At 42.2% G+C, this 247,459-nt stretch overlaps 14 protein-coding genes, 3 long non-coding RNA genes and 1 pseudogene across 45 annotated transcripts; 7 read left to right on the top strand and 11 right to left on the bottom strand.

Moving 5' to 3' along the window:
• Window positions 1-39,172: 39,172 nt before the first annotated feature.
• Window positions 39,173-40,536, bottom strand: LOC147797728 (uncharacterized). Of its 2 annotated transcripts, none has more exons than XR_015426821.1 (2): window positions 40,025-40,536; window positions 39,173-39,896 (listed from the first exon to the last, which is right to left on the bottom strand). It is a non-coding gene; the product is annotated as an uncharacterized LOC147797728 (long non-coding RNA). The 2 variants fall into 2 exon arrangements; XR_015426822.1 differs by having other exon boundaries at window positions 40,053-40,536.
• Window positions 39,313-47,505, top strand: LOC110976794 (TLC domain-containing protein 5-like). 7 transcript variants are annotated; one of them, XM_022230376.2, is made up of 3 exons: window positions 39,313-39,399; window positions 42,779-43,034; window positions 44,099-47,505. In XM_022230376.2, the coding sequence occupies exons 2-3, from the start codon at window positions 42,827-42,829 to the stop codon at window positions 44,698-44,700; spliced, it is 810 nt and encodes a 269-aa protein (XP_022086068.2). In that variant the 5' UTR covers window positions 39,313-39,399; window positions 42,779-42,826; the 3' UTR covers window positions 44,701-47,505. The 7 variants fall into 7 exon arrangements, with proteins under 7 accessions (XP_022086068.2, XP_022086067.2, XP_022086066.2 ...); XM_022230375.2 differs by lacking the exon at window positions 39,313-39,399 and adding an exon at window positions 40,613-40,702; XM_022230374.2 differs by lacking the exon at window positions 39,313-39,399 and adding an exon at window positions 40,689-40,820.
• Window positions 47,506-49,556: 2,051 nt separating this feature from the next.
• On the top strand, window positions 49,557-57,169 carry LOC110976798 (TLC domain-containing protein 5-like). Of its 4 annotated transcripts, XM_087142759.1 has the most exons (4): window positions 50,023-50,408; window positions 51,477-51,631; window positions 54,114-54,329; window positions 55,109-57,169. In XM_087142759.1, the coding sequence occupies exons 3-4, from the start codon at window positions 54,122-54,124 to the stop codon at window positions 55,633-55,635; spliced, it is 735 nt and encodes a 244-aa protein (XP_086998885.1). In that variant the 5' UTR covers window positions 50,023-50,408; window positions 51,477-51,631; window positions 54,114-54,121; the 3' UTR covers window positions 55,636-57,169. The 4 variants fall into 4 exon arrangements, with proteins under 4 accessions (XP_022086082.1, XP_086998885.1, XP_022086084.1 ...); XM_022230390.2 differs by lacking the exons at window positions 50,023-50,408; window positions 51,477-51,631 and adding an exon at window positions 49,557-49,712; XM_022230392.2 differs by lacking the exon at window positions 51,477-51,631 and having other exon boundaries at window positions 50,023-50,205.
• Window positions 57,170-61,689: 4,520 nt separating this feature from the next.
• Window positions 61,690-67,038, top strand: LOC110976712 (TLC domain-containing protein 5-like). Its single transcript, XM_087142468.1, has 3 exons — window positions 61,690-62,007; window positions 65,069-65,322; window positions 66,497-67,038. The coding sequence occupies exons 2-3, from the start codon at window positions 65,115-65,117 to the stop codon at window positions 66,970-66,972; spliced, it is 684 nt and encodes a 227-aa protein (XP_086998594.1). The 5' UTR covers window positions 61,690-62,007; window positions 65,069-65,114; the 3' UTR covers window positions 66,973-67,038.
• A 902-nt stretch (window positions 67,039-67,940) lies between these two features.
• Window positions 67,941-88,423, bottom strand: LOC110976774 (uncharacterized). Of its 2 annotated transcripts, none has more exons than XM_022230340.2 (15): window positions 88,176-88,423; window positions 86,968-87,077; window positions 85,931-85,968; window positions 84,528-85,629; window positions 83,955-84,091; window positions 81,976-82,117; window positions 79,386-80,029; window positions 78,956-79,105; window positions 78,265-78,453; window positions 77,375-77,440; window positions 75,877-75,909; window positions 74,783-75,101; window positions 73,403-73,455; window positions 71,801-72,056; window positions 67,941-71,634 (listed from the first exon to the last, which is right to left on the bottom strand). In XM_022230340.2, coding segments are annotated over exons 2-15 (3,189 nt in total). In that variant the 5' UTR covers window positions 87,026-87,077; window positions 88,176-88,423; the 3' UTR covers window positions 67,941-71,632. The 2 variants fall into 2 exon arrangements, with proteins under 2 accessions (XP_022086032.2, XP_022086031.2); XM_022230339.2 differs by having other exon boundaries at window positions 71,807-72,056; window positions 88,176-88,422.
• A 579-nt stretch (window positions 88,424-89,002) lies between these two features.
• On the top strand, window positions 89,003-100,739 carry LOC110976793 (TLC domain-containing protein 5-like). Of its 11 annotated transcripts, none has more exons than XM_087142640.1 (6): window positions 89,402-89,535; window positions 90,732-90,787; window positions 90,926-90,962; window positions 91,243-93,965; window positions 96,757-96,988; window positions 97,768-100,739. In XM_087142640.1, exons 5-6 carry the CDS (start codon window positions 96,787-96,789, stop codon window positions 98,289-98,291), a joined length of 726 nt encoding a protein of 241 aa, XP_086998766.1. In that variant the 5' UTR covers window positions 89,402-89,535; window positions 90,732-90,787; window positions 90,926-90,962; window positions 91,243-93,965; window positions 96,757-96,786; the 3' UTR covers window positions 98,292-100,739. The 11 variants fall into 11 exon arrangements, with proteins under 11 accessions (XP_086998758.1, XP_086998766.1, XP_086998764.1 ...); XM_087142638.1 differs by having other exon boundaries at window positions 90,923-90,962; XM_087142637.1 differs by having other exon boundaries at window positions 90,926-93,965.
• A 2,043-nt stretch (window positions 100,740-102,782) lies between these two features.
• On the top strand, window positions 102,783-108,776 carry LOC110976713 (TLC domain-containing protein 5-like). The gene is made up of 3 exons (XM_087142754.1): window positions 102,783-103,168; window positions 104,361-104,592; window positions 108,058-108,776. Exons 1-3 carry the CDS (start codon window positions 103,061-103,063, stop codon window positions 108,693-108,695), a joined length of 978 nt encoding a protein of 325 aa, XP_086998880.1. The 5' UTR covers window positions 102,783-103,060; the 3' UTR covers window positions 108,696-108,776.
• Window positions 108,777-110,310: 1,534 nt separating this feature from the next.
• Window positions 110,311-115,630, bottom strand: LOC110976816 (uncharacterized). The gene is made up of 2 exons (XM_022230425.2): window positions 115,179-115,630; window positions 110,311-113,756 (listed from the first exon to the last, which is right to left on the bottom strand). Exons 1-2 carry the CDS (start codon window positions 115,297-115,299, stop codon window positions 111,481-111,483), a joined length of 2,397 nt encoding a protein of 798 aa, XP_022086117.2. The 5' UTR covers window positions 115,300-115,630; the 3' UTR covers window positions 110,311-111,480.
• Window positions 115,631-117,344: 1,714 nt separating this feature from the next.
• LOC110976754 (uncharacterized) lies at window positions 117,345-124,282 on the bottom strand. The gene is made up of 2 exons (XM_022230316.2): window positions 123,643-124,282; window positions 117,345-121,175 (listed from the first exon to the last, which is right to left on the bottom strand). The coding sequence occupies exons 1-2, from the start codon at window positions 123,821-123,823 to the stop codon at window positions 118,939-118,941; spliced, it is 2,418 nt and encodes an 805-aa protein (XP_022086008.2). The 5' UTR covers window positions 123,824-124,282; the 3' UTR covers window positions 117,345-118,938.
• Window positions 124,283-125,997: 1,715 nt separating this feature from the next.
• Window positions 125,998-135,792, bottom strand: LOC110976755 (uncharacterized). Its single transcript, XM_022230319.2, has 2 exons — window positions 135,593-135,792; window positions 125,998-128,965 (listed from the first exon to the last, which is right to left on the bottom strand). The coding sequence occupies exons 1-2, from the start codon at window positions 135,702-135,704 to the stop codon at window positions 126,759-126,761; spliced, it is 2,319 nt and encodes a 772-aa protein (XP_022086011.2). The 5' UTR covers window positions 135,705-135,792; the 3' UTR covers window positions 125,998-126,758.
• Window positions 130,996-133,967, bottom strand: LOC110976757 (uncharacterized). The gene is made up of 3 exons (XR_015426823.1): window positions 132,425-133,967; window positions 131,619-131,770; window positions 130,996-131,019 (listed from the first exon to the last, which is right to left on the bottom strand). It is a non-coding gene; the product is annotated as an uncharacterized LOC110976757 (long non-coding RNA).
• Window positions 135,793-136,042: 250 nt separating the features above from the next.
• On the bottom strand, window positions 136,043-143,902 carry LOC110976756 (uncharacterized). Its single transcript, XM_022230320.2, has 2 exons — window positions 143,471-143,902; window positions 136,043-140,413 (listed from the first exon to the last, which is right to left on the bottom strand). Exons 1-2 carry the CDS (start codon window positions 143,580-143,582, stop codon window positions 138,258-138,260), a joined length of 2,268 nt encoding a protein of 755 aa, XP_022086012.2. The 5' UTR covers window positions 143,583-143,902; the 3' UTR covers window positions 136,043-138,257.
• Window positions 143,903-145,843: 1,941 nt separating this feature from the next.
• LOC110976768 (prenylated Rab acceptor protein 1-like) lies at window positions 145,844-153,834 on the bottom strand. The gene is made up of 6 exons (XM_022230333.2): window positions 153,690-153,834; window positions 151,579-151,785; window positions 150,372-150,469; window positions 149,681-149,782; window positions 149,336-149,423; window positions 145,844-147,809 (listed from the first exon to the last, which is right to left on the bottom strand). Exons 1-6 carry the CDS (start codon window positions 153,752-153,754, stop codon window positions 147,794-147,796), a joined length of 576 nt encoding a protein of 191 aa, XP_022086025.1. The 5' UTR covers window positions 153,755-153,834; the 3' UTR covers window positions 145,844-147,793.
• A 2,244-nt stretch (window positions 153,835-156,078) lies between these two features.
• LOC110976797 (uncharacterized) lies at window positions 156,079-172,579 on the bottom strand. 5 transcript variants are annotated; one of them, XR_015426612.1, is made up of 5 exons: window positions 164,306-167,672; window positions 162,977-163,126; window positions 162,584-162,774; window positions 162,062-162,163; window positions 156,079-161,745 (listed from the first exon to the last, which is right to left on the bottom strand). It is a non-coding gene; the product is annotated as an uncharacterized LOC110976797 (long non-coding RNA). The 5 variants fall into 5 exon arrangements; XR_015426611.1 differs by having other exon boundaries at window positions 162,062-162,774; window positions 164,306-167,699; XR_015426610.1 differs by lacking the exon at window positions 164,306-167,672 and adding an exon at window positions 171,345-172,579 and having other exon boundaries at window positions 156,079-162,774.
• Window positions 172,580-173,900: 1,321 nt separating this feature from the next.
• LOC147797727 (uncharacterized) lies at window positions 173,901-174,915 on the top strand (annotated as a pseudogene).
• A 141-nt stretch (window positions 174,916-175,056) lies between these two features.
• LOC110976821 (techylectin-5B-like) lies at window positions 175,057-179,945 on the top strand. Its single transcript, XM_022230431.2, has 4 exons — window positions 175,057-176,425; window positions 176,699-176,829; window positions 177,176-177,437; window positions 178,272-179,945. The coding sequence occupies exons 1-4, from the start codon at window positions 176,239-176,241 to the stop codon at window positions 178,550-178,552; spliced, it is 861 nt and encodes a 286-aa protein (XP_022086123.2). The 5' UTR covers window positions 175,057-176,238; the 3' UTR covers window positions 178,553-179,945.
• Window positions 179,946-182,138: 2,193 nt separating this feature from the next.
• On the bottom strand, window positions 182,139-190,719 carry LOC110976790 (tubulin-specific chaperone cofactor E-like protein). Of its 2 annotated transcripts, none has more exons than XM_022230366.2 (6): window positions 190,531-190,719; window positions 188,463-188,629; window positions 187,633-187,784; window positions 186,692-186,876; window positions 185,634-186,122; window positions 182,139-184,249 (listed from the first exon to the last, which is right to left on the bottom strand). In XM_022230366.2, exons 2-6 carry the CDS (start codon window positions 188,623-188,625, stop codon window positions 183,931-183,933), a joined length of 1,308 nt encoding a protein of 435 aa, XP_022086058.1. In that variant the 5' UTR covers window positions 188,626-188,629; window positions 190,531-190,719; the 3' UTR covers window positions 182,139-183,930. The 2 variants fall into 2 exon arrangements, with proteins under 2 accessions (XP_022086058.1, XP_022086057.1); XM_022230365.2 differs by lacking the exon at window positions 190,531-190,719 and adding an exon at window positions 190,242-190,517.
• A 1,227-nt stretch (window positions 190,720-191,946) lies between these two features.
• On the bottom strand, window positions 191,947-244,959 carry LOC110976714 (sodium/potassium-transporting ATPase subunit alpha-like). Of its 3 annotated transcripts, none has more exons than XM_087141895.1 (22): window positions 244,803-244,959; window positions 216,865-217,017; window positions 215,942-216,001; window positions 215,185-215,388; window positions 213,512-213,625; window positions 212,204-212,338; window positions 211,907-212,024; window positions 210,417-210,685; window positions 208,903-209,101; window positions 207,661-207,772; window positions 206,797-206,929; window positions 206,142-206,328; window positions 205,267-205,442; window positions 204,652-204,788; window positions 203,555-203,772; window positions 202,065-202,166; window positions 201,245-201,399; window positions 200,482-200,576; window positions 199,580-199,754; window positions 198,831-198,961; window positions 197,858-197,959; window positions 191,947-196,826 (listed from the first exon to the last, which is right to left on the bottom strand). In XM_087141895.1, exons 1-22 carry the CDS (start codon window positions 244,830-244,832, stop codon window positions 196,706-196,708), a joined length of 3,126 nt encoding a protein of 1,041 aa, XP_086998021.1. In that variant the 5' UTR covers window positions 244,833-244,959; the 3' UTR covers window positions 191,947-196,705. The 3 variants fall into 3 exon arrangements, with proteins under 3 accessions (XP_086998021.1, XP_086998022.1, XP_086998023.1); XM_087141896.1 differs by lacking the exon at window positions 244,803-244,959 and adding an exon at window positions 222,244-222,264; XM_087141897.1 differs by lacking the exons at window positions 216,865-217,017; window positions 244,803-244,959 and adding an exon at window positions 216,205-216,256 and having other exon boundaries at window positions 215,942-216,002.
• Window positions 244,960-247,459: the final 2,500 nt, after the last annotated feature.

The following is a 247,459-nucleotide window of genomic DNA, read 5'->3' as shown; positions in this document are numbered from 1 at the left end:
TGAGTATAAAGCAAACCGTTTCAAATTACCAATGTTAATGTACGTTGATAAGTAATATTGCTTATTGAGGAATGTCGTTACCAGGTTTCATTGCACTGACGCTCAACACTTTCGGTAGACCTCTTTGATCCATTATGTTTGGTGTCAGGCCATGTAGCAAGTGGCCATTTTGGAATGAGAACTGGAAAAACAGAAAGACGTCTGAGCCATCCGATTCATGATTAGCCCTGTTCTTGTGAAAAGCAAACAGTGTGCCGTAGTGTACATTTATTTGGCGGTTTCATTGTGTGCTCTGTCGCTAAGGCCAAAATTTAAAAAAAGATCTTGCAGATATTGACCGGATAGGCCCCAGAAAAGATAGTGGACATCAAGTTTGGACATCGAAAGTCTGTGGACATCAAAAGTCTGTTTTAGCGGTCAGAGGATCAATTGGACGTTACAAAATAAAGTCAGAATAACAAAGATCCACTGAAATGTGCATCTATATTTTCAACTAGTAAAATGGAATATTGGCAACAGTGACGTTTGCGAAAGCCCAAAAAGTGGAATAATAATTACATATCCGTATATATTTTGTTTCCACTCTACATACACAGAAATACCCTCAAAATCAGTGCGGGAAATTAGGTGGATGGGTAATGAGGAAAGGTGGGGGGTGACTTGCCCAGGTATGAACATTCGAATAGAGGTGGGGGTTGACACCACAACACACTATATGGTCGATGTTCATGATATTGATATACGTCTGTATTAGACATTTAACGTATATTAAAAGGCAAATGTATGCCTTTTAACACAATGCTTTCCCTTTTTGAGTAATATTAAATGCATTTTAGTCGTCAAAAGTCTAAACATGCTTTATAATCGACTTCAGCTTTTTGCTCACCACAATAAATTGCGGAAGATGAGCCAATAGCACATCCCCACCTAAAAAGTGGGTGTATGTACCACACCCCCGAGATTTATGCCAATGCTCAAAATGGGTTGGATCTCTTCCAAATTCTGAAATTGAACGATACACACATTTAGAATTACGTAAGTTAAATGTTTAACATTAAACTGTAATGCTGTGTAGTTACAATTATTCATGCTAATATAAACATTAAAATTACATGCCACTCAGAGTGGCCCCAATGTTCTAATGACACCAAGGTTTGTGTACATAGACAATATTTCCTGTAGAGGTTGAAAGCCGTCGTCTCCTCCTCCCGCAAGAAAGCCTACAAGGATTGGTGTCCTAACAGAGGGCTTATTGACCCAATCAAACCAATGACGTCTTCAAGAGCTACACTCATACATCGTCTCTATATTCAGTGTATTTTCGTTTGTAGTCTTGAGCTAGCAAATTTTCAGATCATGGAAAGTGGTCCGTAGTACATGCAGCTTTATGCCCAAAATTGTTCACAACCTTGGAAAATGTGGCAGGTTGCTGTTTTATTAGTTAAATTATTTGTACCGGACTGATGGTCAACCCAGGCGCACAAAAAAACTAGGCCGACGTGTATTTCCCTTGCCAAGGCTTATCTGGGCAATGATCGAAGCTTTTGGCTGTAAATTATCCAAATTTTGAACGGGTATGAGTAATGAACGGGGCTGAACTGTACAGGGTGCTCGTTTAACTCATGGCTCCAATTTCTGGGCGAACGCAATTTTGGCAGACGACCTGCGTCTGCGAGATAACCAAGAAAAATAGGACTTTTTCCGATTTTGTGGAATAAAGTCTTTAATGAGAATAACAATGCTAATGTCTATAATGATATACTATTTGGCCATTCGAATTTTGTCGCTAAGCGCGTTTGTAGCTGATCAGCCAGTAAAGCCTGAGTAAATGTACTGATTTATCACTGATTAGGAGAGAGTTAAATCAAAATTGGCTCAGAACGTGTGCGTCGAGCACACCGATGAGAAAAGTATTGACTTTGGGGCTGTCCTTTTTTTTTTTAAATGGGACAAAAATACTTTTTTGCAATTTCAATAATCTCAGCCTGAGCTTCACCTCTGTTATCTAAGCACTAACCCACTGTGTTTGCAACTACAACTGTGAAAATGGCGTACAGCCCTGCTGAATGGATTTATAATTAGAATCTTGCAATATGCTTCGCAAAAATATTCTTAATTCGCGTATGTATTAACAAAAAATGAGTACGCATGCAATTCTGTGGTTCGTAGCGTAGTCTTCACTTGAAGAAACAGTAAATTAGCGCTCTGCGCCTAGCTGCTCGACAAAAGTGCTTAATTGTTGAAAGTGTTTAAAATGACACCTACTTTGTTATTTCATATCGATAGCATTTGACACCTTTAATGCAGTATACTTCTGCAGCAGCTATACAAACTAAAGCCCATCAATAAATCTGTATTTGTGAGGAAATAAAGAGAGTGTATATGCACTTCGAGCGACTCATGGTACCTCCATGCCTTCATGTGAGTTGGTGTGCATGAACACTAGCTATGCATAGTGTAAAGGTTGACCATCCATCCAAAGTGATTAATAATTATAATGCAACGGAGCTTGTCAATATACTGAACAACTTGAATGCAGCTTACACCTCAAATTTAGTATCAGCTAAAGGTATTAGTTCAGTTCCGCTGTACCTTTGATACTAGTGCTATGATGGATGGAGTTTAAATATTGGCCGTTAAGTCTCCATAGGGGCCAGCAGGTGTTCTACAAGTTTACATTCATGTCTCTTGTTTTCTTACCGTGACGTTCCCCTTATTTAGTGAATGGGAAATCATCGGTTTTGAAGAGCGCAACCTATTGTTCCAGCTGTAACGACATATCCAGTTCGCCGCCACTTTCCGCCACAGAAGGGCAATGTGACCTCTTATCCACATGAATTCCAAGTTTGTTTGGCCAGTAACCTGGTAACCAGCAATCACTACTTCCTTAAGCGTGCATTACACGATGCCTAATGAAACATTCCGAATGAATCTGTGGTGTTCCGGGCAGTACCTCACTGGCAATGATGGTAAGAAGTCTGTTTCCAAATTCGCAACCGACATTTGGTGAAAGAGATGATAACAGCAATATGGTAAATGGCATCGTAAACAGCATAGATTTCAGTGTTTTAGTGGCCCCTCCTTTACACATCACACGCCATCTCAGATGTATCACAGTCTACAGTACGTTCGAATCATAATGAAGTAGCAGTGATCCTTATCCAGTTTGACCAAAACTTGTTTGCTGCCCAAACCTGCTTTGCTTATACGTCTGATTTGCACTGCTTATTAAAGGAAGCAGGCTTTTGAATCCCGACTTATGTCTGAAGATTAGTCGGGTTACTGCCAAGAAGGGACTATTAGCCCCTTTCCTCCGCTGTGTGCGTAGTTTATCGAACCCGGTTTAGAGGTGACTAAACGATATGTTGCTCATACAGTTATACACTCACATTTGTCCTGATACTCGATAACCTTTGCTCTGATTACACTCCCTAGACTTTGCAAACAAAGTACCAGCCCCCGCTGCAGTGGCCGCTGAACCAATGCCAAGCGTTGGCTCTGGAACCGTAAACACAATTGTAGCTGCTGCTGCTGTATGAATAGGGATAACCAGAATGCCACCAGGTAAATACCGGGCTTCCTGATACCCCTGTCCAGACAAAGACACCCTCCTGTTTGATATCATTCAGTCCAAGCCAGATACCATGAACATACACTTGCTGAGAGCTCTCCGCATATTCAGTGACGAACGTGTACTCCTCTTGACTGTTGATCCAAACAAGATGGGCCGCACCGTATCGATGGGTCGACAGCTGCTGGCAGTAGGTCTCAGCTTCGGCCCAAGTAAGACTTTGGAGTACCAACAGGTAGCAATGGTCGCCGAATGAGACCCACTGAAACGGGCAGGGATGACCGCACGAGGCACATGTATCATTGATTGAAAGAAAGGTAAGCAATGCCACAAACGACGGGAAACGCAGGGATGGGGCCATCATGGTAAACTGTACGTCAGTTCTTTAAACCACAAAGAACAGAGCAGAGGACCCATATCAGGGTCAGAGCCCAAAATCCACAAATGTATGCAACAGAGGAGGTCGGTATCCAAAATAAATGTTTCTCAGCACGTGGTCCAGAGCACTACAGTCGTCCAGGTGTGGTATACGTAATAATGGTGTCATTAGAATGTGTCACGGATTTTACTCCAAATCCCCACTATTCGTCGACAAACAAAATAATCATGACTTCTCACTGAATGGTGTTGTCACGTGCAGAGAAAGATCCAATGAAAACACAGGAGCAAAATGCACTCGTGATAGGGACAAAGGGTCGTCCATGTAATTAGGGCCAAGTGGCTGTGACATTGCCTACACCTGGCTCACTGCGCAGGGATTCAAGGAGCAATTTATAATTCTACAACACAAATCTTTACGAAGTGATCATCTCATGAATTAAGAGTTTTTTGTAAAAAGAAGCCATTTTCTTTCGTCAAGGGCACACTACGTTGTAGGGTTTAAACGGTTGATAAGAAAGTTGCACCAGCAGTTGCACACGCCTGTTAATAAAACAATTTACTGGTGTAACATGAATTATAGAATCCCATGAAATCTTGTACCTTTTCCCTTGTTGAAGGCTAAAAATCGTCCCTTGTGTATGCGCAATACTGCCGATGAATCCGCGTTTTGAGTGTCCCAAGTTAGCTATCTGGCAAAGAACACGCCACGCCCTTGCGTTAATCCCTGTAAGAAATTGTTATGACTGATCACTAGAGGCCATAACGTGTGTGGCTTGCGGGATATGAAAAAAATGGAAATAAAATATTGCAGAAAAAAATCGTTATAAATCAATTACTGTTCCGATTTCCGAATTTCTCTTTGGAGTACCTCGCCTGCCTCTCAGGATACCATCGGCGTTCATTCTCCTTATTCTCTAAATCATGATATAGGCCTAAGGAGATGTTTTCCTTGTTAAACTTTATTGTTGCAGATGTACTGCTTCCGTTTTTCAACCTACTCAAATAGTGTCGTTGGTATCGTGAAGGCTACGTTCCTTTTAAGCATGCATTCAAAGAGTTTCACTAGTTTGTGGAAAAAGCAATGTAAAGTTTGAATTTGTTTTAAAACTGGATGATTTTGCCAGACAGATCCTCAAATGTAAATGTATCATGTACATACATGCATATATTTCAATGCACGTAGCAATAGTGCATTGTGCAAAGACGAAATCGCGTAACCTACGTTCAAGTACCTTTTTATAAAAGTCCTCCACCCCAAGACTGAAAGAAGGACAACTTTGTTTAAACGTCTGTGTTTTGTGTTCAGTTCCAAATTCATGTTTTTCAAGGACAGGAAAAACCTGAAAATAATGACCCTCGAGATTCTCAAGGTTTACGATCAGAGAAGGAAGTTTTTTCGAAGTTTATTCTCTTTTCTCCTTCCGTCCAGTCTACAAGAGGTAGGCATACAGCTATAATTCTCTGATAATTCTCTGTCCAATTACGTGTTGTCGCTTTCAGTGTCATAGAAAATAAATATCTCTCTTAGTCAAGTACGCTGCCCTTTTGTCAAATGGATGCCCCCTTTACAAAAAACCACATCCATCTTTTTATTCACACCTAGTAATAAATTGCAACAAAAGGTCTTACATTGTTCACGCGAGCCATTGTCTGAACCTGCTATGAATCCTGTCAAATACAAGACGCCTTTTTGGTCAAATACACGCATAAAGCGCTCAATAAATAATGCAGTGCATGACTACGGAATCTACACAGAGAATGTAGACAATCAACGTTTAACTCGGTGCTTATTCTTTTGCTCCCAGTCCAAGGACAAACAGGAAAACTCACAAGGTTCATTCATTATGCAATACCGGTAGAATCTGCATAATGGAGGGAAAAACCGATAAATTTGCATTGGTAATTAGTCTCAGCCATACAATGCACTCTTTTCAATTTTTATTAGACGCAATAATTGTTTAAAAGTCTAGGCGGCGTCTGAAGCCAGATCACCAATAATTTAGTGGTTTCGATGGAAACGTACGTGACAGGAAACCCAATTAAGAGAAAAATACCAAACAAAAGCCTTCAAGTACAATTGGTCATTCCAGTGCAGTGTACTGGTACACGCTGTCACTGCGTGGCTTCTGCGTGAAACTTAGACACAAAAAAGAGCCTCAATGACGAACTTTAGGAACCCATTGGAAGGCCTGGAGATGTGAATTTTGGTCGCTCTGTAACTTCTGTCATTTAGGGGCCAATGGAAACCGTCCAAAGAAACGAATTTCATCTTTGTTTTCTTCACATTCGACATTGCGTGTTCAAGGCATTCGTCAAAAAGTATATGCATAAACTTTCTTAAAGTCACCAAACTCGGGTGTAGGTTGGTAAGAGTGACCAGTTATCCCTGTTCATCTTAATCCTTGGAGATGTATATCACACACACTTTTGAGGAATTTGTCCGATTTCCCAAAGACTGAAATGCTTTCAATGCTAACCCCCCCCCGCGTTTCAAATTTACATGACCAGGCAAGTCATCCCCCACTTCCCCCCACTCCCAGCACCAAGTTACGCCCCTTTGTACAGCTAATGACGAATGTCATGACCAAGGCTAGATTCATTGAAGAGAGGTTACCGGTATCGTGCGGTTTGCTTTCACAACATGTACCTTAAATACTACGAAAGCCCTATAGTGCCATCAAGCATTTTATTTTGAACAGTGAAGTATAATTTAGAAGTCCGTTTTTAGGGGATAAATTTTTCCGACTTCGTTTGTAGCAGATGTATTTTTTCCAAAGTCTTTCAAGAGCTTAAGTTTCAGTGTTTTTCAAGTCGATTTCCCCAGTATGTCATAAATAAAAAAAAACTCATTTCGCGCCCTGTTTGGCCTCTGGTGGTAATATTTGTTGTTATTACAAAGCAGTCCTTTAATAAATGGTGTATTTTTCTATGGGAAATTATTTTATCGCCAATCTCGACAGACCAGTCTTCAAGCCTCCAGAAAGCCTCCCTGGTTGAAGTGTCAACTTTTACTATAAAACTATGTTGAGGACGGAATTTACGTTTCCTTTAAATTAAGTCGGGAAAGACTGAACCCTCTGAAATAGACTCACCCAACCCAGCAGTATATACATTCAATCTAGAACTTTATGCTCCAAATTTTGATCTCAATCACGGCTTATGACAGTGTTGACCACAAACCCCCAAAAATAACCATATATCGACGTGACAGTCGTCTCCACAATATTCATCATACCCTCTGACACAGCCTGTAAATAACCTTCAACGACAGAGAGTCAACCATTTTTGAGTTCTTTTGTGAAAGGGAGTACAGTGTACACTAAAAAAACAATGTAAAGCAGGTTAATAGTGCTGGGCGTCACCAGAATTTGCAGTGTGACACTTTGAGGCCATTTTAGTGCTGGGGGAACAAAACAAGCATCCGTTAAAAATAACAGAGACTAGAAGAGTTAAAATATACAGGTTCCTTCAAGCAATGAAAACATTGTCATTTTTATGGCTTGGTGCAAGCAAGGAGTGTGCAAATATGTGTCTGGTTCAAAACAATGCTCAAGAGAATGCACTCAAAGGACAAGGGAAGATCACATAGGTCGAATGGTTTTTCTGATTTCATCAAATGAACAAAGTAATTACAGATAGAAGAAAAACGAAAACAGCCAAGCTATTTCCTAATACCCTTATATAAACAAAATGTGACCGGCTTAAAAAAAAATGGTTGTTATAGAAATGTTTGTTTTGGGTGCAGGCTTGAACCCTGTGGCATATTCTTGCACAACCATATCATACACATTAACATATTTACATTCAGAGATAAAACCCTTTAAAAACAGGATGTGGAAAAGAAATCAACCAAGGAGAAGGTCTCTTGATACCCATAGCAACAGTTACAGTGGGTTTCTTGTATGAAATTATGAACGTATTGATATAATAGAAGCCAATAACCAAGACGTAAAACAAACACCCTCTCCACACAGAAAAGCCCTTCCCTTGAAACACACAGCACAGTGTCCCTTAATTTAACCTTGTTCGCAGAGCGAGTCACTGTTATTATCAAGCTACAGAGGGCTCTAGGTTTACTAGGGTCCTTTTCTAAGTCTTCCTGTGTTAGCAGTTTGTCTGGAGCGAGCACCCTGTACCCTTGCAATGGTTAGTAATTGTGGAACACACTGCATGAAGGTTTTTGAGGCAAGACTACCTTTCCCTGTGCGCGCGACGATGTGCGCATTGTAAATTCGTGTTGCTTACGACAAGTAATCAGGCTGATAGCGCGTCCATTGCCGTGAAGTATTTCCTTCATTTGAAGTACATTCAACTGCGCTGGGTGACGAGCAAACTGGTACAACAAAAATTAGGAGATGATCGTTTGGCTGGCCCCACTATCGTAAAAAAAAACTACGTGCGGTAGGATATACCCCAACCCCACAGGAGTTTACGCCCATGACTGATATTATGCACTCGGTTATGTGGTAATCCACAGGAAGTTCCTCCCCTACTCACACTCATGGTTGAAGAAAGGCAAGTAGGGATGAAATGGCTCGTCCATACATGTCCAGAGGTTGGATTCGAACCCCAGACCCTCTTGTCATGAGCCAGGAACTCTTACAGCTGCGGAACAGTTTCCCGATTGCTAAACACCAATTGAAGCCAAATGTTCCGTGATAAAAAAACTCTCAGATATAAGTGTCCATATTTCATATTTTAGTGTCCTCAAATATTACTGCTGACTGATGGAGCTGCAAGTAACTTCTTTGGTAAAGAGCTTCATTTTGACGACACCTGAAGCAGCAATTGCTGGTTAAACAGAAAATGACATTCCACTATGGCACTCGGGAAATTCCATAATACTATTGTCATTTATAATAGCCCGATTCAATGTATGAATTTCTAATGCATTTTGTCTGTACAAATCTGTAACCAAACAAAATACAAAACCTTAAAAACATTTCAGCCTCTGTTACCAGCTTTCTATCTGCTTTTTGTACATTTTTTTTTTTTTGTTTGGTCTTCGCCTTTGTGGGTTGTTCTGTTTTATTCTGGTCTTTTTACTCTTTACCGCATTACAAACCCAACTGAAATCCTATAATAATGATTATGTCGTCACCGACAATGGTCACCATGGATACGGGTCTGTTGTCCTTTGTGCACGGGTAAGTATATCATGACAAATGAGAATATTGTATGACCATTGAAGGTATGTAGTTCAGGCTTCAACATACTGAGCTACAAGCGGTGATATGTTATCGTCTTGCAATGAAAACTCTCACCGATGAGATTTGGCCAGCATTTTAATATGTTTGACAGAAACGTGCCGGCTCTAAATTAAGTAGTTTTTAAAGCACGTGTTAAGGTTATTCTATTTTTTGCCAACGTGGCGTTTCAGAAGTTCTTGTTAAAACTAGACTCTTTCTTGAAGCCGTATTCTTTGTAAACATCAAATTACGAAAAAAAGCAATGCAGCGAACGCCACAAAATGAGCATGGATATTACTGACATGGCTGGCTTTGTACGCTCAGTAGCGTCAGACTGGATATTTTGATGGATGGATTTTTGTTTTGTTCTTGCGCACTCAGGTACTGCCCAGATCATGCTTTGTTAATAATCTGACAATTGAAATAATGCTGACTCCATTTACATCTCACTCAGCATCGAACATTATGACATTATGAACGGTGTAAGTCTTAAGGTTAAAGTTTCCATTAAAGTAATTTTTAAGCTCATTCCACCGCGTTACCAACGATGACTGCCGCAGTTATGGAGACCTCTTTATTAAAAACAAGTTGTGTTTTGAGAAAAAAATCATTCCGTTACATGGGGACTGTTGTTTGGAAAACAACAGAACATTCCTTTTTCCTGATTTATTTTACTAAATAGACATAGCTTCTCCAAACAACGAGATCTCCGTCGCCTTTCGGACTAAACTAGATTGACGTTTTTTATTTTTTTATTCTTTTTTTTTAGGATTTGAGTTTGCTGTAGGAAACATTTCCTTTAGTATAGCATCCAGACTTTGTACACGCCGTTTTATATTTGCAGCCAACATTGGCATCTTTAGTAACTAGTAGGCGCCCGGATTTTTTTTTTATAAACGATTAAAGATAAGAACAGTTGTTACCTTTGTGTGCTTTGTTTTTTTCTGTGTGTCTCAGCCAATTTTCAAACCTCAGTATCAATTATAGTCACAAAGGCAGCTAAAACACAACAAAACTTTATATTGTTTTACTTCGTCAACACTTAAAAATCTGCCTTGAGCAGAAGCACCCCTCATCAGTTGAAAAGCACCATGTTGGTAAGGAGTGTTCAGTTTGTTGGTATATCGACGCGACCACAGTGGATGCATTTCAGAGTTGTTAGTGAAGCGGCTACGTGCAGTTGCTACGAAAGGAGCCTCCGTTGCTTGAAAATTGCCCCCTCTTTTGTCACGCTATGCAGAAATACTGATGAAGGATGTTCAGACCTAAATGAGCAAAATCAGCATTTCAAAAAGGTAAGGTTATTCGAAAAAAAACATGCAAATCGGCGTCGCTGACAGGGCCACGGAGTAGCCCCCCCCCCCCCCGAAAGAAAAAAAGTAGCCAATTTTATTTTTTTAAGGAAAGAAACTGAGATGAAGAAATTTGGGACATTTTATCTCTCTTTCTTCCAAAAAGGTTTAAATGACCTTGCACGTCTGTACTGCCGTTGCCGATAATGACCACAGGTGCGCTTTATTCGGGCTTTGGCCCATTGGAATACCAAACTATCTTACTGAGACGTGCCCCTTTCCAGTGGTGAGAGTGTTCCATCAGCTTCCACCAGGATGACGTTGGTTTAACCTCGATCAGACCATCTCATTTTGTTTGACACAGCACATGTGATCTGACCAGCCTTAGGTCAGAGTCGCCCCGTCTAAGCTACTCCAACTCAACCAATTCCACGTGTCAAGTCATTGCATGTCATAAATGCGTGCCGTTCTCGTGCATGTGGTTTGTCAGAGCACTCCCGGTGAGCTTAGTAGACGACGGATTTACGTTAACTGAGATAACAGTTTCTCTTTAATAATAATTGATTTTAATAATAATAAGCAAATCGTATAGGCTACGTGAACTGAAACATTTTCAAGTTTCAATCTATAATCGGTATTTCTATTAATAGTGTAAACACGGCACTTTAATTAAGTTAAGTTGAATTAACCTCGTCGTGTACACTAGGCCAATTTGAAGGGTCCATGCATTTTTCTCTTGGACGGGCGCTTTGTTCAACTTTATGCTCTTCTTCACGGTGTAAAAACCACCGGTAATTCTTTTGATTGAGTGAACAAAAATGTGTTCTTTTTTGCAACAATTGAAACAGTAGCTACATTTGTGAGACAAAAAGAGGGCACTACTGATGCTGTGATGTCATCCACGTAATACCCTTTTAGTGTAAAGGTTTCTCTTCCAATTGTGAACCTATACGTTTCTTACTGCAAATATTTCTGGCAAAGGGTGGCTATACAGTTGTATTAATTGCAATATGTTACGCATCAATGAATTGTAAACGATTTTATTACAGCAGACTATCCGAAATTCCAGCAGATTTTTTTTTTGTAAATCTATGCAACATTTGAGTTCTTCGTGGAATATCACAATTTGGTGATAATTATTGAAGGTTAACTGAGTCTGAAAGGTGCATTTTCAAGGGTTTAGTAACATATTACATTACAAAACCCTTGAATTGTCTTTCCTTCCGCTGTTTCTTATCTTTTGACTGAATTAAAGAGCGACGAGATCTTAATACAAAACAAAATGTGCATTTCTAACGGTTGTAGTAACACATTACATTACAAAGACCCTTGAATTATATTTACTTTTACTGTTACATTTGTTTCTTGTATTTAGCCAAGATAACTGAGATCCCCTGAAGTTTACTTCTATCGTTTCAACTAGTAAAATATTGGAACATTGGCAGTAGTAACGTATATGTAATCCCAACAAATGGGACAGTTGTTACACACCAATAATATGTCGCTTATATTTTATTTGTCTTTTTAAAAGCTGGTAACAAAGAAATACTTTTTAAATTGGTAAGATCTTTTCGTAAATTTGAAACTGAACGATAAATCAAAATTACGTGAATGAGTTAAAGTTTTCACATTGAATTGCCTTGTTATGCAATTGAGATAATTTTTGCTTTATTACATTCAGTGCTTGTAAAAGAAACCTACAAAACTGAGTTAAAATGTTTCACATTCAGATGTTATACCGTGCAATTAAAATTATTCTTGCTATGTTACACTCAGTGCTACTAAAAGGCATCTACAAAACTGGGCTAATATGTTTCACATTCAGTTAATATACCGTACAATTGAAATTATTCTTGCTATGTTACACTCGGTGTTACTGAAAGGCATCTACAAAACTGGGCTAAAATATTTCACATTCAGTTAATATACCGTGCAATTAAAATTATTCTTGCTATGTTACACTCGGTGCTACTAAAAGGCATCTACAAAACTGGGCTAAAATGTTTCACATTCAGTTAATATACCGTGCTATTGAAATTATTCTTGCTATGTTACACTCGGTGCTACTAAAAGGCATCTACAAAGCTGGGCTAAAATGTTTCACATTCAGTTAATATACCGTGCAATTAAAATTATTCTTGCTATGTTACACTCGGTGCTACTAAAAGGCATCTACAAAACTGGGCTAAAATGTTTCACATTCAGTTAATATACCGTGCAATTAAAATTATTCTTGCTATGTTACACTCGGTGCTACTAAAAGGCATCTACAAAACTGGGCTAAAATGTTTCACATTCAGTTAATATACCGTGCAATTAAAATTATTCTTGCTATGTTACACTCGGTGCTACTAAAAGGCATCTACAAAACTGAGTTAAAATGTTTCACATTCAGATGTTATACCGTGCAATTAAAATTATTCTTGCTATGTTACACTCGGTGCTACTAAAAGGCATCTACAAAACTGAGTTAAAATGTTTCACGTTCAGATGTTATACCGTGCTATTGAAATTATTCTTGCTATGTTACACTCGGTGCTACTAAAAGGCATCTACAAAACTGGGCTAAAATGTTTCACGTTCAGATGTTATACCGTGCAATTAAAATTATTCTTGCTATGTTACACTCGGTGCTACTAAAAGGCATCTACAAAACTGAGTTAAAATGTTTCACGTTCAGATGTTATACCGTGCTATTGAAATTATTCTTGCTATGTTACACTCGGTGCTACTAAAAGGCATCTACAAAACTGAGTTAAAATGTTTCACGTTCAGATGTTATACCGTGCTATTGAAATTATTCTTGCTTTGTTACACTCAGTGCTACTAAAAGGCATCTACAAAACTGGGCTAAAATGTTTCACATTCAGTTAATATACCGTGCAATTAAAATTATTCTTGCTATGTTACACTCGGTGCTACTAAAAGGCATCTACAAAACTGAGTTAAAATGTTTCACGTTCAGATGTTATACCGTGCTATTGAAATTATTCTTGCTATGTTACACTCGGTGCTATTAAATGGCATCTACAAAACTGAGCTAAAATGTTTCACATTCAGTTGTTATACCGTACAATTGATTTTAATTATGCTTAACCGCACTCGGTGCTGATAAACATTACAAACTTAAACTAAAATACTTTACATTAAGCTGTATTGCCGTGCAGTTACATTTATAGTCATGCTACAATAAACATGAAAATTGCATGTCACTTAGAGTGTCCCCGATGTTCTGATGGCATCAAGCTTTGTATACGTCTCACAGACAACATTTACTGTGGAAGTTCAAAATTGTTGTCTCCTCCTGGCTTCCACAAGAAAGTGAAAGTGACAACAAGGCATGGTGTCCTCATAACATAGGGCCTATTGGCAAAATCAAACCAACGACACCTTCAGGAACAACACGTTTACATTGTCTCTGTTTTAAATCAATTTCCGTTTGTGATCTTGCGCCAACGAATTTTGAGATCACGGTAAGCAGCCCCTATGTACAGTTTAGACCAAACTTTTTCATACCCTTCAAAAATGTGGCAGTTTGCTATTTTATTAAAACATTTTAACTGGACAAATGTTCAGCCCAGGCACAAAAAACTAGTATTTCCTTTGCAGAAGCTCATTTTAGCAAAAGATCTAAGCCTTAAGTTGTCAATTCTATGGTTTTGTATTTATAAACTCTAAGCTACCCAAATTCGGAAATGGTGTGAATAATAATTGGCTTTATTGTACATAGTGTCCGTTTCAATTCCATCGCTCCCATATCTTAGCGAACGCAATTTTGGCAGACGACCCAAGAAAAACCAAAGGACGCTTTTTCTGATTTTGTGAAAGAATGTCTTATATGAAAATAACAGTGTTGGTGTCCATAGAGGTACTATTGGGCCATTCAGATTTTTTTCGATAAGCGTTTATTTTTAAGCTGATCCCTAAGTATAACCTGCAGTATTCTGCTTCATCAGCAATGGGTGAGAGTTGAAAGGAACAAGGAAAGTCTTGAAACATTGTGATTGACCCGAAATCGACGGAACTTGGAATGCATGTCGAGACTATATCATGTGAGGCTTCAATTCAACCTGACACGTTAATGTTTTGTTGATACAGTTACTGTGATGAATGGTCTCACAGGTGTGCATCGAGCACGCCAATGAGAAAAGTAATGACTTTTGCGCTACCCTGTTTCTCAAAATTTAGCTAATTAATTTTAGGTCCTTAATAATCTGAGTTTGGACTCCATATTTGTTATTTTAAGCACTTGCCTGTAAACAATTGTATTTGCAACTACAACTGTGAAAATAGTGTGGACGTTAGCTGAATGGATCGATCATTAGAAACTTGCAATATACTTTGCACAGATAATGCTAATTCATTCATGTTTGCTTTAAAAATAAAGTAATTTCTTATGGTGGCTGAGCTGATTTGACATGTACGCATGTAATTCCAAGGTTTGTAGCGTGGCCTACCTTTGGAGAAACAGTACATCAGCCTTCTGCAAACCGGCTGTTCGACAAACGTGCTTAACTATTGGTAGCGTTTAAACTAACACATATTCCTATTCAAATCATTAGCACTTAATAGCTAAAATGCAGGACACTAACTTCTGCAGCTTTAATACATACTTAAGTCCTCACATGAAATAGGATTTGTTTGTTAGTGAAGAAATTGCGTGCGAAGTTCGATCGATTAAATGTACTTGTGTAGTATGACATGAGTTGCGCTGCTGGTTGCTTGGAAACAGGGTCTTGCTCGCTACGAATGAAACATCATCACACACATGAGATGTATTATTTTGACAACGGTGCTAGGATGGACGCAGTTTAAATGTTGGCCTGCAAGTCTCTGTTGATGCCAGCTGCTGTTTCTCTCTAATGTACGAATCCAAGCCTTTCGTTTCCTTACAGTAATGTTCCTGTCATCTCGTGAAAGGGATTTCATCTACTGCTCCCGGCTGTAACAACATATCCAGTTCGCACCCCCCCCCGCCGAAGGGCAAAGTAACCTCTGTCTACACGAACTCCCATTTGATGAAGCTTATTGTCTGACCACTAACCAGATGGCATCCCTTCCTGTGGTGTTCCTGGCAATAACTCACTTATAAAGATGGCAGGGAGGTCTGTGCTCCCCACACCGACTTTGGGTGAGAGAGATTAGTTGTCACAATGACATTGTCACAATGACATGGTAGATGGTATTGTAAAGGCAAGGATACGAGTGCTATGCATGGTAGCGGCCTCTCCATTTTACACTGCATATTGTATCCGATACATTACGGACCACAGTACGTTCCGTTCGTATAGAAGTGACACTGATTCTTACCCAATTTGATCGAAACTTCTTCGCTTCCAAAACCGGGGAGTTTTTGCTGCAAACTGAGTTTGCGTTTGGCTTATTCGTCCGCATTTGTACAACTTAAGAAAAAGGTCTTCTACGACCAGGTCGAATAGCCCTAACGAGCTGTTTGGTTACGGCCAAGGACGAAATACTAGCTGCTGGCCTAGGTATTTTTTTTCGCTGTAGACGTAGTTTGCCAAGAAAGCATCAGAGTTGAGTGATATGTTGCTTAAGCAATGGCCTGCATGCAGCAAAATGGGACGACACTGGAAAGTCTTTGCTCTCATTACACTTGCTTGACTTTGCACATAGAGTAACGGATATTAGTGCAAGGGATCTTAAACCAACGCCATTTGCCGGATCGCTGACTTTCAACACAATACGTGTATATAGCATAGTCGTTGGTGTAACGCCACCAAGTAGGCCTAAACACTGGGCTTCCTGGCGCCCCAGTCCAGACGAAATCACCCAAGTGTTCGGTATCACTCAATCCGAGCCAGATTTCTGAAATATATACATGCAGAGAGCTCTCCGCGTATTCAATGATGAACTGCTGCTCCTCTTCGCTGTTGATCCAAACAAGATGGGCCGTACCGTATCGATGGGTCGGCAGCTGCTGGCAGTACGTCTCAGCATCAGCCCAATTACGACGTTGGAATACCAACAGGTAGCAATGGTCGCCGAATGAGACCCACTGAAACGGGCAGGGATGACCGCACAAGGCGCATGTACCATTGATTGAAATGAGAGTAATCAATGCAACGAACGACAGGTAACGTAGGGAGAAAGCCATCGTTGTTAACTGTACGTCAGTCTTTGAGTCGCAAAGACCAGAGCAGAGAACCCATATCAAGGTCAGAGCCCGAAATCAACAATGGTATGCAACGGGGAAAGTCGGTATCCAAAAAAGAATGTTTCTAAGCTAGTGGCCAAGAGCACTACAGCTGAGAAGTCGCCACTTTAAGCACAGGTATGATACAGGTGTTAATTGATGTCATGAGAATGCGTCACGGTCTGTACTCGACACCTTCTATCATTGGTCGACAAATAGAATGATCATGACTTCTCGCAAAATGGTGTTGTCACGTGCGCAGAAAGATCCAATGGAAATACATCAGCAAAATGCACGTAGATGGGACAGTGGTTGTTATATTGCCTACACCTTGCTCGCATGGAAGGGAGCCGGAGAAATACATACAAATATACGCAAAGCATTTTAAAATTCTAAATTACTGCAGGCTTGATAAACATCTTGCTAGCCAGTTTCATCTATATAACGGAAGTTCCACATACTGTACTGTGACTTCTTTCTCTATGAGATGCTTTGGAATAACAGCTGTTTCGTGAAAAAGTTTAATATTTATGAAAACCTTAACCAGTTCAGCCAGGATTGGTCAAGGGCGGGCCACATGGCGGTCTTATGCTTGATAATGCACTGGCTTGCTAATAAAAACACGTTACTGATGTAATAAGGGTGTCCACATGAAAAAGTAGCTCGATACAAAGAAAAAGATTTATCACCTCTAGACAGGACAGAATGCCCTCTTTGCAATGGTATAGAGTTTGTGATGTTATTGACACAGATGAGTGAACAAACGAGACCGCTGTTACCTGTAGTGAAATCGGCACCATGACAAGTACAGAATAACATTATGGCGTCACCAGCAGAAACAAATTTTCACTTCACCCTCAGCTAATGTTCAGGAGTTAACGTGCAAGAATAGTAGAAGAAGTCAATAATCTCTGTCAAGACCTTGAAATGATCAGACGAGCAGTAAGGGACATGTTTCGAAGATGTCAGATGTGCATTGACAGGTATGGTGGCCATGTGGGGGACTTAGCACATTATACTGATGAGGTAAGTATCAAAAACAAAGCAGATAAGATTGATTTAGGTACATTCCTTGTTTTCAAGAATGCGTTCTTAAAGCAAAGGCATGGGGTATTCTGCACATTTGCATGGTCTAGCCTTGTTAATCACATATGCAAACTTGTCACAGTGCCGATTTCAGTACCCTTAACACCAGTTTGGTTTGTTCACTCATCTGTGTCAATAACTCCACAAGCTGTATACTATTGCAAAGAGGACATTCTGCCTTTTCTAGAAATATATTTCTCTTTCCCATATATAAAGTAGTTTGCTCTTACGGTAATTTTTATCTCGGTATAATTTTTATGTGGACACCCTGTACGTAATGTAGACTCCCATGAAATCTCGCGCTTTTATTGGTTCATCATTGGAAATCCTCACTTGTGTTTGTGCAATACGTAATCCCATGAGTGAGCATTTTGGGGTCCAAATTTAACTCTAGTTGTACTGGCTCATATTGTGTTTTTTATGACTTGTTCTGACTTTCATACCCAAAAGGTCTTCATGAATGGGAGTTCCTCATCTGCGGCTCGGACCATTATCATCAGCGTTCATTTGTTCGATTCCAAGATACAAACACATGTTTCCAATTAATGCTCTACTGCCTTTTCCTTTTCATACTGTTTAGGCTTATCAACTTATTTGAAATGGTAACGTGGTCCATTCTCGACTAGTCGCTAATATTTTCACGACTAGTCGCTAGTGTTTTTCCATGAGCGTGGAGGGTAAGTGGTCCAGTAACAAACGGAAATACACAATGATAAACGCGTGGCCAGCCTGGCTTGTAAGCATTCTGCATATTTAGCGGTGCAGTGACCATGCGCGCTATTTCATGGTTGCCCACGTACGATGCCAAGTCAAAAGAAAGGCTGTGCATTGAGAAAAACAAGGGCACTGGGAACGACATGACTCAGGAAAACAAAGGTTTGCTTTCCATATTGCTTGTTCCTGGTAAGGACATACATTTATCTCGAATTTAGCCTTGGTGTCCCGGTCGGGCAAATATCGAACCCTCCCAGTTTCAGGGAAAATATTCGCAACAAAGTTTGAGACTAGTATATTTATTCATGACATGTGAAAAAATACCCATGACGTCGCAAAAATATTTCCGGCTAGTCGTAAATAAATTAGCTACGTTGCGAAAACAGCTGTGAGAGTCGTAAATACATTTGCAACGTCGCGAAAATATTCTCAACTAGTCGTGAATTGTGTGCCCCTTCAGGGTCACCATAGGAACGGCACAGCCGAAACTTCTAGCGAAAGTAGGTGCCAAAACGTACAAAACATAAAGTTGTCGCCAGTCACCAGAGGACCCAGCTCCCAACATGTATACAAGAGAGACAACCGATTACTTCTTTGGGTGATTAGTCTCGCCATAAATTGCACAATTTTCAATGTTTACTACTTGCAATAATTGCGGTTTAACCATTCTAGGCAACTGCTGAAACCAAGTCACAAATAATTTAGTAGTTTGTGATACCAAATGAGGCCTACAGCCATGATTGGTAATTCGTATCGTGCAGTGAGGTATGTTGGTGTACGCAGTAAATCCACTGCTAAACATAGACCCAAAAGATTCCGCGAGTAGACGGTCACACGTTGACCTTCTAGAACCTTCGTGCCGTACGTCGACGGGAATTTTGGTCGCTCTATCTAAATTTAGGGATATTATTGAAACAATTCCAGGAAAGACTTAGGCCTATGTCAGGAAATTGTATATTTAATTCAAAGTATATAAAAACAAATTCATGGAAAGGGGACACGCATGACCACGTCTGTGGCCACAGATCTACGGTCAACACCAAACGATTAGATATCCCTCTGACCCACCACTCCAACCTTCTTAACCATTCTATGTCTGATATGATCTCACAGGGCAACGAATCACTTGAGCACAGTTAAGATGCTGTTCGCCTCAACAGGGAGAAGCTCCGGATCAAACGCCTCCGCACCAAACAACCCCACGGCCTGAACATCCAAGAGGGAACCTACAAATTATTGTCTGCAGATTATAACACCCACCCCAGGGTCTAGTACCTTCCACTGTATTTTTTGGTTATATCTTCCCACCTCATACCCTTTGTTGTTCAACCATGCCTTTCACGCAGTCCCCTTCACCCCTTGCCCCTTTATCCAGCCTGCAGCTTTCTTGACCTTTCATTTTGTGCTCTTGCATTCATCCATGCTTGGTTGATTCCCTGTTTGCTTGTTTGTCCGTCTACTTGTCATTTTACCTTTGAGAAGGACTCTGCTGGGATCGAAACGTAAGGCCCGGCCTTATCTGTGATTAGAAAAAAGTTTCAGGAAGAGTTACATTTTGCCTTTTCCGGGCGCACGTGATAGGGATCGCACTCTGTCCTGCAAGAGCCTTGGGCAGACTGGTTACCTTGCACTGCAAACAAATTAATTATTTATTAGGGCAGTTTGGACGAGGACCACGCATTTGTTTTGGTTGATAACCTCTCAATGACATACACAAAAGCAAGGAGGAAGTAGGTAATTTGTAATAGCCATGTGCTTTTGAGTCTGCTCCCCAGTTTAAACATTAGGAAAGCAGTGTATATGGTATGTGCAACAGACAAAATAGATAAAAGCATCATTAGTTGCACGCTTCACCAATGAAGCGTTTCGGAGATAGTGGTGGACTTCAAGAACACGGCGTGCTCTTCCAAAACAACGCCTAATTATAGCGTAATTCCGCTCAAACTGAGTACACAGGGTATACTGTAGCGTGTCCCGCCGCACAGGGTTCGACGCTGTGAAGAACGACACTCAGGTGCAACTCACTGTTCTGGTCACAAAAATCTCTGCTTTATTCTGTCGCGTACACTACAATGTGCTCTTCCGACAAGCTCTTAACATGGCGCCCGAAGGCAGGGACTGCGCAGGCGCGAGGCGGGAAAACCGCGGGCCGTTCGCAACCAGCGCGGGCAGCCAGCCAACTCCATGCGGGTCCGAGCTGGCGCCCCCACCGGCCGGACCCGCCGGCGCTACAATACTTTAGTTATGGAATTACCCACGCAAAAACCTCTAACGCAGAATTTTCTGCTGTATTTCGTGGCCATTTTTCTCGCGGATATTAATTAAGCAGGGCTATGAAATTCTCGATGTCACTACCGTTGGGTGTTCGGTTTATTTATTTCATTTTGGTACACCTTCCATCCAAACATCCCTCTTCAGCATACACATCACACGACGACAAGGACCAACACATGAGTATTCTCACACTCCAAAACAAGACCGTCTATCCAAAACACCCACGGGCATGGACATCACCAACACTTTCCCCCAACCATCACCAATACTTATGTGAATCTATTTAATAGTGGAATCAGAATTGTAAACGTATTTTTTCCTGCCCCACCTGAAATATTAAGTTGTATGTTATGTTTTGACCAATATCATCAGCAGTTCGTGCAGGTATGATCACGTGGGAACGACATGCGTACTGGACGAAAGAGAACCCTTGCTAAACGTGACGAACACAAGATGCAACCGAGAAAAGGAAGCAGCATTACACTTCACTGTGCATGTATTCGCTGCATATTGTAGATGCTTCCTTCAATAGACCGATTGCTCCCACTAAGTTACTTGACTGATAGTGGATATCAAACATCAACAAACATGGCGCCCCACGGTAACAAAGTGTGTCATAAAATAATGTCACCCCCCCAAAAAAAGCAGACGGTCGATAAAGTATTTAGATAACTGGTGTCCTGGGTACTACTGTATGTAGGAAATCAGCTTTTAGTTTCGTAAACAGCCCTTGAAACGCACTTTGCGACGGAGGAACGTTTCGATACCCACAATAAGTCACGTGACCCAGCGAATGCAATCATTTTATGTATATAGCTTTGCGCACGTTGAGCTAAGTCACGTGATGCATGAGCAAATATACATTTGGCTCTAGAAAAGATGATTTTAGTCACGTGATTTTTGACAGCAAGAGTTCAATTTACACATATATGCGCAGAACGCTTGGACCGTCGAAGTCTCTCAATATTCTGGCGTATGATGAAACTGCAAATAGAGATACACATATTCAAAAATGCATATGCCCTTATGGACATGGTGTACTTTTTTAAATGCCTCTTACTGTCATTTTACGTCACGTGAAGTACCTCTGTAGAGTACCGAAGTGTGACGTCATTTGAACCAAACGTGCAGTGCAAACGAATGGAGTACGCGCGCGTGCTGGTTCTCGCGCTAATGCCTTTTACAGACGTAATATTACGCGTGACGTACTCACTTCACTGCTCTATGGGTGCGTGCGATTAGCTTACACGTGTATTTTAAACTTATACGAGAGCGTTCGTTTAGCCATCACGTGATCCTCGTGCCGGCCCTGGTGTCAGCCACTACTACCCTGGCTAGCGAGCGGGTCTCTGGAGGCTGCCCAAGTGTAATGATGTCACGGATGGATGGATGATGTCACGGTTCGTGCATGGTCATGATGGAACTTGGCGGGGACTTGACCTTTTCCCAGAATGCCTTAGCGAATACACTGCAGCGATCGATTAGCCTCATTTCGAGGCTTCCTTTGCGTGTAACACTGGTGTATTCCGTGAAGCCTATCGAACGCACCCTATATTTTACGGTTATTTTGAGCGCCCATCAGAGACTACCCCGTTAGTGAGTGACTTTGTCATGTACACGGACGGCCTATTGTAAGCTACCATATAAGGATTTCACATTAGCGCCGTCTGCGCATATCTGCATCGAAACCGAGGATATGGTGCACTATTTACGACAACATTTCTCGCTCTCTCCAGCCTCTCTACAGGCGACACAACTACACGACGTGACGCACGATGGTACGACGCGACGGGCGACCGAAGGGGCGACGTTTAGGCACAATAAATACAACAAGAAAAGGACAGCACGACAAGACGCGTCGTGTGTGTAAAATCGTAATGGCAAGAAGACAACGGTGCAACCGACGGCACGACAGAAGGGAGCCGTCGTGCCGCTGCGCCGTGTTGTTGCGTCGCCTGGAGAGAGACAAGAGAGAGAGAGAGAGAGAGAGAGGTTTGTCGTAAATAGTGCACCATTAGAGGCTCTCTGTGTTGAACTTAGTCGCGCGCGCCCGCAGCGTCGACACAGTACATACAACATCCGGTTCGTAAATGTGACGCCACTTCAGTTTAAACCACGCCCACTGCACGTACAGATACATGACCATCGCAGATGCGTTAGTTCGCGTTAAACTGCTGTTGTTTTTTTCTTTTGATTTTACGTGTCGAGTCATCCTGAAAGACTCATTCCACAGAAATCTGTAGCCTGAAATTCGGAATTTAAATACTTTGTTGTATTTTGTGTCTTGACTCCTTACTTTCAATCGTCTAATTGAGAATTAAGAATTGAAGCTGACACATACAGCCTCGTTTTCAAACGCGGAAGTTTGCAAATCGACGCTAGACGTGTGGTATTGGGATCCCTCTATTAGATGAACACCCAAGTTGCATGTTTACTCCCGGTTCCATGTGACTCCATGTACATAGGGCTTGGTTTAAACTGAAGTGGCATTACTATTGAAAACAAGATAAAATGACACACGGACGTTAGACAGCGATTCACACACGCGGACCTTCCTCTCGAATGCCCAAAAATGAAGCGCGTCTGAGGTCATTTGGAAGGGCGTGCGAGATCTATCCTATTACGACGGCCCTCGCCACTGCCCTATGTGTGCTTTGTTCTCGAATGACCTTGCTTTTTTGAAATACCGCACTGGCTCATTACATTGTCCTTTTCAACTAAATTGGCTTTTTCATCTCCAGAACAAGCAATGTATGTTTAGATGCTCAGCTGCCTTGTTCGTGTAAGTGTTCAAATAACGCAGAGACAAAGAGGTTGATCTCCAAGTTAAGATAGCGGACAGCGAGTTGTTGTTGTCTTATAAAGTGCGTAGGTTTGGTGAATGAACAGACTTGGGATGTCAAGACACCCTGTCACGAACACAAAAAGGCCATTCTCAAAGATGCCCACTTTTTCATTTTGATAACAAGTGGCAGTAGTCATGAAAATTTAACGGCAATAATCATAACAAGAAGAGCTATTTGTAATAGTAATAATGCACGCAACAGGTGTAATGATAATTACTTACCAATAGCACATGTGCATTAGAGTTGACTATTAGAACTTCAGGAAAAAAAACATAATGTCGATAAAAATGGGAAAGATCTCTTTTAAATTTTGTAAGTAAGCGATACAAGCTTTTAGACTCTACGCAAATGAGCCATTAAGTTGAAATGACGAGCAGTTAAAAACATTTTGTATCGCACAGTTAAATGACAATGATCCAAAGCCTCCTTGTCCTAATGGTTTCATTTTGTTTACAAGGACACTTTCCTGCAGGGGGGATGTTCAGCCGTGCTGTGTTTACTGCTTTTAAAACTGAAGACTGTACACAAAACAGGGGCAGTTTTGAGTGTGCCAATAAATTGCGAAGGGGTACCCATCTGGGAGCATTATGTTGGTATTGTGTCAGGTTGTGAAGAAGCAAAAATGGGTTCTTAATGCCCCCAATGAATTGGCGTTTAAGTTGACTTTAATTTTGACATCTATTGAGAATTTTGTAATTAAGCATTGTAGCTGGAATGCTTCACAACAAGCAGTTTCACTGCCATGTATAGGCGACAATTTATAATATTACACTATTTAAAACAAGTCCAATCCCTGAAAATACTTCCTTCTGAAGTAATTAGAGGCAGTTACAACATTCCTTAATACACAAACGCTTTCTAAGATTGAATGTTTTGAAAACAGGTACAATACTCTAACTCCCGGTTCCTGTGGACAGAACAGTTTTTTAACACTTTCTAATTAAAAAACTGAACATTTACTCTTTTCATCATGTGCTACATCTATAGCATGGTACGTCGGACAAGAGTTTTTCTTTAATAACTATACGCTTATTAACTTCACTTTTATCCTTGAAATGTAAAAATTACACCATCTAGCCTACTTTGCATTTTTGATGAAAGCGAAAAACACCCAAACTTAAAAAATCATTGATATTCTTGGTTTATTGACATTATAGTGCTCCACAAAAATGGTAAACTGTAACTTTGTATCACACCTGGTACAAATTTCAAGATTAAGCTCTTCTGTGAAAGTGTAATGGAAAAAAACCCTCAATACAAAGGATATGTTATGGGCCAAATCGCATTAACCGGGACATTAGACGGACGTCTTAGCATTTACCCGGCGTACCTGTTTTCATCGTTTACTATTTATTTTTCAAGTTGGGGGAAACAAAAAAAAGCAGGTTAATCCTATATTTCCATCCGCATAGGTTTGTCTTCGAACATCACAATCTGGGTCGCCGTCCGGTCGTGAGTACAAACAAACAATGATTTTCTGCATGATTAATACCGATCTGAGCCACTACTGACGGCCAGGTTGGGTTGTAATAAGAGGCTGGGGGGGGGGGGACTCACGACAAACTCTGGCTCAAATAGAGTGTTACTGGTCGCAGCGTGCACCGGCAACATTTTTGGAATGCACCATGCCTATTTTTTGGTTTTGGTTGAAGGCTAGCTCAGCTTCTCTTCAATAAGTCAGTAGTATGGCCACCGAATGCTACCCACAAACTAAGACACTAAATATTTTTTTGGCGTAGCGAGGATCTAGTGTAGGAAAAGGAAAGCTGATAAGAAAAAAAAATCATAAATACTGAGCTCATTCCAAGCGAAGGGCCTCTGATTTCTGTGACTTAAACCATTGTCACGTCACTATATATTCGGGAGAAGTGTCGGTAATTTTTACGAGAATTATTTTATGATAATTTATTTGACCTGGACAAAACTATGAGCGGCGACAAAAGCAAAAGTAATTACACGTAAACAAATGATAATTGTTCAGTAACGACAGCGGCGTCAGATAGTACAATATCGCCCTCATGCAGTTGTACACAAGGCGGCTTTTTTTAAGCGCGTTATTTGTAGTAGCATAAAGCATTGCGTGGAGGAAAAGTAACAAACCATGAATGCAGGGGCTTGTAATAGAACCAAGATTTCAAACATTTATCAGTGATGGCAATGATCTTGCACAACTGCGAATACTAAGAAATCTTAAAAGATTACTTCCAAAAAAGTAGGGCGAATGGTCTTCACGATGTAAGAATATCTAAGAATCAACCGGCTGCTGTTCTTTCGTGCGTCGCTTAGTCGTTTGGTCAGTCTGTTCGTCGTCGAGTAGTGGAGTGGAGTAATACGCACGATTTTAAGAGAACTGACTGTAGCTAGAGTCAATGCTGTCCATGAGCGTGCGTTTTACTACTTTCAGACTCCTAGAGTTTGATATAACATCGTGTGTTCTTTCTGACTAATTTTCAGAATGAGCACAGACTTGCACCTGATTTCCCAGTGTGTGGGCGAACGGCATCAGTGTGGTGTGCAAGCGCATTTTTACCGTTGAAAGAGTGCTGTATCATGGAGTCCATATCGAGTGAGCATGCTCAGTTTGTCACAACTAGGCCTGTGTATTCGTCGGTGTCACCCGATCCGACTACCCACCGCTATTTACAAGTGAGGCCTGTGAAGCAAAATAGCCATGCTCTAACTGTGATGCTAATATATTATCGTATGATACAATACAGTGGCACACTTATAAGTGAGGCTGATCAGCGTCAAGGAAATCTGCAAGCAGAAGGCTCGAACAAGCCTCAAGAGCATCAAGTGTTTCTCCTTGAACGAATCCGAAACGGGGTACAGTGCATCATTGCTGATAAATGATACACCAATCCCTTCTCTTGTCCATAGGTTAACCCAGGTAGGATCAGGCTTTTGTGGAACTTTGTGATACGAGACTCAAGGAATTCCACATTTTGCAACCCCAAAAGTGACACTTTTGACAAACTGTGGTAACTGTAGTGTAACTAATAAGCAGATTCGGTGTAAAAACTCTCCTACAGATTATCATGACCTCAACAAACCACATACTGTCATTGAGTACAACAAGCACATGGGAGGAACAGATCTCGCATCGCAACAGTGTGTGTACTAGGCCTATGCACTTGCTCACAGATCGGTGAAGTGGTGGAGACGAGTATTTTTTGCTATTCTAGAAATGTGTGTTCTAAATGCAAGAATAGTCTATAATAGTCTTAACACCACTCATGGACTGTCAAATCTTGACTGTCGATTCTATCTGATTCAAGGCCTGCTGTCAATAGTAAAGACTAGAGACTCCGGATCTGCATACAAGAGCATCCCTTGCATGTCAGAAGATGTACAGCATTATCCAGGCAAAACTAGCAAAATCGCAACTGATGTTTGCAGTACAAAATCTCGAAGAAGGAACACACATATGATTTGTATAAGACGTTTGATAAGCCAATGTGTGTTACTTTGAAACTTTGCTTTGAAACATTTTACTCCCCATATTCTTTAAATCTGTCAACTGTTTGTCATTTACTTCCTGTTACTTTTTTCCAGTTGGCTAGAAATCCTGCTTTGCCCCCTTTCAATGTTGTGGCAGTAAAAAGCCAGCTTGGTGCAGAAAATAGAGTCTAATTGACAAGTTTTCATAGAGTGTGTCAAATTTTCTTGTTTTTTATTCCAGTTGACTAGAAATCTCAACCCCCCTTCAATGTACTGGTATTAACGAGACAGCATGGTGCAGTTTGCCCAAACATTGAAAGTGAGGGGGTTGGTATTCCGTCCAATTGTAGTAATTTTTGCTTTTGTTTTCAATGTGGACCTCGTATATCATTCTATACTTGAACACTTAATTTCAGATTTTTTCGAGTAGTACTAACAAATAAGAATATTCGTTTGGTGAAATTCAGTTGTGAAAACATTCAAGGCAGGCTAAGTGATTAGGTTGGTCGCAAGAAGTTTGTTGTACTGAACTACTTCGCTATGTTAATATTGGTTTATTACTCACTACATAGTAAAGTCGGATTATGCCCATACAATCTGTAGAGGGCAGTATGCAAGCATGGACCATATCACGTCCTGGTATTGAGCTGACAGTGTATCTATGTAGTTGGTATTCAAGGGGGGATAGCACAGGGAGGGGCTGGCGCTGGAAAGGTTAGCTCAGTCTGGCATAGCTTTACGAAACAACGAGATCTGAGTATCTTTCCGACCAAACCAGTTACATATCTTTATTTAAGGATTTGAGCTCACCGGCTGAAACATTTCGCTTGGTATAGCCTCTAAACTTCTTTCACACTGTTTTTGGCAGCCCACAGCAGCATCTTCAGTAACCAGTTGGCGCCCAGCCTCTTTTGTGTTTATGGATGAGAATAGCTCTTAACTTTGTAGGTTTTGTTTTCTCTGTGCATCTCAACGAATTTCTACACCTCGGTATGTTGTCAGAATGGCGGCCAGAACATCTACAAGTACAAGACTTCAAATTGCTTTACTTTGTCAACACTTATTGAAAATCCGCCTTGAGAGGAGGAACCCCCTCACCGGTTGAATAAACCTTTGCTGGTAGGGAGTGTTCAGTTTGTTGGTTTATCAACGCAACTAGAGTGAATGCATTTCATAGTCGTTCGTGAACTAGAGAAGTGCAGTTCCGATCAAAGGAACCTCCGTCGCTAGGAAAATTCCGCCCTCTCTTGTTTACACTTTGGCAGAAAGACCGATCAAGGATGTTCTGATCTTGAGAAGCAAATTTGCCTTTTCAAAAGGGCACGGTTATTCGCAAACAAAGCACAAGTGCAAGGCGTTGTATGGTCACGCTGATAGGGCGAAGGGGCCAATACTCTGCCAAGTCAAAAAGAAATCACATTTTTTTTTCAACACAAAGGGAAATTATATGAAGACTTCTTGAATATTATGCTCTTCCCATAAAAAGGCTGAAACTTTGCATGTGTGCGCTGCTGTTCCAAAATGACCTTGGTTGCGCCATTTTGGCGGTTGTGGACCTTTGCACCAAACTGTCTCAATGAAATATGCCCCTCTCCAATAGTCAGGGTGTTCCATTAGCTTGCGGGGGGGGCGTTGGTTTAACCTTGACCCGACCATCTCGTTTGTTTGGCACAGCACACGTGATCTGACCATCCCCAGGTCAGGGTCGCTCCGTGTGTGGGAATCTAACGCACCTAATGGTATTTTTAAGTTTGTGCTTGTCATAAACGCATGCTTTGCATCACGGAATTATGTTATTGTTCAGAACACACACGGTTGGGCTTAGTATATGGATTACTTTGACTGAAAAATCAGAAAAGATTCTACTGTGACTTCACAAGCAGAGTGATCGACTTGGTAAATTAATTTTATTAATAAGAAATTAGTGCAGGCTACATCAATTAAAGAGCAACTCGAACGAAAACACGTTATCTCTGATTTTATCTGTTCATCCCATCCACATCAAACGCAATGTCATTTGTCTTCAGAGCTCAACTATAACAAGCTAAAGAGAGCTTTCTTTCTGTTTATGCTTAGATGCAAATTCTGAATATAGATTGCGTCATTCTGAGAAAACAGAAAAAAACGAGGGGAACCCTCGCCGTGTGTTCGAGTTCTTATGGTGGCTTATCTGTTTTGACGTACACGCATGTAATTCCAAGGTTTGTAACGTGGTCTACATTTGAAGAAACAGTACAGCAGTGTTCTACAAACTAGCCGCTCGACAAACGTGCTTAAACGCTACCAATAGTTAGGACGATTTAGATTCGTGCGCATACACAGCTAGGTTAACTCTTAGCAACTCTAGCGATAAGTAGACGAGCGCCGTCTATTGACCCTCCAAATGAACAATAAAGCTAAAACCATGATACATAATTAGAAGGCATTGAAGCAAGAGGTACTAGCAAACGTGCAGGCTTGTCACTGAACAAGTTGAACTTGGCTTGCACCTCTAAGTGTTAATGAAAAGTATTAGTTTGACAATGGTGCAAGGATGGACGCAGCTTAAATGTTGGCCTGCAAGTCTCTATTGGTGCCAGCTGCTGTTTCTCTCTAATGTACGAATCCACGCCTTTCGTTTCCTTACAGTAATGTTCCTGTCATCTCGTAACAGGGATTTCATCTACTGCTCCCGGCTGTAACAACATATCCAGTTCGCATCCCCCTGCCGCTGCCGAAGAGCAAAGTGACCTCTGTCAACTTGAACTCCCATTCGATGAAGCTTATTGTCTGACCACTAACCAGATGTCATCCCTTCCTGTGGTGTTCCAGGCAATAACTCACTGTCAATTATGGCATAGAGGTCTGTGCTCCCCACACCGACTTTTGGTGAGAGAGATTAGTTGTCACAATGACATGGTGAGTGACATTGTAAAAGCCAAGGATACAAGTGCTGTGCAAGATAGCGGACTCTCCATTTTACACTGCATATTGTATCCGATTCATTACAGACCACAGTACGTTCCGTTCATATAGAAGTGAATGTGATCTTTACCCAATTTGATCGAAACGTCTTTGATTCCAAAACCTTGTACAACCGAGACTGATCAACTCTAACAAGCTGCCTAGTTACGACCATACTAGCTCGTGTGTACTTCTTTGCCGTAGACGTAGTTTGCCAAGAATGCATCAGAGTTGAGTGATGTGTTGCTAATGCAATGGTATATGCATCCAGCAAAATGGGACGAAACTCGAGAGCCTTTGCTCTGATTACACTTTCTTGACTTTGCAAATAAAGTAAAGTGTATTTCTGCAAACGTTGTTTAACCAACGCCATCCTTGGTTTCGGCGACTGCGAACACAATCGTCCCCGTTGGAGGGACCGTTGTAATACCACCAAGTAAATACCGGGCTTCCTGGCGCCCCTGTCCAGACGAATACACCCTCCTGTTTGATATCATTCAGTCCCAGCCAGATCCCCTGGACATTTACATGCAGAGAGCTCTCCACGTATTCAATGACGAATTGCTGCTCCTCTTGGCTGTTGATCCAAACAAGATGGGCCGTACCGTATCGATGGGTCGGCAGCTGCTGGCAGTAGGTCTCGGCATCGGCCCAAGTAAGACTTTGGAGTACCAACAGGTAGCAATGCTCGCCGAATGAGACCCACTGAAACGGGCAGGGATGACTGCACAAGGTGCATGTACCATTGATTGAAATGAGAGTAATCAATGCAACGAACGTCAGGTAACGTAGGGAGAGAGCCATCGTTGTTAACTGTACGTCAGTCTTTGAGTCACAAAGAACAGAGCAGCTAGAGAACCCATATCAAGGTCAGAGCCCGAAATATCCAATAGTAGCCACCAGCACTAGAACTGAGGATTCACCACTTATCGCACAGGTCTGGAACAGGTATTAATTGGTGTAGTGAGAATGTGTCACAGACTGTACTCTAGAACCCCCATCATTGGTCAACAAACAGAATGGTCATGACATCTCACGGAATATTGTCGTCACGTGCGCAGAAAGATCCAACGGAAATACATCAGCGAAAGGCTCGTAAATTGGGCAAGTGGTTGTTATATCGCCTACACCTTGCTCGCACGGAAGGGAGCCGGAGAAATACAAACAGATACACAAAGCAGTTTAAAATCTAAATTACTACGGGCGTAGACCATGGGCAAGAAATCGAAGCGTCAATTGAATTGAAGATCCGTTCTCACTCTCGAGTGGCAACATGTGTTCTAGGTCAACGTGAGGGTGCTTATTTCAAATCTGCCTGTTACTACCTCGTCAGACTGCTCCCAAGGTCTCAATAAGAGGCCGCTAATCTTATTTTAGCTACTTTTTTGTCAAAAACAGTATTTTGGGCATAGTTTTCTAATTTGTTCATTTGTTCACCATTCCTCACAACTGCTGAAACCAATTCATGAATCATTTAGTAGTTTATGATACCAAATGAAGCCTACAGCCGCAATTGGTAATTCGTTTTGTGCAGTGAGGTTTATTGGTGTACGCAGTCGATACACTACTAAATATTGACCCAGAAGATTCTGCGAGTATACAGTCACACGACGACCTTTTAGAACCTTGGTGCAGCCTATGGTGGTGTTTTTGGTCGCTCTATCACGTTTTGTAAAATTAGGGAAAAGGAAAGATTTAAACCTATGTCGGGGAATTTTATCTTTTAATTTAAATTACGTAAAAACAAGTACATGGAAAGTTATCCACCTCATATTCCCTTGTTCAACCACGTCTTTTATACATGCCATTTACTTGTACTTTACCCTAGTCCCTTATCCCGCCTGTAGCTTTCTTGACCTTTCCTTTTGTCCTCCTGCAGTTGTCCGTGATTGGTTGATTCCCCGTTTGCTTTTTTGTCCAGTCCACTTGTCATTTTGCTTTTGAGAAAGATTCTGCTGGGATCGAAACGTCAGGCCCTCCTTATTTGTGGTTAGAAAAATAAGAATAAACGACTTTCGGACATTTTTGTTATTCTATCCCTAACAGTTTCAAGAACAGTTACGTTTTGCCTGTTCCGGGATGAGGTTCATCGCACTCTGCGGTGCAAGAGCCGCTGGCAGACAGGTTACCTTGCACTTCAAAGAGATAAATGATTCATTAGGCCAGTTTTGACGAGGATCACGCATTTGTTTTAGTTGATAACCCATCAGTAACATACACAAAAGCAAGGAGGAAGTAGGTAATTTGTGATAGCCCTGTGCTATTGCTTATTTTTATTGTTCAAATTGCTCTTTTTATTGTATAAATTGCTCCTTTTATTGTATAAATTGTTCATTTTATTGTTCAAATTGTTCTTTTATTGCCGGGGGAAGTTACGTTGGGTTGTGTGCGGAACGACACCATCAAGATAAACACCCAATCTACATAGTCCAGTGAGATTTTGAAATTCATGGGGCTTTTTGACAAATCTCACTAAAGTTTTGAACCTTGATTAAGTTTCAAAAAATTCGCTGGACTGTGTAGAATTGGTGTTTATCTTGATGGTGTTGTTCCGTTCAATATTCCAACAGTACAGTGCATGCCCCAAAATGGAGGTCATTTGGAAGGGCGTGCGGGATCTATGCCCTCAAGGCTGCCGTACGATCGAATGACCTGGCTTTTTTTAAATACCGAACTGGCTCATTACATTGCCTTTTTTGAACTAAACTGGCTCTTTCATCTCCAGAACCAAAAAATGTATGTTTAGGTGCTCAGCCATCGTCTTCATGTAAGTGTTCAATTAATTATGCAGAGATAAAAGGAGTTAATCTCCATATTAAGATGGCGTACAGCGAGTGGTTGTTGTGTAGAATGCGTAGGGTTGGTGAAGGAACAGACATAAAAAGTCAAGACAAGCTGTCATGGACACATAAAGGTCATCCTCAAAGATGCCCGCATTTATATTTTGATAAAAAGTGGCAGTAGTCATGAACATTTAAGGCAATGGGTTTAATGATAACGACAAGCGCTATTCGTAAAAGTAATAATGCACGCAACAAGTGTAATTATACCTGCCGATAGATTGCACATGCATTAGAGCTGACTATCTTAACTTCAGAAAACACCCACTATATCGGTAAAAATGGGCAATAACTCTTTCAAATTTGGTAAGGGAGCGATACAAGCTTTCAGAATCTACACAAATGAGCTACTTAGTTGAAATGCCATGCACTTAAAAACATTTTGTGCCGCACAGTAAAATGTTAATGGGCCAAGGCCTCTTCGTCCTAATCGTTACGTTTTGTTTACAAGGACACTTTCCTAAGGCAGATTCAGCCTTGCTGTAATTACTGCTTTTAAAACTCAAGACTGCACACAAAAAGAGGAGCAGCTCCGTGTGTACCAATAAATTGTGAAGGGATACCAATCTGGGAAAATTATGTTGGTATTGTATATGAAACAAAAATGGGTTCTTGCCCCCAACAAATTCGCATTTAAGTTTACTTTAATTTTGACATCTATCAAGAATGTTTTAATTTAAAAAATTACGCAGTATAGCTGGGATGCTTCACAACAAGCAATTTCACTACCATGTATAGGCGACAATTTATAATGTTACACTATAAAAAAACAACAGAAGGTCCAGTCCCTAAAAATGCTTCCTTCTGAAGTAATTAGGGGCACTTACAACATTCTTTAATACACAGAAGCTTTCTAAGATTGAATGTTTTGCAAACAGGTATAATATTCCGACTTCCGGTTCCTGTGTATAGAACAGTTTTTTAACACTTAGCTAATTCACAAACGGAACATTTGTTCACTATACGATGTCCTACATATTATACAAGTTATTATCTTTATTCTCATCTTTGACATAAAGATTACAGCATCTACTTTGCGTTTCTTGGTGGAAGCAAGAAACACTCAAAGCTCAAAATCACTAAAAATCTCGGTTTAATGATTATAGTGCTCCAAAGAGTAAACTGTAACTTTGTATCACACCTGGTGTGACTCGTGTTAACCAGGGTTTGAGACAGACCCTTAGCATTTGCCCGGCGTAAATGTTTTCACCGTTATGTATGAAATTGAGGGAAAGTTGAGGGAAAAATTGCGTTTATGCTGTTTTCATCCATATGAGGCTTGTCTTCGAACACCACAACCTTGGTCACGGTCCGGCGGTCACGATTACAAGCAAACAGTGATTTTTTGCGTCATTAACACCGATCTGAGCCTCTACTGACGGCCAGGTCGGGGTGTAATAAGAGGCTCTCGGCTGGACTCACGATAAACTCAAATGGAGTGCTGCTGGACACAGCGTGAACCGGCGACAAATTTGGGATGCACCATAGTCCATCGTTGTCAGGAGTATGACCATCGTAATACTATGTTAACCGCAGCTTATTTTCCCTAGCACGGATCTAGCGTAGGAAAAAGAAAACAGACAAAAGAACAATATAGGCCTATTGAGCTTATTCCAACCAAAATACCACCACTAAGTGACTAGTTTCTGTGACTTAAACCAACCTTGTCATGGGAAAAGTGTCCATATTTTTTATGAGAAAAATTATTATTTCATCATAATCATAATTATCATGACGTCGACAATAATATCAACAGCGACAAAAGCACAACTGATTACATGTAAATAAATGTCCATACACATAGCGATTGATCAGGAGGTTTGGGCAACAGGGAGGTTGCCGCCAAGGGAAATTCCTGCGTAGAAAAAAAGGACTTTGCCCCCCCCAGCAAAAATGTTACCACACTCATGCGTTTGTGTGACTTTATTTATATGTCTTCAGTGCATCGTGATGAGTTTGCAATAGTTGTTGAGTTTTGCTGTTCGTTGTTCCCTAATCCTTTCTTGGCCTGTCTATTTCACTGCTGCCATTAGTCGATGAGATTTGAGTGGAGACTAAACGTTTGTGAGACTTAAAACGAAACTACATTGACCTTAAGGCGGCAAAGTATTGTTGGTTTTGTTCTTGCAGTTCAGTTACTTTTCTTAGTTAGGGGAAGGGAACAGTAGGAAAATAAGGAAAGGCAAAGAAAACTGTAAAGAAATTTCAGAAAATCTCAGGAAAAATCCGATCAGAGATATTTAACTTTGAGGAGTGGAAACACTGGTTGCTTGACATGCAAGGCAGTGCCTGTCATATCTTTACATATATAAACATCTAATGTTTTTCTTAGACCACTTTTCAAGGCAAAAATTTTACTGAATACTCAGGTGATTATCTCTTATGTGCCCTTTATTGTGTCATTGGTAACCGGGATACTTTTGGAAAGTTATTCAAAGTACTAGGGATTTGTGGAGGAGATTTTTGGTGTGAAATTTAGGGATCACTGCAACTATATGCACAAGGGTATGCACCCTATGTTTACAATGGAGGCACACATAGTTTGGTCATGTGCAGTGTGTGTGCATGATGAGCAGTGCATGTTCTTTGGTATATTGTTTGTGTTTGTAGCACTAGTGATCTGTGAAGGGCATTGATTAGTGAATGCGTTTTATATATTAATGCATACTGGGTTATTCGGGCAATTTATTTTCTGCAAGTTAAATTACACAAATTCATACCCTGTCATCACTGTCATAACTTTGAGAGGATCGTGTGAATTGGTGGCTTTATTGCATTGCGCGTGTTTGTAGCGTTTGAAAGTGTAAGTGTTGGTCAGTCAGTGCGCAGGCCTGGCCTGTGTGGTCGCGTTTCCACCTTTGGGTCTCGATACAGTCATCCCTACACTTTTTTTCCTTAGGGTTCTCATCACTTGTTATGTGGACATCTACCTTGAATGCGTACTTGTGCGTATAATTTGTGTAGATCACATGTGTCCTAATTCAAAAGGTAAAAACAGTAAGAGTGCCTGCCATATCTTTACAGGTGCCCCGGGTCCAGACTAGAGTACTAAATAGCCAGAGAGAGGATATCCGACTTCCCCTGACCCTTTTCAGGACTTGTAGTACAACTTGGACCTGCGTGCCATCATTCGCACTCACCAACGCCAATAGTCCCCTGGCAACGCCCCCCTGGAGAGAGTCTCAAGGCAACCCCCTTGGACCTGCATCCACCTACCCAGCCACTCAATTCTCACAAATTGATATCCATCAGAATTGAGGCCTGGGCTACACCCCAAGAACTGTGGGGTACGTCGTCCGCCGCGCTCCTACGAGCGCAGCGAATCCAAACGACGGGGGTCGGGGAGGCCTAGGCCAGGAGCTGTGTTGTTGGCTAGCATGTTTTTGGTGGGTACAGCAGATTAGTATTAGAGTCTATAATTACCTTAAACGAGATGTCCCCATCATCTAACGAGAGAGGTGTCGTCATTTTTCGGCTGATCATCAGCACCGCCAACTGCTCCGGCGTGCCTAGCTCCCTGACCTCCTCCCCCGCCTTCGAAGGACACGATTAAGTGACCTCCGACCTACGTGAGATCTGATTTGATGGAGTTTGCTTAAGTCTTGGTTTCCTTTAGTGCACTCTACATATCGCTTGCAGAATGAATTGTATATATTGGAGCAATACGTTTATTCACTGTCACTAGAGAAGTCCTACTCTGATTATTCGTGCCAGAGATTGGCAGTCACAGATACACATAACAATGCCAGGGCAAAAAGTCTTACGCGAAGCAGTGCCCTCTCTCCTTTGTTTTTACACTGCAGATCGTCTCGTATGCAATCCACGATCTGTTCCGTTCACATTCAGGTGACTGTGATCCCTGTCAGCAGAGATTTCTTTAGGGTGTCAAAAACCGATCCTCCGTGGAAAACCTTACACACCTTGCTGAAAAGTGGTGTTTCAACTACGTGCTTGGTTTAGCCCCCCCCCCGGAAAAACACTCTACACCATCAAATCTTAATTATATGTACACGTATTTAAGTGTTTACATATTACTCAGTCACATGTGCTCACGACCGAAACGTCATAGTCTACGATCGTATGTTATCGACCTTGCAAACAAAGTGATTGTAAAGACGGCAATTGGTTGCATACCATCTGGCACGGTAGCTCACAGCACAGACGGTGTAATTGTTGTGTGAACTGGAATAGCCAGGACGCCACTGGGTAAACCCAGGGCTTCCCGATGTCCCCGTCCAGACGAAGGCACCCTTTTCTTCAATGTCGTTCAGTCCAAGCCAGAATGAACTAACTGCCTCATGCAGAGTGGCCTCGACGAACTGCTGCTCCTCTAGGCTGTTGATCCAAACAAGATGGGCCGTACCGTATCGCTGGGTCGGCAGCTGCTTGCAGTAGGTCTCGGCATCGGCCCAAGTAAGACGTTGGAGTACCAACAGGTAGCAATGGTCGCCGAATGAGATCCACTGAAACGGGCAGGGGTGGCTGCAAAAGGTACGGGTACCGTTGATTGAAAGAAGGATAGGCAATGCTACCAACAAGAGGTACCGTAGGGAGGATGACATCGTTCCAGAGGACACGCTAGTCTAAGAACCCATTCTGGCAGTCCCAGCTCGAGCTCACAAATCCACCTGTGTACACACAGGGACACTGTGGTATATTTTGCTTCGTTGGTATATGAAATGAGGAGGCTGGTTGATCAGTCGTCCTCAGTGTATCGGAGAAGTTGTTCCTATTTGCACTGTTTCGATACTGATGGTGGCGTGTGTCATACTCTCAATGACTGAAAATCATCCCAGGTCGGTCGGCATACAGAATGTAACTATATAACAGAACAATGTCACGTGGCACGTTCGCAAAAAGATCCAGTGAGAATGCGATGGGAAAATACAGTGCGTAGTATCCCATTTGCGTTTTCCGCGACGGCCAATTTGCTTTGTGTATCATCATATCGTGGGCTTATTTCATTTTTGAGTTCACTGCTTAGAGGAACATCAAGACAAGCTCATCGTTTTTAGAACTCAAGGCGGAGCTCGTGTCTTGCAAAACTCCTTCAGTCACAGGACGTTCCCGGATGCCTAGGATATGTTTTAAACTTGTAGGTACAGGCGAAGTCGATCTCCAAGATCAAAGATGGCCTTTCAAAGGTGATCTTATAATCCACGGGGCTGAGGGGAGGCGGGTGTTTCAAATGTGGGGTCAAGTGTTAAGAAAACTTTCTATTCAATTCTGGAACGAATCAAAAAATGGAAAAGACATTAAGTCGACATCCGATAACTCGTTCAATGCAGGCCTAACATAAACATAGAACTGAAATATTTGAAAATGTCTAATTCATGCTCTGTATCTCTGCCAAGTTTTCTCGAAGTAAAGAAGTTTTCTTAAATCAAGAAACCATTCCAAATAGAGAGGGGAATACCAGCAAAGTGTGGATATCCATAATGACTCCGTGTGTTTGGCAGTTTTGTCAGAAGATAAATAGACCTCTTCACTGATAAATAATGCACGCATGCACACAAATGGCCTTGGCGGCAAGAAGTGTGAGCGGGCCATTGAAACGATTCAGGAGTGCTACTTTGATGGTCATATTCTTTCGATGCACTGGTTGGTTCCAAGAACACTAACGATGTTATTTATACTACTTATGATAGAAGGGGGCCTGCATATAGGAAACGTCGATCTCGTGCACACAGGAAAAATCACGTAGGCCCTAAAGTCTTTAACAGAGCACTAAAATTACAGCCTGGATAAGAAACTAATAGCAAAAACGATTTAATTGGACTTTCTGAAAAAAAAATGAACAAAGCCATAAAACCCGTGACAGAAACTTATAATCAAAGTCGCTTCTCTTTTATGCGCATGCGTGCATAATTATGTAATAATGGAAAAGGTCTATGACTTCGACGGACAGATACGACGTGTGATACAATATCGATTCTCCCTCTTTGAAGAAACCCCTGTCCTGAAAAAAATCAATAGGCCTACTGCCTCAGTCTGTGGAAATCAAAATTTGAAAAAAACGAGACTCGAACATAAACAAATTCTCAGTTAGGTGTAAATAATTTACCAAAACTTGATGTGCTTACAGACAGTATTGTAGATCTGGTCTCGGTCTCCAGACCGTCTCAAGACCTTTTATGCGATCTCGGTCTCGCCCTGTCAAAGCCTCGGTCTTGGAAGGGCCAGTCTCGTTCTCGAAAGCGCCAGTCTCGGTCTTGGTCTCGGATGCCATAGTCTTGGGTCTCCCATCGAGACCAGTCGAGACCATAACAAAATGAGCATCTAGCTACCACACATGCACGCGGTTGCAAAAGGCAAAATTACCTCCGCTCGAGTCAAATCCTCAACCACTGATATAAATAAAACACAGTAATGTTCAGATTGTTTGCAATAAACAATGACATCGATGCTGGAATGAAGACTAGTCAATGCAGCATGATGCAACCTTTTCTCAATTTGTTACTTTATTGACACCATGGAGATGCGGTTGTGTGTAGCGGAATTCGCAGAGTACTAGACTGGTTCCCGTTCCCTACATAATCTCCTGCTAAACGTACGGCCGGGACGGGAACCAGTCTGGGTGTGTGCGCACGATATTTTGTGCACGTGTAAAAGAGCTTTCATTCCATCGTGTATGTGGTACGTGTTGTTTTAGCAGTTTCGTTACGGTAGGCTTACATCTTTTTTGGATTTTTGTTTTCAGTATTTTGCTTACAAAAACAGTCTAAGGATATTTGTTTTAATGTTCACATCATATCATTTGGGACACTCTGGTTGAAAATGACCAGACTAGGGTAAAAGTAGAGCCGTATACTAGTATCACTGATAAAAGAACGGAGAAATTCATTAATTAACAAATATTTGACCTACTTTTGTGTGTGAGGTTATGCTAATGTTTTCATTTTATTTCTGTTGTACTTAATTGAACTGCCATATGTTTGTCCCTATTGACCTTTTGGTAAAAACTAAACATTGGTGTATGGTTGGTCTCGGTCTTGGCGGATGTCGGGGGTCCCAGTTTCGACCTGCAAAAGTCTTGGTCTCGAAGTCCTGATCTTGAAGGAGTAGCTAGGTCTCGGTCTTGGTCTCGTATACCTTGGTCCCGGTCTCCGGTCTTGGTCTCGGATACAACACTGCTTGCAGGCAGTCCCCATGTTCAGCATTTCTGCACGGTAGGGAAAAAAAGGAAAGTGTTTTTCGTTGCCCCACAACTTTTCAGCTTGATTTTCATACAGCTGCATACCACAAGGCACAACTTTTCATTGAGCAAGGATAGGCCTCCATCGCACGTACTGCACGACGTGCGATTCGGTTACCGTACCAGCAAGGCATCGATAATGCCGCGCCCTGAACATTGTACATGTAGGCTGAGTTTGGGCGGCTTGTTCTCGTATGTTCAGGAACAGGTCGAATTGTTGTTTCACGGTGGGTCGGCCGCTCGAACGCTGGGAACGTACAACTAGTTACTTGTAGCAAGCAACATGCAACATGGCGGCGTCCTTGTGCATTCTTCGAAAGTTAATGTTTGAGCTAACTTCTTTTCCATATCTGTCATGGAAATTATTGATAATTGTGCAAAACTTTCCATTGTCTCTAGTTTTGTAAGCCATCTCCATAGTTTTTGCAGCTTTCCAAAAATCGAGTTTTCCCGCGTGTTTGTGTAAAACCCTGACGAGGAGGTGGTGTGTGAACCTGTTCCGCGGCGAGAACAGTGTTCTGGTTATGTTCCCGCCGTTCGAGAACGCGAAACCCGTCTCAAGAACAGGCCGCCCAAACTCGACCGTACAGTACATCTACGTACAGCACTTGGCCAACGATTATGTACGTACTTTCACCATGGAAACTTTTGTAAGGCGCCCTCCAGCGATTCCATACGTTATTTAGACGGGTCCTTCGATTCTGTCATCAATTCTGCTAAAGATTTCGGTCCCTCTTCTGGGTACCTGCCAGCAAGGCGGTTCCGTAAATCGGGTGAGTTCGCGTACGCATGCATGCGATTAATGATTAATGGTGCTGTTCAGGAGCAGATTTGGAACTTGGGTCACACATGTATCACAGTGTTTTGACTGAGTCTGTGAAATTCTCGCAGGTAGGCCCTAGGCCCAAACAGTACAAGGCCTAGTAACTTTAGTGGTAGCTCAGGAATTCGTTGCTACTTGGAAGGCATCTACCCAGCTCGAGTGGATAGAACAGACATATGGCCTGAAAGTACTTCATGACAGAGAGGTTTTTTTTTACCGCGTATCCGGTATCACCCTTCAGTTGTGTCAGTCTTGTCAGTTGTCAGTCATATGTCAGCCATTAGGCCTATCACTAAGCGTTTTCCCCACTCAGGACGAATTTGGCCCAACTTGTACATGTACATCACACAGACATGACAGAGTCCATTTTATAGTTTATCATGTTTATAATTATAGTTAACTATTAAAATTAAAAAATACTCGGTCTCTGTACAGACCAAAGTTCCAAAATTGATGCGGCGATGGGTTGTTTTATTTGTTTTTTAGGGGGGATAGGGTTGGCTTTGTAAGACTGGCAACGGACGTGGAAATGAGTGGCATATTATTATTAAATTAAAGAGCAAGGGCTAGTAGCACATTGCACTTCATGCAGCCATTGCTATATCTATTGTTGAACAACTGGCTGCAACTTTGTAACATTTGGGTACCCATGGTCTGACTGTTTTGTGTTCGACATCAACATTAAGCAGTTGTAACAGATCTATCACCGGATACAAGGTACCCACGAATTAGTCTGTTTTCATGAACAAATTGCCCTTCCGACTTATGGATTTCTGGCCGGGAATCAGTCTCCTCGTGAACATTCAGGCGGTGTGGAAATACACATGTAGCTGTTTTGAAAATTTTGAGGGAAAAAAAAACGGAAAAAAATACATTGACGCCCATGTTCAAAATCGACACATGCACTGACTAGAGACAGACCATTATTTGGTTTGGCCTCATTGATAGAAGCCTGTACAGAGAGCCTGTTTAGTTTGCACCTAGCCCAGTTTGGATGACATTTTCATCACATTACAACTAACATCCAGCATGTCCATGATATGGGGCAGCGCGGACATCCAGGAGTTTCACAGAATTGTGGGTAGCAAACACACCGCCACCGATGAAAACAACTGCAATGAGCGTATGTGTACGTACTGATCAAAGAAAAAGTGTTCTAACCCAATCCTTGGACTGGCTGGTGTGTGCGTACGCCACCATAGCCCCTTAAGTAGTGAACATTCCAGTGCAATTTTAGCTCACAAAATCCATTGGATGTTTGATAATGTCCCTGGACATGCTGGATAAACTTGATTGAAAGAATCAAAAATAGTTCAGCGCCCAGTATATCAACAAAAGGAGTTTGTTGGGCCCTGTTTACTGGTCTAGGTGTGACCCAACTAAGAGCTTGTCATTTACCCAATGCGGGTAAGAAATTCTTGAGGTTTTTTAACTGAAATTTTGTCGAAATTTACTGAAACTAGAGCTATGAGGATTAAGTAACAGATGCTCCAGGTCAAAATGTCAACTGGTTATTTTGTAAAAGAAACAGGATACCAAAAATAAGGAACACCGTTTTTAGACCACCAGACTGACCAATTACTTGAAACATCAGAGGTTTCACTCACTAATCTCTAAGTCCACCATACTTTGCACTTCATGTGCATCACGTGAGGGCACATGTCGCAGGCCAGTGGCACATCTATCTCCTGCTTTTTGGTTCAACCATTTTCGAAGGGGGGGTTGAAATCTTGCTTTACATGACAAAGCTACGCAGCTAGTCACTCAGCCAGGATGGTCGAGCACACTTGTGCTATAAAAACAAGATTCCACTCATTATGTGCAAGGTGACATGGAATTTTATAAACTTTTGAAGGGGCAAACATGTACATGTTCATGGTGGTCCCATATTGAACTCTTAACCTACTGTTCAAGCTGATACCTTTAGGGATTTCCAATTAACAGACTCCTAACTGCACATCGTTGGAAAAGTCTGCGGCCCTACCTTTCCTAAGTGACTTGTTTGCTGTTTGCTTGAATCTTTCAGTTAGTGCTGCTACTCTAGGCTCTCCGCCTGTGGGAGAGAGCTGCGGCCATGGAACTCAGCCCCGCCACAATCGCTTTCCTGGTTGCATCGTCCTGCATCTTCTGGTCCTCCCTGTATGGCCTTTTCTGCTACCTCTGCCCGCGGCGGTCTTATGAGTGGAACTGCCGAGCCGTGACCTTCATACACGCGGTCACCATTGTGGTCATGTCCTACGTCTTTGGGATCTACTACAACCCGTGGCCCTTCTCACATCCAGGTAATGAAGCATTGAGCAGAATTCAAATAATGACCAATCTCGTTAAGAGCACAAGGGAAAGTGACATACATGTACAGTGCATCATGCACAGAAGTTGTGCACGTGATGTAAATGTACAGTTGAACCATATTAGTAAGAGGTCCTTCGGACTCTGCTGGTGATCTTGTTATATAAACAGAAACTTTGCATTATCTGGAATAAAAACAGTCCAGAATGCGGGATTTGGGGCCTGAAACCTTCCTTGTAATGAGCAGCATTTTGTATGAACAGTGCTCTTATTAACGAGGTTCGACGGTTCATGTACGTGTAGGTCAGTTCATCGTGCAAGCGGCAACCACATCCCGTATATGGCACCAGGTCTGTAGTGGAGAACATCATGTGTCCTGTCACAACTTCTTTGACCATTCCAGCCACATGGCCTTTCACAAGTTCATTCAGAAGTCCAGAAGTCCAGTCACATAACTTGTGACTTGGATTAAATGGTCTAGGCAAATGAATTTTTCCTGTAAAATTCCTTCTGTGCAACATAATAGTTTTCTTCAGTGCATGGAAACCATTTAACATCCTGTTTGCTTTGAGTGTATTGGGAAATACACTTTTTTGAGGATTTTAAAATTGTCGATGTTCAGAATTTCAAGGGTGAGGCGTGGCTCATTTTTCACCCCTACATCAGCCCGGAACCAACTCTGAGATTTGTTGTGGTGGGAATAGGCCTTGTGTTACGTACACAACAGTGGATCACCAAAGATAAAGAAAACGGATTAGGATAAATGTGTCACTCTTTAATAGCAGAAGTATTTTGTTCACAAAGTAATTGAAGATTGTGTGACGTCACAGATTTCAGCAAAATTGTAGAAAATCACAGTCACAGTCACCGACAATGAAACACAGAGGTGTAGTTTGTGTGATTTTAGTGAAAACATTTGCTACACAGACCCTTGACTGAATGACTTGTGATGGTCATGTGAAAGGCCTGACTTCAGCTTTAGATAGCACGTAGACAAAATCCAACGGAAAGAGGTGGAGGTTACATGAACTGTCCCTTTTATGTCTTGACTGAACAGGTGGCAAGTCCAGCATACATGAGATATGCACCATGGTGGTCTGCGTGGGCTACTTTGTCTTTGACTTCGCCTGGTGCCTGTGGTTCCGTGACCAGGAGTCGGGCGTCATGCTGCTGCACCACCTGATCACAATCGTGGGCATCGTGGCAGCGCTTGCCTGGGAGCACTCGGGCACCGAGGTGGGTGCCACCATCTTTGGGGCGGAGCTCAGCAACCCCCTCCTCCAGCTCCGCTGGTTCATGCGGCAGACCGGCTGGAAGGGCTCCCTCCTGTACGAGGTCAATGACCTCCTGTTCCTGCTGACCTTCACCATCTGCCGCATCGGCATCGGCTCTTACTTCCTCTACTGTGAGCTCCTGCACCCCTTGCCGCGCATGTTCTTCAAGGTCGGCGCGGTGGCGCTCTACCTTGTCAGCTGGATCCTCATGATCAACATACTCTTGTTCACCTACCGTAAATATGGGAAAATGTACTACAGGTGGACTTCGAAGACTGCCGAGGTGTCACACGACCGCCCAGCCGTTGACGCAAATAGCACCACTCATGGACACGAGGATGGAGATGTGAGAATGCGAAATGGCTATGCAGCAGTAGATGGCTAGCCTAAGGCAGGAAAAGGCAGAAATCAGTGAAGCTTTGAACCACTATGCACCAGTCGTGGTAGCTCACGTTGTGAGGAGAGGAGATTGTAAAAAAAGCTGTCACTGTATACAAGTCATGGATAGTCATGAGTGCAGTGACAAGGATAGTTTCATTCGGTGACTTTGATTGCCATCACCTCATGAAATTATTCTGACCATTGCACAAATTTGAAACCTGCTTAAATCTTCATCATCTGATGAGTAAACTTCCGATCTGTTTCGTCTTCAGTTTGGAGATCAGGCGAACCTCGTGTGTTAATATCTGCCATTTTACAAAATGGGGTCCGAAGCTTCACCCACTGGTGGTACCGTACTGTTGTGAGACTGGTTCCCTCCCTGCATTATTTTCCTTCTTAGTAGGAAGGTAATGTATGAAATGGGGCTGGGAACCAGTCAAGCGAAATGACGTTCTAATCAACCGGTACCATGAAATAGAATGAATAATCCAGTGTCATGTGATCGTAATCTACCAATCAGATGATGGGGATTCATGCATTTATTATGTTAAGAGTATTTGCATTTGATGCTCATCAAATTATTTGAAATGGAATTCATGTAGACTATTAAGTACTGAATGACTGCCAAGTTGAAGGCACGATAGTCTTACAAGTTTTACATTTTTTGTTACGTACTTGGATCTTATATTTAGTCAGGTGCCTGTTCCAGTAAATTTTGTGCTACAAGAACATGTGTGCCTACCTGACCAGACAGTACTGTCCTGTGGTACTATACTGTGAAGTCCTTGATTGTATATAATTAAGAATGAAAACAGGTGAAATTTTCTTCAAACAGTTCTGGAGCTACATGTACATGTATGTGGACCCCACAGACATGTAAACATTGACCCAGTGTGCATTTGGAAAGGGTGGACAGATTTCACGCTTTGTGATTGGCCAGTACATTGCAAACTCTTGGAGGTGCACTACTGTGAATCGCCTTTATAAATAAAGGAATAAATATGTGCTTGGCGGGTGTTCAACGTTTCAGATCGGTTTAGGAGAATGGATGCAACTACAGTGTAATACCAAAGCCGCAGGCGAGCCACAACTAAGCACAAATTTATTCCCAATCATATTTGAGTCAAAAGAAGTCAACATGTGATGGAGTTCCAATGATTTTGTTCTAAACGTTTACTTTCATTACATACATGTAGGTATATTCATTTTGAGAGTTTAATCCAACATACATGTAATGTCCTTCAATGAACTTGGTGCGGGGGTGGCGCAACGTGTCGCATACACAGAGAGTCCTGACCGATCGGACCCGATTAAACTGCCTCGTATCCATGAGCCAGCGTGTGATTCACGCAGCGGGCATTATCACTTTTCAGGGGGCATTATCAGATGTTAATGCACGGTCACGTGTCGCGTTTGGACCAATAAGAATAGCAAAACTGTTCCAGGTATTTATGAATCAAGAATACTAGCGGCCCTGTGCTTCCTCAACAATCCATGCACATGTTTTCTTGATTCATGGGAAGCTTCAGACTTATCAGATTCTAACACGACAGTGCCATTTTGCATGGGGAGTAACTGAAATGATTCATGCTTGAAAGAGTAAGCATGACGTGTAAAGCTTGAATATGCAGTACTGTTATCTATGAACATGTAAGTATTGTGTGTGTGTATGTGATGTATGTTGTGTGACTGTGCTTTTATCCGATTAGGCGCCATAACTGCGGTGGCGCTGCACTCGAGCTCACACGCACATTCTTCAGCTTGACGCGCGCGTGCATTTGGCAAATCACGACGCCCTGTTGGTCAAAGAGGCATGTAACGCGCATGTACCACCTGTCCACGAGCGTTGTGCCACCGCAGTAATGGCTTCTAATTCTGGTTGTCCAATTATGCAAGTATTTTTGTTCGGGGTTGCAGTAACTACGGAGTTGTAGCATTCCCATTTACTTGTAGACACTTTTAAAAAACCGATATCAAGAATTGATCAGAAGTTTTTGAAGAATTTTGTTTTACAAGGGAGAGATATTTGTAATTTTCCAAGTTCTGTGTCGAGCACTCTAAGCCCCGCCCACTGCTCCTCTCCAGTGCCACACTAAGTCCCAGTTTCAATTTGTTATGGCAATGAAGCCATTTTTACACCTGAAAAAAATTAATGAAGTGTATGAGCCTCAGGGTCACACAAAATAAATTCATGAGAGCACCATAAGAAAATTGGTTGAATTTAGTGACGCTAAATCAGTATTTTCACTGTATCTCTGTGTCTAAAGTTGCTTGTGAAGGCATCTACAGCGGGAGGAATGTTATCAACCATGACAGCATAATTGCAGGACTGGAAACTGACATTTCCCCTCTAAAATTGTCTTGGCAATCAAGACAAGTCAGTATCGTAATTGACACGTTGGAATTGGAGTGTGAAGTCTGGAATAAAGTTTAATGAAAAGTTTCCTCCGGAAATCAATGAAAATCTCGGTACATTGGTGTATAATGCAAGCCCACAGCAAATTGGCCTATCCCGACACGCACATTAGGCCTATATGTACATGTACATGCCTACATGTATATACTTGTATATATTTCTTTTTTATCTTAGATTAAACAGAGTTTAAGCCTATCAAGTAAACTTGTGAATTGTTGACTTTTTATCTCAGTATTGATGGATCATGGAAATGTATTTCCATTTGCCCTCTTTTGACAAAGTCATTTTCCCCATGAGCTCACTATTTTATTATATCCAAAGTTTGATTGGTTTTGACATTTAACGATTCTGTAATGAAACGATTCTGTATACCATTTGACACGAGGTACTTTATTTTATGAAGTCTGTCCCCTGATAGTAATTCTTACACACGTAAGGGGCTGGTAGACAAGCATACTTAACCGTGGTTCGTTTCAAATACATGTACCTTGTACCTGTCGTCGGGGAGCTGGTCTATTATACACGCTACACCATCAGATTACACGATGAAGACCATACCAGTTGGACATGAAGCCCAGAGATAATATAATTGTGGCTTACATTCAAGCGATTACAACTTTTCCAAACAACTTTTTTATGCCAAACAATAAGTTCCGCGTGATTTCGAACATGGAATGAGCCCTTTGTTGCTGCCTTAAAAGGTGTTTCACGTGATTGGTTTGGACTTAAATTTGTAATTTCACTCATTGATAAATCAAGATTTGCCTCGGTACTTTCCTCCCTAAGAGTCACCTTTAATAATCAAAGAACCACGATGACGACACTGATGAAATATGCGTTTATCATCTTTCTTTGGTCTACACGAATTATTTTTGTCGCAGCCTTATGACCGTACGCCGGTGACGTGTAAACTATGGTGAGCAAAACGACACACGTGGTGACTTGCATAATGACTGTATGATATCCACTTATGTCTGCAATTAATGAAGTTTCTTTCCAAAGTGTGATGAGTGCCCTTGATTCCTTTTAGAATCCCGCCCTCTATCAGTTACCTGCCGTCAGTTTCTACTGCTTCAAGACAGCTTAACACAAATTTAAAGGGTCAACATAACGAAAAGGAAGTTTGGGGAGGCACACAATAGACTGCTGAAGCTCTTCGTATTGTGGGGAAAAAATGCAAGTAAACACATACACATGTACAAGAGTACATAACTGAAATGACCTTTTGCCTGGGTGATTATATCCAGGTGGCAAGAATCGGAGACAGGTTCAGGATTTTATCGAGAGGGTGATGGTCAGGCACGTAATTTATTTTCTTTTTTCACGGCCAATTGTTTCGGACTATAGAGGGCACAGTCGACGCATTGCGTTTTCAATGATGCACTAATTACCTCGTAGTAAGATGTCTTCCTTTTTTGTTATTAGCATACGTTCTTTGGGGTGTCTGCAGGGGGGAGGGATGGCACGTTTATTACACAACTGTCTGGGATACACGGTGTACATTCCTTTGGGAAAATGGTTCTTGAGAGGAGAGTGTCTTGATATCTAGTGGAAACTTCCAATATTGAAATGTTGGGCTTAACTTTCTTTTGGGAAAAGAAGAAGAAGAAAAAAAAAAGCCCTCCAGAGTCACGATTGTAGTCTTTATTCAAGTTGGCTTTTCTCAGCGTGTTGTGTAACCACATTTCGCAGAGGGTGACCCCCCACCCCGAGACGCGCTGCAATTTGGAAAAGTCTTAATGCAGGTTTAACTTAATGCATTTTATAAGCACATAACGGCATGACTGATGAACAGAAAATAACGTGGGCGAAATCCATAGTTAAACATTAGCCACGTCCATCCCAAAAAAAAAATTGCGCTGCTTGTACTTTGACCGTGGTTCAACGCTTAAGAAAATCCCTTTCAGTATTTTAAACATTGCATCACAAAATGTTTGCAGTACAATCGACCGTAGGGGTCCAGACCAGTAAATAAGCTGCCGTAGACAACTGTGATAAATATCCCCACTTCAAAAAATCTGGGAAAATACAAGTTTCTCAGGTGTACAAGACACTATCAAAATAAAGCTAATTTCCTCATCTTTCATTTTCATTCAAATTTTCAGTGGCTTAACTGATGATTTTTGAAGATATTTCTCTCTAGAGAAAATTACCCCTCAAAACAGTCATGAAGCCCATCGCTATTTTGAAAATCGATGTCTACAGGGCAATTTGGACGGCCCCGTTTGGTCCGATACCTTCAGAAATACAAACTGACAGTCCTGTTCCTGGATTCCATCCACCTTTTTAACAAACCACCCAGTCCACGTGCCACGAAACCCTCTAATGGCGGAGAGTTTAACAGCTACAATCGTAATTCGGTCTACGGTGCAGGCAAAAATGGACCTATATACTGGCCTGCAACCCTGATATTCAGACCAGCGCCCCCATTCGTCACGAGAGCTGTCTCCCACGGGGCGGATCATCCCTGGGTCATCAATTATCCCAACCAGCATCCACGAGGGGTCTGAAGTGGGTTGTTTAATTATTAATCCTTGCGAGATCAGATCAATATGTATACCGAGCATGACGAACCATGATGAGCCTCATTAAGTATATAGGTTTGTATTAGAATAGCTCCATGATATAATTGTATGTGCGATTAAAATGCAAGACTGTTCACGCGACATACATTATGAACCGAAAGCATTATCGAAGCAGGTTGTAATCCTGAGGTCTGTATATCTCGTTAAACAAATCCATCCCTGTTGCTTTACCCATTTTTATTCCCAACTACTACCATGGAGATGATAAAGCGTGGCTTCTGGGAATAAATGCCGACTGAGCTACCCCCTTCCGTCACACAATGCAATATATTCAGTGAGATCAATGAAAGACCTATGACCCGTATTGTTCCGTCGACCAAGACCAACTGGGAGGCGAACAGACGGGTGGGCTGCGCTTTGCATGCGTGCTTGTACAGTGTACATGTACAGTACATGTACAGTACATGTACATACATGTACAATGTGCACCAGTCTACCCTGACATTTGCACTTGCCGTTGCATCTCCGAGTCGCAGCTGACCACATTTCAACGTCACGGCTGCATGCGGTGGGTGTGTTTTGAGTTCCGCTCAGATTTTCAACCAACAGGTGCAGAGATAAATCCATGTCCCTTTCGCCGGTCATGTCGTCGTCGCACCCGATAATAATCGTTAGCTCAATCTCGTCGTCCGTATGCATACGATCCCACTGCACAGTCGCTTCATGCTAATTCAACTTGAAGTCGAGTGCGAGGACTGTCACAACCGTCAGGCAAGTAATTGCATGCGGATGCATCCGTAGGCCTGCAATATTCAAGTGCTGCCTAAATTTCGCAATCCCGATCAGTTGAAAGCGAAACCTTGGCCTCAAATTTAGTTCACAGTGATCCATTATGCTGTTGGGTGTATTTTTTGACTGAGTCTTGTTTTTACTTGTGATGGGTGTCATGTCACGGAGGAACTGAAGATTCGAACAGCGAATGCATGTACTGTACGTATGCATTGTACGTACGTGTGTAGATTTATTGCTGCTGCACTGAAAAATTGCTTGGGTTAAATTGTAACCCACGTGAGGGTGAAAACTGCAACTACTCAATAATTTCAGGGAAAGAATTCCATATACGAAGTTCACTTTTTAGGAGAAATTTTTGCTCCAGGACAGATTTAAAAAGGGGCGACATTTATTTTTGGGGGATAGAGATGTGAAAGGGGGTTCAGTAACTTAGGGGGACAGGTTTAAAAAGAAGGGGCCCCACGCAATAAAACGGCAAAAAAGTAAGTCCTTTTGCCGTTCTTTTTTCCCCTACTATATCCGCTCCCGTTTCCTTTTTCCTTCACTATCCCGTCCTTTTATTTCTCCACAGTTTTCCTGTCATTAGTTTAAGGATTATTACAGTTAGTATACACATTTAATACATTTAATCCAAATTGTGTCGTAAAGGGGAATCGAACCTGCAATGAAGAGAACTGTTAGGTTAAGAAATACAGCATTTGGGTGATTAAAAGTAACTTCTGGTTTGTTAATTTTAACCAAACAATGGTTAATATCCACTCATTTTGTGGGTAAAAATGAAACAGAAAGTAATTCTGATCCCAAAATTGGCTTAACAGAGCCCATTTTTGGTAGTTGCTTGGGTTAAAAGTTAACCCAGGCAATTTTTTAGTATGGCAAGTTAATCCTTCCAATATCTGCTTAGGTGATAACATTAATGTATAATTAAAGGCAAACACAATGTTGCCATTATGTCGTATTATAGTTTGTCAACGTTTCCAGTAGTGAATCGCTTATCGGCACATGCATGATAATTTACATGGCTTGCCCCATATTTTTCATTCATAGAGAAACACCTACACAAAACAATGTAGACCCTCGTACACTGTACGCCATGTACCCGCTGCGTAAAGCTTGAGACTGAAGTTTGACTATCACGGTCCGGGTAGAGTTGATCAAATAAAACGAGGCTACGTGTCGAACTTCGCCCCATTTTTGACGAGGTAAATACTGTAATTGCAGACGTACGTACGGTGGTGTTCACAAGCAGAGCGCTTGCCTACACTGTGGATAATGCAATCGCTGGATTGAGCTCAAACTAGCACCGAACCAAATCGCCCCGTGTTGTTGGCGCGGATCCAGGAATTTTTCCGGGGGGAGGGTCAGGCCGAAGATGTTTTTAATGTCTCATTTTTACGGCCAGGCGGACGATGATGAAACATTATACATGACATGCATTAATTTCCCCCCCCCCATTTTTTCTTTGCCATTTTGGTCTCAGAGCAGCCCCCGGATCTGCGCCTGGTTCTATGGGTTCGTGTACACTAATGGAAATAAAGGAGAGTTCCACGCATTGTCACCGAAACAAAATTCATCATAAAATAATTATTGAAGTGTGGTAATTAAGCACGCGGCTTTGGGCACTCTGGTTATATAAGCACAACAACAGTGCTGTGTAGTATTAGGACACAGCCTATTATTAATGGCCGCGGCTTTGTGCAACAAGCCGACTGTCCTCGAAATAACTACTTCATTAGACGCAGTGATGAGAGACGTACGCCGTGGTACAGTGTTAATATTTAGTCTATAATATGTAATGTCGTCTGTGCAGTTAGGAAAAATTCATCATGGGATTGGTTTAGGCACTACTATGGCTCAAGCTAACATGATGTTTGCCATTAACGAGAATACAGTTTGTGGAGTATCGTATACAGTGTGCGTACATAATTTAAAACCAGAATCTGTAAGTCCCTACACTTAATTGGTAGGACACCATGGCTAGCAATGATGGCGTTGGTTTGACCATAGAGCTCTATGGTTTGGCTCTATGGCTTGACGTCGGCTATCGTCAGAACCGCGGTCCCCCGTAGTTGTGTATCTGACAATGTACTGACGTTGGCAGAATTGGACAGCATTTTTACGTCGGCTCGCCGCTGCTAGTAAAATGCTGATGCTTGTCATTGCCATCATTTGGAAGTCATGTTACTGGGTTTAGTCCCTCTAAAGGGTCTGCACAATGGGCTTTGAAATGCTCACACACACCTGTTTTACGTACGAAGTGTGGACATTTCTTTGTTCTGGTGTGGTTAAGGAAACTTGAGGAAAATGCTCTTTTCTCTCAAACTAAGATAACTCCTTCGAACTGGATTTTTTTTATAATGATTTCCTGGATTGTTCCTCTTCATTTTTCCACAGATAACCTTGACCCTTAAAATGCCTCTGAAACTTTTTTTCAGAGAGGGGAAAGCATTGTGTGGACGTGTGCGAGTCCACACAACGCCATTATACCCTACATTATGTGGACTTCTTTTGAGCAGAGGGGACCTCCAAATAACGCGTTGGGCTTTCAGTGGTCCGATGGAGGAAAACTCTTACATCGAGCCAATTTCGCCGAACAATGTTGCACCAATGGTTCGACGAGAGCGAAACCGGATGTACCTTTCGAGGGGATAAAATAAAGGAACAACCCTTTCAATTTATATCTTGCTTACATCATGCGTCTTGCTGGTTACATCTTGCATCAAACGACGGAATGTTTTTTAAAATGCTGCAAGAAGGACACTTTCACATTTAATTTGTGTATATAGGTGTCGATTTTCAGAAGTGTATGTGAAAGTAACGGACTTTAATTTGTGGGTTTAAATGTTGTGATGTGTAGCTCAAATTTACAGTCCACATTTCAAAGGGGGGTACATGTACTGTTTGCGGGATCTCATCTTGAGAATCTCCAGTCAAAATGAATCCAAAATACACCTCAGTGGAATCAAGATTCAGTTGCATCTCTTTTACTGGATGCAGTGTAGGGCCAACACTGTAAAAACTCAGGTGTTAAAATCAACACTTGTTGGTGTTATCAGATGACCACACCAGAGGGTGTTACTTTAACACTGATGATGTTACTTTGCACACCTATAAGTGCAGTTTTAGCAATGCTGGCTTCGAGAATTGTCCTGTATTATGGGATTCCATATGTTGCTGAGCAATAATGATATACTCTTTGTAAGGGTTGGAAGATTAATGACTATAGTCGAGGACACAAAAAGCAGAACAAAAACAGAACTGAGCAAAAACACCTACCAGCAAAATGAAAATAGACGTGTCGTTGCTGGTCTTGTCACGTGACCCGTTGTCATGAAAAATATGATTAGAATTTCATGCAAACATCGACGAATCTTTTTTGCTGTTTGCTTTGCCGTGATCACTGTCTCGCTGCATCGTTGTTGAATAGCTCGCTGATGAGTGTGAAGCGAAACACATCGTAGAAAAATAACTACAGAATTTGGCGGTATATTTCGATGGAAGCATGATTTTGCTCGCCACGTTATAGCTAAATTTGTAAAAAAAAATATGCTACATGATGTATATCTCGTTTTTGTTGAAATTGTAAGATAGTCGGGCGAGAAGAGATTTTCTCCTGCTGAGCTTGTGCTGCATGACAAGAGACAGTCTGATCACATCTACTCGAGTTATTGGTTTACTCGGCAGGTATCACCATGGAGTTAACTGCGGGACTCATCCTGCTTCTGACCCTCACCGCGTTTGTGCTGTGGTCCGCCCTGTACGGCTTGTTCTGCTGGCTTCAGCCCCACCGATCCTACGAATGGAATTGTCGGGTTGTGGTCTCCATCCACGCAGTGACGGTGCTGTCTTTGTCGTCCACGTTTGGGGCTCTCTACAACCCTTGGCCGTTTACGCATCCAGGTTGGTGGAGCTAAGATAAAGAGTGTCTTTGTTACAGCTTTTAGTGGGCATGACGGTCTTGTATAGTGCTCACCGTAGTGCATGTCCATCAAAACCATATGTTATAAGCCCTTCCAGAGACCCCCTGAACAATTTTACTGCCCTAGAGTAATATCAGTGTGCCGAACACGCCTCCTCTAAATCGGTAGATATCCGTGTCCTCATAGGCCTCAGAACACAGGCTCGTGTATACCACTGACCCTGTTTTCCATTTGCAGGAAGTAATTGAATTCTGTCTCAGTGAGCTTGAATACGGGCGCTTCACAATAGTGCGCCTCAGCTCCACAAGTTTGCAACGCGTTGGCCAATCACAATGCGCGAAATTTGTCCACCCAGTGCGCGTTTGGAAAGGGTTGACAAATTTCGCGCGTTGTGATGGGCCAGCGCGTTGCAAACTCTTGGAGGCGCATTTTTGTGAATCGCCCGTATTAATAAAATCAGGCCATGAAGTTTGTGACTGTATAGAATAAAAAATTAATCCGGGCAGATCTATGTAACGCGGTGTTCGATGTTACTATGTTATTCTTGACCGTCTTAGTTTTATCTTCCTGATGCATTTTCATCGTCCCCATGATGCTTTTTCAACCCAATGGCTGCAGCGCTGTTGCTTCGATCAACCGCTCCCGATTCTGTTCCAATATCTCCCGCCCATCTCATTCTGCCTTCCGCACCCCGTGGCCACACTACTGAAAGGAGAAACTCAGTTTTGTAGGCTTTTTTTCTGAATCTTTTCCGTCCAGGTGGTAAATCCAACATTTATGAGATCGTCACCATGATCGTGTGCCTGGGCTTCTTCCTCTTCGACGTCTGTTGGTGCGTCTGGTTCTTCGACGAGGAGACCAAGATCATGATCGTCCACCATCTTGTCTCCATCATCGGGATTTTCGCTTCGCTGATCACGGGCCTCTCCGGAACGGAGGTCGGCACCTGCATCTTTCTTGCGGAGCTGACGAACCCCATGCTCCAGTTCCGCTGGTTCATGCGAAGTTCCGGCGTTAAGGATGGTTGGCTGTACGAACTGAACGACTTCCTGTTCATGATGATGTTCGCCGTCTGTCGATGTGGGATCGGTACCTTTTTCCTCTACCGCTACACCACACATCCTCGCCCAAAACTCTTCTTCAAAGTCGGCGGGTTGGCTCTCTATCTGGTCAGCATGGTCTTTTTTGGGCAGATACTAGTATTTGCCTATCACAAATACAGGAAAATGTATCAAAGATGGAGATATGGGGACAAGACAAAAATAGATGGTGACAAAGCGAGATGATAAAAATCATCAGAACAGAACGACGAAACATAAAGCCAGTAGAGATGAGAGTTTAATAATTATTTGAAAAATGTCACTGTGTGTGGTCTTGGGTCTTCCATGAAGACTGCTATGGGCGAATCCGATGAGACGCCATTCCGAAGGGGCCATTTACACTCACGCAGATGTCTCAACCTGAGCGCGTGCGCCCTCTTCGGCAATTGACTACTGCCTATTGGTCGGTCAAGGAGGAATTTCACGCGCGCGCACCGCGTAGTAATGGCCCTGTAGTAATGATTTCTAATCTTGGTCGTCGGATTTGTCTATACGAATGAGTCTTATCTGTTAGTGGTATCCACAACAGAAACGTTTGATTGACTAGCTCACGCAGCACGTGTCCTGATGATAAAACTAGCCAGGGCCTATTAATGTATTCCCCAAAAGTATGTCGTTCGCGTTCAGTGGCACAATGCTATGCATACATATACGAACATGTACTCTCAGCGATGAAGAATACCGCAATACGCATTACATTATTGAATGTACCCTCCGTGTTGTGTGGAGTTACGACAACAGCAGGTTAGAATCCATTTTGGTTCCGAAATCTACCACGCGAGGGTAGAGCGTCCCTGTTGGCATAATTGGATGCTTTATTTGCGTACAGATCAACCACTTGTCCTATTTTGATCTCTCGTTTGTCATTGATTGGCCGTGGGAGATCAATATTTATTGCAAACCAATGTGCAATTAAGCCGCTATATTTGAAACAAAAATGAGTCATGTAGTTTACATGAAGTGCTAACTGTTGCTTGTTCCTTGCTTGTTTCACACGGATCTGGATCGCGATCACTGATCCGTATTATGGTTCACTGAGACCAAAAACTCCCTCGTGCATGGAGTGGAACAGCGTCGGGATCACTGATCAAGAGATACAGATCCGTGTGAAACAAACACGCTGACAGTTGCACCCATTAATAGACCACGACAGGAGACTCAACGCCAGGACTGGTCTGTGCGCCTGTGGCTCTGAAAATACACGTGCTACTTTTTAAAAGTTTTTGTTTGAATGAACACAAAATTGCGACGTCGTTGCACAAGTGGTGGGTGCTTGGCAGCAGTGGCGTTCAGGGCTTAATGCCCGTTATTTCTCTCTCTTTCTCTTGTGCTCTCAATTTGTCACAGTTCTAGGTGTAAGCGGAGTCTTCATTCTGGTATCTCTTGTGTGTGGTTTCAAACCTCTTTTTTGACTTAATGATGTACGAAACGGCGTTGGTTATGTCAGTCGTGCTTGTTTCAGTTGCTTTTACCACGGGACTACATATCAGCGACAAGGGACTACTCATAACATTAGGTCACGTGTCTCCGGGCAAGACACACATTTGAAAATGAGCCGAGAGTTTGCTTGGGAAGTTAAAAGAAATACTTCACGTGTGGTTTGAATACTGTGCAAGCATCAAATTATTTATTGAATATTGTGTCTGATCTCGGGTGTTTAAAAGGAACATTAAGTTTTGATCAGGATCACGTTGGTATGAAATACAAAGCAGAATTCGAAGCCTGCCTTGAGTCCCGTTGTCAAGTGTATTTTCCGTTGTCATGTTTTACGAAGAATGTATTGGGTATCGGGAAGAATTGGCGATTCCACGGTAACATCGTGATATTTCAACACGTTTTGGCGATACAATCTGATAAACAGTGGTGACATACCATGAATAAGGTATGTGATTCCATGGGATACCTTTGAGTGAAAAAAATATTGTTTGGTAATTAAAATGAAACCTTTTTCAGGGATTAAGTTTCGGCGATGAATTTACAAGGTCACAACGTATAGGTGCTGGATGTGAACCTCTGACCCTATACTCGTAAGTTATGTGCAAATTCTAACCACTAGGCTACACGTCCCCAAAAGACTGTGTCTGAAAGTTGTGGCCGTATAGAAAAAAATATAACGTGTTCCTATATGGAACCTGTCGGCAAACGGCTGCACCCCCCACTCGCTGAGGTTCACATTGAACACCGGCCACTATTACAATACAGGTACATTAGCCAATTTGATGTACGGCGGACAAAATAATGGAAGGGCGCTATTTGGTTTGAGTAAACTCTGTTGGGTTTATCACAAACCTGTGGTGTTTACTCATTAACCCACTTCTAATAGCGCCCTCCTATGGGCCTTGAGCTAGACCGAGAGAGGACGCTATTTTCTCAGTAACGGAGGCTCCCTTGGAACTAACTTCGCTAATTCACAAACGACTATAGGAAATTCACGCGTCACGGTCGCATCCCTACCAACAAAATGAATAATCCCAGCCATGCAGCTCTTTTTTCAATTAACCGACGGCGGGGTGCTTCTGCTCGAGGCGGATTGTGTTCTTCTGTTATGGGCCAATTTGGTTAGGTCCACTAGTGTCGGGCTGCCCCTCGATTACTTGGCTATACGGCCGCGACGAGACCAGGTAATTGTATGGAAAATCAGTAGGGTAAAATTGTGCTATGGACTGGGGAATGAGGGTGATGTAATCCCCCCCAAAAAAAAAATTTAAAAAGCGCAGCCATGGGATTTTGAAACAGGGGGACGCTTACATCATAACTATGACACCAGGGCCATTGTTCTTGCTACAGATTTTTATTAGACACTTAAACCCTTGAATTTTACATCGAAGCAGGGCATTTATAGCTTAACCTATTCTTCTCTTTTTTTCAATAATTATAGATAATTTGGTTGCTGAGAAGTTCGAAACTTTCCTCAAAATCTGCCTTAATTCTTTTCTCACCACAAAAAGTGCGTGGATGATTCAATAGCCCACCCCCAGTCAAAACGTTGTTGACATCATGCCGCAAAAAAACTCCCATCAGATTTATGCCTCTGCAGAAAATGGACGGCTCTCCTAGGCTACGATTATTTCCAGCTGCAGCTAGGTAATCTGGAATCGAATTTGTTCAGTACTAAACTGGAAACTTGCACAAGTCCGTTGTACTCTATCATGAGTTGATTTGCGTTGGACTGAAATCCACTCAAAGGTTAATCAACTCAGGAGGGGCGTACAGTAATCTGGTTAAGAGTCAAGATTGCACTCAAACGGATTCAGGTAACAACGACAGGTCCACTAGTTATTGCTTGAGTCCTTTCGGACATGCACACATTAGCTCAACAAATTAATGTGACGCAAGCATTGATATCCATTATAATGGGTGATATGGACCCAAGCAAGGGGTAGGTTTGATCAAGGACCATATAGTTATCCATAGCTCGACTAACTCTGACCGAACGCAGATTAGTCGACAGTGGTTGGACCAGTCTAATCAACTATTCACGACCAGCCTATCAAGGCAGGTGGCAACGTTGGTCACCCTAAACAGCTTTTAATAGCACAGGGCAGAAAGGGCCAGGCTTAATGAATAAAAATGCCGGAAAAAACAGTATGTCACTAGTGAACGACCATTTTCACTATAGTTTTTGCTATTTTGCCCTTCCTGCAGCCACTTTTTCTCCCCTTCGGCCTAATGACCTGACTACGGTTGACTAGGGTCTTTCGCACTTGACTTCACTACACACGCGCTAGGTACGAAGTCACAAATCAACCGATAGTTAACTATGGCCGTGTATGTTTGCACCGGGACCCAGATCCCGATCAATGATCCGGCGCTGGTTCACTGACACCAGAATCCGCATAATGGATAGGCCGAACCAGCGCTGAGATCACTGATAGCGATCACGATCCTTGTGAAACAAACAGGCCCTAGTGGTCCTTGATGGAACTTGCCCAAAATTGGACCAGCCAAGTGGTACCCTGCGCACCAAAGATCTGTTACAAGTAAAAGTGAAACCCAGTGCTGCAAAACTAAGGTAATGGCGCCCTTTAACGGCAACAGCAATAAACGTTTCCACGGATACTGCCATCTTAAGTCAACTTCTCTAAAGCCTGGAGAAGGAACGCAAGTCGTGCAGACACAGACACAAATGGAAGACACGTTGCATGATGTCATTCCACCAAAACCATTGAAACAAAATGGCGTCAGAACCTCAGTGATGTTTTACGGAAAATGTGCTTTTAGACTGACTGTACCGCCTCGTGATGCAAAACCTGTACTCCAGTTTAATGCATTTCATTGATGGTCAGCAATTAGTTGATCATAAGGGTGTGGTGTGCACTGAGGAGAAAACGGGCAAAAATAGTGGAACTAGGAGAGAGGGACATCGTTGCACGCCGGTCAAGTCAGCATGCGTGTTTGTATGGCTACTTGATGCAGACAGTTAGCAAAGTGTATCTGACCTGCGTTTGCCTGCGTTGTTGGCGACACCTCCAATTGGCGTGTTTCCGTGTATCGGCGTTGCAGTTTGTGTCTTGATTGCTTTGGTCTCTGCGTTTTTACGTCGATATTGAAACCAGGCTTTAGTTGTGGTCGCCTGATATCGGAAAGCAAACATCGTCGCGGCATCGTGTTCTTACGTGTCTCTGTATAAAGAACGCATTTCGCCAATTTCTGCCCCACTGCCCATCTAACTACCAGCAATATGTGTCCTTTTGCCCCAGAAATTTTGGCTTCACTCAAACTCAACAGTCAGTCTCGAACTTTTACCTTCAGGAAAAAATACACAGGAACTATCCCTCTCGTGCTGAGATTTTCGATTTTATTTCTGGTGGCAGAAATGGATCTGCAGTTGTATGGAGTCGAGGAGTTTATGTTCAGAAAACTATGCTTACCAAACTGCAGCTTAAATCCAAACTGGGAACGAGGCCAAAGTTGGACGAATACAAAATGATAACAGTATTGCGGCTGAAGCCGTCGCTCTGGGTATGTGTGAGTATTACAGTAATACTGCTGTAAAATAATAACAGCAACAGATTTATTTTCGGATGGGAGCCATGTCATCTAAATAACAAGATTATTTTTAATGGGCCGTCTATCTATATTAAGCTTACATTATAAAATATACAACAATTAACATGACACACAAGGACTAGGAATAACAATTAGAAAAAGACGAGCAGACGAGGTGATGTGCGAAGTTGACTTTCGTTACGTGTTCTGCAATGGAAAGATTGCACCAGAGACGGTGCGATATCCTAGCAAAGACTTAGATCAAGGTGATTATCCCCTTGCAACTACATACACCTCCTGATTGAAAACCAGGAAGGATTTTTATCTAGCAAGAGAGGCAGGATAACATCCTATACAAATCCCGAAATTATATGTGACCGGTTCAGTTCTTTGGAATTTCCAATGACAGTATGATCACTCACTAAAAACAACGAAAGCCCAGTCGTGCCACGGACAAAAAAATCTTTAGTCAACTAAGTTGTTATTACAAATTATAGTAATACGTAATATCGAATCAGTTGACAGATTTTGGGGGTTTTCGTAAAACAAAACAACTTGAAATAGACAAGAACAATTGTTCATCAGCCACCTTTTGGCCACCGAGCATCAAATGTAAGTTAAGTCTCCAAGCTACGGTGATTTTATCGCAAACTCAAATACTGTAAGAGAATACAGAAGGTGTACATCTGTAACATGAAAAAGCTCCTTTAAGGCTATGGTCTCTATCTGCCCTCCCCTTAGAGTTTCATAATTGCAACCAAAATCCTTCATATACACTTCCTCCCCGTGCATAGACGCGTTTCCAGGATAGTTTATAAGAAGGGGCCCCTCTCCTGCCAGCAGCAAGCTAACAAGCAACTGACGATGAAATGGGTCACTTCTCAGATATTTTCCATCAAATTGGTGATTTCATCCACTGTCATTTCTTTGTCTTTTAGTTCCCCCCCCCATTGTTTTTACTAGGGGAGCAAGCGCCCCCTGTCGTGACACCCGGCTCTGGGGCACGTGTTTGTATTACGCAACTTTCTGGGGATACACCATGCACTTTCCTATGAAAAAACTGTTTATTACCAGTCTTGTGAGAAAACTAGTCTTTACCCGGTGGAAGTTTTCTTTTTGTAATGTCGCACTTCCCTTGGCAAAAGAAGACATCACGCAGGGCCACGATCATTGTCTTTATTCAAGTCGGGTTTCCACACACACACAAAAATCGCTCCCCTGCACTCGTTGGTGCAGACTACCATTCCGTGTCAGTGGAACAGCAGACACAGGATAAAGCCGATAAGACACGGGTTTTTAGTTAGATATGTTGATCCATTAAGTACTCTGGCTAGATATTTTGACGACAAGTGGATTACTATACGTCGAGGCAGACTTTAGACTTCAGAAGGGACCGTTTAAACTGAAGATAAAAACCGTCGGGCACCCACGGGTAGGTAACCTAGATGGGGCAACCTTTTACAAAGCAGGAAAGTTTTGTTGAGTATCCAGTCAGTGTATTTTACTTTGATTAATTAATCTACCACCGACGCGTTCAGACCGGATAGCAAGCGACATGACATCCAAACGGTGAGCACGTAATTAACAGCCTTCCAGCTCTAAGTTCTCTCATTCAGCGCTTGCACAGGCAATGCGCTGGTCAGATATGACACGGTGTTCACGTACCCGAAGCTGTGCATGTTTATAGGCGTTGATAATGCAATACAAATCCAAATGATTGGGTAACCGACCGATAATGTTAGGACACCAGGCAGAACCCAGTGACTGGTTACGGTTTTAAGTCTATTGTGTTCAAACAATGGTGACCCACAAATGTTTTTCAAAGGAAATCAAGAAATACATTTCAAACCTTAACATCAGTCTTGATTTGATACATACGAGCCTATATTGATCTTATGTCTACGTGGCACAATAAACGTAAACAGAAGGAATGTTTCTAAACAGAATTTATGTAGTGTGAGTTTCATTCATTATTATAACTCATGAATCAAACCAACAATCACAATCATGATATGTAATGCATTTGTATAAATAAGTGCATTTCTGAAGTCAAAGCATTCAATTTAACTTTTCCTTGTGGGTTCGCTAGAAGATATGGTAAAATTTAAGTGACTACGAAAGAGGCAAAGTCCTCAAAATTAAAAGAGAGACGTTCTCGAACTCTTCCATAAGCACTCGTCCAATCCGAATAAGATCAGCTATCAAACCTTGACATACAGAAACTTTTGAAAAAATGTCTCCCAAAGTGTTCCAGAATGCTGTAAGGATCCTACGACTGTCACATTATCAGCCTGTTTTTGTTTTTTGTTTTTGTTTTTACATTATCGGCGTCAGGCTTATTTGGTTAGTACATAATCAATTGCTTCGGTAATCGTTATCGGTACGTTATCATTTGAAAATTGTCACATGTTTTGGCATTTTTCAAGAAATGTTTTGCAACACAATCTTTGATTTAATAAGGGGTGCTTGACCGGTCTTCAAACGCTAGTTTATCGCGTATTATCAGCGTTTATTCTCCTGAGCCGGTGTTTAACGTTGTAGTTTTGGGATCTCTGATCGAGATCCAGATCAGTGTGAAACAAGCAGGTCTTGTGTACCCATTCAACAACGCGCAAAGTGACCGTGTACCTGAATTAACATGATGCCCGCTGCTGACGCCAATGTACCAAGGTAGGCGTAGTGGGAACCAATGAGTCTGTCTCTCTGCAGTCAAAACTTGACACAAGTTCCTACTTTGTGTTGCATCGCACACTAGGCATCTTTCAACATTTCTAAATGTACTTTTTAGGTGCGTTGCGTACACGATGCATTCATGCGTTTCACTTTCACGGACATAAAATCTTCCCCTTAACATAACACACGTGTGCGATACGCATCGCTTGGCGCAAGTATTAACGCGCATTATGGAAAGGCGCCTTACCGCTGCGCGCTTCAGTCTCTATCAAAGCCGGTTGCTTAGCCATGCTCGAAATGAGCTTCCAGAGCTACGGCTCCACGTCTATTGTCAGCGAAATCCTAGGCGTATGATACGGCTCTAGACACCATAATGAATGCAGCCAGGAGAATGTAAAACCAATAGCAATTTTGACTTTCACAAAACATTTACTTGAAATTGGTCTAGTGTCCAGCATTCGCGAAGAGGACGACGGGGTAAAAATGTAGCTGTTCCAGAGTCATTGACGAGGGCGACCATACTCAAGGTTTTGCGGCTTGTATTAAATTCACTGCCGAACAGATCAATGCTCAACGTGGCTACAGAGTTAGATGAAAACAAACTCGTTTTTATTCCTTTTCCGTAAAACGCCTTCTTTTTCACGAAGACCCAAATTTCTCACCAGAGACTAAAACCTAGGTTTTCCATAAAATTGCAGGAAAGACGGGATCTTAATTGACAAAAAATACAAAACGATGTTAGAAGTTAATTAAAAGTGATTTTGTAGACAAAATAAACTCGCCTCTTTGTGAAAACGCTAAAATTTATGTGACTTTGGTCTATTCGTGAAAAGCGTGTGCTATTTTACCAGGTACAAAATTGTTGTATTTGTATGTACATTTCCAGCGTCAAATTTGTCTCTTCATGAAAACAGTACAGCCAGTTTGACCGTGAATTTGCCCTTTATTGCTAACGCTATACCTATGGAAGATACCTTCGCCACTTTGTGCACAAGCAAAATGCGGAATAGTTGAAATTTTGCCCAAGGCAAATCATCGTGATCTTGCTAGTTTCAGTAGAATTGGTAATAATGATTTCACAAAGTTGTAGGCATCGCCTAACCTCATTGATTTTGCCCCCGAATAAAATTTGTAAAAAAAATCATGATTTTGTTCCAAAGTGTATCTTTGTAAAAACAGTGACGAAATGTAAGACGTTATGTCTGTCGTTTTAAAGCAAGACCCAGTGAAATATGGAAAGTCCAGAACATTGAAGTTTGGGGCGATCTCAGCGTGGTGCACCTTTAATTAAAATAGCAATGGAAATCACTCTTCTGCCCAAACATTATAAATTCTGTAGCCATAAAAAGAGAAACGTTTATTATGTCCTTGTAAAGCCAATTTGATTTTGGAATAGCTGTGAAATGTCCTTTTCTATGCGAATTCAACAAACACTCTGTTTTCATTTTAGGAAAGTATTGTACGTTGAACAAATTATTTTTCCCAGAAAAATTCAGGCCACGAAGTTTTCTGATGGTATTGACCTATTGAAGGACAAACGACTGCACTGGTTTAGCTTTAAAGGGAAAAAGGTGCATCTTGAGACCTAGATGAAATCGCTTACATTTCCTGCGCAATTTCAATTCGCTTCACCGTTTTCTTGGAGATTTCTCTCGCTGTTCTCTGCCATTCAATTATCTCAACTGCAGGCAGTGTTCACAATATTCCTCATTGGGCAAGAAAAACATAAAGATGTTTCCCAAGACAAAAACGACTTGAAACAATTTCCACGTAAGATAAAAACAGTGTGGTAAGAGGATGCCAACAAGTGATGTGTGGCTGTGGAAATGCATGATCAGCCGACACGTGGACTTGTTTTTACCCAAACCGAAGCCTCAGTGACCCGTGTAACCTGTTAGCAGCTAAGCCAAAAATCTCCTTCATTTTCAGAATATTTGTTTCACTTATACATATTCAGATATCTTGGTAACCGGCTCTAGTTTCTTCAAGGCAGCCAATGCACCATGGAGCTCAGCCCAGCCGCCATCTTGTTCATCGTGGTGACGTCATTTACATTATGGAGCGCCCTCTATGGCCTTCTATGCCTCCTTCTCCCTCATCAGACAAACGAGTGGAACTACCGGGTGGTGGTAACCGTCCATTCGCTGACCATGCTTGTTTTGGGGGCAGCATTTGAATTGTTCATCGACCCATGGCGTTTCCCCCATCTAGGTAGTTTGGTTTTGTGTATTGATAAGAGTAATAGCTATGCGGTGTTGTGGTGTTTGTGAGGTATAATGAAACAGTAGGCTACGGGTGTTGGATGTGGTATGACGTCAATTAAACACACTTGATTATTAAATAAGTACTTGGTCTTCCAGCAAGCAAAGGACAGAGAGTTCACCGTCTCAAAATTGTTGGACTGTCCTCTGAATACGTTTGTATGGATTTCTGGGAATTAAAAGTAGTCCAACTTGGGGCATACGGCTCAAATTCACTACTAAATTTCGCTTTTCTCTCTCGCGTTATCCGGACATTTAGTGAAACCAAAGAACCAAAATACACTCTATAAACGTCCGGGTCAGATTGACCCAGAATTGGGTCCCATTCGGTAAAACCTTTTTCCGGGTCAAATTATGACCCAGAAAAGGGTCATACCGAGTGGGACCTAATTCTGGGTCAATCTGACCCGGAAGTTTTTAGAGTGTACTCATCACTATTTTGATATTTTCTCAAGATGTCACTTATATGATGCATTAATCTCAGGACGTCGTCATCTTGCCTCCAAATTACGTCATCGTGAGTTTGATGGCATTTCCAGGGCTTCGTAACTGTAAAATCACAGAAGTTTTTCAGTTTTCGTCATTCGCTATTTCAACTCAGAAAAGAGCCAGGCGTTTACGAGCCACCTACAGTAGCCCCATCTCACACCTTTTACAGAGGGATACATGGGCTCTCATTTTCTGCAGAGTGAACTCAGTGGGCTGAAATGCAAACCAAGGCGGACTACTACCAGATGTTACGTTCCGAGAGGGGAGGGGGACACACGCCTATAAGCCGGAGGTGCCCCCCCCCACAGCTCCCCCATCATGAGGGATAGGGTCTGGGAAATAATAATTGATGGGTGCATTACACTGATGATCATTTTATGTCTTATTTCTCAAGGAATACAGACACAGGATGCAAAGCCAAATGAAACTCCAGACTTGCGTAACATTTTCTAATACTACCGAAGGATAACCTAAAGGCGAACTCAATTACTGTCGAGAGGGTCTCCTAAAATGTCAACAAATACAAAAACACGCTAAAATCACACATAGAGATTTATAAAGACAAAACTCAGAATTAATTAATCATCATAGTGTGTGATCGTGGGCTGTCGTTTTTGTTACTTTTTCCCCGCCAGGCCAACCGTCCAACAGCAAGGAGTTGGCAACTCTAGCAGTGTGTCTTGGCTACTTTATCTACGACTCAATTTACACCTTGTACAGTGGCAAAACTGTGTCAATGAATGTCCACCATGCGGTGTGCGTTGCAGGTCTCTGCGTAGCCTTGACATCAGCCGTCAGCGGTGCCGAAATCCTCTTCTGCCTCTTCCTGGGAGAACTGACCAACCCACTGTTGCAGGTGCGCTTTTTCCTGCGTGCCGCAGGCATGACAAAACACATCCTGTACGAGGTGAACGACGTCTTGTTTTTGGTGACGTTTATTGTTATACGTATCGGCCTCGGCTCGTACCTGCTCTACTGTGTCCTCATGGATCCGGTGCTTCATTTGTTTTACAAGACGGGTGGGATTGCACTGCATCTCATTTCGGTAGTTTTCATGGGAGAAATGCTGACGGTTAGTTATAAGAAGTACATACAGAAAAAGAATGTGTGATGAGATTTCACTGGATTAAAGAAAAACGTGCACACTTGTGGTAACAGAACTGCCATTGCCGGAAAACAGTGCGTATAGGTTGTATTGGATTTTATGGGTTCTGTTGGAATTATGTAGCGAAACCAAAAGAAAGTAACTGCAATCATGCTCTAAGAACAACCGCCCCCATGTGCCTAACTCAATCAAAACCAACAAACACAGAATCAAACGTAAGGAAACCGAACGAAAAACATTAAATAAACGACCAGGACAAACGTACAGTGTGATCGAGACCACGACCAAGCTCAAATTTAGAAAAACAAACAAAGCAAAAACAAACACTACGGTACCAAACCAAAAAGGGTCGGTGACAGTTTGATAGTTGAAAATTACCAGCAAATTGAGTCCAAGCCTTATTGCAGCATCATTTTCATGCACGGATATTTTTAGGGGGGGGGGCAATCGCTCAGGAACAAGTTGGGTATATAGTTGGATATGTACAACCGTTTCAGAACGGTTGCGTGTTAATCCACAAAGATAATGGTGAAGGCAGACATTGAAATAAGGAGATTCACGCGTGCCCATTGCGTGTCTACGCATCCGTCGCAGCTGCTGCACTATAACGTAGTGACGTAGCTAGGATTTTGCTAGTGGGAGGGGGGCGCACCAGCATCTTATGGGGGGCACCAGCTTTCAGTGATGTAACTGACAACTGTCAATCTAGTCTGATGGACTTGGGAGGGAATGGATGACCCGCAATTCCATTCAGGGGCTCCACTGGCTCTCTACATGGAACCGTAATTTCATATGCAACGGCTTTCAGTGACGCACAGGGTATATGCAAAGTCACGCGGGTTATGTGCCCGTCTACCCACTACGATCAGTCTGAAAAGTCACAAACATTGTGCAGAAAAATACAAAGTAAAAGACAGCAAGACGGCAAAAACCACTGACACGTGACATATAAAAGCAACACAAAAGTCAGTAGCTCACTCAATCAATTTCGTCACGGTTGCTTTACTTGCATTGAAACAGGAATAGGCGTTGCAATGATTGATTCAGTCACCTAAAGGCCTAGAGGCCCTAATAAGAGAGATCTCAGGAATAATTCATGTAGTGGAAAGAGCAATCCCATTCAGTGATTATTTGATGAAATATTCCATTCCACTCTGGTTAACTTTGTGCAGAAAATTTTATACAATACCTACAATAATTTGTGTTATCTGATTGATGGTGTATCGTAGATCATGTCACTGAATTCGTTCTATTCAATGGTACCACCATTCTTTATGATATCTCATTCACAGTGAGAATGAGGAAATTAACGTAGGGACATAAATCAGTCTAACGTTGCACGGTACAAAGTAGCGTTTCAGACATGAATCTGGCAAAATGACAGACGTTAATACACACTAGCGGGACCTATTTGCTCAAACAGAGCAGACTTATGCATGCATAAAATCGGTATAAAATAAACACTGAATGTTTGAAATGAATATTGAATTGTTCACATTCTTGCAGTGGTAAGAATAATTTCATTCAGTAACGGATAAAATGTTCGATTCACTCGGCTTCGCCCAAAGAATCAAGTATTTCATCTGTCACCCCACGATGGCATTTTTCTTATACCATTACACTCATGACCATCATTCGTTAAACCATCTGTAGCTTCATTACATTATTCTTCATACCAAGCTCAAATCAACAGCAATAGACGTGTAAATTAATTAAGGCAGTGGGTTGGTGGGTGGGTGGTATACACGTCCTTTCACCCCCCACTTCGCTTCAGACTCAATAGCACCACACTTTTGCAGCGTATTCTCCGCAGAAGTCCACTAGTTCCAAAAAAGTATACATTTTCAAAATGTTGAGTAGGTTACATGTTTCAAGTAGCCTATGTTTTCATAAGAAACAATCTAAATTCTAAAGTTCGTCTCTACAAAATACATTTTTCAAGTGATTGCTTCTACGAGATCTATTTTTCAGAAACATTGGGATTTTTTTCTCAGATCGCTCTGTATGTGTTGTCGGAACGACTTGCCCCGCCAACTCTCCCACTCACACTCAACACTCTCAATTTCTCTAACTCATCTCATCATCTTCAACATTTCATAGTAATTTGGAAATATGTTTTTTTTTTTCCTTTTTTTCATAAACATCTCGTAGAATTTTCAATTTCGGAAAATATATAGTGGCATTTTTTATATCGCAAACTTAATTGAAAATTTTAAAAAGTCCATGCACAGTGCAAAGACCTACAGAATAGTTACAATACCCAAAGGCATACAGTTGTGTCCAAGCTGGGGAGATACAATGAAATTGGCAAGGTTTTTGATTGTCGAAATAAAACATGCACAAACACACACACATGCCGCTAGCCGAGTTGGTTGTACGTTTGGCTCTTTCTGCTTATCATAAATATCGCCGGCACACCTTCCAATTTTTGCCAAAGGGAACGTGGTCCAACAATCGGCAAGAGGGGGACGGTTTGCATCAAATATAAAGCAAAACAACCCCCCCCATGAAAAACCTAAAAACGAAAAATCTCCACACTTCACAACATCTATGACTAAGACGGAAGAGCAACAATATTTAAGATATTGACATAAAAATCATTTCAGCTGCACTCTATTGCTAAGGTATAAATAAAACTACACGTAAAAGTATAATTTCGCCTTTAATAGAAGGAGCACACACAACGCATAAAAATAACAAGCAATCACTAGACCCTTGTAAGCATTAACCACTTTTCAAACGGAAGACAGAGGCAAACAGTAGTTGCATTTATATGGCGAATGGCAAGGCTTAATAAACGTGTTTCAGTGAGCAAGGTGATATTTTACAGCAGCATGAAACTTTGTTGTTGTTGTTTTTTTGTTGTTTTTGTTTTTTTTTTGTTTTTTGGGCAACAGAGAACCAACATTGAGCGCCTAACGTTCCCCGTTTACTGGAAACACCCTGACGAGTTTTGACAGTGCGTGCAACATTAAATTCTGGTCACCACAACATTGCACATAGAAAATAAACAGCACAAAAGGAAGGCAAGCCGCATTACGTTTAGTTTAAAAAATAAAAAAAAGGCTGTCAGAAACAGACAGGAAAGCTACTGAAGTAAGGTTTTGTGCTGAACTTTCAAAGTTCTCCAACTACCTCATATCCTCCCAAAGTGTTACACTCCCATGCAAAACATTATAATGATGGGGTCTGGCATGGATGATGTGCTCAATCAAGGATATGGAAATGTTGGCTCAGCCCATTTCGAACTAAATACATCTTTCTGACAAGACTGAATAAATAAAAATAAAAGTGTAGGGAAATTTTGTTTTTCACTGTGGCAGAGTTCGTGTTGGTCATTTTTGACAAAAGCACGGTACTGTTAAAGAAAATAGTCCAGTTGTATGAATACCATCGTAGTGGTGTGTCAATAATTGCATGTTAAAGGTGGGTTGGAAAATAACACACTTTTCTTTGGCATAAATGATATCCAATGCAGTGACTCGGAACGATTACGAGCAAAAATACTGAATACACGCATTTGGTTTTTGCTGGGTACGGCAGTCAATAGACAAATCGAGGAGACGCCGTTCCTGCAGGGTCATCACTCTTGCGCAGGTTTTTTTGTGCGCATTTTTGCAAGTCATCACAACACCCTATCGGTCCGACAGAAATTGAACGCGCGCGTACCGGCCACCTGTATGCGATCAAGAGGGCCCCGCAGTATTGGCTTACAATTCAGGTAGCTGGACTAGCCTGTAACCACCGATAGAAATACTGCCTGGGGAGATGCAAATTTAAACAGAAATATATTGGGTTTGGTTTTGGCTCGTTTGCCAACCAGAGCCATTCACAATACGATGTGCCTCTAAGATTTATCCCCCCAAAAGGGGGCTTTCTTTCCTAGCTTACAGGTTGTCGTCAGTATTCTGACGTCATCAGTAACTCTGAGACACCAGCTACCACCTTAGAAGTTGGTGACGATCTAGCGAAGGAAACCGATGTCAGGTAATCAACTGAAAGAATGTTGGACTGATCACGGAATTATTAGAAATGGTGGCAAAATAGGATGGGGTTGGGGGTTCGATTGTGAACCGGGAGACAACGTAGAGAGATCCACATCAACGGCTGATCACCATTAATGGTGTTATGTGATGGAGACCTTTTCCCCACAATTCTTCCGATTCTTCAGCCCCATATGAGGGTGCAGCTGTATTGTAAATGGCTCTGATAAACCATGGAGGTCTTTTCCTACCTCCATGGATAAACCCAATACAGTCAACTCGCTTCATGACAAAGTCACAGGGTCCAGACAAATTACTTTGTCATATAACCTGGAGTTTCTTACGAAAGGAGCGGAAAATAAAGACGACCATAAAAATGCAAGAAATTGGAGTTCTCAAATTGGCTCATTCATAACAGTATTTTGTTATGGCAATGTTCTTTACACCGAGAGTCAACTGTATTCAAATCTGAAACTCCAGACAAAGGAATTCATCAGTTAATCTGTTCAAATTAGAACTTAGAATCTAGAACTTCGACAGTTACAATCTGTCAAATAGAGTGTCTGCAACTCATGTGCTCTTCATTAGCCCCTGTTGCCTTCTACCTTCCCTCCTTCAATGTCCACACAGGGTGAAGCTTGCCTTGTGCCATACGATTCGTTGGCCAAACAAAATTTCTTCCTTCCTGCCACAGTAAATGAAAATAAAAACTCTGTAAACGGGTTTTCCAAGTCCATAAGTGTTACTTGTGTTGTGAAGTGGAAAAAAATACCCGAGGTTTGCTTTTTTCTTTTGCAGAGCCAGACAACTGAACGAAATTTTAAGTATCATGCAAGTGATAAATGTTTTACATGTACTATTCAACTGCTGCTCTAGCTGCTTGGCCAGATCGCGCCGTTCGACCTCACGAAGGGCTTTGATGAGATCGCTTGTGGGCTTGGTCCGGCTTTGACACAGCATCTCAAAGATCTGGTTGTTTACGCTCCCTGCATACTCCGACTTGATTTTAGACAATTCTTTGTAGCTAATGCCCAGGTTCGTGGCCAGCTCCTCCCATTCGGGTCCTAAATCTTTGGCAAGTTTCCGAAATCGTTGCTCCTCTATGATCTTGGACAAGAACAGAAAGGAATGCTTTATCTATAATCCTCCTCAATCTTTCACCTGTTGGGAGGACTTAGGAGTGTTAGGGTTATTGAGTAAAACTGAACACTTTATTAACAAGCCAAACAAACAAACAAACAGACAAATAAACAAACAAACAAACAAACAAGGCAATCTGTACCAAAGTAACAGGCAACACAAAAAAACGGAAAGGAAGAACTGAACTGTGTTGAAAAATCTTGAAACTCCAACAACTGCATGTATGTATTTGTCCTGTGCAAGATGTCCTTTGGAGGACACAGTCCCAATTTCCACAGATCCAGATCTATGACTTTGAAGTGCAAGTTGGATCAATTCCAAGTACCTTGTGAAATGGATTCATATGGAAAACATCAAAAGCACCTGAACATTCTTTGCGGTCATTTCTGCCCTGCAGATAATTTCCTATTGTTTCTATGAAAGTTGGATGCACCTGCTCTCAAAACAAGTTAAAAATCAATGTTAAACACAGGTGCGTCAAAGAGTTATATTCTTCTTTTCATCACAGACAATGGCAGGTGATCAACTATTAATGAGCACACCAAAGCCATTCCAAAAAACCCTAAACCCTCTTTCCCTCGTTATATTCCTTCTTAGGACAATAGTGCCCTCTCTCGCTTCAGCCGTGCACTTGGAAACATGCCACATTGGCCATCACGTAAATGTTTTGTTGAACCCTACTCAGGTTAGATTAATAATTAAAACTTACAGTTCCCACTTAAAGAGTTACCACACCTCCTCCCCCCTCATCTGTGAGATCAAAGGACCCCCTCAGTCTACTAGAATTACACAAAGAGATGACAGATTAACCCCACTTGGAAGAAGGCAGGAGGTTGTTCCAACCCCATCCTCCATACGTTTTCCTCGATATTGCTCGGCAGGTTTTTGGTGCACCCTACCTTCAGAGATTCCACTGCTGATATCAAGGTTTTGTTTTACCACTCATATTAGGAATAATCACAAGCACTGTTCTCACAGAAAGACCCAATCTTCCGATACAAATTGGCCAAGATGTTGACTTTTCCCACTGACATGCATTCGACGCACAGGTCAAAGCCTGTGAAAGAGCAAACTCTAAATGACCACAGCTTAAAACAGAACCTTTAGTCGGATTACACTGAAACTATACAAAGATTCTCATCATGGATGCCTTCATGTAGGCCAAGTTTCACAAGGATTGATCATGGGGCAGCTGTGACTGAAGGTGATGGGCAGGATCCACTACCAACCAGCTATGACACAAGAAAAGTACACCCCTGAGTTATATACCGGTATGTTAACATGCGTAAGCATTTCAGTTCAGGGTTACTTACCTCATCATCTGATAGATTACTAGCACCCCTCTTCACACATTCACGTGTTGAATCTTAGGGAATGGAAAATAAGAAAACTGCTCACTGACTGGGAGTGACCTGAAATACATCATGAGAAAAACTTCCAGGCCCGCACATTTCGGGACTGGTTCAGTTACACTCTAATTATCAACTACAAACACACGGATTCTTTCAAATCACCGCAGTAGTTGCTTTCAGAGAATGTTTCTCCTTTCGCACAGGCATCAGACTGTATTTCAGTTACCAAGTCAGCTTATACGAATCGTCTGCGTCATACCACTTGGTCGTCCGCTCTCTGTGGTATATGGGGCGCAGCTGTGCTGTGCTAATTCTGGCTATACGCGTACCTCTATATTTTCACTGGCCAGGAGTGAGCGATCACATGGCCGGGTGACAAAAACGCATCACCCTCACCACTGGACATCTCATATCAGTGACAACACTGAGCAAAGTCACAGACTAGTCCATCCCCTGGTCTAACGTTCAAACCGATACATAAATGTTGGGACCACTATTTTAAACCAAACTACACACATTCAACAGTACTTCTTCCACTTACACGACGGAACGGATAACTATAACTCTAGTGGAAGCAGCGAACCGGCATGAGATACGGTCAGCTGTAACAGTGCTGCAATTTGGTTTGTCAACAGTTGTAGCTCGTTTCTTTGTACAAGTTCCTTAACATCATTTCTGCCAAGCTTGACAACAGATGCAGATTTTCCTCCGAAACGGGTTAAAGATGAAAGGAAACTGCTCTGGAGCAAGGCACATGCGACCAGCACAATTATATCAATACAGTCACGCACAGAGTGCACGTGCGTCGTACAACTTGCTGTGTGCAGCAAGGGACCGATAAATTTTCATTTTCGATTAATGATGCTAGACCTTCACTTGAGGGAAACATTACAAAGAATTCCAAGCACAGGTACAAGCGAACAACGCTCCAGGAGCATACCGCAGGTGGATACAGGTTAAGGACCCTTACCAGCAAACTTGATGCACATATTTAGCTTGACAGTGGATAATGCTCTTATATTGGATTAATGCAATACATGGGACATGGACATTGCCGCCAACTCTGTTACCCTGGATCAAAGATAAAGTCTGCATGAAGATGCATTATAAGAGACCCCTTACAGGTTGGTATTTGGTAACAGCACCTTTCATATAGTAATTAAAGAATATCACTGTAAAAAACTAAAGTGCAATCTCTTTATAGATTTTACACTAGTTGGAATTATTCAGCATTATGCGATCCCATGTATTCCCTACAAACCTCAGGCAGCGGCTGGTACAGCAACATGGTCTCTGTCTGTGTAATCTGAAGAGTATTGCGTATGGCAAAGTGATTATTACCTAAATGCTCTCGAACGATCCGAGCGGCTTCTCTTTGGGGCATGGAATCAAACTCCTTTCCAAGGAGCCCCAGTGCATCTTGATCAGACACCTTTTCCTCCCGCTGGGAGGCGAAAAAGAGCTTCAGAACGTCCCTGAAGGTGATCAGACTGTCTCCGGCTCCAATCAGTCTCTCTATCAGCTGGTCCAAGCGGGCATATTTTTCCAGCCCTGCTTCTAGCAACCAGCAAAGAACCTCCACATCCTGTGGTGACAGGCCGCCATAGTCACCGTACATCTGTCCTCGCTCCTTCTTGAAGTATGCCTTGGCCAGCTTGTCCTTTGTTAAAAGAAAACGAAATTCAGGTACCCTTGATAGTGCACGCCTTGCATATTAATGATGCCTTCAACTAATTATCTGCTTGAGCAGAAGCGCCCCCTCATTGGGAGAAAAGAGCCACGTTGGTGCATAGAGTTCATTTTGTTGGTGGTGATGTAACAGTAGCGCATGCATAGTCGTTTGTGAATGAGCGAGTGCAGTTCTCACCAAAGGAGCCTATTGCTGGGAAAATTGCACCCTCTCTTGGTCAAGCTCGGAGCTCATTGGCTGAGACACTCAACAATTCCAGTGCGAAACAAGTGACGCATTACAGTGTCAGATTTCTGGCAACTGGAATAAGAAGTCGCTGTATGATGCCAAAACCAAATGTGTGTACATTAAAATGCCTATTCTAATATGTTGTACAACAAAATGCTGACACAATGGCCACAGTAGGGTCAAAAAAATATTTCAGGCATATATAGCAGATGCCTCTCGCCCATGCCAGGCCCATTTCAATGTGTGGTGGCCAACTTCATGAACACATCTGTAAAACTTCTTCTTTTCATATTTCACTTTTCAGGCTCGCCAAATTCAAATCAAATGCATCGCATCCTGTCAGAGATGAAAAAATACCAGACCAGGTGACACACGGCTCTGCTATGGAAGACACTGTTGTTGAAGTTCAAATATAAGATTGATTGAGAGGGCTCGGAGTCAATCAACATCTGAGTCAATCAGCATACCCAATGGATTCCGATTGTCAAAGGTTTTAGTATCAATTCATTTAACTTACTTTACACGTTTGGCAGAAGTCTTCTGTTTCACCCTAAAAGAAACCATAAAAAATGCAGACTTCAGATTTGGTTCTAAGAAATGTAAAACCCCAATGAAATTCAGATTTTAGATTTGGTTCCAATTATGAATTGTAAAACGGGTTATAACGGGTTATATACATTTTTGCATGTCTGCATGGATCGGGGGCCCCTTTCTCTGAAACGAAGGAAAAATAAAAAGAAAAAAATGGGCAAAACACTCCAAAATAACTAAAACAAAATTTAAAGACATGACAGCATCCTGCAGATTCTGATGTTTACACAAATATTATTATAAAGAATGTATGTTAGGTAATATGCCATCATCACTCCCGCTTGTCTGCAAAAACGAGACATTAAAAAAAAAATCTCTGACCTGACCACACCCTCCCCCCCAAAAAATTCCTGGATCTGACCCTCTTACACGGTGCCATGAGAAAATGCCAAGAGCATGGATAATATCATGATGCAATGTCACAGAAGAGACCAAATAACATTACACAAATACGGCATCCAACTTAAGAAATGCCTTTTTAAGCTACAGTGATGCTGTCTTTTGAAGCCACGATGGAACTCCAATTTGATTTTTTTTACACCCAACTATTAAATTGATGATTGGGCTGCGACTTTTTGGTAAATGAGATCAATGGGAAAAAATCTGTCGAACTAAACAAAGGGATGTATGATATGAACCTATCATACCAATGTGTACAATCATATGGGTCTAGTTCAACAACTTGACACAGATAAATAGCATTGTTGAATAAGATCCCAGTTTGCCGACTGTCTGTGTCCATGCTTGCATTGGACAAAATAATTCACATTTTACTGACCACCTATCACTGAAGAGTGATTGGTGACATTCTGGGCATCACACTGATATTATACCTACTTCACGGATGCTGCTTTCACGGTTACGCTTATCAGCGATGGAGTCAAATTCTATCAGAAGTCACCTCACAAGACCAGTCACAGGTAAAACGTGACAATGGGATGCCTTCGATCACAGGTTCATTTGAGCAACTTGTGACGTGGCTTAAGACTGAAAATCTTGTGATGGACTTGCAGGGACTTGTGATGGACTTGTAGGGATTGTGGTAGACTTGCAGGAACTTGTGATGGACTTGCAGGGACTTGTGATGGACTTGTAGGGACTTGTGATGGACTTGTAGGGATTGTGGTAGACTTGCAGGAACTTGTGGTGGACTTGTAGGGACTTGTGATGGACTTGTAGGGACTTGTGATGGACTTACAGGGACTTGTGATGGACTTGCAGGGACTTGTGATGGACTAGTAGGGATTGTGGTAGACTTGCAGGAACTTGTGATGGACTTGTGATGGACTTGTAGGGACTTGTGATGGACTTACAGGGACTTGTGATGGACTTGCAGGGACTTCTGATGGACTTGCAGGGACTTGTGAGGGGCTTACAGGGTTTTGTGATGAAGATTGACAACAATACCGCTGCTTCCTACATACCTTGCGGCATTTGCTGCAGAGATCTCCAGGTCGCACACTCATCTCAGAGGCTGCCACACCTTTGGCCTGGATTTAGGAATAAAAAACGTACGGAAGGTATTATTTCAATTCTCATCCAGGGCATCCTCCTGGTTTGTTTATTTATTTATCTAATGGGGGGAGAAGAATTGGGGAGACATGTTGATTCCTGCCAACCTTATTGCACCTCGTGGGTTACAGTTAGAATCCCATCATTAGAAAAATCCCATAATATTATATCACGTCTTACAGGACAGATTCTTTCCTTAAAAAGAATACATTCGTTTTAACCCAGTTGAACTTGTTAAGAAAACTTTGATCAGTTATTTCAAAGCCAATGCTGCATGACACCATGCTTTTAATTACAATCACAAGATATGGCCCTATACTTGGCTGCAAATTACTCGCCACTCTATGGGAAGTGGTTGCAGCTGGTACAACAGAATAATGTGTAAATTGAAGCCATAGCCATGTAATTCAGACGCAGCCCATGTACACGTGTAAGCTTGACTCTCTATCATTGGCAAAGTTTGGTGGAGAACTATAGTTCGACCAGAAGTCAATTGCAGAAGACAATGTACACGCGCAGTTCATTTACACTTGGATGACCCTTGTTTGCCCATTTTTAACATCTCATTGTTACTCACATTTCACCATTGGCTGCGATTCTTAAAATCTCAAACAATTAATTTTATGTCAATGGCTCCCTCTGTAATAATAAATGAAATTGGATATTGATAACCAGCGGTAGGACGGTACCCTTGGACCTGGTCCTAAAAGGTCCACTATCATTATCGGGTGGTGTTAGTTAGACTATATTCAACAATAGTCGTCACTTGCCCATCCCCCTGCTGAGAGCAGCTTGGACTAACCGGCTGACTTTGACTTGGTCTGATTAACACTTCAACTTTATCTCCATTCTCTGCGCCTCCAGATTCTTCCAAGTCATCCTGATAAACGTGTCCATAACACCGCAGACGTGCATCACAGTTTTGCTGTCTATCAAAGGCAAAGGTCACAGAGTTTGTGCAGTACCTCCAAACCCTTTTCTTTTGAATTGTCTGAAAGAATAAATTTTAAGTAATATCTGACTTTATCTGAAATGTCACAGTTTATGGATGTCTACTGGCAAACGACTGGTACAAAAGTATACAACAATTATAATGATTCCAACTGTGATCGGACAGGATAAGTGTCATTGGTAAAATGAAGAAGAAATGAACACTGAGAAGGACCAACAGTTTGCAATCGTTTTGAAGGAAGAAGTGTCTCCAACATGCAGAACCGTTGTCACATGTCAAACAAACTGATCAACTGGTAATCTGAGACGCCTTCCCACCTGCAAACGTCGCAAAACTCTCGGCCGTACAGAAGCCAAACGTCTTGTCAGTTCACGGTTCTGGAAGACTGGGGACTCTGCTTGCAAAACAAACTCGAGGAATTGGGAACAAGCATTGGAAATAAGGAGTCTGAGTTGACTGGAAACAAGTTGTTAAGGACGATGCCTTTGTCCAATGGCTTTGTACACATATTGGTTTCTTTTAAGGGGAGAGGCACCGGTACCTGCAAATGTGAAGGTCCTGGTTCCCAACCCGCTGTGAGACCTTTTATTTCTAACTTCACGTCCCCCAGCACATATTCCACTTCCAGTTCTCTGAAAACATCCAATGGTTTGGTATTGCTACCATAGCTCATTTCTGTGTCCATCACTTTCTGTTTAAATTGAGAAAGAAATGATATCATTTCACTAATGAACCAATGCTTCGAAAATGCCTAAAGCAAATCAAATACTCAAGCAAATCCTACCAAATGCCATCCCAGCACAATCAAATCAAATCTGACACAATCCAATACAATCACACCAAGGCAAATTACATCCTATCAAATACCAACCCTAATCAATCAAATCCAACCTGACCCAACCCAACCCAATCCAATTAGAGTAAATACAACAGAAATGCAAATTTTGTAAAACTCAAAGCAGAGACAATACCTGCTCTGCAACAGGATCATCATTCCAAATGTGAATCCGTACTGGGTAGCACTCTTCCTGGGGATCACAGGGCTCTCCGAATGCTCCGACTTTCATCATTTTTGCGACAGGCAATTCACCTGCTAATGCAGCACCGCAAAAGTGCTTCAGCAGTAGAACAGCCTTCCGATCTCTAATCATCACTAAGATTCCATCCTCCAACCTAAGAAACTGCCACTCTTTTGAGGGAGCCTCATCATCATGGCAGATTAGGGCCCACAGATTACTTCCTAACCCCGCCTTGGCATGGTGGGGGAAAGACAGGACCACTGTGTCTAGAAATGTCAACCCTGTTGGACCGCACTGAATCATCGGTGACAGGGCAATGTTTGACTGATGCAACCCCTCGATGGGTGGAGCGCTGGGGTCCACGTAGATGTACACTTTCTGGGGACTGCCTGCAGGTATGGCACCCCGAGGGATGTACAGGTGGACCTTGTACTTGACCAGTGCCAAGCTACCGCCTCGCTGGTCAAAATAGCCAATGGCCATGTAGGATAACTGGAAGACGTTTTCAAGCTGCTCACTGTCGCTCAACCCCGCTGTCAATCTGTCATATTCCTTCAGAATCAGCTGAAGGTGTGTACGCTTGGTGGATAGACCATCTGTAAAGATGTACAAGTGCTCATTGACTCTAACTTTGGTTGAGAGGCCAAAATGGAATGGAAGAAATAAAAGCTACTTCAATTTTCATCAGTGACTGAATTCCACTCATGGGTGCAATGATAAGAGTAATTTCGTGAGTTATGAGCAAAGATCGTATCGCACCGCGTAGCAGCACAAGATGGAGAACTTTACCGTGAATACACGTAAAACATAATTGCATGGGTGCCATTTCATCAAGCGATGTGCCTGCGCAATGCACATCAATGCACAGGTGCAGGCACCGCAGCAGGCACGTACACCTGGTGTGCCTAAGCATTACCATAAACTGCGCAGGCATTTCGCTTGCTCAAATGGCGCCCATGGTAATTACACCTTTCAGGCAGAGTTGTCCATCTTGAGCCTTCGGCGCTATATGATCTTTGGTTATGAGGTAGTGCTTCCACGTGCATGCATGTGTATGCTGCTAATGCTGTAATTTTTTCTTTACAAAACTCTGTGTTACTTTCTTTATTGAGAACATCAGCATTGTTCATGAGCACAGAAACTTTTACATCTCTCAAAAGATGGCAGAGTGTTTTGTAGTTATGGGGATCCCCTGTAATTTGTCTGTGTGAAGAGTTGTAATTGTGCCTACTACTCTCACCCTGAACATCCTTATCACTTCCAAATATCATCAATGTATGCCTAACACTTGACCCAGGAATTACCATCAGCCAACCCTATCAATATTTTTTCAACACAACCTAAAGGATCGGAAGTCTGTGAAATACATGTAGCCCTTAGAAAACATCCTTCATTTGTGGAAATCCTTGCCAACTGTTGCCAGCAAATGTAGTGTTGGATGTTGAGAAGTCTGTGAAGAATGCCTGTAACTTTCTACTGAGGTCTTTCACATGACATCTCTTGACCCATTAAGCATTCCGAGTCTGCAGTGGTGCGCGCATTTTCGAATCTGCGTCTTTGGGTTAATTGGCAATTTTGTGTACGCCAGAATGCTGAGAGACTTTGAAGGTGGGCATATTTCCATGCAAATCTGTGTATATTGAACACTGACCGTCCAAAATCATGTGACTGAAAAATCTCTACATGTATATGCTGGTGGTGCACTGAACAGGTCATTAAAAATCCCTCATATGAAAGCCCCAGGTAAATATCATCTAACAATCCCTGATGGCTAATTTCACAGCAAACTGTTTCTAATTGTTATGGTATGTTGTTCATATCAGTACATACTTGGGTCATTCTATGACTTAGGGGTCCAATTGTTTTTCTTGTTCCTGTCACATCTGACGTACACCTGTACGATTTGTAAGTTCAGAACAAAATCTCTAGTTTTCAAGAGTGATGATTTCATGCAACCTGCCCAACACCTAGAAATAGTTTGAAATCAACATGTCTACTTTAAATTACACAGTTAAGTACAGCATGATTACTCTAACCGAGAACAGGACAGTGATGTAGTCGAGTACTTTTTAAGAACCAAGTTCTCTACCAAATATTTAACTAGTTAGGAGGGAACAAAGCTGAAATACATCGGCATTTGATGGTACATGCATAAAGGTAAGGTTACAAAGCAACATAATGACTTCAGACCTTCACTGTTTGATTAAAATTAACTTTTTAGGACAAAAGTACTCAGAAAGTACTCGGCCGAGTACTTTCCGAGTACTTTTCTCCTTGAAACTTAAATTTTACACAACTGGGAGTGTCTGAAGTCGAACATTTATTTTGTAATCTTACCTTTGCACATTTACCATCAAATGCCTGTGCACTCTGGCTTTATTCCCTCTTACCCAGTTCAGTATTTTGCGGAGAACGTTGGTACTTGGAAAGTACTCGACCACAACACTGGAACAGGAATAAGGTTGCCAGGAACAGCAAAGTTTTAAAACATTGTACTCTTTATCTTTTTGTTAATGAAATGCATACAAACTTGGTAACTTGCCTTGAGGCAGTCCCTCACTCTCGATGGCTGTTGGACTCGCTGGAACAGATGATGATGATGATGAAGATGACTCAGAGCTTGAATCGGAGGCAAAGAAGTCAGTGGGATCAGTCAGCTCTAGAGGGTACGAGTAGCTCTTGGTCTATAAGGAAGAGCAAGACTGGCTTTCAAACTGACGGAGATGTTTATATGTACATGTACATACAAGCATACACATGTACATGTGTCTCACAACTGCCATGGTGACATAGCCAACAGTGCCCTTTTCAAGCACCCATTTTGCCAGAACTTCTCAATTTTTTCAACCTTTTTATAGAAAATAAAAATTCTGCCTTTTAGGCCTTCTACAACTCGGAAATTGACGGTTTCAATTAAATCAGAATAGTAAGCTGTTTCTATGCTGCACATGTGCATAATTTCCTAATAATGGATCACATCCCATTACAAATACTGTATACTACATAATGAAAATATGGTGCCACAACCGCGACATTTTTTACCTGGAACAAATCCCTGCCAAAAATATTGTGCCACAACCATGACAACTTTTTTTACCTGGAGCAGATCCCTGCCCATAATATGATGGCACAACCATGACAAAATTTTTTACCCGGAGCGAATCCCTGCCCATAATATGGTACCACAATCATGACTTTTTTTTTACCTGGAACAAATCCCTGCCCATAATATGGTGCCACAACCATGACAACATTTTTTACCTGGAACAAATCCCTGCCCATAATTTGATGCCACAACCATGACAACATTTTTTACCCGGAACAAATCCCTGCCCATAATATGGTGCCACAATCATGACTTTTTTTTTACCTGGAACAAATCCCTGCCCATAATATGGTGCCACAACCATGACAACTTTTTTTACCTCGAGCAGATCCCTGCCCATAATATGATGGCACAACCATGACAAAATTTTTTGCCTGGAACAAATACCTGCCCATATTATGGTGCCACAACCATGACAACATTTTTTACCTGGGGCAGATCCCTGCCCATAATATGGTGCCACAACCATCACAACATTTCTTACCTGGAACAAATCCCTGCCCGTGATATGATGCCACAACCATGACAACATTTTTTACCTGGAACAAATCCCTGCCCATAATATGGTGCCACAACCATGACAACATTTTGTATCTGGAACAAATACCTGCTCATAATATGGTGCCACAACCATGACAACTTTTTTTACCTGGAACAAATCCCTGCCCATAATATGGTGCCACAAATGCGATGTCCCTTTGGGTATTGAGCAGGTTTAATAGTGTATCTTGATTTGAGGTTGCGCACGTGTACATCATGTTGGACACACGAACCCATAATCCCAACAGGTTTTTTTAGAGCATGTACATGTATCGGCTTGTAAATATACTACAGTAAAACCTCAGTTACTCAAAGCCTAAAGGAATGTTGGGTAAAAACATGAGTTATTCAAATTTTGGCAAAGAAAAGCTCATGAGTCATGGAGCTATACATGCACTGGTACTGTGTATGTACATGATCGAAACCAACTCTTCCACGGTGACAACATCTGTGTTTATTTCCCTTCTTTTTTTTCCTTATACGGTCCAGAGTTGGCAACAGTTGAGGGAAAAAAATCATCATTTTGCACATACATGTAGTTCTCAATAAAAAGTGACTTGCCTGTTAATAGAAAAGAAAAAAAACAATAAACCACGTCCGTTGTACTTTCGTTTTCGTGTCATTTGGTCTTTCATGTTTACAGTGCAGCATGCAGCATGAACTCAGAGTATGTTTCCTCTTGGGGTTTCCTCTGTTTAGTCACATGACCTTTCCTTTTGCAGTCGAATGGCCACCACGGAATCAGTGATTGGACTGCCTACACACAAGCTACAATTGGGTCCATGATACAATGTAGTTTCGCACTCGCCGGTTCTTCCAAGGAGAACCATTTTTCATGACAAACGTTAAGTGATGTGTTGGTAGGCACAACTCACCTGAAATTCAGGATAACTCTCTGAGTAACTCTCTGGAACATCAAAGGTTCCTGTAGTTGTTGCCTTGACAACCTCTGCACTGGGTCCCGGCATACTAGAAGTGCTCTCCAGTACAGGAGTTCGACTAGACTGAGCAACTAAAAGACAAATTTTCAAACTGACCTCTGCGTAGTGTAATGTTCATTTCTACACTTCAACCATGCATGCTACGTGTATCAGGGATAACTTCAACGTTATGAACAAGTAACTGTATGGACTGTGGTCTTGAGTTTTTCCCTTGACCAACTTCGGAGGGGTGTGTACACATGTACATGTACATTTTCATATCGATCAAAAAGTCATATAACCGACTGTACATTCAGTCCAGAGGAAGATGCAATGCCTTTTCTATCTTGTGCTTTTAACATCTATTTATATGTTTCATCTTTTGACAAAAGTCTCTACATACATGTAGATTGCAACAGCCTACTAGAGATAATGCAACAATACAAGGAAGGTACATAAACGTACATCAAGGGGGGAAAACTGTTATTGTTTTTGCTCTACATGTTCTCCATGGCTATAGCCGCTTACCTACATGTAAGACACCAAGAGGAAAGTGATACTGCTGGATAACCTCTCCCCAAAATGTTATCTGTTTGAGCAGAATACCGCCTTCAAGATCCAAAGCCTGGGGCAGGATCTGATAGATCTCTGGGTGATTTACTCCCAAGGCATACACTTGCTGTCTCAGCATCTCGGCTGACTCCACGACGGATTTCTGCAGCAAGCGCTGTCTTGAACTCATGGTCCTTGCATGCTCAAAGATGACTTCCCAACGGACATTGATGCAGGCAAAATCCTCCATCAACAAGTCGGTGCGGTGCAGCTCCCCAAGGCAACTGTGAACTGGGCTGGCCTCCGTCAAGCGGATCTGCTCGGAAATGAGTTGGACCAACTCCTTTACATCTGCCGTCTTGCTCGGAATGTCAGGGATGTTAAGCTGTCTACCAGTCTCTCGTCTCTGGCCGAGGGAATCTCTCTCCATCTGGACCAATTCTCTCTGTGCGCTGACGACCTTGTGCATTTCCGTGACGAGCTCTTCCATTTCAGCGATGAGCTCCTCCTGTCCTTTTGCAGCTACCTCTGGGGCCCTATCCTCAAGCATCTCTCTCAAATTCCAGACCCACATTCTCTGATACCACACGAGCTGCTCCAGGTGAAACAAAATGACATGTTTTTCAGCAAGGGATACGTACTCTCCCTCGTCTTTTCTTGGGATGGGCATCAGCTCATCTGCCAGGGAGGCTTCAGCCCTCTTAAGACGTTTGAGGGCGTCCAATGACTTTTCTTCCCCAAGCCCTGGCACCGAGAGTTTATGAGCATGTCTGCCTCCTTGACGGACAACTTGGAGGTTCTGCTCCTCTAGCAGGACTTCTCGTCTTAAGGACAGCCACTGTCTCAGGCCTCTGTTCAACGCCCACTCTAGTTTTCCTTCGGACAGCTTGCTGTGGGACTCTTTCTCCAGGCCAATCACCTTCAGCCTGTACTCATTCAAGCGAAGTTTGAATGCAGTAAGGTTTCTTTGTTCTCGGTAAAACTCCTCCATCTGAGAGAGTGGATCGGTGGACTGTACACCCTTCTCATTGACCTGCGTGATGCCTTTCAGCAGGTGATTCTCTGCATCCACGATCATCTGTGCCGAAAAGAAGTTACACACAAGAAATGTAGAACATGTAGAAATGCAAGATTTAAACTAACACTGCAAACTGAGAAAATGCGGTCATCAAAAGCCTGCTTCAGGGAGTAATCCGTAGAAAAATTAATGTATATTAAAAGGACACTGATAATTTCAAAAACCATTCGGATTTGGATGGACCTGCAAATTTGCAAAGCACGTTTCGATGTATCCCACGGGCACAAATCCTGGTCTAAAAATCCAGAAATAGTTAACAGTATAAAACAGATAATTCCATGAAACAATAATCAAATGTTACCGTAATCACCCGCTGGTCATCTTTTTCATCTGTCATTCCTAAAAATTGAAACACAGACATTGACAATTAATAGATACATGTTTACAAACCCTTCAATGTAATTGACTCATTAATGCACAATTGAAATTTGAAACATCCTCATAATAAGCCAGACTGAGATTGTTATACCTCTGTCTCGGATCTCATTAGCCCAGAACGATTACCTGACAGGGTGATTAAAAATGCATGTTACCCTCATGGTTGGACATCACACATAACACAACCTTGTCCCCATGGTGTTGAGCAGGGCACCCACAAGGCTAAGTACCTTGGGTATGATCAAGCACTCAGCTGAGTACTTTTCAAGTACTTTTATTATAAAAACTTAAATCTCAATTGCATAGTAATGGCCTGAATTGATTTATTATCTTAAATATGAGCACTTCCCATCCAATACCCATGTTCTTCACAGAAGTCATCAGCTTTGGTCCGTCCCAACCATTTCAATATTTTGCAGTGAACTTGTGCTCAAAAAGTATGACTGCAACACTGTCCTGTTTTCCATGTTTACCATGCAACAATCTTCCTTCATACCCACTTACATACATGTTCCCGTAAGCTGGCTTTTTGGCGTGAATACATGACACCAAAGGGGGGGTCACTTTTTCCTGCGTTTATACATTTACTGCAAGTGCTTCGAAACCCAAAAATGTTTAACACTTAAATATCAACAGGCATGTACATGTAGGCCGTAGTTTTAATAAAGTAGTACAGTCTTACATGTACATGTAAATGTACATGTTCTAGTAAAGTTCTTTATCCCTGTTGCAATAAAGTGTATATGTCATATTTGACATTAAAATGGACACTGAACTTTAGTACAAAACAGAGACAACTCTCTGGTCTCAGTCCCGCTAGCCTCCACACAAAGAAAATGTTGTGTAGCTCTCAGACATGACAAAAAATCCCATCACCAGAGAAACCGTGACACTGCTAAAATGTGAGCAGCTACTTACCAATCCCCCATTTACTGACTTTATGCCATAAAATGTACACACCTGTTTCTTGGGTAGGCTTATCGTCCCTTGCTGAAGACGAGGTGGAAGCATCTGCCATGTTTGCTAGTGGATTCTACACGTAACTACCGAAGAAAGATTTGCCCGACAATCTAAAAGGTGAAAACACCACAATTGGCAAACAGAGATGAGAAATTTGATGAATTTAGTCCTAGAAATCATAAGAATTGGAAATCAAAGTTGTTGGAAGATGTACATGTACATGCATGTAGGTCAACAATAAAGACTGCCGCAGTACCAGTGAGATGATGCATTCTGCAAACCCTTCATACTCACAACAGCTACATATTTTCATTTTTGCAAAAAATCGGAAGAATGCTTTCTGGCAGAGTGCCAATCACCACACCATGTTACTGCTCCTGCCAAGAGGGGGGTCAAGCCAATCAAATGAAAATCCACTGTCATATGCACACTGTAAAACACGGCATTGTGGTCGCAGCGTGGGCCAGTCACTGACACCCGTACCTGTAACTCACTTTGGCCAGTAAGCCCCCCACTGGTAACCATGCTTGCACTGCATAGGTCAACAAATGCAACCGGCTGATACATGTCACTGCAACTTGGTACATGTACATGTAAGTCATACATCAAGCAACACTGTAGCAATGGCTTAACTATGACACCGTAAATACATGTACATGTATCTAAGGGGGAAGACAGGGGTGAATGTCTTTTTCAAGGAGGCACAGCGAACCTGTAAACTACAGGTCTTATAAATTTCAAAATGTCAAGGGGGGGGTGTATGGAGCTGCTGGAGGACATGTGCCTTATGATGATGACAATGCAAAGCTGCCTACATGTACTTCGGGTGTAAATAGACCAACATTAGTCCACAGAGCACAAAGCACACTACAGGTCCAGCAACAATTGGCCCAAATGCCATGAAATGCTCCACGTGGTTTTTGGAGGGTTTGCTAGTAGTCTGCATCATACATGGAGGCCCAGTATGCCCACAGCAGTCTGTTCAGCACAACCTTGAATCTACGGTACTCTATCCAGAGTTGGTTTGCCTCTGTCGGGAGTGTAAATTTGCGCCAGATTGTGCTAAACAAGTGTGCATTGAAATTGAGTGGATCGGCACCTCATGATTCGGAGCAAAATGCGGCATGTCCACGACACGATTCATCATGTTCATCAGTGTTCATGGTACGTGAGACGCTGTCTACGCCAAAATATAAATGTAAACTTACCAAAATAGGCCCGGGCCTAGTAGTAGACCAAGTAACAGTACAGTCAAATTTATCACTTAACTTTCAAGTTCCTATCTCTACTCATGGAAGAATAAACTACTGCCGCAGCTTGCTGTCTGAAAATACACGTCTGATGATCAGGGCACTGCATCTGGTCGCCGCGTCGCGATGAAGCTGGCGTGCGCTCGTCGTATAATTACGTTATGCCGCCGGTGCTCCAGAATATATTGGCGAATGATAATTGGAACTCGAGCACCAACAAGGGCAAGGCTTAAAGAACGACGGTTTGGTTTTGTGACGCATGCGCATATTAAAATAAGCTCCTTGTTTTTGCGAACTTTATTTTGCATGCCATCTAGCGTCTTGCTCCCGATCGTGTCAAAGTTCATAACCGGGGAATTCCCGACTTAACACGCTATGGACTTTCGTGGAAAATTTTCTCACGTGTATGCGACCTGGGGAGACTCCACAGGATTGGGATTCCCAAACTACGTGTATTAAAGTCTTTACAACCAAGGGCGTAACAACGGGAAGGGGGGGGGGCTGGGGGCGCGTGCCTCCCACCACAAATTTCCGTTGCCCCCCCACTAAAAAAAAGATGAATGGATATTGAACAAGGCTAACGAAAACTTGCCCCCGAATAATCATACCATTGAAAGCCGGTGCCCCCATAATATGCTGGTGCCCCCCCCCAATAAAATCCTAGCTACGCCACTGTTAATGACCCTCGATCCGAAAGTGAAATAAAGTGAAACATGTTGAAATGCAATCAGTTGAAGGTCGAGTGCATCAATTATCATTTTCCAGCCTGGACACGTCCCCATTCATCCGCCGACAGCTTAGTGAACAGACAACAATAACCGTTTGGGCGTGTGTGTCGTGACAACGCTCGTCGTGCTTTGCCGAATTTGAACTCTGCCACTGACGACAATTTCCAAACAGGTATCGGAAATGGCCTCCTGTCATCGCGTTCTTCAAACCGACAGCTTGCCAGAAAGTATGATTTTTAAAAGGAGTTTAGTCCATAGTCTGCATATATCTTTAAACCCACATGTATAGTATAGAAAGTGTTTCATCTATACTTTTAATTGCCACGGTTACTTTTTGGAGAGGCCTACTGCAAACGATGGACAGTAGTGTACCCGCTTTCACCCAGGCTGCGTGCCACACGCGCACTACAGAAACGTCTACGGAAAGAAAGCATGTAGGGCAGCTACATGCAGTAAGTAGAAATGTGCCGTTGTAGGTGTTGGCAACTTAAGGCACTTCCAGTCTGGCTTGTGGAGGAAACTTAATCAACACAACAGAACATCGGTTCCCAGTCATCCTGAGAGAATATTATTTAGTCCAGTGGATAGACGTAAGTAATGCTCAAAACTTCATTGGAAAGGTTTGTCGTCAGTCCAATTCTGGGCGCCAATTTAGGCTGCTGGCTGACTAGGCACAGTCTTCTGGCGGCAAGTGGTTACGACCCGTGACGTGGAGGGGGGTGGCAGTGGTTGTCAAACCCCTTCGAATCCGCTCGTTGATATGTTTTATTTATTATCTTTAAGGGCCTAAAGGTCTAAACATTGTAAGACTCCCTAAAAAGCATAAATCATGTAGGGGTGTAATTATCTCCAGTGTTCGGTTACAAGGACAAACTATCAGACTAAGTGGCTTCTCATCAGTAACGACAATTGCACGTAGTAATCTTCGCCCTTTGGACGAAAATAAAACTTCTGAACCCCCCCCCGTAATGTACTCGTGTACTCAGGCGTAGGTTCAGAGGCAGTGCTTTACTGTGCGTTCCACACACGGCATGTTAATACATGTACGGGAGCCTCAAAATGCCATATATGACACCCCCTCAATAATCCCAGCCCGTTTCTAATTAATTAATTTGAAAATGCATACGATTCCATCGACATTTTGCCCAAATCGTCATATCAACTCTATGTAATTATAATAAAAAATAATAATAATGAGTATAAACTCTAGATCTACCTTAAATTAATGAAGTGACAGTTGTCACAGAAAAGTACAGACAAATAAAAGAACATACAGATTACTGCAAGAGACATGAATATTACAAGTGAACCCGCAAGTAATTATTTTGCAAGTGGGTCTTAAGTTTGAATTTGAACAAGATGACCGTATAATTTCTTATGTATCCAGTGTATTGCAAAGTTTTGAACTTTCAAGCTTGTTATTGTAGCAAATTTAGAGCGTGAAAAGTAGGCCTACACGGAACAGTTTGCATGCTGTATTGTAACATTGTGAGGAATATGTTTACTTGTTGTAAACATTTACTGAAGAGATAAATTTGGGTTGTTTGGGGTAATTACACTGATGCATGAAGGCACCAATTCGAAAAAAATAGTAATAATCACAAACAAATAAGCGCCCTCACAGAGAACGGGTCTTTATTCCTCTGTGATATGCTTGAGTAGTACTTCATTGTCATATAAATCGAAATAACAAACATCCTCTGTGAGGGCGCTCCACGCAACCCTTCTATTACTTTGCATTTATAAAAATCATTTGCACCATGACTTTACTTTCATATTGAAACAGGAAATCAGACGAGCCTACCACTGAATTCGACCATTTTGCGGCACTTCAAAGTCAAGGTATGTATGCTCGGATGACTGTTTTTTTTTTCTCTCTCTCTCAAACTCTTAATGCACCACTCCTCCATCCATAAATGGACAAAAGAAACGCGGGAAATGTTTTTGAAATCATTCGCTAATGTTTCTACTCTCCAGCAGGACCTTGATAACCCGAGTCTTTGGAGTCATCCCAACGGTATGACCTTAATTCATAATGCAATTTTTAAAAAAAGGTTGTGTATTTTAGGCCTGTGAACAGCGCTGTATATATACATCGGTATATATACAGCGCTGTAAAGATTACCGCTCTTTGAAAATGGGGGGGGCTTGTTTTGTTATCCCATTAGTGAAAGAAACTGACAGGCGATTTCAGTTGACATTTGGGATTGCAGGGGCTGCTTAGTAATGTCCAAATTTCAAATGGAACAGTCAAAGTACAGTGTGCGTAACGGTAAAATCACTGCTCTTCTTCTCAGGACTGTCCGTACATATTCGCCTCGAGCAGCAGCACCCCCTCATCGGTTGAAAAGAGCCATGCTGGTTTCGAATGCATCAAAACTGAGCCCTCTCTTGGTCCAGCCTGGGGCCCATGTGAGAAAATAAACACAAATGCGATCTTTGATGCCGGAATTTATAACAGATGAACACCATTTCACGTTAACAGCACTTTAGGGCAGGGAAGTAAATCTCGGGGTTTGGAGCCTTTCCACCACTTTTTGAGGTGGCGATGGACCATTTTGATTGTGATGAGGAAAAACAAAATATCCATATATGCGGATGGAGACCATAATTTTATTTTATTTTTAAGAAGATAATCTAGTAACTAAAAATTGATAAGACAACATTAAACCACCGACCAAAATAAGACCAGATTTACAAGGAAATAGGTCCACGGTCATTCTAATTTTATTCAAACCATTTCTCCAGTTTATCAAAACAAATGAATAACGTGCCGATAAAAACATTGCTAGTTATTGCGAATTCAATATTTTGCATTTATCGGTATCTGTGCATGTAAACAAATTAAAATTTTCTACCATGTCCTTAATACACTTCCGTAAGAATCTCCTGTTGGTAAACAGAGAAAAATTTTGACCATGGAATGTGAAACAGCAACTTCTGTAATGCCAATTGACAATATAATCTACTGTTATTTAAAGGATGACAGTTAAAACTTGAGTCACATTTGAACAGGCGGGTTTATTGTTAGTAGTAGTAGTAGTATTTGGTCATGCCATTTCTTTTTCAACACATCGAAGGTGGTCATAGGAGAGGCGATAACAATCACTGTGGCCAAGGACCTGCCACTCGCCATCAAGCTGTGTACAAAGTAAATAAATATAAATTAAAATACTCACATATAAAAGTATTTGAAGCCAAAGGTTAGAATTTATAAGTAAAAGAAAAAGAGTTACTGGTAATGAATAAAGATAATGTACGCAATTGAATAAGAAATTGAAAAAAATTGAATGAATAAGCAATTAATGATAAAGACACAATAAATAATGCCACGATAAATACAAAATATTACATGTGTACGAGAACAGTAGGTAAGTGTGCAATAAATTTTATGAAGGTTTAAAAAATAATTGGCAAACAGGAGGCTTAAATATTGATTAAAAAGATGTGTAAAGTAAATACATGAAAATAAATAAGAATCTATAAAAATGAAATATAAGAAAATATTACTAGTTAAACATAAAAAGAAATGAACTCACTGGAAATGAAAAAAAGTGGAACTAAAAGTGGAAAGGAATAAAAATGTTGTAAGAAATTAAATTAAATAAGCATTTAGTGATAAAGACACAATGAATACGAAAAATACACGTACAAGATAATAGGTACATGTCTCCGACAAATCTGATAAACATGTAAAACTTTATTGGCAGAGAGGGGGCTTAATTAGTAATATACTATATTTGAAAAAGAACATGTACATCAATGGGGTTGGGATTCATGGAAAGAGGACGTTGTTTCCAAGAGTGCGCAGAAAAGTTGAAAAAGCTGTAAATCAATATCATTCCGAACATGTTCAAGGAGAGTTGACCAAAATCGAGGGAAAGCATGGAGACAAGAGAAATGCAGGGATTAGGTCCTAGTTTACCGGTGGTGAAACAAAACATCATGAACATGGCGGGAATTAAGAAAACATCGTCGACACATTCGTTATATTCAACGATATTGAATAGACACTTTGAGACAAACGAGAGAACAGCATAATTACAATGACAAGATGAGTCATACCAACCCAGAGTTACTAACCTATCAGGGTCACTCATCACACCTAGCTTCTGGCCAAGAATAAAACGAGTCGCACGTTTTTCAACTTTCTCCAAAGTGTCAACCTGCTTTCTTGTCTGAGGGAGCCAGGCAGGTACACGATACTTTAATATGGGAAGGACGAGAGGTTTATACAGTGAAAGGTTGGATTGGGGGCACAGGCTTATATACCATAAGTTCAATAATGTGAGCAAATCTGAATATGAATTTGATATTTGTGATTTTCGACAGAAATCCATGAGTGATGAAGTAACTGTGGGTTAGCTATACGAGAAATCCAAAATGCCTGTATTGAGATTCTATCTGAAGACAACACACAAGACAAAAACCCTTGAAAATCAGACTGAAAAGCCAAAGAACGAAAGGGAAGCGATTTTCATCGAGTCTTCTGACTCAGGTGAATAGCCCTTGCCTTTTTTAAACGTAGGGAATGAAATTGGAATTGGCACAACACAGAATGAAAATGAGCCACCTCGCTCACCGAGTCCACCTCCAAGCCCCACAATCACATTTGGACCCACAAATGCACCCACAATTCATGACCAGCTAGATGATACTCTCCCCTAGACGCAACCAGAAGTTATTCTCATCAGAAAGGGGGTGGTTGTTCATTTTCAAACCCATGAGTTCCAGTATTTTTGACTTGTAGACGATGTGCATGTTCCTTACACCCCCAAGAGCATGGTGCCCAATCGCTACTGTTTCATTCAGTGATCTCCACCTCAACATGATTTGGGCAACTCTGGACACTAGACCAGCCTCCGATTGAGCTTGGAGGTCGTGCCATGCTGTCATTTTCTCTTCCGCATTTTCACTGATGATAATCATGCAAGCGTGACGCGGTGTACGAAGTAGACTAACTGGTCCCACGATTATGTTATTGATTTATCCGTGACGAGCGAAAGCCAAGACTGCACAGGTATGTATTGTCATAGCATGGTCCACAAAATATATTACTTCTATTTTGCTGGAGGGTTAACAGCAAACTGAGGCATGTGCAATGCGTGTGTAAATGACAGATGCCCATTTGATTTGTACTATAGATAATGTATTTAAAACGGTCAAGACAATGGTGAAAACTAACAGGCTACGTGGTCTGACCCGTGGTCTAAATCATACAATATACAGCGTAGTCAACTCTCTGTACCGTGAGTTTGCATGAAGAGCACGAAGCATAATGTTACGATCGTCGTCTCATTATAGCATTTTAAAGGGTGCCCAGCTATTTCCCAGTCAACGTACTCGTTGATCCTGTCGCGTGAAACAAGTGCATTTTTGCAGGAGCCACAGCGTCGGTGCCAGGCTGAACTGTCAATATTGACGATACCCTAGATTGAAGGATCATCACTTCAAAAAGTGACATTATAATTTCTCTTAAAGGCAATGCAGAGTATGAAGTCGTTAAAGGCACATGCCAGTATTATAATGCACTTGCGCAGTTGGCTTAGTGGATCATGAAACATCACATACATGTACGTCAGTAATATTGATTAATGATTAAGATAACAAATTCACCGGGGAGTGTGGTAAGGTTTTATTACAAGCTTGCATGCTGGGATTGGGATAATCAGCATTTATTCGTTGAGATAAGTTTAGGCTGGCCGTCTTCTAGACATGGAGAATTTGTTTTTAAATGCATGTATACCAACTATTTGTTCCTCCTTGTTCTAGAAAACTTACATCATACATGTAAGTCAACCGAACGATATCTTGGATAATTAATGCATTGGACCTGTCGAGCAGCAGGAAGCTGCATGAAAATATAAGCAGTGTGAATGTCTACATGTATTTCAAAAGCAAGGTTTGGAGCTTTGCACGGCAATTGCTGAACAAATGAAGCAAGATATGAGACGGAGAGCACTCCCCTCCAAACACCCATCTCGGTGTTGGTCATTGTTTGACCGGAATTTCAGGAATTCTTTACAGACATCTAAGGGGGATATGTCAGGTAACAACAGTCTAGAATAGGGATTGGACATGTAAGGGGGGTACCCCTCCGTCCCATATCTTGCTGGATAGATTGCTGAATTAGGTACATGTGCATGTATACGAAGCTCACGGCTGCACCTTGTATTGTATCTCGTTTGGAGGAAGTGTGCTGACAAGATCAGGCCCGTGTCTCTCTGGCAGTTTCAGCTTTCACTAAAAGAGGGGAGCGCCAGACAATAAGGAAAAGGCAGAAGCCTGTAGCTATTCAAGATCGGTGTATAGGTTTTCGTGCTTGGATGAAATTGAATCATTGGAACGACCGTTGATGTGCATGCATCCAACCCACATCAAAGAACCTTTTGCTTGGAAACTACAATCATCGGCACCGGGAGATGCTGGTGACCACCCAGCTTCATCAAAGTTGGACCCCGTAAAAAAGTTGAGGGGCCCTTTCAAATTTCCCTATTCAACAACGTGCAACTTGACCGTACGGTATTAACTTTTGATAATGCCAGCTGAGAAGTGGTTATGTCCGTTGCTTAAATTAAACAACGCAATGGTGCCTGGATACAAGATAATTTAATCGATTTTGAATTAGCAAAAATCTTTGTTAACGTAGACTTGAAATCCAGTCGGTATTTGGCCGGGTGTAGTCCACTTTTCTCGCCATGCGTACGCGTAGCGGTTTGGCGTCAAGTTTAATAACACGGGGAATGGGTCAATGCAACTTCGCTTACAAATTTGCGTGTTCGGCGGTGCCCAATTACCGACTTGAGCAGTGTGGAAGCCCTTTTGTGCACAACATAAGGGGCTTGGTGCCAAAATTGGACGGAGCACTCTGATTGGCTAAGAGTCCGGATTATATGAACATCTATCTATAGGGCAGTTGGTGGATAGAAAGGTCTGTTGAACGCTTATTAGCTCGTCCATTGAAGAGGGTGTTTACATTATGCTAAAAAGATGATTTATCATAAAAGCATCGGTTCTTTTACCAAAAAGATAGTTAATAGATTTGTTCTTGAATAGTTATGTATACTTTGTCTTAATTAAAGCGTCGTATTAAAAGAGATATTAATACAAGATATGGAAGAAATTGGGACTAATCAAATATAGACATCCCTATATATAAAATGGAGTCTGAAGTGTGAGCTACTATTGGCGCTCTCCATGGAAATGCATGAATACGCTGTGCAGTTGTTCCATGCATGAATATTCATCCAGAGCCAGGTTGATCAAGTCGTTAGGCAGGCGGCACTGAGCAGCCCACAACCGGTCGACCACGCATCGTCATCAGGGCCGAATCAGCGGGGCACGCTGGATCGCGGGCAACGGTGAACAGGCTCAGCACTAATGGTAAAACGACGCAGCATGCTGGTTCATATCGGTTGTTCTGGACGCCTAACATGAGCGACTAACAATTTGATCTCAAGTCTAGTGTGCACGCTGCTCGCCACGCGCGCGCCAATTCCATTTAAGGAGATTGTTTTGGACAACTTTAAAATAAAATGAACGGGGGCGTTCGGGAAAATGAGAGTACATTTTTACAACAAAATCGTTGGAAATTTGTCGCGTGGGACGCTGCACAGGTATTAAATTACGCATCCAGGTATTTCTCGATATTTAAATCAATAAATACTTGGATACTGAGCTGTGCACAATAATGATATAGAACGTCAGGGTGGCCTTCAACATAATTTGTATACAGCAGGCGCAGTCATCAATGCCCTTACCCAAACTCACGTTTCTTGTTACTTAGTCTCAGCCTCGTTTTTATTTCTGAGTTAGCACAAAGCGACCCCCTGAAAGCGGCCATGGAACTGCCGGAATTTGTGCTCCTGACGATGGCATCATTCATCGGGTGGAGCGCCCTCTATCGAGCCCTGTGCTTCCTCCAGCCACACAAGTCTTACGAGTGGAATTCTCGGATAGTCGTCGTCATCCACGCGGGGACCATCCTCGTTATGTCTTCCGTATTTGGATTCTTCTTCAGCCCTTGGCCCTTTACTCACCCAGGTATATTAAGTCTGAGTCAGTTCGAGTAATTGAATACTCCAGTATTCAACCCTCTTTCGATCGAATATTCCAATATTGATATAGAGCACCTGTGCCTCAAAGTAGAAACAAATAATGCATATTTTCACCAAAACCAAAACGGGAAATCGATTTTTTTAGGCTGTACTGCTGGGCGTATGCATACAGCCGCTGTTGGAATGTAAGTTGATCAATGATTGGAATGATAGTTGATCGCCTTTGAAGACTTGTTTTTTTTAAATACATTTCATTGATGATCGATTAAATATGCGAATATTCGAGTAATCAGCACAGCCCAACAAACAGTCTTTGTTTAAAAAGACTGCTCTTTGGGAAAATGCCAAGGAGACCGCGTGGGAAGGCGACACACACGGGCCATCCAAAATCAGAGAATGTGGCCAGCAGTTGAAATCGACTTGACAAAATCTAATTCCAAGGATGGACTTGCGCCGGGGAGATGTTTAATTGAGCAACGCAAGGGGTCGATGTGGACCCCGACCACTGAAGCTGGTGATTTTCTAGCTTAAGGCTATACCTAATGTGTATTGTGTTTAAATTCTGTCATTTTGAATTATATGTTCATCTTTATGTCCCGTTTAGCCTTATTTGCTTGTTGGGCTTCAACACTTGTAAACGTTCATAGGATGAAATAAGTAGAATTGTTTTGGGGATAGATTGGTTTCCAAGCTTACTATTTTTGTTTTATTAGTTTCCTAATTATGACCTCACGAATCGGTACCCGTTTTGCATTTGTATATTAGGAGGGAAATCCAACCCATACGAGAATAGTACCATGGTGGTGTGCAACGGCTATTTCCTGTACGATTTCATCCGGAGCATGCTGTACGACACGAGGCATAACAGAGCCATGGTCTTGCACCATCTGGTTTGCATTCTGTTCACCAGCGCGTCGCTGGTGTCCGGCTTGTCTGGCACGGAGATTAACTTTAGCCTGTTCTTGGCCGAACTGACCAACCCCATGTTGCAGATACGCTGGCTCATGCGCAACGCCGGCATCACAGAGGGGATCCTCTACGAGCTGAACCAAGTCGTGTTCCTCGTGGCCTTCTTTGTCATCCGTGTAGGCATTGGTACCTATTGGATCTACCACTACCTCCTGCATCCTGTGCCTCATCTGTTTTTTAAACTGGGAGGAATATTGCTCTATGCTGTCAGCATAATATTTATGGGACAAATAATGATAGTGGCTTACAATAAACTTTCCCCATCCGGTCGCAAAGAAAGCTCTGAAAATCTACCAGCCCTCGATAAAACCAAGATATAAAAAAGAGCTCCAAACTATCATTGAAAATGTGGTTAAAGAGATTGACCGCCATTTTTTTAACCAGCAAGCAAAAATTGATTGCATTTTGGTATAGGCACTGATCAGAACAAATGTGGGTAAATTATTCTCAAGACAATGGTTCTCGGAATTAAAAATGATGGGAACGATTATTTTCTCAAGGATCAAAACAACACCAAAGTTTGCGAATCAGTAAATGACTAGTGTATATCAAAGCAATGGCCCTACGTAATAGTATATGGTCCCAAGTCCTAAGCATCAATTCTTTATCGGAAGGAGATATCGTGTTATGTTTTCCATCCCCGAAGTCCAGTATCCATTCTTCATTGCCATGAGAAAGCAAGTAGAGTTTCCTATCCCTCAGGGATTAATTTTTGCGGTAGGGTGACTTCCAGTATACCGACGGATAGTATAGGATTTTTGACAGTCAAATTCTTGATTTTAAATTTAAGTCCTAGTCGTTCAGGCCGGCTTTGCTAATTTCTACACTTTGTTCGAACACTTTGTTGAAATAATTACAATTACATTGTAATAAAATCGATTATAATTAGCGCCTTGTTAGCTTTAATATGCCCTCGACAGTCTAAGTACCTAATTGTCATCTCGATTAACCTCGTGCTGGACGTTTTGTGGAATTTTTTTCCTCCAATCGCGAATTCCTGCTGATCGTACGCAAAAGGTGTAACTTTGGCAAAATGTTAGTGCAGAAATAGAAGGGACGCTGAGGTATATGCCTTAGATGGCGTCCCACTTTTGCTCACAAATACGCAAAGCAGCAAAATGCTCTTCGACAGCATGACAAAAATTGAAAGTGAGCTTCAGTGGCATACAAAAGAGCACTATCGACAACTGCATTAAATTTGCACTACAATCATCCATCCCTGAAGTGTTGTTTAAAAAGCCGATTTTCGGTAAAGCACTCAGCACTTCAGTCGTCCGAGCACTCTAGGCTTCCTCAGCTATATGTTTTGGTAATGACACCTATGACACACTTTGCTATAGGGGAGATCCATGTTTGTTGATGTACCCACTATAGGTCATGTGACTTATTGGGCGCAGTCGGTCTACTAGCGCAAAACAGCTGCGTGGTGTACTGCAAACATAATGAACAGCCATGTTGGTTCCATAGTCTAAAGTTACCGGTACCCCATACAGCTCTGGTGACATCAGAGTAACAGCGACCCCGTAAGTCAGGAAATGCATCAAAAATGTTTCATATTTACCAAGTGCAATTTCAAGAATTACTATAGATTTCTTAAGTAGATAAAAGCCGAAAAAGGCAAGAGAGTAAGTTCTCAGGTAAAATTCATGTCATGGACACTTAACTTTCGGAAATTATTCGGGTAGAGGTTTGAACTAATCACCTTTCTCTTAATCTTAAATTTAAAATTTCAAAGTGGGTCGTTAATGCTGGCATATTAACTTTCAATTTAGATACAAAAAGGCTGAGTGAATTTTATGAGAAGAGTATTGTGTCATCCACGTTTCATGCGTTTGCTTAGCAGAATTAGTACAGTATACATGCAATTATAACATCGCACGATGCGTGTCACTGCTCAAGAAAGCTCTACCGTACTCTTGGCTTGTCCATCCCGATTATATTGCATTATTGACACCAGTCTGGCCGCTTCCTTGCCTCAATAAATCTCTGCGTCATTTTAAGAGTTCACAGACTTCTCGTGACCGTTGATAGAATGTTGACCGATCCATTTACCGGCGAAATGGAACGCCATTTTAATATCAAAGACGAATTCATCAGAACGAATTCATGACACTTGATCCGCAGTCCACAGATTACATGGCGGGACTCACAAGGTTGTATAAACAATACTTAATTATTATACAACTAACTATGCAATTGGACAGCCAAATTCATATTTTAGTGGCGGTCAGTATTGGCATATTGGTGTTCCAATCCCAGTGTATTGTTCCCATTCGTAAAAAGTTTGTAATGAAAATACTACCATGTCTGGGTGTCGCATTTCTCGTGAGTGTATTTGTTTTAGACTGTTCAGCTTTAGTTTTAAGTGCATTTATACTTAAATTGTTTTAGGGTCATTATAGAGTTACATGTATTATGACATTTCTGCTAGAAATGAACAGTCCCCCCGTTTGTACGACCAGAAATTGCTTACCAAAATGTCAGTCAAATATGACCCATTCAGATGACAGCAGTTTTACCATTAGCAGCTGAGGGGAGAGGGCAATGAAAAGTTTCCTATATTTTATCTTGTTTTAAGAGCAACATTGCTCTTGACCGACGTTCCCACAAATGCATGTATCTCCATGGTATTCGTTCTTTCATTTTTATGTTGAAGATTAGTTATTAATATTTGCTTTTTATAAGACTCCCATTGTCACGTTAAAATATTTATTTTCCATGTGCAGTTTTTTTTTATCATGAAGCTATTGATTTGCATGGAGGCAGTATTGGAGGTTGTTCTCGTCCTTATTGTATGTGTCCGACAAGTACTTTGTAAGGTCGCCATGGCAACTTCTCAAATCCTGGCTTTGTTCCAGCGGCGGCTTTAGCCCTGCATCCGGAATTCCATTGAATACCTTGGTCATCAGGAGCTCCAGTTGAAAACTTAGGTGACAGCTTCGTGTGGTATAATTTGATGTTCAGCTTGTAGAAAACGGCCATCTTATTCTCTCAGCCGCAAAAAAATGAAGCCGAGGTTTGAAAAATGGCTAATGCCGTATATTTACAGATAATTGTTTTTACGATCTTCCACGATCGACGTCATTGTGTAACAATGGCCGCTACCTTTTAAGCTCAAGCTTGCAGGAAAGTACATGGGCCCAATGCAGACCAGTAAATAAGCTGCCATCAACAACAATGGTAGATGCTCTCCACTTTAAAAAGTCAGGCAAAATACATGTACTCAAGTGTTCAAGACACACACCAACATAAAGTTCATTAACCAATCTTTTATTTTCCGTTCCATTTTTAATTGCTTAACCAGTGGTTTTTGAAGAAATTTCATTATCCAGAAATAATCGCCTAGAAAAGAAAAAACAGTCTTGAAGCCAATGGCCATTTTAAAAATCGATATCAATTGATGGCAAAATAGAGCGATTTGGAGGGTCCCGCTTTGGCTAATTTTCTGCATCTGAAGTACAAGCTGGCAGTGTCCGTCCTGCTGGTTGCTTCCACCCGTCTGTTCTACCAACTATCCAGTTCACGTGCCACAAAATACCGCAATAGTTATTTGGACAGCAGGCAAATCGTGATTTGGTCCACTCAGGCACGTTTTTACCGGTACCTGTTGACTGACCTGAAACCCATGGGGTTGCTGTCATCGATTCCGGAGACCAGACGATCATCTGCCGTTGCAGAGGCACATCGATGTCTGGGGCAGGACATGGATTTTTTTTCTAGAAAGTGCCTCTCCCTAAACTTTGTCATCCCGAAAAGAGTCCTCATTTACACCCCATTATAGGTTTTATATAGCACCGTTTCTGAAATGCTGGTCAGCCCCCAGTTCCTATGAAGAAGTCAATATCTGCAGGGGAAAACTTTATAAAAGTGTCAACGCATCACCGCACAAAGGTTGTCAAACCCTGTGTTTGCATCATGAACTTCATGCATAAACCAAAAAAATCATTAAAAGATCAAAAGAAGCCGGATGTGTTAATCCAGGGGTCAACCACTCCCTTCTCTTACCATGGCTGAATTTGAATCATATAGTTGGCCAGGAATCCATCAGGAAACATCACACCAACTTGGTGGTAGTTTAGAATGCAGAGCTGGACATGTATTCTGGACATGTAGCTTATTTGAAAGAGCCGAAAAGGTATTTTGTTCCGCTCTAAATATGTTTGAGATGTTTCATTAACACTAGAGGGGTCACTAGCTGCATCCAAATCTGTTGTCTAGGGCTAGGTCTTGGTCTCCATTCCACTGGAAATACGAGGAGATGCACAGACAATAGACGTAGCTGTAGCTCTGGAAGCCATTTTTGATACGCCGTGTTTAATTTTTTTTTTTTGCTAAAGCATACGTGGCTGCACTCGGGTGAATTGATGCTTTTCAAAATTTCCCAAAAAAAGACGCTTTTTGTTGTAGGTTGGCACATGATGTAGGCCTACATTCTTGACATCTGGCATTCCATTTCGAACCCACCTGCATAATAACAATTGGGATGCGAGAATTATGATTTTCTTCCAGTACTTGGTTTGATATTAAGATCGATTTTAAACCACGATTACCAGCCTCATAGCAGCAGTAGATCACTGGAAGTAAGGTACCAGCAATAATGTGTCCATCCATCTTGCGTCGTTTTGCACATAAAGGGATTCTTTCATTGTGGTTTCTGCGTCGTATAAAGGATCCATGCAAGTTGCCTAAAGCACTCTTTCAAGGAGTTCAGAATATTTACTCAAGTGAAACAACTGAATATGCCGTATATCGTACCGCCATGGGGCTTTGTAGAACAGAAACTACGGTCGCACACACCTGAAAAAGTTGAATGCCTTGTTTTCGTGACAAGCCGACCTGCTCAAGCAACAGCCATACAAATCGGTCATTACAGGTATTAATGGCATTACGCCGTGCATGCACGCATAAAAATGTGTGTTTAGCCAAGGGCGTGAATTAATAGTTCCAATAGATGCAGAAGTGCGGGGCCTGTATACGTTTGTAGAGATCGCACTGGAAACGATCGCCTTACATTACATCCCACTTTTGACAAGGTTAAAAAATACAAACATTACATTGGTGGACATCAGTCTCAATCACCGAGCCCTGTATGGACAAGGAACACGAGGGTCCTCGTCTTCTCATCCCGGTGTACCTTGCAGTAACTCTTCAAACTCGCCTAAAACACCTCCGGCTTACACCTGCCTGGATAACACTGGTGAGTAATATCATCGTTTCAGAGTTCCTATTTAAAGTGGACAAGCTCATTAAAACTTGGCTCGTTGTGGCTGTTCTCCTCTCGAAGGTTAACCATCAGTAATACCTGGACCCTTAAAGAGCATGTTTTAAAAACTCTCCAATGGCTCTACAGACAGAAAATATGTATTGGCCTTCCATCATCGTGTTTTTAATTGTTAATAATCCTCACTTATCACGTGTGCTAAATCACATTCCATCAGTGAAAATGAGAGTTCTTGATAAGTAAGTCAATGCTAAGTGACAACCATTTCTCTGTACAAAAAGAGGACAATGAACGTTTTTCACGCTAGCGCACGGATTATAATAAGGTATCACCCAATCCAGCTTCCAAAATGCCGAGTTGGAAGTGTGCTAGTAATACATTCTCACATGGGCACATGAATAATTACGCATAACAGATTTGGAATACTACAGTGGGCAACTGGACTGAATGGGGGAGTTTGGTCGCGCTGGTTTATTCATAGAGTAGTGGACTTGAAAAAGTATGATTATTGTAAATGTTCATAAATGTGGCTCTTTTTTTTTGGTCTGTTTCCCGTCGGAAAAGATGGGTCTTTTATTCAGGCTATTCAATGTATGGCACAAATTTGCAGCCAACAATTTTGTTTTATGCTAGGAAAAAAACGTCTACTTCAACAAGAATTGACTTCAAGTGAGGACACTTATTTGCGCCGATATCATAATGCAGTAATATATTACCGGCATTCTTCCAGCATTGCCTTTTGGTTTAAAAGCCTTTTTTTTTCTAAACACCAGTGGCAAGTCAGATCGGCTGACTGCGTAGAGGCACACACTGGGTGCGCCAACGGCAAAACCGGCTATTTCAAAATTTACCAGAACTTCTGTGTTCTGCGAATTGAAAATACTCAATGTTTGTTGACACAGACATTTGGCAGTTATTTTAAGGTTTCGTTTCTAAACCAATGTTCCCCAGGTCCTAGTTTGTACTCGTGCTATACTGAAATGACTACAGTCACTGATATCAACTTAACGTGCGACATCTGTCTTGGTATTATGAATTCTTTCCCAGTTTCTCAAACCACTTAGTAGGATGGTTTTAATTGCCGAACGGAAAAACCTTAGGAAGAAAATAAGCGATGAGACAGCACTCATCGGTCTAACAAGTCTTTCTGTTTCCCTTGCTGTTTCAGTCGACACTTAAAACGGCCGGCATGGATGCACCAAGCGGATGGAACGCTGCCAAGGCAGTACTGGTGTCGTTCGTCGCCTGGACGACTGTGTTCACCGTCGTCTGCTGCCTGCAACCCCGTCGCAGCTACGGCTGGAACAGCCGCATCGTAGGGGCCATTCACGGCGTCACGGTTTCCACCATGTCACTCGTATTTGGGGTCTGGTACAATCCGTCTCCCTTCACAAATCCAGGTAAAGTGTGTAAATTAAATCACTCCCGTATCCATGCACGAATGCCTCACTGAGTCATTATTATTTTTCAAGAACAATAACATGAACAAATGTTAAAGGCAAGGACAAAACAGTGCCTGCAGTAGATGCCTGGAAAAGAAAACGTCAACTGAATTTAGAGTTTACCCCCAAAGGAGCTGGGTAGGGATGACCCTGGACATTTTTACCAATATCGCCGCCGTGCATTCTTCAGGATTTGAGCCTTTAGGAGTTTTTAGAGTAACTCTTTGTGGTCATATTGACACCATTTTTTCAAAAAATGAACATACTGTTCTCGCGCAGCGTGCATATGCCAGAGACGGGTCAGCCAAAAATATTTACTTTTTCCACTACGGTGCTCAATGCACGCGCACTGGTACGCATGTAGCCATGAACTTCAAATAACCGTAACAACAAAACTGTACTTTTGAATGAGTTCAAACCTCACAGCTGCAATGCTTAGTAATGTTTGTACAGGCATTTCAAGTTTCACAATAATCACGAGAGGCACGGGGGGCAGTATCCGCCCGCAGGCTGTGAAATGGGCAAAAACAAAGCTGGCTCTTTTAGGGTTCAAACATACTCAACACATTCACAGTACAACATCTGAACCATGAGTGTTACAAGCATTCATCTGTTTATACCCAGCATATTCAACCCTCTAATATTTGGTCAAATGTTAACCCCGGAGCATCCCGGGGGGAAATCTCTGGCACCTACACATTTCATTCTTGGCAGTCGGGATTTTTTCCATAGCCGACATCAGGCCAATTGAAACAGATCTTAGGCTGACCGTCCCTGCCAAATCTAGACAGTAATTATATATGCAGGAACTCCAAATGGTCATGGAAATGATCCAGCTACGACAATTAGCAAAATAGAGAACGAATCACAAGGGGCGCTAACTTCCGTTGAATGTCGACAGTTGACTGCTATCATTGGTTTCAAATATTGTTCCTTCAAATTATGATTCACTGTTCAAAGTCTCTGTTTACGCTAGGACTGTGATTGTCGGTTTTGTAACATCGGTATCGGAGACAATTGTACGAGGGAAATTTGCATGGCGTTAATTTATCCCAATGACACATTTTACACCTGTCATCCTCCCACGTTCAGCAGCGGTAATACGAACAGGAGGGGCGTTGTCACCATTGAACGAAACACCTATGGTCTATAGACCTGCCCGTTTGTTGGCAGTATATTAAAGTTAGTGAATCAAAGAACTGTGAGGGCGTTTGAATGGGATGCACCATGTACGTCTCCATTAAAAAATACATAAATTAACGATAAATAAAAAAAATGCAACTTGGGTTTATTGCCAATCTTAAGAGGAAACAAGTTTCCTCGTGGAAAGCCTCACCCGTTGAAAGTCAGATTTACTTCACTTTGAAAACAATCGTCAAGAGCCACGACGGTAGCCTCTATTCAAGTTGAGTTTCCCGAATGTATTGTTTAAAAATTCTGCTCCCTGGCTGGAAATCATAAGCCCTCTGTCGCAGTTCGGATCCTGTTCCAGTGACGTCATAGCCGGTCAAATCAACGTTCATATGGCCATGACCTACCATGGCCAGGATCAGACCTGCCAAAGCGGGACACCATACCAACCTTGTGTGCACGAGATGATCGGTTGTTTGCGTCTGATAAACCCCTCAAGGCAATCGACCCAAGGCAGTTTTTGAATATCGTTCTGTATATAGGCCTACCCAGGACAACAGACAAGAGGTCAGTCACTCGGCGCGCAGCTCACATTATTCCAAATTTTCTATTGAGATTTTTGTGTAATTACGGTTAGTTTTTTCCTACGTGTATAGTAAGGGTTCAATTCCGAACTTGTCCATCTACTTGGATTAATAACACGGGGCCAAATAATGTGGTTCTTTTCAGAACCAAACATGCCCATGAAGAGGTACCCTTGCGTGCTGCTACTGCAAACCTCATAGCTCGCTACCTTATAAAGAATCAAATAGAAAATAGCGTAGTTAAAAGAAATGCTGCGATATATAATTTTCTGTCTCGTCTATTTGCCAGCAGAACTTCGTAGCTTTGACTAAGACTTCATAGTGGTTGAATTCTTAACAACCTCTACGTGATACGTGTGAGTTTATCAGGTTTATTTGCACGTGTATGAGCATTTTCCTGCCCCTTTCGACAGTGTACCTTTTCGTTCATTGGGACTGTCATGGTGGCAAGTGGTTGCTTTTAATCTTCGAAAAATCGAACAAAGGAGGAAAGTTGTGCTCGGCTCCCCTCTTTTAAAATGTTCCATAATTTCCGTAAAGCAGTCCTCGCAAATACACTTTTGGATGGTTTGTATTCTTCATTTTACGCTGATGCAAATTTGTATTTTGACGGAAAGTGTTAAGTCATTACGGGAAACAACCCAATTATTACATGTGTTTTTCAGCACTAAAATATAGTAGAAATTTCGGGACACAGACGTCTTAAATTGTTATCTTTTTGCAATCTGTCTAGGTCCCAGTATGTATAATTAGGCCAATGAACCAAATTTTTCCATAATTATTTCCAAGAGATAATTTTGGTGCTCACAACCTAAACAGAATCCCCCTGAACGAGCAGTATATCCTCCTGAAATGACATCACAGCAACAGCGCCCTCAATCGTCAGGAAGAGCTAAATTTTCACCAAAAACGTGCTGAAAGTTTCAAGAAAACGTGTGTCTACACAAAAACATTCATCACATGGACCATTTCAATTTGGTGGGATTCTTTCTCTTAATCTACGGTAAATGTTTGGTTTGAATGCATACAGAATATTAAAAGATCATTGGAATGGGTTGCTTTCAAATACTGTGAAAACTCTGGTGTTAAAATCAACACTTGTTGGTGTTATCAGATGACCACACCATAGGGTGTTACTTTAACTCCGCTGGTGTTATTTTGCGTGCCTGTTTTACAGGGCACTGGAGGGTGTTAAAGGTAACACCAAATAACACCAGAATTTTAACACCAGTGTTGGTGTAGTCCTCTGATAACACCAGGGACGTTTAATTTAACACCCTAGTTTTGCAGTGAAATGAAGATGCACAACGGTACGCGGTAGGCCAAGACAACCTCACGTCGTCGTGTGGAAATCAAGTCAGAAATGTTTGGGGATGTTATCTAAGCACGCCAAGCAGGTTTAGGAAGGATTGGTTCTGAATTTCCCCATTTCCCGCAATATTTAAGATCTCATTGCGTTTGTTATTCATTCTCTGAGCAGGGGCTTTATTAAATTATTTATTATTTTTACAACGATCATATCTTTTGAAGGTGAATAAAAATAAGTAGCTTCTTACAAATAATTCACTTATATGAGTAACTCAAAACCTTCCTAAAACCCAACAAGGTTACGCAGCATGAAATATAATGTACATGCTTTAATTAATAAAAATGACTCCCTCATCGAACATGGTGCTTACTAAATGTGACCTTTTTTTCTATTGTGCAGGTGGCGTTTCAAACCTGTTTGAGGCCACTGTTTTAGTCACCTGTCTGGGATATTTCTTCTTTGATACGATTTTCTGTGTGGCGCTCAAAGTCTACGGCCACGAGACTCACTTCTTCGCCGCCCATCACGCAGTCTCCATGGCTGGGATGATGACGTCACTCTGGATGGGCTTGTCGGGCACAGAGGTCAGCGCCGCCATTGGTCTCATGGAGTGCACGAACCCCATGCTGCAGCTACGCTGGTTCCTACGCGAAGAGGGCATCCACAAGGGAAACATGTGGTACGAAGTCAACGACGTCGCCTTCGTGGCCAGCTTCCTGACAATCCGCGGCGTCGTCTCGCAGTATCTCGTGCACTGCGTGGTCGCGCACCCGCTGCCGGCACGCGCAGTCAAGTTCCTGGGGATCGCGATGGGCCTGATGAACGCCTCACTGGTAGTAGGGTTGGTGCAGTACGCCCTCAAGAGGTTGATGGCCGTTTATAAGGCATGGAAGCGAGGGGAGAGCGTCAGTGAATCGACTACAGCTTCCAAGAGCGGCAGTAGCTGTACTACATTCGAAGAAATTACAATACATAAAGAATTTGCCTTAGCATTAGAATACATCAGACATCACTGGCTGAGTCACAAAAAAATTTGAGACATTCGCCAGTGTTTTCTGCTAGCCTCTTAGATTGAATATGAACTGATTAACTCAGGTATCTGACAATAGAGAAGCATCTGCTCCAGCACAGACGTTTGGTAAGCTATCGAAAAAAACGCACATAGGCATGGTAGCAGTTTTTATTGCATTGACACAAGCGAAGAAAATAGATGTAAACACATGTATCACCAGTAACTTAGACTGAGTGCGCCCGCTACGTCACGTTACCTAGGGGTATCAACCTAGGGCGCTCACATAGCTAGGGGGCTATCAGTGTTGAATTAATTTGGACTTTACGTTGCTCTTCCCTAGTCAGCCATCCCGTCATCCCACACGGTCGTCGCGCTTGGCCCGGCAGCGCAGCTCGCATAACCCTTATAAGGCGCCCTCATTTGATAGCCTTTATTGAACACTGTGGTCGAGATCGGACGGCCTTTCTTGCCATGGGTTTAGCCATAGACAATTAGAAGTTTCGCAAAATTAACATTAATTAGTTTCCGTAACACAGAAATGAATGTTCCTGTTTATATAGAAAAGAACTCCTCCCATCCAAACATTTACTCTCGGATAACGTAGCCTACTTGGACGCCGCCATGTTGCATGTTGCTCGTCACTAACTACCAGCGATAACCGATTGTTTGTTCGCGGCGTTCGAGCAGCAGACCCACGAACAACAAATTGAGCTGTTCGTAAACATACGGGAACAAGCCGCCCGAACTCGGCCTGTGTGTTATATATGTACGTCACCAGTAAGTAAGTCCGACTTGACGGATAAGCCAATCGGACCCCCGGTGGTGATATGTGGTTATTAAGAATTTAAAATGAACGACATGACCTTGCGTAATGTGTACAAGTCCGGCAATGTGATTGGCTGATACCACTTTTTGTAGATGAGCCCCTCTAGTAATACGTGGACACAAGAGGGCGCAAAGCTATTAGGTACGGCGAGCGGTCTCAATATTCATCCAAAGTAGAAACGAAGATGTTACTGAGAGCCAGACTTTAGTCAAGTCTATGTTTGCCCCGAATAAAGCCAATAGTCATACAGAACTCAGCGCGTCATTAATTTCAAAACTGTACCGACCGTTGGCTTTATTTTGACAACTTTAGAACTCTTGAAAACCTGCGAGAAGCCACGCCCCCAAAATAACACCTACGCGATGTGGATATTTTTGTCTCCAGGTTATTTCCCGGTCATGTCACGCACTAGTGAATCTGTATGACTATTTTATGGCTGTTAATGCTCCCATCAACTCCCCCCTTTATCTACACTTCATTAGCTACAAACTCTAAAGGGACATAACCATGGTAATGATCAGTGGAATGGACGCTGATCTGCCAAGTGTCTACTGATACGTTGGACTAGCTCACCTGTGTAATTAAAGATTAATAACGAAAACCCTCCATTAGCTATCACATAATGTTAATCTAAACTGTGTTAAGTCTGGCTCCCTGACCGGTGCAGATTCTATACGACTCTGGGATAAAATCTTATATCATTCACCAATGGCTAAATATACTTCATGACGCAACAGGTCAGTGATTACCAGGATAGCATCATCAGGGATGTTATAATAAAAAAAACGACGTCTTCAGTCACTGCTGGAAGCCGTTTCCGTTTCGCTCATTCCATTTGGGGATGTACGTTTACTTCACATAATATAGTACAAATGGCACAAAATACACAAGAACAAACTATAATGTAATTTTTAAGACAAGAAAAAACCAAGCAGTAGCTAGCTTCGCTAGATTGCCTCAAACGTGGAACGAGGATATAGCACAAACATTTTCATTTGCAGGCCTTGTCGGTCACTTGCTTTACCAAGGCTGCGGTGCATTTATCGATGCAAAACGAGCAAACGAGAAGTTTAATCAGTACAACTGAAAGCTAAAGATTGAAAGATCCGCTTCCGTTAACTATATTCATTATGACTGTATGCATTTGGGACATTCATTCGTTGATCGTGAACACGACTGAAAATGTCCGACCACCAGCGATACTATCCAAATGTTGACGGCAAAGAGTTTCAAATATTTCGGATGCTTTTGGAAAAGGGATGAACTCCTTTCGGTTTTGTTACGTGATACCACTAGATAATGGACCCTTTGATTAAAAAAAATTCACTGGGTCTAGGAACCAGACTACCCTACGTTACCCACAAGATGCATGTCCAGAGTGATCATGAATATCGCTGAATAGACGAGTTTGACATCATTTCCGTTCGCCTTGGAAACAGGACGTCTTAAAGCCATTTCCTATAACCCTAAGCACTGGGTTTTCAACAAAATGCCTATTTAGCATGTCAGGCGACATCTTGATTTCTTGGAGTCAACAAATTTTTTGCCAGTAAACAGTCCAGAAAAACAAAAGGAGAAATAAGCAGAAGACTGCGATGTTTGCGCCGGAAGTTACATGTACATCTGCACAAAATTAATACATGTATTTCAGTGTCGATGTCATCAATGGGAAGCTGGTAAAAAAATTCACCGTGTACTGTTTTGGAATTATGAACAAAGACGTCCAGTTTTCCTGCGATTATCTCTTCGTTTTCCCAAAGCACCCTTTTTGAAGTAAGCATGCTCTGTAAATAGAGAAATTCGGGGCTATATTAAAAAGTGTCATAAATTTAAACTGAAAATGGAAGAATTTTGAAGTTAATTTTGTCTTGATACGATGGTTTCAGCCGTTAAGAGGGTGCTTTGTAATATTTAGGCAACGTAAGTTTAAGGATTGGAGTACACATTTTTGGATCGAGGTAAGATCAAAACAAAACCAAAACTATCACGTTTTATCGTGGAACATGTGATACCATAGTCTCTCAAAATAGTGGCCCTCCTCGGGGTTAGAAGATTTGCCCAGAGTCGAAATTGCTCTGATGTAGAAGTCCAATGGGTGGCGCTTGATCATCGCTTTCGTCGCGGCAAAGCAGCCCTTCCAGCATTGTTTTATTACTGGGTGAGCTGGCTTCCGACGGTAAATGTACTCGTAGAATTCCAGGAAAGTAAAGTCCGATCGCCGAAAGTACTTGTTCTTGGGCTTTTTCAGGTAACTGCCGCCAATGACATGTCCCCTGTGCACGTTGAAAGGACTGTCTCCTCGACACGGAATGCCGCGCTTTGCAGCCGAGATCGACACACGAGGATTTTGCGGGCAGTTCTTATGATCGGCAATCGCGCCGGGGTAGAACACAGTCACACGTGGGAGCTGGTCGTAGTTGGTGATGATGTGGTGCAGATAGCTGTGGGACTCCCGACCGATGTTGGGCAGACTTTCCCAAGAGAGCCATTTGCGAGTCGGCCTCAGGTCGCCGCCCTTGTGGTACACGAAGGTGTGGCCGGCGAAGGGCTTGACCCAGTCGAGGCTCTCTGTGTACTGAGCAATGACGATGACATAATCCTCAGGGATTTTACGTTCCTTGTTTTCCGTGGAATCAATCAGACTCGGGTTAGGGTATATCCTCTCAGGAAAACCGTTTAAAAAGTTGTCCACAGCTTCAACACCCTGCATGAAGGAATGGTCTTGACTTGCAATCTCGTACTTCCAACCTCCAAATGCTCCACGGGAGTAAATGCCTTTGGTTTTAAGCCAAGGCTGTATTGTTTCAAGGATCATGTCCCTCTTCAGCGAAGGGATAGGATAGCCGTGCTCTAAGCGACGATAGTACTTGGAGACTACAATATCATCAGTGATAAACCCGTGCAAGACCAAGGCTCTGATGGACGCCTTTATCAAATTTTCTTTATTCCAGACGACCGAATCTAAGTTTTTCTGCGGTTCGGTTATTTCGCACATAAGTGACCAATATTTTCCTGATTTTGGTACATGATCGTCGGAAAAATTGGAGAATATCGTCACCCGGTAGAAGGGAGAATCAGAGTCGGGGAAATACACCCAAGATTTACCAGCGAGCGTCTGGGGTGGCTGGCCTGATAGGCCGATGCCAACGATGTGAATGTGTGTGTACGCCAGCCTGGATGCTTGCTCTTGTATTTGCTGCAAAGACAAATCACTGCTTTTCAGTAAACCAGTGAAAATGCCCAAGGGGATCGTGGATACCAACGTATCGTATTCTAAAGTATATTTAGAATTGTGTCCCTTGTCTATTGTAATAACTTTCTTGTCAATATCTATACCGCTAACTTTTTCACGAAATCGGATCCAGTGACTTGGAAGCTGTCTTGCAGTTGACTCCCAAAGTCCACCTGTTCCATTGTATTTTGGAAAACGGAAGAAAGGGATTAGTCCCTGCTCAGAATCCTTGGCGCCTGTCTTGTTGTCAACCTCTTCGATCTTAGTTTTAATCTCTGCGATGTCTGGTATCGCAACCCGCTCACCAACCCAGGCTGAGTTCATTTCTGTGGTGTCAACAGTCCAGAATTTCCGATTGTATTTCCTCATGAAAATGTCGGCAAGACCCGCTCCAAATTTCTGCAGCAGCCACTCGTCGAAATTGGTAGGTTTTCTGGAAGTCGGTTGTTTGGTAACCTCCTCTAATCCTTGGAGACTTCTCTGCTGATCTCCTTTATCCATTGTGTGGATGTTGTTTTGGACTGGATAAGGAATGAATCTCCTGTTCGCATCTGATCCTTTCATGAAGACAAATGACGCCCTACGCCGGTAGTTCCACTCGGGTACAGCCATGTTCACGACATGATCAAAATAAGTGTAATGGGAGAAGACGACGTGAAGTCCGGCGTCCCAGAGAAAGCCTTGATCATCCCTGACAGACGAGGCTAGGCCTCCGGGTCTACCCTCCTCTTCCAGGATAGTAATCACAGAGTCGTTAGACTTGCGCATGAGATCAAGTAGTCTCCTGGCAGCACCTAGACCGGCAGGCCCGCTACCAATTATAACAATTCGTTGCTGTTTTTCCAGAGTTTGGATTGTCTCCTGGTCGGATTTTGTAGCTGCATGAAGGGTGACAGTACCGTTCGCCACCTGTTGGCTTGCAGGAACATCCTGAGAGCCATTCAATGTGGTACTGAGTCTTATGGTGTTCAGACTGGTTGCTGATTTCTCATAAGAGCGACGCACTGGAGGTAAAATAATTAATGCATCTGCGAAATGAAATAAAGGAAATACATGTGGTCAGTAAATATCGAGAATGCTAGGGTTTGCTTTTGTTTATAAACACCGACCATCAGTTTGCATGGGCAGTCAAAGTTTGCCAAAACGTTTACCCTTGGTGAAAAACAATCTTTTCCTCGAAATGCACATGTGTTTCTGCAGCCCGAAATTGGAGCCCATTTCATTTAGCAGTCGGTAAGAGAATTTAGTATTCGTGTTTTATTGCTGGCATGGAAATTTTGCACAGCTTTTTGATTCTCTACTCTGGTTTCAATCTCATAGCCTGCCATAGTTTGTGGCCAACGGTGTTGGAAAAACTTTCAAAGTTGGGGACAGTTGTGAGGCTACCAGGCATCAGCCATAAATTGGCCGATCCACTAAGCCCAACCCCATTTAGACCTGCAAAAAGTGGGGAGCAACCCGTCTCCCCAGCGTCACCCTTCCGCCTCCAGTGATTGTGACGTACACTGTAGCAAATAAAGGTCTGTTTCAGCTTTCTTGTGAACATGTGTTAACGTAGTTAGTTATAAAAAAAGTATGGCATGCCAAAATTGATGTGATAGACAACCTTCACGAAGGCCACAATGTGCATTTTTTAACTGCGACCTCACACGTAAGCACTGCTATAAATAACCAAATGAATTACATTTTCCATTTTGCAGTGTGAGAAAATACAAGGAAAGTTACAACCAGTAATGAAAACACAGTCAGAAAGAGTGGAGACAATTGGCAGAATCGTGTGGCATGAAGGGAAATCAGGGGAAAAACAACTGTAGGTATTGACAACAACATAAAATCAGTGAGCCCGAAAATTCGGAGAGTTTCTGAAACGTTCAGAACCACTTTGGTCACATGGTAGCTGGTGGTTACCCGATTAACAGTTTTTGAAAAGGAATTATTTGCTCTCAGAATTTTAGCCGTAATGTAGCGTCAGAGTTTTCACAAAGGGACGATCTGGGCCAAATTCATTGTTATATCAAATTCTTTTTATTCCCACCCCCCGGAATAGAGTAAGTGGATTACAACAAACATCTCAGCTAGGTTCTTATGTCAAAATCAGTTACAATCAAATCGTACTCTCAGTTTTCACAAAGAGACAATTTCTACGTCAACTCCAACTTTGTGCACAAACCCTTCAGGACTAGTCTGAAAAATTCTCAAGTTTTTCTCCCAAACCTCTTTGGATATGCTCTTTTGCTTTTTGACGGCTAATACGTCACTGAAGGGAATAATTACTGGCGTCCGTAATCTGTTGACGCTTTCTTGACGTTCCCCTTTTTCCAATGAATCTCATCTTTGTCCAACCATCAGTAATGTATTACTCAGAGGAAAACCTTACGGTGTAAACATTAATTAATAAATACAGAACATTTCTCTCCCAGCTCTACTCATAAAAGCATATATACAGTTACCTTTTCTTCCTGGAATTACTCCTCCGTTAGACTCAATGTTCCACACGGTGGTGCACGCGAAGAGGAACACCGCGAGCGTAATCACCAGAAAAACGAAGACACGATTAAACCTGGTCGCCATAATAATGACAAGTCCTTCGAATGGTGTTGGGCTACGTTTCCTCGGAGGGCATATTTACCCACCAGTCAAACGGCGAGATAGCAGACACGACAGACAAGTGCTCTTCACGGCGAACCTTCTCGCTTGTTGCACACCCAGCCATTGCATAACAAAGACGGCCTTGGATCACCATGCATATCGGTCAGCATCGACTGAGTTTGTTCGGTCATCAACAGGCATGGTTTCGCCTTCTCCTTTGAATTCCAGTCTTTTGTGTCGCAAGGTGGTTCACTATAAATGCAATGAGGCGTGTCTTCTTTGACTGTGCAGTCAATTGAGGCTGGAAGCCGGTATAGTATTCGATACGGCCGGTAGCTGCTCCACGGCTGCAGACCAATTAATTAAAAAAAACTGCCATGCATAACAATGAAAGCTACTCGTTTAGCAACAAATCAATAAAACACGTAATATCTGAGACATTGGAGACATGTTCTTTGCTCGTCTTTCATAATCTTTTCATTTCTGGTGAGTTAACCGTTGATTCTTACATATCCGTTCAACGACCATCACCTCTGAAGCCCACCGCCATATAGAGTCATTTTGCCACCGCTATTTTTTCCCATCCTTAACCTGACTCCATTAGGAAAAACCTGTCAACACAAAAGTTAAGATTCCCTCTCCCGAGTAGGTCCCCTTATCAAAATCCATTTTTTAAAATCACTATCGGCCATCACCTGACTAAATCTTAATGGATGCCGACCAGTAGCGTACATTTGTGCTGGAAATTGGAGAAGACGGTTGGAAGGGATTGTGGGGGATGACTTGCCCGACCATGGAAATTTGAAAGGCTTGGGGAGGGGGGCAGCGACACAATATGACAATAGAGGACAGTGATGTTCTTGATGCGGACATAAATTTGTAAGATACATAAGATTCCGGCAGAATCTTACATCAGAACAGCATATTATGCCTGTTTCAGTTGTTCCCCCTCCATCAGGATTTACCCCCATGTCCCATGGATACTTGTTTTCCAAAATATCCGTGGTTGCCCGGGAACCCACGAAAACAGAATCAATCAAATCAGTTAATACTAATCTCCTCATTTGACGCAATTTTACCTTTCAAGCTTGTGTTACCCGACATCTTTTTTGAACTGAAATTTGATTGCTTTGAGTAATTTGGACGACGATATAAACCCAAACTCCCAGATGCTGTATGTTAGACTGTTAGTTTAATTTAATTAAATATTAAATTTCAAAGTCTGTTAACTTGACAAGTCATTAATTAGAGATCGCGCATTTCCAGTAAACTTCAGTCCAAATCCATCGGCAGGGCGGTAGTATAACTACACGTAACATTACTCGCCCCGAGAAGAAGCACCCCCTCATCGGTTGAAAAGAGCAAGGTCGGTCCTTGGTGTTCAGTTTGTTGGGAGCGATGTGACTGAAACGTTTGGGCTTCATTGTCGAACGGCTGATGAAATTCTTTCCCTTCGATGCCCATATTATCTCAATAGCACATTCTGACTCCATTTCGATTCGATATGATTTGTAGCATGCATATCGAAAAACCACACAAAATGTGAATGTGCCTCGACGAGCGGCCAACAACACGTGTTGTACATGTAAATGTATAATTTTGGTCGCTCATAAATATTTATCCAATGCTGGCATACGATTCGCAAGCGATTCCCCTTGTTATGTGGACAATTGCAGGATAAAACTTACTGAACAGACTTCATCAGCGACTGAAGACAGAAGTGCCAAAGTTTATAAAATAAACTCTCACGAGAAACTTTACCGATGATGTGGTACTCGGTGAATTTACCGAGTACCTCCAATCAAAAAAATATAAATGCATGCAAAATGGCGGTGGTTTCAACAAACTCAAGCCAACTCTAAGATTTGAACAAGTGCTTCTCATCACTCTCAACTACGCGCCCACAGTCAAATAATTCTGTCCAACATTGTAACGTCAGTCCATTCAAATCCAAGGTAGAAGAACCTTGTTTGTAAAAAAATCTTATAAACATTCTAGATGGAATGGTGACTATATAAGAAAGGCTCTTGTTTAATATAAGAAAGGCTCTTGTTTAATTCTTTCATGAAAATTGGTCTAATGCGATGGGACAGATGTGCTCGTGGAACTTTATTACAATGTTACACAATGGAATAACGGTATCTAATTGAAAGAAGGCCCAACTACAACAACACCTTCGAGTCCAAAAGAAAAAACGAGACTATTTCGGAAGGAGTTGCAAACGAAATAAAGTAATTTTCCTAGGCCAACATGGTTGGGCTTTTCGTTTAATAAGGTATATAACTGCATTTCAAATATACTTTAATCTCTCTGTTTTGCTTGTTAGCCTAATGCTGGTAACTCGGTGACTGAATCTGCAGCAGCCATTACACCTCAAGCTTAGAGGGCTGCTGCAAATTCTTTTTAAATACAAAACTCTAAAACCCACCTTTGTGTCTCAGTAACTTCATTTCAACTTTTAAGTCGCTCTGTCAGAGGGTATTTTAGCGTCTTTTTATTACTTTTACCATATTCATGAGACAAACCTATGATATCATCTCACGAAGAAAGCTTAATGCTGCACTGGTTTGTACACGAAAATCCTGCATGTTTGATTTTGCTGAGTCTCATCTTTGATGATTCATTGTTGTGTAAGTACAAAGCAATAAACAAACAAGCAAACAGTTCTCAGAAATATTTTCCGTGAGTAGAAATGATTCTGGAATCATAATTTGAACAGATACAACAGCAACAGCGCCCTCAGTTGTCCTGCAAAGTATGGCTAATTTAAATGTCTATTAGAGGAAACACTTTGTTTTATACATTGAACAAGAGTGTGAAGTGGCAGAAAAATTTTTTCACAGGAAATTCATTGCAGCTACACTTCAAGTCCGAATTCAATGAAGATATAATTTCCAGTACTGGTATTGTAAGTGAAGGGCAGTGATGATAACACATCAAGGTCGACTTCTTGGTGGAAGACAATTGGTTTTGGTGGGTCTTGTTTGGGCTTTGTACACTGAAATCAGTTTATCAAGAGCTGATTCCCTTGATTTCATCACCTGCGACTGTTGTCCTTTTTTGAGAGAAATAAAAGGTCAAAGTTCTCAGACCTCAATATGATTTTACATACCGATAGCGATTAGAGGCTAAATGAAGGTTTTCAGTTGGGCAGCTAACACCTTGGCACTGGAATTGAGTTAACCCCAACGGCTCAGGGAAGGTCCAACAATGGACTCCTCTTGGGTAATGGGGAGAGGCTCTGACAGGGAGATAAAACACAAAATTTGTTCGTGACAACATGACCACCAAACTATTGGACAAAAAGATAAAGCATTACAGAGTGACCCAAATTCGGAAATTAAGTCTTCCAGTTGATCAGATTAGAATTAAATCTATTTTTGTCTGAACCTTTCATGAAGGCAAAACTATGGAACTAAACGAAGAATTTATCTCAAGTATTTTTGTCTCTAAAAACATTGTAAATCCAACAATTTAATTAACAACTTTAACTGTCTGTAAACTTCCAAATTAATCACAAACATGCAGGGAACGTGAAAGTATACAAAAAAACCACATCGAGCAGTAAGGGTCACTTTGAATTCAACATCTCATCACTTCATTTCAAAGGATGTATGCCCCTCACGTCTTATCGACCCCTTCGAAGAAGTGATACCACAGTCTCTCGAGGTAATGACACTCTTCTTGGTTGGAATATTTGCTAACATAGGCCAGAGCTTTCTGGTAGAACTCTAGCGGGTGTCGCAGAATCTGCTGCCGAGTGGCCCCGAAGCATGCGTTCCAGCAGTACCGTATCCCCCTCCTGGGTGGTTTCCGTCCAAACAGGTCTTGATACATCTGCCCGAAGGTAACATTTGTTCTTTGAATTGGGTCACCACGATTTGCATGATACTCCAGGTACTCAGGTGGAAACACCATGTTTCCCCACTCCCTGTACTTGTCGCGCAGCCTGATGCACGGCACACCCTTTCTGGCGGACTCAATGTATTCCAGCGGATTTTGGAAGCATCGGCCGGACATTTTGTCGCCCTGCGCAAAAACGGTGATGTCCGGGAGATGGTGATAGAAAGTGATGATGTGATGGAGGTACGTGTGCGACTCGCGCCCGACATTCGGGAGTCGCTCCCAGCTGTAGAACTGGAAGGACGGTCCCAGGTCGTTTCCTTTATGGTACACGAGGGTGTGGTCGGCAAATGGTTTTAGCCAATCGAGGTTCTCTTTGTAATGAGCAATGACAAGCTCATAGTTGAGAGGGAGGACGCGGTCCGAGTTCTTCTTGGAGTTGGCGAAATTTGGATTAATATAAGTTATCTCTGGAGCACGGCCTAAAATACTGTCCACGGCTTCGACCCCTTGCATGAAAGAATGGTCTTGATTTGCAACCTCGTATCTCCAGCCGCCAAACCTTCCTCGGGAGTAAATGTCCTTGGTTTTGAGCCAAGGTTGTATTATGTCTAATATAATATCCCTTGTGAGAGAAGGCACGGGATAACCATGCTCCAAGCGACGGTAGTGCTTGGAGACCACCATGTCAGCAGTGATGAACCCGTACAAGACTAAGGCCTGGATGGATTCCTTGATTAGGTTTTCCTTACTCCAGTAAGTCCGGTTTGAACTTCTTTGTGGCTCAGCTATTTCGCACATGAGTGACCAATATGCGCCTGGCTTTGGCACATGGTCGTCTGAGTAGCTGGAAAACATCGTAACGCGATAGAAAGGAGAATCGGAGTCCGGAAAATACACCCAGGATTTATCTGCAAGCGTCTCGGGCAGCTGACCTGTGAGCCCTATGCCCACAATGTGAGTGTGAGTGAACACCAGCCTGGCTGCTAGTTCCTGCATCTGCCTCAAAGAAACGTCATTGCTTTGGAGATTTGACATGAAGACTTCCAAAGGTGATGTTGATATCAGAGTATCATAATGCAAGACATGATGCATTTTGGCACCTGGGCCAGCCTCAACGGTTAGTACTTTTCGGTCGATATCTATACCAGTTACCTCTTCGTGAAATCTGAACCAGTGGTTTGGAAGTTGTCTAGCAACCGACTCCCAGATTCCACCAGTTCCGTTGTACTTGGGAAAACGGAAGAAACGATTGGGCCCCCACTCAGAATCCCGAGCGTTGGTTCCGTTGTCTACCTCTCTAATGTTGGCCTTGATCTCCTCAACGTCTGGCACCGCAACCCGCTCACCAACCCAGGCTGAGTTCATTTCTGTGGTGTTAACGGTCCAAATTTTCCGGTTGTACTTTCTCATAAAAATGTCGGTGAGACCTGCTCCGAATTTCTGCAGCAGCCACTCGTCGAAATTGGTGGGTTTTTTGCTGGTTGCCGAATTTTTGGTGACCTCCTCTAATCCTTGAAGGCTTCTCTGTTGATCTCCTCTATCCATTGTGTGGATGTTGTTTTGAACTGGGTAGGGAATGAATCTCCTGTTTGCATCCGATCCTTTCATGAATGCAAATGACGCCCTTCGCCGGTAGTTCCACTCAGGGACTGCCATATTCAGGACTCGGTCAAAGTAGGTGTAATGAGAAAAGACGACGTGAACCCCAACGTCCCAGAGAAATCCACGTTTGTCCCTGACAGAAGACGCTAGGCCTCCCGGTCTGTCCGCCTCTTCAAGAATGGTGATGACAGCATTATTCTCTTCTTTGAGATCGTAGAGTCTCCGGGCAGCACCGAGAGCAGTGGGTCCCGAGCCAATGATTACGATCCTGTGCTTTCCAGGCTGGGAAACTTCGTTTTTACTCACAACCGGTATCGCCTCCACGGTAGGAATAGACTGGTTGCCAGGTATCGTGGCATTTTCGGGACTCAGTGTCCGAATGTTACCCAATGCTACATCTTGTTTCACATCTGTTTGTGGAAAAAGAATAGAACAAGTTTTACTAATCGATGTTTGGCATATTAATGTGTGATTAGACTGTCCCCATTGATTTACAATACTGTCATGAAAGGGGACGACAAACACCCAGACATGATTTATGAACACTTTGGTGTGCAAGTGCAGTTTCAAAATAATGGCATCATCATCTACCGATGGGCTGTAGAACAAAATTACAGTGATCGGTTTCCTTCTGATTTCGTTCACATTGCATAGCCTAAATGACCTACAACTTTTGTGACGACATGCTTTGAAATCATGTTACGTCGTCAAATTGGAAATCAAATACTCCGATCACCACGTGCTTGCCAGGAAAACAAAAAAGACCCTCTGGTTGTTGTTGCTGCGGATAGTTGATAGTATCTCCAATGTGCATACTAGTGTGACGTCAAGACAACTTCATCAAGTATCAAACTGAAACGATCTTAGTTCAAAAAGTAATTGACTTTTCTCAACTATTAAATCGAACTAATAGAGTCATGATGTTAAAACACTGGGATTTGAGAGATCTAGGGTGGTTCCACATTTTTTATCTTGAGGCAAAGATCGCATTACTTCTGCTTCCGGGATGAATTGACGGTCAACGTCGGGTAATTTCTCAACAACGATAAATTTGCTTTGGAATCATACCATCTGCCTATATTTTGGAAATTGTGAGATAAAGTTGTTTTGAAATCATACCATCTGCCTATATTTTGGAAATTGTGAGATAAACACGAAACCTGGAGCAGATACAGTCTAACAGGAATGCCGAGATGTACCTATACTTGTGACGTCACTATGACGTAATTAAAAATTAAATGGAGAATTACAAGCTGTTAATCTCAAATACAGAATTGGTTTTAGCAACTTTTTTTCTATGATAAACGAAACGCAGCCTTCCGTTTTGCAATCCGGTACGCGAAGCCTTGGCAAGATTTTGGTTTTCAGGCACACAAAAACAAGTCACGCAGCAATAAAGAAATATAACAACATAACGAAAGCAGCTGTCCATTAATTCAAAATTTTAGAAGTGGTTCATGGAAAACATAAAACAAGGGATGATGATAAAATCATTAAAATGGCGTCCTTTAGAGGCTCCTAAAGAATGTTTTATTTTTAATATTTGAAATTTGTGGCAAGACTAATATCAATGCTTACCGCACAAGAGCGAAATACTTGAGCAGTTTAAAAATGATCCCGTCATCAGTGTGGAGGTATATGCTGAAGGGTTTGGGGATCATCCAAATACTGAATGAATGCTCTTATTTCTCTGGGACGGATCCAGGAATCTGTGATTGTTATAGACAAGCAGTCACATAGCTATTGCTTTCCACTGTCACTGTGCAAATAGCCCCTTACAGGCCAGATGTCATATTTTTATTGTAACCATTATAATTGCTATTCCATTTATTGATTCTTTTTATGTGTGTCTCCAAATGCTGATGATCCCCTCCCCCTCCATCTGCGCATACTCATTAACCCTAACAGTGGATTAGTGTAAACATTGTATAGAGCTGAAGGATTAAAACCCACAAGCATGTTCCTTCTGGGATAGAACCAGTACTTGCAAATAGACCCCAGGATGGAGAAGTTCGAGATCAACAACCAGTCCAGCATCCCGGGCCGGTAGCCGGGCCGGTAGCCAGGCCGGTATGAAAGGGGTTTTTGCAACAGGGCGAGCTTACCGGGGGGCCCTTTTCAAACCGGGTCTAAAATGGTCGCCGGCGCTTATGTGAATTTAAGTCCATTGTCATCGGACTAGACCTTGCTTTTGATCGAAATGGGAAACAATGAATCACGAGTTGAGCCAAATTCTGAAAAAAATCGACTTGCATAGGACTCGAAACTGTACACGATCTCGAACTGTGAAAGGTATGAGTTCCCCGACAACAGCGGAAAGGGGCTTGACTAGCAACTGAATCGCCACTGTCTGAATAAACCCTTGATTGCCTCCAATAGGAGTTTCAAAGCTACAGCTTGACCGCTTGACATTTTCTCCTGAATTGATGCTTACCGTTACGGCGGTTTTGGCTGCATTTTTCCTGTGAATTTCGACTACACACAACGAACGACGACACGTGCAACAAACAAAGCAACGCACCGAACAATGTAAAACAAGAGAGGGGTGCGGCCAACGCCCAAAATGTGTAGAATTCCAAATATTTGCTTGGTCGGCATTGGACGTAACTAAAATGCGATTTCTTGATTGATCAAAGGCTTTGTTTGATGCATGTGTCGTCGTTCGTTGTGTGTAGTCGAAAAATCACAGGAAAAATGCAGCCAAAACCACCGTAACGGTAAGTATCAATTCAGGAGAAAATGTCAAGTGGTCAAGTTGTAGCTTTGAGGCGTCTAAAACATGGAAAGATGTCATCCATCCTATGGACTTAGGGACATAAAAGCAATGCAAGGAGAGGCATGGTTAATTTGGGGTGGGAAAAGAGAAAGGAGAGTTACCTTTCTTCACACGCAGACTTCTGGAGTTCATATTCCAAAACAGTCCCAGTGTGAGTAGAATGATGAGGGCTGACAAACGGGGAACTAGGCGCCTTTTACGGCGGGGCGTCATGCTGCATTGATGGTCAGGATTGCGTGGTGTTTCTTCAGGAGCAGGTGAACACAGAACCTGGTCGGTCATACCTGCCTACGGCACCACACTCACCGCGGTATTCAGCGTCAATGGAAATTTTGAGGGCGCAAGAGCTGAACGCTTGTGCGCATGCGCAAGATTTAAGGCGCGATCACAGGGGCGGTTTTGTGAGCGACTATTTTCATTACAAGAAGTACCTGTACCGCGGCCCTGAAAGCAAGGGTGTAAATCCTAGGTTAATGGGGGAATTATATTTCACCTACTTTTTGATGGGGATGGGTTAATGAATAAGGTGGATTATGAAGAATTTTTCGGATTTCCCAAGAACCAAAATGTATTCAATCGCACTCAGAAAAGGAGAACAAGCAAAGAGCCATACATATGCCGTTTTGAAGTAACATTACTGAGGAACGTAACATATTACTACAGATGTACATTAGTATCGAAAACACCGCGTCTATATAGTGTCTATATAGTGTCATATAGTGTCGTTTTTCAAATTTCTATGGCTAGACAAATCATATCCCCCCACGCAATTCCCCTTCCCCACCCCACCATCAATTTTTACGCCACTTTTTGTGACTGCATCACTGCCAAAAGTTTAGAACCAAACCCTGTTTACGACCTTGATTTCTCCCTGGGGTCCTGCGGTAAAACGTGCGTTTTAGCCTAAATGTGGATGTGCCATATGTAATTATCCTGCCTATGTTATCCGGGGTCAATTTGTCAATTCGTTGCTAAAATGAGTTTCAGTGCTGAAACGGGGAAAACGATATGCCCATTTATGAATTCAGTGAACAGGTAAAACCCTATTCTTGGTCCATGGCGTAAATGAATTTGGATGATTTTGTTAGTGTCAGTAACTTTTAATTTGGATTGCCCCAATACAGGGTGTCCCAGAAAAAAAAACAAGGAAAGGGGTTAATATGCCCAAACCATGAGATATGATTATAATGTATAAGGATCTCCGAAAAGTAGAAGCAGTATTCTTTCTAATGATACCTTGATGGTATCCCTCCCGTCATGCATGATGGAATACCATTGTCTTGAAAATATGGCATCTGAACATAAACGGATAAACCAGTGAATGAGGTTGTCCTCTGTCATGCTTGTCCTGGATAAGATATCAGGGGCACACCGATTATTTACACATTACGTAATTCACAGTTAATTATGCACCGACACCTTCCGCGTACCAAAGTCCATTCCTCCTGCAACTGGTTCCCCTTGGCTGTTCGACAAGTTGCTGTCGAACTGCAGCAACGTTTTCAGGAGTTCGCACTGTGCGCCTCCTTCCCGAATGACCCTTATTCAAATTAAGGCTTGTCCCATGTTCACGGTAGTTGCACACATTTTCCCAGATTTTGCCAGTGGATCCCTATCAGAGAAGGCTTCCCTAAATGCAGCTTGGGTGGCTTGAAAGCTCGTTTTCAAGAAATTTCATCAAGACATTCACTCTTTGCTCTTCGGTAAGTGGCACCATGTTGCATACTTGCTGTCCTGCCTCGAACACTTTTCAACACTGCACTGGACTCCCCTGGGGCAAGTCAACACATTTAAACCAGATTACTGCATAACTTGAAAGTGACAAAAGGCAATCTTCCCTCATTATTATAACATTTTGTTGTCACTTTCAACCAGGACAAGCATGACAGAGGACAACCTAATTCACTGGTTTATCCAAAGTATTACAACTGAGTTCCGATGACCCATTTTCAAAACAAAGGTGTTCAGTGACTGTCATGCATGACAGGAGGGATACCATCAAGGTATCATTAGAAAGAACTCTTTCTCAAAAAACAGTCTAAAGGATTTTTTTAATCATAGAGTTTACCTTCCTAAGTAGACCTTATTCACGAGGAAGCTGTACTTTTTCTAATTTTTTTGTTCCCAGGATTCAATTGTGTGAAATGCGTGGTGCCGGACCATTTGGGTTCCAACCTAACTTTCATTCTCAGATGTGACTCAAAATATTGGATGTAATTCATCGTAATTTTTTATATTCTGAACCAAAACTGAGAAGAATTTGTAAAACTTAGACTTTCATTTTGTCGCTGTCATCATTATTGTCAAGTTGCCATTAAAAAGCTTCATATATTGGAAAATTAGCAACCAAACTTTAGATTTGACAAACAAAATCCACACACAATTTACATAATGTCCACGTTTTAGGACATCTGGGGAATTCATGTGACTGAAACAACACAGCGGATGCTCCCTCCATCCTCCTTCCCTCTCTGTGATTTGAAAAGCACTGTTGGAGTATTTATTTCCAGACTTCAATTCACAGCCTGCTCTAAATCTCACCTCTCGTAAGTCCTATAAGCAACAAGATTCATCGTCACACTGTACACAAGGCAATGCATCGGTCAATGGAGGTTGCAAGCAAGGCTAGGGGGGTTCCCCTGGGAGGGGCTGAAAACACATTTAGGGAAAAAGACAGCGAAATGAGATCATCGTCATTTCAAAAAAAATCAAAATTGCCCCCCATCCCTTTTTTTGCTGAGTGCTTTGCCGCCCCTGGAAATTGCCCGCCTCCCCGAAAAATTCGTTTGCAATGCCCATGCTTCAGGCGTGTCCTAACTTGTCGATAACCCTTTCGACAGTATCTTTCTTCATACGTTTTTCCTGTAATATTTTATTTTATCGAATCCGACATAACGTTCTTGCAAATCCCCAATTTACCCTCGGTCAGCTCTGAATGTTCATCAGATGTGCCCCGTACACGCAGTCCGACACTAATGAAATCATGAGCTATAATAACAAACCCATGTCGGATTTAATTCAAATTACCCCGCTGTACTCAATAAATAAAAAATGGGCTGTGGGATGGTGCAAAAAGAGCTCGACGCCCATAGTGTATAGAGGCTTTGCGTGGTAGCCATCTTCATGGGCAGTTCTTTTGTTTCACAGTGAGGCCTCCTTTGTTAATACCCAGTGGAACAAAAGCACTGGCCTGCAAACACTCTATTGTAGCGATTGATCAAATGTCATTTGACGGTTTATCGCGGCCTACAAAGAAATGATACCACAATCGCTCTAGGTAATGACTCTCCTCCTGATTGGAATATTTGCTGACATAGGCTAGAGCCTTCTGATAGAATTTTAGTGGGTGTCTTAGAATCTGTCCCCGGGTTACACCGAAGCAGCCATTTCTACAGGATTCAATGCCATCGCTGGGTGGTGGGTGACCATACAGATTTCTGTACACCTGTCCAAAAGTCTCGTTGGAAATTTGCAGTGGGTTTGTTTTAAAATGCTCTAAATATTTCGGGGGGAATTTGATGTTCCCCCACTGTCTGTAAGTTCCAGGTACCTTCACACAAGGAACACCCTTCTTGGCAGAACGCAGGAACTCCAGTGGATTTTTGAAACATCTGCCTCTCAAGGAATCCCCTTGAGCAAAAACAGTAATATCTGCAAGCCGCTCGTAGAATGTGGTAATGTGATACAGGTATGCGTGAGGTTCGCGCCCGACATTCTCGAGTCGTTCCCACCCGTAAACCTGGAAGGGCGGTCCTAGGTCGTTCCCTTGATGGTACACAAGGGTGTGACTGGCGTATGGTCTCAGCCAATCGAGATTCTCCCTGTAGTGAGCGATAACGATCTCGTAGTCTAGAGGGAAGACACGGTCCGTATTTTTCTTAGAGTTGACAAGATCAGGATAGGGATACGTCATTTCTGGAATGTCGTATACGAAGTCGTCCACAGCCTCGACCCCTTGCATAAAGGATTGGTCTTGGTTTCCCACCTCGTATTTCCAACCTCCAAACCGTCCACGGGAATAGATGTCCTTACTTTTTAGCCAAGGTTGTATCGTGTCAAGGATCACGTCCCTCTCACGTGAAGGCACGGGATACCCATGCTCCAAGCGGCGGTAGTACTTGGAGACTACCATGTCCGCAGATATAAACCTGTACAAGACTAATGCTCGCATGGATTCCTTGATCAAGTTCTCTTCACTCCAATACTTTGGCTTGAACTTTAAATTTTTTTCTGTTTCTACTATTTCGCAAATAAGCGACCAATAAGCTCCTGGTTTAGGCACATGATCATCTGAAAAATTGGAGAACATTGTCACGCGGTAGAATGGAGAATCTGAATCTGGGAAGTACACCCAAGATTTATTAGCCAAGGTCTTCGGTATTCGACCAATGAGTCCAACGCCTACGATATGAGTGTGAGTGTATACCAGCTGGGATGCTAGCTCTTGCATCTGCCCTAAAGACATATCACTGCTTTGTAGATATGACACGAAGACATCTAACGGGACTGTGGATATTAGTATGTCGTATTCCATGTCGCGGTGAAATTTCACATCTAGGCCAGTTTCAACAGTAATTTTTTTGTTGTCAATATCTACACCTGTTACCTTTTCATGGAATCTGAACCAGCGCCATGGAAGCTGTCTAGCAACCGACTCCCAAATTGCACCCGTCCCATTGTATTTGGGAAAGCGGAAGATAAGGTTGTCTCCCCACTTGGTGTTCACATTCTCTAGCTCTTTCATCTTGGTCTCCGCCATTTCTGGTACCACAACCTGCTCACTAACCCAAGCTGAGTTGAGTTCCCTAGGTTCGACAGTCCAGAATTTCCGATTGTATTTCCTCATAAACGCAGCGGCAAGACCCACTCCGAATTTTTGAGGCAGTCTCTCGTCAAAATTCATGGATTTGTTGGCGAGGTCACCTTTAGCACTCTCGCCTGATCCTCTGTGACTTCCCTGCTGATTTCCTTTATGCATTTTGTGGATGTTTTTTTCAATTGGAAAACGAATAAATCTCCTCTTCTTGTCATATCCTTTCATGAAGGCAAAGGACGCCCTGCTCTGATAGTTCCACCCGGGGACCGCCATGTTGAGGACTCGGTCAAAGTAGGTGTAATGGGAGGAGACGACGTGAAAACCGGCGTCCCAGAGAAAGCCTTGACCGTCCCTCACTGACGAGGCTGGGCCTCCTGGTTTGTCTGACTCTTCCAAGATGCTGATGACTGTTCTGTCTGCTTGATCGAGATCTTGGAGTCTTCGAGCAGCGCCGAGAGCGGCAGGTCCGGAGCCAATGATGACGACTCTGAGCTTTCCTGGTTCTTCCTCAGTCGATGCAGCATCTCCAGGCGAGATGGATTGATTGTCTTGGACGATTCTCCCGATATTTTTAGGAAATTCCTGAAGTGTTGTAACAAAGTCAACATCTGTTTTGGAAACGAAAGACATAACAATCATCGGTTTGTCCTTCTGTTTTTAAACTTTTTATTCCAATTCACTAACACGAATATTCAAATTCGTGGAAGACGAATTTGACTTTGAATTGGGAAAACCAAGTTAGCCATTTAACATTCAATTGCAAAGGTTAGTGGACACATTTGAAGACCTTGTCGAGAAAACCTTTGTCTAACCTGTTGCTAATTGAACTTACTCGGAAATCAAATTAATTTGCATCAATTACTTTTATACGGTTTGAATTATTCTTGTGATTGCTTCAGTTTCTTTATAATCATCAAAGTAGATTAAAGGCAAAGGTGAAACACTTTCCAACTCCAGTAATATCAAAATGCTTTAGATAAGAAATAAATTAAACAGGGAAAATATGAAGAAAATGAAAAGTCAGAGACTATTTGGGGGGGTTCCTTTGTTACTTCCGAGTGCTTGTAGGAGTCAAGCGTGATACCAAGAAAAGAAAATATCTTCATGAACTCCGACGAAAAAATATACGTGGACACAGCGGAACATGGTTTTCCCATGCCCGTGTATGTGAAAATTCAGGTTGCAAGTACATGTAATTAGATACTCATTGTCAGTATATGTGAAGTTTGGTATTATCGACTGAATTTCACGGTCACGCGCGCCAGCCCGGGGGAAAGGTTTACGATTTTGAATAAACTACATCGGGAAAAACGGACGCTGCGCGAGAACTGTAGGTACATGTCCGATTTCTACAAAACCTCCTGAAGGCTCAGCACGTAAAAAATGCACTGCGGCGATAGCGGAGTAGGGCGGATTCTATCCGACCCTGGCTCTTTCATAGGCCGTCAGCTAAGACTGAGAAACAGGCTGTAAAAACGAGTTCCGTTGAAGCAACGCTGGGAATACTTTTGAATGCATAAATGCGAGGTTCTGTACATCCCAAATGTTATGCCAAAAGTTCTCGCAAAAATCCTCTAATTTTTTAGTAATTCCATCTCAATGTTTGCCATAGTCTTGTATGCTATAATGCACAATGCATTTACATGTATGCACTTCTAAGGCTTTGTTTGGGCAATTCTAACTTTAGAATTAGAGAACTACGATTCTGTCAAACCTTCAATATTATAAATTTTAATTTATATTATGAATATATATGACAAATTAAGAAAAGACTGCACAGGATTTTTGTCAGGTGACACCACAGAAAGACTTTATTAGCTCTTTCTTAAAAGAGTTTTGATCTGGTAGACACCACCACTACTCTTCGGGTCTCTTCATGATCTGGCTTTTTAGAATAAAAAAATAAAGTGCAAAAGGGGAGTTAATTAGTTTTGCACAGTATAGATACCAGGGGCTATGATATCTAAAACTGGAAATGAAAATGTAATAAATTGCAGACAGCAGGGGAAATACATGTACGGAACTTCACTTAATGTACTCAGAATGTGATTATGATTCAGGGGCCCACTTTTTTAGAGCCAATTATTTTGTGTTCAACGTGGCTTCCAATCCCAAATCAAATGACTATAATTCAGACTTAGTGTAATTATGTGACACGGACTGTACGATTATGAAACAAGGCATTTAGAAAAAAAATTCCCCAAACGGTTAATCTCACTGTATTCAATTAATTAAGAAAACAGCACATTTGATTTAGATGTAATGCTTTTTTTTTTTAAATAAAATGGCACAATGCAAAGGTGAAGGAGACAACTCTAAAGAACAGGGGAGCTACGAAATCTAGATGTTTTGTGCTTCCTTGAAAATACAACACTGAAGAGGGCTGCGAATTGGAACCCTGGAGCATTATTTCATTACTATCCACCAAAATCATCAAGTACAGTGTTATCCTGACATGTAACAGCGTATGAAGAGGTGTGAGCATCCGTACCAGTTTCCAACTCAGACGTATCGGTTCATGAATCATTCTCTGAAGTTTCCAGAGATACGGCCACACTTCTTGATGACAATGTGGAGGAGTTGATAATCTCACGCTTGTTTGTTCATAAAGGCTTGTGGAAGCAGAGCTCAGGATATAAGCCAGTACTTCAGCTTGTCACTTCTGTATTAGAAGAAATAGTTAAAATTAGATGGTTGAATATTTGACGAAAACAAGAGTTACTATGGCAGGACTGGAGCAGAAGAAAGAGTGAATTTATGAGATAGATCATGCACATGATCCTTCAACAGGTCATTTTACTTTCCATTATTGATGTACATGTATAAATATACTTAGCTTGAGTGTAGGCATCACAGACTGCCTATGCAACACCTTCTCTTCACAGACTGCCCATGCAACACCTTCTCTTCACAGACTGCCTATGCAACACCTTCTCTTCACAGACTGCCTATGCAACACCTTCTCTTCACAGACTGCCTATGCAACACCTTCTCTTCACAGACTGCCTATGCAACACCTTCTCTTCACAGACTGTCTATGCAACACCTTCTCTTCACAGACTGCCCATGCAACACCTTCTCTTCACAGACTGCCCATGCAACACCTTCTCTTCACAGCCTGCACATGCAACACCTTCTCTTCACAGACTGCCTATGCAACACCTTCTCTTTCCAAATGCAATGTTTATAGTTGTTGATCTGAACATTTAATAAAGAGTTAATTTTGTAAGCACTGGACAATTTGGATAACTGTCTACCAACCATACCGGTGCGATTGAAGGTCCCGTCATGCCTCTTAATCACTGTCACGAACAGTTGATCAATCTTCGACATACTCATGATTTCCTGGCCATCAATCACTATCTCTGTTGAACATCTTGTAGCCCTCTTGGTGCTCCATCTGAAGTTCACTCCTTTAATACAATCATACAGTAAACAACACTTTTAATACCGGTCACTTCATCCTAACAGATCTTCCCATTACACTCCGTTGAACCTATCTTGAAAAAATGGAAGTGGAAAAATAAGACGGGGTGACTTGGCCTTACTGTGGAATTATGCTTGTACAATTCATTGAGTCAGAATGGTAATTTGATATGCGGGCACTTACTTGCAACTCTGCAGAATGCCCTGCACAAAAGATAACTACGAGTAAAACAAGTTTTGCCTGTACGTACTTCAACTTGCCAATATTTAAAGGTTTGGATAGAATTGATATGAGCCAACAGTTATAAAACAGTGTCTGACTACGTTGACATGCAAATGAGGATACCACAGCACAATTGGAGCTGGAACAAGTGCTGGCTTCCAATCATCACAAATGGTGGCTTTAATCAGAGTTTTAAATGAAATATACAACAAATCATTTCCCTAATAATTGTCAGCATTATTTACCATTACCTATGAACAAAATCTTCATATTTAAAAGGAGCCAAAAATGATGATAGATGCCAATGAAAGACATGAGGCTAAGATTTATTCATTTTTCCCCAAATAGAGAATATATTTTAAAACTGAGTAAATAAAAAACGGGAAAACACATCAATCAAAAATTGTCTACAGCTTACCCTTCAGGATCCTTGCTTTTCTTTGTCAGGAACTAAGTATTTGGTTTGTAACCACAGGTGTAATATCGAACCTCCAGAGCGAGACAATCTTTGACTCAAATGTGTATCAAAACATTCTCGTCTCTTTTGCTCTCTGCTGCTAGACGACGCATTCCTGGAAAAGAAATTTAAAAGAAAATACAATTTAAACCATCTTGCTTGTGCTCTTAATCTTATAACCATTTTGTTAAATGTTTGTTAAATTTGTTACCAGACATTTATTTTTGGCACGATTGTCTGCGTTGTCACTGTTATCAGTCCAAATAAAGGCTGCTGCTTAATGTGGACCCTTAATCGGGGCTCTTTGTGTACTCTGTCAGTGCTTGGGTCCTGGAAGGATATATTAAAAAAACAGCTTTCAAGATTTCAAAAGTTTCACCCACTGACATCTACTACATTATATGAGCTGAAATTCCACCACCACGTTCATTACCTATGCGACCAGCCATTCCCAGGTTGTGAATTCAAGGGAATATGCGGGTGTCAGTGGGTAAAACTTTAAAAAGTTTGATAGCTCTTTTCTATATACTTGTACATGTATCCCTATCCAGGACCCAAGAGAAGGGCCTTGTTTATGGATCTACTGCTTGATGCTGCTAGCTCTGGTCAGATTGAATCACACTTCGGCATGGGGATTTGTATTGTTACGTCACAGTAGATGTAAGCAACTTTGCCAACCTGTGGTAGTAAAGTGCATGTTCCTGCCTTATTTGCATATTTCATGGGAAAGGTCCACTCGTTGAATCCAAGTTACTAGAAATAGCTTCAATGGTGGGTATGATGGGCTTAAACTAAAACACCAACATAGACCTAAATAATTACCATTTAATTTCGAAAGCTATTTCAATCAACATTACCTTGCCTGATTTCAATGTCATTGTAATGCAGCTTACCTTTATCAGAAATCTCTGCCTGCAGTAGTCTATCTTTGACACATAATTCCCATGTCGAGTGACGACCAGCTTAATTTTCCTCCATGATGCATTCAAGTAAACGTACAGGCAACACACCAGAATGCCACTTGCCAGACATGCTGGAGTCATGAGAGTCTCGAAGATCTTCCAGAGGAAAATCTTGATCTTGCCCAGAGTTTTTAGGGGAGTAAGATGAAGCTTCAGAGGAATAATCTTCGTGTAACTTTCGTTTTCGAGCAGCATTCAGGCGTCTAAAACTCCGGTAACATGTCTCGTGAAAACCAATGTACGTGCTTTGCCATAGCCTCTGTACAGATCGTGCGTAGTCCCTCGCAATCGGTTCGTTCGGTCACCGTGATTTCTTGATATCTGGCGCATACATCAAGCCACACTTTGACATATGAAGTGAACTTTCCCCATCGGACATTCTTAAGGGCTGTTACTCTTTTTTCAAATTTGACTGATTCTTCATGCATTAAACACCTGAAATCCAGCAATGTTGACGCTAAGGAACCGTTAACACCGCCGGACGTCGCCATGTTTACTGCTTTGTGCCATTATACCCACGACCTTCTTTCCGGTCCCAGATTGGACAGTTTGCATCACGTGGTCAAATTATATCATCCACGAACGATTTTAAACGTGGCGAATTTCGCACATGGACCTTCCCCGACGGCAAAACAGTTGGCTCTTTCCAACCAAATTATTAAAAAAAACTGCAGAATAACATGTGGAGAACTTTTGCACTTGTCATCTCTGGTAATTTATGCACTCGATTCTGTTAAGGAAATCTATTCCTGCAGTTGACGAAACGAAAGAATAATTAAATAGGGGTTCAGCTGACAGCCTATTAGGGTTAATAAGCCTACATATGGTATAATGCCTATTTTTCTGTTGTTTTTATTTCACCGGGAGTTGCCTTGTTTGTATGTTTATGCAATAACGTAACAAAGGACCAATGTATTGGACGGGTCCCCTAGAGTCCTGAAGAATTCTTCACAGCCGTGATCCTTTTTTTCATTCACTTATTATGAGGGCTTTCATTTGATTTCGAAGACTTCACCTTTATATCCTCATGATTTGGCAACAGGTGCAAAGATCCACCTAATCCCTAAAACAATCCGCGGCATTTGAACCCTGCCATTTACTTAGAGTCACTGGCATTGGCTAAACGATTCACATGCCATTCACGTCTGCGCCGCGACACAGCGCAGTCAACAGTGCCAATTAACGCGGTAAATGCGTTATCTCTTCACGTGTACACCGCTAGCGTTGGGTACTGGTGCTGGTCAAATTTGAGTTCTGCTGTAAAGGTGAAGAACGATTAAACTGTAATGTGCGCTGGGTTGTTATATTCTAGGGAAATATTTGTCTCATTGAGTCAACTGGCCCTGCTCACGAAACTAATAAACACAATTGGCTTGATGGTATTAACTTTGCGTGAAGACATAAAACCAGTTGCGACAGTCGAAACTGACTTTCCTTCAGGCTTAATCTGCAATAAAAAGTGACGTTGTATGAAGACACCCTGCCCACAAAAAATGGTGTTCCAAGTTGTCGTTTCAAGAGTGCAGTTTCAAAAGTACTTTTTTTTTCAAAATCATGCTTGTCATATTTGTTTTCCCTGAGGGGGGAGTTAATGGTTCTGGTTGTAATAGAACTTACCAAATGACCGGCATTAGTAGATCCAGCCAGGGAGTGATCCAGGAATTTTGCGGGGGGCGATAGTTCTGTCGCCGCTGGTGGAGCCATTTAATTGCTTTCTTTGTCCTTGACCGAACAGGGTTTATGCTTTTGGGGGGGGTCTTTCAACCTATAGACGTGGGCCTAAAAATATGGCCGAGGGACCCCCACCCAAACCCCTCTGGATACACCCCTGGTCTCTATATGCACTTTTACAACGTTTGCTGCCTGCAATACGTGCAGTTGAATTTTCTAACAGATCAGATGAACCTACTTCAAGCAGTGGAAGGAAGCGTACGGAAGGTACAATACCTAGAATGTACGTGGTTGTCCCCAAAGATGTGGAGAATGCAGAATATTTGCATGGTTCGATTCCTGAAATATGTGTGACATGCGATTCTAAGGCCAACGACCAAAATTGTGGGGTAGCTCTCAATCAAGCTATATGGTGAAATCAATATTTGTCTTGGTCTTTGCATGGAGTCAAAGACTACAAAGAGGAAGAAAGAAATAACAAGAAAGAATTACATACCTTTCTGCCAGCGAAAATTTCCATAAGTCATATTCCAAAACAACCCAACTATGAGGAAAACCATTGCAACGGACACACAGGGTAAAAGGCGTTGCATACGGTAGGGCACCATGTTGGTTGAAATGGTCGGGATCGCGAGGTGTTTTCACAAAAGCAGGACAAGCAGAATCTTCGGGCATCGAATTCATTGTCCCTAACCGTTGACGGCTATTTCTGGAGGTTTGTGGGCAATATGCGCATGCACGATATTCTCAGCTATGTCATGGGGGCGCTTTCGTTGTGAGTACTCTTGTTTCATGACGCTGCTTGTTGGCCGAGTGACACACCCGTCCTCAATTTGTTATTTATTTATTTATTTTTATTTATTTATCCAGGGTATGCCAAAACAGTTTACTAGAACTGATTTCCATTGGGGCACTGCAAACAATCATATAAAGGGTACATGGACAATAAAAACAAAGCTTTAAATTTTAATTAGAAACTTTCACATATGTATACAAACATTAACACTGTGCAGCAAAACACATGAAACATCAATATTATGAAATTTGTTAGAAAGACAAGGCACACGTTAAATGCACAATAAATGAACGACAAGAAGTATTACACTGCAATAATGACACTCTTGCCTATTTGGGCAGAGATAAAAATCCTACAAAAGCAAACCTTATTTTTGAGGGGAAAAAAAGGAGAATTTCCTTTCAGAACCTGGGAGAAAATTTAATTCAAAGCGACCTAGTCGCACGACTCCGTTAAATTCACCTTTCCTCCTTTAAATTTGAGGCCCATTAATGTTGGGTACATGTATATGTTTGACGGAGGGTCGATTTGAATAGGCTCAAAGGAGACAAAGTTGAGCATACAGATTATTCCAGATATGGGCTGCAGATACCGGAAGGCTCGAGGCGTAAGAATCCTTTCGTGCAACAGAAATTTCTAGTGTCTTCCCGGCAGATTGACGAGTTTGTCGACTTGAACATGTGGCGAACATAGACTTTTAAACTGTGGGATCAGAGAATTGATACTTTTTAAAAGAAGAACAGCTTTCTTGTAATTAACTCTGGCAGGAGAGTGAAGAAAGTAAAGTTTTTGAAACATGTCAGCTGGGAGAGTTTGAAACACATTTTTATTATTACTTATTATTTAAGACAGCGTTATGACATTTGTATCGGTTACCCCACACTGTGCAATAGTAATCTAGACTAGGCATCACTAAACTTAAATATAAGGTTTACATGTGGTTTTTGTGTTACACAGTCCGTCAACATTCAAACCAAAGACAGTACAGCGCCGAAGGCGCAAGATGGATAACTCTGCCCAAAAGGTGTAATTACCATGGACGCCATTTGAGTAAGCAATACGCCTGTGCGGTTCACGGTAATGCACAGGCGCCGCAGGTGTACCCAGATTTTGTTTTGGATGGACCACTGATGAATCATAGCTAGTTAAGGTTATTTTCAATTTCAGCAATGTTTTCGGAATTGCAAACCAGTGTGGAGTCATCGGCATACATAAAACTTTCAATTTCTCGATACGACATGAGACAGGTCATACCGGTATGCATATATAATAGATAACAGCAGACCCGAAATGAATGTGACCATACAATTTTTGCAAGGGACCACAATTTTTTTTCAATCAATCCGAGTGAAAGTAATAAGTGTCTTCAGAGTAAATACATTATAAGTGTCTTGGATGGAGGCTGTTTTGTATATATAGACAGCGACATTTGGCCGAGGAAATTGTTTTGAGTAACTGCTTAATTGTAACCGCTGCTATCAGTTAATATAAAAGTGGACCAGGTACACAGCTTACGTGTTTCTCCCCCTCCCCCCGCCAACAAAATGGGTCTTGATCCGGCCTTGGTGCCGGTGAGTGGGGATGGGATATCACAATCTCAAAAATAAGGCCATTACGTCCAACTAAAAAATACAGTGCGCCACCAAGAGGTTGCCACAGAGAGTTTAAGGTCCACAGAAACATGGCCGACCCTCTTAGATTCCCATTAGTGCAAAATGGTAGCATCGTGACCTACAAATTGACCTTCATGACATAAAAGGGGTTGAAATGGTGCCCAACAATTGAATATAGGGGTAAATCTGGATTGGAATGGGAGGTCCCAGTGCAACATCTGACTAGGGCACAAATAGGGCCAGACGGATGAACAACCAAATATCGCACGTAGCAGTTGGAGACGTAAAAATCTTGAGACTAGAGAGGTAACATTCATACCATATCTTTTCGATCTTATTATTTGGGAGGTTCTATCAGGCCCAACTATTTCTTTTTATTGAACAGGTAAATTCTCCGACCTTTTTTTCAAAGGAACTTCCAGCGGCAAAATCATTTTTCTTGCTTTCAACTATTTTTGTTGTGGTTTGTTTTGGGTTATCAGCAATAATGAATAAAAGCGGTAATTGCACTAGTATAGACTTTATTTACTGAGAAGAAGTGATCTTGACTTCTACCGACGCTATTCATCATGAATTCACTGGCTTTATAAACGGATCAACCATGAAGCCAAACTATAAAAGGCAATTTCGACATTATTCGCATGTGATATATAGGAAAAAGACAGGGAACACATAGGCGTAATACAAAGATACGCAGAACCGTACAAAATACACTATTTGGGGCACTTGATAGCAGACAATAAAATGACTTCTCAAGGTCTATCTGCAAAGAAATGATACCACAGCCTCTCTAAATAATGACCTTCTTCAGGATTTGGGTGTCTGCTGACATACGCCAGTGCCTTTTGATAGAACTCCCGTGGATGTCTAAGAATTTGTTGCTTAGTCGCACCGAAGCACCCACTCCTGCAGGACTCGATGCCTTCCTTCGGTGGTGGACGCCCGTACAGATTCCTGTACACTTGTCCAAATGTCTCATCCGCCTTGCGCCTTTGCTTATTTTTTAACTTGAATCGAATGTTCCCCCACCATGTCCACATTTCGTAGACCTTCAAGCAAGGGATACCCTTCCTCGCAGAATCGATAAATCGCATAGGATTTTTGAAGCATCTGCCCTTCAGACGGTCTCCCTGAGCAAAGACGGTCACATCGGCGAGGCGGTCGTAGTAGGTGGTGATGTGGTACAGGAAAGCGTGTGACTCTCGCCCGACATTCTCGAGTCGTTCCCAGCCGTAGAACTGGAAGGGTGGTCCCAATGCGTTCCCTTGGTGGTAAACGAGGGTGTGATTGGCGTATGGTCTCAGCCAATCAAGATTCTCCTTGTAATGCGCAATAACAATCTCATAATCTAGAGGGACGATGCGGTCTGTATTTTTCTTAGAATTGGCAAGATCAGGATAACGATACGTCACCTCAGGAACGTCGCCCAGGAAGTCGTCTACAACCTCGACCCCTTGCATAAAGGATTGGTCTTGGTTTCCCACCTCGTATTTCCAACCTCCAAACCCTCCACGGGAATAGATGTCCTTACTTTTTAGCCAAGGTTGTATCGTGTCAAGGATCACGTCCCTCTCACGTGAAGGCACGGGATAACCATGCTCCAAGCGGTGGTAGTGAGTGGAGACTACCGTGTCAGCAGAAATAAACCCGTACAGTACTAACGCTTGAATGGATTCCTTGATCAAGTTTTCTTCACTCCAATACGTTTGATTTGAACTATTTTGTGATTCGGCTATTTCGCACATAAGCGACCAATAAGCTCCTGGTTTAGGCACATGATCATCTGAAAAATTGGAGAACATTGTCACGCGGTAGAAGGGAGAATCTGAATCTGGGAAGTACACCCAAGATTTATTAGCCAGGGTCTTCGGTATTCGACCAATGAGTCCAACGCCTACGATATGAGTGTGAGTGTATACCAGATGGGATGCTAGTTCTTGCATCTGCCTTAAAGACATATCACTGCTTTTTAGATATGACACGAAGACGTCTAAAGGGACTGTGGATATCAGTATGTCGTATTCCATGTCGCGGTGAAATTTCGCATCTAGGCCAGTTTCAACAGTAATTACTTTGTTGTCAATATCTACACCGGTTACCTTTTCATGGAATCTGAACCAGCGCCCTGGAAGCTGTCTAGCAACCGACTCCCAAATTGCACCCGTCCCATTGTATTTGGGAAAGCGGAAGATAAGGCTGTCTCCCCACTCGGTGTTCGCATTATCTAGCTCTTTCATCTTGGTCTCCGCCATTTCTGGTACCACAACCTGCACACTAACCCAAGCTGAGTTGAGTTCCCTAGGTTCAACAGTCCAGAATTTCTGATTATATTTCCTCATAAACGCAGCGGCAAGACCCACTCCGAATTTTTGAGGCAGTCTCTCGTCAAAATTCATGGATTTGCTGGCGAGGTCACCTTCAGCACTCTCGCCTGATCCTCTGTGATCTCTTTCATGCATTTTGTGGATGTTTTTTTCAATTGGAAAACGAATAAATTTCCTCTTCTTATCAGATCCTTTCATGAAGGCAAAGGACGCCCTGCTCTGATAATTCCACTTGGGGACCGCCATGTTGAGGACTCGGTCAAAGTAGGTGTAATGGGAGGAGACGACGTGAAAACCGGCGTCCCAGAGAAAGCCTTGACCGTCCCTCACTGACGAGGCTGGGCCTCCTGGTTTGTCTGACTCTTCCAAGATGCTGATGACTGTTCTGTCTGCTTGTTCGAGTTCTTGGAGTCTTCGAGCAGCGCCGAGTGCGGCAGGTCCGGAGCCAATGATGACGACTCTGAGCTTTCCCGGTTCTTCCTCAGTCGATGCAGTATCTCCAGGCGAGATAGGCTGATTTTCTCGTACCATGATTTTCTCAAAATTAGAAAAAACTTTCCGAGGTGTTGTAACAAAGTCAACATCTGTTTGGGAAAGCAAAGACAGAACAAATATGGGTTTATCCGGCTGTTATATTTTTATTCCAATTCACTACCCTGAAAATTCAAATTCGTCTAAGACAAATTTCACGAGGAATTTGAAAACCCAATTTAGTCACTGAACATTCAATTTCGAAGTTTTGTCAACACATTGAACACTGTGTCGAGAAAATTCGTCTTTACAAATGACTGCTGTGTAGTATATCCAGCGGGGCAAGGGGCAACTTGCCCCCCTGACGATTAATGTTTGCAGATTCTTTTCTTTTTTGTACAAAGAATGGGTGTAGTAGGAAAGAAAGCATTCGGTATATCTATTTATCAAATATCAGTACCAAATCCCTTAATTAATAACACTAGTTAATAAAAGCAAGGATGTCGGGACCGTGAGTAAGGCTTTTGCTTTGTTTTTCTTCACAACATCATTTTGAATAAGCCCAAAGACGCATTCGCTTTTGCACATGCTCCCACCTTCCCCCCACACACACACACCGAAGTGTGAATTTTCCTGCAACTGGAGACTCCCTATTGTACCTCTTTTGTTTGTACTCCAACTTTTTTAGAATACAATCGGGGACCCTATTTGAATCGGAGATCTTATTGTCCTCTATTGTTCGGGGTCCCCAATTGAATGCAAAACAAACTCACACACACCAAAAGCATAATTATGCCACTCGATAACTGTCTAAACTGTTGCTAGATAAACGTAAAAGATCACATTGGATAAGAGATCAAATGCTGATGTATTATTATTATTATTATTTTTATTATTTATTATTAAAAGTGTTTTATTTTGGGTATGCTTCAGTTTTTCCTGACAATTCAGTAGAGTAGTTTCAAAGCAAAAGTGAAACAATGAACGACCCCAAAAGTATGCAAATGCTTTAGATTCGAAATAAAACAAACAGGTTAAAAAAGAAATTGCCAGTGTAAACATTAGGGTTTTTTGGTACTTCTGCGTGCTTCTAAAGGGATTCAAGCGTGTCTATGAGGGATAAAATACATTTATGAATTGAAAGGGAAAAAAATAGACAGTGGAATGTCTTCTTTATGTTTCACCCTGTGAATGTCCTATTCTGCCCTGAGAACATGGCTTTCCCATGCCCATTATTTTTGGTGAAACTCAGCGTATACTGTAGTGAGATATTCATTATCAGTATATGTGAAGTTTCAACTCAGTCCGACATATGGCTTTGTTTGTTAGTGTAGATTGAAATTCATGGTCACACGTGTACAAGCCCAAGAAAAGGTTTCCGATTTTGGATGGCCCATCTCGGAAAAACAAGCGCCGCGCGGGGACAGGGTAGGCGTATGTCCGATTTTCACACACCTGGTGTCAAACTGACTGCAAGAAGCAACTAAAAAAAATCCTGCTCAGTGCGTGCGGATTTCATCCTCCCCTGGCGCTTTAGGGCTAATGAGTGTGCCTTTTGTTTAATGCCGATTTTTATGTCGCTTGTATAACTGCATGGCTTGTTTTCATGTCTAAGCAATAAATGTAATAAACGACTAACGTATTGGACCGGGTCACCTATATGAGTCCCGGGCGCGCGCAACCAAGTTCAACACAGAGAGCCTCGATTTCGATGCCGATATGCGAAGAGGCGCTAATGTGAAATCAATCTATTCACGTCTGCGCAGCGACACAGTAAGTCAATAGTGTCAATTATTTCGGCGAATGTGTTAGATTCTCATCCGTGCTGGGGTTCTGGGTTCTGGGGTTCTTTCTTTGAGTTCGGCTGCAAAGGTGCAGAACGATTAAGCTATTTGTGCTTAGTTGTTATATGGTGAGGAAATATTTCAATCATTTAAGTCAACTGGCCCTGAGCGCGACACTAACAACACAACTGTCTTGATTTAAATAAGCTTTGTGTGAAGGCTACAATCACTTTCAACACTCAAGAATGACTTTCTGTCCGGCTTTATACTGACATCCAGCCCACAAAAAATGGCGTTTCATGAATGCAGTTTCCAAAGTAGGCCTGCGGTTTCGGGGTTTGTTTCCCCGGAAATGAGGCTTGTCATGTGTTGTTTTCCAGCTGAGGGGGGATTTAATGGTTCTGATTGTAATATCACTCACAAAATGGCCGGCATTATATAGTAGTAGATCCAGCCAGGGATGGATCTATCATTTTGGAAGTGACTAGATACTAACCCGTGAAACCTGGTCTGCTATTTTTCTCAAGACTCTTAGAGGGTTCATGCTTGGACTCTGTTTCTGCATCAATTGAAAAAGGAAATCCCACACACAATGATAAAATTGGAAAATGAATAGCACAAATGGGTCGGATTCGAACCAAGGACTATGGATCTATAGTTCAAATCACTACCAACTAAGCTATCGAAGCGACGTAATGGATTCCGTTTTTGAAATGTCTCAAATGGTGTATTGCATTGTCCCCTCTTCATGAATCATTGGTTCCCCCAGCTACTGAAAAAAAGTAGCGCACCAGGTTTCACATGCTAGTATTAAGTCGCTTCCTATGAATTTTGGCGGGGGGGGCTATTTGTGTCGCCGTTGGTGAAGCCATTAATTTTAATCTCTTTTTTGCTCTTTTTTCTTTTTACTCGACCAATCACGTAATCACGCTCCTACATGGTTTATGCTTTAAGGGGGTCTTCCAACTTATAAACGTAGGCCTAAAAAATATGGCAATGACTGAGGGACCCCCACCCAACGCCCCTCTGGATACGCCCCTGGTCTCTCTATGTGATTTTACAACGTTTGCTGCCTGCAGACGTGCAGCTGAATTTTTTTTAACAAAGAACAGATGAACCTACTTCAAGCAGTGGTAGGAAGCGTACGGAAAGTACAATACCTAGAATGTACGTGGTTGTCCCCAAAGATGTGGAAAATGCAGAATATTTCCGTGGTTCGATTCCTGAAATATGTGTGACATGCGATTCTCAGGCCAACGACCAAAATTGTGGGGTACTAGCTCTCAATCAAGCTATATGGTGAAATCAGTATTTCTTGTCTTGGTCTGTGAACAAGGCCAAAGACTACAAAGAGGAAGAAAGAAATAACAAGAAAGAATTACATACCTTTCTGCCAGCGAAAATTTCCGTAAGTCATATTCCAAAACAACCCAACTATGAGGAGAACCATTGCAATGGACACACAGGGTAAAAGGCGTCGCATACTGCAGGGCACCATGTTGCATAAAATGGTCGGGATCGCGTTGTGTTTTCACAAGAGAAGAAAAAAACAGAAGTTTTCGGGCATCGAATTCAAAGTCGCTAATCGTTGACGGCTTATTATGGAGAATGGTGGTCAATGTGCGCATGCACGATATTTGCTGCTATGTCATGGGGGCGCTTATCGTGAGTATTCTCATTTCAAGACGCTGCTGGTTGGCCGAGTGACACACCCGTCCTTATGAATGCGAACATACAGTTTTTGCAAGAGACAACAATCTATCAAGCTCTCCAGGACGGTTTTACAGAAGTCTTTCCCAAGAGGATTTCTATAGGCAAAAATACGATTTGGGTAAAATGTAAAATTTGTCAGGACAACAAACCAAAACTAGATTAGAACAAAGACTAACGAGAGAGACTTAAAACACTGAGAGATTTCTACATGGCTCGAAAGGTCCTCATCAATAACACTTGCTGTCTGCGAAAGGTTGAGCCCTTACACCAAGTAAGAATACATTATCAAGGCCATGCCCCCCAGCCCCCAAAAAGACCCTAATTATGATTTTTTAATTAATCAGACTGAAATTAATAAGTGTCTTCAGAGTTCAGACATTAAGTGTCTTAAATGGAGGTTGTTCTGTATGGACAGCGACATTTTGTTAAGGAAATTGTTTTTGAGCAGCTGCTAAATTGTAACTGCTGCAATCAGTTAATATAAAAGTGAACCATGGACGCTGCTGACTTGTTTTGCCAACAAAATGGCTCGGCCTTGGTGCCAGTGAGTGGAGATGAGGATGGGGTATCAGAATCTCAAAAAACGGCCATTACGCGCAATTACAATACAGTGCACCACCAAGAGGTTGCCACTGGAGAGTTTACCGTCCAGGCCAACTCTCCCAGATTCCCATCAGTGCAAAATAATGTTGCTAAGATTTGAGAAAATGTTGATCGGTCGGGGCATTCCTTGTCTTACTAATACAATAGGACACCATAACACAGATACTCAAAAACACCGTTTCAGATCTTCAAACAAGACAAACAACCAATGGGAACTATTAATTCCCCGCACATAGGGCAGCTGGCGAACAGAACTTTGCCAACCATTTCCCACGTCAACTGCAAAAAGGCCTTTTTTGCTTTGGAAGATTTGCAAGGACAAAGGTAGGGTTGAAACACTGGAGAACATTGTCACGCGGCAGCATAGAATATCTGAGTCTTGGAGGGACACCCAAGATTTATTGGGAGGATCTTCGGTATTCGACCAGTAAGTCCCACGCCTACGCCATTTCTTGCGTCTGCCTAAACAATGCTTTGTAGATAGGGACTGTGCGTAATGTCTCACTCCATGCAACGGAGCAATTTTACATCTTGGCCAGTCTTAACGGAGATTATTTTGTTGTCAATATCTAGGCCTACTCTGGTTAACTTTTCATGAAATCTGAACCAGTGCCTTGGAAGTTACCTGGCAACCGACTCCCAAGTTCCATCCGTTCCATCGTATTCGGGAAGGCGGAAAACAGGGCTGTTTCCCCCACTTGGTAATTTCGGCGCCATTACGTTTTCGACCTTTTCAATCTTGGTCTTAACCTCCTGCTTGTCTGGCACCGCAACCCGCTCACCAACCCAGGCTGAGTTTATTTCTGTGGTGTTAACGGTCCAAATTTTCCGATTGTATTTTCTCATAAAAATTGTCGGCGAGACCTGCTCCGAATTTCTGCAGCAGCCACTCGTCGAAATTGGTGGGTTTTTTCTAGGTTTCCAGATTTTTGGCAACCTCCTCTAATCCTTGAAGGCTTCTCTATTGATCTGCTTTATCCATTGTGTGGATGTTGTACTGAACTGCGCGCGCAATGCCGAGGCACGTATCGAGTCTCATGCCCATATCAGTGAACCACACGTGACCGCATTTTAGCCAACCAGGATAAAGGACCAGCAAAAGGTGCGTTAGAATCATATAGCTATGTTTAAAAACTAGAATGCTATCTCATACAAAGTAATGCCTGCTGGGTGCATCCATGTTTGTGCAGAAACCTATGGAAAACTCGAAATTTTGTAAGGCTCTTGTATGGCTATTTGCATATCAGGGTCTGTATTCTAAAACAATACGTCAACAAAGCCGATACGCAAACAACCTGAACGCGCAATCAGTAAATGAGCGTAACGATTGCTGGATGGATTTGAGAAAAACTGATTTACCAAAACTATGAAACAAACTGTCAGCGTAAAAGAGCCCAAGAGAAGAGAAGAAAGAGAAAACTGCGTTGAAAACAACAAAGTGTATAAAGATGAACACTACACTAAGTATGCTTTATTTTATGCATGCACAAAAGTCTATATTACAAAACATCTCATATCTACAGTTTGCCAAATTACACAAACAGAAAAAAAGAACTAATGGATTTTCCTTGATTAGACATTTTCTCACAATAATAACTGGAAGTTCATCCGACTCCCGTGGTGTTTAAGACAATGGAACACACGAATTGAACACACAAGTATTTCTTGAAATTAAATGTCGCGTACATTTTACCAAACTACAACACAGACCCCAAACATACATTCCACACCAAACTCAAACAACACGAAGCAAATTAATTGAACAAATATACTGGTTCTTCCTTTCCTTTACCACGTATTACGATAAATAGTTTAATTGTGCCTAAGGTACGCACAGAAATGCATACGTACGTTATCTTGAACACTATGCATTGCAAAAATATAATGAACTACCAAGTTAAGTTAATACGTAGGCCTCTTTAGTTCCACCGTATATTTCCACCAAGATTTCAACTTTGTGACATTTAAAACACAAAAATTACAAACAGTAGATCAAATTCATGAACTTTATACCAAAATGCCAACTTAGAATTCTCAAAATTCCTCTGTTCAGAGCAAGTTTGACAAAAAATGCAACTTCCTTGGTTGCAGCTTAAAATTACACAATAATCTGACAGTGATTGCAACGGGTTGCCATAGAGTCGTGTGTGATCTCAAGCTACAATCAAGTGATTCGATGCAGCCACGAAGCATGACGCATGGCTAAGGGGGTGATCACGGCCTTGGCAGGATGGATGTTGCAGATTAAAGTTTGGGGCTAGCCCCAACCGGTGCTGTAGTCTGATCTATGAATTGTCCCTACAAGTCCTTTCACAAGTCACCCAATCTTGAGCCCAGTCAGAAGCTCCTTAAATTACTCTGTGGCGAAAACACCATTCTGTCGTTGTTCATGGTGATAACTTGTGAATAGTTTTGTGGAAGAGGTATAGTGAATGGACTTGTGACGGACTGGATATGGCACTAGCCTCACAGGACTGGAGTGGCTAAGAGATGGCCCCTGCTGTAGTATACAGACTGGTAAATGTAAACTATTGTAGTAGACAGCGAGCCTACATGCCAAAGCTAATGGAAAAGGCCCACTCTTAAGTAGAAATGTGAACGACAAACCAATCCAATACATATGGGAATATCTGCTGATGGACTAGCCTGAACCCTTTCACAGAAACCTTTTCCTTGCCCATCATCATAGGCCAAGTACCGATCTTATTCTCTTGACTTTCGCACTTAATTCCCCACATTTTATTTTAGAGAACTTGGTGGACTCAGAAAAAGGGCAGGCTACATCTCTGGCACTGACCTTTAATGTATGTTTATAGTTCATGTACTTGAAACAATTGTCATAAATGGTTCTATAAGCTCTCGACTCTAGCTAGCTCTATCACATCGAAAAGTAGTGGCTATTGCTGGCAATGACATGTATGCATGGCTATGGAAGCCACTGGCAGGTAGCCATAGCCATTTCCAATAGGCACTTGTTACTGCCTGCCACCTCTGTGATTCGGGCATGGCCTTGGAAAGCCACAACAGCGCCCCCATCAGTGCCTGCACTGATCTGATCCAAATCAAGTGGCTGCAGTCTGAAATAACGTGTGTCTATGGAACACACATTACTGTCAGCCGTAGTCAAGTAATTTGGACACAGACCTAAGATTTCCATAAATATAAAGAGCCACTCAGACCATCCATTTCCGCAACTACAGAGAAGTGAAAACACCAACACCGCCTTAGGCTCCCAAGCACAACAGCTGTTACAAAATCCTTGAGGAAACAGCTATTATGAACCCATCACCAAAGTCGCTGACAAGCTCTCCTTTCAGCCAATCAGGACTGCTGTCTCAAATGAGAGCTAGGGATAATGCATTTCATGCTGGTCGTATCGTGCAAGGGGGGCTTCTATTGGCCGAATGATCTGAAGTGAAATGAATAAACATGCAGTTAACTGTGATGTCAGATGGTTAATCTTCAATAATGACAATCTGCACATGCATGCTCAGGGTTGTTGACTGTGTCTCTCATGAAGGGTCAAAAGCTGCTGAGAAGGTGGTGTTGAATTAACACCAGATAATTCAATCACTAAGCAACACAGGTCAATATACAGACCGATAGCAAAATAGTGTCCGTTTAAAGGGTTACAGAAATAGAAAACATTTAGCTGGTGTGAAGTACATGTATTTCAAAGTAACAATAAATATGTAATCATTTCAAAAAATCATAAATTTAAAGTTTACCCCATTAATTGTGACTGCAAAATGAATAAAAAGATCCTGCGTTTCCCTGCCCACAAAAAATCCCCTTTTGGCCATTCGCACTCCCAGGCTGATTGGGAGACATCATCGCCAGCACACTGACTAATAGACCACATTGTTTTTGATGTAGCTTGGCCCACAGGCAAACACTGTCTCAGTTCAAGAAATACACGGTAGGACAGTGTCTTTAATTTCTACTTCAGAGACAGTGTCTGCCTGTGGGCCAAGCTACATCAAACACAATGTTGGTTATTGCTAACGTGCGATACTGCATGCACTGTGAGCTATGTACATGTACACTGTGCATGCATCGCTCTGGCAATGACATCACCCAATCAGCCTGGGAGCACGAACGGCCAAAAGGGGATTTTTGTGGGCGGGGAAAAGCAGGAGCTTTTTATTCATTTGGGGGTTACAATTAATGGGCGTACTGGTAAACATTAAATTTATGTTTTTGAAATGGTTACGTATGTGTTGTTATTTTGAAATACTTTAAGTGAAATGAATGTTTTCTATTTCTGTAACCCTTTAACGCCAGTGCAAGGCCAAATTTTATGGAGCTACTTAAACAGTCGGCAGAAACATTTTGCCAGCGGTGGTGCTTGGCCTGGTTGTGCTTACGGTAGCCAGGTATAGAGATTTCCATTGTTTTGTCATTACGTTAAGCAAACTTTTCCTCTAAGGTAAGCACGCCCTTTTGCTGTAATTACTGCTTATGGTCTCCATGAAAAGTAAAATCGGGTGCTTAGAAGTGCCGTGAAATTGGGGCCAGGTCTCAAAATCGTCCTAGCAAAGTATATTCCATACATTTAATGCATATTGCTTCCTATAACATCTGGCCTAGCATTTCATCAGCAATACAGGTAGTTATTTCAAGATTTCTTAACTAAATATTAAATATTTATGAGCAGAATTAATTCCCAAGTAGCTTGGTTTTTCAGGTTCAATAAAGGGATTAACAGATTCCCAACAGAACATCTTTAAAAAAAATTCAGTTTGTTTAATATAATCATTTATTGTTTTCGAGTAAATTTTTACTGAATGGCGTCCCCCTCACACCAACTAATCCTGGCCTGCCCCCTCCTTCACTCCAACACTCACAACTCCACTCAAGCAAAACCAAGTTCCTAGGTGTATGGTGTCTCGGCTCTTCGGCAGAGGCATTTCTTAAGTTTCTCTGAGTGCTTACACTTCTTCCATGGTGATCTCATCATCGTCCCGTTCTCCAAGCGGCTCAAACATGACGGCATGCAGCATGATGAAGAAAAAAGATGCACCTGGGAGCAAACAACCATTCTGTTACCCACAATACAAGATTTAACATAACAGTCTATAACACAGTACACATAAATTACTTCTGTCACATTTTAGTAAATAACCCCATTTTTTTTTTTTTTTCATTTTTATGAAGACAATTTCTCTCTCTACATCAAGAATCTTGTTCAACTGTGACTGTGAAAAGAATGGATAACTTGAAGTGAAAGAGAAAGAGTGTTTCCTGCACAGACATTACATTAACGACACTCCTACGCACCTATGACCCAGAATACCGCAGACGTGGCACCGGCGATGTAGAACAGCGGGAAGGATAGTAAACCAACCACGCCATACTGCTGGAATACTGTGAATTCATAACCTGGTCAAAGAGAGGAGGAAGGATAGAGTTTTACATCAAGAAGTTTGCTTCAAAAGCTTGTGGCATGCACTGGCTTAGATACTGCATACGTGTACCCATAGGCCTACTAATGGGCACAATCTGACCCCAGTCACATTAGGCCCACAAAATTACAGTTATATTTCTTATCAATGAACCATTTCCCTTTTAAATTACTGCTTTGATAAATTTAAGGGCAAATATTTTCTTTGGGGGGGGAGGTGTTAATTTTATCAACAATAAAGGAAAAGGAACTTCATTTGAGATCCTCCACGAGAAAAAGTTATTTTTCACATGTGCATCTTTACAAATTGAGGGTATGTTATCCACGGGTGGCTTTCTTTGTGCTCATTTCAGTTTAGGGGAAAGGTGCATGGAATCTTTGAAAAGTTCATGTATAAAAATGTTTGGATAAGTTTTCTAATAATTGACAGACCACACATTACTCCTTGGCCTCCTTCAGATCCTTACGCAAGTACTTGCAACTCTCCACATCGCTAGCTCAACAAATCACAAAATAGCCCCTCAAAGGGGTGTGCACAAAGAGGATAAAAAGGAAGGCATCGTTTACCGAATAAAGCGAGCTTCTTGCTGTCATTCCTGACCCGGATCCAGTAGCAGGCACCAAAGAGGACCACCAGTGCCACAATCAGCAGCGGTGACGTAAGTCTGCCAAGGAACGATGGGGCCAAACAGCAACACAAATGAAAAGAAGAGATGCCAGGGTTAGGAGATTTTCAGCAACACTTCTGTAAGGCCAAACGAAAGAATAGCTGTGCTTGCGGTTACCCGAAGATTCCCCCCCCCGACTTGGCTGTCCATGCCCCCCCCTTTTTTTAAATAAACACCAAGTAAAGACACTTCTTATCAGTACAATTGTTTCAACTCAATACTTTGTTGTCACCGTACATGTACAGTACATGTACATTCACAGGACATTCAAGGCCCAACAGTGGTGCTCAAAGTAATTTTAGCTGACCTGTCTCGAAAAAAAGGGGGCTGCACGAAAACAGCATGTCTGAGTGAAATGACTGCAAAGAGTTACTAAAACAAACCTCCCAAAAGCGCGGCTCATGAAAAAAGTGCATTGCTTGCGGCGATACAGAAAAAATGATGAGAGGCCCCCTCCTTAGCTCATTTAGGGTTGAGACTGACTTCAAGAGCCAATGTGACTCAAGAAAACGTGGCAAGGAGATCACTGGTATACAGGCAAGTTTCCTGGGCTAAGAATGGAAGAGGACACGTCGCCCCTCTAATGTGCACATGGCCTTTGACAACTTTAATTTGAGGACTTGACTAGCGTCAGTGAACACAAATTACATGCAAGGTACCTTCGTTGAGGGCTTCATCTACACGTCAGATTAAAAAATATACCCATGCTTTCATATGCCGTGTTACGAACCACTCCTTGGTGCTACAGTTTCTGAACCAAGGTTTCTATGGAGCAAGCAACAGCAGCCTGTCCAGGATAATTTGGGCCTGTCCTTGGGACAGGTGAACAGGCAGCTGGATAAGACAAGGCTTTCATTACTCCGTCAAGTTCTGAAAAAAAACACAGACGGGAGACTTTGAGACGCTTGGTGGCAGCAAAAATAAAGGTCTTTTTCACCAGTTCCGAACATGTGCACGTTGTTCTGAACGTGCGTGCATCGTGCTGAGCATGCGCAATACTGTGAAAAAAGACCGGTACGTCCGCCACCATCACTGTCTCAAAAGCCTCCCATTCCCGCACGATTTCCAGACTCAGTGGTTGCCCGCCCATCCCAAGCAACACTTACAGGCAGTACACCAACAGTCCCACAAAAACAAACAGGTAGTTGCTCTGGTACGTCTCGATGTTGGAAACAACGCGGCTGGTGACCTCCTTCACGCTCTTGGGCTTGGAGAACTGCGATGTCTTCAGGAACTCTGTCCAGGGGCGGACCGAGGCTCGCTTCTTCTGGATCCATTCCCGTGCCCCAGCATTCGACAGGGTGATGGACATTCTGGAACAATGAGAGGACACAATTAGGGTAATCCTTAATTTGGGGAAACTCAGGACTACATTTTTTGTTCTACTCACCATTTTTAACGTATCAGTCCAAAATTACCCATTACAGCCTCGGAACGTCTTCCTTTAAAAACCCAACTGAAGGAGTGAAGAAGGACGTTGCCAGAATATGGGAACTCAAACTAATTTTGGCAGTTAAAGACATCAGAGTCCTTAGGCTAATAGTAAGGAAGTAAGTTAAAGCTAGCTGCTAGTGGTAACCGGCCTTCATATTTTTCCAGAGTTGGGATCGGGTCGGTCACAAATCCATCACCAGTCAGTCCACAAGTCAATTCACAAATCAAAATTTATTCTGTTACTCAATAATTGATTGATGTGTCTGTTATTTTGTAGTTGCATTTTTTCTATTTGATTATTCATAAAGCACTTTGTGAAAACAATAATAATAATAAACGTTATTTATAAAGCGCGTATCACTTTGGAAATCCCTGTGCACTTATTATTATTATTGCTGAACATTGGGCACACAACAAATGAACATTCTTGAAACCATCTCAGCTCCCTCCATGCCCTGGGGAGTACACTAGCTGATGCACCCCATCAGGCGCACACGGCTAACATAACCATATATATGTGCCCTTACAGGTACCCATTTACTCCTGGGTGTAGAGAGGCACATAGGGGTAAAGTGATTTACCCAAGATTACAACATGCTGCCACCAGCTGGATTCGAACCCCTGACCCTATGATCAGAAACTATAAATCCTAACCACAAGGCCACATGCCCCTCTGAAGGCTTTCTTGCAAAATGAACGGAGAATGGTAAAACTTCTCACATCCAAAATAACATTCTCAACGAAAAACACAAGGGAAGGTTGCAGGTGATAGGTACAGCTATAAGATGCTTTGTAATTGTACAGACACATTCACGGAAAACTTCCCACGATTAATGCTGACTATTAAACTTTGCATTTTAGAAATCTACATCCAAAAGATTAGCCACTCCATTAAACAAACCCAAATCCTTACTCAAAACGGGATGGTTAATCGATGGGAAAGAAGTGATTAAAAACTTGTCGTGGTCCTAGCTGTGTATGCCGCTATGCTAATTGACCTTAACCCCTTTGGCTTTTTTGCTCGGCACCCTCCTCAATCCTTCAAAATCCTCCAAAAAAAATTTTGGATGATGAGAAGGGTCAGAGTTAAAAATGAGACATGTTTTGGGTTATCTGCTTCGCATAGCCCAGAACTATGGGGTCCACGTGGTCCACTTTGCTATGTAAATGAAACAGGAGACAAACTCCCTTAGTTTTGCTCTAAGGCCATAGGCCTACTCTTTGATCCCTTTTTGTTGTAAGCGACTGCTGGAAAATACAGACAGCAATTTGGAAAATTATCGTCAAACTCAATGTGTAATTAGGACGGGTGTCAAATAGCAAAGAAGACAAACCTACTGGTAAAACTACATGTCGTATTTTTTTTTAGTAATTGAAAAAAGTCATCATGAAAATAATTGGCCTCCTCTCTTCTTCGTTCACAAAAAACAATCTGAGATGAGAAACAAGGTTTGTCTTTCTTTACCAATTACGTTTGTTGAAGTGGACAAGTTTTAGCAAACCAACAGCGAACATCACTATTGCACTAATCCAAACTAATAAGTGACGTGGCAGGGCTGGAAAAGGTTCACTGGTCTGCATTTGTACACTGTGTGGCGTAAGGGGGGCTTTCCAGTGTCGCGCGAGTGACGTAGCATGCCTAACGTACGCGGTGACAGGGGAAATTACTACCGCACAACTTCGGCGGCAAATGTCAGACAAATTGAGTTGGGCCTCAAATTGAACACAACATCGTGCAGCTGAAGACCTGAGCTATCAGTTTTTTATTACAAATTTCCCTTACCCTGGTTTTTCTTCCGTTTCTGGCACAACAATATCGCCGGAGATCTCTTCCTCAACCTCAGCCATGGATGCGGTTGTAACGTAACTAATCCTTGATTGCACCTCAGCTCCCGAAGCACCCCACTTTACAGGTCGTATGTGGCGGCACCAGACTATATACGTGGAGGTTGTTTCGCTGACGGCTGATGCATGTACACCATATAAAATTTATGAAATACAATAGGGACGAGAACACTTGCATGAACATTTAGGTTGCATGCAAATCTATTTTCTATGAGAGCTTGGTCTAGGTCTTCCCTCCATTTGAAACGTGTGGAGACGGGTAGACAATAGACCTTGCCGTAGCTCCAGAGGCCCGTTTCAGACTCGGCCATATAGCACATTCTAACAATTTAATACATGGAACAGATACCAAATATGTGGGCAGCTACAGTATCACATCGTGACAATGTAATTTCCATTTAATTTCCAGTTTATTACCAATAAAAATGCTTTTAAACCGGTAAAACTAGCATTTACAATGTTTACTAAAAGCTACAAAAATTTTCACAAACAAAAGAAATAAAAAGGATACAACAATTGTAACATATAAAAATAAGCAAAACTTCCGACACTGAGCCATTTAGACCACCTACGACACACTTGGCAAAGGTCGAGTTCGGCGGGCGGCCTGTTCTTGACACGGGTTTCTTGTTCTCGCGCTCCAATGGCGGGAACACGACTCAAGAACACTGTTCTCGGAACAGGAGCATACACCACCTCCTCGTCAGGGTTTTACAAGAACACACGGAAAAACTCGTGAGATTTTGAACAGCTGCAAACATGCAAAAAGTAGACTGATGGCTTACAAAGCCAGAGAATTTTTTACAAAAGTAACATTAATTATTCTCAGTAACACAGAAATGAATGTTCCTGTTTAAACAGAGAAGACTTCAGCTCAGTTGTGCAAACATTAACTCTCGAGTAACGTACATGTACATGGACGCCGCCATGTTGCATGTTGCTTGTCACTATTATACCCAGCGTACGTTCCCGGCGTTCGAGCGGCTGGCCCAAGAACAACAAATCAAGCAACATGCCCTGCACAGCCGCTTTTCACTAAAATTATTTTCTGTGGGTCTCCCAATTTTTATTTACACCTTAGCCTATGTTTTTACGCTTTGGTGGTGCTAATTTCCGCTCGAAAAGTGTCCAGTATTGACTGAAGCAGCCATGCCTGGGCGAGCTCGCAAAAACGCAAAACGATAGTTCGTGTTCTACAAATAAATGTCTGTATTTAGTTCCAAAACTTGATACTTAGGAGGTGGTGAGATCGATGGATTGTGACAGAATTGGCGTGATCCCTCTTCCACTGATGGTAAATTTCTTTTGTGTGTAAAAACATGTTCCGAGGTTGGTCAACGAGTTTGCCTGCGTCTTGGTCTGTTCAGCTTACACGTATAACTGCAGAGTACGAGTCGAACAAGCGTGCAGACATGTTATTGTATTTATTTTAGTGCTTAAAATAGCAGTGGTAAACGATTACTGGTATTAAAAACTACTGCTGGCTGTGCACTGTACAAAACAGCAAAGAATAATATCAAAAATTCGAATCCTGGGTGTGCCGTGACTGTCTGTATACATTTGAAGCATAGAAGAAGGGAAACGGCGAAAGATTCCATCAAAACTCAGTTAAAACAGCACAAGAGGTGTAACTGGCTTAGATACGGAAATCTCTCCTATTGAGAACGGTTGTTGTTCATTGGACATTTCGATGAAGTAGAGAGGTCGCTCTTATTGTCCAGCAGTAGCGGATTTATTTTCAAAGTCGAAAGGGGACACTTGTGAGACCATCAGGCATCAGCCATTAGTAATAACAGCAAAAGAGAAGTTGCAAAGAATCGACTGATGACTATTAAAAATTGCTATTAAACGCTTCGTTCAGGTGTTCAAGTGCATAGAAACGTTTAACCACAACAGTCGGTCATGGGCACGACCAGGATTTTTTTCCAGGTGCCAAACCAATGTTTTGCGCTCGGGGAGGCGTTTTTGCAGAAGGGGCAGATCACTCATCAGCTTAAAAATGAAAAACAGATGACCGCCGGGGTAAATTTAAACATTGTTTTCACTTCCCCATTTCTTGTCATTTTGTTTTCTTTTTTCTGGGAGGAGCACACTCCTTACTCCACCCCCTTGCAATGCCAATTGGTCCTAGGTCCTAGGTTGAGTCACAACAGTATTTAACAAACGGCGCTGGCGCTTAAACGAAAGTACAGTACAGGGCCCTTTGGATGATGTGAGTCATGTTTCACAATAGTGCAAGGCACGGAAACAAAGGTCACATTTTGTAATAACGTACGGGTATATTAACTCAAGACTTCAAACAACCCACACAGTGTGGACATCAGGAGTGAAAGACGCACACAGTGTTTTATTTATAATATTATGCTGCTACAAGGCACGCAGGTTTTTAATTAACATATGCCATTTCAACAGCGAAACGACTGCATGAGTCATAGGAGTGAATAAAACAGAAACTACAGATAAACATATGAGATTTGCTGAATTGGTGGGTCAAAATTTGTTTACCAGTAGACTCCAGAAAAAGAAATATTCATGAAATGCCGATTCTCGTCAAAAGTAATGTGTCTGTTCCTATAGTGGCCACAACTTGTAACATGTGTTTATAATGCATGACTCCAGCCACACTGACAATTCTTCAACGCAACGTAAAGATTTACACATTTCCCATGCTGTCAAAGGCTGACAATTAAATTAGGGCAAATTACTGCGATGTCGTAACAAAGAAAGGAAGAATTTCTATAATTTGCTCATCGAAAATATTTGTCAGAAAAATTTGTCCCCTGAGACACTGAGATGAGCTGCCAACGAGATGTTACGTTAATAATTACTGCAGCAGCATTTTCCAAATTTTGGCAAATTGTGATTGGAAATAACTGTAACATTGCGATTTACTTCCGCATGAATGTGCTATTTCGTATCAGCCTAAAAAATCTTCAAAGTACCAAATTATTGCTCTAAGCTGACACAAAAAGAATTGAAGTTTAGAAAACAATGGGACATAAAGCATTAATGAGTGGGGCATTACAACACGTTCACTGGCATTTGAATGTTACAGGATGTAATGACCGATATTAAATTAGTAGGGACTCAGTCTCTTCAGTATCCGGTTCGTAAGTGACTTCGTCACAAAGGCGGACGCGCCACGATTTGCAGGCCCTCATTGGACAATCGCTGAAGTTGCGCGTTAACTTCCGGTTCCAAGGTTCCACGTAAACGGCGATCAAAGCATGTAACCCTATGTGCACTGCACATGTGCAGTGGGCGTGGTTTAAATTGAAGTGACGTCACACTTACGAACTGGATAGGCACAAATCTGCATGAGATCTGTTTCTTAAATGTCCCTGTTGTGGTTGGTTAATGTTTCCAAGAAACAGCTTCCTTGTCAGTTAGAGTTTATTGTGCAATGATGACTTACAGTGAAGCTGCATTGAATTTTTCTGAGGCACAAATTTTCTCCATTGTTATATCCCTTTCAATCTATGAAAATTATCTGGCATGCCTTTGTAAAGTAAAATATGCTGACAAGTGCACTTTTTAAACATTTACAAATGATCCATGTTTTTCTGGACAACTGACGGCACTGTCGCTATAATGTCATCCAGAGAAGACATGGCTCCGTCCATAGATTCTTCTGTTCAAATTGAGAACGCAGAACTTATTGAAAGCAATTCTAGAAAAAGGGTTGCCTACTTGTTTCTTGCGACTTGTACAACAATGAATCATCAAAGAAAATTTAGGTTTTCAAATTCTGAAAATCGTTGAAGTTTGTGTACAGATACCAATGTAACAATTAGTTTTTGCTCAATATGATATCATAGTTTTTACCTGTAGATATGGAAATACTTAGCGTAGAACTCAAAGAGGAAGTAAAATACCTTTTCAGACCGTAAAACAGAAATTACGATGAGGTTAACTGAGACACAATGGTGCATTTTGGAAGTCTGTTTCATCAAGGTTCCATTTGCAGAGACCTGTTCAGTGTTTGGCACTTGCTTGTGGTTTAAAAGTACAAAGTTTCATTTCAAGAAATTACAGTATATACCACGAATTCATGATTAAGGCAACATAGTCCAAAGGCACTCTAAAACTGATGACCCATTTTGCATTCATAATTCTAAAAACTTGTCATTATTTTCTAACATGACTTAGAAACTCCACCTGATACACGATTCAAAATTAAACCTGTAGAAAAAACACAAGACACTTGTAAATTGCATGGAAGGCCAAATCGCTGATTCTGATTATATACACCTTTTATGTCCCGGTAGACCGCTACAACAATATGGTAAATGGGGGAATTAATAGTGTTCAAAATATCATACAACAAACGCCGCCAAACCCATCCGCGAAGTACAAGTGCCATCGTAGAGGTCGCCCTTCACTGACGTCATGAGATGCTTCCACGCTGACCTCTGGATCCTCCATTTGTACGGATATCATTCCATGACGGCCAGGTCCCAGCATTGGGTGGATGCCTCGAAACCTCCCGCTCATGTCAAACCAGTACAATATCTCGGTCTCCGATTTGTGGCGTTCCTTGGAAACAGTTGCCGTGACCACGAAGCCGACGGATTTGCTGATGTAGCAAGCTTCAGTTGGTATGCCAGGTAAAGTGATGCTAGCAGAAACCTCCACTGATGCACGTTCGCAGTTGGCACCGTGGGAACTTCGCCCTGGCGCCCTCCGGATGACTTGGATAATGGAGACAGAATTTACGTAGCCAAGAATAACAGTTGTGATAAAACCCTCCTGCTCTTTCTGTTCTAGAGTAGCTAACACGCTCATAAACCGGCAATCCCCTTCGATCACCATACCCCTACTCTCTGGATTAATGAGCCTGGAGTCATTGGTGGGAGTGTTGGGAGGACTGTTAGGGATTGCCAACGGCTCCAAGCTTGCTGGGTCCAAAGCAACAATGCCCGATGGCAGCGCGACGAAGACTGTATCCGCAGCCAATTGGATGCTCTGTATCAGCGACAAATGACTCTTCTTGCATTCTTTGGTCCTCACATCAAGTGAAATGACGTGCGTCATTGACTCATCACAACCCAACAAATTCCAACCGGAGCAGGTCACGAAGGTCCGACACCCACTAAACCCCAAAACATCAGTATCTGTGGCTCGAAGTAAAATGACACCCCGCTGGTCAAAGACCACAAGCTCATTCTCACTTGAGGCTCTGTTTCCTAACATCAAGCGTTCGTAGGCAAAAAAAACCAGTCTGGTTGATCGAGGTGCTCTCCAGGTCTCTATTTGCTCGGGAAGAATCCAGAATGATTGGACTGTCTTGGTCAAATGCACCACTGGATTTTTGAAAGTCTCTTCCGTCCTACAGTCCAGAAACACCAAAGCATTGTCTCTCTGAGATGAGTGGGATTTCAAGGCACACAGAAGACTAAGAATCACGGTGTTTTCTCCAACATGTAAGACGTTAGACAATCTGACCGTTTGGGGAGGAGGCAGGCAGTCCTTAGCCATTTGCTTTGTAATGAAATGGGATGCATTCTTGACATTCCCCCAAACGGGCAACTGCTTACCTTGGAGGATATCTATGATCAAAGGAAGGTTTATTTCACACCTTTTGTCTATTAAGATATCAAGCAAGTCCTTGGCGTCCTCTAGTCGAGAGGGGTTTTCAATCAACCAGGTGTCTCGGCGAAGGTCCTCGAGAACAGCATCCCGTCTAGCTCGCAGAATTACACGTAGTAGGTCAACTCTCACATGCCTAGACCCCTTAGAATACTGCAACATGGCTAAATGATGGGAAATCTCTGGCAACCTCTCCCAGAACTCCCAGTCTTCCTGCCTCAACGCTTTCCTTTCGTAGTTAACGACGTTATTGGAAATCAGCAAGCTGCAGACTGCCCCTGTGCATTCACTCGTCAACAGGTGGATAGGTGTCGGAAGAAAAGTATCCAAGCGAAAGCCACAAGCGTACGGTACGTCTCGACAGCCGTCGTTGTCAAGCTCAAACGATGGCTCGGAGCCAGCCTGGACAGCTCTCAGACTCTGTTGACCGCCGTCTCGCGTCTTGTGAAAGTTGTCCCACCTTTGCAACTCGATGTGCCTTGTTTCATCAGGTACACAAACACTCCCTGTGTACGGGTCAAGCAGTACGCAGGTCATAGGTGGCAGGTTAACCATGATAGTTCCCGTCAAAAAGCCGTCCTTTGTTATTCGAAGATTGGGTGAGTCGCCACAAACTTCAGAAAGGCACCCATGACTTCCAGAATCTCCCAGGCCGATTGGATACCCTAGTACCCGTCGCCATAACAGTGGTATGCATGTACAGACAGCTCCTGCTTCTGAGATCCACTGCGTAAACGGCCACCAAGGATACAAATTGCTCTTTGGTGAAGCCGAACAGCACGCTATAAATCCAGGTACCTCCACACCCTGTCTACTGCCAAAATACCTGCTGAAACTGACAAACGCTCTCTCTGCATCCTCAAACTTCCCGAGTAGCGATCTTACAACTGAAAGGTGAAAATATGCATTTGGATCTTTCTCAGCAACTACGACAATGTTGGACTCCATCTTCAGTAACCACTCTTTGTTCCTGTCTACTTCTGACAAGTCTTCGTGAAGGCTTTGATTTATAGCATCCAGAGTATGACAGTGTAACATGGAAATTAACGCAGCCCGTGTGGCGTCCGATGGACAGTACTGTTCACACAATACAGCGTCCCAAGATGTTGCTGCGTGCCAGGCACTAGTTTGGTTCATTATTCCCTGGTCGTAAGCTGATGCACAGAGAATGAGCGAGTGCAACTTGATTTCATTTATATGATCCGTGGATTCATCAGAAATGAGCTTGGCGGCATCACGGTAATATTTAGCAGCCAATTCAGACTCACCGCTCTGAGCCATTAAGCGGCCAAGTTCGTTCAACTGTAAGCCATACTGTAATCTTGTGTCAAGTGACGATATGCATGTAGTGGTAAGCTCACCATTAAGGGTACCTTTACCAATGGACTTGGTAAGAGCTTGTTCAGCCCTCTCTAAGTAACCCCTAGTCCACCACACGTACGCCAGTGCAACGTCGAAGCAGTGATGTACTGCAGATGGCGCCCACTGCTTCAGCAAGCTCTCTACCTTGTGAACGTAAGCCCAGATGGTTTCAGATGGTCTATGATGAAGCGCCTTCAGCGAAGATGTTCCAGGCACTGAACTGGGTAGAAGCATGGAAATAGCATGTGCAAGGACAGCTATGCACCAGTCGCTGGCATCGTAACCATCAACTGGATCAGGTAGCGGGAGCATTCCTGGCATAAGCGGCAGTCCAGGACAGTGTTGTGAGCTCATAATGGCACCGTCAATGTGGCGAGTATCCCGACGGAAGCATTGTCGCAATCCTGCTCGATCATACTGCTGACCAAACCACAGGTAGCCGTCGACTGTGCGCTCTGCCTGGACGAGAGCCTTCAGCAGCCAATCAAATCGGACCTGCTGAAGCCATCTTTGGTGGCGGGTTTCTTTCACCTCAGGCAGCAAACCTGGAGGAAGCTGAATCATTTCTTCTGTAGTCTCAAAATTGACAAGCCTTTGTAAGCATAGCTGCGCTAAAGTCGGGATGGGTTTCTGCACGTTGTATCTACCCAAGACTTTAGCTGTCTCATATCGGACTGTCTCTTCCACTCTCACGGACAGTGTCCCAGAATGCATGACTAATTCTCGAAGACAGAACAAACAATGTTGTGATGATGGTCGGAAGAAACAGTCTGTATCCTTATAATTTTCGACCCCATCCCTGCCCCACATCTTGTTTTCATTACTGCTGTTCCAAGCTTGAGATGAACTATGTGCACATATTCCGTGGCCTGTCTTCTCTTCCAAAGGATGACCGATTGTAGTGTTCGATTGTTGTTCTTCATAATCAACTGGCGTACCTTCGTCAGCATTATTACTCACAGACGTCGGAGTTTTCTCAAGAATTTTCTTTATGAAGTCACACACCTCGTACATGACAATTTGACCGATTTCCGCTGCCATAACTGCAAAGGAAAAAAAAACGACTCCTGGCTTCGCTTACTTCAACAAAGAAAAGCACCCGCCCCGTACTTCACTGATACATACTGGTATGTACCAAAGGTAAATAGCCTTATATCGCGCAAAATAATTGGCATAAATAATCTTATCTAAATTAATCTATGTCAGTGTTCTAACATTAAAATAGTAAAATTGGTGCAGTTTAAAAAAAAGCATAATAATGAAATCATCTAAATCAGAAAAGTGTTACGAAGGGACTCTGTAACAAACATGACTTTCCCATATTTTTGTTGATCTGGGTAGAAATACTGTGTCACAGACCTTCAGTTTGCAGCCGTTTGCAGAAAATTGTGCAGTCCGCTCGCGCGCACCAAGATGGGTTTGTGGTTCAGCCAAGAGGTCCGTCGGTCCAGTTTTTAAACCCTATAAAAGGTAGTGATCACAACAGTTTCGGGACCTGTTAATCTTCTGTATTTAACTATTGGCACAATTGTAAATGAAATGTCCAGACCTGGTGGTACCATCTGGTTGGCAGACTTGTGTTTGTACAATAACAATTGACAATAGGAAAGGATTTTGGTGGCTAGTGGATGTTTCATCGGAGAAACTTTCCACCTCCGACATTTTACAAAGTGTTACTGTTAATGTATAATCCGCACTTCATATCCATACGATTTGATCAACACAATGCAGATGTAGAAAAACACTCGATGGCACGTCTGAAGATGGCAGCATAAATTATAGCTTCATGCATTGAAAGTTGGTATTCAAAACATAATAAATGATCACTGTCACAGTTTCCTGCATTGAAAGTTGGCATTCACATCATTATGAGCACCTCACCAAAGTGTCACAGAATCGGCGGTAAAAGCTGCCGACACGCGGTCGCTGTCGCTGTATTGTGGGTAGTCAGTTAGGCCTATGCTCCAGTGTTTGGCCTTGAAAAAATCACAATTATCCGTTTAGTACGCTCCTTGACATTCCATTCGTGACAAGCCGGGCACGTCTGACGATGAGATGGGAAGCCAACACGACTATCAAAAACAGAAGGAACCAACAGATTTATCACAGACGGAAGAAAAGATTTCAGAGGACGTGGTTTTTATAAAGGAAATTTGCAACCCATAATGGCGGCATTTTATTTTCCGTTGCGAAATGAAACTTCCGTCCCATTGAGGTTCTTTTGAGAAATATGAAATTGAATTAATCGATTCAGATTATCTCTGAATGTCCTACCCAATGTCTCCATCTTCTCATTGACGCTACGATGCTACATCTAATCCTCGAGGGTCATTATCCATTTGTTATCCTTGAAGATGCGTACGACCAATTTTATGTTGAGGCCACTCAACGATCTCGAGATCTTGTCTGCACAATGCTGTCATCCTAGGATAAAATAATATATGTCGGGATTTTAATGAGTCAGGTACCAGCACCTCCAGAACAGCTGCAATGTTGATGAAAATATACCTCTGTGTCATATATCAACCTAATTCTCATTTTTGTTGTGCTATTTTGAAGGGTATTTTGGTACATAATGTTGAGCATTTCCATAATAAAGAGTAATTTTGCGAGGAAGAATTCCGAAATGAGTATTATTTTCTGCATCAAAAAAGGAAAACAGTTCCACATTTTGCTTCCTCGGATTTCCTTTTCTTTGGTGATTTATTCCCGCCCGCTTTTTTTAGTGATAAAGGTAATAATCTATAGTAGCCACCTTTCTCGTACTACATTTTTTTCAAGGGACAAGTTAAATTTTGGTCTCCCGATTTTCATAGAAAGCCATACAAAATGAATATGTCTTCGCAATTCCCTGACATCAGTGCCTACATTGTCCAGGAAAACAGGGAACATTGTATCTGTTCAAATGCACGTAACCTAGCTGGCCTGACACCAAATAGCTTTCAGATAAAGCAGAGGTGTATAATGTGTGGATGCGTGTGTAAACAAGTCATCGCCTGGGCCCTTCAAAATGCATCTAAAATGAAACTGAATTGTTAGTATTTATAAGCTGTGAGTGTATTGGTTTCCGTGTTCGTATTACAATTTATAAACCGGTTTACATCTGGGCATGGCGGCCTTCGGGATTCAAATATTTCATCACATCGCTTAAAAAAGATGTTTAAACAGTGAAAGGTGTGCCATTATTCTTGGTTCCTCAATTATAATTATACGCATCACTGCGAGCAGAAACACAAAACACTCTATGGAAGCCGTGCATACGGTGTCGCAGTCTTCTCTAATGATTTAAAAAGAAAATGGAGTAAAGCGGTTTTCATATGAAAATGTCCGCTTTAGATATTCTGTCAGTGTCCTATTTTTTTAAATATCTCCAGTCATTGACATATGCTACTTTTTTATTCCCTTGGCTAGGTTACATTGTTTCTACGTGCGACCTTGATATTCAAAATATTATAAGCACCTTCCATAAAGGGTTCATTGCGTTTGTAAAAGAAATGAACAAGAAATACAAAACGGAATGATTGGAAATCTACCACTTTCAAAATGCGGACGTACTTTGACAATGAACATCCGATACACCGGCACAATTGTCTCGTCGCTTACCTTTGGAGCTTCCACCCACAATTTCGGGATGTATCAAAAGAGTGCGTCCGCGCGCACACATCTACCTCCCAGAACCGGTGCTCATAGCAGGAATGATAAGCAATGCTACTTCATAAACATGATTGCAGAACAGACTTCATTCAAGGCTCGATTCAACAATGAACGTCCTACTTAATAACAACCTGGACGGATACCCAATTTCAAAATTGCCTGAGGTGTTTACTGGAAACAAATGAATCTGCTATGACAGCAATAACAATACCCCCTGCGTGTGTGTGCCTGATGAACCACAGCAGGGGTCTATCGTTGCACAGTGACGGAGGGAAGTACATGTACTAGGCCAAGGGTGGATTTTCCTTCGCGCATGTAACCACACGCCTGTTTGACTCATGTGCGCACAGCGTGAGCATACTGTGCATCTATTTCCTAGTATGCCACATCTGTGCACTGGTAATCTCTGCGTATTTGGGGTTGCCTGTTACCGTCTATTTTGTCTGTTATATTTTCATTTTCCTATTTTTTTATGTCTTATTATTCAGATCTGCACATATTCGCCAATATAACATCCCTTCACTTCATTTACAGCTTTTAAATCACAGCTATTTAATATGTCATTTATTTTATCCGTGAAGTGGTTCAAATTGGACTGTACACGAAAGCAGTCTTTTATCTTTCCTTGACATGCATTTGCCCAGCTTTTGGATGAGTGAAGATCAGGGTGGCACTGATTAGCTGGTATCATTTTGTCTCCACTGTACCATTCACTTAGACTGGGGAGGAAATCAGCGTCAAATATGCGTTTAGTATTATACGCGTTCCCTGCGCAGATCATCAGCGATACTAGTAGCGGCTAGTCAGTCACGTTTTACACTGCACTGCCTGATCACTAGCCAAAGCGGTAACCAAACCAAACTCCGCGTGACAAACCTTCCAAGAGCAGGTCACACAGAGGGCCTCCGGAGAGTTATTGGTTTCTTTTGTGCCCCAGGTTTTCTGTGACAAAATGCAAGCTCCAGGCACTGCATGTGCAGCTTTCTTATGTATCTGTGTACAAAACTGAGGGCAGCGATCGCTGCATTGAACTACCCTCGGGGGGTTAGCCATTTGACCTGAGGCCAGTCTACCTGTTGAGATTCTACGGTTTGGCCTTTTGGGTCACCTAAAACTTGGAATATCAAGTTTCGGTACCGGATCGCGAAGTTTGGTACGGTGCGTCCGACGGGACACGACTGAGTTGGTGGCAATTCAGCCGCACACCAGCGTGTTGTGTGCAGCAGTGCAACTTAACTAAGGCGATCCTTACACTCTCAGGATACTACACATAATTTAACCCTATTAAGACTGTTTTGTTTTCTTTTCATCTCTTCTCTTTTCATTTCTTTTCTTTTTTTTTCTTTTCTTCTCTTGTCTTTTCTTTTTTTTCCTTTTCGTCCATCCCCCATAGTTGCAGATATCGAACACATCGGACCGTTATTTCGCCGACATACTATGCTTGTCCGACCGAGCCACCCCCAAGACTTCACAGAGCCTCAATCATCTGTGCCAAGGGACGGCACAAGCTAACCAAAATGGCTAAGTCAGCATAAATCAGAACACCGTCTTCCCTCTACCATAACATGTAGCAAATCTCACACCACACACTGTTTAATCAATCCTTAGGCCTATGTACATTCACACCCACGTTCAGGGAGTGCCAAGGGTGCACTCATGCACGCCCTGCATTCGAGGTGGGCCAGGGCTAACACAAAGGTGAACTAAGTTAATAAATACAAAACTACAATGGTCAACAGCAATCATGGTCCTGCCAGGGAAAAGACTAAAAAAATGTGGTTACTCTGAAGCCAACCAGGGCCATTTTACCGAGCCGAATACAAATGTGCGGGATGGCTCGCTTCTATTGACGCCAAGGAGAATAAAAGCGGGCATTGCCGGGCCAAGCTTTGTATTCGGCTCAGTAAAATGGCCGCGAGTGGATTCAATGATCTCTATAAGCTGATTAAAGGCATTGCGAGTCCAGATTTTTTAATATACGTCCGTGGCCGGTGTAACGGTCTTATTTATCCGGCATGCTCGGAATTCCGGTCATTAACCGAACACTGCCGAGCGACCCGAACGTATGTGCAGTAAGTCCCGCTTTGTGCACTTTTATGGTGTGCTGAGTTCCTACCAACCTCGACTATATGGCTGCCGCGGCGTGCGCCTTCGATTTAAGATTGCTCAAGGCATGTTGAGAACCATGTGCCAGCGTATGGCGCTGCAAGAGCGTACCAATGAGAACGAGGTTGCGCATGTACTTGATGTACAGACCGTGGTTACTTATGGCTCGAAGCAACGTACATGTATAATCATGATGCACCACTCAGAGATCTCTGGCTCAAAGGCGGCAAAGTCAAAGTATTTCCCTGATCTCCCAGTCTCATCTACATAATATTTCTCCGTACGCCCAATTAAGCCACCGCGCTTGCCAAATGCAGGACCACAGCGTACGCACGTACAGTACACAACCGGAAAAATCAGCACGCCGGATAAGTGAGACCGTTACAACGGGTTATTTTGACCCCTCTCACAGCCAGGGGAGGGGGCAGATTACGCCCCACTCCCAGAACTCGGCTGTGCAAAGCCTGATGTTTTAAATGTCGTTTGCGCGTATAAACACCCCTTATCATTACAAAATAATGTGAAGCTTGAACTCAGTCACACATTTGGTTTTGTTGTTATGGTCATTTGAAGTTCAAGGCTTCATGTGCGTCAGTACGCGTGCATTGAAAGAGATATGTTGCATTATACGCGCAAGTAGGAGCGTGACTTATACCGTTATTCACATGGTTAACTACGTAATTAAGCTCTATACATAGTATTTTCTTGGTTTTATGTCTTCCTTTTATCAATATTTTGTCAAATAAATACGATTCAAAGGATCTCCCAACCTCCCAAAAAAATAACAATAACCAACACAAAGGCGGGGGGGTGCTCTGTGTCCCATAGTTTGCTTCGTATGCTTACTAGCCCTTGATTACTTCAGGACCTCCTGGTGGGCCAGTCAGTATTTTTCTATGACATCACGCAACCTAAGACTGTCGCCTATTTTTATCATCATATTTCATTTTGCTGTGCAATAATTTCACAGAAAAGGTCAATGTGTACCATATTTTCTGACCCTATGATATTTCATATTCATGTTCATCCCGTACAAAAGGTCTCACTAGACTGTCTGACCCTATGCTATTCTTATTCATCCCTAGGTCATCTTGAGCCATACTTTTTTCACCCCTGTACGCCATTCCTATTCATATCAATATCATATTATTACGCTTATGAATATTCAGGTGACCTTTTGCTATTTTGTACCAAAGGTCAAAGTGTACCAGACTGACCCTTCCCCACTACTAATGAGGCGTTATATTTTTCCTTGAAAAATCAAATTATTCAAATCAAGGAAAACCTTGCAATTTTTCGGCTTTTATCTTTATTCCATCTTTTAATTATGAAAATGTACTGCAATTAATTTGATTCTAATCCCATCTTTAATTTTTCATTAATCAATTATGTATCTTTATTGTCTTCTTAATTTTAATCTATAATTGTGTCTTTTGATGGAACATTTTAAAGTGAATTGCCAATCTGCTTTTTATAATGTGGACAAAATTCAATGGAGTTGAATTGAACTAAATGAATTGTAAGCAACTAGTGATAGCAGGTTGTGGACTCTCCCCTAGATTAGATTTCAGCTAAACAGAAGATGCTTCTCGTGAGGGCGTGCTAAGCTTAACAGCGACGTGCAGTGTGTTCTTCCACTCACAAATACATGTATCTCACCAGCCATTGCTACATATGGGCCTACTTTTCACACTGTACAGGGACCTGCAAAGGCACATGCAACTGCGAGCAGTGCTCGACTTCAAAAATTCTGCTGAGCAAATTCTTAAGAAACTTGCAAGTGTGATATATTTTCCATTTCAGCGATAAAAAGAATTCGAAAGTGGAATCTCCGGCACGCGTATTTCAACAACTTACTTGGCAGTAATCGCTGCTACATCTGACGCGGACTTTATGAGTGCATTTGCATATGTATGGTCTTGAATACATTTTGGATCATAAAATTTAACGATTGTTATGGTGCTCACATACACTTCTTGCACAGAAGCATTTTACTGTGCATGATATTTGCATTTGGCATTGTTAATTCATACGCAAAACAGATACATGGAGTCAGACATTCATTTTATGGGCGCATTTGTATATGTATGGCCTTGCATGGATTCTAAATAGGGCATTTTCATGATCGTATGGTGATTGCATGCACTAATTGCATGGAAGCATTTATTGTGCATAGTGTTTGCATTTGACATTGTTAATTTTTCTTAAAGTACCAGTACATAAGACTCGGACTTTATGGGTGTATTTGAATATGCATGGTCTTGCATGCATTTTGAATCATGAATTTTTCATGATCGTATGGTAACCACATACACTAATTGTATGGAAGCATTTTATTGTGTATTAATTGCATTTGGCAATTTTAATTCATGTGAAGGTACTGGTAGGCCTACATTCATATGAAAGTACTGGTGCGCGAGTACCTGGCCAACTATTACAAGATGTACTTGGGGATGTTGAAAAGAAAATATCCACTTTACTGGAAGGCGCTTTTATAAAATAAAGAGTCGTTCAGTCGGATCGGAGATTTTGACGTGGAGTAACATTATCACATAGTACGGTGCTGCGCCCAGGGTGGCGCTCGTAATCGACGAGATACGAGAAACACTGCGCCACAATGTACGGCTACAGAGACAGAGAAGAATGGAACGAAATCTTATAAAAAGAGTAAAGTCATCTGTCTTGAAAACCAGTCCTCCAAAATGCATTCATATTCGTCATTTTCAGTAGCTGTAGAAAGTCCTTGATTTGTAATGTGCGAAGGAATCTCAACGTGATTAAATTCGTTCGGATGTTAATAAATAAATACTTTGGGAAGGAACTCTAAAAAGTCGATGAAACTGAGTTTGATGGGGATGGGTTCGGTTCGCTTCGTTTCGTTTTGTTTTGGTTTGGTTTTAAGAAAAATCTATCAAGCATGAATCATTCAATCAATCATTTAAAACGTAATTTCGCAAGATTGATTGATTATGGTGTGTAATATTCACTGCAAATTACATTCCACTCACTTGTTTCATGATTGAGTAACTGCTTTTGTGAAAAGAAAAACGAGAAAAACAGCGCACCATTTTCAACGCTTAAGTTGAAGGTCTTGTAGTGTATCTTGCGTAAAATCTATGGATTGTAGGTCGTTCGCAGTACAAGCGAACATCGTCCGCGGGGTCAGGGTGGGAAACGAACATGACGGGTTCTCGTTCCCTTAAAAAAGAGCAGTTTTCAACGGCTACGAGTAATAAATTTACCTTGGAATAATGCGCCTCCTCGACAATGTAGCATTGCGGATTCATTGGAAAACTTCATCTAGGAACACAGCAGTCGACTCGTGTCCGTAACATAGGCCTATTATATGATTATGCACGCGCACGATCGTGTTTATAACGGCAGTTTGATGTCAGTTCACACGTCGATGAAAGTGTAAAACAACATTCACAGTTGAATCATTACTAATTATCACTTAAAAAGAATTCTGTCTTTGAGCAAGGGAGGATTAACGTGTGGAAATTGTACTTTTTGTTGACAAAATCATTGTGCTCGGAAACAGCCGCCTTATTGGATCATAGAATTATTATAGGGGTGATTTTGAATTCACAAAATTTTCCGTTAAAAAACCTTCCCTTAAATAAAATTCAACTTCATGTGGATCCAATTTACTTTGTACTTTACGCTTAACACTCAGGTTTCTATAATTTCAGTTCACAGTGTTTTTGGAGAAAGAATGTTGGTATATTTTTAGCTACTTTTAGGTTTATCCGTTCATTAATGGAGACTCCCACAACATCTGCAAACACCACAAATAAGAAATTTGGCACCTGTTAAAGCATGTGTTGTGCGAAGTGAAGTTAACTCTATTATGTTGGTCGGCCGACCATCGTAATAATAGAGAACAAAATCTTTGTTTTTCTCGAAAACTAAGCATTCTGGGTGGAAATATTTAACAGACAGAGTGAGACTGTTGTGTACTTTCTTTCAAGTAAGATATTTCAGGATTAAACGGAAATCCGATTTTTGGTAATTTACCAATGGTGTACACCACCTTTAAGTGCTTCGTGAATAAAACCACAATCAATGTCTCCACTGTTTACGTACGGTTGGAGTGCTAGCCCCCGGAACATGAGGGTGACAGACCAGTATTTGTATAACGGTAAAAATGATTGATGGAAAGTCTGGAACTCGCAATACAAACATAACCTTAACTCTACTGTTTAGCCATACAGTTGGAGTGTTAACCCGCTGAACACGAGGGTGCCATATAGAAAAGTATTTATACCTGACTTCTTCTGGTACACTGATTATATGAAGTTGCCCATAAACATAACAATTTGAATTCCCCAGACTAAAGACACTGTTTCTATACCTTAATTGCGATTTGGGGCAAGCTTTGGCATAGCCACCACCATCTCTGGAATGGACTGGTTCCTTTGTGCCCTCCTTATACATTGAGAACAGTGAATTGTTGCAAGCCGTCTCTTATGAAAAGTTTGCCCATGATCACGGAAGTATAGCAACAGTGACTGTAGTGTGGAGAATTGTAATTGTTATGTTCATGTGAATTTAAAGAACTCGGAGTACCAGATTTTATTTAAATTCAACTTGCAAGAGGCTTAATAATTAAGATGTAATTACATGTAAAAACTTTAACTTACATGCATTCCTAACCTCTATAACTGTAGCACTGATTATATTCAAATCTGGAGTTCTTTGAGGTAGGTAGTGGTGGTCCGCTTTCAAACACTATCCCAAACTTTTCCCATACAGGATTACATTAAAGAAATGCACACGGCCAGCTGACTAACGGATAGGGAGGATAGAGTGCTACAGGGGAAACAACAATGTTGACTGGATTGTCAGCCAAACCAAAGTATAGATTTCTCGCCCCACTTACCGTACCGTGGTGTCTGAGATTCATGACCAACACTGCAATTGGTTAGGAGATTGACTAAGGAGTTGCTCGGTAGTATCTCCTCCAATGAGATGAAGACGGTTTACTACTGTAGGGATCTGGGAATTCCCCATTTAATTTAGCGAATTGTGTGATCTTTGAACCTTGTGCACGTCGTCAAGGCGTGATTGGCCCACGTGGGTGCACAGAATGTTCAGTTCAAGTATTTTCTGTAAGTCTTGCCTGTCGGCCGGAAGTGGCCTACAATGTGATACTTTTTGGCGGCACTGAAGTTGGGCGAGTTTCCAAGTTTTTTCGGGAAAGCTGTGTGCTGTGGGAGACGACTGGGTGGATGGACGTTGTGATGGCTCGGCCGGGAACCACATAGATTAGCACCGGTTTAATTATCCAAGCAGTTGTGATTGTAATAGAAATCCAGTCCGCTTGAACACCCAAGTCTTTCAGTGTCTGCTGAACTTTCTTTTTGCCTGCCTGGCCTCCAATTCCCCCTTCAGTGGCGGACGGACCGCCGCCCCCGAGCGATCGGCCAGGGGGCCGGACCGCTACAAAAATGGCGTCGTAGACAGGATGGAGGCTACTGTTTTGGCAGGCATGTGTGCTTCATGTCCGACCCTGCCTGATGTCTTGGACAGTTACGGTGGCTTCGTAGTGAGGTTACACGATTTTGACCATGGAGGTTCTTCCGAATCATCAGTCCGGACAGTCCCCGATGTCCATGTTACGGCTGCTTTGGTGATGCATAGCTGTGGACGGAAAGGAGACACAAGGCTGTAGTTTTTCCGGTCTTTGCCGTTTGTAGTTGGCGGTGATCAAGCCCAGCTAAGTTGAACTTCAAGCTAAATATTGGACTTGAACACCCCGGGAAGCCGGAGTCTACAGCAAGGGTCAGGAACCAGGTGATTCCCCTTCTGATGGAGTTGTTGTCTATAACACTCAAGTTCGAACTCATAAATATTGTAGTTCTTGTTAAGCTGTGCACGAGTACTTATTTAGCCTACAACTGTTATTAGTTTAAAGGAAAATTCCGTCTTACTTGTTATTTGTGAATTTCAAGATAAGCTTTGTGACAATGTCATGATTTATTCCTTGTATTTTGGGGAAGATTTGTGAAGTTTTTCAATGTGCTATCCATGTAGGTCTAGGGCTTTTGCTTTAGGCTGTTTTTTGTATTTGCCATATGTTTAATGGCATACAGTATGTTGAGCACATTTTTTAGAAGTGCCTGAATGTTACATTTGCACTTAATTTCCCCATTTCTTGTCATGGCGGTTTGCATTTTACACTCCAGTACTGTGCTTGCCTTATCAGTTTATATTTATAGATTAAGGTCCATGTGTGAGTAGCCTATGTACATGTACATCATGTATTACCATTGTGTGCAGTATGTTATCATGTATCCCCTTATTGACGGCCTTGTTGGTTGCGTCATTGTACCCTGCATGTGAAGTTTGACTTCACCTTTGTAATTATGGCTGCACTTACAGTGCTTAAAGATGCACTTGCCATTCGTAATGAAAGGCTTGTGGCAACTGTGGTCCATGCAGTCAAAGATTTTGCTGTAGAAGCCACAGTTGGGAATTTGTCAACTCATTCTGAAGTTGATTTTGATAAGGTCATGGGGGACATTTTAGGCATATTTGCTGATACAAATAAGTTAATTATTGAGAACATGTGCCCCCTATTTGAGCAAGAAGTTGCAACTGTTATACCCACTCTGGCTCCCAGTGATCCATGTAATAACCATGGTGTTTTGGAGTGTAACGTTGATCTGCCCACTGTAGAGTTTTTTAGAGATGATGATTTTGAGAATGTGTCTTTTGAGGGAGATTGTTCTGAGGACGAATTTGAAGATTCTCCTGTGTCTCGTGATATTTCAGAGGAGGGGTGTAGTGTTGTATCTCCCTGTCCTCGTTTTGTTGTTGAAGAGGGAAGCAGTAGTACTGAAGACCCTCATTGTTCCGAGAAAGAGAGTACAGTTATTGTTGAACGTCCTCAGATTGTTGTTACTCCCATTGTTTCTGAATTTGATGGTGTCGTTTTTCAGAGTGCACCCTGTGACTTGCAAAATAGTACACCTTCTTGTGAAGACACAAAATGTTTCGCATCTCTAGAGCTTACTGCAGATGGGCATAAGTGTTGCAGTGAGGTTTCACCTGTCAAGGTGGTGAACCAATCGTGTTGGCCACAGTTTTCAGTAGGATCAGTGGATCCCAGTTATGTTCTGTCATGTACAGACACTAAGGTATGGATACCTTCCCTTGAGGATAGGACACAGGAAAAAGCAGGGAAGTGGTATCGTGGGTGGCCAAATGCTATAACTTAATCACTGGCCTGACAAGGGCTGCCTGTATAGCAGGACATGGTGATGACCTCCCTTTGTCAGTGCTGTATAGAGTTGTGATTGAAAACCGAGTTGTGTTGTAGAGCAGACAAGCCTCGAGGTATCCAGTGGATTTTTTCCTACCTTGAAGACCTAGATTTCGCAGATGACCTTGCTGTCCTGTCTTCCAAACGAAGTCACTTACCAGAGAAAACTGACAGGCTGCACAGGTTGGCCTTGCCCTTAACACTTCCAAAACTCAATTCTTGAGCATCAACTCAACATCAGCTGCACCTATCTTAGTAGATGACAAATCACTTGAAACTCTTCAGGAGTTCACCTATCTAGAAATTCTGATAAGCTCTGACAATGCGCCCAGCAGAGACATCAATGTGAGACTTGGGAAAGCCAGAAACACCTTTGCCAATCTTCGGTCCATCTGGAAGTCCAAACAGTGCAGCGTAAGAACCAAGTTAAGACTCTTCATTAGCACCAAAAATCAGTCTTGCTTTATGGTTCAGAATGCTGGAGGGTTATACAGAGTGGCACGGAGAAACTAGACGTCTTCCAAAAGAACTGCCTCAGACGAACATCATATCGGTGTATTCTGGCCGGAGAAAATCTCAAACGCAGAACTGTACAAGACCAAGTGCAACAATGTGAGTGCTGAGATAAAGCACCGACGCTTGAAACGACTGGGGCATGTTCGTGTACTCAGAATGGACGAGGAGCGTATCCCTAAGGTGGCGCTGAGATGGGCACCACTGGGGAAGAGGAAGCGGGGAAAACCCAGAACAACATGGAGGAAGACGATATATAAAATCAGAACTAAAAGAACTTGGACTAAACATGGGGCGCGGCGCAACATATGTAGCTGAGGACAGGGTCAAATGGAGGCAGAAAGTGTCGGCCTTATGTCCCGGGGATGAGGATGAACACGTTAGTAAGTCGATCAGAGGGGTGTGCATCATTAGTCATTGTCCAATATATAATAGATCGAAGTTTAATGTCTTAAGGAACCCCGCCATTAGGAGTCAGATAGTCGAGTTGTATCACACACATTGCTGCTGAGACGAAAGAAAGTTACAGTACCAGTTGTCAATCCGAGATCGATTAAATCAGTTTAGCGATTGCTTGATCGATTCTATCAAATGCCTCTGTGAAGTCTATACAACATAAGATAATGATTTGGTTTTACAGCATTAAAATATATCGGGTGAGGCATATTAATAAGGCAATGGCTAGTACATAATAATTTCCTGTCACCACACTGGTTTTCATCAAGTATTGGGATATCTTGAAGGATCCATCTTGCAATGAATGATTCTGCAAAGTTTGAAAAGTGATCGGTTAGTGAAATGAGCCGCAAATTTTCCTTTGATGGGGGCATGGCTGGACTTTGAGATCGGCAGAACAATCACACGTTTCCATTAATCCGGCAAACATATATGTTGATTACATGAGCGAATGGAGTAGCGAGTTTGACAGAAAATGCACGTGTTATGCTTGCGGGAGCCCCGCCAGGCCCTCCGGAGATCTTTTGACGAATCTTCGTCATAATAGTCACATTCTCGCCTCAGCAAACGAAACGACTGAGTTTGTCTTGATGAGCAACAAGTGCGATAAGACAGACACAAGCTTACACTCCTCGAGATCTGTATATAATCTGCCAATGTTCACGTGAGAATGACCATCGGACGGATTGTACACAACGAGAATAAAGTTTCTAATTCTTTGATTCCGTACTTCTACGATTCCTCATAAATCCAACATTTGAAACTAATGCTAGAAACCAATGCTCAAAAGCTTTCTCCAGTTCCTAATATTATTTACTACCCAAACATTATTTCAAGAAAGGGCTTGTTCGAAAAAGCCTGTAAGAATAGCAAGTCTCGAGAAGATTCCTACAACTCACAAAAACAGTTTAGTCGTTTCCTGTCCGTTTTACACCAAACAAAATTCCAACCTAAATATTATTACCTCTAAATTCTCAGACAATACATGAAACTCCGTGAGACGTGAAATGAAGTTTATGGCTACCCACAGATTTATAGAAATTAGCCAAGACAAATCAGATAACACATACGGGAGCCATGAAAATCTTGTTAATTTGAAATGAGCTATGATTATGTCTACGATAATGTCCTGATGAGAAATAAGTGATCAATTGCCATTGATCTGGCCTGGAGATTTTTTCGCACACTTACTTTGGAACCTTATGTGGTTATAAGAATCCGGTATATGATCTAACACTAGCTCAATGAGCTGGCGTACCAACTCCCTGGTGGCACGTGTGGATGTCACTTTGCTGTGATTGGTTGGCGTACATGGCATCGTGGAGTGCACTTCACAGCGATTGGTGGACATTACTACACAGTGGTGGATTTTTCACGTCGATTGGTAGGCCTATACATCAATTGCCACGTGACGGCGAATGCGAATCCGTTTATAGAGTGATACAGAACTCCCTGCATTCCCACGTTCGTTTTTAGAAATTGTCAGACACCAAACTTCACAACTATTCTGCTTTGTGAGTCTCTGAACAAATCTTCCAACATGACGTCGGGCCCGCTGATTGTCCTTCTTGCTTTCCTCGTGTTTGGGGATTTCACCATCGGTAGGGTCAGTGGTAACTCCAGTGCCACATGTGTCGACTGCCAGAGAGTGAGGAACGTCACACTTCAGTTGGACCAAATCAAGAAATCAGTCGATGAGTTTGCTAAAGACCTGCAAAACATGGCCGGTGAGTTTGGGTTCAATTTCCGAAAACTGTTGGAATTCGTTCTTATTTGTGCTCGTAACTGGAACAGATCCTCTCTAAATCGTCTTGGTAGTCTGCTCCTTTTGTCACGATTCAAAAGTCTAAACTGAAATAAACTCGCTGGTGGCATACAGAACAAACCCTTCGTTGAACTGTACGAGCTGAGAGCATAGTGGGTTGTACGTGTCTTTCTCTCCAAGTTTCCAAATTTGTTAATCATATTGATATTTGTTTTACTTGTTCTGGTAACTACAGCACCTAAGGACTGTGCTGGTGTGTTTGCAAACGGCATGACTACCAGTGGTGTGTATAAGATTCAACCTGAGGTTGGTGACGGACCGATCGATGTGTACTGCGATATGGAGACAGATGGTGGCGGATGGACGGTATGTTATCAGCAATGCGTGCGCTCACTAGCGCCCCTGCCCCAATTCATTCTAATTCTGGGATATTTTAAAAAATGATACCGACAAGACTGACACCCTCGACAATTGATTTAATCCACTCATAGCAAGGTTTGCAGCAATATTATCTATTCTGTCGAAGGGTGGACAGTTCTATTATGATAAGTCCTAATTCCTATCACTGTCGCTTCGTGCAGCACAGACGTTCCTGCTGCTGTCGTTTTTTTTTTTTCAGTACTGAGATGTTTCGTGACTATTTCTCCACTTTTTTTCCAGTGCACTTTTCTTAACTGCCAAACTGCTGACTGAAACCACTTTCCTGTCATAGGTGCTCCAGCGGCGTCAAGACGGCTCAGTTGACTTTGACCGCGACTGGGAGAGCTACCGCCAGGGGTTCGGTGATCTGAACGGTGAGTTCTGGCTTGGCAACGACAACCTGCATCGACTCACCACTCAAGGCACGTACCGACTGCGCGTCGATCTCGAGGACTTCGAAGGCAACACTGCATATGCCGAGTATGATACGTTTCGTGTTGCCGATGGGAGTGCCAACTACCGGTTGACGGTTGACGACTACTCGGGAACGGCTGGTATGTCAGTCACAATGATATTGAATGTAAATTCTACAGGTATACAAAGGCTAAATTCCAAAACAACAGTGTGTTGTGGTTTCGCAGTTCATAATTCATTAACTAAGGCAAAAATGAGCCCCCAAAGCGTTAGAAGTTTAAATGATACTGGTTCGGCAAGTGCTCATGCATATGGATATTGATGCTGTCAAAACCGTCTTCTAACAAATTTAGGTTTGGAGATTCCGGGACACGTCACTGACGAAAATCTCTGAACAGATATCAGCTTTCCAAGAACTCACTTACTAACAATATACGACCACACAGTACTCCGATATCTTTATCTTCAAAGTTATAAATCAGGCGGTCACTTTATACAGTTTCAAGTGTTTATCATGCATGCATTGATAGACAGGCGGACCCTGATACTAATGAATATTCATTAATACAAATATGCACCATTTTATGACAGATGCCTTCAGTATATATATCTTTATGAACACGGATATGAACGTCCAACATCAGCATTATCAAATTATTTATTCTTTATCGTAACCCTGCTGGTTATAAAATGTTTTCCTGCGGGCGAAAAAATATCAATTCTAGAGATATCAGGAATACCCAAGATAAAACACAGTTACGGGGAATTGAAATCGCCGAATCAGGTAGAGACAGTAAACCCTATTCGGCCTCATCTGGATTCGAGGTTGGAGTGTGATGGAAATATCATCCAACTCCTCCCCCCTCCAAAGAGATTGCTCCCGATTTTGGACAAGTGGTAAAAATCCGTTTCTCCATGCATATTTATAGGGGGCCTACAGTGAGTCGGTTTATTATTCTGCCGATTTATTGCAGGTAATTCCCTGGCTAGACATGACAACCGGGCTTTTTCTACCAAAGACCGTGACAACGACTTACGTGGATCTGTCAACTGTGCCGAATCGTCCAAGGGCGCTTGGTGGTATAAGAGATGCCACCACTCCAACCTGAATGGCATGTACTTCGGTCAGGGGTTCACAGAGATCGGCAAAGGAGTAGTTTGGTTCAAATGGAGAGGGCACGCCTATTCACTGAAACGTACTGAGATGAAAATCAAGATCTTCGTAACAAATCCTTTTAAATTGATTTTCTTCTGAATTGTTTGGTCTTCGTCAGATTGCTAATGCTCGTAAGAAGAATGCATGTTACATATCTTCTCTCGCGTCACTAGAAACGCACTCTCACGTCACTCTAAACTCTATATATTGACATGTACACGCAGCCAGGGCAGCGTCACGTGATGAATAACAGTTTTTACGATTACCCGGAAAAATCTCTATTACAAAGGATTGCCCCCCAAAAAGTGATATATGCTAAAGGCCGCCGCTTCATACTAATTAACGCGAATGCGATAGCGACGCGAGTTTGTAGTCACTACACAGTTACAGCGATATCGCTCGGGTTGAAATGTGTTCCACTTACTACGAATTTGCAATGCGAATGCTTGATCAGGCGTGACAGATTGGCCTTCGATTCTGTTTTTACATGAAGTATGAAGTGGCCGTTACCGTTATTTTGACCCCCTAAGCACTGAAAAAAATGGAACATGAGACGATTTCCCCTGACAGCTTCACCGGGATCGAATGGCAGATCTTGGTATGTCATATCTGGTCCTCACATTTCGGAAGCCCCGGTTTTTTAGTGGATAAATGCAGCCCTGATACTGACTTTCAATAAAAATATGTTTAATTGCAGTGTATCAACCACAAAGGTAAATATCACAAACGAATAAGTATGTAAACGACACATAGCCAAGGCTGATCGTAGGCCTATTTGTCGATCTTTCTATGTTCAATTATCAGTAGAGTAGCGAATTGTCTAAGCACAGAGAGGCTTGGTAACAGTCACTGTACAGCACACTGTGTAGTTCAAATTTAATCACTGGAAATACCGTTGTTATGGTGGTTATTTAGAGTCTACACCCTTTTGTTGCTTTTTTTTTTTTGGTTCTTTTTGTTTTTCCTTTTTTTCTTCTTCTTTCTTTTGGTTCATAAACACACGTGGGCGATGCCCAACTTCAAATGTCATCATTGACCCACATGTCCTGAGCATTATGAGCAGTTATTCATTTGGGTAAAAACTGCAATGGAGGAAGCATATTGCGTGTTTCCTTGGCATGTGTACTGCCAGTCATGACTGCCACGAGCCTGTCCGCTAAACCGAAGTGTTCGGATTGAATTAAAAGAGCCTGTCAATGTTTAAATAGCGTATCACACCAAAGTCTCGATGCGCTTCACAAGAAACAACAAAACCAATTAATGGAAAAGGTACGTTTTAAGCCTATGTAGGCTAAGCTTGACCTTCAAGGGTTTCGCTTGGCATCCGGTTATCCCATCTAGACAATGCTAACATCTGTTTCCGGAAGTATACGATATTATTTAAAATATGGAGAATAGAGACGATCCCAGAGATGATATCACAGGTTTGTCAAAAATGTTAACCGGTATAGCTGAATAAATCAAACAGGTTTCCTGCGCATTCTTTTCTCAATGCATTGTCTCGCTTGTCAGGTGTTACTTATCTATGTTCGTTTTACTCCAGGCTTCATTAGCGAATGAGAGATGGTTTGTTTCTCACCGGCAGCACCCGGTGCAAAATGATTTGTGCCTTTTGCATCGATGATTCTGGGCAAAAGGGGGCAATAAAATAAAAAACAGGTAATTGCGTAGAAAAAAAAGGAAGGCATTTTTGTGGTTTGAAAGCAATTGGCACGACTGATCCGTGCCAATTGCAACAGATGTTGGATTTTGTGAGTTAAAATGAATAAAAGAGTGACTCATGGGTTCATTTACTTCCAGGTATTAAATGACGTGGAACTGCAGGAGTTTTTCAGGAGAAGTGAGAAGACGATGCAGAGACTACCCCACAAAAAAAATTCAACACTCTGAAACTAACTGTGCCTTTGATCGGAAGGACAGTATGGATATGCATAGCACTTTCCCACCTTTTGTCGCATGATGAAGCGTGCTCTTATATCCCCGTAGGCTAAATCCTCTTCGAAGCGCCATTCAAGAGTTCATACCTTCGCGTACGTCGCCGAGACATCGTGTTCGTTTAGGTGGGATTCTTGTGAACTTTCAATACAAGCGCAGTTTATGTCTTACACAGTTGCTTGCTGCTCCTTTTTTCTTTTCTCCTTAACCCCCCCCCCTTAGCTTCCTACCAACAGGCTTTCCAAATGCTGACATATGCTACAGCTGCAAAATGGCAGGCCACTGGACGCAGAGAGTGTTCATCCGCAGTAGACGGTCTCACAACGGTCAAACCGAGCAGGATCTGCCCACGGCCCCTCCAGTCCATCCATTTTGTCCGCCCAATCTCCTTTTTCGAGAGAAACTGAGGGGCGCTTTTTTATGCTAACAAGCCCAGCAGAAATGTTCAGTAGAATTAGTTAACTGATTGATTCTACTTTTCGTTCTTTCTGTGCGCGTTCACAATAAGTCCTCACTGTAATCGCTACAGAAGGCGTACACAGGAGCTAGATTCTATCGTCCCTGAACAGTGAAGCCGTTTCTATCGTCTCTTCGCCTCCGAGGACTCCGAGTCCTTTGGGTGACATATCCTACAGCAGTCAATAATATTTTACTCATAAATAGCCTCGACAGTTCCCCGATTCAACAACATGCAACGCGACCCAATAGGCCTACCCGCAGCGATTTGATAATTGTCCGCTGCGTAAAAACGGACCGGTACCGCTGTATACGAGATAGTTTAAAGGCGCTTTTCCGTGTGTCCGTTTTTGGGTGCGTTGCGTATACGATGCGTTTCACTTTCACACCGCGGGAGCGATTTTCACGGATATCCGTTCGTCACTTAGTTTAACTCACGCCCACAGCACATGCAATGCATAGAGTTACATGCATTGATCGCCGTTAACGTGGAACCGGAAGTTAACGCGCAACTGCAGCGATTGTCCAATGGGAGCCTGCAAATCGTGGCGCGTCCACCTTTGTGACGAAGTCACCGACGAACCGGATGGGTATCCGGGATGGGATACTGGAAAGTGTTGACGCGCATATGAAAGGGCGCCTTAATGCATTCCTTGCCACGCGCGCGCCAAGACCATTATGAGGAGATTCTTGATTTTCTCAACTACTTACACCTGGAATAAACCATAGGCGTAAATCCCGGGAGGGTATATATCCCCTCTACCCACACACACTTTCAGAGGTGGGGGATGGGCTATTGAATCATCCACGTCTCCACGTTTTTGTTTTCGCCAAAAAAAATTACAGTGGATTGTTAAAATCTACTGGTTTCCCAACGGTTCTGCATAAATCCGATAACATTTGAGATGTACATCTTTATCATGGGCCACTTTTGTTATTTTCAAATCTTCCAAAAAAATCACCCCCCCCCCACACCTTTCCCCATTCCCAACCAAATTTACAACACATTTTCGCCACTGGAATATATACCATAAACGACGGGGGTGTTTGGGAAAATGATAGTAAAATCCTAAGAAATTTATTGTACATTTCACTTTTTTTAATGTCTACTACAACGGCACGAATTATGAATAAATATGTGCCCGGTCGGTCTTAATTAAATGTCCGTTTAAGACCTGCTCAGAATGGACTCGTTATAAACGTCGTGCCGTATTTAAGAGCAAAAGGCTTCAAACCTGCTTGATAGCGTTCTCAGTAAACTTTCGAAAACAAACTGAAGCTTTTGACTACACTATACAAGAGTAATTTATTAAAACTTCTTTATTAAAACCTCCTACACAAAGTCCCTGCATGTGTAAAATTACATACGTCATGATAAAAATAGGAAACAGCGGCAAAGTAAGCAGCTTTCTACTTCACCTCCATTTTGCACAGTTTCAAATTCTCACTTCCACCTACTGTTTTAATCTCATCGACAAAATTAAATCGGTAGAGACATCAAGTCTGGCTATAGGAAAACAGTTCATTCAAAATGAAACCTTCAAGGTTCATTTAAATAAGAGTCTTGATCGATCGATTAAAAAAGAATGGTCTTTTAGAACTCTCTGATTTTCAGAATGCATGTATATGCAGACTTTCTGATATAAACTGCAATATACATATATCCAGAGACAAAGTACAGTTGTGACACGAGGCCTCGCTCTTTTGGTCATAGTGAGCAAATTTAGAAGTTCCAAAGTTCTTGAACTCTCGTCTTTGTGTTTGTTCAATCCTTTTTCAACTGTTAGAAAGGGATGCCTTTAAGTCTTTGTTCACGAATCTCTTTGGTTTGAACCGATTTGTAAACTAACATACCAATGAATAGATACCAGCTCTAATATGCATCCCTCAGTTTCATTTCTATGAGAAGACCGGCCACAAAAGAAAGGGTGCACAGGGACAAAAGAGGGTCATCTGAATAGCTCGTAGCTTAAATCCGCCTCGAGCAGAAGCACTAGCTCCCTCATCGGTTGAAAAGAACCGCATTGGTCCGGAATGTTCACTTTGTTGGTAGCAACGCATTTCCTTGTCCAACCAAAGGAACCTCTGTTGCTGTGAAAATAGCACCCTCTCTCGGTCCAGCTCGAGACCCATAGACGGATCTAACAAGCCCCGCCCAGTACGGTGCAAGTACATGTATATGAACATGTAGGCGCTTCGCACGTGCTCTTCTCCAATGGCACACTGCACGTTCCAGCCGCGCCCAACATACATGCAAGCATGCGTGCATGTTGGACGTAAGGCAAGGCTGTGATTGGTCAGAATACAAGGGGTGGGGCTTAATAGGACAGTCTATTGTTGCACCTGGTTAAGTTGTGATGGACTTGGGAGAGACTTAACGGATTCCACTATAGCACACTGCAGTGTTACCGGCGAAACACGAACCTGTCTATAATCTTGTTCAAGTCCGTGCGTTTAGCCAGCAAGTCCAGGGCAAATGTAGATACAAACACAGGCAGAAGTCCAGTTGATAAGCTCTGCAATTCTGCACACAGACCGATTCACACTCAACGCAATGGCAGGCCGATCGTGCATGAAGAAACATCCAAAATACACAGTTGTGCTGCACATAAACCACCATTAACAGTAGCAACTAAGATCTGACTACCAATATGGCCGCACACTGCACACGCAAATTGACACAGCGTGCAAAGGGTCAATATAACTTAACAATATGCTAATTATAAATGCTAAAAATTTTCACAATCATTATATAAATACATTGTATCCTTCTATTAGCACATGAACAGCAAATAAGTAGAAAAACACAATTGTAACCCAACCTAACAAAATGAAGCCTACCCCACCAGACCAACTTTTAAACTAAAGGCCTTTCTGCAGTGGAAACCGACAGGAACCTTCCACTATTCTCACCAACATACATGGAATGAATATTTTCATGAATTAAGATGCCAAATTGAGTGATACAACAAAACAAAGAGCCTAATTTACTCTTCTTAATGCCAACTGAAACAAAACTGAAAAGTTTTTTAGAAATGGCCTTAAGACTCATTTTGTGAGATCAGGTCACGACTGTTTACTCCTCGTTACTTTCTGTCGATGATAAACTCGTCACCATCCTGAATTCTAAGGGCGTACAGCAGTCTTCCAGGATACTGCAGAAGAGTGGGACCGCAGCCTTCAGTATAGGCGCGGTTGAGGTACCAGACTCGGAATTTGGACGTGGGCAGTCCGGCGAACTCCTGCAGGGACTGCTTGAGCTGGCCACAGGTCTGCTTGACTGGGATGTCCCACTCCTGGCACTTGTCCTCGAAGCGCACCAGGCAGTGGACGTGCGTCTTAGGCCGGAGGTCCACATCTGCCAAGGGGTTAAGGTTTCCATAAGTTGCCACCAGCTCGTGGTACCTGCAAGAACAAACAAAATCTGGCATTTGCTTCCCCTCAAATGTGACCCGTCACAACTAAGCAAGAGTAAAGTCACATCCCGCTCTTTCCTCTTGTGAAGGTTAAAAGTCAACTACTGAAGTGGAGGTCATTCTTGGGGATTTGTAATATTTGAGTAACCATACCTTTGGAAAGCTCTCTTTTTGCCCAATTAAAAAATATCAATGTCTCAATCCCAAAATCCCAACTCTCTGCTCGTTTCCTGGTGACAGGTTACAAATATTAAAACACTTCTGTTTACCACTTGCTAGTGGTACTAGTTTTGGAGAAAAATTCTGACTTTGGGAACAGGCAAGACAGAACAACCAACTTAAAATACAGCTAAAAGCCACAAATGCTGATTCATAAGAGTTATCTGAAGAGCATTGGTATATTTCTCACTGCAATGTCGTATTTCTCAACGCTTCCATGCGTGCCCAAGGGGCAATATTTGCTCGAACACTTGTCAGACCTTGTGCACTGAGTACAAAATGAATGGAGTATTAGCAGGTTTAGATGTCGGCCAAAGGTGAGGCAGGCATTCTAGATGTCAGCTACAGGTGCAGGTAAGCCTGTGCATAGCCCGTCCGTGTTTACAGTTTCTGGCACAAAGACCTTATTTTCTGGAAAACCATCTTCAATCTTGTTCTCTGAATCTATCATATTCAATGTCGTCTTTAAATGGGATGGTACCAGAATATTTGGGGTTCCAAGCCTCAATTTCATTTTTTTTAAATGTGGCTTAAAACGTTAGACATAACCGATCACAAATTTGACATTATTCTACATGTAAACTGGAGGGATATTGAGTCCTCCGATTGGGGCAGATTTCTCCTGATCATGAGGTCATTAACTCGCTTTGGGGTCATTCCATAAGGTTAGGGCACAATTTGTGACGGTGTCCTTGTTACATTAGACACAACTGATCATTCTAAATGTAAACTGGCACTAATTTGTGATGAATTTTTATTTCGTTGCTGTCCTTTTTCCTCTCAAGTTCCCAAAATGAAGTTATCCACAGTTTCAATTCAAGGCGGCTGACACCAGAATACAATCTAAACTAATGCTTCCAGCCCCCCCTCCCCCCAAAAATGGCTTTAATTCTATTAAAGCTATGATTTCTTTTTCCATGACAGTGGTCGTGTCCGAATGACTTGGCTTCGTCTTGAACTAGACGAGTCTCTGGTTATGTCAGTAGCCACTTCTCATAGAGTTGTGTGTAACTACAAGTTGCAGCCAACATTTCGGGTGTGGCAAGAGAGACAGCCACTTCTGAATTCGTCCTGATCTGTCATTCCCTTTCCTTGAATTTCTCCATGCTTTATAGTCCTTTTCTACAAGAGTGCAGGAGACCTATTGTTCTCACCTGGCCGGTTTATCCTCTTGGTTCATGTAGTATCTGATAAAGGCTCGCTCGGCTTGCTCCCGTTCGGTCTCCCCGATCCGGCTCCCGTTGAGCCGTGTCACACGCCGCGTCAGCCGGGCAATCATCAGCTGGTGGCGCTCCTTCTCGTCATAGGCCTCAGCCAGCGGGACCCTTTTGAGGCGGACCTCGGCCAGGACTGGGAAGGCGGCCAAGGCATCGATCTCCTCCCAACTGGCCAAGCCCGTCTCGCTCAGGCACACGCTCCGCAGGCTGGGGAAGTGGGGCCCCACCGCATTCGTCAACCCCCGGACGTCGTTCTCCGACAAGTAGAAGGACTCCAGGCAGGGGAACATCTGCCCCAGCTTGGTTACGTCCGTCCAGTCGGTGATGTCATTGCGGTTGAACTGTAACAGTTTGACTGAATGGTAGGCTTTGCTAGCTGAGTCGACCATTCCATATTTATTCAAGCTTAAATGGAGTTGTTCTAGCCTGGGTATAACGAAGAACATCTTACTTTCAAACACTTCATTGAAACCAATCTAACTCTCTTCAAGAACAAGCCTTTAAACAATAAAAGCAGTGACAAGAAAACACAAATCTGAAAACTAAAGGATTCAAAGCAGCATACCATTTTGCTTCCCAGTGTTATTTGCATATGCAGGTCTAGTTTTAAAGGTTCTGAAATTTAAAGTGGTGTTAAAAAACAACTCGTGTCTCAACTAATTCTCTGTTCTTTCTGCAAGTGTTAGGCTGCATCACTTTGCTACAGTAGTGGCTGGATCAGAGCTGTACATGAAAGAAGTTGCGACATGAGTGTCTCAATTGTTGGAACCAAAATGGTGGATTTTGCATCAGTGCACTATACACATAATGGCGGCATGCTGTACTGCACACATAACGAACGGCCATATTGGTTCAAAAGCCTGAAGATGGTGCTGCTGTCTCTATACAAAGCTCTTGGCTGAATTAAAATAGCTGGACATGCGCGTTAACCCCAGCCACATCCAGTCAATTTGGACAAAGCTCAAGTCTACAGTGTTCATTGTAGCTAACTTTACCGTGGTGTGCCGTCCAGCAACACATGCACCGTGCTCCAGGGCACCTGGGTGTTGTTGAGGACCAGGTTTGTTATGCCAGCCATGGGAGGGACAGGAGCCAGCTGGACCGGTATGTCGGTGCTGAGTGGGTTACTACTGAGGTTGAGGAAGCGTAGCTTTGGTATCTGGCCAGTGATGGACAGAACCTGGCCAATGATGGACAGAAACAGAAAAAGAAAAGCAGTGAATCATTGGTGAACAAGCTCATGAAAGAATGGATGGGTTCAATTGGTTTTGGCTTTCCAAAACAAAGCCAACTGTAACAAGCGTTGTGGCTACTGAGCCAACAATACTTGCCACAGTACTACTAAGATAAAAAAATTAGTTCCACTCACTGTTTCCCTACCTACCCTATTTTGCTAGAAGAACCTCAGCAAGTTCTGTGGGGATGAGTTTTGGAAAATTTGAAATTCAAAATGCAGCAAGAAAACCCTGTCTAGTTTATACTTTTAAATATGGTGCAACCTAGCAACGTGCTTCCTCGGACTAACACAAGCAACTAGTCAACTTGAAAGTGTTGTTCATTTTGTTTGAACAAAAAGATTTCACCTGACTTCTCTAGCACTTTAACCCAGTGAGCACTCTAACCCAGTTAGCACTCTAACCAAGTTAGCGCTTTTACCCAGTTAGCACTCTAACCCAGTTAGCACTTTAACCCAGTTAGCACCCTAACCCAGTTAGCACTTTAACCCAGTGAGCACTTTGTTGCACACTGAATCAGTTTTATAAGAAAAAGTTGAAAACAAAATTCCTACCTACCTACACTGTACCTCCTGTACCCTGTTTCCAGATGCCATGTACTAGAGGATGCAGAACGTTTTTTGCCTAATCTAGGGGCTCAGTATCAAGGACCTACTTGTATAATCCTACTTATCAGGAAATAACTGACTTATGGTCTGTACCTCCTTCCATTCGCTCAGGCTATTCTCCGAGAGGTCTAACTCCACCACATTCTTGCAAAGCCTTTCTACCTCACCTTCGTCCCCAGCTCCCACAATGCAACAGTAGTTCAGCGCAAGGCACGGTGGGAGATTGATGGCCCCAGAGTTGGAATCTAGAGGTCAAAACAAGAACTTCTCATGTGAGGAACCTTGTGAGGAGGATTCCAAGCCAACATTGTTCCAGTGATTACATGAACTTCGGACACCCCTTGAGTTGAATGGTATAACCTTCACGTGATCTGATAATAACGAATAGATTTGTAGCATAATAAACAGTACATTTCACTTTGTAGTACATTTGGATCATTCCATAAACACAGGAACCAAGTCCAAAAGTGTGACATTTCTCGCTGTCCCTGTTCCACCTTACATGGAAATATCCCTGAAATTAGCTTTCAATGGTAATTATTTGGCTGGTAATTTGCATCAATGAATCACTCTTGGGAAATAAAAACGTCCCAAAAATACCAGATTTTACTGGAATGCGAAAAAATTTTGGACCGCTATATTACACTACAGAATGACCCACGCGCACTGCAAAACATGTACTTTGACTGCACACGGGTATGAAGCGCATGCAATCCTCGTCATAAATACTTCTTCCTTCTTCCATGTTGCCAACAGTGTAAACATGCAGATGGGATGGGTGTGGTTATTAAACTGAAAAATTCAGCCATTCAAAATGTTTCAGTTAGGTTCCCCGAGGCATCGCATCCCTTCCCCCCCCCAAAAAAAATGACTTGTAGTGTTGAAAGGGTAGACTCTTCCTATGGAAAGAGCTCAACATATACCTTTGATAGCGGGCAAATTGGAAATAATGTTGACCTGGCCCAGGATCATGCCAGAGAGTGGTTCGTCCTCAGTCAGGTACTTCTCCTTGATGGCCTCAGGCAAGGACTTGCCACCCGCTGCCCCTAGAGGGAGCTCTTCATTCAACATCTCAATCTCGGCCATAGAGCTAAATGTAATGTGGAAACAACTGAAAGTCTCACTTGGTTTTTCAAAATTCTAAACATTTGAGAATAAACGAGTAAATGCTGCGACATTCTGTGGAAAAAGTTCCATACACAGACATCACTTGATACCCTGTTCACAAACCCCATTATCACAGTCAGAAGAAGTTTTTTAAGTAAACACTTCAATAGGCATTCTGTACTTTCCCTGCTAAATTTGAAATTTTAGGACATGTCATTACTTTCTGATGACTGATATACACTTAAAGGAAAAATTAGTGATGTCCATACATGGGATTCTCACTAGGTCTACTTTCTCTGACTTGAAGCACAGGTGGAGACATGACAGCCTGGTTGAAAAACAATTTCAACTTGGCGCAAGGTGCACAAACAAAGACCATGTAGGATTTCAAGCTATTCATGGTGACAGACAACTAAGGTGGAAAGCTTGCAGTAGCACCGTGCAAGGATACGATACAGACTCACAAAAAAAATTGTATCCTCGCATGGTGCTACCGCAAGCTGTCCACCTTAAAGACCATGTACATTCTGAGAGACACTGGTCACACCTGATGAGTATGTCTTGCACTAACTGCTCACAAAGCTGTGTGTTCAAACAGGACTTTCCCACCAAAGGGACACTACTCACTCATTTCTATACTTCCATCACTGTGCACAAATGAGGCCTCTAGTGTGGCTCAATTTTGGCGTCTCCAAAATTGGCCACTACATTATTCTGTGCAGGGAAAGAGTTCCATATACAGATGCCACTTGACACCCTGCACACAAACCCTATGAGACTGGTCTGAAAAATGTTTTCTCAGAAAACGACTTGGTATTTTCCCTCCTAAATTGAACTTTTCTGGGGATGTTTATGCTTTCTGATGGCTAATAGGTCACTGTAGGGAGAAATTACTGGCATAAGTGTATGGAACACTTGCCCTGTGCGAGAGTGAAATAATTCATGGGTTAAAGATGAAGGAAATTTATTTCAAAAAAATTATGTAAATGAAAACAATGTGAGTCTACTGGAAGTGGCCAGTCGTGCCCAAATTACAGTCCTGTCTGAATAATCCGTTTTGACTACGATTTTGAGTTTTCAAGTTACGTGAAATTGTAAGACACCCATTACTATTAAAAGCAAAGCTGGGATTCCGAAGGTGGCACCTAAATTGGCTTCCATTCCCATGTTTCAAAGTATCCTGTATTTTAGAGGGTTTGTATGGCTGCCATCTTGCAGGCCAGTGCTTCGGTTCCACTGGGTATGCACAAATTTAAAGGAGGTTTCCCTGTGGAACAAAAGACCTGCCCTACATGATGGCTGCCTTGTAAAGCCTCTATAGAGAGATCAGCGGCTTTGCTCCACAAGCCATCTCTTGCATGGAGCAGGTAGAGGGCAATTCCCATTCCATTTGCAAATAGTGTTGTAATTGCAAAGGAAATTCACAAGTACCACTTGCCTTTAGGCAAAGCAGATCTATTTACAGCATTAGTCACTGTTAATGGTTACTTGAGTTTACATGTCACTTGCCAGGTACATAACTTAGGCCTACACACATTGATCAAGTAAATTTAAAACAAAATGTTAAAGAATTTTGGCGAAGGGCGTTTATTTACATCGGCATTTTGGACGTAGCTTTCCAATGCTTAACCTCCGTTTCCTTGTTCAAAGTCTGCTCTTCTGGTGGCAAATTTCTTCTGATTCAACCTCCAACTGCATTCCCATAATCGCCTGAACTACAGCGTTATGACGGTTCCCTAGCTAACTCCATCCGTGAACACGGTGAAGCCACGGAGGTAGAAACAGATGAAATGGACTGCACTATTTGTCAATGGCATTGTGGCATTGTTTTGCAAGCAGAATTTTCACACTCAACACATCCGCCCGATTAAATACACCACCTACCTCAGTCTATGCAAAACAGCCAGTAGCCCAGACCATAGAGAAATCCAGATACCTTCCTTCCTGTTGGCAGCTTTTCAGCCAGAAATTTGACCGGACGAAAACAATTTTACGGAGCTCATTCGGTCAATGCATTGTATTCGGATGTCCTTGTGTATTTCAGCTGGTACCGTTACGTTACTGAATGCACTGTGTGTCAAAACAACAGTGTACAAAGGTCATTGATATGAATATTTAATACACAGCCGCAGCATCTCCGTGACGTCAAGTATTTACAATGACATAATTTTCTTTATTTAGAATGCCACGTGGAGGCGTTTCGTTTAGCTTTTGTCTAAACAGTACCTGGACTTTCAGTGAACTTTGATGACAATAGCCACCGATTTACTCGAAGACTGACTTACAGTCTAAAAATACACATGACGGTTTTACCACTCCCGAAAAGGACGAAACTTTGAGCACATACAAAATGTTAATGAATATCGTAAAGCATCGAAATTACTAAGGATTCAATATCGAAGTTGAAGACAGTAACGAAGAAAAGTTCCTCCAAAATACTACTAGTACTACTCATTTAAGGTCACTGGTAAACAAACATGTTTTCTTTTGGGGTGGGGGATTCGGAGAATGGCGGGAGCTTAATACATGTAGGGCCTATGTGTATTTCATTTTTTTCAAGATGACCACCATATATTCTCCCAAATCAAAAGACATAATTAAAGAAACACGACGGACAAGAGGACCGAACATTGTCTGAAGAGGTTTATAGAGTTTGCTACGGTTTCCCAAGAAATTCGGCGGTGGCCATGTTTGGGGATAATACAAGTCAACCGCATGACCCGGAGAGTAACAGATATCGGCAGAGTTTTAAAGTTGGCAAGTTCCGATCCGTAGTTGTTTGTCTTCTAGTGGATCAGTTAATAATGGAAGTTTTACACTTTACTTTCCGCGCAAAGGTAAAAAAAGATAAAAATCCAAGCGGGCGGGGACGCTAAACCTTTTCCTCATTCTGCCTAAAATCGTTATCTGTGGACATTTAGATTGAGACGGCAATTACTTGGTAAGGAGTCTGACGGGAGACAGCAAGTACATGCCAGATTTTGACTGAATCGCATACAAGTTTCTTGTGCAATGGAGGACCACAGGCTAACAGGCCTATGTCACACTTAATTTACATGCACACTTTCGAATGAAGGGAGTCAGTTCGGGTCCACTGAGCACCCATGGAACACATGTAAAGTGTGGTGTCATCTGTGCAGCTGGTCTAATATTTCAGTGTAATACACGTTTGAGGCATGATGTCCACAATCTTATGAAGTAAGAACCTTGGAAAAGATGAAAGCTGACACCGCGCTCTCTCGATGCTGCGTTAGACAATCGATAATGAATATTATTCTGAAAGAACAAAAAGGAACCAGGTTTCTATTGTTAAACTCACAAGGACGATTTATTGTCTTAACAAGGCTGCTGCCTTCATCCTTACATCCCTGCACAGAGCAAATGGAACCTCCTAAATTTCTATTCACACAAAAGGAGAGTGCACTGCCTCAGAGGGGATTTTCCTTTCGAAAACACAAGTTCTACGACAAAAAAGAACCATTGAACTGACTGCACAATGTGATCCAAACTTGTATGTGGGGTGGGACTCTGAGTTAAAATGAGATCAGGTCAAATGGACTTGACCACAGCAATGGGGGAAATCCTGAAACTTGCAAATCAATGTTCAACACGAGAACTACAAGAAGATGCAACAATGTCCCAAACAGCTTTAACAAATTTTGATATGGGCCAGTTTTTTTTTCAAATTAGGTCGTTTTCCTCTACGGCTGTGCATTTTACCGTGGTGTTTCGATGGGTAAAAACTTGGAGCCGTTGACACAAAACAACCGTTTCGGAAAGAGCCGGCCCTTTGATTCACATTAACCGGGTTGGTTGACAGTTCCAAGTCACATCGAATACAAGGAAAACGACCCGCTCTGCCTAGTTAGGTCCAATGGTGCAGGTAAACTACGAGATAAAAATAAACTACTTGCTACTCATCATTAAACAGAAAGTTGAATCTCAACAGAAAAACGAGTAAACTCTTGCCACTGGAATGAACAAAATACCGATAATTACAACTTGTTTGGTCCAATTTTTCATGCACTGCTAAGCAAAGACACGGCATAATCAGACCGGTTGTCCGTCAAAACAAACCGCATCTGGCAAGTAACCTGCAGACCACGGCTGAGCAGAATCTTGGATCAGCAGTGACACGGAATTGGAACCGGTTGTGAATTTAAACTGAATATTTAAAAAGGAAAACCTGAAATTTAATCAAGCATTATGTTATTAGTATTCAATCATCTAGATACATGTATAATTTCATTTTTTTTAAAGAACCGTCTCCGACTTGGCATTACATACATAAAACAGTCACTGAATTCCAGGGGGCGTGGTATTCAATAAAAGAATTGCTAACAACAGCACCCTGTTGCTACGGCCAATCCTCATATTAAATTCAACTGCATAGATAATCACTAAAAGAGGCGTACACGTGCAACTTTTAATTAATGAATGACGGCACTTTACCTGTTCTGACAAATTTAACGATGAATAGCTAATATTGTTTGCCTTATAAGAACACGAAGGGCTGTACTATACTGCGTGCGAATGGACCACTACCGCGTTGTGTAAGCTTGAATGCGTCTGCCCAGATCCTGACACAAGCAATGATGACCAAGCAATCACCGAGAATGTAAGAAAATGAAAGCTGACCACGCACTGGTTACCGTAACTTGGATTCACAGCACATCCACAAAGTGTTATTTAAGTCTTAAGAACGGGTTCCTTACATGCGAAGAAAGTAACTACTAAAAACACAAATATCAAAGACTTGCAGCGATGTTGAACATGCAGGAGACAAGCATTTACGTTGGGTGCATTCCAGGTCCACTTACCATCCCAAATGTGCCGTTCTGTGAGAACACTAATTTGCATAATATTTGCATACTTAACTCATGCAACACTTGCTACTGTAATGTGGACGGTGACATATGTACTAGCTACGATTACAATGAGAAACCGTACTGAAGAGGCGTCTTTCTGACTCAACTCAATACGGAAAAACTTTTACTGGCCAGCACAAAACCCAGTAAAGTGAAACAATGTTGTAACAGTGGGAACTGGCCTACAATTGGTTATAAAAAAAGTACAAACTCTCATTTCAACGTGGCAATTTCTTTGACCAATCAATTTACAAGTATTGGGGTCTTTTTTTGTTTTCTTTTGTTCCACTTCTACGAAAACTGGAAAACTGAAGTGAGACGCTACGTGAATTCTATGCAGTGCGATGGCTCGTCGAGTAGATTAGAATTAAATGAATGTATATAACTCATTTCAATACTAGCTGAAAACCAGCAACCTCAAGTCCAGGTACCGTATTTTTGAGAACACTAGCCAAGACGGAGACCACTGGGAAAGAGGTGAACAACCCAGAACAAAAGATAAATACCAACTTGGCGCAATGAACCTGTGATTTAAGTCATTATTTCATTTTGTGTTACTCACAAAAAACCCTCTTAATTTAAATCAAACAGTGCCACGCATGGGACCCAGTGAGAAGATAACATTCAGGATAATCGGAGGGCATGTTGTGAACAACCTACAGTAAAAGTATGAGGATATATAAGCAGAAGAAAAAAAAAGTTTTAGTGATAAATGTACACAAGTAAAACACTAAGCAGGCTACATGATTGATACGTTTTAACTCGAAGACGGAGATGATATTGTACATAATTTCAAATAGGTGTTTCATATTTTCTGGCATCTGTAAAGTCCTGCCTAATAACTGTTTCAAACCGTGGAGTTCTGGCCGTTTCGAACATTCTTCAACTTAAAAAAGTAAATGTGAACACTTTTAACAGAAGAAACATACAATGCTAAAAGAAATGAAGTTTCTTTTACTAATTAAATCCATACTTCCAAACCTGAAAGCTAAGCAAGGAATTCACAATTGTCAAAAACTTTGAGGATGCTACCTTCTAAATTCAACAATTAATATTTTTTTTCGGGGTGAGGATCAACATTTTTTAGTAACACTTAGAAAAACTTAGATCCTATTTTACGCTTTTCATAATTTTAACATGCTAGCTAATCACTTTTACAATTCCATGTACAAATTAACCGACAGTTGTAAATGCTCAACAATTTTTTTTCTGTTTTCTAGAGAACATTTGTATTTGTACATTAATTTATTGTCTATGAATATATAACATCTGTTCATCTTCAGTGGTTTCATATCAAATTGTATATACGAACAAGCATATTGCAATACAACATCAATACTCATTTAACACCAGGTTGCAAAAGTGGATAAAAATAAGGACGAGAACAAGAAGTTTTCAAGTTGGAAACGGCCGTTAAAAAATTGTAGACTCAAGAAGATTACTTAAACTGGGGATATGCACACAAAGAAACACTACAGCGAACCGGTTACTTGTATGTGGATAAGGGGCTGCTGAATAGGGACACCGGCAGTCGGTGTTGGGGTACCAGTCAAGGAGGTCATTGATCTTGAGACTATTACCCTTTCTTTCAGGTGCTGTGAAACTCATCTGAGGTTGGAGCGAGGTGAAAGTCTACGCTCACGTTGACTCAAATGCCGTCATCAACAGCCACAACCCGTGCGGTTGGGTTTGGACTTTTATTCATTACAGTGCAGTGGCTAAAAATAGTAAGTCCTAACATGTCCGGAAGGTCAAACCCGTGACCTAACGGAAAGTCTCTCTGACGAGGAAAAAGGTAAATGACAAACTTTTGAAAGCCAAAACAAGAAAAATCTTGCATACAAGTGTGCGCATTATCACTTAAAAATACTACCAGTAGCCAAGAAATTACACTCGTTACTTTGGTTACTTGTGTGCTATACATCTGGTTTTTTTTATATATCATATCAACACCTTTGTACAATGAACCGGCCACAGTGAACTGGTGCACTCGCGAGCTAGCTTGAATGCTTCCAACTAGTGAGGTGTGGGCAGGATGATGTGGATACTCTCACGATGAAGAGGTGTACTGTCTTACAGGGGCACAGTGGATTTCACAGGTTATTCATTTTGCCGCTTACGAAAGTTTTAAAATCCAAGTTTCTGTAGTCTTTTGCATCTCAGAAAAGTTTAACTCCTCAGAAAAAACTTGAAGGGAGCCATCAAAAGCGCACATGTGTGAATTTTCACTGCCAGTTTCCTGGAAATCTAAGCAAGTCTGTAGTAGGGGAGGAGTGGTTGAAACGTTTTAGGAATGTTACTTGGCAGTGAGTTCCGAGAACTGCCACAAAATGCGAGATGATTAAGAATTCTTCTGGGTAAAAAATGTTGCTTTACAAGTTAAAAGGGGCAGGTAAGTGAGCCTCCCTCGGAGTAAAATGCCCAAGGCTTAGACGGCGAATATTCCACTTGCGACATTTAAGACAATGTAACGAGATGTTTACAGTTCCTCCTCAAAATATCTGGCACTGTGTTACATCCGGCCCAATTCTTCAGTGATGCTTTTGCTGTCCGAATGTTTACATTCATGTGAATCAAAGCCTAGGGGTACGAGCAGTGACAATTTGAAGGAAAGGTTTAAGAATACTCCAAAGAACCCAACTGTAATTACGACTTAAGAAAGATAAACGTCAGGATAAAAGAAACTATTTTTCTGTACAAAAAAAAAATCAGATGTCCCTTCCTTGACTGAACATGTTGCTGATCACAGACAACGCGTTTCCCGAACTACTGCGCCAATAACGCCGCCTAAGTCCTTGGTCCTTGAGCTACGCTAAACGTGGTGACTAACTTGTATTGCCAAATATTCACCATTAATTTATACACACTGTTCAATTTATGGTTGAAATAAAAACCAGGCAGCAACAGTGCCCAATATGTGTCCTTACTTCTAAGAAACTCTTACGTGGTCAATCGCTACTGCGGTAGGATCTACCTTGTGGTGCAATATTTCCCGTTGTTATTCCAATGGATCCTTTTTTCTTTTTAAGTACGCACGGCAACGTCCCTGGTACTCCTGCATTGCCGCAATTCTGTCATAAGTGGTACACGTCCCCATCTTGCTAATTAAAATAAACACCGGACGCACCGGCCGACTCCGAGCGCACACAGGTGTCAACAGGCGGCCAGAGGGCCGTGCAGGGCGAGGGGCGTTAATAGTAGGTCTCCTTCTCGATCCATCCGCCCGGGTTGCGACGCAAGAGGAACCGGCGGCACTCATCGTAGACGAAGATGAGAATACTGAAGGGCAAGGCTGAAAACCACCATCCAATCCTGGCAAAACGTGACACGAGAATTGGAAGAAACCACATCAGTGTCTGAGAAACAACACCGACAATAACATGGTCTCTGTAAAGCATCCAAACAGTGGATGTTTCACGATGGAATAAATTGTGCCAACCAATCAGCAGCTGAGAGCATTATTATTCAGCACAGCAAGGGGATACATCGTCACCGTTTTCACAAAGAGACGAAAATCCCATGAGAAGTTATTCTCTTTTTCAAACACTTATTTCCAAAAGACTTAGCATGCCTTTGACTTAATCAATAATACTGCATGAAAGAAGGACCTTAAATGACAAAAAACTGCCAAATAACATGTACAGAAATCAATAAAAATGATTTGGTTGGAAACAAATTTGCCATTTTGTGAAAATGCTCAAATCCATGCAACTTTTGTCTACTGTGAAAATGCGAACTCTTTTGCGTTTGCACGTGCCAGATGCAAAATTATTACATTTCGTATACATTTCCAGCATCAAATTCGCCTCTTCAGTAAAAAAGCAAAAACAGTTTGCCCATGCTAACGCTCTATCTATGGTAAAAATGATAACGTCTTGTTGTAGGCATCACAATGCCCATTTCATTTTGCCTAAACACAGGAATTTGAAAGAAAACATGATTTGGGGCCAAAGTATCTCTTTCAGAAAAGGGTGACAACGTTGGTAAGATACTACAATGAAAGTACACAAGGTTCTCAGCTGTTTCTGAAACATCAATTTGATATCAACTTTTTGGTTTCACCACGAGAAAGCACGCCCGATGTCACATGCCAAATGCTCCAAACAGGACAAACAGAAACACTGACTCTGACATTCTTGAACACGAAGCAGAGAGCAGGGCCTCGAATTGGGAAAAGTGGAGCCTGAACCCCAGGTGCCACCCAGTTTTGAGAAATGGCAAATGGGCAAATTGAACCAGCAAAGATGGGGCTGGGAGCCAGCGCCACGAATGCTGGTGAGGATTGAGAAATGCCCGTGGCCAAGTTTCAGCCACAACCAATAAAAAAAAAAATGCCCTTTCACCTGAGTGGATACATGCGGAGTCCGTTCTCCAGACCTGGTGTGTAGGATAGGAATGCAGCCAGAGCCGTCTCAAACACCAGACCAAAATTCAGCACCCAGTTGCTGTGGACAAATGGGTAACAAGAGTTATGGGGGGTGAGGTACAGGGATGTGTGGCACACATGGCTGTGGAAATCCTTTTCCCCAAAGCAAAAAAATTCCTACGAAACTCGGCGGGAGTCAGAGGTGAAAATATTTGGAAACATCTAAAACTGTGAATGATATAAAGAGTTTTGCCTTGTTGAATTCTTCATTTCGTCCCTGGTCAAATCAAAAGCAGCTTAGATAATGCAGTTTCCTTAAGCTTGCATGTTCCAGAATAAGGGTCGAGTCACTTCGCATAATTCACTATTGGAATATGCCACTTTCAATGTGATCGAATATCCAATCTTACTGACCGGCAGATTGTTGATGAAACCATATACAAAATCAGTTGTAGTAACACACATAACTGTACATGATGATCACTATAATAGCTTCTCACGTCTAGGTATATCTCCAGCCACAATTTAGCAAGATTTAAGAGTCGAACAATAGCTTTTGCCCTGTTGAAAATCTCTATTCCTTTTGAATTTTTTGAATGAATAATTTACTTTATGAGTGGTTCTAAGATTTCTGCGGCTTTTCATTTTAATCTGCTTGAAACAAGTCTCCTTGGAGCATTTTTTCTCGTTTAAAACAAATTTAAACCCTCTATTCCCTTTCATGAATTCTGCATTCAAATAATCAAATTCGGAAAATGATATTCGAATACATGTGCAATGGTTCTCACGGACAGGTAAATTTGGCACAGCGGTTGATTCAAATGATGTATCAATGTCAAGCTTGACAACAGGATGGAAAACCAAAGAAACGGGGCAAAACGAGATGAAACTCGGCAAGAAATGGCACTCCACAATACACAAATCTTCCACAGCAACAGATGACGACTTACCTCATTCCCTGGTGGATAAGGGAGTTCCGTCTGGTCTTGCAGATAATCAGATCAGCCCACTGCACCACCACGATGCTGACAAAGAAGGCGGTGTGGCAGGTGTATTCCAGCACCTTGCGCTGATTGTAAGTCTGCATGGGCCAAAGAGACAGTCCACTGCAACATTACACTCCAAAGGACTACCGGAAGCACTTTCCATTGAAACATAAAAAAAACAGTTTTCCCAGTGGCATTTGGCATTAGTCCCAAACACTGAAAACACCTGCTGCAGTTGCGTGAAAGGGGTGTATCACAAAGCATGCTCGAAGAGCAGATTATCGTTTGAGGGAGGCAAAGGACAAAGAACTGAAAAACCGACTCCCTCCTGTGTTCAACTCTGTGCTGTAAAACTTTAACATCATTGTCACTGTGCGAAGAACAGTCCAGCTCCTTTTCTCCTGAGGGAAAGTCTTTGGGAGGAGGCACAACACCAAAGTAAAGGGGACAGGAAAGTTACGGTCACATCAGCAGCGTTTTAATACCCTAATGGTTTGGCACTGTTGCCATCACGAGAGCGCTCCACAACCTGTTCTTCGCGCACATCAGTGTGGACGCTGTATTGGATTCACACCAGTGACTTTTGCTTTGAAATGAATATCAACCTCCATTTTAAAGTCATAATTAGTCAAATGTGTTGTCTAGCCATTTTTGACAAAGACACAAGCACACAAATAGCAATCACAAAAAGACAATCTGGGACCTCTACCCACCCACTCTTGCCCGTAGGAGTCCACCACATTGTTCATGCCTTTGTTGTCCCAGTTACGCCGTAGGTCAAACAGCGTGTAGGGCAGGAAGCCGTTCTCAGCCATGATGACAAAGTAGGTGAAGAACCCGCCCGAGGCCTGCATCATGCCGATCTGGCCGTAGGACATGCTGATCAACCTGTCGCAATATATCCAGCAAGAAATGAGACCGAGAAGTAACCCCTCCCAACATGTCCAAGCACTACACACTCTCCACTATCGTTACCTAACACACCTCCCAGATATCTCAAAAGATATCCTCAGATTCCAGTGAAACAATGACCAACACAAAGCAGGGGGGGTTCTCTCCATCTCATACCTTCCTGCACATGTATCGCAACCGTAGCAAATGGGGATGGGACGGCTGAAATTGGTTACACCGATACTGTCCCATTTTAGGCTTTCATGCGGAATGGAATTATCTGCCCGCCCCTTCCCAGCCAAGTTTCCAAGCGGTCGGTCCTCTCCTTCAAAAGTTTTGAAACTGATGACCCCGAGTAGTGCTTGCGATAATGTCTTTCCTGATACATTTTTTCCTAATGATGTCCCCGATATGATGTTTAACTCTTCCGATGTTCTGCATCGTTACAAACTGCAGATTTTAATGCATAAACAATATGGCCTGTAAAAATATCTTTTTACCAACTACAACAGTTGCTTGATTTTGTTCCCAAGATGATATCACAGCTGCGCTCATGAATATGAATATACTCATTACCATAAGCATGAGAACGGAGACAAGTAACCCTTCTAATGGAGAAGTAAAAACTGGAAACGAAGTTCACCGAGACACAAACATGGATTTTGAAAGTATGTATTAAAAACAATTGCACTGCAGTGACCCTTCAACTCTTGAGAGGGCCTACCTGTCATTCACCAGCTTGTCATTAATAGGGTCACGTGGCTGACGCTTCATGATGTCACTTTCCGCCTCTTCGTAGGCAAGGGAAATCGCAGGGATCTGTGGGGCAAGAAGTCAACATGTGAGAGGTGACCCGGAGAAAGACCACAATCCATCAACAGGAGGCTGCATGGGTGGCTGTTTACATAACGACAAACTGAATGCTGTGCAGAGTCCTTAACCAATCCCCCCCCACACACAGTTTCTTGGATGGGTCAGTTTTCCTGCAAAATTGATCACTAAACAGCACTGAGACACAGGAGTTCCTGCGTCTAAGTCATCAACTTCCGGAGCACTTGGAGCAAAAAATACATTTGCACTCTAAAACAGCCACGGCTTGCACGCTCATTCTCATGCTGAAAAATGTCTCTGTGGCTTTTACGGCTTTTCACAGCTTATGAGGCAAACTGAAAGGACACAATCAGTCACAAAAGCTGCGGCAGGGCCACGCGTACCACATGCTGCAGTTGTGTTTTCCTGGGTAGTCATTTTACATCTGATAACTCGAACCTCAGAGAATAAATAAAACAGGGTGTCCAGACTTCTAGCTTTTAATGGAATTCCTCGAGTCACGCAGTCACGAAACACATACATGAAATGGATACGTATTCTTAAACTCCACTTGCTCTGCTGTGGCAACACTTTTTTAGTGATCACTTTCCCTCCGAAAAGAACCAGTGTTTGGACTGTCCCTTAAGGGGTCCGTGGTAGGTGTCAAGCATACGTACCAAGTCAGTGCCCAGATCGATGCAGAGAATGGTGACCGTTCCCAGGGGGAGGGGTATCTGGGCCAGGATGAAGACTAGAAAGGGCGAGATTTCAGGGATGTTGCTGGTCAGGGTGTAAGCGATGGACTTCTTCAGGTTGTCAAAGATCAGACGGCCTGAGAAAACACACAGAAAAATCATTTTTTAAAAACGTCACGGCACTTTCCCTTTTGGAATTTTCATGCAGTTCACACTGTACATTGGTCATTCTGCAGTCATTTGCAAAAGAGCGACTGGAATTTTATTGGTATTTCTGTCACTGGGCCTGCATTACATTGTCTCATTGAATTATTACTCAACATGTTTTTACAGTGGTGCATAACATCAGTGTAGTGCCGTATACCCATTTGAATGAAATTTTTGGCAAAGGCAGGTCTTGGATGACATTTTGTCTGTAAGGCAGCTTAGGAAAAGACTGTATTAGACTGTCAAATCATGGAAATGTAGTCAAAAATGTTCAACCAAGGTACCAAGGTTACACATTGAAAATAAACAAGTTGCCATGATCGATTGGTTTAAGTTTGGGGTTTCCTTCAGGTTTATGCATTTTCTAAGGGGGGTCCTAAACTTTTGCAAATGACTGTACAAAGCTGTGCAGACAAAGTGTAACGTTTTGGACAAGTTCAGAAAAAGGACCACATGAAGTCCCTCAGAGTGAATGAAATGTTGCTTAAAATGTGAGTTTCCAGTTCTGCAGGTGTTCTAAATTACGACGGTGCACTTTCAGCATGTGGTTTTTTCTTCACGGTACACTGGTTTCACACGAGAAGCAAAACCATACCTTCCTCCACGCCAGTCACGATAGAGGCAAAGTTATCATCCAGCAAGATCATGTCAGCGGCTTGCTTGCTCACATCGGATCCGGCAATACCCATGGCAACACCTGCAACAAGGCACGCAAGCAATCGCATCAAGAAAAGCCCAGAGTGTGGTCATTGCAGACTTACCACTGAACTAAGTGCAAACAGGTGTTTGATGTCGGGCAGAACTCCAGGGAAAATATGTTAGGGTCTGAAACTTGTTCAAGTTTGCTTGTCATCTGCCCAGCACTGAAGTACCCCTCACTGGCAAAAAGACAAAGTCAAGCACAGACCTCCCAACAATGGCTATCAAGAATGCCGATTCCTTCTCCCCAAAATTCAGAATTTGTTCATGAAAAATTGGAATAATCTCCGTATTAGCATGAACAAGAAAAAATCAGTGCTGCATTGTACAAGAGTTGATGATGTACAGTACTGCACGTACTCACCGATTCCATAAAATTTTGATTTCCCCGAGAGTTTACATCATCGGAAATGGTCCGCACTAATTTTTCATCTCCTGAATGTGTTGATTCACCAGAAAATGCCGCGAAACGTTCACCGCGCGGTGCTCGCACACTTGAAATGATCGTGGTCGATTTCACAGCAGTGCTTAGTCTTGGATCCAAACGTTCTTAGCTGTGGTTCCAAGCGAAACCAGGTGTTGCACAACGCCTCACGGCTGGTACGCATCAAAAGAAGGCGCTGCCACGGACGTGGCTCATGCAACATGCATTGCACTGACTGTTAGGGTAAGTCAGGTGAAGTCGTATTACGATACATGCACAAGATTACATAATACATAGGCATGTCAAAATTGTGATGTGGCAAACATTCCGTGGGGTTTACAGTCCCTCCCTGATTCCGTGGGGTTTACAGTCCCTACCTGATTCCATGGGGTTTACAGTCCCTACCTGATTCCATGGGGTTTACAGTCCCTACCTGATTCTGTGGGGTTTACAGTCCCTACCTGATTCCATGGGGTTTACAGTCCCTACCTGATTCTGTGGGGTTTACAGTCCCTACCTGATTCCGTGGGGTTTACAGTCCCTACCTGATTCCGTGGGGTTTACAGTCCCTACCTGATTCCGTGGGGTTTACAGTCCCTACCTGATTCCGTGGTGTTTACAGTCCCTACCTGATTCCATGGGGTTTACAGTCCCTACCTGATTCCGTGGTGTTTACAGTCCCTACCTGATTCCGTGGGGTTTACAGTCCCTCCCTGATTCCGTGGGGTTTACAGTCCCTCCCTGATTCCTTGGGGTTTACAGTCCCTACCTGATTCCGTGGGGTTTAAAGTCCCTACCTGATTCCGTGGGGTTTACAGTCCCTACCTGATTCCGTGGGGTTTACAGTCCCTACCTGATTCCGTGGGGTTTACAGTCCCTGCCTGATTCCCTACCTGGTATGTACCAGAAGGAATTACCGCAGACTCTACAAGCCCAGTTACACTACCAGAGCAGTTCCTTACCAATATCGGCCTTCTTGAGGGCCGGGGAGTCGTTCACGCCGTCTCCGGTTACGGCTACGATGGCACCGCCTCGCTGGCAGCCCTCAACGATGATCAGCTTCTGCTGCGGGGAGGTGCGAGCAAAGACGATTTCCGTGTGGTTGCTCAGGATGTCGTCCAGCTGCTCCGGCGTAATGTCACGCAGCTCAGAGCCGTGCACCACGATTGCCTTGGCATCGCTGCAACCCCAAAATAAAGGTTGGGTCAGAAATGACAACTTCACTGGCCACCAAGCCAGTCAACCTGTCATAGTTTGCGTCAACATTATATAACACTGGACACATCGTTATACATTTATTTCTAGGACTATTACATCTTATATCAGCTTAGAAATAAACACCACGATCGACAGTAAAGCCTTGTTGCCATATCGACAAACATGTGCAGACAGCATTGTTTAACAGTCATCGTATGCCCTTGGTCATTGCCCAGATGTTCACTGATATGTTCCAACAGACACCTTAATTGTCCAAGACGAGGGCCCTCTGCCAAGGAGAAATTGCCTTGCCCCTCCAAGATTGCTGCTCCTGCCCAGTGTATCGCTGGGCAAAACATGACTCACTGAATCACTAGGTAAATTCTTTGTCTCACAACCTATCGCGCAGCAGTTAGTACACAGCGCTCAATGCAATGGGACAGAGCGGGGCTAACAACTGCTCTGAGGGCCCCTTGACAAAGCCAAGAGAGGGGAATTCCACGTGGTTACAAAATAAAGAGTCCAACGGTTTCTTCTAGGACTGTGCTGTGTTGTGGGGCACCAAACCACTGTGACCAGAACTGCAGGTGGGCTCGCTGCCCAGGACACATGGCATGGTTGCATGGTGACACTTCCTTGCAGGGCGCTGCTAAAGCTCTTCCTGCCTTGTGTGTGAACCGTCCAACTTCACACACTTTGCTACGTGAATAATTAATCAAAAGCGGCCAATCAAAAACCAAGACTTTTCCATCACTTTTTTCCCCCCGACAAGTTATTTCAGGACACCTTACTTTTTCCACGGACTTCCTGTGAACGTGAAAACCCTGACATTGGCTGTGAAAGGACTGACATATGGACATACTCTTTGTTGACTTGGGAGACGTCGATCCCAAGGCGCTCAGCGATGTCCTCCACTGTTTCGTTGCCCTCGGAGATGATGCCCACACCCTTGGCAATGGCCTTGGCCGTGATTGGATGGTCACCGGTAACCATGATGACCTGGGGTCAAAGGGAGACAAAACGAACCGAGGCACATGTACTGCTGGAGTCACTGCTTGCAGCGCCATTTGCTTGGAGCAATTTAAAATGTGACATACATGACCAAGCACATTGACACCCTCAGGAGATTTTTTTTAAGAGGGAGGGGTCAAAGAACTTTTTCCCAGCGAGGAAAATTATGGGGGGGGTAAGAAAAGATCAGCAATCGAAAAGATACACCATAAATGGTGAAAAGGGTGACTGGATGCATTCAAAATGTTTTGCATTTCAAAATGGCAAGGTTGTTCAAGATCACAACACATGTGCGAGTCTGCGTACGGCTGTGCTAATAGGGGGACAGCCTCGCACGCCCATATCACTGACCCCGGATGACCCAAGACGAACTTCATTCTAGGCATGCACTCTTGGATCAACAAACGGGATCACCTGTCAAAATCAAAGCCGTCAATCGGCAGGTTTCTCATCAGAAAGTCTGTACCTTGATTCCAGCACTGCGGCACTTGCCCACGGCGTCCGGCACAGCAGCTCGCGGTGGGTCAATCATGGACATGAGCCCCACGAAGCACAGGCCCTCCAGGGGGAAGTTGGTATCGTCGGCGTCAAACTGGAAGCCTCGTGGGAACTCCTTCTCTGGCAGGAAGTAATGACAGAATCCTGGGGAGGGAAGAGGTGAAGAATGTCATCCAGATTGTTACTGCTCTTGAAATCCTTCTTTGGATACTGACACCTTTGGAATAGATGAATGCCAAGTGACTTTTTCCCTACGACCAAATTACCAAAGTTAAGTTACCAAAACTCGGACCAGTAAAAAACCTCATAAAAATGTGTCACATTTGGCAGGTATGAAAAAAGGATCTTCATGCTTAATTCAGGAATGCTTGAAGAAGCAGAACTTCCTCACAAACTTCTATGACGTGGTCATTGCTTTGGTCATATTGAAGCATTTTCCCAACTTGTTTCAAAGTGTCGAAATTGGAAATAAAATTCCTTGACTTTTCCACGTTCTTCCCCGGGTGCAAAATTACGGTCGGCCATTTCCCGACAGTTCATGGTATTTGTCTGACAATGACGGACAGAAACCGTTATCATAGAAAATGCCTGAAATGTAAGGGTCAATAAAATGCAAGTCTTGGTGCTTTGTCAATCTGGTTTCTGGGCGTGTGGTATTTGTGAGAGTGGGAGTATTTCTCCCGAAATACTTATAATGGCAGACCAAAACTGATGGTGCTGGCAAACATTGACTGCTTTTTGGGCCTAATTTCAAACACTGCTTTCCCCAGCTGCTGTGGAACTCATTTGGAACTGCAGCTACAAACCAGGACCATCCTATCTGACTGATAACTCCAATCTCACCGAGCACACGTTCGCCGAGACCGCCCAGCTCCAGGTAGGCATTGTTGAAGGCCACCTTCATGTCCTCTCCCAAAGGCTGCTCCTCCCCTTTGATCATGATGGTGGTGCAACGGTCCAAGATGCGTTCAGGGGCACCCTTCATGACCAAGAGATAGCGGCTGTCCTCTTCGCACTCGTGCACCGAAACCTAACATCAGTGGGAATGACCAACCCTAGATTTCACTTTCTCTCTCTCTGTTTAGGGGCCCAAGGCTCCGATGAGACACTGATGTAGGAGCTACAGGTTATGGTATTCATGTTCCTCAGGAAGACAGTTCGCCACAGCTTCTCAGACGCCAGCAACAATCCCAATACTGACATTGCTGCTTGGGTAATCCAAAGTGAGGCTTGACTGGCAAGTTTCAATAAACTAAATGGATTCTTAGTTTACTTGATCGGTAAGTCATGCCCCCCCTTTTTGTTTCGAATGCGGCAGTTCTGTACCAAAACATTCATTTACTCCAAAAATTAAAGCAAGCCAATACTGCACAGCCACTTCAGTGTGATTCACTGAATCCTACCGGTACCATGGTTTGCTTCGGTCGGGTCGGGTTGGGATGGGATGCGTTGCGTACCATGTTCAATGACAGCTCGGGTTTTTTTTTTCCTACTTTACCTGGTATTTGTTGGTGGAGTTGAAAGGGATCTCGGCCAGCTTCTTGTTGCGGTTACGGAAATCCGCCACACTGCCCATGGCCAACTCTACGCACTTCACCAAGGCCGACTCGGACGCATCACCTGTGGTCTCCCTGGAGGGACGAATGATGTCAGAATTACACCACTGACCACTCATTAAGAGATCCCCCGATGGGGCTTCGTGCACAGGTCACAGCACAAGTTTGATCATGCACCGATATAACTGGACAGTGCGCTAACATCAAGTGCACACATCTGGACAATCTCTTTGAGGATGGAAAGCACGGTATGAACTAACTGCTGGTGGAAACTCAGCCACGGCAGAGACACATGAGTTTTTCACCACTGCATGTTTCTTTGTTTAAGCAAAATGGCCTCCTCGTGCAAGTCTGCCAATAGAGATCAAGTGGGTTGCATTATTTGTGCTTGTCAACTTAACACTGATCAAGGACAATCCTTGCTTTAAATTCCAAATTCCCTGTGATGTATAAATCTATAAACGGAATACAAGGAAGTGGGGATGAGGGTTAGGAAAACTCAGAAACGCGACTGACAGTTGAATTTTCATTTAGTGGTGCATGTGTTATTATCTGGTGTTTTCCCCACTGGTAGCCACGCCAAAAAATCTGGATAACCTGTTGGCCGTTCCGAGCTTGTACAGACAATTAAAGCTCAGCCCTCGTAACCAATCCATCCATTAGAATGTGGGAAGAGAACTTCACAAACCTTTAGTTCCTGAAATTGTTAAATGAAGGAGAGCGACTTCAACCTTATCTGCCGCTAACGATCTCTCCAGATATTTTTACAGAGATCAGTGGATTTCTTTTTATAATCTTGCACTCACCTCTTCAGAATAGGGACTTCATCTTGACCTGCCTTGAACTCGGACCTGTTGCACAGGCAAGCAATACGGGAAAGAGCCTTCCAGCTTGGAGCGCTTTTGTCCAGGGTATCACCTGCAGAGCAAACAATCATTCATCCTCAGCACTTTAAGGGTTTCCAAAGCCACCTGTTTATTTCTGAAATGCTATTTCTCACCTTTTCTCAAACTCTTTTTAAGAGTTATGGCGCTGAAAAGTGATGCTAGGGAGACTTTATGCTTACAACCAAATCCCACCAAACAACCTGGACCAGAATAAGTGTAAAGCATACTTGGCATCTCAAGTTTGGTGTCTAGTCAACTCACGGGGATCTTCAGCACAAACCATACGGAAAGACGCCAAGTGTTGGCTCTGAATTGTGGAAATTAATGTTGTTTTGTGGGGAAAAGGAACAAAAGGGCCATGAATGGGTCATAAAGCCAGAGAAGGAATTTCGTCATGGGGGGGGGCAAGCCCACTTTGGCCTGAGAGAACCCATTCATCTTAGGGCACCGTGGCTTGTGATGAGGGCTCTAAGGCCAATAGGATAAGTATGGGGCCCAACCGCCAGAGAACAAAAACATGCTAGGCCTCTGAAGAGTTACAGATTCCAGCAGCCAACCAAGAAATTGCGACTTCCAGTTTCTTGGATCATTTTACACAATCCTTGCGAGGCATTGCTGACCAAATCACAGTGCTCTAAGGACCGACGATTATGTATTATCGACAGCTGATTTACAAAACCGATGAACAAATTACGTAAGAAAAGCAGTGTAAAATACACAGCGTCTGTTCGTTGAACTATATCCACCAAGCGAGTACAGCACCCACATGCTGCGCTCGTGTCGCACACGTACAGGTGGCTGACGTTACTCCCTCTGGATTACGACGTGCAACTATTTTCCAATGCGGGGGTTGGCATAATTGAGGCAACTTCTCGAATCTCTGGTAATTTCACAGCCTCTAGTTAAGGCGCATTGTGGTTGAAATTCATAATTTTCATGAAAAGGGCACTGCAGTCAGACAAAGGACATAGCAAAGCTGGCCATGGAAACTGCTTTTCTCCAAGAGGCATCGCAGCAATGAAAAGGGCATCGAAGGCTCCCCTGGCCGTCGTGAAATTCCTTCCCTTTATCGGCCAGCGGCTTCATGCATTTCTCATGAACCCAGGAGGGCATTTCAGCCGTAGCCAGCACACAGTTGCCTCAAGTGTTGGCATTCCCTACCAGACTGGTCCTCGGTGGTGTCAGCCTCCACGATGGTGTTGTCGAACCACATATGGGCCACTGTCATCCTGTTCTGGGTCAGGGTGCCAGTCTTGTCCGAGCAGATGGTGGAGGTACTGCCCAGGGTCTCCACGGCCTCCAGGTTCTTGACCAAACAGTTCTTACTGGCCATACGCTTGGCGGTCAGCGTCAGACACACCTGGAGGGGAGGGGGACAGAACAGCTCAATCAGTTCAGGGCTCAAAGAATGAAATGTCATTTAATTACGGTGGCACCACACTCACGCCCGAGTCAGACAAGGTAAAGACTAAAGGAAAATGAAATATCCATGAAATAATCATCATTAGTTTTAAAGGCCCCCAACAAAGTTAGGTTGGGACTATGGTATACATTTGTGCATATCTCAAAGACGCCTCTTAAAATATCAAATGTTTGTTTTGCATGTGTTCAGTATACTATTATATGTAAAAGAAACCTTCCTGGTAAAATTTAGGATTGAGGGATATTTAGAGGGATTGTTTAAATCCAGCAGAATAAATCCTGAAACAGTGACAAATCCTCACAAATTTCACATCCGACATGTGACATGTGTGCCTTCCGTGGCCGTTCAACCAGTAAGACAGTGACTTGCCAAAATAGCACCCAGACTTAAAAAGTCAAGAACACATCAAGCATGGTACCACTGGAGTAAACAGGGGTGTGAGTAGCCACTTAAAATTAAAGCTGAAAACAGCTAGCAAAAAGCTGACATGTAAAACGCTCCCGTGCTTTTGTGCAGACCAGGTGTACAAAAAAGTTGGAATTTGGGGCCAACATCTACACAAAAATAAAACTCAGAAATCAGTTTAACAGCTGGATTCTCGCACCCCCGAGTAATGCCTTTTTTTCTGGGTTTAGCCTTTGCCATAAACTCCCCAACTAGCTCCATATCAATCCGGATCATTAGAACCCAACCTGCCCATAGAGTACCCAAGTGTGACATCATTTCAAACCAGGAAGTGTTGTACAAACGAATGGAGTACACGGTTTGTGAGTTCACATGCTGGTTCTCTCTCCAATGCCTTTCATACCTATAACTGTGTGCATGACGTAGCCACATTGGTGTTCTAGAAGGACCACAGCCCATACGTGACTGTTGTCCATCTGAACCGGTCTTGTGCCAGCTTCCCTATTTCCTTCCAGCTGTACCTAGTTTATGGTTGCCTAGCAATGGTACCTCTTTGTTGAATGCTCATCGGCCTATCCTCCTTTTTGAAAGCTAATTTCCAGCTTCTTTCCCAGATGTGTCCAAGAATGAAATGTAAACCACATCAGAGACAGAATATTCTGATGAGTCCTCTCCCTTTGGAAATGTTTTGTTCATCACGTACAAGTGTGTAGTGTTAGAAAAATGATTGTGTGCCCAGCACCAGACTGAGAATATTGATTCAGAGTCTTTTTGCTCTGATCTTGCTCGGAAGAATCAAAAAAGAAATACAGCTTATTGATTTGACACTTTTTGGTGATTGACTTACGGTGACAGTAGCCAGCAGACCCTCTGGCACGTTAGCCACAATGATACCAATTAGGAAGACAACGGCCTCCAGCAAGATGTAGCCCAGAGGGAAGGACAGAATGAAGAAGGTCACACCAAGGAAGACGGCCACCGCAGTGATGATATGAATGAAGTGCTCCAGTTCCTTGGCAATGGGGGTCTTGCCTGTGTCCAGTCCTGAGGCCAGGTTGGCAATACGGCCCATGACAGTGCGGTCGCCACACTGGATGACCACGCCCCTGGCCGTGCCTGTCCAATGAGAGATAGTGGGAGTTTTCAGGTCAGTTTCTGGTTCTTCATCGACTTGGAAAACAGAACACATTGCTCAGTGTTTCTGGGTTAAAAGGAGCTGTACCACACAGTGGTACCGTCCCAGAGTTGGATGAAGAAATGTCAATACAACATCCAACGGAACAAAGACACAGCAAGTGCTGCCAACTTCTGGGCTTTTAAACACATTGACTGCCGAGCATAATTTCACAGAGCACTCCCATTTGCCAAGCGTTGTAAACATGCACGCATATTTCATAGGTACTTTTCAGGTGTGCATTTGAACCCAAGCATTTTACAGGTGTATGCCATCAACACTGCTAGCAGCATATCTGTTGGGCTCTCAGTGATGGCACTGTACCCAATTTACATAGCAATAGCCTTTCATTTCCAACGAGTCTACTCATAGTAATAATAATAACAAGCACTTGTAAAGCGCCATCTATCTAGCAAGCTATTCCAAGGTGCTGTATTATCGTTATCCCTGCACATTGGGCTCACACGTCACCTGAACATTCCTGAAACCATCTCAGCTCCCTGTGGAGTATACAAGCCCGGTGCTGCCATTTCGGCGTAAACGGCTAAACAACCGTGTCTGCCCTCTCAGGTACCCATTTACTCCTAGGTGGAGAGAGGCTCAAAGGGGTAAATTGACTTGCCCAAGATCACAACATGTTGCCACCAGCTGGATTCGAACCCCTCGACTCTATGATCAGAAGCTACTAACCCTAACCACTAGGCCACATGCCTCCACAATTGGAACACCTGTTATGGGTATATGCTCGTAGTCGGCAGTCAATGTGTTAAAATGTCACAAGACACCAGTTTTCTCCTGAATAATTGTGCTTGCATATATCTTCACATGTTTGGTGTGTAAAGAGCAAAAAGGAAGAAGCAACATTTGAGTTACTCAAAATCAATGAACACAGAAATTTAGGGTCAAAAATCCTGAAATCCCGAGAAAAACCCCCGAGGAATCACACCCCTCCCCCTCGATGACGAACATTTGGCAGTCGGATGCTGGGTACCAGTCCGGTAAGCACCAACCATGAAATGTCAACAACAGGCAGCATCTTTACCACTACTGGACTAAAAAGAGTCCTCTGTAATTTCGAACGGTGCCAACAACAACTACACTCTCCTCTGTCCACCATGCCAGATTAAATTCTTCATCCAAAGAGGATGAAGAAACCGACTCACCTTCCACAGCGTTGGTTGAAAAGAAAGCGATATTTCTGGTCTCTAGAGGGTTTTCGTTGGTAAAGTCAGGAGAACGGCTCTGTGGCTCGGACTCTCCAGTTAAAGAGGAATTATCCACCTGGGAAAAAAACAGAAAAACCAGAGCATTTCAAATTTTCAACCTTGGAAAACTATTTTTTCCCATTTTCCATGAATTTTGGGGACAACATTTTTCCCCAGGATTTTTCAGGACTTTCCATGACTATGAAAAGCCTGCCGAACCTGGAGAAATACTAATGCATTCACTGGTTCCCTTACCTTGAAACTTCTTGCTTCAAAGACCCTGATGTCCGCTGGTATCCTGTCACCACCACGCACTTCCACAATGTCCCCCACGACGACTTGGGTAGCATCTAACGAGACCCACTCACCATCACGAAACACTAATGCTTCCTGGAATCGCAAACATAATTTAATCAGGCAGAATGAAACATTTTACCTGTAAATTGTCTTTCTAAGCCAAGGGAAAAAGGCACTTTTCAGCAACTGGATTATCTACATTCCTGACTGTGAAGGCAGTTTGGACATCAACAAGGCAGTTTGGACATCAACAAGGCAGCATTAAGCGATTTTTGAAACACAAAGGAAAGTTAATACAGAATGAAGTTAGAGAGCAATGGAGATTCACAGTGGGTGACCGTGGAACAATTGTTGAATTCAACAGAAGAGCTGCCACCATGAATAACGTCCAGCACGTTTGTCAAGCATCTTAGCTGACATACATAGGTAATGCAAGTCCAACACGTGATGTTCATTCCCCTTGATTTTGGCATGACTTGAGGTTGCACATCACCAAATATGAACCCACAGAAAACAGTGCAAAATTGGGCCTGTTGACTCTCGGGAAGAGGTTGGCCTCCAGTTTTTCACTGGAAATTCAAAATGATGGCCAGAATTGCACTTTTCCTTTCAATTTTATCAAGGTTAGCAATGCAATTTTTTTTATTCGGCTTTCCCCAGGTTACCCCAAAAATACACATATGGAGAGAGTAAACACGTGCATAATGAATGTGATGATCGCGCCGTGATCATACCACAATCCCATTTACATGTGGCATAAACAAGTCCGACGCCCAACAGCTGACCACAGATTTATCAAGGTTTAAAGACCACGAAGCACATGGGAGATGTGCGCACGAAGCACCGGCTTCAATAAAGCATGGTGCCTGATTCAACGTTGCCCCGCGGCCACAGCGGGTATCGACAACAAAGGCGAGTTGCAACTAGACATGTACATGTTCATGGAGTACCGTAAATTTTCTCTTAAATGTCCCTGCAATTTATACACGAAGAATGAAATCAGTCACTAAACGCCGCAACGTGCCTCCTCGTAGCCTAGCCCGGGCCACCGGGCGCGTGGACAAGGTAGTCATATTTTTGTTGGTCGCTGTTTACACACATGCAGGAAATGAAGGAAAGCAGTCCGTAGAGACTGAATAGACTCGTAAATGTACCGTAAGTACCATTTACTACACCTCATGTCAAATTACTCAAGTCACCTGTGATCATGAAACAAAAAACGTCACACTTTTCATACAATGATCCAGATGGCTTTTTGACACTCACCTGGGGTACCATGTGTTTAAAACTTTCCATGATCCTAGAGCTCTTGGCTTCCTGATAGTAGGAGAAGCAGCCTGTGATGATGACCACGGCTGCTAACACTATTCCCAGGTACAACTGCAAGGACAGAACAGAAAGACATTAATAGACCACTTTCATTTTGCAGAAACGTCAAGTATTGGTTGGTCTTTTTAATTTATCTCCAATTTAATTAAAATGGTTATTTATTTCATTAATTTTAAATAGGGTTGAATTTTCTGTTAGGAGCCATCTCAAAACTCGTCCAGGCCAAGTTGCGGGTGGCAACATTGACTTCACCCACAAGAAGCGTTGCATTTGTCCTGGACGAGTGAATACCTGTTTATATTTAGCCTCAGTGCCCACAACAGGTTGCCCCATATAAGTTGTTCTATTACAATTGCTACTGCCAGACAGTAGACGCACAGTGTCTTTACTCAAAACCCCAAAAGGGGGACATTGTGTAAACAAACCCATTGCTTCATTGCGGGAAGATTTCGGACAAGATGGTTAAGAGTCCCGCAACTTAACCCTCAACAATATCCGCAACTTGTCCCGGGCAAATTTTGAGACAAGTCCTAAGTACCTGTATTTGGGGGGCCATTCATAAGTTGTGATTTTTCAAAATTCTGCAAAGGTTATTTTCTGCGCTTCTCCATAAAAAAAGCAATGATTAAAAAATTAAAGATAATGTGACCCCAGACCCCCCCCCCCAAAAAAAATTTCCAATGGAGTGGAGACCTAGACCTAGCTCTAGACAACAGATTCAGATGCAGCCAACAAGTCTAACAGAGAACAACCTACACCCACGGAGTTTCACACCGTACATGATAGATGTACACAAGTCACTCTATCCCTAACTCGGAACAAAGCTGAAAAAGATGGCACTTATAGAAAACTGGCGCGGTACACGTAGTTCACGCGAGCAAAAAAAAAAACAATTTCTTTCCTTTTTTCGCATGAAAAGTGAAGTTTGATTTTCAATAATTTTTCTTGAGCCACCCACCATTTCAAAAACTAAACTTTCAAACCACTGAAACTTTTGAGTGGCCCCTTAGTAGAACATGTATTATTATCTGGTATTCTGATAGCTGTGTGGGATTTTTTAAAACTTTGTGAATAATTCTTTACTTTTGTACAGACAATGGACCACAGTATTTACAGCCACGGCATAAAAAAACAGGACTGTGACGTCAAAAAAGCAGACCCTAGGAGTTATTCTGGCCCGTCAGTGGCGAAACTCAGAAGATGAAATTTGGCATACTCAGAAATAAAAAGTGGAATTCCGGTAAAAAGCAGATATTTCACACCCCTGTGAAACTTTAACTTTTGCCATTGGTTTGGACGTGAGATAAAATATCAGACTGACCACTCTCCCCTTCCAGGCCAATCAAATTCATTCTCCCACTTTTCCCAGACTGAGGCACTTTTTTCTCAAATTCCCTGGCTAGCACAAGGGACTGGGAACACTGATGAAACCTGCTTCAGACCACCATGCCGTTAGCAAGTGCAATTTTACTTGACCGCTTACGACCACCAAGAGAAACATTGTCACAGAAGAAATCATCCTTGTGGGAATTTAAAGGGGTTTACTTCAACCAACACAGCACTCCGGCCAGATGCAAGATTCTCATGAGGGTAAACCCCAAACTACTCACATAGTCCTTGTTGGGTTCGTCGTAGACTGCCGCCTCAACTCCATATGCAATGAAGCACATGAGCGAACCAGTCCACAGTAGTGTGGCAAAGCCACCAAACATCTGCTTGCAGAATTTGATCCACTCCGGAGTGGTCTTGGGTGGGGTGAGGGAATTGGGCCCATCCCGAGCCAAGATTTCCGCTGCACGAGCTTTCGTCAAACCCTGCGTCAATCACAACAGTAAAAATCTATCAACCCTAAAAGTCAATGACCCCTTGACCTACAAGACACTGGACGGGTGGATTGAATTATTATACTGTGCTACAGCATGCTAAAACAGCATCTGCAAGTCCACAGTTTAGGCTGGTAACAATGAACGTGATTGTTTGTACAAAACTGATGCTTCTTTTATTTTTTTTTTGTTCTTGATATTGAACATTTTTTCCAAAACAATCTCATGGGACAGGAAGGAGTACGAGGGTCATTCTATGAGGTTGGGGCAAAATTGGTGACGGCATCCTTGTTACATCGGTAACTGTTACCACCTGTCATGACCTTTAGAGTAGGTCATTTACTCTGGAAAAATAACACACACCTCTGTATTCAGCCTTGCAAGATGTATAACAGTGTCAATTTGGAATCCACACGCAGGGAAATAGCTGTTCATATTTACGGAACCCACGTAAAAATTGACATAATCTCAAACTGTGCCCCAACCTCATAGAATGACCCATGAATTAAATTCAATTCTTTATCAGTGATGGTGGGGCACTTACGGTATCCGGATGTGTACCAAGCCTGGCAAACAGTTCATCAACGGAAATCTTGTGCTCATCCTGATGAAAAAAGAAATGTGATAGCTTTCAGCTGGCAGTAGTAAAATGGACACTGTACCGCACCTCCTCACAGAGTTCTGCTTCCAGTTCATTTCGACCCTTACCAATCACCAGCTTCCAACCCTTTCTAACTCCTCCCATATATCCCCAGCTTCCTACCCACTCCAACTCCTCCCCTGTCCCTTGCCTCCTAGCCTCTCAGCATTTCCAATTCCTTCTTCAGCTCATCCAGATCTTTCCTGTGCTTCTTTCCCTTCTTGGGTGTTGACCCCTTCTTTCAACTCTTATCAACCCCAAGCTTCTCACCCCTTCCAACTCCTCCAACATCCTGAGCATCCCACCCCTTCCAACTCCTCCCCATCCCTAGCTTCCCACCCCTTCCAACTCCTCCCCCATCCCTAGCTTGCTACCCCTTCCAACTCCTCCCCATCCCTAGCTTCCCACCCCTTCCAACTCCTCCCCATCCCTAGCTTGCTACCCCTTCCAACTCCTCCCCATCTCCAGCTTCCCACCCCTTCCAACTCCTCCCCATCCCTAGCTTGCTACCCCTTCCAACTCCTCCCCATCCCTAGCTTCCCACCCCTTCCAACTCCTCCCCATCCCTAGCTTGCTACCCCTTCCAACTCCTCCCCATCCCTAGCTTCCCACCCCTTCCAACTCCTCCCCATCCCTAGCTTGCTACCCCTTCCAACTCCTCCCCATCTCCAGCTTCCCACCCCTTCCAACTCCTCCCCATCCCTAGCTTCTTACCCCTTCCAACTCCTCCCCCATGCCCAGCTTCCTATCCCTTCAAACCCCTTCCCAATCCCCTGCTTTCTACCCCTTCCAACTCCTCCCCTGTCCCTTGCCTCCTAGCCTCTCACCATTTCCAATTCCTTCTTCAGCTCATCCAGATCTTTCTTCTTGTGCTTCTTTCCCTTCTTGGGTTTCTTGTGGGGATGCGGGGTGCCATCCGCCTTCCTGCCATCATCAGGAACTTCGGTTTGCACCGCAACGCGGTAGCTCTCCCCTTTATTCTGTGACAAAAAGATTAAAACAAATTGTTGAGTGTCTTATGCACCAATTTATGAGTTCCTTTCAGGAAAAAAATCTTTGCCGAGTTAACACAGAGCTGCTTATAGACAACATGAGTGTCTTAATATTTGGAACCAAAATGGCGCATTATGCATCAGTGCACATGGACAATTAGCACACAATAGCTTCAGGCTGTACTGCACACATATCAAACAGCCATGTTGGTTCCAAGTCTCAAGTTGGCAATACTCTCTACATACAGCTCTGGGTGAATGCGTCAACATATTACGAGAAGTGGTTTGAAGGGTGTAGTAATGGGGCCGGAGCTGAACCAAGAGAGGGCGCGATTTTCTTAGCAACAGAGGCTCCTTTGGTAGGAACTTCACTTCACTAGTTCATGAACGACTATTAAAATGCACGCGTTGCGTGCACCTTGCTATCAACAAAACAAACTGTCCTAATCAGCATGCCCCCTTCCAATGGACGAGGGGGTTCTTCTGCTCAAGGCGGAGATGAGCAAGGCCGAATAAACTACGCTCAAACAAGCATCTTGGCAAAGTGGCAGCAAGTATCAGAACTGTCATTTTGAGGCTCATATTCACTACCCCAACACCATCGCAAGTGTTAAAAATCACAGGCTTGATTCCTTCTGTACAGAACACAACGGGAGCAAAATGCCATGCCAAGAAAAAACATGGCCTTTGATTTTCAAATACCGGTACAGTGTACCTACAAGTACTGTACAGGTAAATTCCTAACAAAATTTAATTTATCTTGAAAATGTTTCTTGAAGTGCTCTGAACCACCATTACTTTGCTTTAAGCATACGGGTACATGCTAGAGTACGATGGAAAATCTGTGTTGACTTTGATAACAGTCTGATTAACTATGAGGCCATTAATTAATGCCTGCATTACTAATGTAGTTTTCAAAAATGACAGCCATTTATCCATTTATCCACACAGCATTTGTAGAAGATTGGGCTACATTCACATTATGAGGAACCATGCCACCAGGAAATGACTTGCACGTCTGCTCATATTCTGTTGGACCAGTCGGGAGATTCCATTAACTACGGAACAACACACTGACAACCCACATGCAGTGATGGCCTATAAAATATCAAGCCATTTGTTGGAATAATTGCTGCAATAAAATGTTTGACCAGTCCACTAACTCTAACTTTCCTTCCTTACCTCCTTACACTGTATACATGTAGACAAACATACAGGTGTAATATTAGTGTCCTGGTACTATAAAGGTACAATCCTGCAGTAAAGTACTGGGAGCAGCATTCAACACTGGGATTAAGCAGGTCCAATCATGGTGCTACTGTGTACACTTTAACGGCAATAAATTTTACAGCACCCAACAAAAGAGAACCTGCATGCATTCTCTCTCCCTTTGACATGCCATTTTACAACCTTCCCACCCAAGCCTAACTATTGATTTTACCCATCTACCATATCCACCAGTGGCACTGCACACGTGTACCGGGGTGCACTGTGCATTTTGTACGTACTGGTACCACGTTGGTAATTCCAGAAATTAGGGGTCCAAAAGTGTCACATTTTTGTGTCCCTGTTACCGGTACATCTGTCCTTTGTTATTTGACTTGGAAATATCACCAGAATTGATTTCAAACTAGTACTGTTTTGTTTAATCCATCACTCTTGGAAATTAGAAAATGTGTTCTGAACATACAAAATCATGCATCAGATGTGACAGGGGCATGAAAAAATGGACCCCTAATTTCTGGATTTATCGATGTACATGTACAGGTAGGCTGACGAATGCCAAGCCTTTCCAATAATAACTGTGTACGATCCATTTCAAATGACAGTGTTGTTACACTACGGTCAAACATGCATGTACGTGTACAATACCGGTACAAGATCCATGTACATGTATGCTGTTGATTACAGGTACAGGAAGAAGCCTTCTCATGTGTCAGTAAGTTGACACACTTTTAGTTTTGCTTTATTTTTATCTTTAAATAAAATATATTCACATGAATTTAAGATCAGGATAATGAGGATTCCAGGTAAGAAGCAAATGCTTGTACAAGAGCTGGAACCTGTTTCTAATTATTTAAATATTGGGCTATTTTTTGTATTACAAGATCAGACACACAATAAATTATCCATGTTTGCATCAATAATCCTGTTTCATATTAACTAAATAGGGCCTACATGTACAGGTAACTGTCTACTCAAATCGGAAATAATAAGAAAACTCAAAAGCATCTTTAGCAACGTGCCGTATATATATTATGACAATTCCAACTACTGTTACATGTACCTTTACCTTTGACCTGGATACAAATTCCAGTTTGGATGATCAAGACCCAGAAAACTGGCACGGTACACATATTTGAAATGAGAACTGTCAGACAGTTGTGCCTTTTTATTGCTGAAGGGGGGGCCAATATACCGAGAGACTGTCTGTAGTGATGGAGCAACACACCACTAAAAGAAAATTGTGCTGTTTAGGACTCGACAATTCCTTCGTAATTTGACAATGCACACTTTCACCCCCCATCCCCACCCACTCTCACCCCATCCCCTTCCACCCCACCCCCTGAACAATCCAACAACATCCAATGATAAAAGATGGTTAACTAACACTGCAAATCATGGCTTATTAACCAAAGGAACATTTGACAGCCCAAAAAATGCAATCAGCCTTCACTTTTCTGACCTACAGAACCACCTCCCCCCCCAAAAAAAAATTTACCCACTGCTGGAATGGATCCACTACTGGGATATGCTGGACTCAGCAGGATTAGAATTAATACCGCACTGCAGACCCACTTGGTTTTTTCCACTGGGCTTCCATCAGCATGTCCAGTACCAATCATACCAGATGTTGCAGTGGTTAAATGCATGGGTTCAGCCTTGGTGATAAAGACTATCAGAGTGGTAGTATATCTTGGGTCTTGTCAATGATTGACCTTGCACTGGAGTCTTTTTCCCATTCATCCTCCACAGGGTTTGTTTTGGGAGTAATATGGCAGGAATGCTATGGGTTACCCTCTAGGTGAACATTTCAACTTTCACCCAATGACTGGCAGGGGATGGAAAGAGCACTACAATACTGATACCAGTACTGGAAGTGGGCCAAGTGCAAAACTGCACAGCTCTCTTAGGTAGCCTGATATTCATTTGGCACAGGTCCAACAATTACCGGTACATGTAACCTGCATGTGCAGGCCATGTAGGCCTTCATGTATGATCCATTGGTTTCATTTCTTGATTTCTCAATGTACATGTACATGTAGGCCTACATGTGCAATGTTTATGAATGCACATGTACATGTAAGTAGCGCCTCTGCCAATGCCTGCTCTGTGTCTCAGATGAAGACTTTTCCCCTTTCCTTCACTTGTAGATTTGATGCAGGGATGCTGGATGGTACTTTGTGCAGAGTGAGACATACACAAACATCCAACAATGACAACCATAAAAATACTCTTGACCTGTCATGCCAACAAGGGATGGGTTTTCTTACAAATGGCTGATTTTAGGTATGTGAATTTTGCACTTTGTTTTATTAAAAGAGCCCAGAAAAGGATCCAAACCAGAATGACAAAACCCACTAAAAATGGACATACTGATTTACAATCCTGAAATCTGGGTAAACCTAAGAAGTCACATGGGTGATTGTGACCAGTTACAATTCATGAGTTCGACGAGGGTAGCTGCACAGCGCACTCTCACTGATTCAAACAAGAATGGCAGAAACCACACCGCCTATTTTCCTTTCCGGTGAAAAAAAATATAGGATTATTGTTAAGCATGCTCTTTCCCTTGTGCACTTCCAGAAGAAAACAAACTAACAAACTGTCAAGGTTGTTACAGCACACATATGCATTTCCACAGTACAAAAGACCTCTAGTAATGCAACAGACTACGCCAATTCTCTCCTTGGTACACACGTTGATGTGCCTGTTCACGTACTGTAAAAAAAAAAAAAAAAAACTGGCTATTTGCTATGCCATAAACATGCAAAGGGGCAAAGTGGTCTAAACTGTCACCTCCCGTAGTATTTTCATGTTTGCCACTGCTAGAAGAGGATCTGTTTCTGGGAAAGTTGATGCCAAATACCCTGGGATGGGGACAGATGTTTCCCCACTTTTTGACCGGGAGGTGGGCTATTGAATCATCCCACCTCTTGGTTAGAAAAAAAAACAGGCAGATTGCAGAGATTTTTCTGGACTTCACAGCAACCAAAAAGTAGGCCTACACAACAGCACCCAAAAAGGAAGAGCAGTTAAGCCACAAATACGTCAATTTGGTGTAAGGTTGTGCAGGAATGTTATACAAATGTAGAAAGTATTCCTGGGTAATTTTGCCAAAAAGGAGTACTGGTCCCTCTTTATACATGTAGCATTCACTTGTCGGGTCAACACTAGTATAGGCACAGATATTTTTAGCCTGTTAGTTTCAAACAGCTGACAAAATTCCCTCGACTACCTGTGCACATGTTTAGAAAAACAAGTGACATGATTTGGACTGGATCGTTGCCGCTTTACAAGTAATCTCTATTTCAGTACCAACAATATGCTTTATTCTGGTCAATGTAGTTCTAACGTCTGCTCTTACATGTCACCGCGCGTCTGAAAAAGGCAGGAAATTATGCTCATTGTGATGTACAAGCTCAGCCCTGAACAGGCTTTTGACAGAAAATGCCATAATAAGTTTAGTCTGAGCATAAGGAAATCGTACCCGATCACAACCAAGGGAGAAATCAATGCAGTGCACCATAACGACTACGAAAAGGGACAGCTGATGTCCATCATTGGTGTGGTTTCTTTCAACCATTGTTTCTTCTCTCGTCTCTGTTGCTGCACGTACATGTACATGTGCTTGACATGTTGAATGTACACCCAAACATCAAACACTGTTCATCCCCAAATTTGAAAGGTCTAGAAAAACCATTTGTCAATCTGAAATTTTCTTTGTTTGGCCGGCAACATCACAAGTTATGGTTCATGTATGCATATACATGTACCACTATGTACATGTACAGTAGCTCAGGGAGAAATCAATAATAACATACTGGAACATGTGCAATGTACTTGTTCATAATTTACACATAGGCCTACGTGTACCCGGTACATGTGTTCAATTACATGTACGCATCACATGTGTACATCATTTATTCACTTCCCAAGATACATGTACCGGCACACACAGTAATCTGCTTTTAATAACAAAATTGATTTTACCTGCATGTCCAATAAAGCTCATCAAAATGTGCATTGATGATGCACACTGACAAAGGTCAAACTTTTTTAATGACGCCATTCACATATTTGGCAAGTGAAGGTTGTTCTGTGCATGGGATAAAAATTCCAGAGCTCATTATGTAAGGATTTCCACACATACATGTATAACACATCTACCAGCACAAGTATACACGTGTGGGTAATTCCAGAAATTAGGGGTCCAAAAGTGTGACATTTCCATGTCCCTGTTACATCCGACCTTTGTTATTTGACATGGACATATCATGAGAATTGATTTCAAACCTATCTCTCTTTGTTTGGCAGGTAATTTACATTCATTCATCACTCTTGGAAATTAGAAAATGTGTTCTGAACTGACAACATCATGTATTACATGTGACAGAGACACACACACACACAAATGGATCCATAAATTCTGGAATACCCCTGCGTACAAAGTATCCAATCAACATGCATGCAACACATTTTCAAAATGATCGGTAACAACTTCTTGTGTTTGCGTTTCATGCCAAGACAACGTACATACACACACATGCTACCAGTATTACCATTCACTCTTCCACTCTCCGACCTACTACAGAAGGTTCACATACCCGTACATGTACATGTACGTCGCTCTTGGTGCCAAAATTCGAGCACTTCCCAGTTACAAGGTAAATATCCATGGACATCAGGATATGTACCTGTACATACCTGGTACTGTACTGTATACTGCTTGGCACAGTGCCAGGAGTACATGTACATGAACTTTGTGCATTCTGAATAAAAAGTGCCAGTTGGTAGCATGGTACTGGACCTTTTCGAACACAGTCAAGCACTGAACTATGAATACAGGTACCTGTACTGGGGTACTAGTAGCAGGGAGAAACACAGGGTCAGGTATGAATACAGGTACCTGTACTGGGGTACTAGTCGCAGGAAGAAACACAGGGTCAGGTATGAATACAGGTACCTGTACTGGGGTTCTAGTTAGCAGGAAGAAACACAGGGTCAGGTATGAATACAGGTACCTGTACTGGGGTACTAGTCGCAGGAAGAAACACAGGGCAAGGCACGGAATCTTTCACAGTAAGCTTCATGTAATTGACAGGAAAAAGCAGTTCGGGAAACGTTCCAACTCTGCAGAGGAACATTCATTTTCGGATCTGTGTCCTTGGCAATTTCATTTACGCGAGAGACTTTCAAGGCATGTGTTTCCTCACTTGCATAAACTGAACATTAAAGGTCAATGTATGTACGGGTACATGTAGACATGCAGCTACCGTAGCTGCACATGGAAAGGTGTACAAAAAGCTCCAAGACCAGAACAAATTGTGCACATTACTACAATACCACCTGATCAGTTTTCAATTAAAATAGAAAAAAATAAGAAAATTTGGAAATGTCATACTGAACACAACTGTGACCATTATCAGCTCTTATCATAAGCATGAAATAGAACATAAAATCTGCAAGTTGGCCCCACATTGAACATTTTTTTCTAATCTAATTTCAGGGCTGTGTCAATTATCTGTTGCTATAGCAACATTTCTGTACAGACTGACGTCTGCATGAAAGGCAACTGGACACATTTAAGAAACTGCAGTAATACGTGTATAATGTAGCAAAGATGAATTGGGCCATTATTTAATTCTTTGCTTTAAAATTTTCATGCAGTGTGGGTTCCCCCAAACAGCACAACGTCAATAGATTAGTGGATTTATATCCATGTTCCTGTACAGAGAGACCTCCATATAGACATGAAACTTTTTGACATGAAGTAATAGACCCAAACATGTTAAAAACCAATAATTTGTTTCTCCTTTTTCCCAAAGTAAATGTACATGTACCGGTATGCCCACATCTTTACTTTGAGCAGAAAGACTTTCATGTACTCACATTTATACGTGTACGTTGTACACATACATGATGTATGTGTTAGCAAAGATGGAAGTTATAAGCTTGAGTTTTCAAAACAAATATAAGTGACTAGAAACATTACCAGGAAAGAAAGACAATGTACAGATTCAATACATGTACATTGTAAACCAGTAACCTTTACATGTACATAATTTTTTTAACTGACGCATGAAATTATAAAATGATTTGTTTTTAATTTCTGTGAGTGGCAATGGTGATAGAAAAATGTTAATGGCTTTGGTGACAGCACTTTTCAGCTGCAATCTGTCAGCCCGACGCCTCTCCATCAGGAAGACGCTGGGTGCCCAGCAATAAAGCACTGGCACTCGCAGAGGCGGCGGTCGACTTGCAAAGTTCTGACGTCAAGCTCTGCCAGGTTCCCGCTGCAGAGAACAGCGCACAATCTGAGGTGGCCCAGAAACGAATCAAACAGCAGTGCGAATTCGACACTGTGAATTAGCTGAATGGACCTCAACTCAGAAGGAAAGGTTAGACAAACACACAAACCCTGCTGATGGATGGATTCCAAAGTGTGGTATCAGTGTAACAGTGTAGGAGTCCCAGCATTTTTTTCCCTCTCTTAAAGTGCAATTTAAATGAACCGGCATAAATTTCCAAAGACGGCCACCGATTTCCGAGCTCATTCACGCCACAAAGACAAAAACTTACCTCTTGACTGGCAAATAAAAACTGATATATTGTACATTTGTAAATGATACAATTGCTCTCAAATTGTTTATCTCAAAGGAATGGTGACAAGTGAAATTTCTTTGACAGGTATTTAAATACTGTACATACACTGTGTATATTTACATGTATTAATTTCTCATTTAAGTCTTGTAAATTCCTCCCACTTCAAAACAATTGTTCTGACACCCTGACTGGTTAGGATCAATCAACCGGAACAAATCTTGCCACTGATCAAAGTGCAGACTTCAATTTCTTGTTCAAAGGTACTGGTAGGGAGTGAATACAGTGTAATGCTTTTTGTGGCAATTAAAATCATGCAATAGGTGTCAACACCTGTGCCGCAAGGTACAATGTAGATGTTTTTAAAAAGCTGGACCAAAAAATGAATTGTGTGATAATCGCCGTACATGTATAATCACAAGCATGTACCATTGGTAATGCCTCTTTACTTATTGCTTCGACCATGTGTTATATTTTCCAAAGCTTCCACAAAGAAAAACTGCTCATTAGCAGAAAAGCTTCCAGTCCAACAAGTCTCCTCACAGAATTCTGCTGGGGGGCAAGCATTTCAACAAACACCTCTTGGAAGAACAGTTAAATTCAGGTGAACACAGGCGAGTTCCCAAGCGAAAGGGTAACATTTGAATTCCCCAAGGACATCCAACGAAATGTTCTGCCAATACAAAAATGTGAGCATTCTGTGACAATAAAATCTCCTCTATCCGGTGTTCACAGCATTTGGGTAAGAATCAGAGGGACAACATGGCCTAGTCCCACCTTTGACCTTTTGTCGCAGTGCATTAAGGATGTGAACAATAACAGACTTTTAAAAGGGGTTATAGCGTGAATTCTGCTTTTATAAGCCCAAATGTTTCTTGTTTTCTGAAATGTCTGCAATTTGCAAACCATTTGACATCCCTTTTTTGGATTAATTCGACCCATTCGTTTTTCATATGTGTGCGGTACATGTATATGTACATGTAAGACTCGACATACTTTTCAGAAATAATGAGCTTGCTATTGTGATGTCACAATGAAAATTTCATGAGAAGGGCTTTCCCTGTACCAATGGTTAATCCAAAATGCACACACTGAAAATATTTTGAGAAAATGTTGGAGTGTTGTCATATAACTGACTCACACCAATGAAGAACAACATTACCACAACAGCAAAATCCTAAAATCCTTGTAAATTTCTAAATATGTAGCGACTGTTTGGGTAGGAAGAGCGTCGTAGACTTAGTAAATTTCACAGTAAGTTTTCTTCCCTGAATGAAATCACTTTTAATCTTCAAAAAACAAAACTTCGCCTGCTTTAGCATAAAAACCAAAAGGTACCGATCTGACCTTAAACAGGAAAAAATGCAGAAAGTCTATGTGGTTATATAGGACACCAAGGTGTTAATTAATGCATCAATTCTTTTGATATACAGTGCAGGCCCTTTTGAAATATCCACAACTGGGTAAATTCTAGCTCGGATCTTTCATGAATAAACAAATCATCATAATTCACAGTTAGACGATAAATGTACATTTACATGCATTGCCACTGTATCAGAGAACAGGAAAGTTACTGCGTCAAAACCCCCACAACACACACACTGCACTTGTTCTCCAAATGGATGTGAACAACACTTACATGATGTACGTGTACATACATGCACTTTTACATACTGGTGTACATGTATTTGTGACCAGCTCTGCGAAAAAGGGTATTAAGGGACCCTGGGCTACTTCACACTAAGGGCTTTTGTAAGTGGACAGGGTGATTTTTTTTTTTCTTCTTAGTTTATTGGTTTCTATTATATCAGTACTTTCATTATTCATACAAGAAACCCTAACTGTTGCTGTGGGTATCAAGAGACTTTCTTCTTGGCTGATTTCTTTTTCCACTTCCTGTGTTTAAAGCGATTTATCTCTGAAAGCAATTCTGTTAATGTGTATGATATGATTACGCAAAAATCAATATGCAGCACCGGTATCTGCAGATTGCAAAATGCCACAGGGTTCACACCTACCGTAAGTGTACATGTACACAAAATTAAAGCTTCTAATGTAACCAAGTCAAATGTGTATATAACTGATTTTTTTAAGTCCCATAAGACCCATTTTTGTGGAGCCGGTCACATTTATGTGAACATGTACATGTACGAGCACAAGTACACGTGTATTTAACATGAACATGCTCTACAGCAGGCATACTGCAGATGCCGTCGCCTGCCCTGCATGATGCCATCACAACCGCACAGAAAACGTTACACCTTGAGAGGGCATAGCAGGCATTCCATCACTTCCGAAATCAGCATCCAGTGACCAAGCAAAATGGATCAACCGACATACATGTACATTAGGAATTAAATGCGTGACTAAGATGAAATCTATTTACATGTATTACATGTACAGGTACATGTAAGTACTGGTAGGGCCTACAAGTACATGTACATAAACTTGAGTACTGCAGATCTGATGCTCAGTGCCTAATGAAATATCGGCAGAAATATTGATTACACAATGACCTTCCAATTTAAAAGTAACCAATTTCTTTTTAATTCACACAAAGGGAAAAGCTTTGGTTGCTAATGGTACATGTACATGTATGTAAAGTTTTGATAAAACACATCCTTGGTGTCTCCAACTCCGAGTAACAATTTACAGAGGAACAGGCATACCAAGCATTACATGAATATTAGAAGGACTCACGTACAAGTATCACAATTGTAAACATTCACGAGCAAGCCAGATGCCACAAAGACAGTCACAAAGATTGTCACTAGTAAAGTTGACTTCAGATCAATGTACAGTACGTAACTTTTCAACATATTCAACGGTAGGAATATGACGAGCAACATACATGTACATGTATATTTACAGTTAGATGTACAGGTGAGGGGCACCAGTTTTGAGTTTCCCAATACCAAAGCTTTCTTCATGTCAACCAGTGTACACAGGTATGTACATGACAAATAGCGCCCTAATGCAGATGTACAGAATGGTTCATGTTTGGTTTTTTAACCCTAACTCTCCCAAATGCTCCAATTTCAATACGATTTTACATACACCCTTGGGAGTTAGGGTTAGGTATCGGAACACTCTGGTTTGTGTGCATGTATGTACCTGTACAGGGGGGATAGTGAAGATGCACGGAGCAGCATACACATACAGGTGGAGTGTACAAGAACAGGTACATGTAGATGGTATAATTAGCATTTCAAAGCCACCACAGGATACTGACAAAGCTCCCCGTGTCGTTGCAGAGAGACAGAGCCAAAAAAAATTAATTAATCGGCAAAGGAGGCCTTGGCAACAGCCCCTGCATCCAGGAGGAAACCTCACGGGGCTGATCAAGGCAGAGGATGCAGAGAATCACTTTCAATCCGTTCCCGCCAAGACAGGAAGGAGATGCTTATTAGTGTTGTAAGGCAAGGCTCCCACAAAGGAAAACACCACAAGTGTGTCTTACAAGCGATCTGTTCCCTGTAGAAACCTAACAGTCCATATCCTAATGGACTCTACATGTGTATGCATGTTTGTACCTGTGCATAAGCAGGATACCAAATATGAAGAAGCAGAAATGTAAGATTTTGCCAGTCATTGATGCAATAGAAAAAAAAAACAGCTACATGCATTGTTAGCTGTAAACCTTTTTCTTTGTTATAACCAGGGATGTGAGTGGCCTCTTAAAATTAAGCTGAAAACAGCTAACAAAAAGCTGAAATGCGAAAATTTCCCTAATTTTTGTACAGACCAGGTGTACAAAAAAGCTGAAGTTTGGGGTCAACATTAATCTAAACATAAAAGCTGACATCAGCTAAAAAGCCGAATTCTCACACCCCTGTGTAACCTGTCACAATCAACAATTCTGCAAGAAACACATTGCAAGTCTCTCGACTTGATCTGCAACTTTCAAGATAACCCTTCCCCTGTACATCACATCCCTACCATAGCACAAAAATTGAATAGTAGGGCCGACATGTACATGTATTAGTACAAGCTTGTATTGCAACAGCTGAATAGTCAAAAATTGCTACTGACAAGACCTTGCCGAATTTTGAATGGTTGATTTGTTGAGGAATTCTGTAGTGTTAAAAGCGGCACTAACGTTTTGTTGATCTGAAATGAAAGCAGACACCCTACATGTACATACATAACCCACATGTACTGACGTTTAGAATAAATATTCCTAACTGCACGGTTCAAATGCAATGATGCGTGTACATAGACAGTCCAGTGGATTGATGTCGTGAAATTCAAACCCATTTACAAGTAATTTTACAGGGGCACGAGTCGACCAATGCAGGCAATGCAACTTTAACTCACATGGGTTCTCAGAATGTGCATACATCTACTGTGCATTATCAAGGTAGGCCTACAAGCAACATCTGCATTAAATCAATGTACCAGTACATGTACCAGCACCCGTCGATGTTATCTGGAGTGTTCACTCAAAGACATGGCATGTGTGCCATAGCAAGCCAAGCCAATGTCACTAACCACCTTATTGCATTAGCATCCTTGAGATGGACGCAAGCTTCACAAGCTCTGACAGTGTCACAACGGATAGTTTTTGGCAATCCTTTCTTTTGTCAGCCAGATAATTTAATTCACCAAATTGACAACATGGACAATGTTTGCAATTCTCGTTTGGCAGTAATGCAAGCTCTGGAACAACACAGCTTCAAATGTTTGTTAAAAGCTCAACTAACTAATCTAATAATAACATGGCTTACAATCTTATCGCGTGCATGGACTTCAATGGACAATTTCACACAACAAAAACCATACATAATGCTGAAGACATACTTTTCATGTTGTCTGGCAACAACGCTTGGATGGGAGTGTGTAAATTTTTAAGTGGCATACGGTTAAAATCAGAAAGCATTTTGCATTATGAATCAAAGCAATGTTTATTGAGACTCTGTGCTGGGGGTTGTGGATCAACCTACATGTATGTGATGTGCGAGAAGAGTTGAATATTCTTCTTAAATCACAACAGCCTACCGATACATCTTATTTAATTACTGATGGCACAAACAATACAATAAATATACATGTACAAATAGCCCAACTGCGTATATCCTGGACCGTTCTAACACCTGACCTTCCAACTTGCAAACATGAAACCTTCCCTGGACAATAATGGGCATTTTCAAAGGTCAAGCACCAGTTGGAGTGTTTTATGAGCATTAACCTCTGATCAAGTGCTGCTGAACACGAATCTCAACGCTCCACTGCACAGGTTAAAGGTAACATAGCCTTGATGCATGGAGGACATCGGGGCTCCATACAAAGAGCTTTGTCAGAAAATTGATTTGATTTTCAGACTTCTTTTTTCCCCACTGGTAATGCCGGTAGAGCACACAGAACCTAATCAGCAATCTTCCATTCAATTCTAAATGACCACCAGCATTCGTTGAAAATATGTACATGTACAACAATATCAGAGAGTCAGCAGATTACCTTGCAACATCTTCGGCTCACAACACAACTAGCTGTGTTAATATTAGCTGTGTAGTATGAAATAAGTGCTCACTTTTTTGCAAAAGTTTCTATAATCAAAAGACAGTCAGAATTTGTACACGACATGAGCAGATACAATCAAAAAATGTTTAAAAGACCAGCCATTGTGGCACAGTAGGCCAGGCTAATGTTTCGGACGATAATTCTACTGAATGGAATCCGAGATTGAAACTAGGACCTACATGTACAGACACAGGAGGGTGACACACTTGGGACACGTTCTATCTATTCCACTGTCTTTATGATGAAGAAATGTGGACCCTACACCCAAATCCCTACAAAGAGATGCCGTTGGAAATGCTCAACCCCAAAATCCAGGATATTAATATTGCCGCGCGAGGCGAGCATCCCACAAGATTAAACATGATCGGTGGCTTCTTAAATGCCACGACCTCCCGAAGTGCTTACATTGAGGGCTCAACAACCGTATGGCTCGCGTAATGCAAGCAAAGAGGGCAGAAACGCAACATCTCTCAGGCTGGCAATGTTAGGCTCTGAACCCAAGCCTAAGGCTTGTATCATAAAGATGAACCATGCGCCAGCAAACCTGTCACAAGACAATGTACCATAGGTAACATCTCCATCTTCAGCAACTCCACACAATGCAGTGCACTTACCTGTACATGTATTAGTGGTTTCATGAAGAATCAGCAACACGAATAATTGATAAGGTACAGAAATTTTAGATCTGGGCAAAGAAATAATGAAAAGCACTCGACCCTAAATACATGTATATTCCAAGGCATGCACACAAACCAGCATTTCTGCAAAAATACGAACTTCACTCATTAACAACACTTAGGCATACCAGTACACATGATGCAAAGTAGAGCCATAACAAACTGTGCATGACAGGGATGCACAGCATTAAGGGTTTCACCTTGAGCATTTTGTAATATTAATTTGAACAGTACCAGTGAGTACTGGATGGGTTCTCCTCTGTGCAAATTCAGCGCTCCAGGCAGTGCACATTACCCTAAGGGGTGAGAACATAGGACATGGTATGCCACAGCACATGTCCAGGGTATGTCATGTATAAGACTCTACCCTAGTACTGGTACATGCGGAAGCAATTATGCAACCATGGGAATAATTTATTTGAACAGACAAGGGCTAAAATTGATAGCCTGGCAGAGCCGTCCATTAGTGCAGTTGTAATATACATGTACGTACCATGCATAATGGAGCGTTTAACGAAACCTGAATGCCCCTGCCCGCTATTTTCTGCTTCTACAAATAATCTCCAGTGCATGTACCAAAGTCTAATGGACGTGGCCGATAAGATGGAGAAGGATTTTTTATCCTTTCTGTAGCAAAGCATGGATAAGGTGAACAAATCAAACAATATACCGATGAAACTTTGAGATAGTGTCTGTACATTTATGGAAATTGGATATTTTTTCGTGAAATTGAGGAGGCTGTCTGTGCATTTTCCTGAAAACTCTGGAGTGCGCTTCATAAACTGTATTAATTTCAAATTCTTATTAAAATTAAATAAATTTTGAAATTGTTTTAGAAAATGACACAGATTCATATGGACAAGGAATTTAAAATGCCACCTTGTGTTAATTTATGGGTGCTTCAAAATCAGAAGAAATATGTTCAATAACAATCATGAACAGGTGCACGCTGTACGGGTAAATGTAAATAGTAATATACATGTATATGTCCAAATGATTAGACCAAAAGGGGTGGGGAAAAAAGGTGGAAAGGTGCTAAATGCAGCTATGACAATAAAAAAAGGCTTTCAGGTTCCTTCACCTGAGCCAGGGTTCACACCTACTTACAGGTATCAACTTCTCCGCCTGCATCACAGGCAATGGATATGTATACATATCACATCGGCATCAAGTCCCCAAACCAGATCTCACATGACCTTTTTGTCTGCATAATTTTCCAGATAGATGACCGTGATTTCTTGCATGACTGAAATCAATTTCCATGGAAGTTGTACATGTACTCCACCGCAGAGTGGCAGCAAAATGCACAACATAAACGTACCATAATTTTCGGAATATAAGCCACGACTTATACGTTGATTCTCGCATTGAAACGTATCTCTGCAGCTTACATTGTATATGGCAGTTTATATGGCAAACTTTAAAGGATAAAAATCAGTCGCAAAAGCCGCGGCCTGGCCATGGGTGCCACGTGTACCATGTGCAAGTGGTACAGTCATGTTTTCCTTGGTTGCTCTTTACATCTGATAACTAAAACCTCCGAGAATAAATAAAAATCAGAGTTATTAACGGAATTCCCCTAGTCATGGAGTCACATAACATGTACATGTACATGAAATACGTGCGTATTCTTAAACTTCACTTGCTCTGCTGTGACAACATTTTTTTTGTGGTTATCTTCCCGCTTTTTATTCAATCTCATGGTATATTTTTGCAGACATAGTCACTTTAAGATTTTTTTATTGTTGTAACCTAAAGATTTCCTTCTACCGTTTAACAAAAATCAACCGCTTCAATGGTATACCTTCGCGTGGCTGATCTCCCGACTTTTCGCCAATCGTGCTTAGCCTGATATGCCACAGAAATTCATTTTTTCTTCACTTCGGTTTTTCTGATGACTATACTTTCTGTGGTCAAGTGGTTATCGGAACAAGTCAGCTATTGGACTGTCCATGCCATGAATGCGTCTGCAGTAGCAGTCAGGCTAGCCTGAAACTGCGCGATTGCGGTGGTGCATGCAGTGCGCGTGTGCCATGCTGCAGGAAGCATGCACGCAACACAAGCAGTTCCAGTGTGATGACTCGAGCCAAGGTCTTGCAGTGGATTTAAATTTCCATTTGGCTGTTGATTATTTTTTCAAAATATTCACTTGTGGTAATTTTACCACCAACACTGGCCAACCTACATGTACATGTATATGTACATGTATACAGGTACATATATGCCTGTGATGCAACCACAGCATACACCCTTTCCCCCCGAAGGGGTGGTATTTTTCATATCGGTAATGGGTTTGTAGGCTTTTTAATATCGGCACACACAGTCAATGTTATCCCGTCACATTAACTCTCAACCGCCAATCCCCAGTCCAGTACTTTTTTATTTTGCAACACCCTGGGCTGTTGTTTCAGCATCACTAGATCTATGCCCCAACTACGCGTTTTAAAATGGAAATGGTATCTCATTCACTTCATCCGATATTTGCAGACACATCTGTTTGTTGGAGGGTACATAAAAGTTACGGATCAAAGCGATTCCCACTACACTCATCTACTGTTCAGCTGGAAAGAATTTTGATACATTCATTTTCAGCAAAATCACCTCACACACTTGATGTTTATGCATCACTGGACACTTCAGAATTCAGCATGCAAGCTCGTTTCACATGGAATTTTAAATGTTATTGTCCAAGAACGCTGACACCAAAAATGGACTAAGGTATCTGTATGCACCAGTGACACCTTCATGTGATAATTGTCATCCTAAAGGCATCCTCAACGGCCATGATCCGCTTATCATTATCTAATCATTGTTAACATCCTTTTCCTGAACCAATCACGCAAGTTACACCAGTAAAATAATTGGCTATATGGAGGCACAGGGGATGTTTTCTCACACCAAGAACAGCGTTACAGCTTTGGGGCAGGGGAAAGGATTTGATCAATGCCATGTTTGATTATTTTTAGCCCAGGCCCATTAAGGCAAGCCCCTATGCACGCCAAAGACTTGCAAGTGAATTGATCAATGTCTCAATTCACTGCAAATAACTTTGCTTTTAAGGGACATGCGTGAAAAAACATTCTAGGGACAAAATCTTTGCTCAAACCAAAATAAAACCTTTGTGGAATGAAGCTACTAGTATTTTGGACACCGAAATCTGAATAGGATTATCCCAACGTGCAGGTATGTACACAGTGCAAATATACGACTTGGACACCTGACCGTTAATTCTACATGCAAAATTGGACTCTTCCCTTGCAAATGCCAGATTTGGTAAGTCCTGATTGCACAGACCTTGGCAAATTATCATTTAGTTAGCCCTTTGCCACATGTACATGTACATATATATACACTTACCACAGCCCTTCAATGTTTAAATGTAAGCAAAAGGTCTAATTCAGAATCAATCACAAAACACAGTATTATTCAATACAGAAGCATGAGCATAGTGACTTGCACATTTTAAAACAGGATGAAACTACAAAAAAAAAGGATGAACAGTTAGTGAGCAGTGTTTTCCAAAGTTTTCGATGCGGGAAGTACCAGTATACACTATACGTATGGTGTGTGACTCAGGATGCCGGTCATGCATAGCACAACACAGTAACAACATGTGGGTTTTATTTGGCAACATGGGTTTAAGTAAACTCTTCCATTGCACTACAGGATGCCAAACCTCTCTGGTTACAGAGAGGTAAAACCATAATGAAGGTTACTTGAGCTTATGGGAGGGAACACTTGAATTTGAAATTTTAGCAAGTTTTAAAATTAGAACTTGAATATGGTTTTAATTTTTTCATTTAGGGACTACTTATATGTTAATTCAATACACAGTCTCATTGCATTGAGAAACATACATGTACATGTACCAAGGCGTGCAAGATTCAAAAAGGGAAATCACAGGAATTATTTGCTTCAAAATTATAAATGATACTTATCAAATCATGCAAGATGTTTTCGAAACCTCATAAGTCATTACGTATCTTCATACATGTATCTGTTCAACAGAGCTGTTCTGGATGAATCCAGTGACATTACACCTGACATTCTGGACAGCCAGTTTTAGAATGATGGGTTTGGTCCCATAGGGAAACGCTGTTGTGCACCTCTTGGGTACAAATGGGCTCTAAAAGCCTAAATGTTCCTTTTGTCCAGAGCCCAGGAGAGTCTGCGATCAAGCCACAACTACAGTCATGCTGAATGCAAGGAGACTATGCATGTACAGTCACCATCGCACCTTTACGATTCAGATTAAGAATGCTTGCAAAAACCTAGTCAAACACTTCCCACAGCATCCAGTTCACAGCAGCCAGCATTCGTTCGAAATCCTATTACCGTACATGAACTTAATTGCCTGTGAATATTGGACATTCCTCACATTCTCAACTTGTAAAAAGATAAATTTCTAGTTCAACCAACGGGCATCTTTCCTTCCCCTCCTCTGGTTTTGTCCCCCAAACCACACCCACAAAAGGGAACACAACAACTCACTGGTGAGGGTACGTGATTTTAGAAGTACCGGTTCAAATCCCAGCAGTCGCTCCATCCAACGACCCTGAAAAAGAACTTCAGGGGGCTTCAGGAAACGTTGAAAATTGACCTAATTGGTGACCCCTTGACCCGAGTTCCACAGAAAGCAGCAGTCGACGGGTCACAGGGACCTTGTCCTCGATTCCCCATGATGCACCACTTCCTAATGAGGAAAAGCCCCATTTCATTTTGAGAGACAAGATGGTCGGTGTGAAGAGACAAGAAAGCAGGAACAGATTATAGCTCGGTAATTGTTCAATAATGGTCTTCTGAGCTATTTTCACCTCATGTTCATGCAGCTTAAGCATGACTTACGAAAGACTGTCGAGATGTTTAATAATGGGGCATGATAGTTTAAGGACTGTCTCCACAGAAAGCTAAAGGGAAACACTGAATTAAATTTAAAATACAGCAAAAAGGAGGAAACAATTATGCGAAGCCTTTATAGAGTACCAAAGCTAATGTCATGTGCATAACTATTTGTGTAAAAGGCAATTGCGCGGAAACCAGCATGTGAACCAACACGTGCAAGTACTGCATTTGTTTTGCACTACACTCTGGTTCAAAATGGCGTCAAGCTTCAGTATTCTAAATGATCAGATTTAGACATGGGCCGTTTTCCAAAACTCAACTTCAGCTCCGTCTCAGGCTTTAACTGTTTTTGAACTAGCTGACTTTGAAGCTGTAAGCGCAGTAATTAGTCTAATAGTGCCACAAAACATCAAATAAGATGCAAGAGAGCCAAAAATTACAGCAATCCAATAAGCCATTTTAGTTAAATTTTAATTAAATCTGGTACACTGCGCTCTTTAAATTCATGTGAACATAACAGCTTGAATATTCCATACTAAAACCACTGTTGCAATACCTCATGATTCGTGGCAAGCTTTAGTTATATAAGAGACGACTTGCAACAATACACTGTTTTCAATGGATAAGAACGGCACAAAGGAACCTGTCCCTTCCAGAGATGGCGGCCGCTATGCAAAAGCTTGCCCTGAATCACGAGGTATAGCAACAGTGCCTTTAGTCTGGCATGTCTGGGGAATTCAAATTGTTACGTTCCTGTGCAATCAGATAACACAGTGTACCAGATTTTATCCAGATTTAACTCGCAAGTGGCTTATTTAATTTAAATGCTTCAGGCCCACAATCGGGGATTGGTTTTGGGAACGAAGCCTTAAACGGAGACGAAGTTCAGTATTGGAAAATGGCCATGGTCTCATCTCTTAGTTCACAGCAAGCTACGAGGGGGTGAGAGGTCCAGAGAGATTCTGGCTGCAGATCGTACCGCTACTCCGCTAGTGCTCGAGTTAAACTTGGACCAAGTCTCCACATTTAGACTTGCAGTGAGCCTGACTCACTTCCTCGAAGGAAACCCCCTCAAAAAGCTGCGAACAAGACGGGCAGACCCCGACATCCGTTTAAAATCTCTCACTGCTGCTCAGTGCAATCATGCGATCACGCTACTTTTGAAACGTGAAGGTTTGTGAAGCAGAAGAGCGTATCTCACATCACTGATGAGATCTTTCTACAGATACTGAGGGTTAGGTTCCACGGTCAGTAGACCTTGTGTGCAAAGGTACTCAATACACCTGTACATGTGCATAATTAACAGAACTTTCATTTTACTTACACAGCCAAGTGGGGATGGAAGGACATTCTCCTCAGCTTAATGATTAGTAAGTCTTTCTCAAAACTAATGTAAATGTTTCAAAATGTGCCCAATATTCTTGTCTTACGAGAACGGCTGATGCATAGGAATCTCACAAACACAGTAACAATCACAGCCTGTCAAAGAACCAGTCCACATGTACAGGTACCTCCTAAACAAAACCCCTGGTCACAACTGAAAGCCTACAAGCACCACTGCAGTTCAGCACACAACTGTGTGCTTGATGGGGGATCATGGCACTAATTTGCAAGCCACTCCAGATTCTCTGCAGTACCTGTATGGCTGATCTGAGGGTTTAATGAAGAGGGTAATCATAACCACAGAGCCTGCAAACCAACAGATACACAGGAGGTCAGCCCACCAGATATACATGTACCATACCGGGCAGAATTTTAGCCGACATGCAAACATGCTTAGCGTGTCAGCATGTATCAAGTCAAACAGACACGAAAAGGACTTAACTGCAAACACGAAACATGCTGAACCCTGCATAACAGAGAACACCGTCGATCCTATGAGTTTAATATTCCAAGCTCACATTTGAGAAAACGTTTTGTAGTAGTTAAACACATACAGTGGACTACTGGCCAGTTAATCACTGAAATTTGACATTTTCCAGATGTAATCCAACTGAACAACTTTTGCGATCCAAAACAAAAAAAAAATGGTTGTGATAGTGATACATATTTCGGTACATCCAAGGCAGTCATCTTGCCAGCGAGGCACTACGCGTATGTGATCTTACTTATTTAGTGCACTGTAATACAGTGTACATTGTACAAGTACATGTATGTGCGCGTACACGAACACACGAAGCTAAAGCGACGGCTCTGTGTGTGCAGTGGTTCACTACACGTTGTTGGTCACCTTTGCGGTCTGCACTCACAAGCACTGCCAAGATAATGAGGTCCAGGGTCAGGCTTATCGTGCTTTGGTAAAAACAGCAAAGTGTGCACTGAACAGCGTGTCAGGTTCACTGATCGTGTTAGCGCGTCAGCTTAAATTCTGACCTTTACTGTATGTTATCTGTTTGTGTGGTCAGCAGCCAATTTCACCATACTTGGGGAGTCACCCCCATGAAGACGAACAGAGCATACTGTTCAGAACGTCGTCGAGTGTTCACCATCAGTTCTTCTTAGAACCACACACTCATAGAAGAAATTCCTCCTTGTACATGGTACAACCGCAAGCCTAACCTAATTTAGAACTCGGCGTAGCTTTGCACTACGAGTAAGCCTTGTGCCACAAATTAGTGACACAGCTGCGCAACACATTTACGGTCAATTTCCCAAAAAGTTGCAATATTTTTAATAATATGATATTTCTTGGACAAGGACAATCACAGCTTTTGTGACATCTGTTCCTATTCAGTGTTTACAGCAGTTGTTAAATTTGCTCTGCCAACCATTAGGAAAATATTTTCATCTTTTCTTCATCGGAACTGGGCAGTAAATCTCAAAACTTCTCTCCCAGCCCACAAGCTATTTGTTACTGCCAAAGAACTTTCACCCCTATAGCTATTAATATGACTGGATTGAAAAAGATTTGTCACAAAATGTGCAGGCATCAATTTCATGAGTTAAAAGAAAAAGATGAGCAACCAACTCTCCATTATGCGACAGTCACTGCTGACAAACATGTAGCTAAATTATTATACCCAGCAAGAAATGAGACCGAGGGGTACCCCCCAACATGTCCAGTCCCTGTACACATTCCAGGCTATTGTTACTTAACACATGCCCCCAAGATGTCTGAAAAGAATTCCCCAGATTCCTGCCAGACAATGACCAACACAAAGCAGGGGGGGTTCTCTCCGTCTCATACCTTGCTGCATATGTAAATTATGGACTGGCTAATTACAGCTCTGAATACCTATGTGAAGGTTAAATCATGCTACAAGTATTACACCCAGACCACTTCAACCAGCATCACACTGAATGGCCTCCAGAAAGGGATAGAGTCCCAAGAAGGTTCTCTGAATAACAATGTACACAAGATAATAGCCTACTGCTGGAAAGGGTATTGAGGTTTCCAAGGGCTTTCAATTTCCAGAGGACAGAAGGTATTACATAACTAACATAAGGCTCCTGCAGACAAACACAATGAACCCTTTCAATGCTAAGGCAGCATTGAGACAATGCACACTACGTTAACGCCTCCACAGCACACCAGCAATGAGTAGGGCAGTTGCTTTGAAAGGCAAGGAGCCTTTGTAACATTGCTGGGATATGGATTAGGTATATGTACCTGGTACACAGTACATACATTATAAGTGAATGCATCTAGTCCACTCATGCTGTTTGGCAGGAAAAGCATACATGACTTGAAATTCTCAATCTGCTCGATTTTTGCTGAATTAGACAAGCCCCTGAGATTTCTCCTACCAGGTTTTTCCAACAGATCTGAAGTCAATCTTGAAAAATCCAACAGGCTAATTAGTGTCCAAGTAAATTACTGTAACTTCAAATTTGAAAATGAGCCTTCCAAAGTGGGGAAGTGAAGTTGACGGTGATACGTACTGGGAAAACAAGCTTAAGTAGCCAGAAATTCCATCTGAGCTTGATTTTGCTTACAGGTGGAGCAGCTCAGCAAAGACTTTGACAAAGCAGTGGGCCAAATTTGATTTCAAAAGCAAACTGGGAATAAATAGCGAACTTAGGGACTCTGCCTCAACTTCAAAAAACAGTGGTAAAGGTTTGATTTCAGAAGTGAAAATATGCAAGAGAGCTGAGAGAAATGTTAACTCAGACTTGAGTTCAAGTCTACACCTGACCTATATGTAGTTCCCCCAGGTGTTCAACTGTCCTCCGTATCTGCACCAGTGACTTTTTTTGTCTGCTTCTTCAAATGGTAAGTAGTGAAGAGGGATTCAGGTTCGGCGATGGGGATTGTTCACATGATTCATGGTATGTGGCAGTGGGAGAGCTCTATTGTGTCCTCTTTTGTACTGTAGCAATCTTAGAAAATCCTTTCAGATTTTCAGAAGGGATGCAGTGGGTACAATATCCCAGGGCAATAAAGCTTTTGTATTACGTTTTGGTAAATTGTAGGGGTCCCCATTTGCCATATAGCATGCAGGGTACTGATTATTGTTTGATAGTACATGTACCATATCCCGAACGCAGCCAAAATACAACTGTAATCCTAGAACTGCACTGAAAACATGGCGTCCATGCTTGTTATTGATTTGACTGATTGATTATCCAACGGGTGCAAATGATGCAAAGGGCACTCCACTGTTGGTCTGGTTTCATTTCAACTGACACTTTTCTATCAGCATAATTCATGATACTTGTGACAGGTTGTAAGTGCTTGGAATAGATTGAAGGGTTCCATGCAAATGTGAATGGGGGACACAGCCACTCAGTGATTGATTTGCCTTAATGACGAAATCAAGAGGCAATAATGCATTCATTATTGCTTTCATAGAAACCGGACTCCAGCATGGACCATAAGGTATGCAAAGTGAAAGTTAGTTCAACATTAGGACAATTTCATAATCAAAACTGCAGATCTACATTCAAAAGAACCATTTCCACAGCAATGTATAACTGACCTTTGTGTTTCAGTAAGTCTGCGTGTGCATCAGGAACCTAAGGCTCACTGAAATGAAACCATAAATTCTTTTTCCCCCCCCCATAAAAACCAATGATCGTTCTGCTTCTAAAAATAAAAGCAGGCAACAGCATCACACCATTAGTCGGCAAAATCATCCCCCGAGTTAAACGTACATACATGAAGGCCTACCTACCAAACCTGCCCAGCAAAGTTACATGTACACTGTACATAAACATGTAGTAATCATATTCAATGCCATTCTGTGAGACATGTATTTGATGTACACAAACATCCAGCCAGGTGACTATGCCATGAACAGGTGGAATCAAGAGCTTCCGTTGGTTTCAATGGCATAGAGGTGACAGTTGGTGTCTCAGTTCGGTCCATTTTCAGGGTTCAAACCTGAACTGGTCACTCTACTGTGAACACATAGAGTGAGACAAGTGCACCTTGTGGGGCCCCATAATTAATTGCAACTTAGTTCTGGTGGCCCCACCATGAACCAGGGCAGCATGACTGTGACAAGCTCCAGCGTGACCTCCATGTCATCTACAAGTGAGTCAAAAATCAGCCATTTCCTTCTAGGCAAGACTGATTCATCAATCTTTTTAAGGGGACCTCCCTGCCGCGTCCCCCTTTTGCCAAAGCGGAGAAAATTGAATTGTCATGTAAAGCAGGAGCAAAGCTGACTTCTTACAGAGACTCTCCATTAGCAGAATCTTACATACTTTTATAATTACATGTACATATATGGAAGTCTTTAGTTTAGACAGGGAATTTTTCAGGATTTCATTTCACTCAAAGTTTGTAGGATGCTTTTATTACAGAAAATTAGGCAGACAAGTCAAGCATGAAAAAAAGTTCTTTCCTCGCTGCCAAACGCATGCTCTGAAATCATTCCCCACACCACAGTCAAGGTAGCACAAGTTTCAATTAATCACAAATTTTATCTGGAACATGTCAGACCCTGTAAGCTATCATTGTCATCTTTTTTTAAAAAACTCTCCCACATCAATGCCACTGTTTTTCAGCTATGCTAATGTCTACTACACATGTATATCCAGGCAAATTTGCTTGACAAGAACAGCAGTTTTCAGATCTCCCCAGCAATAGCTGATGCTCAAGAGACACACGGCATGTTCAAAATTAGAACGCTTCTGCTGAAGGTACAACACTGTACACCCACTAATAAATTTTTTCATTCCTGATGCAGGTTGAAAGGAAATGTGTCATCAGCGTGCAGGCTCTGCACAGATCAGCCGAGCCTGCAAAGCACGTGTAATCATCCCCAAGGAGGAAGTTCAGAAGCATTTCAACCGACTCTCTCTCTATTCTAATCTACGAATCCAAATGTGCAACGCTCAGTACTCTTACGATTGATACTCTTTGCGGGCATCCATCTTTTGAGGGTAAATTTATCAAAAATTAGGACACTGGAAACATGCACAAGCAGTAAAGGAACTAGCAAATTACAAGTCAGCAACCTGTCCAACAAAAAATCAAGCACTGCATCAAATGAGACCAACTGCTCGCTTCAGAAAAGTTGGATCTGGTACCCAATCTATGGTACATCCATGAATTCCTTTACAAAGCTACGCCATCGTACATGTACATGTACTTCAAAATATCTTTTCACAGCTGGATGAATGCATTAAATATAAAAGGATTTGTTTCAAGTTTTTAAAAGTCATTTTCTCATCCTAAGCCATGCAAACCTGGAGCGTTCTATCTGAACAATGTGTGAACTTTGCACACCCAATTTTTAAATCATTTTAAAAACCCTGGGCATGAAGATTCAGCGTCTCACTTGTGAATGAACTTTGCTCATACTGTACAAATACACACACACACTGACCCTCATCCTTTCATGGAGTCAACAGATACAACAATCACACCCTGATAGGGACAGGTCCCTTAAACTCGTCAAGTCAATATGTGCTTGAGATAAAGGTGCCAAGAAATGACCTGCTCATTTGACGGAGTTAAAAGTTTAAAGTGATCACAGACCATGCATGGGATCGCCACGCTTTGATCACTACAGTAATTATTCAAACTGCCTTGCAGGTGATATGAAAAATATTACACCAAAATTGTAGCATTCATGACTGTAATTAGGGACGAGGGTTAGCAGACTTCGGACTACTACGCTGTTCAGTTTCTCTATAACCCCCTAGGCTCTTGCACTAGAAAGCATACTGAACTTCAAAAAATCCAACAGGATCATGTACTTGTCTATGTACTTGTACATGCAGGTTACTGTACCAAACCTGATAAACTCCAACAGAATGAGCCCGTTGGAGTTTGAGTGATATGGTATGGATGGGTCTATGCAGTATAGGATGACTTGCACTGAACAGTACCAAACCTGACCAAAGTAAGCACAGTCCAACAATTGGTACAGCAAGCCAGACACTGCACACAGTGACCCGTGTGTGTCCCAACTCACACAGAATCCAACACCATCTCCCTGGGCCTTTCATCCCAAGTCTCACAAAATTCAAAAAGTTCCTCAGGTACAGTACCAAACCTGCCAAAACCTCACAAAACTTACTGTTGGAGTATGGCAGGTTTTGGGCAGTTAGGGTTAGTAAAAAAAAATGTGCTTTGCAAACCCTTAACTGCTGAAATTGTGAACACCAACAAGGCTAATAAATGACAATGTAATGACAAAATGTCATGTAATGTCAAAATATTTTTCAAGAGCTTACACGAGGTCAAGTAAAAAATTTGTTTAGCATTCAGGTTTTTCAAAATTTCGGGGCATATGCACAATTCACAGCCATAGCAATACGTGACGTGTTTGAAAGTTCTGGAGATTGCATGTCACCAACAGAGTAAAATGTCACTTCAGAAGTTCCAACTTGCAAGTATAAACTTAATCTTCCTATCAATCAGTTGACAATTCTGCTGTTTTTGAAAAACTTTTTAAAAAATGAAGCTGCCCCAAAAAAGATGTGAGGATGCTAAACATTATTTTCAAAGTTTGCCCAATATTGTAAATAAATTATTTAAGCATGAAAATGGTTGCAGAATCTGTTGACGGTTGTTGATGAAAAATAATGGTAGGTCTGGCATGACCCCCTGTGTCAGTGTGTGTCAGCAATGCCACTCCTACTGCCTTGGGCCAGGAGCCTATGTTCAGCTCAGGGCCAGTTTGCCTTTCAATTTTCAATCAAGTTTTCATGTTTAATATGATTGATTTCAGTTTTCCAGCGTCAGGATTATCCCCTCAAAAAACAAGTTAGTTACATCCTGTCTGGATTCCACATCCCTCATAACATACCCCTCATTTTAACGAGTGAAACAAATCCGGCTTTGGGCAACCTCGATCCCATACATGTACAATGTAGTTGTAGGTATGCTCTTGCCACGCCATGCTCGTTCCCACCGTGCGTTGCACGATCTAACCCCTGGTGTTGTATAATTTAACTAACCCACTAGCCTATTCGAGATATTACGCCTTTATTTGGTGTGTTTACGCATGATATAGATTTACATGTGCATGACATGCACGAGAGTGGGCATGAGCATGCAGCATTTTGAAATACGCCCGCGATTTACTTTACATTTAGGCAGCCTAGCCTATACTCATTCTGAATAGCCAGTCACTGTGTCAGCGTCATTTTCGTATTCTACACGACCAGGGGCTAGTGAAGGAACGCGCACCCAGCCCATGGAGTCGAGGTTGGGCTTAGGGTTTAGCCTATGACCCGGACCTGACTATATGTAGTGCAGCGCTTGCCAAAAAATCATTGACATCAATGATTGAATACTACTACAACGCCTACTCTGGTGCGTGCAGAAAGCACACGTGAAGTCATCGAGCAAAAAAATATGCAGACCGGCAAACGCCAATTTTACCATGAAAATAAGCACCAAAAGAGACAAATGGTACATATTCCGATTGACAAATACAAAATTTACAAGAAACTTGCTTGATATGGGGCACAAATTTCTCGTTTTTCGCAAAATTAATGAACATTTCTTACCTCACCGTCTTTTTCGTACCGCACCGACATCTTGTTCGCCGCGAAAGAGCAGCAACTGGCGCAGGCGTGTAGTATGTACTATCACGTGACAAATTGGAGGAGACTATTTTTAAGTAGGTACGTAAGTAAGTAAAGTGTGAATTGATAAAGTTAATGTACGAAGTCAAACGGTTTGCGACAACAGTCACAAATTTTTGCGACGAGTGTCGTCGTCTGTAATTTCAATATTTCCCTGATTCACCGTGTTTGTACTGTAGTTCTTTTTTTTCCCGGGATGTTACTATGAGGACGAATGGTCACGTTTCCTGGAACGTAAAACATGGGATGAAAATACCCGATCTGATGACTGTGAAAGATCCTGTCAGTCGACGCACGGAGAATGACGGGAATCGATGCGTGTCAAACTTTTGTTTAATTAATAATTTTTGTTTCCCTTTCCTTTTTATTTGTTTGTTTTGTTATTGTTATTTTCAGATTTTTGGGTCAGCTCAAAATCCACTTTAACGACCCCCCCGATCGAAAAGGATATTCCCTATGAGAACGAATGGTACGGTCGAACCTTCTCTTTGACGTCATGGAAATCTTTCGGGCTTGCGGCTTGCTCTCCCCCCCCCCCCCCCCCATTCATTAGTCGTACATATTACGTGGCCTACATTACACTGCAAAATCGGACAGAAACAGCGCCGCCTAGTGACTCTAAACTGAGGAGAGATCGGCCTCCTGGCTTCCCTTTGGAAATTCAAGATTATGGCCAGAAGTTTTCTTTTCAATTTTAAAGGGGGGAGCCACGCGAATTTTTACTATTCGCCCTTCACCGAAAACGCCCACAAAATAGGAGTAAAACTATGGGCTCAGCTCTCAGCCCCCGTCGATCCTCTGTGCAAAATAAGCCCCCCGAGTTGGAAGTTTTTGTGAGCCAAATACGCCCAGTTGCCGACACCAGAACTGAAGTCCCAAATTCGTGATTTGTGAAAATCTGTGATCGCTCCCAATGATGGCACCTCTTTTTGTAAAATTCCAATGGGATCACAAAATTGAACTCGCGCGTAGAAATCTACCCACTTAGTGGAATGCACCTAGAAGGGGAGGATGTGGCAGTCAGCGACGTAGCTAGGATTTTACCTGAGGGGCACAAAGGGGCACTAGCATATAATGGGGGCACCATGCCAGCTTCAGTGGTGTGGCTTTTGGGGGCAAGTTTTTTTTAGCATTGTTCAATATTCATTCATCTATTCTCGGGGGGGGGGGGCTAGAGGGCACCGAAATTTGTGGGGGGCACGTGCCCCCCAGGTAGTGCCAGTACATCAACGCGACGAATTTCGAGCAGCGTGCATTTTAGTGTGAAACTTTTAGCTTCACAGAAATATAAGTCTTAATGAGTGCACCAAAAACTCTTCCATAATTACTGGGGAAGGATGGGTGGACGTTCAGTGTCATCATTTAAAAAATGAGATTTCAGATCTTTCGTGAAGGATATCATCAGTATCAAAAGCCACAATGAAAAGAAATACCGCATTATCTTTTGTGGCGATCTGGCCGTGGTGCCTGCCCCCCACGCGGCTGGTGCTAAAAATAAGCCTTTTTATGATTAATATTTTTGTTTGCTTTCAAATTAACTCGAAAATTGCTGTTATTGTGATAAAAAGAAAGCAGACCAGAAAATATTGATAGTTAAACTGAAACTAATGATCATTTGCCATTGTGTTTTTTAAAGAGGCATGAGGCCCGTAAAAACAGTTTGGATTTTTCAAATAAACAGGGGAGGGATGTTTTGTGTACATGTATCCTAATGAAGGCTCCTTTTATTAACGAATGTGCACATATTGGTTAGTGACACACAAAAACACGGCTATATAACATCGCAAGCTGTCAAGATTTGAAGGGAAAGTGTGGACTTTGTGTAGGAATTTCGAAAAAGGAAACGCGGGTTATTTGAGCCCATCCCACAGCTGGGGCCGATTCCGCTCCCCCCCCCCCCCCCGAGCCCGGCTGTACCTCGCTTGTGTTTGTTGTTGCTTTGGGGGGGGGGTTGGTTTCGTTTGGTTTTGAAACATAGAAACACCACTTATCATTACAAACGTGTTTGAACTCAATGCAACGGTTTTGTTACGGTCACTAGTTCAGAGCTATGTGAACAATAATTATGGTCGATTCAAACCCAATGCGCGTTTGGAAAGGGTGGACAGATTTCGTGCACAGTGATTGGTCAAGGCGTTGCTAACCTATAGAGGTGCACTATTGTGAATCGCCCGTATTTGAGCGTTGCAGTGCAGTGGGATACATTATATTCTATACCGTGCACGATGTGGGGCCGATGGGTACCCCCCCATGTCCAATGCCTATACACACTCTAGACTATTGTTACCCATTAAACCACATCCCCCCTAGAAATCTGTAAAGAATACGGGCGATTCAAAATAGTGCGCCACCAAGAGTTTGCAACGCGTTGGCCAATCGTAACGCGCGAAATTTCCCGACCCTTTCCAAACACGTTTCCAACGAGTTTCCCCTGTCCTTCCCCTCGCGCCACTGACCCTTTCTTTTTTAAAAATCTTTGCAAAAACCTGTACATTTTATCTCAAAATAATTTAATTTTTTTTTTCATCAGAGTAGACAGGTTTGTTTATTTTTATTTGACAACACCCTTACAGATTACA

The sequence above is a fragment of the Acanthaster planci genome, linkage group LG10 (genome assembly GCF_054643075.1).
Source record: "Acanthaster planci isolate LZ-2023a linkage group LG10, COTS_SCS, whole genome shotgun sequence".
In the NCBI taxonomy this organism is placed as follows: Eukaryota; Metazoa; Echinodermata; class Asteroidea; order Valvatida; family Acanthasteridae; genus Acanthaster; species Acanthaster planci.
The sequence above is the reverse complement of the archived record's forward strand: the minus strand, read 5'-3'. Positions and strand labels throughout refer to the sequence as shown.

Coding starts and splice junctions, on each gene's coding strand:
- LOC110976794 (XM_022230376.2), top strand. CDS start 42,827: ATGGAACTCAGCCCCGCCACAATCGCTTTCCTGGTTGCATCGTCCTGC. Junction 43,035..44,098: donor GTGGCCCTTCTCACATCCAG/GTAATGAAGCAT, acceptor TTGACTGAACAG/GTGGCAAGTCCAGCATACAT.
- LOC110976798 (XM_022230390.2), top strand. CDS start 49,688: ATGATGAGCCTCATTAAGTATATAG. Junction 49,713..54,113: donor GAGCCTCATTAAGTATATAG/GTTTGTATTAGA, acceptor TTTACTCGGCAG/GTATCACCATGGAGTTAACT. Junction 54,330..55,108: donor TTGGCCGTTTACGCATCCAG/GTTGGTGGAGCT, acceptor TTTTCCGTCCAG/GTGGTAAATCCAACATTTAT.
- LOC110976712 (XM_087142468.1), top strand. CDS start 65,115: ATGGAGCTCAGCCCAGCCGCCATCTTGTTCATCGTGGTGACGTCATTT. Junction 65,323..66,496: donor ATGGCGTTTCCCCCATCTAG/GTAGTTTGGTTT, acceptor TTTCCCCGCCAG/GCCAACCGTCCAACAGCAAG.
- LOC110976774 (XM_022230339.2), bottom strand. CDS start 87,025: ATGGCAGATGCTTCCACCTCGTCTTCAGCAAGGGACGATAAGCCTACC. Junction 84,092..84,527: donor TCTTGGTGTCTTACATGTAG/GTAAGCGGCTAT, acceptor TTTGTCTTTTAG/TTGCTCAGTCTAGTCGAACT. Junction 82,118..83,954: donor AGAGTTATCCTGAATTTCAG/GTGAGTTGTGCC, acceptor TCTTCCTTATAG/ACCAAGAGCTACTCGTACCC.
- LOC110976793 (XM_087142632.1), top strand. Junction 90,788..96,760: donor TGCGGCACTTCAAAGTCAAG/GTATGTATGCTC, acceptor TTTCTGAGTTAG/CACAAAGCGACCCCCTGAAA. Junction 96,989..97,767: donor TTGGCCCTTTACTCACCCAG/GTATATTAAGTC, acceptor TTTGTATATTAG/GAGGGAAATCCAACCCATAC.
- LOC110976713 (XM_087142754.1), top strand. CDS start 103,061: ATGGACAAGGAACACGAGGGTCCTCGTCTTCTCATCCCGGTGTACCTT. Junction 103,169..104,360: donor CACCTGCCTGGATAACACTG/GTGAGTAATATC, acceptor TTGCTGTTTCAG/TCGACACTTAAAACGGCCGG. Junction 104,593..108,057: donor GTCTCCCTTCACAAATCCAG/GTAAAGTGTGTA, acceptor TCTATTGTGCAG/GTGGCGTTTCAAACCTGTTT.
- LOC110976816 (XM_022230425.2), bottom strand. CDS start 115,299: ATGGCGACCAGGTTTAATCGTGTCTTCGTTTTTCTGGTGATTACGCTC. Junction 113,757..115,178: donor AGTAATTCCAGGAAGAAAAG/GTAACTGTATAT, acceptor TTCATTTCGCAG/ATGCATTAATTATTTTACCT.
- LOC110976754 (XM_022230316.2), bottom strand. CDS start 123,823: ATGACCGACCAGGTTCTGTGTTCACCTGCTCCTGAAGAAACACCACGC. Junction 121,176..123,642: donor AAGTCTGCGTGTGAAGAAAG/GTAACTCTCCTT, acceptor TTCCACAAACAG/ATGTGAAACAAGATGTAGCA.
- LOC110976755 (XM_022230319.2), bottom strand. CDS start 135,704: ATGGTGCCCTACCGTATGCAACGCCTTTTACCCTGTGTGTCCGTTGCA. Junction 128,966..135,592: donor AAATTTTCGCTGGCAGAAAG/GTATGTAATTCT, acceptor TTTCCAAAACAG/ATGTTGACTTTGTTACAACA.
- LOC110976756 (XM_022230320.2), bottom strand. CDS start 143,582: ATGGTGCCCTGCAGTATGCGACGCCTTTTACCCTGTGTGTCCATTGCA. Junction 140,414..143,470: donor AAATTTTCGCTGGCAGAAAG/GTATGTAATTCT, acceptor TTTCCCAAACAG/ATGTTGACTTTGTTACAACA.
- LOC110976768 (XM_022230333.2), bottom strand. CDS start 153,754: ATGGCTGAGGTTGAGGAAGAGATCTCCGGCGATATTGTTGTGCCAGAA. Junction 150,470..151,578: donor GGACTGTTGGTGTACTGCCT/GTAAGTGTTGCT, acceptor GTTCCTTGGCAG/ACTTACGTCACCGCTGCTGA. Junction 149,424..149,680: donor TGCGGTATTCTGGGTCATAG/GTGCGTAGGAGT, acceptor GTTTGCTCCCAG/GTGCATCTTTTTTCTTCATC.
- LOC110976821 (XM_022230431.2), top strand. CDS start 176,239: ATGACGTCGGGCCCGCTGATTGTCCTTCTTGCTTTCCTCGTGTTTGGG. Junction 176,426..176,698: donor AGACCTGCAAAACATGGCCG/GTGAGTTTGGGT, acceptor TGGTAACTACAG/CACCTAAGGACTGTGCTGGT. Junction 176,830..177,175: donor CAGATGGTGGCGGATGGACG/GTATGTTATCAG, acceptor TTCCTGTCATAG/GTGCTCCAGCGGCGTCAAGA.
- LOC110976790 (XM_022230365.2), bottom strand. Junction 187,785..188,462: donor CAATTTGCCCGCTATCAAAG/GTATATGTTGAG, acceptor TTTGACCTCTAG/ATTCCAACTCTGGGGCCATC. Junction 184,250..185,633: donor CAAGAGGATAAACCGGCCAG/GTGAGAACAATA, acceptor TTGTTCTTGCAG/GTACCACGAGCTGGTGGCAA.
- LOC110976714 (XM_087141895.1), bottom strand. CDS start 244,832: ATGTCGGTGCGGTACGAAAAAGACGGTGAG. Junction 217,018..244,802: donor GGTACGAAAAAGACGGTGAG/GTAAGAAATGTT, acceptor TTTTTGTCACAG/AATAAAGGGGAGAGCTACCG. Junction 205,443..206,141: donor TCTCGGCGAACGTGTGCTCG/GTGAGATTGGAG, acceptor TTCCCTCCCCAG/GATTCTGTCATTACTTCCTG.